At 56.6% G+C, this 279542-nt stretch overlaps 7 protein-coding genes across 13 annotated transcripts; 5 read left to right on the forward strand and 2 right to left on the reverse strand.

Annotated features, from left to right (window-relative positions):
* The first annotated feature begins 21977 nt into the window (after nt 1–21977).
* On the forward strand, nt 21978–127983 carry LOC128829192 (alpha-2-macroglobulin-like protein 1). Of its 4 annotated transcripts, none has more exons than XM_054014469.1 (36): nt 85622–85784; nt 86799–86988; nt 87436–87598; nt 88072–88124; nt 89134–89154; nt 89982–90153; nt 90933–91017; nt 92117–92255; nt 93367–93481; nt 93736–93845; nt 98032–98196; nt 98744–98974; nt 100481–100544; nt 100688–100833; nt 102807–102956; nt 103870–104055; nt 106346–106469; nt 107834–108020; nt 108866–109091; nt 109327–109453; nt 110292–110413; nt 110970–111021; nt 111832–111906; nt 112312–112488; nt 112912–112993; nt 113272–113428; nt 114669–114743; nt 115354–115510; nt 122034–122245; nt 123025–123240; nt 123391–123515; nt 123940–124030; nt 124455–124523; nt 124974–125076; nt 125781–125822; nt 126160–127983. In XM_054014469.1, exons 1-36 carry the CDS (start codon nt 85714–85716, stop codon nt 126192–126194), a joined length of 4515 nt encoding a protein of 1504 aa, XP_053870444.1. In that variant the 5' UTR covers nt 85622–85713; the 3' UTR covers nt 126195–127983. The 4 variants fall into 4 exon arrangements, with proteins under 4 accessions (XP_053870447.1, XP_053870444.1, XP_053870445.1 ...); XM_054014470.1 differs by having other exon boundaries at nt 107891–108020; XM_054014471.1 differs by lacking the exon at nt 114669–114743.
* LOC128829194 (alpha-2-macroglobulin-like protein 1) lies at nt 24464–33553 on the forward strand. 3 transcript variants are annotated; one of them, XM_054014476.1, is made up of 6 exons: nt 24464–24932; nt 26022–26106; nt 26376–26463; nt 27712–27826; nt 28756–28865; nt 32161–32299. In XM_054014476.1, the coding sequence occupies exons 1-6, from the start codon at nt 24752–24754 to the stop codon at nt 32212–32214; spliced, it is 633 nt and encodes a 210-aa protein (XP_053870451.1). In that variant the 5' UTR covers nt 24464–24751; the 3' UTR covers nt 32215–32299. The 3 variants fall into 3 exon arrangements, with proteins under 3 accessions (XP_053870451.1, XP_053870452.1, XP_053870453.1); XM_054014477.1 differs by lacking the exons at nt 28756–28865; nt 32161–32299 and adding an exon at nt 33429–33553; XM_054014478.1 differs by lacking the exons at nt 28756–28865; nt 32161–32299 and adding an exon at nt 32696–32827.
* On the forward strand, nt 39224–73565 carry LOC128829193 (alpha-2-macroglobulin-like protein 1). Of its 2 annotated transcripts, none has more exons than XM_054014473.1 (23): nt 39224–39362; nt 41931–42080; nt 42838–43053; nt 46553–46631; nt 47948–48077; nt 48787–49012; nt 49258–49384; nt 50822–50943; nt 51498–51549; nt 52148–52222; nt 59797–59973; nt 60452–60533; nt 60813–60969; nt 63279–63353; nt 63875–64031; nt 67545–67756; nt 68021–68236; nt 68387–68511; nt 69281–69371; nt 70935–71003; nt 71453–71555; nt 72234–72275; nt 72620–73565. In XM_054014473.1, the coding sequence occupies exons 1-23, from the start codon at nt 39312–39314 to the stop codon at nt 72652–72654; spliced, it is 2769 nt and encodes a 922-aa protein (XP_053870448.1). In that variant the 5' UTR covers nt 39224–39311; the 3' UTR covers nt 72655–73565. The 2 variants fall into 2 exon arrangements, with proteins under 2 accessions (XP_053870448.1, XP_053870450.1); XM_054014475.1 differs by having other exon boundaries at nt 39296–39594.
* An 18075-nt stretch (nt 127984–146058) lies between the features above and the next one.
* Nucleotides 146059–201027, forward strand: SMARCD2 (SWI/SNF related, matrix associated, actin dependent regulator of chromatin, subfamily d, member 2). Its single transcript, XM_054014308.1, has 13 exons — nt 146059–146256; nt 164551–164735; nt 166753–166795; nt 167821–167943; nt 168330–168449; nt 169084–169179; nt 173033–173134; nt 174560–174721; nt 175163–175260; nt 196673–196808; nt 198538–198660; nt 198972–199073; nt 199840–201027. The coding sequence occupies exons 1-13, from the start codon at nt 146095–146097 to the stop codon at nt 199891–199893; spliced, it is 1506 nt and encodes a 501-aa protein (XP_053870283.1). The 5' UTR covers nt 146059–146094; the 3' UTR covers nt 199894–201027.
* A 448-nt stretch (nt 201028–201475) lies between these two features.
* Nucleotides 201476–210771, reverse strand: PSMC5 (proteasome 26S subunit, ATPase 5). The gene is made up of 12 exons (XM_054014206.1): nt 210667–210771; nt 209080–209151; nt 208073–208142; nt 207049–207146; nt 206536–206592; nt 206013–206243; nt 204892–205018; nt 203638–203828; nt 203330–203428; nt 203031–203141; nt 202596–202682; nt 201476–201581 (listed from the first exon to the last, which is right to left on the reverse strand). Exons 1-12 carry the CDS (start codon nt 210703–210705, stop codon nt 201528–201530), a joined length of 1236 nt encoding a protein of 411 aa, XP_053870181.1. The 5' UTR covers nt 210706–210771; the 3' UTR covers nt 201476–201527.
* Nucleotides 210772–210822: 51 nt separating this feature from the next.
* FTSJ3 (FtsJ RNA 2'-O-methyltransferase 3) lies at nt 210823–229668 on the forward strand. The gene is made up of 22 exons (XM_054014205.1): nt 210823–211214; nt 212252–212427; nt 212677–212782; nt 213752–213798; nt 214001–214080; nt 214462–214561; nt 215054–215248; nt 215335–215450; nt 217670–217774; nt 217999–218099; nt 218195–218275; nt 218437–218580; nt 220117–220252; nt 220502–220698; nt 221431–221542; nt 222011–222101; nt 225845–226004; nt 226194–226270; nt 227463–227565; nt 227873–228056; nt 228171–228265; nt 228796–229668. The coding sequence occupies exons 2-22, from the start codon at nt 212361–212363 to the stop codon at nt 228983–228985; spliced, it is 2487 nt and encodes an 828-aa protein (XP_053870180.1). The 5' UTR covers nt 210823–211214; nt 212252–212360; the 3' UTR covers nt 228986–229668.
* A 46052-nt stretch (nt 229669–275720) lies between these two features.
* On the reverse strand, nt 275721–276718 carry LOC128829337 (olfactory receptor-like protein COR4). Its single transcript, XM_054014718.1, is given in 2 exon segments — nt 275721–276259; nt 276262–276718. Coding segments are annotated over 2 exon segments (996 nt in total).
* Between the last annotated feature and the right edge of the window lie 2824 nt (nt 276719–279542).

The following is a 279542-nucleotide window of genomic DNA, read 5'->3' on the forward strand; positions in this document are numbered from 1 at the left end:
TGGCCAAAAAGTGAATGTGATCCTGGGATGCATAAACGGGAATCTGGAGTAGTAGAGAGGTGATTTTATCTCTGTATTTGGCACTGGTGAGCCCACTGCTGGAAAACTGCCTGGGCAGTGCATATAGGAAGTTAAGCCTCCCCCGAAAAGCTGGCCATGCAGGAGGGCAAATGCCGCGGATGCGATGTGGGTCACCTCCCTTTGGCAGCGCTCCAGCACACCGCCTTTGGAGTATTAGGATACATCTATACTTACCTCCGGGTTCGGCGGTAAGCAATCGATCTTCTGGGATCGATTTATCGCGTCTTGTCTAGACTTCAGCTACGTTATTCACGTAGCTGAAGTTGTGTATCTTAGTTCGAACTGGGGGGTTCATGTGGACCACCCCTTAGAAGTGAAGCTCCCTAGAAGTGCGGGGGCCACCAGTGCCAGGACCTTGGCCCCACCCGTGCTGTGCCCCAAGGACCTGCTCTTGCTCCGCCTCTTCCCCCGGCACCCCACCAGCTCGCTGTTCCCTCCTTTCTGCAGTGGAGAGGAGCAAGCAGCAGGCAGGTGGGCTTTGGGGGAAGAGGTGGAGAGGAGTGAGCAGCGGGCAGCCTCAGGGGAGGAGGCAGAGAGGAGCAGGAGGGGTTCGGGGGAGGGGGAAAAGCAGAGGCAGTAAGAGGAGGGGTGAGGGCAGGGCCTCAGGGGAAGAGGTGAAGTGGGGGCAGGGCCATGGTCTGAGCGCCAGTGCCCTTCGCCTTCTAGGGAGCTTCCAGTGCCCACATGTAAGCCTCCCCAGATGGAAGATTCATGTGCCACGTATGGAATCCTCTGTCGTCTGGTGCCCACAATTCAAGGGAGATGTTGATAAATTGGAGAGGGTTCAGAGAAGAGCCACGAGAATGATTAAAGGTTTAGAAAACCTGCCTCCTAGTGCTAGATGCAGGGAGCTCAATCTATGTAGCTTAACAAAGAGATGGTTCAGGGGTGACTTGATCACAGTCTGTAAGTATCTATATGGGGACCAAATACTTAATAATGGGCTCTTCAGTCTAGCAGAGGCAGGTCCAACACGAACCAATGGCTGGAAGTGGAAGCTAGACAGATGCAACCTAGAAATAAGGGGCACATTTTTGACAGTGAGGGTAATTAACCATTGGAACAATTTCTCAAGGGCTGTGGTGGATTCTCCGTCTCTGGCAGCTTTTAAATCAAGACTGGATGTTTTTCTAACAGATCTGCTCTGGGAATTATCTGGGGGCAGGTCTCTGGCCTGTGCTCTGTAGGGGCTCAGACTTTATGGTCGAGTGGTCCCTTTTAGCCTTGGAATCTGTGAATCTAAGATAAGCAGCAGGTGTGCCCGCGGCTTGGATCTCTGCCAGGGCGGGAGTAGCACAGTTCTCAACCTGGGGCTCTGACCACCCTGCCTTTCCCATACAGTTACATGTGGGGGAGGTTTGGGAGGGGAGCGTTAAGAACCACTGGTTTAGAGCTTGGAGTAAGGACACGGGAGTGAGGATTCCTGGGTTCTGTTCCAGCTACCACTGACTCTCTGTGTAACCTTGGAAGAGTCACTTCCCTTCCATGACCTGACGGTTCCCCTCTAAAATGGGGATACAGACAAGGTGGGCCAGGGGCTAACGGACTTCGGCGGGACTGGCTAGTTTGTCGTGGTACCAGTTGAGCTTTCCCCTGAATTGGAGACTCTGGGCTCCGTGTATGCTGCCCCCCACCACGCCTGGCAGCTCCAGGGACTGGGGTGCTGAGACGCAGTGGAAGCTGCACCAATGCTCAGCCCCGCTCTGGTCTCCCCGCCTGCCCGGTTGTTCTGTTCTGTGCAGGTTCTTCCGTGGCCCTCAGCACCGTGTGTCCGTGCGGCCCAGCTAGCAGGATGCAGAGCCGAGGGCTCCTGGTTTGTCAGCGTTCCAGAGGCGCTGCGGCCGGCCGGTGTTTGCCTTTGGGAGCAGTTTGCTGGGAGTCCCAGGGAATGGCATTGCCTGGACACTTGGTGTTCATAGCCTGGCAGGGTCAGATTGTGCCCACCCAGATGTGTGCTGGATCCTCTGTGTCTGCTTGTACCCGGGGGGGGGGACAGGTTCCTCTCAGCCCTTGTCCCACACAGGGAAAAAGGGGCGGTATCCAGACAAGGGTTCTTGCTGCACCTCAGGAGCGCCCTGTGCCGGCAGGACGTGGCACGAAGAGCAAGATTTGCCCGGCGCAGAGCCTCAGCTCATTCGTGCATCAAGGCACCAGAACCAGCCCAAAGGGGCCACCTGGGCTGGAATCGGGCAACGCAGCTCAGCTGCTGCCAGGCCTGGGGACCCTCGGAAAGCTGTCTGAGCCCCCTTCCCGAGGATGAGACCAGGTGCACCCACACCCCTTCCCATCAGACCTGGGAGCGACTGCATCGTGAACAGGCCCATCCGCACCTGTTCTCAGGGATGAGGCGCGCGCCTGTTGGGGGCGAGGAAGGGTTGATACGTTATCACTGAGCTGCCATGGGTCATGTTCGTTACTGCCAAGGGGCAAGCTGGGCTTGTGCTGCCCCTCAGTGGCGCTCAGCTGCCTGCTGGGTGGCTCGTGGTGCCAGGCCGAGCGCTCCCACAGAGTGGGAGTCAGGGGGGAACAGGTGCTGGCCGACAGCGTGTCCGAGCACCAGGGTCTCTGGAGAGGTTTGGGGAGCTGTGTCCCTGCCAGGGACGGTGAGGTCACTGGGGGTGAAGGCTGTTTGGGGAGGTCTGGGGTGATGGATCTGCAAAGCAGAGACTCCATTGCCCATCAGCGCCCTTCCCCACTGCACTGCACTGCCCCTGCCCCAGGTCAGGTTCCAGGAGGTGGCTGCTGGGCTCTGCCACTGGCAGCAGGGAGCTGGAGAGAGGCCCAGGAACAGGCTGTGACCACCAGCCAAGGAAGGAGGCGGCGAGTTTCACCCTCTCCCTGGAGCAGGATTTCCCTGTGAAGCATCTCAGAGCAGCCCCAGTGAGACTGTACGATTTACTATGAGAGGGTGAGTCCCGCCCGGGCTCCAGCCTTGCTATGGCCACTCCCATGGGCTCCGGGTGATTAGGATGGGGTGGGGTCACTGAAATCTCCCCTGAAGCCCAGTGACAACATGTTTGTGGCTCATTTATCACTCCTGCTCGGGCCTCTCCCTACCTGAGCTCTGATCAGCTCAGTGCTCAAATATGAATATTTATGACTCCACCCACCATGGAAAGTTACTCTCCAGTTCATGAGCCAAACCATTTAAGGCTGGCTTGTTTAATAAAAAGAAATTTGATATGGCCCGAGAGTTGAGGTCCTGAGCACCAGCACCGCACACAATTCAGCACTAGGTGAGGGAGGAAGAAATCAATCTCTGTTACAGGGCACTTGGCCAAGGGAGGAATTTACCTGGGTCGGGGCTTTATGCCCCATTGGAAGTCACTGTCACTATTGTTATTGGTTGTAATACTGGTCTGCATTTGTGGTTTTCCCCCTTCCCTATCAGTTGTATTCTTATCCCTAATACACATCTCTTTGCTTTCACCTGACTTACCCGCCTCCTCTTCATCATACACCGCACCATACCTGGGGTATTGGTCCACTGGGCGATTAGATACCAGAGTGGGTCGTATCTGCACTTCTGAGAAAAAGGGGTATCCATTTTCTTTCCCTCTACCACCCCCGATTTATTCTGAGTTACCTTTTTCCCCCTTTTGAGGCAACACTTGTTAGCTCTCTAGTGTAGCCATTGCCTTAGGTATTCTGCTGGTACACCCGTCACATCCCCGTACAGCCCCTAGCGCGGGCGCAGTGCGAGCTGTGTAAAGGTGCTAATACTGGGATAGCTATTGCCGCATGGGAAGGGGAATAAGTTGTACTGGGCTAAGGCACCTCATCCCAGTATAACTGCATCCACACTGGGAGGTGCCCTGGTCTAACCGTATCAGTAAAACAATCACACAGTTATATGGTACAAGTTATATGGGTACAAAGCCTGAGTGCAGCCAGGCCCGGCGCAACGACCCTATGACGTCTCGATTTGAAGGGAATAAAGAGACTTCCCAGCAGAACCACCCTACTCCGCTACAGAGCCACCCTATTTGTGTTCTTCCCACTATTAATACAGCGCTGATCCCCCAGGCTCCAGAGAGATCCGGTACCCCATTGCGCTGGGCGCTGCTCAGCCAGACACGGAGACAGCTCGCCACTCTGAACAGACCAAACTCTATAGACCTGAATAGACCATCCCACTCTGCAGAGCATTTTAACCCCTCATGTCCCAGTGCCTGGACCCAGCTCAGCCCACTGACCCGAGGATGCCCCCATCACAGCAGTCGCCTGGTGTCCAGGGGTGGAGCGTTACTGGGCACCAGGGACAGAGCCACTGGCATTCAGCATCAAAACCAACAAGGAGAGCCCAGGAGATCTGGGGTTTAGCTGGCATCCAGTAACTGTCTTCTCTGGCTGTTTGCTCTCACCCCAGTCCCCAGCAGGGCAGAGGTCACAGCAGCTTCAGCACGAGGGTCTGAGGCCAGGGGTTTTCAGCTGAAAGGATTTGGGTTCTTTTGAAAAATCACACCCTTAAATCCCAACTGAGGCTCTGATCCCCCGAGGCAGCTCCTGGGGCACTGGAGGTGTAGGGCTGCTAACTTTCTAATTGCACAAAACCGAACACCCCTGCCTCACACCGAGGCCTCACCCCTGTCCCGCCTCCCTGGCTGGGGTTGTGAGCTCTGGGAAGGGGCCAGGGATGAGAGGTTTGGGTTGAAGAAGGGGGTTTCAGGCTGGGGCTGAGGGGATTGAAGTGTGGGAGGGGGCTCAGGGCTGGGACAGAGGGTTGGGGTGCAGGCTGCAAGAGGAAGTTTGGGTGTGGGAGGGGGCTCAGGGCTAGGGCAGGGGGTTGGGGTGCAGGAGGGGGTGCAGGGTGCGGGGTCTGGGCAGGAGTTAGGGTGCAGGAGGGGGTTCTGCCCTGGGACAGAGGGTTCGGGGTGTGAGCTATGTCCCGGTGACACTTACTTCAGGTGGCTTGCAGTGGGTGGTGCATCAGGGCTAAGGCAGGCTCCCTGCCTGCCCTGGCTCCGCGCTGCTCCCAGAAATGGTCAGCATGTCTGGCCCCTAGGCAGAAGTGCAGTCAGGCGGCTTTGCACGGTGTGCACTGCCCACTTCCACAGATGCTGCCCCCGCAGTTCCCATTGGTTGCAGTTCCCTGCCAATGGGAGCTGTGGAGGTGGTGCTCGGGGCCGGGGCAGCGCGCGGAGCTTCCCTGATCACACCTGTGCCTAGGGGGCCACAGGGACATGGCAGCTGCTTCTGGGAGCTGCGCGGAGCCAGGGCAGGCAAAGAACCTGCCTTAGCACCGGTGCACCGCTGATCAGACTTTTAACGGCCTGGTGAGCAGTGCTGACCGGAGTGGCCAGGGTCCCTTTTTGACTGGGCGTTCCGGTTGAAAACTGGATGCCTGGCAACCCTATGGAGGGGTGAGGACAGCAGGGAGGATCCCTGCTTACAATCTCTCTTACTCCTACACAGGACCCTTGCTCCTACACATGAGGGGAGGGGGGGGCGCAGCGCTGAGGGGTTCCTCGTCTCCTCCTAGTCTTGGCCTTGCATCAGGCCTGGCCAAGGGAGATGGGGGCAGATCTCCCGAGGGTGCTGGGCCTGCGCTGACTTGCCTCTCTCCAGCCTCCGTGGGAGAGGAGCCATGGCCAGAGAAGAGGGTCTCCACTCAACGAATGCCCACCTCCACTGCAGTGAGGCACTGAGGGCCCAGGACGTGGGCAGTGTGGGGAGCTGGGCAGGGGGCACCATGACAAGGACCTTCTTGCCCTGCCCCTCGCCCACTTGGCAGGAGGCCGTGACCAGCTGTGTGTCGCACTCAGGCAGAGCGCGAGGACGAGCTGGATGTGGCCAAAGCCACAGCAGCATGGGGGGCCGTTCAGGAGAGTCACACCCCTCAGCTGCACAATGACCCTCGCTCCACTGACAAGCCATCTGCATGCCCTGTCGCCCCGGCTCCCAGAACAGGCCCACTCCTGCTCTTCAGGTGCAGTGCAAGCTCAGAGCCCTGGGCTCTGCTACCTTGCCAGGTACCCGCCCCCAAGCTGGTCGGGGCTCCCTTCACTCTTCTAGTCTGGCGGTGGCTGTTCCCTCAGCCCAGCCTGCTCCCTCCAGCAGCCGCTTTCCCCCAAGCTGTGCAGCCTTCACCCAGCACCATCCCTGCATGAGCCGATCGGCCCGGAACAAACCAGGTGGCCTGACTCAGTCCTGTCCCCGTCGGGGCACCGCTGAGCTGCTCTGGGCTGGCATTCCACTCTGCCAGTGGGAGGGGGGTTGTTAGCAGATCAGGGGAGGCATTTCCACCACCCCAATCTAGCCAGCCAAGACTCTGGGGCCAGCTCCCCAATCAATCAGGACTCATGGCCTGTCAGGCTGCCCCTTTCCCGTGGCGTCTATGTGGAGTGGGACTGGGTGACATGCACAGGCTGAATTTAGGCACTCAGGCTGGGATTTCCAAGGGAGTCCAAGGGAGTTAGGCACACACAAGTTCAGTGGGATTTGGGCACTTCTTTGGCACATTTGAAAATCCAAGGCTACAGCAATAAACTGTGGGCTAGCTTTAGCGTCTCCACACAGCCTGCTCTCTAGAGGAGCGGCGACCGATGACTCCATAGTATAGACAAGCCCAGAGCAAACCAAACAGAGACCCTGGAAAGCCCTGGCAGGGCTGGGCTCTGCATGTTTCCCATGGGCTCAGGTTCTACCAATCACAACTCCCCTTTGTTTTCTGGATCCTCGGCACCGACCCTGGGTCCACACTGGATCCCCCACGGGTTCCTGGAGTCTCTTCAGTTCTGTGTGTAGAGAGGGAGGCACGTGGGGATGCAGCCGCATCCTTCCTTAGACAGGGGCTGGCCGGAATGGATGTGGTAAAGCCAGAGATATGGCTAGGCACACGGTGCCCTGTGCGGAGAAAGCCCTGGTAGAAACGGGACACTGCACTGACCAGGGATGGATCGGGAGGGGCAGGACAAGCAGTCCTCAGTCGTTGGTCCCAGCTCTGATTTCCAGGGGGCGAATGCTGCTCTTGGAGACGCTCCTGCAGCTGTGCCCAGACCACACTGGGGCTGTGTAGCCTGTTTGGGTCGTTGGCTGGGGCTGTCTCGGGATGCCCAGCTGTGACCCAGGGCAAAATTGGGCTCTGTGATGCCAGGACTGGCCGTGACAGAGACCTGAGCCGTTCCATGGACACCGATCTAAGGGATACGGGCCCCAGGCCTGATGCTTGATGCTCACCCCCTTCCTGAATCACTCTCCCCAGGGCAGGGGCCTCCCACCCCACCCCTGGCTTCACCAGACCCAAAGGGCCCGCTTTCCCTGTTGGTGCTGAAATCCAGGTGACCGTTGAACGGTCCCTGAGGACAGGTAAATATTTGAGGGTAAACCAGCAAGGGGCAGTGACCTGGGGCCAGATCTCTGCATCCCTGGAGCTGACACCAAGCCAGGGCAAGCAGGCTGCAGCCCTCACTGTGTAGGTGTCTGCAGTGTGGGGTGGGGAGGGTGACTTCAGTTGAATGCCTCCTCTTGGCCACTTACCAGCTTGCTGTGAGAGGATCCTGCTGCTGGATCTTGAATGTTTCACTCCTCCAGAGCCTGACCGGAGTCAGGCCCTGCCCTGTCTTAGGGCTGCTGGGCACACGCTCGAGGTGCAAATCTCCTGAGAGCTGACACCACGCAGTTCCTGGAACCGGCTGGCCCCTCAAACTCGCTCCGTAGCTGAGATGCGCCCCCTTGCAGTGCTCCAACCGACGGGGTGTGCCTGCCGTGTATGTCTTCAAGGGGGTTGGTGCAGCATAGAACACGCACAGATACTTTGCAGGGGTGTCTAGTACGCTAGTGTTCTTTCCTTAAGCATGGGACATACACAGGTCTATTCAAAACTAGTGAAGCTTAGGTGCATTTCCCTGCCTCGTTCCTCACCGCTCCAGAGCATTCTCTGGGCTGGGCTCAGGGTTGTCCCTGGATGGCCCTGGGCTTTCTGTTGCAGTCCACAGCCGTGATCTGAAACCTGGAGCCTTCTCCCCCAGTTTGCCTATTCTGACCTTGGCCATCTCCTGCCCAGATGTCCTGCATGGCTCTTCCCCTTCTGAATCCTTCTGAAGGCCTGTTTGTCCCCTGTCTCCTTGTCCAGTCTGGGGAATCTCCACTCAGCTTCCGTCCTCGCTTCAGACAAGAGGAAGTAGTTTTTCCTAGGCTCCAGCAAACCCATTGGCGCAAGGTGCTTCACCCTGAATAGGTGGTTGCTGAGTTCTGAGGACCTACGGTTGTCCCTGATCTGGGAGGGACATGCTTAAAGCCTCGTCAGCAATGGTGGATACACAGAGACAGAAGGGCATTTATGACACAGCAATTTTCATAGAAACAACTTCATAATAACTCCCTAATACCAACAAGAAACATAGGTTCCCCAAATCATCACACTGACCAATCATCTCCCCGCACCCTCCCTTCAAACCTAACCCTTCCTTTGGAAAGTCAGTGTTCGCATCTCCGGGTTGCTCTGCAGGACTCATCCGGTCCCAGTGGAACCTCCAGCCTCCATCTGACCCCTGCATTGGATGGGGGAGTGAAAGAGACAATGCACCCACACATGGGTGAAGGTGAGATGGGGAAGTGGGTGTTTCGGTTACCCAACCTGTTTGCCCATCACTCCAGGGAGAGGGTCTCTATGCAGCAGAGCTGGGGCTGCAAGGGGAGCCGTGTGTACGTGCTGAAGCCCAAGACAGAGCAAACATGGAAACTGAATTCGCCCACCCCAGCATGGGGCTGGGGCTCTACTGGGGGAGTTTTGTGTGTGCGCCCATGAGTGTGTGTGTGTGCATATAAATGTGGGTGGTGAGGACTCAGGCAGCTGGTAGATTTATGCACCCGATATAATAATTACACACTTAAAACCTAGGTTAAAAACATTATTACAGTTGCAAAGTCAAGCACTTGAAAGTTAGGAAATGCCAGAATGAAGCAACAAGGAGCATGTGATTGTGTAATCAAAGAGCATGTCATAATGTAGCTGCGCAAGGGGGCTGAATGAGTGGCGCAAGGACAATCTTAATTCTGGCATTTCCTAACTACTGACTACTAGGCTTTGCAACCTTAATGTTCTTTTCATGTACACCTCTACCTCGATATAACGCTGTCCTCGGGAGCCAAAAAATCTTACCGTGTTATAGGTGAAACCGCGTTATATCGAACTTGCTTTGATCCGCTGGAGCCCTGCCTCCCAGGAGCACTGCTTTACTGCGTTATATCCGAATTCGTCTTATATCAGGTCGTGTTATATCGGGGTAGAGGTGTATTTTTTTCTATGTGATTTCCTGGGGTTTGGTGGGCGGCGGACAGGGTTATAAAGGAAAAAAGAAAAAAGAAATGTTAGTATATGCAACTCGAACAATCCCTTTAATAACAGGAGTTAATCCCTGGACCTTCAGCATTGCTGCACATACCTTTACCACTTCATCTAATGGAGCAACATTGTTATGTAATGAGCCATATAGACTAGCAGTCACCCATTTCACAGATGCAGGGCTTAATTTGTGCCAGGGCTAATCCCTGGCACCTCTGGGCCTGGCAGTTCAGAGCCCCGGTACCTGGGCTTGGCAGTTCAGAGCCCCGGCCTGGCAGTTCATGGCCCTGTCACCTCTGGGCCTGGCAGTTCAGAGCCCCGGCACTTCTGGGCCTGGCAGTTCAGAGCCCCGGCCTGGCAGTTCATGGCCCTGTCACCTCTGGGCCTGGCAGTTCAGAGCCCCGGCACTTCTGGGCCTGGCAGTTCATGGCCCCAGCATCTCTGGCCATTTTTGAAAGTAAAAATATTGCTTGAGCCCCAGCACCTCTTTCATTACAAATTAAGTCCTGCACAGATGGCTTAGCCAAGCACCTGGATTTGGTAGATTCTTTATGGGAGGCCGTGTAGCTAAGATTGGGGTCTGCCGTATCAGAGACCTGGGATCATTTCCAAAGGTCACCTTGTAAAATCTCTCTGATACTCTGGTTAAACTGGTGGGATGGACACTTGCCTCTCGTCTAAGGTAATGTACAAGGGCTGGCTCATTAATAATAGCCGTAGAGTGCAAAGAATTAACACCAGTCAGTAGAAGACAGGAGCTCATGGTTTCCTGCCTTGCAACACAGGGCACCTTCCCCCAGGCCATGGCATATTTTGATGGGAATAACCAAGAGGATCCATTTTGTGTGTGTCCTGTCCCATCCAGGGGGCTTCTGGGGCTGGCTCCGTGTGGTAGGAGAGCAGGCTCAGGGCACATGGGCCTGTGGGGCTAGGAATAGGCTCAGTGCGATGAAGGGCAGTGGGTCTGTACAACATGTTCAGTTTGGATGGAAGGGACCAGGGCTGGAGTGTGCTCAGTGCAGATGGAATGTAGGGAGACTTTTGCAGCAAAGATTCACAGAGTGATAGATTCCAAGGCCAGAAGGGACCATTGTGATCATCCAGTCTGACCTCCTGTGTAACCCAGGCCAGGCCTGAGAACTCCCCCAAAATAATTCCTAGAGCATGTTTTAGAGAAACATGCAACCTAGATTTAAAAATCACCAGTGAGGGAGGATCCACCATGACGCCTGGGAAATTGTTTTAATGGTTAATTACCCTCACTCTTAAAAGTGTATGCCTTATCCGCAGCCTGAATTTGTCTAGCTTCAACTTCCAGCCATTGGATCATGTTAGACCTTTCTCTGTTAACTAAAGAGTATGCTTTAGAATATTTGTTCCCTGTGTAGGTACTTATAAACTGTAATCAAATCACTCCTTAGCCATCTCTGTGTTAAGCTAAATAAATTGAGCTCTTGAGGATATCACTATAACGCATGTTTCTAATCCTTTAGTCATTCTCGTGGCTCTTCTCTGAACCCTCTCCAATTTATCCACATCTTTCTTGAACGATGAACATCCTTCTTGAATGAATGACACCAGCAGTGGTCGCACCAGTGCCAAATACTGTACAGAGATAAAATAACCTTTCTGCTCCTACTCCAGATTCTCCTGTTTATGCATCCAAGGATCACATTAACCCTTTGGGCCACAGCATTGCATTGGGAGGTCATGTTCAGCTGTTTATCCACACACACACCCAAATCTCTTTCAGAGTCATCAATTCCCAGAATAGAGTCCCCCATCCTGTTAGTATGGCCTACGTGCTTTGTGTCTAGATGTGTAAATTTTCACTGAGCTACACTGAAACACATATTGTTTGCTTGTGCCCAGCTTGCCAAGTAATCCATAGAATTCTGTATCAGTGTCCCACTCCTCCAATTTTTTGTGGTCTGCAAGCTTTACTAGTGATGATTTTAGGTTTTCTTCCAGGTCATCGATAAAAATGTTAAATAGTGTTGGTCCAAGAACCGATTCCTGCAGGACCCCCTGGAAACTCATCCGTTCAATGATGATTCCCCACTTACAGTTACATTTTGAGACCTATCAGTTAGCCAGTTTTTAATCCATTCATTTTTTATCAGTCTAGTTTTTTAATCAAAATGCCGTGTGGTGTCAAGTCACATGTTTTACAGAAATCTCAGTATATTACATTGACACTATTACCTTTATCAAACAAACTTGTAATCTCATAAAAAAGATATCAAATTAGTTTGACAAGATCTGTTTTACATAAGCCTATGCTAATTGGCATTGATTATATCACATTCTTTTAATTTTTTATTAATTAAGTCCCTTATCAGCCACTCCATTATTGTGCTAGGGATCAATGTCAGACGGACAGGCCTATAATTACCCAGGTCATCCCATTTACCCTTTTTAAGTATTGGCATAACAATAGCTTTCTTTCAGTCTTCTGGAACTTCCCCAGTGTTTGACTTACTGAAAAGTACTATTAATGGTCCAGCGAGTTCTTCAGCCAGCTTTTTAAAGCTCTAGGATGTAAGATATCTGGACTTGATGCTTTAAAAATGTCTAACTTTGATAGCTGTTGTTTAACATTCTCCCCAGATACAAGTAGAATAGAAAGAGTGTTATCATGTTCCTATGATATGATGACATCATCTGTTTTTTCCCAAATGCAGAACAGAAATATTTATTGAACACTTCATCGTTTTCTGCATTGTTATTAATAATTCTACTACTTCATCTAGTAATGGACCAATATCATTGTTAGGATTCATATTTTTTCTCATATAATTTTAAAATTCCTTCTTATTGTGCTTAGCTCGACTTGTCATAGATTTTTTCTTGTATCCCTTTGTTTCCCTTATCAATTTTCTACAATTCCTAGCTTCTGATTTATATTCATTACTGTCATCATCTCCTTTCTTCCATTTGTTATACATCATTTTTATTCATCATGGTTGCCTTTATGTGCCCTCTAAGTCAGGTCAGTTTTTAAACCAGTATTGCTGCTTTCCTTGATTGTGGCTTTTGGGGCATCTAGTAAAGTGTTCTTAAACAATTTCCAATTATCATTCACATTTTTCTGATTTAATTCTTCCTCCCAGCTGTCTTGGCTCATAATTGTTTTCAGTTTCGTGAAATAGGCCCTTTCAAAGCACCAAGTAGAAATATTACTGGTCTGGCCCTTACTCTCTTGGCATATTGTAAATGTGATTGAGTAATGATCACTTGTACCTAGGCTACCGTTCACTTTTAGTTCTGTGATCAGTTCCTCTAATCTCTCAAGGCAAGGGCTCATATAGATCACTTCCATGGCTATGCAACACTTTTGAGTTAGGAAAATGTCATCTATGAGAAATTCCAAGGATGTTTTAGTACTAGTAGCTTCACACCATCAACATGTGTCACTCACATTGAAATCCCCCAGGATCACACAGCTTTTTTTCCTACACTCTATAAAGAGCTGCATAAGAAGCTTCTCATCCTGTTCCTTAGTGTGATTTGGTTATTTGCCCCAGACACCAGCTAACCCCCCATCTTGTGCTGTATCGGTTAAGACAGGGATCCATAACCATTCAAGATCATTTTCTTCCAAGTTGTCAGTGACTCGGAAACAAGTCTGAGACGCTCTATTGACCAGGTGCAAATGGCAATGTTCTGTACTTTATAACCTAGCCAGATCGACATAGATTTTCATGGCAACAGGCAAAACACTTCCCTTCCCCTAGCACAATCCCCCTGCCAAATTTCAGTCTCAGGCTCCATAGCATGGAGGCACTAGAGTTCATCAAAGAAAAGGTCAGGAAAATGGATTGCCCTGGAAAAAACTACCTGTGTTAATGCTAACCGTGTTCTCAGAAATGCCTCAACTCGTTTTTGCTGAAAGTTTACAAAAACATTCAACCCAAGGCAGAGCCTGAGCATGGAAAGTTCATCCCCGGCCATCCCAGTGTGGGAACGTTAGAAGCGATCGTGAATGGGGGTTTCATGAGACATGCTCAGGAACCCCAACGTTCTTCTCATTTGCATTGCACTAGTGGGGTCGCTGCCAGAACCAACTTTAACGAACTTATTTCTCAGCAAGCTCCTCCCCCCTGCTCCTCCCAGGGCTTCCCCAGCATCCCGGCTACTGCACCACCACCGACCCCCAGAGGGGTCCCACCCCCTCCCGTGTAACCAATGCGAGGGGCTTCCTGGCTTGTCTGAGCCTTTGCCAGGCAGCATCCTCTGACTCAAGCTGCAGCAACCTGTCAGAGCCTCGAATCCAGCAGCTGGGGGTGGAGGGTAAATATTGTCCTGGCTGCGTCCCCAGCCCCAGCCAGAGACCTGACACGACCCTTGTTTACCCCGGATCAAAGCGAAGCTCCGGCTCCAGAGTGTATATCAGGGCAGAGCAGGCTGGTCTCCAGCACAGAGCAGGGGAGAGGGAGGAAGAAGGACCCGGGGGGGGTGACGTGTGTGTGTCCCCTTGTGTCTGCCCGTCTGCCTGCACCCCAGGAATGGGGGCCCCGGTAACCCCGGCCTGCCTGCTGCTCCTCCTGCATCTCACAGCTGGGACGTCTGCAGAGCCGTAAGCCCTGTCCGTGTCTGTCTGTCTGTCCACGTGGTGGGCGGTGCTGGGGGGTTGGAAGCAGCCGAGGGCACCGATGAGGGGGCTGCTCGATCCAAAACTGATGGGACAGATCTGTTCTCCCCTGGGAGCTCAGTCCCTGACGCTGGGTCCCTCCTGGGCCCCCCGGTCCTGTCCCTCCCAGCGGCGGGGGAGGTTGGCTCTGGTTAAGGCAGTGGCTTGGGGCGTAGGAGAGCTGGGTTCAGTGCCTGGCTCTGCTATAGACACCCTGTGTGCCCCCAGCCAGACACCGACCCTCTGAGCCTCAGCTCCCCTCTGTACCATGGGGTGATGATCCTCTGCGGCTGCCTGCTCCCGTCGGCCTGTCACCTCCTCGGGCCACGGCCTGTCTCTGCCTGCGGGTCTGTCCAGCCCCAGTGCAGGGGGCCCAGCTGGTCCGGCCTTTAGGCACCAGTGAAATAGAGCAGTAATTACCGACAAACACAGTGCATTAAACGAACGTCTCAGTGAGAATCTGGGAGTGCCTCGAAGGTGCAAATGCCGAAGGGTTCCTGCGAGAGCGGGTGTGACGGAGCAGGGAGCAGGGCAGATTTGACCTGGGAATGTTGCAGGGGAGTTGCAGTGGGGATGTGGGACTTCCCTTGAAGGAAGCTACCTGAGCTGTAACCTGAGCCAGGAACGGGGGTGGGGAGAATTAACACCTTCTGCCCGGGAGACTGAACAAAGGAGAGGAGCAGCGGGAGGGGCTGGGAGTTTAGTTTCGGTTGGGGCTGGGTGGTGCAACGCAGGGAACCCCAAGCTGGGGTCTAAGCTCCCTGAACCTCCCAGAGGGACCTAATTGAGGGGGTCTGGTCGTACCTACACGCTCTGCTTGAGACTGTGTTCCTGTCCTTAAATAAACCTTCTGCTTTACTGGCTGGTTGAGAGTCGCAGTGAATCTCGGGAAGAGGGGTGCAGGGCCCTAACTCCCCCACAATCCGCAACTACTGGTGGCAGAGGCGGGATCTACTGCACCCCGTGGACGGCGCTTCCTGCAGTAAGTGACTGGGGAGCAGTAAAACGAAGGGGGATTGACGGGGACCAGGCGTGCTGAAGAGTGGGAGAGAGACGGTTCTCATAGACTCATAGACATTAAGGTCAGAAGGGACCATTATGATCATCTGGTCTGACCCCCTGCATGCTGCAGGCCGCAAGACCCTTCCCTGGACTCTACCGTTGAAGTCCCCAATCCTGTGTTTTAGTGACTTCAATCGGCTGAGACCCTCCTGCTAGTGATCCCTGCCCCATGCTGCGGAGGAAGGCGAAAAACCTCCAGAGGCACAGCCAATCTACCCTGGAGGAAAATTCCTTCCCGACCCCAAATATGGCGATCAGTAATACCCCGAGCATATAGGCAAGAGTCTCTAGCCTGACCCTTGTTGGCCATTATGCTGTTCATGTACCATTGCTTGGTTTTCCTTGGCTACTATGTTTTATCATTAAACCATTCCCTCCATAAACTTATCCAACTTAATCTTAAAACCAGACAGGTCCGTCGCCCCCACCGTTTCCCTCGGAAGGCCGTTCCAATATTTCACCCCTCTGATGGTCAGAAACCTTCGTCTAATTTCAAGCCTAAACTTCCCCCCGGCCAGTTTGTATCCATTCGTTCCCGTTATTACCCCTGGGAGTGTGTGACCAGCGAGAAGGACTTTTGCAGTAACAGGGTCCCCCGGGGGGATCGCAGCGAGTGGTCCCAGGGGCGGAGGAGTCTGCAGCTCGACCCTGGCAGAGAGGCGGTGACCTCGAGAAGGGCTGGCACACTAGGGGTCCCCCTGGGAACTGTGGGGAGCTGTGAGCACACAGGCCGGTGAGTGGCCAGCAGGAAGATGTATGCCAAGCGGCTTAAGACCGACCTGGTGGAGCTGTGCAAGCAGAGGCGGCTGCGCATTGGGAGGCTCACCAAAGAACAGCTCATTGCCCAGCTGGAGGCGGAAGATCGCGCGAATGAACTGATCCCTGTGTCTCAGGGAAGCAGCCTGGCAAATGCAGCGCAGGCACCAGTGTCTGTCCCAGCTGGGAGTGGTCAGCCAGCTGCTGAGGGCTTCCCGAGACCCCTCCTTCCTATGCCTAGGGGAAGAGTGGGGAGGAGCCCAGCAAATACCGAAGGCGCCGTGACCCCCCCGGCCAGCAGGGGATCCCCCCGGCGAAGCCCGCCGGCCAGCAGAGGATCCTCCCGGCGACGTTCGGCATCCGTGGAGTGGAATTGGCTGGAATGGGAGAAAGAGCTAAAACAGAGAGCTGGAGGATCGTGAACAACAGAGACAGCATGAACGGGAGGAGAAAGAGAGACAGAGACAGCATGAACGGGAGGAGAATGAGAGACAGAGACAGCATGAAGAGAGACAGAGACAGGAGAATGAGAGACAGCGTCAGCATGACCTGGAACTGGCGAGATTGAAGGGCAGCGAACCCCCGGCTGCGGTGAGTGAGGGGGGACCCAGGACTGCACGGAGCTTTGATAAGTGCATCATGGCCCCATACAAGGAGGGGGAGGACATGGATGACTTCCTGGAGGCCTTTGAGACGGCCTGCGAGCTGCACCGGGTTGATCCCGCGGACAGACTCCGGGTCCTTACCCCCTTACTGGACCCCAAAGCCGTGGCATTGTACCGCCAACTGGGAGAGGCAGAGAAAGGGGACTACGAACTATTCAAAAAGGCCCTGCTACGTGAGTTTGGGCTGACTCCTGAGATGTACCGGGAAAGGTTCCGGAGTCAAGATAAAACCCCTGAGATCTCATATCTGCAACTAGCCGTCCGCATGGAAAGATACGCCAGCAAGTGGGCTGGTGGGGCCCAGACGAAGGAGGACCTGATTAAACTGCTGGTACTGGAGCAACTGTATGAGCGGTGCCCATCCGACCTGAGGCTGTGGTTGGTGGACAGAAAGCCAGAGAACCCGCGACACGCCGGGCGGCTGGCTGATGAGTTTGTAAAGAGCCGGTCAGGGGGTGGCAGGGAGGAGCCCCAAAGGAACAGGCCCGCCGCGATGCAGAGAGAGAGTCACCCTGGGACCTCCCAAAGGGGGAATATGGGGAATCCCCTCCCACGGGGAATGCCCAGCATCAGGGACAACCGACCGGCTCGAGGGGACCCACGGGACCTGAGCTGCTATTACTGCGGCCGAAGAGGCCACGTTCGGGCCCAGTGCCCCAAGCTCAAGGACAGACTGAGCAGACCGAACCCGCACCGGGTTAACTTGGTAGAGGCCCAGACGGATGAGGGGCAGGCTTCCCACGCAAGAGGGGCTGGCAGCTTATCAACTGCTCAAGAGAGAGAAGGGCCCCCGGCCAGCTTCTCTGGGGGGCCAGATGCTCCGGATTCAAAGTTCTCCGTTTACAGGGTTGGCGCGGGGCTGTCCCTGCGGAGCGAGTGCCTTGTTCCCCTGGAGGTGGATGGGAAGAAAGTTTATGGATACTGGGACACGGGCGCAGAGGTGACACTGGCCCGGCCCGAGGTGGTGGCCCCAGATCGGGTGGTGCCCAACACCTTCCTGACCCTGACCGGGGTGGGCGGGACCCCATTCAAGGTTCCCGTAGCGAGGGTACACCTGAAATGGGGGGCCAAGGAGGGCCCCAAGGACGTGGGAGTGCACCACCATTTGCCCACTGAGGTGTTGATGGGGGGGGACCTAGAGGACTGGCCAAGCAGCCCCCAGACGGCCTTAGTCGTGACCCGTAGCCAGAGCCGGCGAGGGGCACTACGCCCTGACCTTGGGAAGGATGTCCCACCGGAGGCACCGAACCCTTCCCGGGTGGGGAGGGAACACCCAAGGACAGGCCGCGGGGTGGCTGGGGCTTCCGACCCAGCCGACGAGAGGGAGCAGGTCCCCATCCCTTCCCCAGCCGCCGAGTTCCAGGCCGAGTTGCAGAAGGACCCCTCCCTGCGGAAGCTAAGGGGCCTGGCTGACCTCAGTGTGGTACAGACCATGAGGAGAGGATGCAAGGAGAGGTTCCTGTGGGAGAAGGGGTTCCTGTACCGAGAGTGGGCTCCCCCGGGGGAAGTGGAGTCGTGGGGGATCAGGAGGCAGCTGGTGGTTCCCCAGAAGTTTCGCCACAAGCTACTGTACCTGGCCCATGACATCCCTCTCGCAGGGCACCAGGGGATCCGGCGCACCAGGCAGAGGCTGCTACAGAACTTTTACTGGCCCGGGGTCTTCACCAACGTCCGGCAGTACTGCCGATCCTGTGACCCCTGCCAGAGGGTGGGGAAGGCCCGGGACAAGGGGAAGGCAGCATTGAGACCTTTGCCCATCATAGAGGAGCCTTTCCAGAAGGTGGCCATGGACATAGTGGGACCTCTCAGCAAGACGACCCGGTCTGGGAAGAAATACATCCTGGTGGTGGTAGATTTCGCCACCCGCTACCCCGAGGCAGTGCCCTTATCGTCCATTGAAGCAGACACTGTGGCGGATGCGCTGCTGACCATTTTCAGCCGAGTGGGGTTCCCCAAGGAAGTCTTGACGGACCAAGGGTCCAACTTCATGTCGGCCCTACTCCGGTGCTTGTGGGAGAGATGTGGGGTCCGGCACAACTGGGCCTCAGCATATCACCCCCAATCCAACGGGCTGGTGGAGAGGTTCAATGGGACGCTAAAAATGATGCTGAAAACATTTATGAATCAGCACCCGCAGGACTGGGACAAGTACTTACCTCACCTGCTGTTTGCGTACAGGGAGGTACCCCAGGAGTCTATCGGGTTTTCGCCTTTCGAACTGCTATATGGAAGGTGGGTAAGGGGGCCCCTGGACCTGATGAGAGATGAATGGGAGCGGAAGGCCACTCCTGACGGAAAGTCGGTGGTGGAGTATGTCCTGACCTTCCGGGAACGACTTGCCGAGCTCATGGGCCTGGCCAGGGAGAATCTGGCCAGAGCCCAGAGGAAGCAGAAGGTCTGGTATGACCGCACAGCACGGGCCCGCGCCTTCGCCACTGGGGATCAGGTGATGGTCCTCATCCCCGTGAGGAAAAACAAACTCCAGGCCGCCTGGGAAGGGCCCTTCAAGGTTGTCAAGCAACTAAACGAGGTAAACTATGTGGTGGAGCTGTCGAACCGGGCACACCACCACCGGGTGTACCATGTGAATATGATGAAGCCATATTATGACAAGGGGAATATGGTGTTGGCCGTGTGTGGACAGTGGGAGGGGCAGGGAGATGACCCTTTAGTAGATCTATTCCCTGGGACAAGAGTTGGCTTCCCCCTGGAAGCAATTCCCCTCTCTGATCGGCTAACCCCTGCCCAGCGAGCTGAGATCGGAGGGGTGCTGCATCTGTACCAGCAGCTGTTTTCCAACCAGCCTGGACGCACTAATCTGACTGTCCACCGGGTGCAGACAGGATCGCACCCGCCTATAAAATGCTCCCCCTTCCGAGCCACAGGGAAAACTGCTCAGGACCTGGAAAGAGAGGTCAATGACATGCTGGCTTTGGGGGTGATCCAGCCGTCTTCCAGCCCTTGGGCCTCGCCGGTGGTGCTGGTCCCCAAAAAGGACGGGTCGATCCGGTTCTGTGTGGACTATCGGAAGCTCAATGCCATCACTGTAGCCGATGCCTACCCCATGCCCAGGCCGGACGAGCTCCTAGACAAGCTGGGAGGTGCTCGGTACCTTACCACCATGGATCTTACAAAGGGCTATTGGCAAGTGCCGCTGGATGCAGATGCCAGGCTGAAATCGGCCTTTGTCACCCCTCTGGGGCTCTATGAGTTCCTGACCCTGCCCTTCGGCCTCAAGGGAGCGCCGGCCACCTTCCAACGCCTGGTGGATCAGCTACTGAGGGGGATGGAGAGTTTTGCCGTGGCGTATATCGATGACATCTGTGTCTTTAGCCAGACCTGGGAGGACCACATATCCCAGGTTAGACAAGTGCTGGACCGACTCCAGAAGGCTGGGCTGACCGTAAAACCGGAGAAGTGCAAGGTGGGGATGGCTGAGGTATCCTACCTAGGCCACCGGGTGGGAAGCGGCTGCCTAAAGCCGGAACCAGCCAAAGTGGAGGTGATCAGAGACTGGCCCGCTCCTCAAACCAAAAAGCAGGTCCAAGCCTTTATTGGGATGGCAGGGTACTATCGGAGGTTCGTGCCCCACTTTAGCGCCATAGCCGCCCCCATCACTGAGCTGTGCAAGAAGGGGAAGCCAGACAAAGTGGTCTGGACCGAGGAGTGCCAGGAGGCTCTCCGGGCGCTGAAGGAGGCTCTGGTCAGTGGCCCAGTTCTGGCAAACCCAGACTTTGACAAGCCCTTTATGGTGTTCACCGACGCCTCAGACACAGGACTGGGGGCGGTGTTAATGCAGGAGGATGAAAAGGGGGAGAGACACCCCATCGTGTACCTGAGCAAGAAGTTGCTACCCCGGGAGCAGAACTACGCGGCCATCGAGAAGGAATGCCTGGCCATGGTGTGGGCCCTCAAGAAACTAGAGCCATATCTCTTTGGGCGTCACTTCACCGTGCACACCGACCACTCTCCCCTGACCTGGCTGCACCAGATGAAAGGAGCCAACGCCAAGCTCCTGAGATGGAGCCTGCTCCTGCAGGATTATGACATGGACGTGGTCCATGTGAAGGGACGTGACAACCTGATAGCGGACGCATTGTCCCGGAGAGGGAGCCCTGAACTTCCCCAGGTCACTGGTCAAAGTGACCCCGCTCAGTTCAGTCTCGAAGGGGGGAGAGATGTGACGGAGCAGGGAGCAGGGCAGATTTGACCTGGGAATGTTGCAGGGGAGTTGCAGTGGGGATGTGGGACTTCCCTTGAAGGAAGCTACCTGAGCTGTAACCTGAGCCAGGAACGGGGGTGGGGAGAATTAACACCTTCTGCCCGGGAGACTGAACAAAGGAGAGGAGCAGCGGGAGGGGCTGGGAGTTTAGTTTCGGTTGGGGCTGGGTGGTGCAATGCAGGGAACCCCAAGCTGGGGTCTAAGCTCCCTGAACCTCCCAGAGGGACCTAATTGAGGGGGTCTGGTCGTACCTACACGCTCTGCTTGAGACTGTGTTCCTGTCCTTAAATAAACCTTCTGCTTTACTGGCTGGTTGAGAGTCGCAGTGAATCTCGGGAAGAGGGGTGCAGGGCCCTAACTCCCCCACAATCCGCAACTACGGGCGGAGGCCCCAGGGTGCAGACTGAGCTGGGGGTGGGGTGGGGTTGTATCTAAGCCGGTTACTGGCTGCAAAGGGCTCAGGTGCTCAGTACAGCCCCAGACTGACCAGCCTCCCCCCGCCATGCACAGGGGTCTCTGCTCACTCTCAGCGCCACTAGCTGCCCCCTTCTGGGCAGACTGAGCAGCCAAGAGGCCAGGGACAGAGGGGGACTGAGCCCCTTTCTGCACCCCCGAGGCCCCTCCAGCTCCGTGGGAGGCAGGCTGGGGCGGGGGATGGAGCGGGGGAGCCTTGCCCTGTGGTTAGAGAAACGAATCAGCCTCCAGCACCATCGACCCAGCTCTGGCCCCAGAAGGAGGGACACTCAGAAAGCGGGATTCACCCCGGTCCAGGGGGAGGCTCTGGGCTGTCCCCTCCCCCTCCCCCACTGCCCCCGGTGCTTTCCCCTCCCCAGGCACTATGTGGTGGTGAGCCCAGCCGAGCTCTATCACCCGCACACGGGGACGGTGTCAGTTCATCTCAGCGACCTCAACGAGACCGTCCGGGTGAGTGTCCGACTGGAGAGGGGGGATGGTCCCAGCGCTATCACCCTGCTGGAGAGAGAGGTCCGGGAGCCCCATCTGCACGAGAACGTGCGCTTCCAGGTGAGCCCCCGCTTGCAACCATCAGCACGGCCCCGGGCACTGGCCATGGGCACGGAGCCCGTCAGGCCTGGGTCTGCAGCCCCAGCCCAGCCTCAGGCCTCGGGCACAGCAGGGCTCAGGGGACTGGCCATGGGCCCGGAGCGGGTCACTCAATGGGCAGCTGTAGCCACAGAACTCGAGCCCATCCCTCAGCAGCGACAGGCAGGAGGGAGCGGGGATGGGGTGGGGGGTACAGAGAGCGCCCTGGCTTCCAACTCCATCGAGCGCCCCAGGTTCATGCTCCCTCCCATTCACAGTCCCGCGGGGTGCGGAGGAGGGTTTCCTGTGTTTTGTGGGGGCTGGAGCAGGGACTCACAAACACCACTGCCCGCCCCCCCCACGCGATAGTGGGTCTGCGCCACGACTGGCCTGTTACCGGCTGCTGTGGCCTTGCTGGGGGTCCCTGTGTGCAGGTTCCAGCCCCGTCCGGGGGGCAGCAGGAAGTTGCAGAGCTGCACGTCTCAATCCGGGGAGATGCCCTGCAGTTCTCTGAGTGGAAGGAAGTGCTGCTGCGGGTGCTGGAGCCCAGGAACATTGTGCAGACGGACAAGGCCGTCTACAAGCCTGGACAGACAGGTGAGAGGGCAGGAGCTGTTGGAGGGAGTTTCCTGGGGCCCCAGGCCCTTGGGACGGACTCTCGGGCTCTGGGGATGGGATAGGGGCCTAGCGAGGGATTCAGGACTCTCATTTCTAGGCTCCTGTCTGCACCTGGCCCCAGGGGAGAAGAGGCCCAAAGCCTGAGGGCTGTTTGGGGGCCTGTCTGGAACCAAGTGGGGGTCTCAGCCCATCCTTGGTGATGTCACAGACACTGCAGGGGGCACTGATCGGCCTACCCTGGCAGCCTCCAGCCACTCAGGGCAGAGCCGTGGCTCATTGGCAGAGGGCAGCGTGGGGAAGCTGGCACTGCGCTGCCCGGGCTGGGCCCATTCTGCAGGTTCACATAGGCCATCAGTGCCCGGGGCGTCCGGCTGGCACCATCCCCAGCTGGGAATTCACTCAGAGAAACCAAGCCGGGGCTGATTCCCACCTCTCCCTCTGCTCCTTTCTAGTGAAGTTTCGAATCGTCAGTTTGGACAAAGACTTCATTCCCAGTACCCGGAAGATGAGAGCTGAGGGTGGGGAGTGGAAAGGGAGCCGGGTAACAGGGCCCTGGTGCACTGAACTCGTTAGGTTTGTCTACATCAGGCAGGCCATTCATCCGGTTTGAAATCGGACAATCCTCTTCTTGGGTGGCTTGCCCCCGTCCAATGCATGCTTGTGTCTGGTATTGGATGGGGGGCGCCCTTTGGCAGAGTGCACTGCTCCGCCCCTGCTGGCATGAACTCACACACACCGAGTGTGCGAGGTCACGCCAGCGGGGAGAGGCTCACGCCAATCCTGGAAATACCGGGATCTCCGGTATTCTGGGAATACCCTCAGCCGGCACCCTGGTCTTCACTGCTGCAGGGGGCGAGTCTCCCAGGGCAGGTTAACAGCCTTGCAGTAGCAGGGCTTGTGCTGGCCTGCTGAAAACAGCCATGTGGAGCAGCCCCCTGGGCTACAGACCTAGCGCCTTGGGCAGTGGCCTCTGTTGTTTGCAGTCTCTTTACTGCGCAGAGAGGGTTGATTGCACATTGCATGGAGCCAGAATGAGAGTGCTGGGCACCCACTGGGTTTAGTGCAGTCTGTGATTGGCTGTGGATGCCAGCCCGGGATGACAGTCATTAGCACCTTTCCGCCTAACCGTGCTGTGTGCTCTGAGTGAGGTGGCAGAATCGGGCCCAGTGTGGAAATACAGATTGACAGCTCCCCTCCCAGCCATCTCGCTCAGGCACTGGCTGCAACGCAGACCCCCCGGCCCTTAGACTGCCCCTTGGCAGAGACCCCAGAATCTCGCCCTGCTCCTCCACGCCCACACCAGCCACCCACTGCCCTGTATCCGTCAACACGGGGGGGAGGCATGGGAGGTGCGAGGGCTCCAGCCTTATGGGCTCCCCTTCCTGTCCCTGCTCTCTCAGTCACCTCCGCTGTTGTCCGCATGATCCCCCATGGCCCCAGAGACACCCCAGCCCTGGGGAGGTCACAGGCAGACCCGGGGGCGGTGGGGGGTGTTTCCTGTCCCTCTAACCAGCCATCTCCTGTCTGTTTGCTTTGCAGCTGCCCCTGGTGACCGTGCAGGTCTGTCTGTGCCTCTCCAGCCTCCTCCTCTTCCTGTCTGGCTCATCCGAGGGCACCTGAGGGTGTTCAGTCATGGGGATCCCAGAGGAGTCTGGGCTGTGACCACAGTGTCCAGCAATCCAGCCGTAGACCCCCCTGCCCTGCTGGGGGGGTGCAAAGGGTGCCAGAGCACAGGTGCGTTTCTGGGCTGGGCCCCATGGGGGGCAGGGAGGGGACATTTGTGCCATCAGGTTACGTTCTCCCCACCCCGAGTTTGCAGTGTCTGGGGCTGTCTGTCCGGGAGGCAGGTGGGTTTGGGCCTGGCTGGGATCCCTGCCTGAGTCGCTCACCCCGAATGTTCCCAGCCCCTGAACTCTGGGTCAGGCGGTGACTTGATACCGCCAGTGGGGAACTCAGTGGGGAGCTCCTTTGGGAGTCTGATGGGGGAAGGGCTGGGGGGAGGGGGATCTCTGGGAGCGGCGGGGCAGAGGGGAGGGGTGGGGGTTTGGGGAGGCTGCGTGGGGGGTGGGGGACAGGGAACATACCCACAGAGGCCTAGCTTTGAGATGGAAATGGTCCCTATGGCGAGTTTCCTGGGCTTTGTCCAGGCTAGAGATGGGGTGTCCCTCGGGAGCCTGTTCCCCTCAGGGGCGCTGCCCTCGGGTCAGGGCTGAGGGGCACTGGCAGGGGCTCCCTTGCCCAACGGCTGCCCGGTGGTGCCTGCTCCAGGCTAAGGAGAAGGATTTGAACCCCCGGGCGTCGATCCAGCCCCCGTCAGTAGCACGAGGCACTCGGGGGCTGCCTGGAACGAGCCGTGTGTGGGGGCAGCAGCTGAGCAGGGCGTGTCCATGTGCCAGGATCCCAGCGGGAACCGCATCGCCCAGTGGCGAGATGTGACTCCACAGCAAGGCATCGTGGATCTGTCTCTCCCGCTGTCTGCAGAGCCGGCCCTGGGGACGTACGCCATCAAGGCACAGGGGACGAGGCACTCGTTCAGCGTGGAGGAATACGGTGCGCAGCGGGACCCAGGTCAGCAAGCGAAGCCGCGGCTCTGGCACATGGGGAGGAAGGGGGATTCCTGAGTCTTCCTGGGGCGAGGTGTCCGTGAGTCCAACATCATGAGTCAAAACCACGGCTGTCTCATGTTTTTGGTCTGACTTCGGAATTCTGCAGCCCCCCCTCTCCCCCGCCTCCTCCCAGTGTGTGTGGGAGGTGGATGGGGGCAGTTACCATGTGACCAAAGTTATCATGGGAGCTGATCCTGGCTCCTGCTTCAGGAGCTCGCTGGCTGCTGGATGGGACGGAGCTACCAGCTTCTCACCCACCCCCCAGCATCTAACTCTGTCCTCCCAGCCCCAACCCAGCACCCACCCACATCGGCCCTGTGCTGTACCCTAACCCTGTCCTGGAGCACAAGGGGCTCTTCACACATACACACCCTTCCCAGAGCTGGTGTTGCTGGGAGGGGGAGGGAAATGTCAGTGGCCCCCTCTCCATTCTCCCCCACCAAACCTCCTCTGCCTCCTGCGGGGGAGGGGGAGAGAAGAGCTCTGATGTATCCCTTAAAACAGCTGCCACCTACCCCCCCTCGCCCCAGACACCTGCCCCTGATGCCCCCAACTGCCTCCCACCCTCCCACCCCCACATATGCTGCCCAAGCCCCCCAACTGCCTCCCACCACCCTGATCCCCCACAGGTGCTTGGGGAAGGGGTAGTGTGTGAAACCCCCTGGCTGCCTGTATGGGTAGGAGCTGGAGGGGGGACATGCCGCTGATTCTGTGAGCAGTGCGGAGCCACGGCAGGCAGGGGCCTGTCTTAGCCCCACTGCGCTGCCGACTGGACTTTTAACGGCCCAGTCCGTGGTGCCAACGGGAGCCGCCAAGGTCCCTTTCTGACCGGGCGTTCCAGTCGAAAAACAGACACCTGGCAACCCTACTGCTGCAGCCTGCAGTCTCTTCCCAGCCCTGCTCCATTTCCGGGCCCTTCCCCTTCCCGCCAGGCCGGCAGGTTGGTGGGGGGCTGCAAGACCCGGGGAGAAGCTCCAAGGCCGAGGATCACAATGAAACCCCCGAGCCGGGGCTGCGGGTCGGTTTCACCCCGTCCCTCTCTGCCCCCCAGTGCTGCCCAAGTTCGAAGTGACCCTGGAACTGCCCCCCGTGGTGACAGTGCTGGATGAGACGCTCCTGCTGCGGGTGTGCGGTCGGTGAGTGTGAAACCAGCCCTGCCGGGCTGATAAAGGGGGGGCTGGTACCGCCCTCGACCTGACTCCCCTCCCCTGCCCCCCAGGCCAGGATCTGACCTGCCCCTTCCCTGCCTGCGCCCCTCTGCCCCATGCTCATGGCCAGGCAGGACTCCCTGGGGCTCTCACTCCCAGCCACATGACCAGCCCCACCCCAGCAGGGACCCCCCCATGGGCAGGGGCGTTGGCCCCCTCCCCTCCCACTTACCCTCTCCCTCCCCTCTCCTAAACAGAGACACCTACGGGAATCCCGTTCTGGGGAGGGTCGAGGCCAGCCTGTGTTGGGAGATATCATTTTACTGCACATTGCTTCCTGGCAAGGTGAGTGTGACTGGGGCGGGGGGAGGTACAAGACATGCTGCTGGAGGAGGCTCCTCTCCATGTTTTTCTTACACTGGCCAGAGGGGGCGCTGTGATCTGCCCTGATGAGATTGGTGACATTGATGTAAAGCTGGTGTAAGTGCAGGTGAATCAGGTCCTGGATCCATCCAGGTCCCCATCTGGCAGGCTGGGGGTGGGGACTGGCACCTGTGTAGCTGGGCTTAGGGACTTATACGCCCCCCCTTTCCCCACAATATCTCAGTGCCTCACTGATCCTCCTAGCCGCCGGGAGGCAGGGCAGGCTCCTGTCCCCATTGTACAGATGGGGAACTGAGGCACAGAGATGCTCAGGGTCCGTCCATGCAGCAAAAACCCTGCGGCAGCGTCTCCGAGCCCAGCTCTGCTGCCTGGGGCTTGCACCGCGGGGCTAAAGGAACAGTGTAGACGCTCGGCTGGAGCCTGGGCTCCGAGACCCTCCCCCGATCCCCGGGTCTAGCGCCTGGACCCGACCGTCGACCTGCTGGTTTTAGCCCCGCAGCACAAGCGGGGTCAGCAGGACTGGGCTCGGAGACTCGCGGCCTCAGGGTGTTTCTGCTGCAGCCGTACTCAGAGGGACTTGCAGGCAGCCTGTGGCAGAGCAGGGACTTGCCCCCAGGTCTCTCCAGACCTAGGCTAGTGCCCCAGGTTACGGGGCCGCCCTTCCTCATCAGCAGCTCTCGTTAGGTGGGTCAATGGAAAGATTCAGATCTCCCCGAATGCTCTCAGTCCCTGCGGGGTTAGGGGGGTGATTGGAATTAGCCAGCGTTACCACGACGATGGGGGACAAGCACCAGGGGATCTGTGATGGGCATGAGTGGCCAGGGCCTGTTTTACGTCTCATCCCACCCACAGCAGCTCCAGCTGCACAGCGCCCCCTAGCGCTGTGCTGGGGTACCGGTGTCAGGGCTGACTCCAAGATGAGAGCGCCCCCTGCTGCTGACTTCAGCACCCAGGTTTTCTTTGAGTGTCTCCTGTCCCAGCACTAACCAGGCCAAGCCAGATTAGAGACCTGCTGAGCTAACACCTGCATAGGGTGACCAGACAGCAAATGTGAAAAATCGGGATGGGGGTGGGGGGTAATAGAAGCCTATATAAGAAAAAGACCCCAAAATCGGGACTGTCCCTATAAAATTGGGACATCTGGTCACCCTACACCTGCAGGGCCTGGTGCAGAGCTGTTGCTAACGGGCTGTGATTCTCTCCCTCCAGACTGACACCAATGGCTGCTTTTCAACAGAGGTGGAGATTCCTCGCTTAGTGCCGACCAACTCTGGCTATGGAATGAGCTTCCAGGCCAAGGCGTCTCTCAAGGAGGAGGGGACAGGTGGGTCTGAAATCAAGCACACATGCACACCCCCAGGCAGCCCCCAGCACTAAACCCCCAGGGGCAGAGGGGGCTCACTTGCACATGTGATAATGTCATTTGTATCCCAGCTGCTTTAGAGATGTGCCCAGAGGTAGTGTTGGGGGTTGGATCTGGGGTTCTGGTTCAGCCCATCACTGGGATCGATCCCTCATGAGGAGCTCAGACCTGGGCACATTCATGTAAAGACTAAACACCCTCCCGCGAGTGGCCTCTGGCTGTGCACTGAGCTGGCAGAGCGGAGTGAAGGCCCAGCCTGTGTCGCTGGGTCCTGAGTCACGGCCTCAGTGACGTTAGCGCTTAGCGTTCAAAACTGCAAGTGCTAATCGCTTAGCAATGAACCCAGATAACTCCACATTTAACCCAGAAGAATCCTGATTTCCAGAGTGGCCGACACCCATTTGGCTGAAAACTGTAACTGTGGGGTGGATACAACGTTACCCTCAGGTGCTGACATCAGCGATGGCGAAGTGGCTGGAGGAGAGCAGGTCCAGAACGGCAACGGGTCACTGGGCACTTTCTGGGGGCAGGCCCTGTGCCGAGAGGCCTGTGCGCGGGTTCAGTTCTGGGGCCGTTCAGTAAGGAGCTCTCTGCTGGGGAAAGGGCCGCAGAGCCGGGAGACTCTGCTGGCAAATGTCAAGTGGCTGGTTTGGGATTAAGCACCAGGGGAAGGTGGATCTAAATTTTCTAGTTTCCAGATTCCCCAGGAAAATCCTTCTCCGCCCCCAGCCGAACCTCCCAAATTCTCCCCCAAATGACACCCTCCAGTCCATAGCTAGAGGGGGTAGAAATGGCTGTGCAGATTGTTATGGAGAGAAATCTGGGACATAGCCTGAACTCTGGTGTCACTCCTGGCACCTTTCTCCTATCGTCCCTCCCTCTCCTGGTAGGGGTGGAGCTCAACGCGACCAAGAGCTGCAAGATCGTGTCTAAAATCCCTATAGTGACCTTTGAGGTCGCTGACGAGACCTACAAGGCTGGAATCCCCTACACTGGCAAGGTAATGGGATTACCGGTGTGACAGAGTGGGATATGTCTGTACCAAACTGTAACCACCATTGGTGTTGACTGCTTGCCGGATGTGCTGCACTTCTGGTGCCCATGTGCCCCATGCACTGGAGATCGGATGCGTTAGCTGTGCAGTCCATGTCCTCAAGCCCCCTCTTACCGAGGGCACAATGGGGGTTGAGCAACCAGCCAACCCTCAGTTCCTTCTCACGGCCTCTGGCTGAGAGATAGAGCCAGCAGCAGTGTCCGGTCTCCTGCTCTGCTGAAGTTTTTCTCTTTACGTTTTGTAAATAGTCTTTTTGATAGTTAATAATTGGTACTGGAGATAGTGGCTTAGTTAGTTTAGCTGAACTCTCCTGTTTTAGGGAGGATTTCAGTTATAGACTCCCTCTCCTCGGAGCAAAGAATGTCGGCCATACGTACGGGGTGGGGGAGTCTAGCCTGGGAAGCAGGGACTCTGGAAACGATTTGGGGGTCATGGTGGATAATCAACTGAACGTGAGCTCCCAGTGCGACGCTGTGGCCAAAAGCGCTAATGCGATTCTGGGATGTATAAACAGGGGACTCTCGAGTCGGCTACTCTGTATTTGGCAGGGGTGCAACTGATGCTGGAACCCCGTGTCCAGTTCCGATGCCCACAATTCAACAAGGATATTGATAAATTGAAGAGGGTTCAGAGAAGAGACCCAAGAATGGTGAAAGGATTAGACAAGATGCCTTATAGTGAGAGACTCAAAGAGCTCAATCTATTTAGTTTAAGAAAGAGAAGGTTAAAGGGTGACTTGATTACAATTTGTGAATATCGGGGAACAAATATCCAATCTAGCAGAGAAAGGCCGAACACGATCCAACAGCTGGAAGTTGAAGCTAGACAAATTGAAACTGGAAATAAGGTGTAAATTTTTTATAATGAGGGTAATTAACCAACAATTTACCGAGGTTCGTGGTGGATTCTCCGTCCCTGACAATGTGTAAATGAAGACGGGATGTTCTTCTAACAGGTCAGCTCTGGGCGTTATTTTGCTGCAGGGCTCTGGCCCGTGCTATGCAGGAGGTCAGACTGGATGATCACAATGGTCCCTTCTGGCCTTGGAGTCTACGAATCCTGGTATGGGGGGGAGGGAAGGGATCTGAGGTGAGCAGTTGATGTCTTCTCCACATACGGGGGGTTTAGTCTGCAGGATTAAAATTATGCCCCTCATGTGGGTCTGCCATGCCCGGAACGACAGACACTCTAAGTGTCTGTATTGTCTGGGTTCACAGACACACATTAGAGAGCAGTGCAGGGACTTCAGAGCCCTCCCCAAACGGGCTGTGAAATCCAGGGAGACTAGACTGAAGGGATTTCTCCTGGAGAAGTCTAGGAGGCCAGGCTCAGTCCCTGAAGAGATGCAGGGTCCTCCTAGGAACGATCACCCTTGGGTAAAAAGTACCCTGGCAGCCATCTCTTCCGCCCCTAAGGCTGTGCCTGCCCCGGTTAGTGACCTCGAGTGTGATGGACGCCATCCTGCCAAGGAGCACGGGAGTAGATCTCCTCCTCAGGTGCCTGCTACGTCACCTCTTTCTGTGTCACTTGAGAAGGGCAGCTCGAGGCCAATCCCTGGTCCCTCTGGCGCCCAGAGAGCAGGAGTCCTGAGTCCTTGGTTCTGCTGCTGGCTCATCCCTTGGTGCCCAGAGAGGATTTCACTTGATGGTGGCCTCCCAGCACCACTGCTTGTGGCACAGTCATTGCTGCTGGTGCTGCTGCGGGTGCTTCCGGCACCACTGTTTGCTGCACCGACGCATCACGCCCGGAGCTCTCGCCTTCGTTGCACCAGGTGCCGCTCTCCTCAGTGCCTCTGCTACCCGCACCTGTGGCACAGACGTCCCATTTCCTGCACTCAGTATCCATCGCACAGGTCCTTCCGCGCCACTGCTGACAGTGCTGGAGCTCGTTTTGTGTCCCGCACCGACAGACACAGCACCAGACGATTGGACCATTTCTGAACTCCCAGATGCCCCTTTGTTGGCTCCTTGAGGAGCCATAGGGGAGATTTTAAAGGCCCCAGTAAGAAAAGCCATGTCTAGCAGTCAGGGTTACTGGCCTAGGGGGGAAGCAGTAGACTCAGTATATCCTGTTTGTAGTAAGGCTTTTGACATCCTCATAAGCAAACTAGGGAAATGTGGTCTACATCAGGGTTCTCAACCTTTTCCTTTCTGAGCTCCACCCACCCCCAACATCGTGTAAAAACTCCACATCACACCTCTGCCACAGCAACTGGTTTTCTGCATATAAAAGCCAGAGCCAGCATGAAGGGGTAGGAAGCAGGGCAATTGCCCCATGTAGTGGGGCTTCAGCCCTCTGCCCTGGGCCCCAGCATATCTAACATTGGCCCCGCATGGTGGACCCCCTGAAACCTGCTCGTTGTCCCCCAGGAGGCCCTGGCCCCCTGGTTGAAAATCACTGGTCTAAATGAAATTACTGTAAGGTTGGTGCACTACTGTTTGAAAACCCCATACTCAAGGGGTTGTTGTCAGTAGTTTGCTTCACTCTGGGAAGATGTGTCTGGTGTGTCTTATTCTATTCCTAGTGTGGTCCCACAGGGGTCAGTCCTGGGTCCGGTACTACTCAGTATTGTCATTAAAAATTTGGATTATGGAACGGAGAGTGTGCTACTAAAATGTGTGGATGACACCAGGCAGAGATGGGTTACTAGCACTTTGGAGGCAGGATTAGAATTGGTCTGAAATCAACAAGATGAAATTAATCAAAGCTCAGTGTGAGGAACTACACTTAGGCCTGGTCTACACTAGGGGCGGGGATCGATCTAAGATACGCAACTTCAGCTACAAGAATAGCGTAGCTGAAGTCGACGTTTCTTAGATCGACTTACCTCACGTCCTCACAGCGCGGGATCGACGGCCACAGCTTCCCCGTCGACTCCGCTTCCGCCTCTCACCCTGGTGGAGTTCCGGAGTCAACGGGGAGCGCGTTCAGTGATCAATTTATCGTGTCTATTTGAGACATGATAAATCGATCCCTGATAGATAGATCGCTACCTGCCGATCCGGCAGGTAGTGTGGACGTATCCTTAGGAAGGAGAAATCAAATGAACAACTACAAAATGAGGAACACCTGGCCAGGTGATAGTGCTGCTGGAAAGGATCTGGGAGTAATAGCCCCCGGTCCTCGGAGCGTTCCCTGTAGTGTCCGGCCCCTTCTCCACTGGGCATTCACAGAATTACCAGGCCTGCTGCTCCCAAAGGACCAGTGCACCACATCTTACTAGTTATATCTTAGATCCCAGCTCCCAAGGGAGGCATGCAGGGTGCAGGCACAACCAATGGACATTGGTGGCTAATGCATTCAGATCTCCGGTGCATGGGGCATACGCAGACCAGAAGTGAAGCACATATAGACACCACATCTCAAAGAACTCTAGTTACTAACAGGCAAGTACCTTCCCATTGTATGATGTGCTGTCCACACACCTAAATTTACCCAAGGCAGATTATCATATTGTATTCTCGACAGGTGCCCAGCCTAGAAAAGGTGCGTGACACTTTGTTGAAGGACTATCATGGAGAAGATCTCAAGATGGCAATCTAGTGCCATCAATTTTGATTGTCTCTCACCTACTGGCCCACCCCCACAGAACAATGTTATTTCTACACAAGGTCCCGCAGGTGGGGTGAGCATGTCTGGGGGAGGGAGATGGAGTTTTCCAGTTGAGTACATAGCAGAAAGTCCAGAGAGACTCTACGTCCACGAAAGCTTATGCTCTAATAAATTTGTTAGTCTCTAAGGTGCCATAAGTACTCCTGTTCTTTTTACGGATACAGACTAACACGGCTGCTACTCTGAAACCTACTTAAGAAGGGGCGCTGCTCTGTGCGGCCGTGCTGACCATCACCACATGCCAGAAGGACCTGGCTGGAGACAGACAAGGCGGGAGGGATTCTGCCCAGCCTGAACTGTTGACAAACCCCAGAGTCAGAGGCAGGGTGAGATCAGACTAGAGAAGGGTGCTCATCAGGACATTTGTTCTCTGGCAAAGATCTGTAACTTTTGAGCCGTCTAAGTGACTCTGGTTTAGAAATTCCTTTGTTAAGCCCGAGTTCCTTGCTTGCCTACCACATTGTTCCTAAGGGGTTAATCTTAAAGCCCATCATGGCCACAACCCAGATGGGAATCAGAGGGAATGTGTGTAAGCAAAGCAATGAGGCTGGGAGATCTGAGGTCCTGGTTTCAGGGCCTGGGGGTGGCTGGATTGTAGAGTCCCACATCCCAAGGGAGAGCTCAGTCAAGGGGTCGGACAACCTGTTACCCCTCAGTGCTCACCCCAGCACCCCCATCTATTCCAGTCCTGCCCCAACTTCTTCCCAGATCTGCTAATGCCCCTCAGTCCTCACCCCCAACATCCCATCCCAGCCCTGGGCTTTCCCAGTGCATCTCAGGGCTGGATTGCATTGTCCCTTTCTGCTCCCAGCCAGCTCTTTAGCCCCTAGTGGGCAACACTCTCCCAGGAGTCTGCTCCCTTGAGTGGTGCATCTCCCCATTTCTCTCCCGGCTCAGATGCTCCTGGAGACAGCAGATGGCTCTGCGCTGAAGAATGAGAAGCTGCAGGTCTTTGTTAGCTATGGGGATAAGAATAAGAACCAGACCTTCCTGACCGATGAGTCTGGCAGAGCCTCCTTCGAGCTGGACACCTCCGGCTGGACCGGGAGCGTCAATCTGAGGGTAAGTGACGGGCCTCCAAGCCCCAGTGGGGCCCCTGCACTCCAGTCTCTGTTATTGATTCTGTGATTGTTGATGTTTATTACAGTGGTGCCTAAGGAGCAGCCAGGATCGGGGCCCCATGGTGCTGGGTGCTGCACACACTCAGCGTAGAATGGCCCTGCTCAAAGTGCCTGCAGACTGAATAGCTAGGACGGGGGGGGGGGGGAGGCGCAGAACCCACCAGCAGAGCCATCAATGGGGTGACGCAAACGGCATCTTAGTGCCACCACTTGTCTTCTCATTAATATTTGGGATGGGGTTTAGTTAGGAAGGTCGCCCCCTTCGGGCAGCTCAGCCCAGGGGCTGCCCCATTGCCGCTTTCGGGCTGCCCCATTCGAACTGTTGGGATTTTCCATGTCACTCTTACGGACGCAGGGCGAGGGGCCATGGGGGTGAGCTCAGCCGGCAACATCAGCGCCTGCCCTGCCCCGGCTGCATTCCTGTCCTGTGCTGGGTGCTCTGCACCCCGGCGAACCCCATCACTCTCTCTGTCCCCCAGGGGCACTTCAAGCAGGTGAACAACAGTGCTGAGTATGACAGCGTCTATCCCAGTTACCCGGATGCTGATCTTCACCTGATGCCCTTCTACTCCAAGAGCCAGAGTTTCCTGAAGATCCGCTCGCTGGGAGGGGTGCTGCCCTGCGACCAGGCCCAGCAGCTCCAGGTGGATTATGTCATTGGTCGGGAGGCCCTGGGGAACGGGTCCAGGAGCCTGGATTTCATCTTCCTGGTGAGCCCGTCCTGGGTGTGCGTGTGTGTGTGTGTGTGTGAGAGAGAGAGAGAGAGAGAGAGAGAGAGAGCAGGAGGTGTGGAATCAACGCTGTGACCCCACAGCAGAGCAGTGGAGAATTGAATGGTTCCTTTGAATTACAAGGGCGGGGCTAGATCAGGACAGGGCTTTTCCCCTTTCCCCACTAGGGGCTCTGGTTCCAATCTGGCCCCAGAGCAGGGGCTGGCTGGCCTGGGGGGCTGGGGAATGGCATACCTGTCTGAAGCTCTTTCTTGCACCCCCACCTCTGCTGGCACAGTCCATGGGGAGGAGAGGTCACACCCTGCCCTGACTCCAGCCTGCGTGGCCACCCCCATGTCAGGGCGTTTGTCAGCCCCCTGTACAGCATCAGATTGTGACCCAGTGTGCCTGGGGGCAGCCCTCACTGGAAATGTCAAGGTCAGGGCAGGCTGCAAACAAAAGAGCAGATTCTCCCAAAACTGGTGGTTCACACTGAAGTTGGACTCACCAACCAATCACAAACTGGTCCTGATCCCCGACGCTGGTTATCAAGAAGCTAAAAAAGAAATCACACAGCCCCTTTTATAGAATAGAATCATAGAATATCAGGGTTGGAAGGGACCTCAAGAGGTCATCTAGTCCAACCCCCTGCTCAAAGCAGGACCAATTCCCAACTAAATCATCCCAGCCAGGGCTTTGTCAAGCCGGGCCTTAAAAATCTCCAAGGAAGGAGACTCCACCACCTCCCTAGGTAACGCATTCCAGTGCTTCACCACCCTCCTAGTGAAATAGTGTTTCCTAATATCCAACCTGGACCTCCCCCCACTGCAACTTGAGACCATTGCTCCTTGTTCTGTCATCTGCCACCACTGAGAACAGCTGAGCTCCATCCTCTTTGGAATCCCCCTTCAGGTAGTTGAAGGCTGCTATCAAATCCCCCCTCATTCTTCTCTTCTGGAGATTAAACAATCCCAGTTCCCTCAGCCTCTCCTCATAAGTCATGTGCTCCAGCCCCTAATCATTTTTGTTGCCCTCCGCTGGACTCTTTCCAATTTTTCCACATCCTTCTTGTAGTGTGGGGCCCAAAACTGGACACAGTATTCTAGATGAGGCCTCACCAATGTCGAATAAAGGGAAACGATCACGTTCCTTGATCTGCTGGCAATGCCCCTACTTATACAGCCCAAAATGCCGTTAGCCTTCTTGGCAACAAGAGCACACTGTTGACTCATATCCAGCTTCTCATCCACTGTGACCCCTAGGTCCTTTTCTGCCGAACTGCTACCTAGCCATTCGGTCCCTAGTCTGTAGCAGTGCATGGGATTCTTCCGTCCTAAGTGCAGGAGTCTGCACTTGTCCTTGTTGAACCTCATCAGGTTTTTTTTGGCCCAATCCTCTAATTTGTCTAGGTCCCTCTGTATCCGATCCCTACTCTCTAGTGTATCTACCACGCCTCCTAGTTTAGTGTCATCTGCAAACTTGCTGAGAGTGCAGTCCACACCATCCTCCAGATCATTAATAAAGATATTAAACAAAACCGGCCCCAGGACCGACCCTTGGGGCACTCCGCTTGAAACCAGCTGCCAACTAGACATGGAGCCATTGATTACTACCTGTTGAGCCCGACGATCTAGCCAGCTTTCTATCCACCTTACAGTCCATTCATCCAGCCCGTACTTCTTTAACTTGGCAGCAAGAATACTGTGGGAGACCGTATCAAAAGCTTTGCTAAAGTCAAGGAATAACACATCCACTGCTTTCCCCTCATCCACAGAGCCAGTTATCTCATCATAGAAGGCAATTAGGTTAGTCAGGCACGACTTCCCCTTCGTGAATCCATGCTGACTGTTCCTGATCACTTTCCTCTCCTCTAAGTGTTTCATAATTGACTCCTTGAGGACCTGCTCCATGATTTTTCCAGGGACTGAGGTGAGGCTGACTGGCCTGTAGTTCCCCGGATCCTCCTCCTTCCCTTTTTTAAAGATGGGCACTACATTAGCCTTTTTCCAGTCATCTGGGACCTCCCCCGATCGCCATGAGTTTTCAAAAATAATGGCTAATGGCTCTGCAATCTCATCCGCCAACTCCTTTAGCACCTTTGGATGCAGCACATCCGGCCCCATGGACTTGTGCACGTCCAGTTTTTCTAAATAGTCCCGAACCACTTCTTTCTCCACAGAGGGCTGGTCACCTTCTCCCCATATTGTGCTGCCCAGTGCAGCAGTCTGGGAGCTGACCTTGTTCGTGAAGACAGAGGCAAAAAAAGCACCGAGTACATTAGTTTTTTCCACATCCTCGGTCACTAGGTTGCCTCCCTCATTCAGTAAGGGGCCCACACTTCCCTTGACTTTCTTCTTGTTGCTAACATACCTGAAGAAACCCTTCTTGTTACTCTTAACATCTCTTGCTAGCTGCAACTCCAAGTGTGATTTGGCCTTCCTGATTTCACTCCTGCATGCCTGAGCAATATTTTTATACTCCTCCCTGGTCATTTGTCCATTCTTCCACTTCTTGTAAGCTTCTTTTTTGCTTTTAAGATCAGCAAGGATTTCACTGTTTAGCCAAGCTGGTCGCCTGCCATATTTACTATTCTTTCTACACATCGGGATGGTTTGTTCCTGCAATCGCAATAAGGATTCTTTAAAATACAGCCAGCTCTCCTGGACCCCTTTGCCCTTCATGTTATTCTCCCAGGGGATCCTGCCCATCTGTTCCCTGAGGGAGTCAAAGTCTGCTTTTCTGAAGTCCAGGGTCCGTATTCTGCTGCTCTCCTTTCTTCCTTTTGTCAGGATCCTGAACTCGACCATCTCATGGTCACTGCCTCCCAGGTTCCCATCCACTTTTGCTTCCCCTACTAATTCTTCCCTGTTTGTGAGCAGCAGGTCAAGAAAAGCTCTGCCCCTAGTTGGTTCCTCCAGCACTTGCACCAGGAAATTGTCCCCTACACTTTCCAAAAACTTCCTGGATTGTCTGTGCACCGCTGTATTGCTCTCCCAGCAGATATCAGGGTGATTAAAGTCTCCCATGAGAACCAGGGCCTGCGATCTAGCAACTTCTGCTAGTTGCCAGAAGAAAGCCTCGTCCACCTCATCCCCCTGGTCTGGTGGTCTATAGCAGACTCCAACCACGACATCACCCTTGTTGCTCACACTTCTCAACTTTATCCAGAGACTCTCAGGTTTTTCTGCAGTTTCATACCGGAGCTCTGAGCAGTCATACAGCTCTCTTACATACAATGCAACTCCCCCACCTTTTCTGCCCTGCCTGTCCTTCCTGAACAGTTTATATCCATCCATGACAGTACTCCAGTCATGTGAGTTATCCCACCAAGTCTGTTATTCCAATCACATCATAGTTCCCTGACTGTGCCAGGACTTCCAGCTCTCCCTGCTTGTTTCCCAGGCTTCTTGCATTTGTGTATAGGCACTTAAGATAACTCATCGATCGTCCCTCTTTCTCAGTATGAGACAGGAGTTCTCCCCTCTTGCGCTCTCCTGCTCGTGCTTCCTCCCAGGATCCCATTTCCCCACTTACCTCAGGGCTTTGGTCTCCTTCCCCCGGTGAACCTAGTTTAAAGCCCTCCTCACTAGGTTAGCCAGCCTGCTGGCGAAGATGCTCTTCCCTCTCTTCGTTAGGTGGAGCCCGTCTCTGCCTAGCACTCCTCCTTCTTGGAACACCATCCCATGGTCGAAGAATCCAAAGCCTTTTACTGCATTCCAGTTCTCTGGCTCCCAATCAGCACCTAGGTCCAGTGCAGTGAGAAGTCATTTAAAACCTCTGCTCACTATACAAAATGTTCTTCTGACCCCAAAGGGTCACCCACATCACCAGGCCAATATTAGTTTGGACCTTACCCAAAATACCACGCTGCGAACCAGTCCTTTAGTGTCTGAAAGGAAAGATTTGTTATACGGAAAAAAGAAAGAACAACAAGAGAGTTGTTAAATGGTAAAACAATCACATACAAACAGAGACGTCAAAGTCCATATATCAGGTTCTGAGCAGTATTGGTGAGTTTGCTGGCTTGAAAGTCCCACTGGAACAGATCCACAGCTTGAATGGGTCGTTCAGTCCTTTGTTCAGAGCTTCGTTTGTAGAAAAGTTACTCCAGAGGTAAGAAGCAGGACTGGAGACAAAATGGAGAAGACTCAGCTGCCCTTTATATTCCTTTTGCCATGGGGTTGATACTTCCTTTGTCCCAAACACCAGCTGCACAGCACATGGCATGGAAAAGCCTTAGAGTTCTCTGTCCACCAGCCTGCCCCTACATGACTTGCTGACTCCTAAGGTGTAGCCCCTAGTTCCTTTCAATGGGTTCACTGTCGGGCTGATGACCCGTGATGGGCCATCGAAAAGGCTCAGCAATGCTGATGCCAATCTGTCTGGGGGTGTCACCCAGAACCACAGCCTGAGTTTTGAAATACAGATGTACCACACAGACCTAGAACACAATACAAAGGTGATACAAACATATAAACAAGATCCTCATACTTGGCAAATCGCACCATTTCCACAGACACCTTCCATGGCATATCTGGTCAGATTCCCTGCAATTTTCTAATGTTGGTATCAACAATACTATAAAGTGTCTCCCAGACTCCACACAGCGTCACACAGCTCAGTTACCCCCGTCTCCTCCTCCGCAGGTCGTGGCCAAGGGAGCCATCGCCAGGATCCTCCACAAGGGGCTAGACCTCAGGGAGGGGGCTGGTAAGTGTGGGGGGAGGGGTCTGTGCAGATAGGGGGCGCCCAGAGGGCAACTGGGGTTTGAGCCCCCTGAGCAGGTGCTGGGCTGGGGGAGGGGGCTCTGCTGGCTGGGCCTGACTTCCCCTGGGTGTTTCCCACCGTCCCTGGGGCTGACGGGCTCCTTCTCAGTGGAGCTGCCCGTCGGCGCTGACCTGGCTCCCGCTGCCACGGTGCTGGGTTACACGGTGCTGCCCGATGGCGAGATGGCTGCTGACCGCGCCCAGCTTCACATGGCAAAGTGCCTCCCGAACAAGGTCAGCATGGGGCTCAAGGCAGAGGGGCCTTGGCGGTGGGAGAATTGCTCCCTGCCCCATAATAGGAGCAGAGGTATCGCTGGGTGCCCTTGGCCCTTCCCTTCCCCGGCCTTACAGCAGCACTAGGGTCGTTGCGTTAGTGCCAGCTCTGGTGAATTGATCACTAGCCATTTTGTCCCCCCCTGCAGGTGTTCCTTTGCAGTGACAGGAAGAGCTCCGGCCCCCGCACAATGTAGGAGCAGGTGCCTGGCCTCCCCCGTCCCATTCCGCTCTCCCTGGCCCCAGCAAGTACCTCCTAACCCCAAACCCTTCCTGCCTCCCCCAGCCCACCCTGCTTCCCCTGCGGACTCAGCCTCTCACTCCGGGCCCAGCAGGTACCTACTGCCTGCCTGCCCTATCCCTCGCCCTCCCTGTCCCCAGCTCCCCAGAGCTCCAGCTTCTGTCCCTCCCACCCCACTGACCAGGTCCAGGCAGCTACCTGAGACCCGGCCCCTCCCCGTCCCACTCTGGGCTCCCTGGCAGGTACTGCCTGCCCTGAGCCCTCCCCACTCCCCAGTCTCTGCAGCTACTTGCTCCCCCACCCCCCAGAACTTCTGCCACCTCAACCCTACCCACTGCCCATCCTCCAACCTGCACCTGCCCCTGCTCACCCTGGGAGATTCCTGGGGCGGGGGGCAGGATATGATGGTCTGAGCCCCCTTCCCTTCTGGAGGCTTGCAAGGGTGGCCATCTGGCCATCTGGCTATAATTCTTTAGAGGGCTTCTAAGGGGCTACTGCCACTCCAGTCAACTGGGGCACAAATGTCATGAGGGGAGGGGCCCCTCCCTTCCTCTGGGCCGGCAGTTGGCTCCCACTCTTACCCAGCTGAGCAGTAGAAACTCTCCCCCATGAAGGCTGGGGCTCCACTCTCTGTCACTGAGAAAAAGCTTTCACCAGGGACCAGCCGTCAACCCCCTCCCCACTGCACATAGGGGTCAGTTGCGGGGAAGGCCCTTCCCCCCTGGGAGTAGGGAGGTAAAGATACAAAATTCCTTCTCTACCTCTCCCCTCCATCTTGTGGGGTCTGGCTGAGTCCTTCTGCCCCCTCCCACTTCACCCTGTTGTACTTAAAATACTGCACAGGATCTTTTCAAGGGGAATGAGGCAAAGCACCACATTTATTGGTAATACATGTATTACTCAAAACTGTATCATATGCGTATGATATATATTACACTTATGCACTTACACACACACACAAGCACAGTCCGTCTTGTTGTTGTTACCAATTAGTTGCTCCCCTTAACTTCACGGGCCAGGTGAGTTAGATGGGGGAGGGGTGGAGCTGGGCTTCTGTCGATCTGAATCAATGCTCCCATGTTGACAAGACGAGACCCAGGGTCCTCCGCAAGACACCTCACATTTATAGCAGCTTCCCTCTCACACAAATCTATACCAGATTCAAAATCTGTGTCTGTGTCTGTTGGTCCTTTGTGCTGCTTTCTTCTGAGGCTAGGTCTACACTACCCGCCTGAATAGGCGGGTAGAAATCAATCTCTCGGGGATTGAATTATCGCGTCTCGTCGGGACGCGACAATCGATCCCCGAATTGACGCTCTTAATCCACCAGCGGAGGTGGAAGTAAGCGCCGTCGACGGGGAGCCGCGGAGGTCGATTTTGCCGCCGTCCTCACAGCAGGGGAAGTCGGCTCCGATAGGTCGAATTCAGCTACGCTATTCGCGTAGCTGAATTTGCGTATCTTAAATCGACACCCCCCTGTAGTGAAGACCTGCCCTGAGTGTTGTCCCAGTACTGTTCAAAGAGGGTGTTTTCAAAAGAAGGTGCTTGCTTCTAACCCCCGAGGCTGTCAATATGTCTGTTCTTGTTTAGTGAGCCCACGCCTTCCTTATTCACACCTCATTCATTCAACAGGGCAATTGATTAAAAGGGGGCAGGGGAGAGATCTTATTCTATTCCTAGCAAAAAGACATTTTTTTAACATTATACCAAGGCTCAATACAAAGTTTTCTATATAAGGATCTGATACAAAGTTGTATGAAAATAGAGGCATAATACAAAGTCATATGAAAGTTATGTGAAGATGCTTAATGCAGAGATTTATCTACAACTGGGGGTAAGTGTGACCCGTCTGGCCCCCGGCCCAGGGAGGCAGTGCACTGTTACCCGGAGGCATTTCAATGCCCCCCTCGGCAATGGTGTCTGCCCCCCCTGCAACTGGCATCTGCTTGGTATTGGCCTCATCGCTCAGCCTTCAGCTCATGAGTTTTATCTGGTGGGGCTGGCGATCCTGTCGTATCCCTACCCCAATGCACCTCCTATCCCCCCCCCCCCTTAGATGTCTATGAATAACTGCAGCTCCCGCAGCCATCCCACGGGGGCACTGAATGAGCCTGGGCTGCCTCGACCCCCCACCCCCAGCACCGACTCCCAAAGCCCCAGCCCTTCAGCCAGCGGGGCCTGGGGCCAGAGTGACACTCGGTGCCTGCCCCCGCCCCTGCATGGGCTTGTTTCCTCCTGCCCCTGGGGGTCTCTTTCCCCCTCCCCTGTGACACGTTGTGCCTCGCCAGGTGAAGCTGGCCTTCTCTCAGGACCGGGCCCTGCCGGGCTCAGAGCTCCAGCTGCGGGTTCAGGCTGCCCCCGGGTCCCTGTGCGCCGTCCGCGCCGTGGATCAGAGCGTGCTGCTCATGAAGCCCGAGGCCGAGCTCAGCGTCGACACGGTGAGTCCAGAGCAGCTCAGCCGCTCACCCATCCCCTCCCCCGACGAGTTCTCCCCCCTCGCAGGGAGGGGCGATGCACAACCGCTGGAGGACACCCCTCGAGGCCACCTCTCCCAGTCTGAGGGCTGCTCCAATGGGACTTGACATCCCCTAACTCTGAGGGGTCCCTGCTTGCCTTGCCCATTCTCCCATCAGCCCTTGCAGTGCCCCCCTCCCGGCACCCCTCACCCCGACTCCAGCTGGGAACATGGAGGTCGGAGCTGGGATAATGGCTGGGGTAACCGGAGCTCGCTGTCCAGGGCAGAGTTGGTCCCCAGGGGCAGGAGAATTCCCTGCCCCCCATGTACAGCAGGGGACAACTGGCCAGGTGCATTGTGGGAGTTTTCCCTGCCCAGGTGACTATACGGAATCGCACTCGGCCCATCGCTGGCGCATGCCGTCCAGGGGCTCACGGGCTCTGCACATGGCGAGTGGAGCCTCCCAAGCCCCGTGGGGCAGCAGGAGACGGGACTCGATGGGCCAGTTGTTACCCCAAAATCCTCTCCTAGGGCTGGGGGGGAGGTGCAGGGACAGACGCCCATGTGGGGGATGGGGCTGGGTGCTGGGCAGGGTGGGGGAGGTGTCCAGGCTAGAGATGAGGCTGGGGCAAGAGCAGAGGTTTGTGGGGTGATGTGTTAGTGGGAGGAGGGGCAGGAGCTGGCTCTGGGATAGCTCTTGTCTTGGTTTCATGGCTGATGTTGTCTGTGTTTGTCTTTAGGTCTATAACCTGCTCCCCGATTTTCACCGAGGAGACTATCCCGATGCAGTGCGAGAGCCTGAGTCATGTGATCCTCCTCCACACATTGATAAGTTAATCAGTGCAGGTAGCGCTGGTTTGGTTCCATTTCTTCACTGCCGCGTTGGCAGGTGGAGGTGTCGCAGAGGGACTAGCAGCCGGACTCCCGCACTGCCTAATGCCTACAGCCTGTTTAAGGTAGGGTTGGGCCTGGCCAGGCCTCACACTCCTCTGTAGCCTGAAAGGACTAAACTGGCTCCGATGTGGCCAGAGCTGCTGGCATCCAGGGGCAAATCCCACCAAACGGTCCGGCCTGTTCTACTGAATCCCCAGGGATGCTCCTAGCAAACTCAGGCCTGGGATACACCTCCCCAGCCACCTTCAGACACGGCCCAGGCCCTGGGACAGATCCCCGGCATATCCAGGGAGCAGGAACGCCCCATCCCGCCCCACTCCTGGGCACAGGGATATTACCTGTGGGGCTGGCAGCGCCACCTCCAGTTACGGTTCTCTGGCACTTCCCGTCATAAGTTTTCATATACTCATAGACTTTAAGGTCAGAAGGGACCATTATGATCATCCAGTCTGACCTCCTGCACAATGCAGGCCACAGAATCTCACCCACCCACTCCTGCAACAAACCCCTGACCTATGTCTGAGTTATTGAGGTCCTCAAATCGTGGTTTAAAGACTTCAAGGTGCAGAGAATCCTCCAGCATTCTCACCCCGTGCCCCACGATCCAGAGGAAGGTGAAACCCCCCCCAGGGCCTATGCCAATCTGCCCCGGAGGAAAATTCCTTCCCAACCCCAAATATGGCGATCAGCTAACCCCTGAGCATGTGGGCAAGACTCACCAGCCAGACCCCCAGGAAAGAATTCTCTGTAGTAACTCAGATCCCACCCCACTAACTTCCCATCACAGGCCATTGGGCATATATACCGCTAATAGTCAGAGATCAATGAATTGCCAAAACTAGGCTATCCCATCATACCATCCCCTCCATAAACTTATCAAGCTTAGTCTTGAAGCCAGATATGTCTTTTCCACCACTACTCCCCATGGAAGGCTGTTCCAGAACTTCACTCCCCTGATGTTCTTGTAACTTTGTCAGACTGAAATGGTTGGGGCTGAAATTTCCCCTGCCAGGGGTCGGCCTCAGGCTGAACTTTCTGAGGCGTTTCAGCTAACACAGCTCAGCAGTTGCTCAGAAGGGGAGATGGGGAAAATACTCAGTTTTCCCATGATAAAATGAAGCTGTTTAATTGAGAAGCTCCCTCCCCCGGAGCAGAGACTTGACCCTTGGTCTGGAGGTCACCCTGGGGTCAGGGAGGTGCCCTTTGCCTTTCCCATGACATGCAGCCCCCATTCGGCTGAATGGGAAGCCCCTGGGAATGGCAGGATTCACATGCCCAGCAGAGGTTTGGAGTTTGCAGCATTATTCTGTGAGGAATCCCTCTGCACCGCGCCTGCTCCATCCCCTCCTACGTGCCGACCGACCTGCGCGCACCTTCGCCACAGAGCGACTGAGCCTGCTCCAGCCCAGGCCATGGGGGCAGAGCAGGATTTTCCTGAAATGTCTCCTCCGGCCAGCAGGACCTGCGGTGGCACTGGGTGTGGGAACGGAGCTCCCAGAGATAGTGCCTTTGGTGCTCCCCGTGCTCCCCTGCCCGTCTCAGGCAGCCTGGAGGAGCAGGAAGCCACCTGAGTGAAATGTGCAGGGGGTATGGGTGCAGAAGGGGCAAGGAGAGGGTGGGGGGATGGGTGCGGAGGGGGTGGAGGATGGGTGCGGAGGGTGATGGTGTCTTGGCCCACCTGAGGGAGGGATGGACAACGTCCTCCCAAAGCCCTCAGGGGCTGGGAGTCAGGAGACCGGGGCTCTGTCCCAGCTGGGGGCTGCTCTGAGTGATGGCAGCCTCACCAGGGCCTGGGAGCCCAGTCAGACGCCATAGTGGAATGGGCCGGGACCCGCCCTCCCACCGCCACCAGCCCCGTCCGGCGGGCGTGCTGCCCATGGCACCCAGCACCGCGTGCACCGCGGCATCTAGGGGCTGCCCACTGGACAAGTCACTCCCCAGAACTGTCCCCCAGGCGGGCGGGGGCGTTGGGTTCTGGGCACCAGGGGACCAGACAGATGCTGCCGCGGGGGGAGCTCGGGGAGCGCGGCCGGCCCCATGGGTGGGTGCTGCACATTGCAGGGGGTGGCAGCTCTGCTCGAGCAGAGGTTGAGTGTCGCTGGCTGTTTAAAGAGGAGTGTCTGAGTGCTCTGACATCCACAGCCTGGCCTGAGATGTGCTGTGCCTCATGGCAGTGCAGGGTGGGGCTAGTGGGCCACATGTGGGGTCATTTGAGTGGGGGGGGCCAAGATACAGCTCCCCTCATAAAAGGTGTTTACATGACCGCCCAGTTCTCATCATGCTGTTTGCCCTGATTGGGGGCGGGGGACACCTGAACGAAGGCCCCAGAGAGTGGGAGGCGCGTGTGCAGCCAGGCTGGGGCTCCGTGGAGCCAGCGGGTTTGCAGGCAGTCTGGTGTCACAGTGACCGAGGGGCACCAGGGGACGTGCTGTGGCCCGTGGATCTCCAGGGTGCCCACGGGCTGTGAATTCAGGCCCCACCCAGGGCAGGATTCGGAGGATGCGGGTTGTGCCCATTGCCTGCACTCTGCAGCGGCTCCGTTTGGCAGTTTTACCCGATACCAAAATTTGGGGTTGAGGGCGACGTTTTCAAGGGCTGTAAGAGCCACATGCAGATGCTGCCGTTCCTGCAGAGGGTTGCCAAGGAAACGAGCATCGAGCAGAGGGAAGAACAAAGCCTCCAGCACCCAATTAGGAGAATCCAAGCAGGCGGCTCAGGGCTGGACGGCAGCAGACTGGACCCTTTGAGGTTCACGGGCCCCTCTCGTCCTGTCACAGGCACAGCTCTGTGTGATGGGATCCCCGGGTACACCCTGGAACTGGAATACTGCTGTGCCCCCTTCACTCTCCAGCCTGGGCTGTCTCTCACAGAGCTTTGCTAGTGACAAGCAGCAAACCCCTCCAGGCACTGTGATCACTCAGCACAACAGCATGTGGAGACCCCCACCCAGCTAGATTGCATGAATGCTCCCAGAGCCACATATGAATCACACAGAGAAAGGCACCAGCCAATCTCCCAAGCCCCCCGCCTTGCACCCCGGAACTGTACCGTCTTGCCCTGGTCAGAAGCCTGACTTGACTAGTGTAAGTTTGTTACCCAGCCCGCCCCTCCCTCGATGTGGAGAGGGGACACACCAGCCTTTGTAACCTCAGCTGAGATTTCCCAAGACTTCAACCAAACACCCTGTTTTCTGTAAAATATAACATAGATTTATTAACTACAGAAAGATCGATTTAAGTGATTATAAGTGGTAGGCACAAAAGGTCAGAGATAGTTACTCAAGAAAATAAAAGGTAAGTGCTCAGTCTAAATCCTAAACTTTATTACACTAGGCAGTATTTGGATCAAGCAGTTTTCTCACCCCACTAGAGGTTACAGTTCTTAACACACAGGCTTCCCCTTTTAAGCCTGAGACCAGTCTCCTCAGTTGAAGTCTTTGTCCTCCCAGTGTTCTTGTTGCTTCCAGCGTAGGTGGGGGAGGAGAAACACGAAAGTATGATGCCATAGTCCCCTATTTTAGCAGCTCCGGATGTTTTTTCCTCTGTCTTCCTTCTCACCCAGGATGCGGCTTTGGAAATTCTCACCAACACCAACACCAAGAAGCCCTGTGAACGGCGTGGTCCTGCATTGTCCTCACTTGGTCAGTGGACTGGGCACTTCCATCCCTCTTGATCAACAATTCCAAATGCCCTCTCTGCCCTCTGAGGGGAGACAGCCCTGTGGGCTCATAGATCAGGCCTGGAACCTGGGTTCTGATCCTGGTTCTGACATAGGGTGACCAGAGAGCAAATGTGAAAAATCGGGACACGGGGTGGGGGGTAATAGGTGCCTATATAAGAAAAAGACCCCAAAATAGGGACTGTCCCTATAAAATCAGGACATCTGGTCACTCTATTCTGACATTGCCCTTGGCACTTCCATTGTTCTCAATGGAGTGGGGGTTCTTCATTGTTCTCAATGGGGCCAGGGTGCGAGGGTTTCTCCAGTGTTCTCAGTGGGAGCTGGGCACATGTGATCATTTGACCCTTCCAATTCAGCTCTGCTCCTCCCCCTTCGGCTGGAGGCTCTTTGAGGCAGGGGCTGCAGCTGCCTGTGGAGGGACAGTGCCTGACCTCCTGCGGGCACCACCCCAATACCCATGCTAATCACACAGTGCCACGTGGTGGTGACCCTGGCATCACCCAACTCCTTGCCTGTCTCTCAGTGACTCCAGCCCAGATAATCTTGCTTTACACTGAGACTGATGGCTTTTCTAGCTCCAGTCCCATGCGCAGCCCTGGGATCTGAGAGTCAAGCTGGGTGTTATGGAGGTGATCACATGATGTCCTGCAATGCCCGCTTGTGCTCGGTGGTTGCGGTAGAAACGCACTGAGCCTCTCTAGGCCTCCATGTCCCAGCTGCTCAGTGTGGCTAATGATTTGACCTGCCTGGCTAGCGGCTCTTTGTGAAGGGCTACAGGAGTGCAACATATCATAGAATATCAGGGTTGGAAGGGACCTCAGGAGGTCATCTAGTCCAACCCCCTGCTCAAACCAGGGCCAATCCCCAGACAGATTTTTGCCCCAGATCCCCCCCGCAAGGATTGAACTCAACGCTGGGTTTAGCAGCCCAATGCTCAAACCACTGAGCTATCCCTTCCCACCAACGTACCCTTAACGCTGCTCGGGGCAGTGCTGGGACTGAGCTCAGGACTCTCTGTCTCCTGCCCATGTGCTGAGTCCACCAGCGTGTGCTGCACATAGGACACCCCCAGCCCCACCCCCTCCAGTCCCAGCCCTGCCAACGGGTCAGTTCTCAGAGCTCCCAGGGGCCACATGCAGCCCCCGAAAAGTCCCCAAACATCGAGACATTGCAGGTGCAAACACACGTGAATCATCATCTGGATTTGCCCCCAAACCAGGGTGAGGCTCCCTGAACCCCCCTTTGTATCTTTTCTTGGCATGATCCCTGGGGCAGCAAGTGTGGCTAGTGCAGCAGGGACCCCAGTGAGCAATGGCCGGCTAGCACCAGAAGCCTGCACCCAGGAGGAGCCAGCGCCACGTGCGTACTTCACAGAGACGTGGCTGTGGGACCTGGTGCCTGTGGGGTGAGTGAGGAACTGTCACAGACCATCCCTGCAGAGCGGCCTCCAGGCCAGACCCTCGAAAGCAGCAGCTCCCAGAGGCGGCGCACTGACTGGGGGAAGGCTGGCTGCCCGCATGGTGCTGGTTCCTGCGCCCTGTTGCCAGCGGAGAGTGGCCCAGCACAGCAACAGGGAATAATAAGCCCCCAGGACTGTGGGATTCATCTCTTTACAGATGTAACGAACCCACAGAGCGGGGGAGAGGGCTGGGAGCCCAGGCAGCACCATGACCCTGCGTCTCACCAGCAGAGCAGGGTTCACGCCAGCCCCTCCCCAGGCATTCCCGGGATCCCATCGAGTCAACAGAGGGTTTATCATCCTGACCCCATTGCCCTTCGTGGTGTTTTCATTCCCACACGGTGCCCGGGAGCTCCAACTCTGAGAACATGGGAGGGGTTTGAATCCCCGGGAGGGGGGCATGGAGGGAGGCACATGGGGTAGAAGTGGGAGGGGCAGGGGATCCCGAGCAGGGTGGCGGAGGTGGGGACGAGAGGGGGGCACTGACAGCTCTTCCCCTCTCTGCTGTCTGAGATTGGCCTGTTTCTGTGCCACCGGACCAGGGCCCCAGCCCAGCAGAGGGTCGGGCAGGGATGTCTCTGGTGGCCGGGCTCGTGGGCGTTTCCCACGGGGCAGCCGTGTGTCTGACGCTCTGTTTGTGTCCGTCCCGGCCCAGCGAGGGGGGCTCCAAGGAAGTCCCAGTCTCAGTGCCCGACACCATCACGGAGTGGAAAGCTGGGATGTTCTGCATGGCGGAGGTGGGCTTTGGCCTCTCGCCCACGGCCACCTTCACAACCGTCAAACCCTTCTTTGTGGAGCTGGCCTTGCCGTACTCCGTGATCCGGGGAGAGGCCTTTGCCCTAAAGGCCACCGTCTTCAACTACCTGCGGCAGTGCATCAAGGTGAGTGCCGCCCGGGGCTGAGCTGCTGGAGCTGCTGGGGCCGGTGACCTGGGGCTGGGGAGCTGGGCAGCGGTGCAGGCCGGCGAGTGGCACCGGCAGTCACTGGCTGTGACCCTGTGACCACTGGGGTCAGCACATCGCGGTGAGGGGGCCTGAGCCCCAGAGGGGCCACGTCTCGGCTTGAGCTGGCGCGTGTGAGCGCGTCCCCCACAGCCATAAGGGGACTCTCGTGTTGGGCCCCACAGGTGCGAGTGACGCTGGCGGAGTCTGCGCAGTTCCAGGCGCAGGCAGGCGAGGACGGCGCCTACACCAGCTGCCTTTGTGCAGATGAAGGGAAAACCTTCCAATGGGAGGTGACGGCGAGCAGCCTGGGTAAGGGGCGCTGGGGGCTCTGTGCCGGAGGGGAGGGGCAAGGAAGGGGTGGGGGGCTCTGCACAGTAGGGGGCAGAGAAGGGGTGCTGGAGCCTTTGAGTAGGGAGGCAGGTAGGGGTCTTTGGAGGCTCTGCGTGGGGGACAGACGGGTAAGGAGCCTTGGAGGCTCTGTGCTGGGAGTGAGGAGGAGGGCGCAGAACAGGGTCACTTGGGCTCGGTGCCGAGGGGAAGGGGAAGGGACGGGAAGAGCTTCGGGGAGGGGAGGCGAGGACACCCCAGCAGAAAATCCCCTTTCACGTTAACCCTTGTGCCAGGTGGAGCTGGCAGCAACAAGAGCCGGGTTCAATATCAGGGTTTCCCCTTAACAGTGCAGCACAGAGCCAGCTCGGCCCCACTCACTGGCAATGCCTCCACTGCTGCTGTCTGCAGCTGGCTCCCAGCTGCCGCTGTCTCTCTGCCGCTGAGCCACTGCGCCATAGCAGGGCACAATCCAGACTAGTGAGCAGCTCTGTCACCCCTGACCTGCGCCTTTGGGTGCCTTCAGTAGCTCTCACCTGGGCTGCTCACACACAGCCCCAGCGTGCAAGCCGCACCCTGAGCGTCGGTGTGTGACTGCAGCCTGCCTGCCACTCCCAGGTTACACTCTGGCTTTTGGCAGCCTGGGTTATACTGCAGGGTGACCCCAACGCCCCCAGTCCAGATCTTCCTCCAGAAAGGTCTGTCCTGTCTGCCCAGCCCTCTCCTGGCAATACAAGTTACATTGCGGCCGATATTCCTTTACGAGAATAACATGCACTCGTCCTGTTACCCCACATGGAGTTTCCCAGACACTTGGATTTAAACACACTGTATTAGATAAAACAATCAAACATGTTCATTAACCACAAAGAGAGATTTTAAGTGAGTGCAAGGAATGGGGCATAACAGTCAGAAATGGTTACAAGACAAATAAAGAGAAGACGTTTACTATTACCTGCCTTAACAAACCACATCTGACTCAAGCACAGTTTGACCCCGCTTGCTTCCAGCAGTCTCACTGACTGAGCCCTGTAGGTCAGGACCCCTCTGCCGTCCCGCTGGTCACTGCTGCTTCCTGCTGCGATGTCACGTTCTCAGGTTCCCCCCCTCAACGTAGCAGACAGTGATTTCAGCAGGGAGGGGGCAGGTTCTGGGTGGCCATTCGCTGTTCCCACACCAGGGCTAAGGCAGAAAAACCCATTACACTCCACTCATCACTTCCCTCCATCCTTCCCTTCCCCCCTTTCCTTCTCTCTCTTTTCTCCCCCATTCTCTTGCTCTCCATTTCCTCTGCTTTGCTCTCCCTTCTTCACCACCCTCCCCCTCCCACTGTTCTCCCCCCTCAGACCCGGGCTCCTCTCTGCCTCGGGAAGGGGCATTGGTCTGTCTAATGGGGGCGTCTCCCACCTTGCTCGGCAGGGGAGGTGAACTTCACCATCAGCACTGAGGCTCTGCGCACCGAGGAGCTGTGCGGCAACGAGCTGGCTGTGGTGCCAGCCCAGGGGCGAGTGCACACTGTGATAAAGCCCCTGCTGGTCCAGGTCAGTGTCTGGTCGGGGCCTCTGGGCAGAGCGGAGGGAGATCCGGGGCCTGGGTCTCACCCCCTGGTGGCCGTGGGCCGAGTCTGCACTTGTGATTGTTCTTTGTCCTGCCACAGAAAATAATGCCCCAGCACCGCATCGTCCATGTCCCGGACCCGACCTGCACTGCCCCGTCACACGGCCCCATCCCAGCGAGATCAGGGAGCTGGCGGGAGAGTCCTGGGACAGACAGAGATGGGGTTAGCCCCAAGGGGGGTGGCTGAGTGTGACACATGGGAGAGCTCGAGGGGGTGGAGGGAACTAGCAGAGGGAAGCTCTGCGCTGAAGTGGAGGAAGCTGTGAGATCTGCTGGGCTGGGAAGAGTCTCCCCGGGGAAGGAACGGGAGCCCCATCGCTGGGGCGCTGAGAACTGGATGTGCCCGAGCCCCACAGCACGGGCTGTAGGGGATGATCCTGCCCTGGCTAGGGGCACTGGCTGACCCAGCAGGCCCTGTCAGGCTGTGACGTGCACGGTCCCTTCTCCTGACCTTCTGTCTGATGCTCCTTCCCCACAGCCTGGAGGGATCCTGGAGGAGAAGGCGCACAGCTCCCTGCTCTGCCAGGAAGGTAGGATCCCAGCGCCTGTGCGGGGCTCAGTGGGTGTCACTAACATGGGAGTCTCTTGGCTGCGGCACGTCAGTGATGGCTGAGCCGCTGGATGGCCCAGCTAGGGGCACAGGAGCCGCCAGCCCGGACGGGACCAGGGGGCATCCAGGCCAATGTCCTGCCTGGGACAGGGTCCAGGCCCAGCTGCCCGGGGAAGATGCACCCCCTAGTGGGCAGTTATGGAACCGTCTGCCATGGGCCGAAGGCTCGAGCACGTCCGGCTCCTGCTCCCGAGTCTCACTGGGCCCCTGTTGCACCAGCTCCTCTCCCCTGCAGCCTGGTCCCGTGTGTACGATGCTCCCTGCAGAGCTCGTCACACCGGCTCTCTGGGGCCAGGAGAGGGACCGACTCCCACAGGCAGGACCCTCCGCTGAGAACCCCCAGCCCTCGCCCTCAAGGGCACGTATGTGCCACGGCAGGGGGAGCTTGGGATTGAGAGAGGGGCTGTGCTTGGGTGAGAGCCCCAAACGGTGAGTAATGGAGGGATCTGATTGGCTGGAGACAGGGGCAGGTTCCCAACAGGCCTTTAACGGTTTGTCTTTGCCTTCGTGTTACTCAGCATCCGAAGAAATCTCCGTGCAGCTGCCAGCGAACGTCCTGGCGGGGTCCGAGCGGGCCCACATGACTGTCCTGGGTAAGGAATTCCCCTGTCCCATCCTGTTGTATCAACCACGCAAGGTACTAACAAACTTCAACAGGACTTTATTTTTACAGTGGAAACCGCTTTACCAAGCTGCTGCTGCACCCTCTGTAACTCTCACTCTGCCTCAACTCCTCCCCCCTCCTTCCTGTTTCCTGTCCTTTCAGACTCCCAACAGCCAGCGCTCCCAGTTTTAATAATTACAGCAGCATCTAAACACCACAGTCCCTCCTCTCTTAAGAAAATTACCCAATTAAAATAAACATTGTTCTAACCACAGGAACAAATATGAAACAAGACACTATACTTTTGGCAGAAATATTACACTGAAAACACTGTAGATAGTACATAACATAGTCTCTAGTCCAGGCAGGTGGTCGTCTGGGTCTGACAGGCCATCTCTCAAGCCCCGGTTCCAGTGCAATGTCTTGTTGTGGTGGTTCTACGGTGAAGTCATCCAATGCAGACTGGGTGTTGGCATAATCTCCTCTTGGTGCATAGGCAGGTGCAAGATAAGAAGCATTCCATACCCGCCCATCAGAAAGTCGATAGGTGTAAGGTCCCTTCTTCTGTATGATTTTGAGAGGAGCTGTGAATTTATGGTCCCCTTTGCGTAAGATTCCAGGTTTTCGTATTCTAACAAAGGAACCACATTCAAACTTTGGTTCCTTAGCACTCCACCGCTTGTCTGTGAAAGCCTTAGACTTTGCTTGGTTCTGTTCAACTGTTTTTCTCACATCATCCTCGTTTGGGGCATCAGGTCGTGCCTTTAACAATCCAGCAATGTTCAGTTTAGTAGTCAGCTGTTTCCCATGCAGTAACTCTGAGGGTGATCTTTGCGTTGTGGCATGTCGTGTAGCCCGGTACGCTTGCAAGAAATCAGTCGTGAAGGTTATCCACAATCGCCCTTCCAGTTGAGCCGTTTGCAAACTCACTTTCAAACTTCTGTTAAACCGTTCAATTTCCCCATTGGCTTGAGGGTAATATAGCGATGACCTTCTGTGTAAAATGTTCCTCTCTGCTAGAAAAGTTTCGAACTCCAGGGAAGTAAATTGACTACCATTATCTGAAACCAGTTCTTTGGGGTTACCGTCCCGGCTAAAAACTGAAGAGAGAAACTTAATTCCTGTAGCAGAAGAGATTTGCGATGTAAATGCTACCTCGGGCCATTTACTGAAATAGTCTATTAAAGTGATGGCATAACGACAGTCAATTGGAGCAGTATCAAAGGGTCCTACCATGTCAATCGCCACTTTTTCCCATGCAGATTCAGGAAGAGGAATAGGCTGTAATGGAGGGGTACATGTCACTGCTGTCTTATCATGCATTTGACAAGTGACACAGGATTTTATGAGTGCTTCAGTTTGAGAGACCATCCCTGGCCACCAATATAAATTAATGGAGATATCCTATCTCCTAGAACTGGAAGGGACCTTGAAAGGTCATGGAGTCCAGCCCCCTCCCTTCACTGGCAGGACCAAGTAGTATAGATCCCGTAGTCATTGTTTGGTTCTGACAATTCCTTGATGAGTATCGTGTGCCAGGTGTATGAGTTTTGACTGTAATTCTTCTGGCACAAGTAGCCGGTGTGTATCATAGAATCATAGAATATCAGAGTTGGAAGGGACCTCAAGAGGTCATCTAGTCCAACCCCCTGCTCAAAGCAGGACCAATTCCCAGCTAAATCATCCCAGCCAGGGCTTTGTCAAGCCGGGCCTTAAAAACCTCCAAGGAAGGAGACTCCACCACCTCCCTAGGTAACGCATTCCAGTGTTTCACCACCCTCCTAGTGAAATAGTTTTTCCTGATATCCAACCTGGACCTCCCCCACTGCAGCTTGAGACCATTGCTCCTTGTTCTGTCATCTGCCACCACTGAGAACAGCCGAGCTCCATCCTCTTTGGAACCCCCCTTCAGGTAGTTGAAGGCTGCTATCAAATCCCCCCTCATTCTTCTCTTCTGGAGACTAAACAATCCCAGTTCTCTCAGCCTCTCCTCATAAGTCATGTGCTCCAGACCCCTAATCATTTTTGTTGCCCTCCGCTGGACTCTTTCCAATTTTTCCACATCCTTCTTGTAGTGTGGGGACCAAAACTGGACACAGTATTCCAGATGAGGCCTCACCAATGTCGAATAAAGGGGAACGATCACGTTCCTCGATCTGCTGGCAATGCCCCTACTTATACAGCCCAAAATGCCGTTAGCCTTCTTGGCAACAAGAGCACACTGTTGACTCATATCCAGCTTCTCGTCCACTGTGACCCCTAGGTCCTTTTCAGCAGAACTGCTACCTAGCCATTCGGTCCCTAGTCTGTAGCAGTGCATGGGATTCTTCCGTCCTAAGTGCAGGACTCTGCACTTGTCCTTGTTGAACCTCATCAGGTTTTTTTCTGCCCAATCCTCCAATTTGTCTAGGTCCCTCTGTATCCGATCCCTACCCTCTAGTGTATCTACCACGCCTCCTAGTTTAGTGTCATCTGCAAACTTGCTGAGAGTGCAGTCCACACCATCCTCCAGATCATTAATAAAGATATTAAACAAAACCGGCCCCAGGACCGACCCTTGGGGCACTCCACTTGAAACCGGCTGCCAACTAGACATGGAGCCATTGATCACTACCCGTTGAGCCCGACGATCTAGCCAGCTTTCTATCCACCTTACAGTCCATTCATCCAGCCCATACTTCTTTAACTTGGTGGCAAGAATACTGTGGGAGACAGTATCAAAAGCTTTGCTAAAGTCAAGAAATAACACATCCACTGCTTTCCCCTCATCCACAGAGCCAGTTATCTCATCATAGAAGGCAATTAGGTTAGTCAGGCACGACTTCCCCTTCGTGAATCCATGCTGACTGTTCCTGATCACTTTCCTCTCCTCTAAATGTTTCATAATTGATTCCTTGAGGACCTGCTCCATGATTTTTCCAGGGACTGAGGTGAGGCTGACTGGCCTGTAGTTCCCCGGATCCTCCTTCTTCCCTTTTTTAAAGATGGGCACTACATTAGCCTTTTTCCAGTCATCTGGGACCTCCCCCGATCGCCATGAGTTTTCAAAAATAATGGCTAATGGCTCTGCAATCTCACCCGCCAACTCCTTTAGCACCCTCGGATGCAGCGCATCCTGCCCCATGGACTTGTGCACGTCCAGTTTTTCTAAATAGTCCCGAACCACTTCTTTCTCCACAGAGGGTTGGCCACCTTCTCCCCATGCTGTACTGCCCAGTGCAGCAATCTGGGAGCTGACCTTGTGCGTGAAGACAGAGGCAAAAAAATCATTGTGTACCTCGTAGCCCCAGCCATTGAGCAAAGAAAGTTCATCCCGAACTCTAAAACAAGGTAGCAAAACTGGGTCAAGGTTTTTAGGGTTACTGGGCCATCTCTTTGTCAGAAATTCCTGTAGTTTTTGTTGAATTGGACACGCTGAACAAGCAGCTTGAAATTGTTCTCTTGTAAATGCAGTAAGAGTGCTTGTAATAAGCGCAACTACTACATCCTTATCCTCCGGTGGACCATCTGGTGAAGGCAAAGACAGGCGAGAAAGGCAATCAGCTACCACATTTTTGTTTCCAGGCTTATATTCCAGTTCATAATTGAAAGAGAGTAGTCTTGCAGATCATCTAGCAATATGATATCCTGCTCTTCCCAGTCCTTTTGTGGTAAGCAACATCGTCAAAGGGCTGTGGTCTGTGCACAACTTGAACGTGCGGCCCCACAGGTAAGTTCTCCATTTTTCAGTAGCCCAGACACAAGCAAGTGCTTCTTTTTCGACTGTAGAATATTTTCTTTCAGCATTACTTAGTGTCCTTGAAGCAAATGCAACAGTCCTCTCTGTGTTGTCCTCATGAAGTTGTGTGAGGACAGCCCCAAGTCCATAATCAGAAGCATCAGTAGTTACAATTGTGGGCAATGCAGGACTGAATAGTGCAAGTACTGTACTATGTACAATCAAGTCTTTCACAGTTTTGAAACTAGCTTGTGCATCCGTTGTCCACACTAAGGTTGAACTTCTCCGTAGTAATTCTTGTAACGGTTCAATGACAGAGGCATAATAGGGAATGAATTTTGCATACCAGGAGGTAAGACCCAAGAAGGAATGTAAGATTTGCAAATCTGTTGGAGGAGGAGCATTTGAAATTGCCATGATATGATCTGGGTCAGGTTTTAGTCCAGCCTGTGAAATTGTATGCCCCAGAAAAGAGAGTTCAGTTTGTCTAAATTTGCATTTGGACCTATTGAGCTTGAGGCCTGCTTTGCTGATGCAGTTTAGTACAGACTGCAGGTTATTGTCATGCTCCTCAGTAGTATTTTCAAACACGATAATATCATCCAAATAGCACTGAACTCCCATGTTGATTCTTCAGAATCACTGACATCATTTTTTGGAAGGCACTTGGGGCTGATGTGAGACCGTAAGGAACACATTTAAAATGAAATAGTCCATCATGTGTAATAAATGCTGTGAGGTCTCTGCTATCTTCATGCAACATAACCTGGTGGTATGCACTCTGCAAATCAAGAGTAGAAAACATCTTTGCTTCACGGAGTTCTGCAAATACTTCTTCTATGTGAGGAAGAGGATGGCTGTCAATCACAATAGCTTTATTTGGCTCCCTTAAATCCACACAAAGGCAAATGTCTCCCCACTTCTTCTGCGTCACTACTATAGGTGAAACCCATTCCGAGGAGTTAATCTCTTCAGTAATGTCCTTTTGAACAAGTTTTCTAAGTTCCTCTGAAAGAGCTTCCCTGACTGAAAATGGTAAGCACCGTAATTTCTGTCGTACAGGCATCACATTATTCCGCATTTTAACATTATGCAGAAACCCATAAGCACAGCCGAGTTTCTCCTCAAACTGGTGCTGGGTCCCAGCTGAAACTGGTGTGTGTACCGCAAGAGTGCTTTGCTGAGGAAGATCAATTCGTCCATTAACTACCCTGAGATTTAAAGCAGCCAATAAATCTCTGCCAAGGATAGGAGTGCCTTTGTGGACAACGTAGAACTCTGCAGTTACACAGCAATCACCAAAAGTAACTATTGCTGGCAGGCAGCCATGTACTGGAATATGGTTTTGCAAATAGCACACCAACTGAAGTTTGGGTTCAGTAAGAGGCACATCTTTAAAGTAATGCAAATAAATGGAATCAGGTAGTATAGTTACTGCTGAGCCAGTGTCCAACATTAGCTGAACAGAGTGTGATTTGCCTGAGAGTATGGTGGAAACGTTTACAATGCAGTGGGGGAGGGATAGCTTGGTGGTTTGAGCATTGGCCTCCTAAACCCAGGGTTGTGAGCTCAAACCTTGAGGGGGCTGTTTAAGGAACTGGGGTAAAAATCTGTCTGGGGATTAGTCCTGTTTTGAGCAGGGGATTAGACTAGATGACCTCTTGAGGTCCCTTCCAACCCTGAGATTCTATGATTATCTGTTCTGGAATATGTGCAGTAGTGATTTTGTCCACACTCAGCACAGTAACATCTGGTATTGTAACTGCATGCACCTGTTGATTGGACTGGCTACTGCGACATACTTTAGCAAAATGCCCAATCTTTTTGCAATGATTGCACTGAGCTACTTTTGCTGGACATCCTGTGTAGCTTGCAAGATGGTGTGGGGATCCACAGCGAAAGTATGCTTTTACTGTATTTCGAATTTGCTGAGTCAATGGCTTTTCATTAGTTTTCCTCTTGCAATTGTTTGTCTGCAGCGATAGTGAACTTTTCTGCAAACGAGTCACAGCCTGGACTGTACCTCCTGTATCTGTAGCTGACTCACTCTGAGTAGCAATGGTTATTGCTTTTTCTAGTGTCAGTTGTGGTTCTAGAAGTAAGTGTTCTCTTACACAAACCATGGTTGTTTTCTCAATGAGCTGGTCTCTAATCATCTCATCTGCCATATTCCCAAAGTCACAAGTTACAATCAGACTCCTCAGGGAAGCAATATACTGCATTATAGTCTCCCCTAGTTTCTGCTCACGCTGGCGAAATCTGTAGCAATTAGCTACTACATTCACCTTTGGCACAAAAAAGTTCTTTAATGCAGTGAGTGCAGTCTCATATTTATCATCTGCAAGGGGAAAAGTGTAAAATATACACTGCCCTTCTGCTCCAAGGCAGTGGATTAGCAGAGCACGCTTTCTTACTTCAGAAATCTCTGTAGCACTGATTGCAAGCAGATAAGGCTCAAACATATGGCTCCAGACAGTAAAAGCAATTGGAGGCTCACCTGGGATGGTTTTAGGGGTCACAGTGGACGAGAAGCTGGATATGAGTCAACAGTGTGCTCTTGTTGCCAAGAAGGCTAACGGCATTTTGGGCTGTATAAGTAGGGGCATTGCCAGCAGATCGAGGAACGTGATCATTCCCCTTTATTCGACATTGGTGAGGCCTCATCTGGAATACTGTGTCCAGTTTTGGGCCCCACACTACAAGAAGGATGTGGAAAAATTGGAAAGAGTCCAGCGGAGGGCAACAAAAATGATTAGGGGTCTGGAGCACATGACTTATGAGGAGAGGCTGAGGGAACTGGGATTGTTTAGTCTCCAGAAGAGAAGAATGAGGGGGGATTTGATAGCAGCCTTCAACTACCTGAAGGGGGGTTCCAAAGAGGATGGAGCTCGGCTGTTCTCAGTGGTGGCAGATGACAGAACAAGGAGCAATGGTCTCAAGTTGCAGTGGGGGAGGTCCAGGTTGGATATCAGGAAAAACTATTTCACTAGGAGGGTGGTGAAACACTGGAATGCGTTACCTAGGGAGGTGGTGGAGTCTCCTTCCTTGGAGGTTTTTAAGGCCCGGCTTGACAAAGCCCTGGCTGGGATGATTTAGCTGGGAATTGGTCCTGCTTTGAGCAGGGGGTTGGACTAGATGACCTCTTGAGGTCCCTTCCAACTCTGATATTCTATGATTCTATGATTCTTGGCTTTGCAGAAAAGGTGCAGGTGGGTTCAGAGGCAGAAGATCCATCCTCGTCGCCAAAATGTTGTATCAACCAGGCAAGGTACTAACAAACTTCAACAGGACTTTATTTTTTCAGTGGAAACCTCTTTACCAAGCTGCTGCTGCACCCTCTGTAACGCTCACTCTGTCTCCTCAACTCCTCCCCCCTCCTTCCTGTTTCCTGTCCTTTCAGACTCCCAACAGCCAGTGCTCCCAGTTCTAATAATTACAGCAGCATCTAAACACCACACATCCCTGCCAGGGCACGGTGCCCTTCACCAGTCAGCCCATCTGTGGCCCAGGGCTCTGATCAGAGAGGCCGGGGCATCACGGATGGAAAAGACCAATGATGTCTTGTGGGTGTCTGGGGCCAGGGCAGGACTGTTCCCTGCAGTCTGTGCTCCAGGGCCTTGTCCCCAGTGAGGGCAATAGACTCCTGCGGTGATGCCATAAAGTTGTGCCAGGGCATTGGTGTCTTGGCCATTCATCACCACGTATCCACGTAACCCCACCAGGCCTGAATTGAACTGGGGGCTCTGGGCCCCCGCGTGCCAGGGCTCCACTGATGTAGTGTTAGGGACGGGGCAGCTGTTGTGCAGCCTGGTAATTCTCTGCTTCCCCAACTCCATTGGTGCCAGGAGACATAATAGGCACAGCTCTGCAGAACATAGACCAGCTGCTGGCCATGCCCTACGGCGATGGAGAAGAGAACATGGTCCAGTTTGCTCCCAACATCTACATCCAGCAGTACCTGGAGAAGAGCGGGCAGCTGAGCCCGGAGATCAGGGACAAGGCCCAGGGATTCCTCCAGAGCGGTGAGTGTCCTCCCGCCCCTGCGCCCACAGGGCATGGCGGGGCCATGCGAGGGCCCTGTCCATGCCACCTCTGGGGCCCGGGTTCCAATCCAGCCCCAGATCAGGACCCTGGTTGACTCTGGGGGTCAGTGAATTAGATCCTTGGCCTTTCCTCTCTGGGGCACCAGTCCCGAGGCCCAGGTCATAAGGACTGTTTGACTCAGGGTTCAGGAAATGGGAGAGGAGCCCTTTCCCCCCAGGAGGGGGCGCTGGTTGGGATCGAGCCCCAGGTCGGGGCGCTGGAGCGTTTGGGGGGGATCAGGGCCCTATTTAGCCTTAACTCCATCCCCCTATTCAAACCGACCCCTGGAATCTCTGAGTCTCAGCGTCGTGGGGGAGGAGGGCTGGCGGGCCCCATGGGGTGCAGGCTGGGGGTGGATTCTAGCCCCTCGGGGGGTGAGCGGATCCAGGACTTGCTGTCTCTCTCCCATCCCTGCAGGCTACGAGTGCGAGCTGCTCTACAAACACAACGATGGCTCTTACAGCGCCTCTAGGAAGAGAGATGCCAGGGGCAACACCTGGTGAGGGGCCACACGGCACGGGCGAGTCAGAGCTCTGGGTGGGCAGGGCCTACCGGGCTGCAGCCTGACCCCCAGCCCCACTGCTATTCCAGTCCTGCTCCCCACACAGCTCTGCCCCACTTACTCACTCCAAATCCTCCCATTCCCGTTCTGGGCTCCTCTGACATCTCTGCTCACCCCCCACAATGCTCACCCCCAGCCCCGTTCCCGACGTACCTCCCTCCTGGCCCGCAGCATCTCCTGCAGAGTGTCCCTCTCACGGGGTCTCTCCCCACCCAGGCTGACGGCCTTCGTTCTCAAGTCCTTTGGCCAAGCCAGGCCCTATATCTCCATCGACGAGAAGCACCTAGAGGACGCCCTAGGGTGGCTGCACAACCGCCAGCGGAAGACCGGTTGCTTCCGCAGTGTGGGGAAGCTGTTGAACAACGCACTGCAGGTGGGATGGGGGAGGAGGGGAGAAGCTGGGGAAGGGGGTGGGGGCCCCTCATGGCAGCTGGTTGTTGTCACCCGTGTCGGTTTGGGGGATTTCCCTGGGTTTTTAGCAATGGCTGAATGGCTGGAACGGCCGGGGCAGCGGGTTCTTGCACCGAACGAGGGAGCAGCCCTGGCCCAGCCCCCCGGCTCCTGCACAGCCCGGTCTCCCCGCGGGCACTGAGCAGACCCCGCACTCATTGCCTGGCATGGAGAGCCTGAGGGGCAGGGCCCAGCCCAGCCCTGAAGTCATGTGACTCCCACAACTCCCCATGCGGCTCAGTCAGAAGGGCGGTTGCGGTGCATCATGGGAGATGAAGTCCGAAGGAGCCCGAGTCCATGGGGGAACGGGGTCATGAGGCCAGTGCAGCTGAATGTTGAACCGGTTTGCAGTGGAAGGTATAGATTCAGGTCGCCAACCCGAGAGGCTGTGATTTGGGCCCCGCCGACCCACAGCAGAATGTTGCGTTTCTATTTTCCCAACAGAAATCGAAACGTTTCAGCAAAAGTAACGTTTTCCCTCAAAGTTTTGGTTTTGTGGAAACTGCGTCGTCTGTCGAGAAATCATTTCAGCAGGAAATTCCCACCCAGCTCGAGTCACAGCCCAATTCCTGCCACTGCCCGGAGTTTGCAGGGAGCCGGGAATCTACAAGAGGGGGGTGACGATGCTGCCCGTGGGAGCCAGCTGAGGTCACTCAATCAGGGTGAACTGCAGACAGAACAGTGCAGACAAACCCTAAATGCGGGTGGATATTCCAATACTTAGATTTACCAAGCCAGCACAAAGCAGCTTCTGTATTACCTCACTGGTTATGCAGACGTCCAAACAACACAGTTCCCTTAAAATGCCCAGCCTCAGGCCTCCGTCCAGACACACATGTCAGATATGATGATGATTACTGAAAATCTTATGTCATCATATAAAAGAAAAGGTTCTTCTGATCCCAAAGAACCAAGCCCCAGACCCAGGTCAAATGATAACTTAGATCTTACCCAAAATACACACTTATAGCCAATTCTGGTTAACTAAACTAACATTTATTAAAAAAGAAAAGAGAGAGAGTGTTGGTTAAAAGATCAATATACACACAGACTTGAGTTCAATTCTTGAGGTTCTGATACATAGCAGAGATGAGCTTGTAGTTGCCAAAAGTCCTTTTGGAAATAGTCCATAGGTTATAGTCCAGTGTCCATATTCAGGATGACTCCAGTCAGTGACTGGGGATCTCAATCCTTGTGGATTAAGTTTCTCTCTCTTGAAACCCAAAGCAGATCTGAGATGAAGAAGGATCGTGTCCCAAGGTTTTTATACATTTCCAGCAGCCTTTTGGCCTGAGAAAACAATAGGCTTAAATCTCCTTCTCCTAAACATCATGGCAATTAGCACAGGGTAATTTATCCATTAAACAGTTCAGATACAGGTTACCACAACCTTCAAAGAGACATAGAGACAATAATACTATTTCTCTCATGTGTCTTCATAAATGTTAATATTCCTTTTTTGATCTTTGAATAAAAGTTATAGCAATAGACAAGACTTGTTTGCTTACATCACAAGACCTGAGCAAACATCTCCCATTCGATCTCTAACAATGCAGACTTGCATTTCAAAGCTCTATTCATTTACATATCTTCCTAACCAGTCTCTAAAGTTCAGCCATGGGCCGGGTCAGTCTGTGAGTTAATTAACTCGTTCTGGCCCTGTCACCTTTCAGTGAGCTATTATATTACACTCATAACGTCACAATGGGCTGGGGCTGTACCCGGCCATTTGGGAGATAGAAGGAGACAAATCTTAGGCAAAGTCCGGTTTCCCGCACAGGGGGACTATTTAATGAGCATCTACTCACCCAGCGAGGGGCGAATCCCTCAGCCTCTGCAGAAACGGCCCCTGGTCTTCACAGGAAATCTGGCAAATGTCAGTTCAAACCAACTTCCCAGCCTCTGGTTCCAGGGGGGCTCAGATAGGGTTTTATGCTGGGAGTCCAGTGCAGCCATGGCTACGGAGCCGCTACCACCTCTCCTGAAGTAGCCTGTGGAACTCACTGCCACCATGTGGCCTCCCTGGCTGCTACGACTGGGGGCAGCTGCTCGGGACCCAGATGGGCCTGATAGGTCCCAGCAGGAGGCGGGAACCAAACCCAGCCACTCGGAGCGCTGGATCCGGTTCTTCTCTGTCCCAATTGGCCTGTCCTGGGCAGCGGCTCACCTGATCCTGGCAATGTGACCTGCAGCTCGGTCTGAGCCGACTCCCGGTGTCTCTCTCCCCGTCAGGGCGGCGTGGTGGATGAGCTCTCTCTCTCGGCTTACATCACGGTGGCGCTGCTGGAGCTGGGGCAGCCGCTCACGGTGAGGCCAAGCCCGGCTGTCCCAGGGGAGGAGCCGGCAAGATTTGGGGGTGACAGGGTGCTGTGGGGTGCAGTGGAGAAGTGGGTTGATAGGGGGAGGGGAAGTTGACAGGTCAGTGGGGGGGTTGGTACCAAGGCGGGGGTCAGGGAGCTGTGGGCAACAGTGGAGAGGCGGGTTGGTGGGGGGAGGGGAAGTTGACAAGTCGGGGGGGGGGTTGGTACCAAGGCGGGGGTCAGGGTGCTGTGGGGAGTTGGGCTGGGGTCAGAGTCGGAGGAAGATTCAGCAGCTTGGGGAGGGGCTGGGCTGTTTTGGTGTCTAGCGCTCGGGGGAGGGGGTCTGGCGAGGCTTGTGGGGCGCAGGGTGTGGGTGGGGGGATGGGTCAGGGGAGGTGACGACAGGCTGGCGGGAGGAGGTAGTTGTGCCCCATAGGGTGGTTGCTGGGGGACACACCCAGGCGCGGGGCATCTCCTCTGGCCGGTTCAGCCTGATGGGGAGTCTGTTCGGTGTCTCCCCTGTCCCAGTACCCCATGGTGACCAGGGCCCTCCAGTGCCTCCGGGAGTCGAGTACCAGCGACCTCTACACGCAGGCGCTGCTGGCCTATGCCTTCGGGCTGGCGGGGAGCACTGCAATGCGGGACGCCCTTCTGCAGCGCCTGGCCCAGCACAGCGTCAGCGCCGGTACCGGCAGCACCTCGCTCTAGTACTCTCCTCTCTGCCGGCCTCTAGACACAGGGCAGGGCCAGCTGCCCCCCACGGCCCTGCCCACCCAGGTGCCCCCTGCCCCGGGGCCTCCTCAGCCTGGCAGGGGAGCTGGGTCTCCGTGGCCCAGTCAGTCCGTGGTCTCTGCTGAGGCTGCCAGCGAGGGGCTGATACGCCGGGCTCTGTCGTGGGGACACTTCTCCCCTCAGAGCTGGAGTGAGATCGTCCCGCCATTTCCCAGGGCCCAGCGCACGGAGCGAAGGGGGACGAGGCTGGGTCGCTGCCAGCCTGGGGGGGATCGTAGCTGAGAACCTAGAGGGGCAAAGCCCCATGTCCCAACCCAGTCCTCTAAAGCACCCGGGGCCAGGAGCGTGACGGGGACCAGTGGGCTCAGAGCCTGTGGGGCAGGGCCTTGCATAGGCAGCTCCCAAGGGGAATGGGCCATAACCGAGCCCTGGGGAGATGCCAGAAGATCCCAGCCCCCATCCTGTGTTGGGGACATACAGCTGGGGAGTCCCTGCCCGAGGCTTCTCGGCTTGGCCTGGCTAATACTGGGAGGGGAACGGGCAGCACTGGGCCGGGGCCGGCTAGGCCCTGCTGTCTCTGGGAGAGGGGGTTGTACAGGGAAGCAGGTCTCTGGGTGCCCCGTTGTCTGCACCATGTGCCCCCCAGGGACCCATGGGAGGCTGCCTGTCCCCCCGCTCCAGTTCCCCTAGCCTTTCCCTGCACAGATGCTCTTGGGTTTGTGCCGCTCCCAGCCCAGCCCCGGTGTGAGCGATGCAGCCTGGGGCCAGCTCCCCAGAGGGCAGGAGGTCCCATGGGAGGCCCTAGGCCCACTGGGAGCGCGGCTGGGGACGCAGGATGTGGCGCTGCCCCACGTCAGTGCTGAGCTGAAGGAGCCCTCGGCATGAGGCCAGGGGGCGCTGGGAGTCCCAGGTTGGGTCCCTCACACTCGTCATGACCACGCCCCAGTGATCTCTGTGCGTCTCCTCGGCGCCGTTCGAGCTCAGACTGAGCCGTGCCTGGAGCTGAGGCCTGGCGCGCTCGGTTCCTGCCGGGCCCTGGGGAGACGTCCCCCCACAGAGAGGGGCCACCTGTGTGGTCTGGGCGGCTCTGTCGTGTCTCGGCTCAGGTGAAAAGTCTCTTCTCTCCAAGCCCCGGCGCAGCAGCTGCAGCTGGTCTGTGCCCGCGAGTTGTGTGTGTCGCCTCCTGCCCTGCCCCGAGGCGGGTAAGAAGTGCTGGGAGCAGCACGTGGCTCCTGCCCCAGGGAGGGGAGAGGTGGGGGCTCTGCTGCTTGGGGCACCCAGGGGCCACTAGGCACTGGGGTAAAACAGCCCTTGGGTAACAGGACCTGTCTCCGAGGTCACAAAGACCCTGTGGAGGGGCGTGTTTATCAGGCATCAGCGCCATCCCTGCCCTTCACCTGGGTCGTGCTCCCCTCTTGCCCCCAGCCCCAGGGGGTCCCGCAGTCTCTCAGGGGCTCTCTGTCCCCCTCTAGCAGTGGTGGCACAAGGCACAAGCAGACTAAGCAATTGCTTAGGGTCCCAAGAAGCTCATGGGTCCCCCAGTTTGGTATTATCCCCAAAACCCATTCATCTAATGTAACGTGGCCTTTTTACAGGGTGTCGGTTTTGGTGGGGGGTTGGGATTGTGATGGGTTGGACCCCCCTTCTGGGATACCATCTGATGTACTGGGATTTCACTGAGGGCTTGTCTACACTGGCAATTAACAGCGCTGCAGCTTTCTCGCTCAGGGGTGTGGGAAAACACCGCCCAGATCACAGCAAGTTGCAGCGCTGTAAAGCGGCAGTGTAGACAGTGCCCCAGCGCTGGGAGCTGCGCCCCTCGTGGAGGTGGGTTTTTAGAGCACTGGGAGAGCTCTCTCCTAGTGCTGCGCCGCGACCACACAAGTCACATTAAAGCTTTAACATTTCCAGTGTAGACTAGGCCTGAGCCTCCCCTGCTCAATCCCCAGGGTTCCCTCTCTGTGCGTTGCTGAATTAGGCTCTCTGGCCTCTTGCAGCACACACAGGTAGGGCCACACCCAGCTGCAGACACAGACTGACATCAGCTCTGTGTGTGATGACTCCCCCAGCACTCACGTGCACATCCCTTTGGGAGATAAACCCAGAATAATACTGTCTGGCGCTGTATAGAAAAATCTCCACAGCCCAAGCTCATAAAAATCTGCCCTCTTCCTCAGTGTGAAGAGAGATGTGCCTGACTTCCTGCGCCCTCCCCCCAGTTAGAAAGTGTACAAACTGGGTTATATTATAAATAATAAGTTTATTACCTACAAAAGGTGAATTGTAAGGTAATATAAGACAGAACAGCCAGAACAAAGCAGATTACTGAGCAAATAAAACAAAGTGCACAAGCTAAACTTAATGTACTTAAGAAACAGGTTACAAAATGTAATTTCTTATCCTAAATGTTATTTTAGGCAGGTTGCAAAGTTTCTGTGGTTCAGAGTTCCAGTTATATTTCTTTTCAGACTGGACCCCTGTCTCAGTCTGGACTCCCCCCTTGCCTGCCCTCGAGGTGGCTTTAGCAGTCTTTCTTCTTGGGCAGACAGGCCATGGAGAGGAGTCCCCCCATTTGCCTTCCTTCCCACCCTTAAATAGGATTTACATAAGGTGGGAATCCTTTGTTTCCCAGACTTGACCCGCTTTCCCTTCCAGTGGAATGTTACAAGAAGTCCCAGATAATGTTTAATATCAGGTGACAAGACCACCTGACCTAGCAGTGTCACAGTTACATCCCTGGATGCTTCCCAGCAGGGAGAGAGATTAGTATCCTCATGGTCTTGTTGTTCCTTCCTGACGGCCCATCAAATCTGTAATTTGTAATGGTTACATAGTCCATATGCCTAGCTTTAGATACAGAGATGATACATGCATACGAATTGGATAATCACATTGAGTAAATCAGAACCTTTCCAATGATATCTCACATGAGCCATCTTGCGTAATGTGTATCTCAGTGATGTCAGATTCGTCTCATAAGCATATTTCCATAAAGAATATGGAGTGCAACGTCACAGGGCTATTTATTGGTTTGTGGATATAATGCAGCTAATATTTGTAATGGGCTGGGGGGGGAAGAATATTCCTTCTTAGGCCCCCCCTTGGGTTAGCACCACCTTTGCCCCCGAGCGGCCGCACCGCATAGGTTTCGGGTTCACTTGCAGCCAATGACCCACTGAAGCTGGGTTTTTAGCTCAGGCAGCAGAGGCTCAGGGTTTTTGAATCAGAGATCCAGGGTTCAGTCCCTGCTGACGACCCACCCAGGGGTGTTGTGTTACACTTGTGTAGCCCTCCTGTGCACTGTGAATCACCTGCAGTGTCCTGCCCCAGAGGTGGCTGCATTCAGTGGGGAGCAGGAGTCCCTCTGGCCTGGGAAGCCCCTGGGACCCCTTTGGAAAGCAAACAGGTGACCCACTGTGTTGTAACTGCAGCCATGGGGCTGCCCTTCTCTCGGCCCCTCTCTTAGGGGGACAGCTCTACTGGCAGAGGAAGGTGAAGGCCCTGCCCAGCCCCTACAGGAACCAGGCCCTGTTGGCGGAGGTGGAGATGACGGCTTACGTGCTCCTGGCCTATCTCTCCCTGCCCAATGTGTCCGCTGCTGACATGACGACCGCCGCCCAGATCGTCCGCTGGCTCAGCAGGCAGCAGGACCCCTTTGGGGGCTTCTCCTCCACGCAGGTAACACCCCTGCCCTCGGGGCAAACCAGTGCTGAGGCCCTGGTGCAGGAAGGGGCCAGGAGCCCCCCAGGGGCTACATCTCCACAGCTGACCTGGAGCCCTACCTGGGAGAGGAAGTTGTGGGTGCAGAGCCCCCTGCCCTCAGGGTCTGGGAGCCGGGGTTCCGGTGTCAGCGCCCCAGCAGGTCCTGATCCTGCTGCAGTGAGTCTGAGCCGGGCTCCTCTCCCCAGAGCGTGACAGCAGCTCGGTGACTCTCCTTCCCAGGACATGGTGGTGGCCCTGCAGGCCCTGGCCAAATACGCAGCCCTGACATACAGCCCGAGCGGGGCTGTGTCGGTGACAGTGAGCTCCCAGGCCGGGGCCCGGCAGCAATTCCACGTGGAGAACGCCAACCGGCTGGTGCTGCAGCGAGCGGCCCTGCAGGAGATCCCCGGGCAGTACACGCTGCGGGCCAGCGGCAAGGGCTGTGTTTTTGTGCAGGTGAGTGCAGGAGCCCCTGGGGACCAGCTGGCCCAGCGGTGACTGGCTGTGCCCTTGCCCTGCCCCACGGCGCCTGGCTCTGGGCCCAGGCTCTGATCTGTGGTAGTGGAGGCAGCAGGCTCTGCCCCAACCCTCTTGCTTGTCTCCCAGCTGACTCTGCGCTACAACGTGCCGCCCCCAAAGAGCGCCACGACCTTTGACCTGCGGGTGGAGACGGAGCCGAAGGAGTGCACCGAGAGCGCCAGATCCCGCTTCAGCCTCGTGCTGCACGCCCGGTACGAGCCCCAGCCCCCCCACCGGGTCCAGGGGCAGGGGCAGGCCCCAAGCAGCGGGGAAATGGCCGGGGCAGAGCCGCCCCACTGCAGGGCCGGGGCGGGGCAGGAATCGATCGCCGGGGGAGCCACCCCCCCACAGGGCTCGGGGCAGAGGCAGGGGCCCCTTGGAATGTGCCAGGGACTAAAGGGCTGGTCCCGGGGCTGATCTAATGGACAGTCGGCTCCCAAGGAGCTCCTGGGGCCGGGGCCCCTTGCTGGGGAGTTCAGGGCTGTCCGGGGGCTAGCAGGGATTACAGCCCAGAGCAGGCAGAGGGCATTAGAGACGCCTGCAGGACCGAGAAGATGGGAGGCCTCCCCTCCCCCTCCCAGGGCCGGCTCCAGGCACCAGCCCACCAAGCTCGTGCTTGGGGCGGCACCTGGAGGGGGGCGGCGCGGCGCTCCAGCCCCCGGGGAGAGCGGTGCCACGGCCGGGCTCACGGACCTTCCCCTGGCGCCCTCCCCCCGGCCGCCGGGGGGAGAGCGGCGAGCCCTGGCTGGGGCTCGCCACCCTCTCGCCGCCCTGCTCCCTGCGCTCTAGCCGCCGGGGGGAGAGCGGAGCCCCCGCCAGGGCTCACCGCCCTCCTCCCAGGGCTCTGGCCGCCGCGGGGGGGGAGAGGGGCGTGGAGGTGCAGCCGGCGGCTTTTTTGCCAGAGCCGGCCCTGCTCCCTCCATCCCCCTGGGGTCTGTATCCAGGGCAAACCCCGACCTCAGTGCACGGCTCCTGTTGCAGGTACAGCGGGGAGCGCCCAGCCACCAACATGGCCATCATCAAGGCCAAGCTGCCGTCCGGCTACACCCCTGTCAAGAGCTCCCTGCGGCAGGTGAGCTTCCCAGGGAGGAGAACAGGCCGGGCCAGTCACACAGCATGAAACCAGGGGCTGATCCATGGGGGAGAGCCCAGACCCCCAGGAGAGCACAGATTGCAGCTCTGACCCCCAGGAGGAGCTCCCCCTGCAGAGCCCTGCCCCCTGCCGTGGGGCACTGTGCAGCCCTGGGTCTCCCATCCAGTCACTGAGCAGGCCCTGACCCCAGTGCTTCTATATCCTGGGAAATTTCCCGAAATCTGGGAATTTTTGAGTAAAATGTTTCAACTTGGGAATTTTTTCCCTGGTAACTGACATAAAAAACAAAAAAAGAAACTGTATGACAATCAAAGCACTCAATTCTAGTGTAATTATAACATCAGCTTTGAAAGCAAAGCAAGAGAAATGTTCTAATTTTGTAATTACTATTAAGCACTTGTATTTACATTGTACAAATATGTACAGTAAAAATGACAGTGATAAAACTAGTTAAAATATTAATGATGTTCCTCGTGATGACTCAGACCATGAGTTGGAAAATGGATAAAACTCAGAGATTATAATAATAAGGAAAATTATATAAAAGAGTGTTATTTGTTCTTTCTGTTTGCTTTTGTATCTTATTTTATAATCATATGTTTACTTTTTATTTTTTCAAAGTAACTTTGATGTACAGTGGATCCGAAGAAGTGAGGTTTTTACCTACAAAAGCTTATGCCCAAATAAATCTGTTAGTCTTTAAGGTGCCACCAGACTCCTTGTTGTTTTTGCAGATACAGACTAACATGGCTACCCCCTGATATTTGATGTACAGTACACTGCAGGGCACATAGAATATCAGGGTTGGAAGGGACCTCAGGAGGTCATTTAGTCTAACCCTCTGCTCAAAGCAGGACCAATCCCCAGACAGATTTTTACCCCAGTTCCCTAAGTGACCCTCTCAAGGATTGAACTCACAACCCTGGGTTTAGCGGGCCAATGCTCAAACCACTGAGCTATCCACATGCTGTCCTTATTAATACTTTTGTTTTTTAAATAGTGAAATTTGTGTAAAATACATTGTTGTCTATAATTTCAAGCCTACTCCTCACGTGTTAAATATTTTATTTACTGTATAAGTCACATAAATTTAAAATTGAAAAACATCTATATGTATAAAAATTATAATAAATGTGAAATATCTCGAACGAATAAGAATAATTTGGATATAATATATATTATATAGTTATTAAAAAAACACATATTATGTTCCTTTGAGATTTTGAAATAAAAAACTTTATCTGGGAATTTTTCACCAGATTTGGGAAATTTTTAGTGCTAGCTTGGGAAAAGTTGGCATCACGATATAGAAGCACTCCCTGACCTTGCTTATCTCCCCCTACAACACAACGCCCATGTCTACAGTCCCACCTCTCCCCCAGCAGACACCCAGTGCTCAGCTGTGACTGGCATGGGGGGTGGCAGCCAGGCCCCTCGGCTACGGGGGCGTTTGGTGCCCCATGTTCCAGCCCCCAGCAGAGCAGTGACTCCGGCCCCAGCCCCTCCGTTCCAGGCTCAGCCGTTTCCTCCCTCTGCTCCTAGCTGGAGAAGCAGCGTTTGGTGAAGTGGCTGAAGGTGCAGAATGACCAGGTGATGCTCTATCTGGACCAGGTGAGTGCAGGCGGCTCGGGGCTCCGGGAGCCTGGTGTGAACGGGGAGGGCGTGTCCTGCCCTGGCTCCACCCCATTACAGTTGCTCTCCTGGGGTCTGTGTCACACGCACGGCGAGGGGTCACTGAAATCTCCCCTGGTTCCAAGTGACCCGTTTCCAGAAAGGACGGGGAGATGGGACCAGACTCAGCCAAACCCCAGGGAGGGCCGTGAACGGAGCGACGGGGAGCTCAGGGTTGGGGGACTGGAGCTGGGCCCTGAGTGTGATGAAAGGGGGTCACATTTTGTAGGGGGGGTGGAACAGGGATTTGGGGGAAGCATTTTCTCACTGCTCCAGGCTGCGGGGGCAGGGGGAAGCGGCTGGGCCAGGCTGAGCCTCGGGGAGGCGGGGGTTCGAGCTGCCAGTGCAGACGTTCAGCCCAGGCGCTCGCTCTGTCGCTCTCTCGGTAGCTGACGAAGGAAGCGGCGAGTTTCACCTTCTCCCTGGAGCAGGATTTCCCTGTGAAGAATCTCAGAGCAGCCCCAGTGAGACTGTACGATTACTACGAGACGGGTGAGTCCCGCCCTGGCTCCGCCCCCATTACAGCTACCCTAGGCTCTGTGTCACAGTCAGTGGGTGGGTGGGCATGTCCTGCACTGGCTCCACCCCCATTACAGCTGTTCTCGTGGGCTCTGTGTCACACTCAGGGCGTGGGGTCACTGAAATCTCCCCAGGTGCCAAGTGCCCCATTTCCATAAATCCCACTCAGGTCACAGCCGTCCCGGGTTCGATCTGTGGGGTTGCTCATCGCGAGGGACACGGGAGATGTGTGCTCATCGGGCTAGTGGGGAGGGTGTGGCTGGTGTAACTGGGGCCGTCCCAGCAGGAGAAGGCGAGTCCCGCCCCTTCAGGGCCCCCCACATTTCCCCTGCCATCCAGCTCCTCAGACGCCCCCAGAACCCTTTGTGCTGGGCCAGGAGGTGGCAGGACGGTTTCCATGAGCATTTTGAGGGGCAACTCAGTGGTGATTGCTGGGCCCGTCTGACTTACTTGGAGATGGGGGATGGGAGAGAGCGCACAGCCCCACTCAGACAGCTGGGGGCAACCTCCCACTCCTTTGTAGGGCTCAGACCTACAGCAGGGATCCCCTGGGGCTGGGGTAACAGACTCTGCCTGTGTGGGATTAGGGGGAGGGGTTCTCATGCCCCCACTGGGTCTCTCCTCCATTCCTTACATCCCTTGCTGTTGCAGGTGAACACACAAAGGCTGAGTACAGCGCCCCCTGCGGCTCAGGTAGGTGTGATGCACCCACACACAACTCCAGTCCCTACAACTTTATGGTTGGGGGGAGTCCATGGGCCGGAGAGGTCTGTGTGTGTTGTAGAGGGCAAAGGACGGGAGCTGGGAGCATGGAACCCACCAGGACCATGTGTGTGGGGGGAGAGACATCTTGGGGGAAGGGTCTATGTGGGGCACAAGGGAATCTGTCTTGAGGGCGGGGGGTGACTCTGAGGGGACAGTCTTTGTGGGGTTTGGGAGAGTTCTGGGGGGCCATGTCTACAGTTGTCTGCCGGGTGTGTGTGTGTGTGTGGGGTGATTTTGATCCCATCTCAGGGGATGTTTGTGTTTGTTTAAAGCCCCTGACGCCGACACGATGGAAAATTCCCGCTGAAGCCCCCTCCCCTGCTGGGCAGCCCTCTCCCCTCCCATCTTGAGAGCCCTGCGCCAGCAGCCAACACCCCAGGATCAGGGGGGCACGAACAGGCCTCGTCTCAGCTGCTGCTCTTCCCCGAACCAGCTGCACTATCCCCCTTAGCACCTTCTTCAGCCAACGCCTCCCCATTCGCTCTGCAAACATCCCACCTGCTCTCCCATCTCTCAGCCTCCAGACTGACCCGCGTGATCCCAGCTGTCTGTCACACGCGGGGACCAGCGCCAGCAGGGGGACCCCTGGGGTTTGCTGCCTGTCCTGCCTGGAGCAGCAGGTTCAGTGTAAAACAAAATACAAAACCCACCTCTTTGTGAGGCTGTTTTGTCGCTTTGTGCCTGCCCTGCTGCTGCTCCTCACACGGCTCCTCTGCATCCTTAGAGCAGCGAGATCCTGGGACCGTGGCTCTGTCCCCTTCCCCAGCCCTTCGGTCATTGCTGTGGGGTTTGGCTTTAACCCTGGGGAGGCAGCGTCAGCGACAGCCCCCCAGGTTCCAGCCCCAGCTGGCAGAGCTGCCCTCGTTACACACGTCTACATGAAAATGGAACCAGTTGAACTGAAATTAGTTTTGAAACCAGTTTACTTACACCTGTGAAAACCCCGGTGTGGATGCACTTATTGTGGTGTGATGGAGGGTTATTTTAGTTTAGGTTCAATCAATTAGGAATTGAAGCTAAACCAGAATCAACTCTTCTCTCAGACCGACAGGAGCACCTCTACCTGCTTGCATGGGTTGGACTAAACTGATTTTAAAAGCCAAGTTCTAAGAGAGGGAGGAATAGCTTGTCCAACTCCTTACAACTCTTGCTTGTTCTGTTTGTGTTTTGTTACCATCTGTTTAATTCCACGGACCAATGAACAATGGGGAAAGGTGATCTGTGTGAACGGTCTATCCCCAGTCAACCACGGTGTGAGAGCCGAATGTACATGCTGTGGGATACCCAGCCAGTCCTCCAGAGACCCCAGGGCAGAGCAGACTCGACATTCCTGATACTTACAGGGTAAATAAGAAGCAAGAAAAATAAATCCATAGACCGTTCAGACCCTCCCTGTCCATCGTAAAGAAGCAAGAACTCTTTGCAGGTCCCCTTTAAAAGCAGGAAGCTCATTTTCCCGTGTGCAGATGTTAAAGGCGCCTGATGCAGTTTGTAGGTGCAGGGGCTTTCCCCAGGGCCAGAGTGTGAAAGATTCACCAAAGAGTCACGACCACAAGTTCAGTCTCAGTTGGAAAGGAGGCACAAATACGTCCCAGAGGGCTGCACGTGCCTGTCTAAGGGTATGTCTACACTGGCAGAGTTACATCACCGGCGGTTCCATCACCGCTCAGAGAGCGCTGAAGGGAAATTGCGGTTGTGTGTTCACACCGTCAGCTGCCTGCGCAATAGTGTGTTCACACTTGAGGCGCTTGCAGCAGTATTTGGAGCGGTGCACTCAGGGCAGCTATTCCCACTGAGCATCTCTTCCTCTTCTGACGCTAAGAATTGTGGGAAGGCGGAGGGGTCGCAGGGCATCCCGGGTCCTGTCCCAATGCCCCATAATGCATTGCTTCGCGTCCCGGCAATCCCTGTGCTTCCGTCCGCATTTGGCGCCATTTTTCAACGGTTTGTGTTCTGCGCACCCTGCCTCTTCGGTCTGCAGGAATGGATCCCGCACTGCTGACCAATATGCTGCTTGCTCTCGATAACGTGTCACGAGTGGCAGTGGAGTTATTCCTTAAACTACAAAGGCAAGAGGAGTGCGACATTGATCTCGCCACGTGTAGTAGCCACGACACGAGATTGCTTGTGGCATTCCCGGAGGTGCTGACCACAGTGGAATGCTGCTTTTGGGCGCGGGAAACAAGCATTCAGTGGTGGGATCACATCGTCATGCATGTCTGGGATGACGAGCAGTGGCTGCAGAACTTTTGGATGAGAAAAGCCACATTCATGGGACTGTGTGATAAGCTTGCCCCAGCCCTGTGGCGCAAGGACACGAGAATGAGAGCTGCCCTGTCTTTGGAGAAGCGCATGGTGATTGCTTTGTGGAAGCTGGCTACTCCAGTCTGCTACCGATCAGTCGCTAACCAATTCAGAGTGGGAAAGTCGACCGTCAGACTCGTGTTGATGGAAGTGTGCAGGGCCATTAATCGCATCCTGCTCTGAAAGACCATTACTCTGGGCAACATGCGCGACATTGTGGATGGCTTTGCACAAATGCGCTTCCCTAACTGTGGAGGGGCGATAGATGGCACACATATTCCAGTTCTGGCACCAGACCACCTAGCCACCGAGTACATTAATCAGAAGGGGTATTTCTCTATGGTTCTTCAGGCGCTTGTGAATCACTGTGGGTTTTTCACAGACATTAACACAGACTGGTCCAGAAAGGTGCATGACGCACGCATCTTTCGGAACACTGGCCTGTTCAGGAAGCTGCAAGCAGGGACTTTCTTCCCGGACCAGAAGATCACCGTAGGGGAAGTCAAAATGCCCATTGTGATCCTGGGAGACCCAGCCTACCCCTTAATGCTGTGGCTTATGAAGCCATAGGCGGGGTGTCAAGGGTTCCTTCCTCACTCTGAACTCTAGGGTACAGATGTGGGGACCCGCAGGAAAGCCCCTAAGCTTATTTACCAGCTTAGGTTAACAGTAAGCTGCCACCACCAAGCATGTTCCAAATCTTAGGGAAGAGACATTTGGAACTCTGCCTTTCCCCAAATATTTCCCAAGTCTCTAACCCCCCCTTTCCTGGGCAGATTTGAGACTAATTCCCCCCCCCCCAAGTCCTTACACCCCTTTTCCTGGGTAGGCTTGAGAGTATACCCTCACCAATTAGTCCTGGTGAACACAGATCCAAAACCCTTGGATCTTAAAACAATGAAAAATCAATCAGGTTCTTAAAAGAAGAATTTTAATTGAAGAAAAAGGAAAAAAATCATTTATGTAAAATCAGGATGGAAAATACTTTCCAGGGTAATCAGATTCAAAGAGCCCAGAGGAACCCCCTCTAGCCTTAGGTTCAAAGTTACAGCAAAACAGGGATAAACCTCCCTCTAGCAAAGGAACATTTACAAGTTGAGAAAACAAAGATAAAACTAACACGCCTTGCCTGGCTGTTACTTACAAATTGGAAATATGAGAGACTTGTTCAGAAGATTTGAAGAGCCTGGATTGATGTCTGGTCCCTCTCAGTCCCAAGAGCGAACACACCCAAAACAAAGAGCACAAACAAATGCCTTCCCCCCACCAAGATTTGAAAGTATCTTGTCCCCTTATTGGTCCTTTGGGTCAGGTGTCAGCCAGTTACCTGAGCTTCTTAACCCTTTACAGGTAAAAGGATTTTGGTGTCTCTGACCAGGAGGGATTATATAGTATTGTACACAGGAGGGTTGTTACCCTTCCCTTTATAGTTATGACATGGAGAACCTTGACAGCAGCAAGGAGCGTTTCAACAACAGGCTGAGCAAGTGCAGAATGACTGTTGAGTGTGCTTTTGCTGGCATTGCCTATATGGGAGGCTGGACCTGTCCGATGACAATATTCCTATGCTTATAGCCGTGTGCTGTACGCTCCACAATATTTGTGAAGGGAAGGGTGAAAGCCTCACTCAGGGTTGGACCGCTGAGGCTCAGTGCCTGGAGGCTGAATTTGAACAGCCAGAGACCAGGGCTATTAGAGGGGTGTAGCGCGGGGCCATAAGGATCAGGGATGCCCTGAGGCAGCAGTTTGAAGCGGAAAGCCACTAATATTTGTTGCTATGTTCGGGAGTGCAGTGCTTGTAATGCTAGGGGGTGATTGTAACAGGTGCAGACGATGCACTATGAAGGTTTAAGAAAATTGCCTGTTGCTTTGCAGGGCTCTGTTTGCTTTCAATTAATGGAATAAAGATTGATTTCAAACCAAAACAACTCTTTTTAAAAAAACAACAACCGGAGGAGAGAAACAAACAAAAAAACCCCACATCAGCACTGGGGGGGATGGGGGAAGGGAGGGTCCCAGGAGGAGGTGGGATCCCGGGATGGTTAAAGATTTGTGTATGTCCAGGTATCATATGCAACCTTCTCCCTTGGAGTACAGTGCAGCGGGTACTGTACTTCAGCAGGGCTAAACTGCAGAGGGACGGGTGTTGACTGCAGTGGGTAGTGGGAGTCTGCAGGGCTGAATTGTGATGGGCAGGAGTGGAATGCAGCAGGTACAGACTGGAGCCAGGAGGTTGATAAGAGTGTGTTGGCGGTGTCTGGGGGGAGCATGGGAACGAGTTTTGTGACAGCGGCTGCAGGGGAGGGCGGGTGTGGAGCTGCTCAGTTTGCAGTGCTAGTAGTGCTTAGAGCATGTCCACTTGGCACTCCATAACGTTTAAGAGCCGCTCCGTGGCTTCGTTCTGGCGTGCTGCGTTCTCCTTTCGGTCCCTATTCTCGCTGTCCCACCACTACTTCAATTCCTGTTTTTCGGCTGCGGAGTGCATCATGACATCACACAGAAAGTCCTTTTTAGTTCTTCATGGCTGTTTTCTAATTCTGCACAGCCGTTCAGCCGGTGATCACAAAGAAGGAGGCTGGACTCCCCAGGTCATATCTGTGAAGCCAAAATGCAGCATTTTACCGAAGCAGTATTGTTTGTAACTCACGGACCCAGTAGCGGATTAACAAATTTGCCACCCCTAGGCCCTCAAAAAATTATCGCCTCCCCCCCGCTGCCAGCTCACCTCTGCTCCCGCGCAGAAAGCCTGGGAGGGAGGGGGGAGAAGGGGAGTTGTGGCGTGCTCGGGGGATGGCGGAGGTGGAGTGGAGGTGAGCTGGGGCAGGGAGCGGTTCCCTGCCCCCCCCAAGAGTTACTCCCTGTGCCCACTGGCCCCAGCTCACCTCCGCTATCCCCCGAGCGTGACACTATTCGCTTCTCCTCCCTCCCTCCCTCCCTCCCTCCCAGCGCTTTCACGCGGCAAGCCTGGGAGGGAGGGAGAGGGGAGAAGGGGAGTTGCGGCGCTCTCGGGGGATGGCGGCGGTGGAGCAGAGGTGAGCTGGGCCGGGGAGCGGTTCCCGGCCCCCCCCCCGGGTTACTCCCCGCGCCCGAGGGCCCCAGCTTACCTATGCTTCGCCTCCTCTGAGCGCACTGCTACTCGCTTCTCCCTCCCTCCCAGCGCTTTCACGCGGCAAGCCTGGGAGGGAGGTGGAAGGAGGGAAGCACGGCGCGCCTGGGGGAGGGGGCGGGCTGGGGATTTGGGGAAGGGGTGGAGTTGGGGAGGGGGCATGAGCAAATTTGCCGCCCCTGCAAATTTGCCACCCTAGGCCTAGGCCTTGTTTGCCTAGGTGATAATACGCCGCTGCATGGACCACTGATTCAGTAATTTAAAACACAGCCACTATTCACATACCTGTTAGTAACTGGCTAACCCCAGGCAAGCACACACACAAGACCCCCAAACTGGTGAGTAACCTCGGGGGCAGGGGAAATCAGTGTTCCAGGACCGTACTGTCCACTGGGCACGTGGCTCTTGGGGAGAGCCAGCACTGTGGGGGGCGGGGGCGTTATAATCATTACTGTGCCCACATTTTCCACGGGCTGTGTTCATTATAGAAGATGGGTGAGCAGGGAATCAAGGGAGGGTCTTCTCCAAGCCTGCGGCTTCCGCCCTGGCCCTTATGCAGCTCGCCTGTGTGCAGCAATGCCCCTTTCCCCCTGTGACAGCAGAGTGGTGCGAGAAAGTTACCCTTAATGGGGCAAGAAACAAAGCAGCTCTGCCAAAGAACCTGTGGCAGCGGATTGCCCAGTATCTCCAGGAGAGTTTCGTGGAGATCTCTGAGGCAGATTCCCATGAAGTGAGGGAGTCAATCAACACCCTGTTCCGCCGCTCAGACGAGGCATGTGGTGGTACGTGCATCATACAGACACAAGCCTGCTTTCTGCAACCCTCCTGCCCCCAACCACTCACTTCAGCGATTCCCCAAATCAAAGCCACTTACCAGGGGCCTCCTCTCCTGTTCGCACTTCGCCGAGCTGTGCCTGGCTAGCCTCCTCCGGGGCAGAGAAGAGCTCCTGGCTGCATGTATATCTGACCTCCGAATCGTCCTCTGCCTCTGGGTCCTCCTCTCCCTCCACATCCTCAGCCAGGATTTCCTCCTCCTGCTCTCAGGAATGCAGTGCATCGATTTGTGGACAAGGGGTAAGATGTGTGAACGTTCTATCTTTTGAACAGAAATGTTGCTAGTATGCTATACTGGCCTTCAGTGTCCTTCTTAAATGTGAGTGCACATGCCACTCAATGGGTTATAGCCTGTTCTCAATAACTCCTGTAGCCCCACTGCATGGGCAGTGGGTATAATAGGGTGGCAAGGCTAAGCCTTCTGGGGCGCAGCCGCTGCTGCCAGACACCTGGGCTGTGGTGGCCCTGCCTCTTCTCCTCCATGCCCCTTCCCTGAGGCTCCCAACGCCTGTTGCTGCTGCCTGGTGAATCTTCTTTCTCTCTTCCACTCCACACCCCCCCCCCGCCCCCTCCAGAAATCCTTGCCATGCCCCTCTTCACTCCTCCTCTCTCGCGGGGGTGGGAGGGTGAGGAGGGATGCGGGGAGTGGTGCCGGGGCTGCGGGCAAAGAGGCGGGACAGGGAGCTAGCCTCCCCCTGGAGAAACTTCACCCGCCGCCTATGCCACTGATGCTAATGGAGCTACACAGGATGTTAGGGTAACATGAGGTGCACTGTGCCATCCTGTACAAAAAGGGAAAAATATGAATGTAAGAAGTGTCTTTTTGAAGACACTTTTTCTAAAATGTAGTGACACCTGGCAACACCTCATCATGTGACTGTATCTTGACATTCCCCTTGTAAAGTCTGCTTTGAGGCACACGAACCACCGAAGTAGCCCCAGTGGCCTTCGCAGTGGAGGTGGGCTTGCCGCCGAGTATCACGTCCAGCTCTTTTTAGAACCAGCAATTCGTGGGCACAGCAGCGGAGTGGTGGTTTGCCTCCCGCGCATTGTGGTAGGCGTTCTGCAGCTCCTTCACTTTGACCCTGCTAGGGCCAGCTCTGGCTTTTTTGCCACCCTAGGCAAAAAAGCCACCCGCCGCCCCCCGTCCCTCCCAGCGCGGCAGGGGAGGGCGCCGAGCCCGGCCGCGGGCCCGCAATCCCCGACCACCCAGAGCGCCGGGGGGAGGGCAGAGAGCCCAGACGGGGTTCTCCGCTCTCTCCGACTGGCCGGAGCGCCGGGGAGAGGGCAGCAAGCCCGGCCGGGGCTGCTCTCCCCGACTGGCCGGAGCACCGGGGGGAGGGCGGTGAGCCTGGCTGAGGCCCCGCCGCGCTGCCCCCCTCCAGGCGCCGCCCCAAGCACATGCTTGGTGGGCTGGTGCCTGGAGCCGGCCCTGGACTCTGCACTGCAGTGTGTCCTGGTCCTGCCCCTTTCTGTCATGCATCGTGAAAGCTGTCCATAGGCAGGGCCGGCTCTAGCTTTTTTGCTGCCCCAAGCAGCCAAAAAAAAGCGCCGCCCCCCGAGGCCCCCCGCCGAGCGCCGCGCCACCCCTCGCCGAGCGCCGCCGGAACCCCCCCCAGAGCACCGCCCTCCCGCACCGCCCCTCTGCTGAGCGCCGGAACCCCCCCCCGAGCGCCGAGCCCGGTGCTGCCCCCGCCCTCGCCGAGCTCCGCGTCGCCGGAACCCCCCCCAGCGCCGAGCCCTGTGCTGCCCCCCCACCCGCCGAGCTCCGCGCCGCCGGAACACCCCCCCGAGCGCCGAGCCCCATGCTGGCCCCCCTCCCCCGCCGAGCGCCGCGCCGCACCGCCTAAGCCCCCCCCACCCCCCCGGAATGCCGCGCCACGCTCCCCCCGCCGCCCCTTACCAGGTGCCGCCCCAAGCATGTGCTTGGGTGCCTGGTGCCGGCCCTGTCCATAGGTATCATAATTCCTATGGCTGGAGTGCAGCTGGGACTGGACTCTCCCCAAATGCCGATGAGGCCCAGCAGCTCGGCATTGCTCCAAGCGGGGGATCGCCTGGTGTATGGAGCAGGCATGTCATCTGGAAAGATGTGCTGAGACCACTGCATGCGTTACCCAGCAAACAGGAACGGGACTTTCAAAATTTCCAAGGAATTTAAGGGGTGGGGCTCACGGTTCGTCACCTGAGGGCAGGGTGGTAGACTTCAAACTGTTGACCAGAGAGGCGAGAACAGGCATTGTGGGACACCACCCCGAGGCCAATCGCAGCGCTGCAATCAACCAGGGTGTCTACACTAGCACCACGGCACTGTAGCCCTGGCGCAGAAAGGTGTACACCTCTCGGCAGGGTGGGTTTGTTACAGAGCAGCTAAGTGGCTTTGCAGCATGTGCACTTCGCTAGTTACACCGCAGAAAGCTGCTTTATTGTGCAGAAACTTGGTAGTGTAGACAAGGGCTAAGGGGGCAGGAGAACTGGCCTTTAATATTTGGGGAATAGGAAGTGCTCCCATATTGAAAGACGGTATTATCCTGTGTAAAGTAAGAGGGCAGTCAAAAAAAGGCATTTCTCCTTCTCTTTGCCCGGGCCTGGTTTCTGTAACGATAACGTTACACTAACAGAGCTGGTGGTATTTAATTCCTGTTCCCAGTGACGTTTATAGGGGGAGCTAATAGCAGCCCCTCTATTTAGGCTGCCTGACCCTTTCCATAATAAAATCCTCTCGCAGTCTTTTCTTTGAGATGCTCTCGCCCCGCCATCGTTTGCGGTGGGTCATTGATATTCGGCCCTCAGGTTGGAGAATTGGCTTTTCTTTGTTCCACCAGATTCCATTCAGATATTGCTTAGACAGGGCTTGTCTCCACTTATATTTTATAGCACTCTAACTTGCTGGCTCAGTGGGGTGACAAATCACCCCCCCCCCCGAGCACAGCAAGTCTGACCACTTTAAAGCACTAGTGTAGACAGGCTGTGAGCGCTGGGAGCTAATCCCCGGGTGGAGGTGACTTACCGGGAGCGCTGGGAGAGCTCTCTCCGACCACTTGCGCGCGATCACACTCGCACTTCAAAGCGCTGCCATGGGAGCATTCCCGCGACAGCGCTTTGAAGTTTCCAGTGTAGCCATGCCCATAGAAACCCCGGGGTTTCTACCTTTTTTCATTTGGGGACCCCTAAAACATTTTGAATGGAGGTGCGGACCCCCTTGGAAATCTTAGACAGAGTCTGCGGATGCCCAGGGGGCTGCAGACCACAAGTTGAAAACCACTGTTATGTGGGAACGACGGCCTTTCCCGGACTCCTTAGACCTAGTTTGCCAGCCCCCATTTGTCCTCGGGCCACAGGTGGAGAACCACTGACATAAACTGTTCAGAACAATCCCCATTTCCTCTCCGGCACTTGTGTCCCTGCCAGAATATCACTGAACTCGAACCTCCCACAGTGCCGCCTCCTGCCGCCACCCCCAAAGCAGCAGCGCCAGCTCCTGTCCTGGGAACAAGTGGGAGCTGCTCTAGCAAGAGGTGTGGGCTTCCCTCACTGGGCACAGAACATGGCTCCAGCGGCCCATGGCACCTCTGGGCGATCACATGGAGCAGGACCTCCGTCCCACCCAGCCCACTGAGCCAAATAGCCCATCACCCACCCAGGACAACAACCTGCTCCTGCTGCCACTGAACATAATGCCGTGGCGCAAGGAGTAGCAGCCTGTGCTGAAGGTTCAAACACACAGAGGGACGTTGCACGCTCAGCACATACTGGACACTGCGGTGTGAAGCCTGGAGACGGAATTCAGTTGTGAATGTGTCAGTCCCAGGGCTGGCTCAGCACGACCTGAGCCTTGGAGACGCAGCTGAAAACCGCAGAGCAGATCAAACGGAGACAGCGCAAGATAGCAGTGGGTCCCTGCGCAGCCCCCGTGGGCTCGTGTCCCACCAGCTCTGTTTTCCCTTTACGGGGACCCTCTGCTCCGATTGTGGATCCCCCCAGGTTCCCCGAGTCTCTTCAGTCCGTGTGTGGAGGGGGAGGCACATGGGGATGGAGCCGTGTTCTCTAGGCCAAGTGGGGTCCCTCGTTAGACAGGAGGCTCCCAGGGCCAGTGGGCGAGGTGGGAGAGGCCCACAGCGGAGGTGGTGAAGCCTGAGATACAGCTGGGCACGTGGGGCCTGTGGGGAGAAAGCCCTGGCGGATGGGAGATGTCTCAGGAGGGGGCAGCATTCAAACCTGGCTGGACCCGGCTGGGTCGGGTTCTCTTGGCCCTGGCGTATTAGTGTCAGTTTCTGAGCTGAATCCTGTTTCTCTTATTTCCTGACCATCCCCCGACTCGGGCCAGGTCCCGTTGGGTAAGTTCTTGTCCCCCCTTGCTCTTTGCAGCTCCTCCCGAGCTGGCGTCATTGCTGCATTTCGCTAACACGCCCTGAGGAGACTGGTCCAGACGATGGGGCCCGACCCCGTCCCTGGGGTGCAGACGAGCCCCCTCCCACCGCCCTAACTAACAGCCGCCCAGGGGTTCTGTGTCAGCTCCGTTAGCAGCCTCCTGCCCCACACTTCTGCCTTCGGGCTCTTCTCTCTCTTTGCTCTGGCCAGAAAGGCTGGAAGCGAACAGCCTCTGGGAGAGGGGCCCCTAGGAAGCAGGAATGAGAAGGAGCTAAACCTGCCAACCCTCGGGGAGCAGCAGTGGGGCTGCTCTGGGGAGTCCATGGTGCGCTCTGTCTCTCAGGCCAGCGCTGTGTCGCTGTGACCCACATTCACCGAGTGCCCCACTCCCCCCTGCCACTCGCTTGGGCCCTCACCGGACATCATAGTAAGTGGCTCCCATCATCTCCCCGTGAGAGCCATTCGCCTGGTCAGCAGGGGGCGCTGCAGACCCATCCCCTGAGTCATTTCAAGCCAGCCCTGGGAAAGCCCTGCACTGACCGGGGACAGGGCCGGGTCGGGAGGGGCAGGACGCGCTGTCCCCAGTCGTTCGTTCCCAGCTCTGATTTCCGGGGGGCGAATGCTGCTCTGGGAGACGCTCTCGCAGCTGTGCCCAGACCACACTGGGGCTGCGGAGCCTGTTTGGGTCATTGGCTGTGGCTGTCTCAGGATGCCCAGCTGTGACCGAGGGTAGAATGGGGCTCTGTGATGCCAGGACTGGCCGTGACAGAGACCTGAGGTGTTCCACGGACGCCGATCTAAGGGATACGGGCCCCAGGCCTGATGCCTGACGCTCTCCCCCTTCCTGAATCACTCTCCCCCAGGCAGGGGCCTCCCACCACACCCCCAGCTTTACCAGCCCCAAGGGCCCTGTCTGCCTGGTGGTGCTGAAATCCCTGTTATCTTTGAACCGTCCCCGAGGACAGGTAAATATTTGAGGGTAAACCAGCAAGGGGCAGTGACCTGGGGCCAGATCTCTGCATCCCTGGAGCTGACACCAAGCCAGGGCAAGCAGGCTGCAGCCTCACTGTGTAGGTGTCTGCAGTGCCGGTATCTGTGCTTGGGTGTGACAGACCAGCCCTCTCCCTTCCCCCTCTTCCCAAATCCAGAGCTCCCTTGTGAGTCTCCCTGCAGGACCCAGCCAGTCCCAATGATCCTATATTCAGTGTGGATGGAAGAGACCAGGGCTGGAGCGTTCTCAGTGCAGATGCAATGTACGGAGATTTTGGCAGCAAATATTCATAGCGTAATAGATTCCAAGGACAGAAGGGACCATTGTGATCATCTAGTCTTACCTTCTGCATAACCCAGGCCTGAGAACTCCCCCAAAATAATTCCTAGACCAGATCTTATAGGAAAACATCCAACCTTGATTTCAAAATTGCCAGTGATGGAGAATTCATCACAACACTGGGTAAATTGTTCCACTGGTTAATTACCCTCCATGTGAAAAATGTTCATCATATTTCCAGTCTCAATTTGTCTAGCTTCAACTTCCAGCCATTTGATCGTATTATGCCTTTCTCAGCTAAATTAAAGAGTCTCTTATCCTAGGGGAATTCTGCACCAAAAAACCCCAAATTCTGCATCAAAAAATTCGGCATATTTTTTGTCAAAATAATGCAATATAATCACACCAGTTTCACTTATTTTGGTTATTTATTTAAACTACCATACAGAAAAAAAACCCAAAAGAACTGTTCAGCATTTCCTAAACACCCGAAAGTTAAGTTACAAATACTTGGTAACCAAGACCCTGCATTCCAGTTGTAATCCTGGATTTTCATTTAAATTATATGACTTTTATTTTGGTGTTTGGTGTTCTGGCGAGGTGACCAGCCAGCACAAGTGCTCAGATGGCAGAGCAGGCAAGGTGCCTTCTTCCCGGGGTGGGAGGTGAACTCACACAGCTGCACCTCTGAACCCTGGGTCCTCACTGACCAGGACAACCACTGTGAGTGGGGTGGGGTGAGGGAGCAGAGAGGGGCACAGAACAGGAGCTGTGGCTATAGAACTCAGGAACATGAGGCAGAAGGCAGAAGACTCGGCCCCAGGCACTCTGGGCTGGGCGTCCTGCTCACAGTTCTATGTCTATGAATCCTGCTTGTGGCATTTCCCCTAATTATTGTCAGGTGACTTCATTCATTAAACGTTTCCTTTCTACACTCAGACTCTGTGCTTGCGAGTGGGGCAGTATTGCCTCCCAGAGGCACCCAGGGGTGGGGTGTAATTTCCCCAGGTTACTGGGTGGGGGCTCGAGCCGGTTCTGTATTGTTTTGTTGAAAAGGAAGCTATAGATATTGAACCCAGCCCTGGTTCCTGCCGGCCCCACCTGGCAGAGGGGTTACAAACTCATTTCTCAGCAAGCTCCTCCCCCCTGCTCCTGCCAGGGCTTCCCCAGCATCCCGGCTACTGCACCACCACCGACCCCAGAGGGGTCCCACCCCCTGCCGTGTAACCAATGCGAGGGGCCAGAGCCTCGAATCCAGCAGCTGGGGGCGGTGGGTAAATATTGTCCTGGCTGCGTCCCCAGCCCCAGCCAGAGACCTGACACGACCCTTGTTTACCCCGGACCAAAGGCGAAGCTCCACCTCCATCAGGGCAGAGCAGGCTGGTCTCCAGCACAGAGCGTGGGAGAGAGGGAGGAAGAAGGACCCAGAGGGGGGTGACGTGTGTGTGTCCCCTTGTGCCTGCCCATCTGCCTGCACCCCAGGAATGGGGGCCCCAGTAACCCCGGCCTGCCTGCTGCTCCTCCTGCACCTCACAGCTGGGACATCTGCAGAGCCGTAAGCCCTGTCCGTGTCTGTCTGTCTGTCCGCGTGGTGGGCGGTGCGGGGGGGGGGTTGGAAGCAGCCGAGGGCACCGATCAGGGGGCTGCTTGATCCGAAACTGAGGGGACAAGTCCATTCTCTCCTGGGAGCTCAGTCCCTGATGCTGGGTCCCTCCTGGGCCCCCCTGGTCCTGCCCCTCCAAGTGCCAGGGGAGGGTGGCTGTGATTAAGGCAGTGGCTTGGGGTGTGGAGAGCTGGGTTCAGTGCCCAGCTCTGCCACAGACGCCCTGTGCGCCCCTGGCCAGACACCGACCCTCTGAGCCTCAGCTCCCCTCTGTACCATGGGGTGATGATCCTCTGCGGCCGCCTGCTCCCGTCGGCCTGTCACCTCCTCGGGCCACGGCCTGTCTCTGCCTGTGAGTCTGTCCAGCCCCAGTGCAGAGGGACCAGGCTGGGCCGGGCCTCTAGGCACCAGTGAAATAGAACAGTAATTACAGAGGAACCCAGTGCGTTAAACGAATGTCTCAGCCAGAACCGGGGAGTGCCCCGAAGGTGCCAACGCCGAAGGGTTCCTGTGAGAACGTGCGGAGGCCCCGGGGTGCAGACTGAGCTGGGGGTGGGGGTGGGGCTGTATCTAAGCCAGTTACTGGCTGCAAAGGGATCAGGTGCTCAGTACAGCCCCAGACTAACCAGCCTCCCCCCGCCGTGCACAGGGGTCTCTGCTCACTCTCAGCGCCACTAGCTGCCCCCTTCTGGGCAGACCGAGCAGCCGAGAGGCTGGGGATGGAGGGAGACTGAGCCCCTCTCTGCACCCCCAAGGCCCCTCCAGCTGCGCGAGAGGCAGGCTGGGGTGGGGGAATGAGCAGGGGGGCTTTGTGAAACGAATCAGTCTCCAGCACCGTCGACCCAGCTTTGGCCCCAGAAGGAGGGACACTCAGAAATCGGGAGTCATCCCCGGTCCTGGGGGAGGCTCTGGGCTGTCCCCTCCCATCCCCCTCCCCCACTGCCCCCGGTGCTTTCCCCTCCCCAGGCACTATGTGGTGGTGAGCCCAGCCGTACTCTACCACCCGCACACGGGGACGGTGTCAGTTCATCTCAGCGACCTCAACGAGACCGTCCAGGTGAGCGTCCGGCTGGAGAGGGGGGATGGGCCCAGCGCTATCACCCTGCTGGAGAGAGAGGTCCAGGAGCCCCGTCTGCACGAGAACGTGCGCTTCCAGGTGAGCCCCCACCCGCAACCATCGGCACGGCCCCGGGCACTGGCCATAGGCACGGAGCCCGTCAGCCCCGGGTCTGCAGCCCCAGCCCAGCCTCAGGCCTCGGGCACAGCAGGTCTCAGGGACTAGCCATGGGCACGGGGCTGGTCACTCAATGGGCAGCTGTAGCCACAGAACTCGAGCCCATCTCGCAGCAGCGAGAGACGGGGGGAGCGGGGATGGGGTGGGGGGTACAGAGAGCCCCTGGCTTCCAACTCCATCGAGCGCCCCAGGTTCATGCTCCCTCCCATTCCTGGTCCCCCAGGCTGGGGAGAGGGTTCCTGTGATTGGAGGGGGCGGAAACAAGGTCTCACAAACACCACTGTTCCCCCACCCCATACGATAGTGGGTCTGCACCACGACCGGCCCGTTACTGGCCGCTGTGGCCTTGCTGGGGGTCCCCGTGTGCAGGTTCCAGCCCCGTCTGGGGGGCAGCAGGAAGTGGCAGAGCTGCACGTCTCGATCCGGGGAGATGCCCTGCAGTTCTCTGAGCGGAAGAAAGTGCTGGTGCGGGCGCTGCAGCCGGGGACCTTTGTGCAGACGGACAAGGCCATCTACAAGCCGGGACAAACAGGTGAGAGGGCAGGAGCTGCTGGATGGAGTTTCCTGGGGCCCCAGGCCCTTGGGACGGACTCCTGGGCTCTGGGGATGGGCTGGGGGCCTAGCGAGGGATTCGGGACTCTCACTTCTAGGACCCTATCTGCACCTGGCCCCAGGGGAGAAGAGGCCCAAAGCCTGAGGCCTGTTTGGGGGCCTGTCTGGAACCAAGTTGGGGTCTCAGCCCTTCCTTGGCGATGTCACAGACACTGCAGGGGGCACCAATCGGCCTCCCCTGGCAGCCTCTAGCCGACCAGGGCAGGGCCGTGGCTCATTGGCAGAGGGCAGCATGGGGAAGCTGGCGCTGCACTGCCCGGGCTGGGCCCATTCTGCGGGTTCACAGAGGCCGTCAGTGCCCGGGGCGTCCGTCTGGCACCTTCCCCAGCTGGGAATTCACTCAGACAAACCAAGCTGGGGTTGATTCCCGCCTCTGCCTCTGCTCCTTTCCAGTGAAGTTTCGAATCGTCAGTTTGGACAAAGACTTCGTTCCCAGTACCCGGAAGGTGAGAGCTGGGGGTTGGGGGCAGGGTAACAGGGCCCTGGAGCACTGGACATGTTAGGTTTGTCTACACCAGGCAGGCCATTCATCCGGTTTGAAATCAGACAGTCCTCTTCATGGGTGGTTTGCCCCCGTCCAGTACATGCTTGTGTCTGGTATTGGGTGGGGGGTGCCATTTGGAAGTGTGCACTGCTCCGCCCCTGCTGGCGTGAACTCACACACACGCCAGCGGGGACAGGCCCATACCAATCCTGGAAATCCCGGGATCTCCGGTATTCTGGGAATGCCTCAGCCGCCACCCTGGTCTTCACTGCAGGGGGTCAGTCTCCCAGGGCAGGTTAACAGCCTTGCAGTATCAGGGCTTGTGCTGGCCTGCTGAAAACAGCCCTGTGGAGCAGCCCCCTGGGCTACAGAGCCTAGTGCCTTGGGCAGTGGCCCCTGTTGTTTGCAGTCTCTTTACTGCGCAGAGAGGATTGATTGCACATTGCATGGAGCCGGAATGAGGGCGCTGGGCACCCACTGGCATTAGTGCAGCTTGTGATTGGCTGTGGATGCCAGCCCCCCCCCCGGGATGACAGTCATTAGCACCTTTCAGCCTAACCGTGCTGTGCGCTCTGAGTGAGGTGGCAGAATCAGGCCCAGTGTTTAAATACAGATTGACAGCTCCCCTCCCAGCCACCTCACCCGGGCACTGGCTGCAATGCAGACCCCCCAGCCCTTAGACTGCCCCTTGGCAGAGACCCCAGCATCTCGCCCTGCTCCTCCACGCACAGACCAGCCACCCACTGCCCCGTTTCCGCCAACGCAGGGAGGGAGGCATGGGAGGTGCGAGGGCTCCAGCCTCATGGGCTCCCCTTCCTGTCCCTGCTCTCTCGGTCACCCCCATCCGCATGATCCCCCATGGCCCCAGAGAGAGACACCCCAGCCCTCGGGAAGCCACAGGCAGATCCGTGGGTAGTGGGGGGTGTTTCCTGTCCCTCTAACCAGCCATCTCCTGTCTGTTTGCTTTGCAGCTGCCCCTGGTGACTGTGCAGGTCAGTCTGTGCCTCTCCAGCCTCCTCCTCTTCCTGTCTGGCTCATCCGAGGGCCCTCGGGGGTGTTCAGTCGTGGGGATCCCAGAGGAGTCTGGGCTGTGACCACAGTGTCCAGCAATCCAGCCCTAGACCCCTCTGCCCTGCTGTGGGGGTGCAAAGGGTCCCAGAGCACAGGGCGTTTCTGGGCTGGGCCCCATGGGGGCAGCGAGGGGACATTTGTGCCATCGGGTTACGTCCTCCCTACCCCGAATTTGCAGCATCTGGGGCTGTCTGTCCGGGAGGCAGGTGGGTTTGGGCCTGGCTGGGATCCCTGCCTGAGTCACTCACCCCGAATGTTCCCAGCCCCCAAACTCTGGGTCAGGCAGTGACTTGATCAGGCCAGTGGGGAACTCAGCGGGAAGCTCCCTTGGGAGCCTGATGGGGGAAGGGCAGGGGGTCTCTGGGAGCTGCAGGGGCAGAGGGGAGGGATGGAGGTTTAGGGAGGCTGCGTGGGGGGAGGAGGACAGGAAACATACCCACAGAGGCCTAGCACTGAGATGGAAACGGTCCCTATGGCGTGTTCCCTGGGCTTTGTCCAGGCTGGAGATGGGGTGTCCCTCGGGAGCCTGTTCCCCCCAGGGGCGGTACCCTCGGGTCAGGGCTGAGGGGCGCTGGCAGGGGCCCCCTTACCCAGCGGCTGCCCGGCGGTGCCTGCTCCAGGCTAAGGAGAAGGATTTGAGTCCCCGGCCCTCAATCCAGCCCCCGTCGGCAGCACAAGGTACTTGGGGGCTGCCGGGGACGAGCCGTGTGTGGGGACAGCAGCTGAGCAGGGCGTGTCCGTGTGCCAGGATCCCAGCGGGAACCGCATCGCCCAGTGGCGAGATGTGACTTCGCAGCAGGGCATCGTGGATCTGTCCCTCCCGCTGTCTGCAGAGCAGGCCCTGGGGACGTACACCATCGAGGCGCAGGGGACGAGGCACTCGTTCAGCGTGGAGGAATACGGTGCGCAGCGGAACCCAGGTCAGCGACTGAGGCCGCGGCTCCGGCACGTCGGGCAGGAGGGGGATTCCTGAGTCTCCTTGGGGCGCGATGCCTGTGCGTCCAACATCATGAGTCAGAACCATGGCTGTCTCGTGTTTTTGGTCTGACTTTGGATTTCTGCAGCCCCCCTGCCCGCCTCCGCCCTGTGTCTGTGGGAGGTGGATGGGGGCAGTTACTGTGTCACTAAAGTTATCGCAGGAGCAGATCCCACCTCCTGCTGCTGGAGCTCGCTGGCTGCCAGATGAGACAGAGCTTCCAGCTTCTCACCAACCCGTCAGCATCTAACTCTATCCCCCCAGCCCCACCTCAGCACCCACCCACATCGGCCCTGTGCCCCCAGACCCATCTCTGCCCAGCCCAAGCCCAGCACCCACCCACATCTGCCCTGTGCCCCCCAGTCCCACCTGTGCACCTTCCGGGAGTGGTGTGGAGCCACAGCATGCAGAGAGCCTGCCTTAGCCCAGCTGCCCCGCCAACCGGACTTTTAACAGCCCGGTCTGTGGTGTGAACTGGAGCCGCCAGGGTCCCTTTTCGACCGGGCGTTCCAGTCCAAAACCAGACACCTGGTAACCCTACTGCTGCAGCCTGCAGCCTCTTCCCAGCCCGGCTCCATTTCCGGGCCTTTCCCCTTCCCGTCCGGCTGGCAGGTTGGTGGGGGGCTGCAAGACCCGGGGAGAAGCTCCAAGGCGGAGGATGGCGATGAAACCCCCGAGCCGGGGCTGCGGGTCGGTTTCACCCTGTCCCTCTCTGCCCCGCAGTGCTGCCCAAGTTCAAAGTGACCCTGGAGCTGCCCCCCATGATGACGGTGCTGGATGAGACGCTCCTGCTGCGGGTGTGCGGCCGGTGAGTGTGAAAGCAGCCCTGCCGGGCTGATAAAGGCGGGGCTGGTACCGCCCTGGACCTGACTTCCCTCCCCGGTCCCCCAGGCCAGGATCTGACCTGCCCCTTCCCTGCCTGCGCCCCTGTCATAACTATAAAGGGAAGGGTGTAACAGCTGTCCTGTGTACAGTACTATAAAATCCCTCCTGGCCAGAGACTCCAAAATCCTTTTCCCTGTAAAGGGTTAAGAAGCTCAGGTAACCTGGCTGGCATCTGACCCAAAGGACCAATAAGGGGACAAGATACTTTCAAATCTTGGGGGGGGGAAGGCTTTTGTTTGTGCTCTTTGTTTGGGAGTTCCTTCGCTCTTGGGACTGAGAGGGACCAGACATCAATCCAGGCTCTCCCCATCTTTCTAAACAAGTCTCTCCTATTTCAAACGTGTAAGTAAAAAGCCAGGCAAGGCGTCTTAGTTTTATTTTGTTTTCTCAACTTGTAAATGAACCTTTTACTAAAGTGTTTATCTCTGTTTGCTGTACTTTGAACCTGAGACTAGAGGGGAGTCCTCTGAGCTCTTTAAGTTTAATTACCCTGTAAAGTTATTTTCCATACTGATTATACAGAGATGATTTTTACCTTTTTCTTTAATTAAAAGCCTTCTTTTTAAGAACCTGATTAATTTTTCCTTGTTTTAGATCCAAGGGCGTTGGATCTGTATTCACCAGAAGTTGGTGGGAGGAAGGAGGGGGGATGGTTAATTTCTCCTTGTTTTAAGATCCAAGGGGTTTGGATCTGTATTCACCAAGGAATTGGTGACGGTCTCTCAAGGCTATCCAGGGAAGGGAATTAGCACATTGGGATGGTGGCAGCGGACCAGAACTAAGCTGGTAGTTAAGCTTAGAAGTTTTCATGCAGGCCCCCACATTTGTACCCTAAAGTTCAAAGTGGGGAAGCAGCCTTGATAGCCCCCCTCTGCCCCATGTTCATGGCCAGGCAGGTCTCCCTGGGGCTCTCACTCCCAGTCACATGACCAGCCCCACCCCAGCAGGGACCCGCCTCCCATGGGCAGGGACGTTGGCCCCGTTCCCTCCCACTTACCCTCTCCCTCCCCTCTGCTAAACAGATACACCTCCGGGAAGCCCGTCCTGGGGAGGGTCCAGGCCAGCCTGTGTTGGGAGAAACAACCAACATATCTCTGGTCCCCGTACGGTTTTTATGAGGAGCCAACAACCATGTCTCTGTGCATGGTGCTTACTGGCCAGGTGAGTGTGACTGGGGATAGGGTGGACGGGAGGTACATGACATGCTGCTGGAGGAGGCTCCTCTCCATGTTTTTCTTACACTGGCCAGAGGGGGCGCTGTGATCTGCCATGATGAGGTTGGTGACATTGGTGTAAAGCTGGTGTAAGTGCAGGCGAATTAGGCCCTGGATCCATCCGGGTCCCCATCTGTCAGGCTGGGGGTGGGGACTGGCAGCTGTGTAGCAGGGCTTAGGGACTTATACGCCCCCCTTCACCACAATATCTCAGTGCCTCACTGATCCTCCTAGCCCCTGGGAGGCAGGGCAGGCTCCTGTCCCCATTGTACAGATGGGGAACTGAGGCACGGAGATGCTCAGGGTCCGTCTGCACAGCAAAAACCCTGCGGCAGCATCTCCGAGCCAGCTCCACTGCCTGGGGCTTGCGCCGCAGGGCTAAAGGAACAGTGTAGACGCTTGTCTGGAGCCTGGGCTCCGAGACCCTCCCCCCTCCCCGGGTCTAGCGCCTGGACCCGACCGTCGACCTGCTGGCTTTAGCCCCGCAGCACAAGCAGGGTCAACAGGGCTGGGCTCTGAGACTCGCGGCCGCAGGGTGTTTCTGCTGGAGCCGTACTCAGAGGGACTTGCAGGCAGCCTGTGGCAGAGCAGGGACTTGCCCCCAGGTCTCTCCAGACCTAGGCTAGTGCCCCAGGTTACGGGGCCGCCCTTCCTCATCAGCAGCTCTCGTTAGGTGGGGGCAACGGAAAGATACAGATCTCCCCGAATGCTCTCAGTCCCTGGAGGGTTAGGGGGGTGATTGGAATTAGCTAGCGTTACCACGACGATGGGGGACAAGCACCAGGGGATCTGTGATGGGCACGAGTGGCCAAGGCCTGTTTTACGTCTCATCCCACCTACAGCAGCTCAGCTGCAAAGCGCCCCCTAGCGACGTGCTGGGGTACCAGTGTCAGGGCTGACTCCAAGGCGAGAGCGCCCCCTGCTGCTGACTTCAGCCCCCAGGTTTTCTTTGAGTGTCTCCCGGCCCAGCACTAACCAGCCCAAGCCCGATTAGAGACCTGCTGAGCTGGGGCCTGGTGCAGAGCTGCTGCTAACGGGCTGTGATTCTCTCCCTCCAGACTAAGAGAAATGGCTGCTTTTCCAGAGAGGTGGAGATGGCTCGCGTAGTGCCGACTGACTCTGGCTATGGGATGAGCCTCCAGGCCAAGGTGTCTCTCGTGGAGGAGGGGACAGGTGGGACTGAAATCAAGCACACATGCATGCCCCCAGGTGGATCTAAATTTTCTAGTTTCCAGATTCCCCAGGAAAATCCTTCTCCACCCCCAGCCGAACCTCCCAAATTCTCCCCCGAATCACACCCTCCAGTCCATAGCGAGAGGGGGTAGAAATGGCTGGGTGGATTGTTATGGAGAGAAATCTGGGACGTAGCCTGAACTCTGGTGTCACTCCCGGCATCTTCCTCCTATCGTCCCTCCCTCTCTTGCTAGGGGTGGAGCTCAACGCGACCAAGAGCTGCAAGATCGTGTCTAAAATCCCTATAGTGACCTTTGAGGATGATGACGATACCTACAAGGCTGGAATCCCCTACACTGGCAAGGTAACGGGATTACCGGTGTGACAGAGTGGGATATGTCTGTACCAAACTGTAACCACCACTGCTTGCCGGATGTGCTGCACTTCTGGTGCTCATGTGCCCCATGCCCTGGAGATCGGATGCGTTAGCTGTGCAGTCCATGTTCTCAAGCCCCCGCTTACCGAGGGCACAATGGGGGTTGAGCAACCAGCCAACCCTCAGTTCCTTCTCACGGCCTCTGGCTGTGGACAGAACCAGCAGCAGTGTTCGGTCTCCTGCTCCGCTGAAGTTTTTCTCTTTAAGTTTTGTAAATAGTCATTTTGATAGTTAATAATTGGTACTGGAGATAGTGGCTTAGTTAGTTTAGCTGAACTCTCCTCTTTTAGGGAGGATTACGGTCTTAGACTCCCTCTCCTCGGAGCAAAGAATGTCGGTTATACGTGTGGGGTGGGGGAGTCTAGCCTGGGAAGCAGGGACTCTGGAAAACACTTGGGGGTCATGGTGGATAATCAGCTGAACATGAGCTCCCAGTGTGATGCTGTGGCCAAAAGCGCGAATGCGACTCTGGGATGTATAAACGGGATTCTCGAGTCGGCTACTCTGTATTTGGCAGGGGTGCAACTGATGCTGGAACCCCGTGTCCAGTTCCAGTGCCCACAATTCAACAAGGATATTAATAAATTGAAGAGGGTTCAGAGAAGAACCCCAAGACTGGTGAAAGGATTAGACAAGATGCCTTATAGTGATAGACTCAAAGAGCTCGATCTATTTAGCTTAAGAAAGAGAAGGTTAAAGGGTGACTTGATTACAATTTGTGAATATCGGGGAACAAATATCCAATCTAGCAGAGAAAGGTCGAACACGATCCAACGGCTGGAAGTTGAAGCTAGACAAATTGAAACTGGAAATAAGGTGTAAATTTTAAACACTTTACCGAGGTTCGTGGTGGATTCTCCATCCCTGACAATGTGTAAATGAAGACGGGATGTTCTTCTAAGAGGTCGGCTCTGGGCATTATTTTGGGGCACTGTGCTATGCAGGAGGTCAGACTGGATGATGACAATGGTCCCTTCTACCCTTGGACTCTATGAATCCTGGTGGGGGAGTGGGGCTCTGAGGTGAGCAATTCCTGTCTTCACCACGTACAATGGGGTTTTGCCCCAGGATTTAAATTATGTCCCTCATGTGGGTCTGCCATGCCCGGAACGACAGACACTCTAAGTGTCTGTATTGTCTGGGTTCACAGACACACATTAGAGAGCAGTGCAGGGACTTCAGAGCCCTCCCCAAACAGGCTGTGAAATCCAGGGAGACTAGACTGAAGGGATTTCTCCTGGAGAAGTCTAGGAGGCCAGGCTCAGTCCCTGAAGAGATGCAGGATCCTCCTAGGACCGATCACCCTTGGGTAAAAAGTACCCTGGCAGCCATCTCTTCCGCCCCTAAGGCTGTGCCTGCCCCGGTTAGTGACCTCGAGTGTGATGGACGCCATCCTGCCAAGGAGCACGGGAGTAGACCTCCTCCTCAGGTGCCTGCTACGTCACCTCTTTCTGTGTCACTTGAGAAGGGCAGCTCGAGGCCAATCCCTGGTCCCTCTGGCGCCCAGAGAGCAGGAGTCCTGAGTCCTTGGTTCAGCTGCTGACTCATCCCTTGGCGCCCAGAGAGGATTTCACTTGGTGGTGGCCTCTCAGCACCACTGCTTGCGGCACAGTCATTGCTGCTGGTGCTGCTGCTGGTGCATTTGGCACCACTGTTTGCCGCACCGACGCATCACGCCCGGAGCTCTCGCCTTCGTTGCACCAGGTGCCGCTCTCCTCAGTGCCTCTGCTACCCGCACCTGTGGCTCGGACGTCCCATTTCCAGCACTCAGTATCCATCGCACAGGTCCTTCCGCGCCACTGCTGACAGTGCTGGAGCTCGTTTCGCGTCCCGCACCGACAGGCACAGCACCAGACGATTGGACCATTTCTGAACTCCCAGACGCCCTTTGTTGGCTCCTTGAGGAGCAATAGGGGAGATTTTAAAGGCCCCAGTAAGAAAAGCCATGTCTAGCAGTCAGGGTTACTGGCCTAGTGGATGTGGGGAAGCAGTAGACTCGATATATCCTGTTTGTAGTAAGGCTTTTGACATCCTTATAAGCAAACTAGGGAAACGTGGTCTACGACGGGGTCTCAACCTTTTCCTTTCTGAGCCCCCCCACCCCAACATGCGGTAAAAACTCCACAGCCCACTTGTGCCACAGCAACTGGTTTTCTGCATATAAAAGCCAGGGCTGGCGTTAAGGGGTAGCAAGCTAGCACTTTGGAGGCAGGATTAGAATTCATAACGACTTTGACAAATTAGCGAATTGGTCTGAAATCAACAAGATGAAATTAATTAAAGCGCAGTGTGAGGTACTACACTTAGGAAGGAGAAATCAAATGAACAGCTACAAAATGAGGAACACCTGGCCAGGTGATAGTGCTGCTGGAAACAATCTGGGAGTAATAGCCCCCGGTCCTCTGAGCGTCGCCGGTAGTGTCCGGTCCTTCTCCTCTGGGCACCCACAGAATTATCAGGCCTGCTGCTCCCAAAGGACCAGTTCACCACAGCTTACTAGTTATATCTTAGATCCCAGCTCCCAAGGGAGACATGCAGGGTGCAGGCACAACCAATGGACATTGGTGGCTAATGCATTCAGATCTCCGGTGCATGGGGCATACGCAGACCAGAAGTGAAGCACATATAGACACCACATCTCAAAGAACGCTAGTTACTAACAGGCAAGTACCTTCCCATTGTATGATGTGCTGTGCACACACCTAAATTTACCCAAGGCAGATTATCATATTGTATTCTGGACAGGTGCCCAGCCTAGAAAAGGTGCGTGACACTTTGTTAAGGACTGTCACGGAGAAGATCTCAAGATGGCAATCTAACGCCATCGATTCTGATTGTCTCTCAACTACTGGCCCACCCCCCGCAGAACAATGTTATTTCTACACAAGGGCCCCCAGGTGGGGTGAGCATGTCTGAGGGAGGGGGAAGGAGTTTTCCAGCTGAGCACATAGCAGAAGGGTCCAGAGAGGCTCTACTTAAGAAGGGGCGCTGCTCTGTGCAGCCATGCCGACCATCACCACATGCCAGAAGGACTGGCTGGAGACAGACAAGGCGGGAGGGATTCTGCCCAGCCTGAACTGTTGACAAATCCCAGAGTCAGAGGCAGGGTGAGATCAGACTAGAGAAGGGTGCTCATTAGGACATTTGTTCTTTGACAAAGATCTGTAACTCTTGAGCTATCTAAATGACTGTGGTTTAGAAATTCCTTTGTTAACCCTGGGTTACTTGCTTGCCTACCACATTGTCCCTAAAGCCCAGCATGGCCACAGCCCAGATGGGACTCAGAGGGAATGTGTGTAAGCAAAGCAATGGGGCTGGGAGATCTGTGGCCCTGGTTCAGGGCCTGGGGGTGCTGGACTGCAGATCCCACATCCAAAGGGAGGGCTCAGTCAAGGAATCAGACAACCTGTTACCCCTCAGTGCTCACCCCAGCACCCCCAGCTATTCCAATCATGCCCGACTTCTTCCCAGATCTGCTAATGCCCCTCAGTCCTTACCCCCAACACCCCATCCCAGCCCTGGGCTTTCCCAGTGCATCTCAGGGCTGGATTGCATTGTCCCTTTCTGCTCCCCGCCAGCTCTTTAGCCCCTAGTGGGTAACACTCTTCTAGGAGTCTGTGCGACACAACAGGGAGTGGGGTGGATTTGATCTGGGAATGTTGCAGGGAAGTTACATTGGGGATGGGGGACTTCCCTTGAAGGAAGGTACCTGAGCTGTAAACTGAGCCAGGAGGGGGGTTGGGAGAAGTGACACCTTCTGGCCAGGAGACTGAACAAAGGAGAGGAGGAGCTGGGGCGAGGGGGAAGAGAGCTGCTGGAGGAGTTTTGGTTTTTCAGTCTTGGGCTGGCTGGTGAAACGCAGGGAACCCCAAAGCTGGGGCCTAAGCCCCCTAACTCCCCCCCCCCCCCCGAAGGACTTAACTGAGGGGTCCTGGTTATACCTACATGCTCTACTTGGGACTGTGTTCCTGTCATCTAATAAACCTTCTGTTTTACTGGCTGGCTGATAGTCACGGTGAATTGCAGGAAGAGGGGCGCAGGGCCCTGACTTCCCCCTCGCCGTGACAGTCTGCTCCTTTGAATTGTGCGTCTCCCCGTTTCTCTCCCTGCTAAGATGCTCCTGGAGACGGCAGATGGCTCTGCACTGAAGAATGAGAAGCTGCAGCTCTTTGTTAGCTATGGGGATAAGAATAAGAACCAGACCTTCCTGACCGACGAGTCTGGCAGAGCCTCCTTCGAGCTGGACACCTCCGGCTGGACCGGGAGCGTCCATCTGAGGGTAAGTGACGGGCCTCCAAGCTCCAGTGGGGCCCCTGCACTCTGCCTCTGTTACTGTGTCTGTGATTGTTGATGTTTATTAGGGTGGTGCCTAAGGAGCAGCCAGGATCGGGGCCCCATGGGGCTGGGTGCTGCACACACTCAGCGTAGCAAACGGCCCTGCCCGAAGCGCCTGCAGGCTGAATAGCCAGGACAGACGGTGGGGGGGGAGGAGGAGGCGCAGAACCCACCAGCAGAGCCATCAATGGGGTGATGCAAACGGCATCTTAGTGCCGCCACTTGTCTTCTCATTAATATTTGGGGTGGGGTTTAGTTAGGAAGGTCGCCCCCTTCGGGCAGCTCAGCTCAGGGGCTGCCCCATTGCTGCTGTCGGGCTGCCCCATTCGAACCGCTGGGGTTTTCCATGTCACTCTTACGGACGCAGGGCGAGGGGCCATGGGGGTGAGCTCAGCCGGCAGCATCGGAGCCTGCCCTGCCCCGGCTGCATTCCTGTCCTGAGCTGGGTGCTCTGCTCCCCGGCGAGCCCCATCACTCTCTCTATCCCCCAGGGGCACTTCAAGCAGGTGAACAACAGCGCTGAGTATGACAGCGTCTATCCCAGTTACCCGGATGCCGATCGTCACCTGATGTCCTTCTACTCCAAGAGCCAAAGTTTCCTGAAGATCCGCTCGCTGGGAGGGGTGCTGTCCTGCGACCAGGCCCAGCAGCTCCAGGTGGATTACGTCATTGCTAGGGAGGCCCTGGGGAACGGGTCCAGGAGCCTGGATTTCATCTTCCTGGTGAGCCCGTCCTGGGAGACTAAAGCATGTGTGTGTGTGTGTGTGTGTGTGTGTGTGTGTGTGAGAGAGAGAGAGAGAGAATGAGAGAGCAGGAAGGGAATCGAAGGGTTCCTTTGAATTACAAGGGCGGGGCTAGATCAGGACGGGGCTTTTCCCTTTTCCCCACTAGGAGCTCTGGTTCCAATCTAGCCCCAAAGAGGGGGCTGGCTGGCCTGGGGGGGCTGGGGAATGGGATACATGCTTGAATGCTCTTTCTTGCACCCCCACCTCTGCTGGCTCAGTCCATGGGGTGGAGCGGCCTCACCCTGCCCTGACTCCAGCCTGCATGGCCACCCCCATGTCGGGGTTTTTGTTAGCCCCCATATAGCATCAGCTTGTGACCCATTGTGCCTGGGGCAGCCGTCACTAGAAATGCCAAGGGCAGGACAGGCTACAAAAAGAAGAGCAGATTCTTCCAAAACTGGTCGTTCACACTGAAGTTGGTCTCACAAACCAGTCACAAACTGCTCCTGATTCCCCGCCACTCTGGTTATCTAGAAGCTAAAAAAGAAATCACACAGCCTCCTTTACTGCATTCCAGTTCTCTGGCTTCCAATCAGCACCTAGGTCTAGTACAGTGAGAAGTCATTTAAAACCTCTGCTCACTATACAAAATGTTCTTCTGACCCCAAAGGGTCACCCACATCACCAGGCCAATATTAGTTTGGATCTTACCCAAAATACCACGCTGCCAGCCAGTCCGTTAGTGTCTGAAACAAAAGGTGTATTATAAGGAAAAAAGAAAGAACAAGAAGAGAGTTGTTAAATGGTAAAACAATCACATACAAACAGAGACTTCAAAGTCCATATATCAGGTTCTGAGCAGTATTGGTGAGTTTGCTGGCTTGAAAGTCCCTCTGGAACAGATCCTCAGCTTGGATGGGTCATTCAGTCCTTTGTTCAGAGCTTCATTTGTAGAAAAGTTACTCCAGAGGTAAGAAGCAGGACTGGAGACAAAATGGAGAAGATGCAGCTGCCCTTTATATTCCTTTTGCCATGTGGCTGGTACTTCCTTTGTCCCAAACACAAGCTGCACAGCACATGATATGGAAAAGCCTTAGAGTTCTCTGTCCACCAGCCTGCCCCTACATGCCTTGCTGGCTCCTAAGATGTATCCCCTAGTTCCTTTCAATGGGTTCACTGTCGGGCTGATGACCCGTGATGGGCCATCAAACAGACTTGGCAGTGCTGATGCCAATCTGTCTGGGGGTGTCACCCAGAACCACAGCCTGAGTTTTGAAATACAGATGTACCACACAGACCTAGAACACAATACAAAGGTGATACGAACATATAAACAAGATCCTCATACTTGGCAAATCGCACCATTTCCACAGACACCTTCCATGGCATATCTGGTCAGATTCCCTGCGATTTTCTAATGTTGGTATCAACAATACCATAAAGTGTCTCCCAGACTCCACACAGCGTCACACAGCTCAGTGACCCCCGTCTCCTCCTCTGCAGGTCGTGGCCAAGGGAGCCATCGCCAGGATCCTCCACAAGGGGCTGGACCTCAGGGAGGGGGCTGGTAAGTGTGGGGGGAGGGGTCTGTGCAGATAGGGGGCACCCAGGGGGCTACTGGGGTTTGAGCCCCAAAGCAGGGGCCGGGCTGGGGGAGGGGGCTCTGCTGGCTGGGACTGACTTCCCCTGGGTGTTTCCCACTGTCCCTAGGGCTGACGGGCTCCTTCTCTGTGGAGCTGCCCGTCGGCGCTGACCTGGCGCCTGCTGCCACGGTGCTGGGTTACACGGTGCTGCCCGATGGCGAGATGGCTGCCGACAGCGCCCGGCTGCAAATGGCCAAGTGCTTCCCGAACAAGGTGAGGGGCTCGGGGTGGAGGAACCTCTGGGGTGGGGGAATCGCTCCCTGCCCCATAACAGGAGCCCTGAGCAGGGGCATCGCTGGGTGTCCTCGGCCCCTCCCTTCCCCGGCCTTACAGGAGCGCCAGGGTCGTTGCGTTAGTGCCAGCTCTGGTGAATTGATCACTAGCCATTTCGCCCCCGCCTGCAGGCATTCCCGCGGTGATGGGAAGAGCTCCGGCCCCCGCACAATGTAGGCGCAGGTGCCTGCCCTCCCCCCCTCCCATTCCGCTCTCCTTGACCCCAGCAAGTACCTGCTCCCCCAAACCCTTCCTGCCTCCCCCAGCCCACCCTGCTTCCCCCTGCGGACTCAGCCTCTCACTCCGGGCCCAGCAGGTACCTGCTGCCTGCCTGTCCCACCCCTCACCTCCCTGTACCCAGCTCCCCAGAGCTCCTGCTTCTGTCCCTCCCATCCCACTGGCCAGGACCCGGACCCTCCCCGGCCCCCTCTGGGCTCCCTGGCAGGTACCTGCTGCCCTGAGCCCTCCCCACTCCCCAGTCTCTGCAGCCACTTGCTCCTCCAACCCCCCAGAACTTCTGCCACCTCAACCCTACCCACTGCCCATCCTCCAACCCGCGCCTGCCCCTGCTCACCCTGGGAGATTCCTGGGGCGGGGGGCAGGATATGATGGTCTGAGCCCCCTTCCTCTCCGGAGGCCTGCGAGGGTGGCCAGCTGGCCATATTTCTTTACAGGGCTTCTAAGGGGGCCGCTGCCCCTCCAGTCGACTGGGGCATAAATGTCATGGAAAAAAGGGGCTCCTCTCCTCCTCTGGGCTGGCAGCTGGCTCCCACCCTTAGCCAGATGAGCAGTAGAAATTCCCCCCCATGAAGGCTGGGGCTCCCCTCTCTGGGCAGCCAGTAGGGGCACGTCCCTGTCATTGAGAAAAAGCTTTTGCCAGGGACCAGCCGTCAGCCCCCTCCCCACTGCACATAGGGGTCAGTTGAGGGGAAGTCCCCTCCCCTCTTGGACTAGGGAGGCAAAGATACAGAATTCCTCCTCTACCTCTCCCCTACATCTTGTTGGGGTCTGGCTGAGTCCTTCTGCCCCCTCCCACTTCACCTCACTGCCCTGGGGGTAAGTGTGGCCCTTCTGCCCCCCCCCTCCCCCCCCAGCACGCGGTGACGGGGAGGCTGTGCACTGTTCCCCGGGGGCATTTCAATGCCCGCCTCAGCAATGACGGCTGCTCCCTCCCCCCCACATCTGCTTAGAATCAGAGAATCTCAGGGTTGGAAGGGACCTCAAGAGGTCATCTAGTCCAACCCCCTTCTCAAAGCAGGACCAATCCCCAGCTAAATCATCCCAGCCAGGGCTTTGTCAAGCCGGGCCTTAAAAATCTCCAAGGAAGGAGACTCCACCACCTCCCTAGGTAACCCATTCCAGTGCTTCACCACCCTCCTTGTGAAAAAGTTTTTCCTAATATCCAACCTAAACCTCCCCCACTGCTTGGTATTGGCCTCATTGCTCAGCCTTCAGCCGACCCCCCTCCCCCCTCACCGGGCAGTGCTGTGTGTGTCCAGACACACTGGGCGTGGGGGCGAGAGCAGAGAAGCCAGAGGACAGGCTGCAGCCCAGGGGTTTGGCCTCGTCAAGAATCTCAGGACTTTTGGGGGGTCTGACTCATGAGTTTTATCTGGTGGGGCTGGCGATCCTGTCGTATCCCTACCCCCCTGCACCTCCTATCCCCCACCCCCACCCCCGGGTGTCTATGAATAACTGCAGCTCCCTGAGCTGTCCCATGGGGGCGCTGAATGAGCCTGGGCTGCCTCAACCCCCCATCCCCAGCACCGACTCCCAAAGCCCCAGCCCTTCAGCCAGCGGGGCCTGGGGCCAGAGTGACACTCGGTGCCTGCCCCCGCCCCTGCCCAGGCCTGTCTCCTCCTGCCCCTGGGGATCTCTCTCCCCCTCCCCTGTGATGCGCTGTGCCTCGCCAGGTGAAGCTGGCCTTCTCGCAGGACCGGGCCCTGCCGGGCTCAGATCTCCAGCTGCGGGTGCAGGCTGCCCCCGGGTCCCTGTGCGCCGTCCGCGCCGTGGATCAGAGCGTGCTGCTCATGAAGCCCGAGGCCGAGCTCAGCGTCGACACGGTGAGTCCAGAGCCGGTCGCCCGGCCCTCCCCCGACGAGTCCTCCCCCTCTTAGGGAGGGGCGATGCACAGCCGCTGGGGGACACCCCTCGAGGCCACCTTTCCCAGTCTGTGGGTTGCTCCTATGGCACTTGACAGCCCCTAACTCTGGGGGGTCCCATCTGCTTTGCCTGTTCTCCCATCAGCCCTTGCAGTGCCCCCCTCCAGATACCCCCTCCCCCCAGCTCTGGCTGGGAACATGGAGCTCAGAGCTGAGATAATGGCCGGGGTAACCAGAGCTCACTCTCCAGGGCAGAGCTGGTCCCCAGGGGCAGGGGCAGGAGATTTCCCTGCTTCCATGTACAGCAGGGGACATCTGGCCAGGTGCATTGCGGGAGTTGTCCCTGCCCGAGTGGATATGGAATTGTACTCGGCCTGTCGCTGGAGCCTGCCGTCCAGGGGCTCAAGGGCTCTGCACACAGCGAGTGGAGCCTCCCAAGCCCCGTGGGGCAGCAGGAGACGGGACTCGATGGGCCAAGGGCTGAGTCACGTGTCCCTGTGAGCCATGGTCCCAGGGCCAGCCCCCGATGCGACCCCTCTCTGATCCGGACAGAGTGAGGGAGGGCGCTAAGAGTCATTCTCTGCCCCAAGGCGAGAAGGGGCACCTGCCCTCCCCCCCCGCAGGTTCTCCCAGGGCATTGGGAGCTGCGGGTCCCTCTCCTAGGGCTGTGGGGGGAGGTGCAAGTACAGACGCCCATGTGGGGGATGGGGCTGGGTGCTGGGCAGGGTGGGGGCAGGTGTCCAGGCTAGAGATGAGGCTGGGGCAAGAGCGGAGGTTTGTGGGGTGATGTGTTAGTGGGAGGAGGGGCAGGAGCTGGCTCTGGGGTAGCTCGTGTCTTGGTTTTATGGCTGATGTTGTCTGTGTTTGTCTTTAGGTCTATAACCTGCTCCCCGATTTTCCCAGAGGAGACTATCCCGAAGCAGTGCGAGAGCCTGAGTCATGTTATGAACCGCCCCGGGTTATAACTCATCACTGCCGCGCCTTAGGTCCCAGGTACAGGTGTCGCAGAGGGCTTAGGAGCTGGACTCCCCCTCAGACTGACACCTACAGCCTGTTTAAGGTAGGGTTGGGCCTGGCCAGGCCTCACACTCCTCTGTAGCCTGAAAGGACTAAACTGGCTCCGATGTGCCCAGAGCTGCTGGCATCCAGGGGCGAATCCCACCAAACGGTTCGGCCTGTTCTAATGAATCCCCAGGGATGCTCCTAGCAAACTCAGGCCTGGGATACACCTCCCCAGCCACCTTCAGACACAGCCCAGGCCCTGGGACAGATCCCCGGCGTATCCAGGGAGCAGGAACACCCCATCCCGCCCCACTCCTGGGCACAGGGATATTACATGCGGGGCTGGCAGCGCCACCTTCAGTTATGGTTCTCTGGCACTTCCCGTTAGAAGTTTTCAGTTCTTGTAACTTTGTCAGACTGAAATGGTTGGGGCTGAAATTTCTCCTGCCAGGGGTCGGCCTCAGGCTGAACTTTCTGAGGCGTTTCAGCTAACACAGCTCAGCAGTTGCTCAGAAGGGGAGGTGGGGAAAATACTCGGTTTTCCCATGATAAAATGAAGCTGTTTAATTGAGAAGCTCCCTGCCTCGGAGCAGAGACTTGACCCTAGGCCAGGAGGTCGCCCTGGGGTCAGGGAGGTGCCCTTTGTCTTTCCCATGACATGCAGCCTCCAGCTGGCTGAATGGGAAGCCCCTGGGAATGGCAGGTCCCACATGCCCAGCAGAGGCTTGGAGTTTGGCAGCATTATTCTGCGACGAATCCCTCTGCACCGTGCCTGCTCCATCCCTTCGACTGGCCTGCGCGCGCCTTCGCCACAGAGCGACTGAGCCTGCTCCCCGGGGCCACAGGGGCAGAGCAGGATTTTCCTGAAATGGCTCCTCCTGGCCAGCAGGACCTGCGGTGTCACCGGGTGTGGGAACGGAGCTCCCGGAGACGGTGCCTCTGGTACTCCCAGTGCTCCCCTGCCCGTCCCAGGCAGCCTGGAGGAGGAGGAAGCCACCTGAGTGAGATGTGCAGAGGGAGCAAGGAGGGGGTGGGGGGATGGGTGCGGAGGGGGTAAGGAAGGGGTGGGGGGATGGGTGTGAAGGGGACAAGGAGGGAGTTGGGGGATGGGTGAGGAGGGGGTGGGGGTGATGGCATCTTGCCCTGCCAGAGGGAGGGATGGACGATGTCCTCCCAAAGCCCTCAGGGGGCTGGGAGTCAGGAGACCGGGGCTCTGTCCCAGCTGGGGGCTGCTCTGAGTGATGGCAGCCTCCCCAGGGCCTGGGAGCCCAGTCAGACGGCCATAGTGGAATGGGCCGGGACCCGCCCTCCCCGTGCCAGCGCCCATACAGTGAGCGTGCTGCCCATGGCACCCAGCACCGCACGCACCGCAGCATCTAGGGGCTGCCCAGTGGCCAAGTCACTCCCCAGAACTGTTCCCCAGGCGGGCGGGGGCATTGGGTTCTGGGCACCAGGGGACCAGACAGATGTTGCCGTGGGGGGAGCTCAGGGAGCGCAGCCGGCCCCATGGGCGGGTGCTGCACATTGCAGGGGGGCAGCAGCTCTGCTCGAGCGGAGGTTGAGTGTCGCTGGCTGTTTAAAGAAGAGTGTCTGAGTGCTCTGATATCCACAGCCTGGCCTGAGATTTGCTGTGCCTCATGGCAGGGCAGGGTGGGGCTAGTGGGCCACATGTGGGGTCATTTGAGTGGGGGGGGGCCAAGATACAGCCCCCCTCATAAAATGGGTTTACACGACTGCCCGGTTCTCAGCATGCTGTTTGCCCGCACTTGGGGCTCCAGCTCAGGCTCTGATTCTTCTGAACTGATCTCAGGTGTTTAGGATTTACCCCAGCTTGTGCCCCCCCCACCGCCCCCCCCACCGCTCTGGGGAGCAATATTCCCAATGTTACTGAGGGGAATGTCCAGAACCTGGGGGGGGGCGACCTGAACTGAGCCCAGAGAGTGGGAGGCGCGTGTGCAGCCAGGCTCGGGCTCCGTGGAGCCAGCGGGTTTGCAGGCAGTCTGGTGTCACAGTGACTGAGGGGAGCCAGGGGACGGGCTGTGGCCCGTGGATCGCCGGGGTGCCCACAGGCTATGAGTTCAGGCCCCACCCAGGGCAGGTTTGGGAGGCTGTGGGTTGCGCAGTATTTGGATCAAGCAGTTTTCTCACCCCACTAGAGGTTACAGTTCTTAACACACAGGCTTCCCCTTTTAAGCCTGGGACCAGTCTCCTCAGTTGAAGTCTTTGTCCTCCCAGTGTTCTTGTTGCTTCCAGCGTAGGTGGGGGAGGAGAAAGGCCAAAGTATGATGCCACCGTCCCCTATTTTAGCAGCTCCTGATGCTTTTTCCTCTGTCTTCCTTCTCACCCAGGATGCGGCTTTGAAAATTCTCACCAACGCCAACACCAAGAAGCCCTGTGAACATGGAGACCTTTTAACACGTCATGTTGTCCTAGCCTCGCCTGTCTGGCGTGGCCCCGCATTGTCTTCACTAGGTCAGTGGACTGGGCTCTTCCAACCCTCTTGATCAGCAATTCCAAATGCCCTCTCTGCCCTCTGAGCGGAGACGGCCCTGTGGGCTCGTAGATCGGGCCTGGGACCTGGGTTCTGATCCTGGGTGGGGATTCTCCAGTGTTCTCAGTGGGAGCTGGGCACACGTGATTGTCTGACCCTTCCAATTCAGCTCTGCTCCTCCCCCTTCGGCTGGAGGCTCTTTGAGGCAGGGCCTGGAGCTGCCTGTGGAGGGACAGTACCCGACCTCCTGCGGGCACCACCCCAATACACATGCTAATCACACTGTGCCAAGTGGTGGTGACTGTGGCATCACCCGGCTCCTTGCCTGTCTCTCAGTGACTCCAGCCCAGATACACTCGCTTCACACGGAGACCAATGGCTTTTCTAGCTCCAGCCCCATGTGTGACGAACTGGGACTGTTCTTAATGTGGCCTTTGAATGCTGAGTGGGGAGTGTTGGCCTGGAAAGACAGGGGAGTGTGGCTGGGACGGTCTGCATGGGGGGATGGGAGACTGGCCTTGAGGGAGGATACCTGAGCATGTAACGTGAAAACCCAGGAAGGGGTTAGAGGCCAGGTGACACCTTTGCCCGGGAAACTGAACAAAGGTGGGGAAGGAGACGCTGGGGGAGAGAGAGTTTTCAGGAGCTGGCTGGTAATGGAGGGAGCCCAGATTGGGCTCTGCCCCACCCCAATGGGCCTGTGGTGTCCCTGGGACTCCAAGATGGACCTAACTGAGGGGGTCCTGTTGTATGTACCTGCAAGACCTGTCTTGGACTGTGTTCCTGTCGTCTAAATAAACCTTCTGCTTTACTGGTTGGCTGAGAGTCATGGTGAATCGCAGGAAGCCGGGGGTGCCGGGCCTTGTGTCCCCCCACACTCCGTGACACCACGCGCTGCCCTGGGATCTGAGAGTCAAGCTCGGTGTTATGGAGGCGATCACATGAGGTCCTGCAATGCCCACTCATATTCGGTGGTTGCGGTAGAAACGCACTGAACCTCTCTAGGCCTCCATGTCCCAGCTGCTCAGTGGGGCTAATGATTTGACCTGCCTGGCTAGCGGCTCTTTGTGCAGGGCTCTGAGAGTGCAACGTACCCTTAACGCTGCTTGGGGCAGAGCTGGGACTGAGCTCAGGACTCCCTGGCTCCTGCCCATGTGCTGAGTCCACCAGTGTGTGCTGCACGTAGGACACCCCCAGCCCGACCCCCCCAGCCCCAGCCCTGCCAGCAGGGGTCAGTTCTCAGAGCTCCCGGGGGCCACGTGCAGCCCCCGAAGTGTCCCCAAACATCGAGACTTTGCAGGTGCAAACACACGTGAATCATTGTCTGGATTTGCCCCCAAATCAGGGTGGGGCTCCCTGAACCCCCCCTTTGTATCTTTTCTTGGCATGATCCCTGGGGCAGCAAGTGTGGCTAGTGCAGCAGGGACCCCAGTGAGCAATGGCCAGCCCGTGCCAGAACGCTGCACCCAGGAGGAGCCAGCGCCACGTGCGTACTTCACAGAGACGTGGCTGTGGGACCTGGTGCCTGTGGGGTGAGTGAGGAGCTGTCACAGACTGTCCCTGTGGAGCGGCCTCCAGGCCAGACCCTCGAAAGCAGCAGCTCCCAGAGGTGGCACAGTGGTGGGGGAGGGCTGGCTGCCCGCGCGGGGCTGGTTCCTGCACCCTGTTGCCAGCGGAGAGGAACCCAGCACAGCAACAGGGAATAACAAGCCCCCAGGGCTGTGGGATTCGTCTCTTTACAGATGTAACAAACCCACAGAGCGGGGGAGAGGGCTGGGAGCCCGGGCAGCACCATGACCCTGCGTCTCACCCGCAGAGCAGGGTTCATGCCAGCCCCTCCCCAGCCATTCCCTGGATCCCATCGGGTCGGCAGGGGGTTTATCATCCGACCCCATTGCCCTTTGTGGTGTTTTCATTCCCACGCGGTGCCCGGGAGCTCCGACGCTGAGAACATGGGAGGGGTTTAAACCCCCGGGAGGGGGCCATGGAGGGTAGCACATGGGGTACAAGTGGAAGGGGTAGGGGATCCCAAGCAGGGGGAATTGAGGCTGGCCCCAGGAATAGCCCCCTGACAGGGAGACGTGTCTGGCTGCGGAAGGGGGGATCCCCATCACGTGGGACATTGAGCCCAGCCCGGAGAGCCCTGGGGCAAGGAAGGATCCTGCGCTAGCTGGCATGGGGCAGAGGAGGGGACAAGAGGGGGGCACTGACAGCTCTTCCCCTCTGCTCTCTGGGATTGGCCTGTTTCTGTGCCACCGGCCCAGGGCCCCAGCCCAGCGGAGGGTCGGGTAGGGACGTCTCTGGTGGCCGTGCTTGTGAGCACTTCCCACGGGGCGTCCGCGTGTCTGACGCTCTGTTTGTGTCCGTCCCGGCCCAGCGAGGGGGGCTCCAAGGACGTCCCAGTCTCGGTGCCCGACACCATCACGGAGTGGAAAGCTGGGATGTTCTGCACGGCGGAGGTCGGCTTTGGGCTCTCACCCACGGCCACCTTCACAGCCTTCAAACCCTTCTTTGTGGAGCTGGTCTTGCCGTACTCCGTGATCCGGGGAGAGGCCTTTGCCCTAAAGGCCACCATCTTCAACTACCTGCGGCAGTGCATCAAGGTGAGTGCCACCCGGGGCTGAGCTGCTGGGGCCGGTGACCTGGGGCTGGGGAGCTGGGCAGCGGCGCAGGCCGGCGAGCGGCACCGGCAGTCACTGGCTGTGACCCTGTGACCACTGGGGTCAGCACATCGCGGTGAGAGGGCCTGAGCCCCAGAGGTGTCACATCTCGGCTGAAGCTGGCGCGTGTGAGCGCGTCCCCCACAGCCCTAAAGGGGATCTTGTGTTGGCCCCACAGGTGCGAGTGACGCTGGCGGAGTCTGCGCAGTTCCAGGTGCAGGCAGGCGAAGATGGCACCTACACCAGCTGCCTCTGTGCAGACAAAGGGAAAACCTTCCAGTGGGAGGTGATGGCGAGCAGCCTGGGTAAGGGGCGCTGGGGGCTCTGTGCCAGAGGGGAGGGGCAGGGAAGTGGTGGGGGGCTCTGCACAATGGGGGGGCAGAGAAGGGGTGCTGGAGCCTTCACACTAGAGAGGCAGGTAGGGGCCTTTGAAGGCTCTGGTGGGGGACAGACGGGTAAGGGGCATTGGAGGCTCTGTGCTGGGAGTGAGGAGGGCGCAGAACAGGGTCGCTCAGGGCTTGGTGTCACATTGAGTTGCCCAGACACTTCCATTTAAACACACTGGATTAGATAAAACAATCAAACATGTTCATGAACCACAAAGAGAGATTTTAAGTGAGTGCAAGGAATGGGGCATAACAGTCAGAAATGGTTACAAGACAAATAAAGAGAAGACGTTTACTATTACCTGGCTTAACAAACTATATCAGATTCAAGCACAGTTTCTCCCCGCTCACTTCCAGCAGTCTCACTGACCGAGCTCTGTGGGTCAGGACCCCTCTGCCGTCCCGCTGGTCGCTGCTGCGATGTCACATTCTGAGGTTCCCCCCCGAACGCAGCTGTCAGTGATTTCAGCGGGGTGGGGGGCAGGTTCTGGGTGGCCATTCGCTGTTCCCACACAAGGGCTAAGGCAGAAAAACCCATTACACTCCACTCATCACTTCCCTCCGTCCTTCCCTTCCCCCCTTTCCTTCTCTCTCTTTTCTCCCCCATTCTCTTGCTCTCCATTTCCTCTGCTTTGCTCTCCCTTCTTCACCACCCTCCCCCTCCCACTATTCTCCCGTCCTCGGACCCAGGCTCCTCTCTGCCTCCGGCAGGGGCGTTGGGCTATCTAACGGGGGCGTCTCCCACCTTGCTCTGCAGGGGAGGTGAACGTCACTGTCAGCACCGAGGCTCTGCGCACCGAGGAACTGTGCGGCACAGAGGTGGCCGTGGTGCCGGCCCAGGGGAGAGTGCACACTGTGATAAAGCCCCTGCTGGTCCAGGTCAGTGTCTGGTCGGGGCCTCTGGGCAGAGCGGAGGGAGATCCGGGGCCTGGGTCTCACCCCCTGGTAGCCATGGGCCGAGTCTGCACTTGTGATTGTTCTTTGACCTGCCACAGAAAATAATACCCCAGCACGGCGCCGTCCGCGTCCCAGACCCTGACCTGCACTGCCCCGTCACACGGCCCCATCCCAGCGAGATCAGGGAGCTGGCGGGAGAGTCCTGGGACAGACAGAGATGGGGGTCAGCCCCAAGGGGGGTGGCTGAGTGTGACACACGGGAGAGCTCGAGGGGGCGGAGGGAACTAGCAGGGGGAAGCTCCGCGCTGAAGTGGAGGAAGCCGTGAGATCTGCTGGGCTGGGAATAGTCTCCCCGGGTAAGGGACGGGAGCCCTATCACTGGGGTGCTGAGAGCTGGGTTTGCCCGAGCCCCACAGGATGGGCTGTAGGGGATGATCCTGCCCTGGCTAGGGGCACTGGCTGACCCAGCAGGCCCTGTCAGGCTGTGACGTGCACGGTCCCTTCTCCTGACCTTCTGTCTGATGCTCCTTCCCCACAGCCTGGAGGGATCCTGGAGGAGAAGGCGCACAGCTCCCTGCTCTGCCAGGAAGGTAGGATCCCAGCGCCTGTGCAAGGCTCAGTGGGTGTCACTAATGTGGGGAGTCTCTTGGCTGCGGCACGTCAGTGATGGCTTGGCCGCTGGATGGCCCAGCTAGGGGCACAGGAGGGGCGAGGCTGGACCAGACCAGAGGGCATCCAGGCCAATGTCCTACCTGGGACAGGGTCCAGGCCCAGCTGCCCGGGGAAGATGCACCCACCGGCAGCTCCCCACCCCAGCTCACCTCCGTTCCGCCTAGCCTCCTCCCCTGAGTGCTCTGCCGCTGCTCCGCTTCTCCCACCTCCCAGGCTTGATGCAAAACAGCTGTTTCGTGTGGCAAGCCTGCGAGGGGGGGAGGAGGGGAAATGCGGCGCGCCTGGGGGAGGAGGCGGGGTGGAGATTTGGAGAAGGGGTTGCAATGGGGGTAGGGAAGGGGTGGAGTTGGGGCGGGGCCGGGGGGGCGTGAGCTCCCACCGGTGCCAGGTGAAGTCGGCGCCTATGACTGGGCCTCTGTTGTGCCAGCTCCTCTCCCCTGCTGCCTGGCCCCCGTGTGTACGATGCTCCCTGCAGAGCTCGTCACACCATCTCCCTGGGGCCAGGAGAGGGACCGAGTCGCACAGGCAGGATCCTCCGCTGAGAACCCCCAGCCCTCGCCCTCAAGGGCCCGTATGTGCCATGGCGGGGGGGAGCTTGGGATTGCAAGAGGGGCTGTGACTGGGCGAGAACCCCGAACGGTGAGGAATGGAGGGATCTGATTGGCTGGAGGCAGAGGCAGCTGCCCAATGGGCCTTTAAGGATGTGTCTTTGCCTTCGTGTCACACAGCGTCTGAAGAAATCTCCTTGCAGCTGCCTGCGAACGTCCTGGCGGGGTCCGAGCGGGCCCACGTGACTGTCCTGGGTAAGGAATTCCTGCCCCATTCCTGCCAGGGCATGGTGCCCTTCGCCAGCCAGCCCGTCTGTGGCCCAGTGCTCTGATCAGAGAGGCCGGGGCATCACGGCTGGAAAAGACCAATGAGATCTTGTGGGTGTCTGGAGCCAGGGCAGGACTGGTCCCTGCAGTCTGTGCTCCAGGGCCTCGTCCCCAGCGAGGGGCAATAGACTCCCACGGTGATGCCATGAAGCTGTGTCAGGGCATTGGCGTCTTGGCCATTCATCACCACGTATCCACGTAACCCCACCAGGCCTGAATTGAACTGGGGGCTCTGGCCCCCGCGTGCCAGGGCTCCACTGACGTGGTGTTAGGGACGGGACAGCTGTTGTGCAGCCTGGTAATTCTCTGCTCCCCCGACTCCCTTGGTGCCAGGAGACATAATGGGCACAGCTCTGCAGAATACAGAACATCTGCTGGCCATGCCCTACGACGATGGAGAGGAGAACATGGTCCGGTTCGCTCACAACATCTACATCCAGCAGTACCTGGAGAAGACCGGGCAGCTGAGCCCGGAGATCAGGGACAAGGCCAAGGGTTTCCTCCAGAGCGGTGAGTGTCCTCCCGCCCCTGCACCCCCAGGGCAAGGCGGGGCCATGCGAGGGCCCTGTCCATGCCACCTCTGGGGCCCGGGCTACGGGGGTGAGGGAATTAGATCCTTGCCCTTTCCTCTCTGGGGCACCAGTCCCGAGGCCCAGACTCAGGGTTCAGGAAATGGGAGAGGAGCCCTTTCCCCGCTAGGGGGTGCTGGTTGGGATCCAGCCCCAGGTTGGGGTGCTGGTGCATTTTGGGGGATCAGGGCCCTATTCAGCCTTAACTCCATCCCCCTATTCAAATCGACCCCTGGAATCTCTGAGTCTCAGTGTCATGGGAAAGGGAGGGCTAGCGGGCCCAACGGTGCGCAGGCTGGGGGTGGATTCTAGCCCCTGGGGGTGAGCGGATCCAGGACTCGCTGTCTCTCTCCCATCCCCACAGGCTACCAGGACGAGCTGCTCTATAAGCACAACGACGGCTCTTACAGCGCCTCTAGGAAGAGCAACGCCACGGGCAACACCTGGTGAGGGGCCGCACGGCATGGGCGAGTCAGGGCTCTGGGTGGGCAGGGCCTACCGGGCTGCAGCCTGACCCCCAGCTCCACTGCTACTCCAGTCCTGCTCACCACACAGCTCTGCCCCTCGTACTCACTCCAAATCCCCCCGTTCCCATCCTGGGCTCCCCTGACAGCTCTGCTCACCCCCACAATGCTCACCCCCAGCCCCATCCCCCACGCACCTCCCTCCTGGCCTACAGCATCTCCTGCAGAGTGTCCCTCTCACGGGGTCTCTCCCCACCCAGGCTGACGGCCTTCGTTCTCAAGTCCTTTGGCCAGGCCAGACCCTACATCTCCATCGACGAGAAGCACCTAGAGGACGCCCTAAGGTGGCTACAGCGCCGCCAGCGGAAGACCGGCTGCTTCCGCAGTGTGGGGAAGCTGTTGAACAACGCCCGGCAGGTGGGAGGCTGGGCTGATGGGCTGATGGGAAGGGGGAGGAGGGGACAAGCTGGGGAAGGGGGTGGGGGCCCCCCATGGCAGCTGGTTGTTGTCACCCGTTTTGGTTTGGGGGATTTCCCTGGGTTTTTAGCAATGGCTGAATGGCTGGAATGGCTGGGGCAGCGGGTTATTGCACCGAACGAGGGAGCAGCCCTGGCCCAGCCCCCCGGCTCCTGCACAGCCTGGTCTCCCCGCGGGCACTGAGCAGACCCCGCACCCATTGCCTGGCACGGAGAGCCTGAGGGGCAGGGCCCAGCCCAGCCCTGAAGTCATGTGACTCCCACAACTCTCCATGCAGCTCAGTCAGAAGGGCGGTCGCGGTGCATCATGGGAGATGTAGTCCGAAGGAGCCAAGTCCATGGGCGAATGGGGGCATGAAGCCGGTGCAGCTGAATGTTGAACCGGTTTGCAGTGGAACGTTTCGGTTCAGGTCACCAACCCGAGAGGCTGCGATTTGGGCCCCGCCGACCCACAGCAGAATGTTGCGTTTCCATTTTCCCAATGGAAATTGAAAGGTTTCAGCAAAAGTAACGTTTTCCCTCAAAGTTTTGGTTTTGTGGAAACTGCATCGTCTGTCGAGAAATCATTTCAGCAGGAAATTCCCACCCAGCGCAAGTCACAGCCCAATTCCTGCCTCTGCCCTGGAGTTTGCAGGGAGCTGGTACTGTACGGGAGGGGCTGGGTCTGTACTCAGCCATTTGGGAGCTAGGAGGAGACAAATCTTAGGCAAAGTCCAGATTCCCGCACGGGGGGACTATTTAATGAGCAGGAACTTGCCCAGCGAGGGGCGAATCCCTCAGCCTCTGCAGAAACGGCCCCTGGTCTTCACAGGAAATCTGGCAAATGTCAGTTCAAACCAACTTCCCAGCCTCTGGTTCCAGGGGGGCTCAGATAGGGTTTTATGCTGGGAGTCCAGTGCAGCCATGGCTATGGAGCCGCTACCACCTCTCCTGAAGTAGCCTGTGGAACTCACTGCCACCGTGTGGCCTCCCTGGCTGCTATGACTTGGGGCAGCTGCTCGGGACCCAGATGGGCCTGACAGGACCCAGCAGGAGGCGGGACCCAAACCCAGCCACTCGGAGCGCTGGATCCAGTTCTTCTCTGGCCTAATGGGCCTGTCCTGGGCAGCTGCTCACCTGCTCCTGGCAACGTGCCCCGTAGCTCGGTCTGAGCCGACTCCCGGTGTCTCCATCCTCCTCAGGGCGGTGTGATGGATGAGCTCTCTCTCTCGGCTTACATCACGGCGGCACTGCTGGAGCTGGGGCAGCCGCTCACGGTGAGGCCAAGCCCGGCTGTCCCAGGGGAGGGGCTGGCAGGATTCGGGGGGGGTCAGGGTGCGGTGGGGGGAAATGGAGAGGTGGGTTGGTGGGGGGAGGGGAAGTTGACAGGTCGGGGGGGTTGGTACCAAGTCGTGCGTCAGGGAGTTGTGGGGCGCAGCGGGGAGGTGGGTTGGTGGGGGGAGGGGACGTTGACAGGTCACTGGGGGGTTGGTACGAAGGCGGGGGTCAGGGAGTTGTGGGGCGGAGCGGGGAGGTGGGTTGGTGGGGGGAGGGGAAGTTGACAGGTCGGGGGGGGTTGGTACCAAGGCAGGGGTCAGGGTGCTGTGGGGAGTTGGGCTGGGGTCAGGGTCGGAGGAAGATTCAGCAGGTTGGGGAGGGGCTGGGCTGTTTCGGTGTCTAGCACTCGGGGGAGGGGGTCTGGCGAGGCTTGTGGGGCGCAGGGTGTGGGTGGCCGTGGAGGATGGTTCCGGGGAGGTGACGACAGGCTGGCGGGAGGGGGTATTTGTGCCCCATGGGGTGGTTGCTGGGGACACACCCAGGCGCGGGGGGTCTCCTCTGGCCGGCTCAACCTGACGGGGAGTCTGTTCGGTGTCTCCCCTGTCCCAGGACCCCATGGTGACCAGGGCCCTCCAGTGTCTCCAGGAGTCGAGCACCAGCGACCTCTACACGCAGGCGCTGCTGGCCTACGCCTTCGGGCTGGCGGGGAGAACTGAGCTGCGGGACACCCTTCTGCAGCGCCTGGCCCAGCACAGCGTCAGCGCCGGTACCGGCAGCACCTCGCTCTAGTGCTCTCCTCACTTCTGGCCTCTGGACACAGGGCAGGGCCAGCTGCCCCCCACGGCCCTGCCCCCCAGGTGCGCCCTGCCCCGGGGCCTCCTCAGCCTGGCAGGGGAGCTGTGTCTCCGTGGCCCAGTCAGTCCATGGTCTCTGCTGAGGCTGCCAGCGAGGGGCCCACGCGCTGGGCTCTGTCGTGGGGACACTTCTCACCTCAGAGCTGGAGTGAGATCGTCCTGCCATTTCCCAGGGCCCAGCACATGGAGCGAAGGGGGACGAGGCTGGGTTGCTGCCGGCCTGGGGGGATCGGAGCTGAGAACCTAGGGGGCAAAGCCCCATGTCCCAACCCAGCCATCTAACGCGCCCGGGGCCAGGAGCGTGATGGGTCCAGTGGGCTCAGAGTCCATGGGGCAGGGCCTTGCATAGGCAGCTCCCAAGGGGAACAGGCCGTAACCGAGCCCTGGGGAGATGCCGGAGGACCCCAGCCCCCATCCTGTGTTGGGGACATCCCAGCTGGAGAGTCCCTGCCAGAGGCTTCTCGGCTTGACCAGGCTAATACTGGGAGGGGAACAGGCTGCACTGAGCCGGGGCCGGCTAGGCCCTGCTGTCTCTGGGAGAGGGGGTTGTACAGGGAAGTAGGTCTCTGGGTGCCCCCTGGTCTGCACCATGTGCCCCCCATAGACCCCTGGGAGGCTGCCTGTCCCCCAGCTCCAATTCCCCTAGCCTTTCCCTGCACAGATGCTCTTGGGTTTGTGCCACTCCCAGCCCAGCCCCGGTGTGAGTGATCCAGCCTGGGGCCAGCTCCCCATAGGGCGGGAGGTCCCATGGGAGTCCTGAGGCCCACTGGGAGCGCGGCTGGGGACGCAGGAGGTGGCGCTGCCCCATGTCGGTGCTGAGCTGAAGGAGCCCTCGGCATGAGGCCAGGGGGCGCTGGGAGTCCCAGGTTGGGTCCCTCACACTTGTCATGAACACGCCCCAGTGATCTCTGTGTGTCTCCTCGGCTCCATTCGAGCTCAGACTCAGCTGTGCCTGGAGCTGAGGCCTGGCGCGGTCGGTTCCTGACGGGCCCTGGGGAGACGTCCCCCCACAGAGAGGGGCCACCTGTGTGGTCTGGGCGGCTCTGTCGTATCTCGGCTCAGGTGAAAAGTCCCTTCTCTCCGAGCCTGGCGCGGCGGCTGCAGCTGGTCTGTGCCCGCGAGTTGTGTGAGTCGCCTCCTGCCCTGCCCCGAGGCGGGTAAGAAGTGCTGGGAGCAGCACGTGGCTCCTGCCCCAGGGAGGGGAGAGGTGGGGGCTCTGCTACTGGGGGCACCGAGGGGCCACTAGGCACTGGGGTGAAACAGCCCTTGGGTAACAGGACCTGTCTCCGAGGTCACAAAGACCTCATGGAGGGGGTGTTTACCAGGCATCAGTGCCATCCATGCCCTTCACCTGGGTCATGCTCCCCTCTTGCCCCCAGCCCCGGGGCCCCTCATTCTGTCAGGGGCTCTCTGTCCCCCTCTAGCAGTGGTGGCACAAGGCATAAGCAGACTAAGCAATTGCTTAGGGCCCCAAGTAGCTCATGGGGCGCCCAGTTTGGTATTTCCCCCCAAACCCGTTCATCTAATGTAACGTGGCCTGTTTACCAGGGTGTCGGTTTCGGGGGGGGGGTTGGGATTGTGATGGGTTGGACCCCGCTTCTGGGATACCACCTGATGTACTGGGATTTCACTGAGGGCTTGTCTACACTGGCAATTAACAGCGCCGCCGCGTTCTCACTCAGGGGTGTGGGAAAACACGCCCTGATCACAGCAAGTTGCAGCGCTGTAAAGCGGCAGTGTAGACAGTGCCCCGGCGCGGGGAGCTGCGCCCCTCGTGGAGGTGGGTTTTTAGAGCGCTGGGAGAGGAGCACACAAGGCACGTTAAAGCACTGCTGCAGTAGCCCTTTAGCGTTGCCAGTGTAGACTAGTCCTGAGCCTCTCCTGCTCCACCAGCCAGGGTTCCCTCCGTGCGGTGCTGAATTAGGCGCTCCGGCCTCTTGCAGCACACACAGGTAGGGCCACACCCCGCTGCGGACACAGACTGACGTCAGCTCTGTGTGTGATGACTCCCCCAGCACTCACGTGCACACCCCTTTGGGAGATAAACCCAGAATAATACTGTCTTGCGCTGTATAGAAAAATCTGCACAGCGCAAGCTCATAAAAATCCGCCCTCTTCCTCAGTGTGAAGAGAGATGTGCCTGACTTCCTGCCCCTCCCCCCAGTTCGAAAGTGTACAAACTGGGTTAGATTATAAACGAGAAATAAGTTTATTACCTACAAAAAGGTGAATGTTAAGGGAATATAAGAGAGAACAGCCAGAACAAAGCAGATTACTGAACAAATAAAACAAAGTGCACAAGCTAAACTCAATATACTTATTGAGTATTACTAAATGTTATTTTAGGCAGGTTGCAAAGTATCTGTGGTTCAGAGTTCCAGTTATATTTCTTTTCGGACTGGACCCCTGTCTCAGTCTGGACTCCCCGCTTGCCTGCCCTCCAGGCGGCTTTAGCAGTCTTTCTTCTTGGGCAGACAGGCCATGGAGAGGAGCCCCCCATTTGCCTTCCTCCCCACCCTTAACTAGCATTTACATAAGGTGGGAATCCTTTGTTTCCCAGACTTGCCCCCCCTTCCCTTCCAGTGGAAAGTTACAAGAAGTCCCAGGTAATGTTTAGTATCAGGTGACAAGACCACCTGACCTAGCAGTGTCACAGTTACATCCCTGGACACTTCCCAGGAGGGAGAGAGATTAGTATCCTCGTGGTCTTGTTGTTCCTTCGTGACAGCCCATCAAATCTGATGGCTTGTCCTCGGTGGGTGTCTTCCCAATACACACCCACTTGTAATGGTTACATAGTCCATATGGAACCAGACTGCTGGCACTAAACATTAAAAAGGTTGTAGAGCAGTTTTTAAACTAGGAGATGGGGGAAAGCCAACTGCTGCAGAGGAGCATGTGGATCGGACAGAGACTTCTCTTAGGGGAGAGTCTAATGATAGAGAATCTCCAGGTTATAGTCAGGAGCAGAGGATGGAGGAGGATAATGTAAGGGTCAGATCAGATGATAAACATTCACATAGAAAAGAATCTAACACATCAGAATAGGGCAGACAAATAAACAGTGACAAGTTTTTAAAGTTCTTGTACACAAATGCTAGAAGTCTAAATAATAAGCTGGGTGAACTAGAGTGCCTCGTGATAAAGGAGGATATTGATATAATAGGCATCACAGAAACCTGGTGGACTGAGAGCAATCAATGGGACACAATCATTCTGGGGTACAAAATATATCGGAAGGACAGAACAAGTCGTGCAGGGGGGACATGGAGGGAGTGACACTATATGTGAAAGAAACTGTAGAATCAAATGAAGTAAAAATCTTAAATGAATAGTGGGGGATTTCAATTATCCCCATATTGACTGGGAACATTTCACTTCAGGACGAAATGCAGAGATAAAATTTCTCGATACTTTAAATGACTGCTTCATGGAGCAGCTCGTATGGGAACCCACAAGGGGAGAAGCAACTCTAGATTTAGCCCTGAGTGGAGCGCAGGAGCTGGTCCAAGAGGTAACTATAACAGGACCGCTTGGAAATAGTGACCATAATACAATAGCATTCAACATCCCTGTGGTGGGAAGAACATCTCGACAGCCCAACACTGTGGCATTTAATTTCAAAAGGGGGAACTATGCAAAAATGAGGGGGTTAGTTAAACAGAAGTTAAAAAGTACAGTGACTAAAATGAAATCCCTGCAAGCTGCATGGGCGCTTTTTAAAGACACCATAATAGAGGCCCAACTTCAATGTATACCCCAAATTAAGAAACACAGTAAAAGAACTAAAAAAGAGCCACCGTGGCTTAACAACCATGTAAAAGAAGCAGTGAGAGATAAAAAGACTTCCTTTAAAAAGTGGAAGTCAGATCCTAGTGAGGCAAATAGAAAGGAGCATAAACGCTGCCAGATTAAGTGCAAGAATGTAATAAGAAAAGCCAAAGAGGAGTTTGAAGAACGGCTAGCCAAAAACTCCAAAGGTAATAACAAAATGTTTTTTAAGTATATCAGAAGCAGGAAGCCTGCTAAACAACCAGTGGGGCCCCTGGACGATCGAGATACAAAAGGAGCGCTTAAAGACGATAAAGTCATTGCGGAGAAACTAAATGAATTCTTTGCTTCAGTCTTCACGGCTGAGGATGTTAGGGAGATTCCCAAACCTGAGCTGGCTTTTGTAGGTGACAAATCTGAGGAATTGTCACAGATTGAGGTGTCACTAGAGGAGGTTTTGGAATTAATTGATAAACTTAACATTAACAAGTCACTGGGACCAGATGGCATTCACCCAAGAGTTCTGAAAGAACTCAAATGTGAAGTTGCGGAACTGTTAACTAAGGTTTGTAACCTGTCCTTTAAATCGGCTTCTGTACCCAATGACTGGAAGTTAGCTAATGTAACGCCAATATTTAAAAAGGGCTCTAGAGGTGATCCCGGCAATTACAGACCGGTAAGTCTAACGTCAGTACCGGGCAAGTTAGTCGAAACAATAGTTAAGAATAAAATTGTCAGACACATAGAAAAACATAAACTGTTGAGCAATAGTCAACATGGTTTCTGTAAAGGGAAATCGTGTCTTACTAATCTATTAGAGTTCTTTGAAGGGGTCAACAAACATGTGGACAAGGGGGATCCAGTGGACATAGTGTACTTAGATTTCCAGAAAGCCTTTGACAAGGTCCCTCACCAAAGGCTCTTACGTAAATTAAGTTGTCATGGGATAAAAGGGAAGGTCCTTTCATGGATTGAGAACTGGTTAAAAGACTGGGAACAAAGGGTAGGAATTAATGGTAAATTCTCAGAAGGAAGAGGGGTATCTAGTGGTGTTCCCCAAGGGTCAGTCCTCAGACCAATCCTATTCAACTTATTTATAAATGATCTGGAGAAAGGGGTAAACAGTGAGGTGGCAAAGTTTGCAGATGATACTAAACTGCTCAAGATAGTTAAGACCAAAGCAGACTGTGATGAACTTCAAAAAGATCTCACAAAACGAAGTGATTGGGCAACAAAATGGCAAATGAAATTTAATGTGGATAAATGTAAAGTAATGCACGTTGGAAAAAATAACCCCAACTATACATACAATATGATGGGGGCTAATTTAGCTACAACAAGACAGGAAAAAGATCTTGGAGTCATTGTGGATAGTTCTCTGAAGATGTCAGCGCAGTGTGCAGAGGCGGTCAAAAAAGCAAACAGAATGTTAGGGATCATTAAAAAGTGGATAGAGAATAAGACTGAGAATATATTATTGCCCTTATATAAATCGATGGTACGCCCACATCTCGAATACTGTGTACAGCTGTGGTCTCCTCCTCTAGAAAAAGATATACTGGCACTAGAAAAGGTTCAGAAAGGGGCAACTAAAATGATTAGGGGTTTGGAACGGGTCCCTTATGAGGAGAGATTAAAGAGGCTAGGACTCTTCAGCTTGGAAAAGAGGAGACTAAGGGGGGATATGATAGAGGTATATAAAATCATGAGTGATGTGGAGAAAGTGGATAAGGAAAAGTTATTTACTTATTCCCATAATACAAGAACTAGGGGTCACCAAATGATATTAATAGGCAGCAGGTTTAAAACAAATACAAGGAAGTTCTTCTTCACGCAGCGCGCAGTCAACTTGTGGAACTCCTTACCTGAGGAGGTTGTGAAGGCTAGGACTATAACAGCATTTAAAAGAGAACTGGATAAATTCATGGTGGTTAAGTCCATTAATGGCTATTAGCCAAGATGGGTAAGGAATGGTGTCCCTAGCCTTTGTTTGTCAGAGGATGGAGATGGATGGCAGGAGAGGAGAGAGATCACTTATATGCCTAACTTTAGATACAGAGATGATACATGCATACAGATTGGATAATCACATTGAGTAAATCAGAACCTTTCCAATGATATCTCACATGAGCCATCTTGCGTAACGTGTATCTCAGTGATGTCAGATTCATCTCATAAGCATATTTTCATAAAGAATATGGAGTGCAACGTCACAGGGCTATTTTTTGGGTTGGGGCTATAATGCAGCTAATATTTGTAATGGGCTGGTGGGGGGAGGGATATTCTTGCTTAGGGATCCCATTGGGTAGCACCACCTTTGCCCCCGAGCGGCTGCACCACATAGGTTTCGGGGTCACTTGCAGCCAGTGACCCACCGGGGCTGGATTTTTAGCTCAGGCAGCAGAGGCTCAGGGGTTTTGAGACAGACATGCAGGGTTCAGTCCCTGCAGACGACCCACCAGGGGTTTCGTGTCACACTTGTGTAGCCCTCCTGTGCGCTGTGAATCAGCTGCCGTGTCCTGCCCCAGAGGTGGCTGCATTCAGTGGGGAGCAGGAGTCCCTCTGGCCTGGGAAGCCCCTGGGGCCCCTTTGGAAAGCAAACAGGTGACCCACTGTGTTGTAACTGCAGCCGTGGGGCTGCCCTTCCCTCGACCCCTCTCTTAGGGGAACAGCTCCATTGGCAGAGGAAGGTGAAGGCCCTGCCCAGCCCCTACGGGAACCAGGCCCCATCGGCAGAGGTGGAGATGACGGCTTATGTGCTCCTGGCCTATCTCTCCCTTCCCAACGTGTCTGCTGCCGACATGACGACCGCCGCCCGGATCGTCCGCTGGCTCAGCAAGCAGCAGAACCTCTATGTGGGCTTCATCTCCACACAGGTAACACCCCTGCCCTCGGGGCAAACCAGCGCTGGGGCCCTGGTGGAGGAAGGGGCTGTGATGAACTGGGAATGTTCTTAATGTGTTCTTTGAATGCTGACTGGGGAGTGTTAGCCTGGGAAGGTTGCAGGGGAATTTGTCTGGGACGGTCTGCATTGGGGATGGGAGACTGTTCTTGAGGGAAGATACCTGAGCAGGTAACCTGAGAACCCAGGAGGGGAATTGGAGGCCAGGTAACACCTCTGCCCAGGAAACTGGACAAAGGCTGGGGGAGGAGCCGGCGGGAGGTTGAGTGAGACGGCTGGAGGGAGTTTCAGTTTGGAGCTGGCTGGGAAAATGGAGGGGAGCCCGGATGGGGCTCTGACCTCTCAACGGGACTCTGGCCTCCCTGGGGCCCCCAAAGAGGGACCTATCTGAAGAGTCCTGTTGTCTGTACCTTCAAGACCTGTCTTGGACTGTGTTCCTGTCATCTAAATAAACCTTCTGTTTTACTGGCTGGCTGAGAGTCATGGTGAATTGCAGGAAGCCTGGGGTGCAGGGCCTTGTCTCCCTCACACTCCGTGACAGGGGCCAGGAGCCCTGCCGGGGCTGCATCTCCACATCTGAGCCGAGGACCTTCCTGGGAGAAGGAGTCCTTTGTGCAGAGCCCTCTGCCCTCAGGGGCTGGGAGCCGGGCTCTCGGTGTCAGCGTCCCGGCAGGTCCCGATCCTGCTGCAGTGAGTCTGAGCCGGGCTCCTCTCCCCAGAGCGTGACAGCAGTTCGGTGACTCTCCTCCCCAGGACACGGTGGTGGCCCTGCAGGCCCTGGCCAAATATGCAGCCCTGACGTACAGCGCGAGTGGGGCTGTGTCGGTGACGGTGAGCTCCCAGGCCGGGGCCCGGCAGCAATTCCACGTGGAGAACGCCAACCGGCTGGTGCTGCAGCGAGCGGCCCTGCAGGAGATCCCCGGGCAGTACACAGTGCGGGCCAGCGGCAAGGGCTGTGTTTTTGTGCAGGTGAGTGTAGGAGCCTCTGGGGACCAGCTGGCCCAGCGGTGACTGGCTGTGCCCTTGCCCTGCCCCACGGCGCCTGGCTCTGGGCCCAGGCTCTGATCTGTGGTAGCGGAGGCAGCAGGCTCTGCCCCAACCCTCTTGCTTGTCTCCCAGCTGACTCTGCGCTACAACGTGCCACCCCCAAAGAGCGCCGCGACCTTTGACCTGCGGGTGGAGACGGAGCCGAAGGAGTGCACCGAGAGCGCCAGATCCCTCTTCAGCCTCGTGCTGCACACCCGGTACGAGCCCCAGCCCCCCACCGGGTCCGGGGGCAGGGACAGGCCCCAGGCAGCGGGGAAATGGCTGGGGCAGAACCGCCCCACTGCCGGGCCGGGGTGGAGCAGGAATCGATCGCCGGGGGAGCCATCCCACCACAGGGCTCGGGGCAGAGGCAGGGGCCCTTGGAATGTGCCAGGGACTAAAGGGCTGGTCCCGGGGCTGATCTAATGGACAGTCGACTCCCAAGGAGCTCCTGGGGCCGGGGCCCCTTGCTGGGGAGCTCAGGGCTGTCCAGGGGCTAGCGGGGCTCACAGCCCAGAGCAGGCAGAGGGCATTAGAGACGCCTGCAGGGCCGAGAAGACGGGAGGCCTCCCCGCCCCCTCCATCCCCCTGGGGTCTGTATCCAGGGCAAACCCCGACCTCAGCGCACGCCTCCTGTTGCAGATACAGCGGGGAGCGCCCAGCCTCCAACATGGCCATCATCGAGGCCAAGCTGCCGTCCGGCTACACCCCTGTCAAGAGGTCCCTGCGGCTGGTGAGCTTCCTAGGGAGGAGAAAAGGCCGGGCCAGTCACACAGCATGAAACCAGGGGCTGATCCATGGGGGAGAGCCCAGACCCCCAGGAGAGCACAGATTGCAGCTCTGACCCCCAGGGCGAGCTCCCCCTGCAGAGCTCTGCCCCCTGCAGTGGGGCACTGTGCAGCCCTGGGTCTCCCATCCAGTCACTGAGCAGGTCCTGACCCTGCTTAGCTCCCCCTACAACACAACGCCCATGTCTAGACTCCCACCCCTCCCCCAGCAGACACCCAGTGATCAGCTGTGACTGACATGGGGGGTGACAGCCAGGCCCCTTGGCCACGGGGGCGTTTGGTGCCCCATGTTCCAGCCCCCAGCAGAGCAGTGACTCCAGCCCCAGCCCCTCCATTCCTGGCTCAGCCGTTTCCTCCCTCTGCTCCTAGCTGGAGAAGCAGCCTTTGGTGAAGAGGCTGGAGGTGCAGAACGACCAGGTCACGCTCTATCTGGACCATGTGAGTGCGGGCAGCTCGGGGCTCTGGGGGCCTGGTGTGAACGGGGAGGGTGTGTCCTGTCCTCGCTCCACCCCCATTACAGTTGCTCTTGTGGGCTTTGTGTCACACTCCCGGCGTGGGGTCACTGATATCTCCCCTGGTTCCAAGTGACCCGTTTCCATAAAGGACGAGGAGATGGGACCAGACTCAGCCAAACCCCAGGGAGGGCCGTGAACGGAGCGACGGGGAGCTCAGGGTTGGGGGGACTGGAGCTGGGCCCTGAGTGTGATGAAAGGGGCTCACATTTTGCAGGGGGCTGGAACAGGGATTCGTGGGGAGCATTTTCTCACTGCTCCAGGCCTCAGGGGCAGGGGGAAGCGGCTGGGCCAGGCCGAGCCTCGGGGAGGAGGGGGTTCGAGCTGCCAGTGCAGACATTCAGCCCAGGCGCTCGCTCTGTCGCTCTCTCGGTAGCTGACAAAGGAGGCGTCGAGTTTCACCTTCTCCCTGGAGCAGGATTTCCCTGTGAAGAATCTCAGAGCAGCCCCAGTGAGACTGTACGATTACTACAAGACGAGTGAGTCCCGCCCGGGATCCACCACCTTTACAGCCACTCTCCTGGGCTCTGTGGCACAGTCAGTGCCTGGGTAGAGGGTGGTGCCATTGCAATCCCCCCTGCTCCGTGTCACCCGTGTCCATGGCTGATCTCGGCCCCGTGCTCGGGCCTGGCCCAGCACTTGGGCAGAGACTGGCAGCCGACCAGCCGTGGGCCTGCGGGGGTCAAGCTGGAGACACCTGCTGGGGGCGTGTTCCCGGGCTTGATCTGTGGAGTCGGCTCACCTGGCGGGACACGGCAGCCATGTGCTCGTCGGGCTTGTGGGGCGCATGGGGCTGGTGTAACTGGAGCCGTCCCAGCAGGAATGGCCAGAGCAGGTGTGGCCCTCCTCTCCAGGGCCCCCCACATTTCCCCTGCAATGCAGTTCCTTAGACTCCCCCAGAATCCTGTGTGCTGGGCCAGGAGATGGCAGGACGGTTTCCCTGGTGCCTGGAGGGGCGAGTGATGGAGCCCGTTTGACTTACTTGGAGATGGGGGATGGGAGAGAGCGCACAGCCCCACTCAGTCAGCTGGGGGCAACCTCCCACTCCCTTCTAGGGGACAGACCTACAGCAGGGATCCCCTGGGGCTGGGGTAACAGACTCTGCCTGTGTGGGATTAGGGGGAGGAGTTCTCATCCCCCCACTGGGTCTCTCCTCCATTCCTTACATCCCTTGCTGTTACAGGTGAACACACAGAGGCTGAGTATAGTGCCCCCTGCAGCTCAGGTAGGTGTGATGCACCCACACACAACTCCAGTGCCCACAACTTTATGGGTCGGGGGAGTCCATGGGCCGGAGAGGTCTGTGTGTGTTGTAGACGGCAAAGGAGGGGGAGATGGGAGCATGGAACCCACCAGGACCATGTGTGTGGGGGGAGAGACATCTGTGGGGAAGGGTCTCTGTGGGGCACAAGGGAATCTGTCTTGAGGGTGGGGGGTGACTTTGAGGGGAGAATCTTTGTGGGGTTGGGAGAGTTCTGGGGGGCCATGTCCACAGGTGTCTGCTGGGTGTGTGGGGGGGTGATATTGATCCCATCTCAGGGGATGTTTGTGTTTGTTTAAAGCCCCTGATGCCGACACGATGGAAAATTCCCACTGAAGCCCCTGCCCCTGCTGGGCAGCCCCCTCCCCTCCCGAGAGCGCCGCGCCGGCAGCCGACACCCCAGGATCTGGGGGGCACGGACAGGCCTCGTCTCAGCTGCTGCTTCCCGGACCCTCTGCCCTACCCCATGGCCCTGGGCTGGAAGGAGGCTGCAGCCCCGCGGTCGAGACACGGACTCTTAGCGCCTTCTTCGGCCAACGCCTCCCCGCTCACTCTGGAAACATCCCACCTGCTCCTGTGACAAGTCACCACAGAAATGAGGGGGACGGAGGGAGATTAGCGCAAAAACGAATGGACACTTTGGGCAGGGTCAGTTCCCCCGCTGCCCCTGCAGACAGCGCCTCCCCCCTGCAGACAGCTCCCCCCGCTGAGTCAGTGTCAGGGACCAGCCCACCTAGGACCAACTGCTGGCCTGCTCCCTAACTGCACTGCTAGCCCAGATTGGAATGGACAGAGCACCCACGGCCCCTGCCTGGCTCACCGTCTTTTGTGTCAGCACCTGGTGACCGCCCCCTCCTTTGCCCCCCCGCAGTAGCTTTTGCAACCCTTTTCCTTTCACCCATGCAGCGAGTTAGTAGTTCTCAGCCTCAGCTGCATGGTCCCAAAGAGCAGCGCTTGCGGTCCCATCCCCGATTGTATGTCACGCTACGGAAGTGGTCGCTCCGTTTGTCTCTAGCCCCACAGAGGGGCTTTCGGAAGCTGTGGTTTATGCCAGTTCACCTTTGCTGAGAGAATCCAGAAGCGAGGAGGATCCAGGAGAGAGTAAGGCCAGAATTTCCAGGCCAACATCCCAACACGGGGCCGGATTTCTCAGCGGTCAGCATGCCAGGTGCAGGTTGGGTGCTGAGCTCTTTAGCAAACCTGTCCCCCAGCCAGGGGAGGAAGGCAAGGGGGTGGAGTCCAGGAGTTTGGAGGCAAAGGGGATATAAGGTCCTGGCTTGTCCCCAGCCCATGGAGGAGCCGCTGCCACGCCCAGCATCTTTTTTCAGGCCATTTTATTTCCCAAACATGAGCAAAACCAACAAAACAAATCCTCAGGGATTTCCTCCTTTGCCTCTCAGTCCCTCCTGCTTCAGGGCCTTTGGCAGGATTCTTCTGTGCTCCTCTGACAGAGCATCACCTCCCAGGGCGTTTCCCCCAGCACCTTCCCACTGCCTCCTGCTCCATGAGCATGCCCTGTCCTTGCTGCCAGCCTGGCTGTCCATAGCCCCAGGTGCTGCCCCGCTCTTTTGATTGGCCACATTGGGAGCCCCTGTTCTAGCAAGGGGAGCTGGACCGGCTTCATTTGAAGAGCCAGCTACCCAGGGACAGGGGAGTAGATGGGGAGGTAGCCACAGGGGGACAGAGGGAAGGCGTCTGAGCTTAGAGGAAGCAGTCGCCTAGTTGATGGAAAGGAGCCAGAAGAGAGTGATTTTGAAGTTGAGAGTGAGAGACGGTGCAAAGGCATAGGTGGTGTGTGCACCCCCACCCCGTTTGGGGAGCCTAGCCGCCTGCCCCGCCTCTTTTGCCCAAGGCCCCATCCCCACTCTGCCCCTTCTACGCTATCGCAGGCCATCACACCCCTACTCCGGCACACTTCTGGGCTGCCTACAAACCCCCAGCCATATTTCGGACACATGATTTCATCACCCATGTAACTTCAATGGACTCCCCCTCCCCGCAGTCATGTCATTGTTTCTAGGTGTATGATTACACCGGAGTCGCAGGAAGACACTATAAGGTTCTTCTTTTTAACATCCCAGCACATTTTGGCAAGAGTGAGCGAGTTCCTAGTAAAACTTAAAGCTGAAAAGTTTGTTTCGCTGTTTGCTTCCCCGTCGCCATGTTGAATTCCAGGTGGGGCGGAAGGGCACCAAGGTGCTGGCGTGCAAACCGCCATTAGCAGATACATGCTGCTAGCCTACTCTTGTCGTTACTTTTGCATTGGCACATAAACCAGAAATCCCTCCCATTCCTGTATTAGTAGCTACAAACATGGAGCCAGAAACTTACCCGGCGCCGGAGCGAGTTCTGCCTCTCCCATTTCTGCCGCTGTTTCCCCAGCTGGCTGGTCCTGTGTGCTCCTCCGAGTACAGCCCCAAAGCCTCATCGGGGACTGGTGTCATCATCAGAGTCACGTCAGCGGCCTGATCTAGCCACTGCTGCCTCAGATGCTGATTCTGGGGTCAGCAGGTCTCCAGCTGTCACCACTGACAGCTTCATGCTCGGTGTAGTACCCAGCACTGAGAGACTGAGGCCAAAAGGGACCATGCTGATCATCTAGTCCAGCGGTCTCCAGCTGTGGGTTGGGACCCCAAAATGGGTCGTGACTCCATTTTAATGGGGTTGCCAGGGCTGCCATTAGACTTGCTGGGGCCAGGGGCTGAAGCCCGAGCCCCACCACCTGGGGCCGAAGGTGATGGGGCTAAGGGTGGGGCTAAAGTTATAGGCCCCCTGCTTGGGGCTAAAGCCCTTGGGCTTCTGCTTTGGCCCCCCACCCTGGGCGGTAGGGCTCAGGCCTCAGTCCCCCCTCCTGGAGTCATGTAGTAATTTTTCTTGTCAGAAGGGGGTCACAATGCAATGATGTTTGAGACCCCTTAATCTACTCTGTCCTCCTGCACACGGCAGGCCCCAGAACCTCACCCACCCACCTTTGGCTGAGTTACCTAAGTCCTCAAATCTTCATTTAAGTTACAGAGAATCCACCATTTACTCTGCTTCAAACCACTAAGTGTCCCACACTGCAAAGGAAGGTGAAATCTCCCCAGGGTCTCTGCCAGTCTGACCTGAGGGAAAATTCCTTCCCAATCTCAAATATAGCCATCAATTAGACGCTGAGCATATGGTCAAGACCCACTAGCCAGACAGGTGGAAAAGAATTTACTGTAGTTCTTCTTCGAGTGCTTGCTCATATCCATTCCATTAGGTGTGTGCGCGCCGCGTGCACGATCGTCGGAAGATTTTCTACCCTAGCAACACCGGCGGGTCGGCTGTGGAGTCCCCTAGAGTGGCGCCTTCATGGCGCTGAATATATACCCCAGCCGACCCGGCGCCCCCTCAGTTCCTTCTTACCGCCCCTGACGGTCGTTGGAACTGTGGAGCGCTGCTTAGCTGTTCTCCACTCTCCCTAGCTTAGTTTGTTGTATCACAGTGATAGTTATAGTTATAGTTCTAGTGTTTATAGTTAAATAGTTAAATAGTTTAAAAGTTGTTTTAGTTGTTCTAAGTAGTTCAGGGGATTAAGGGGGTCGTCTCCCCCTTTCTCCCCCGGCCGCGGGGCCGGGCTCATGCCCAACGCTCCCGGCTTCAAGCAGTGCGCCTCCTGCGCTAAGCCTATGCCCACGAGCGACCCGCACGACTCCTGTCTGAAGTGCCTGGGAGAGTCCCATCAAACAGATAAGTGCAAGATCTGTAAGGCCTTCAGACCAAGGACCAAGAAGGAGCGGGACTTTCGGCTCCGGCAACTCCTGATGGAGGCGGCACTTAGTCCGGACGCTCCATCTACAAGTCAGGCCCCGGCACCTAGCACCTCGGTGCGCAGTGCCCCGGCGGCACCGGCTATGACGACCACGCGAGTGGCGTCAGACAAGCCTCCCCGGCACCGGACCTCGTCGGCACCGCAAGCAGTGCCTCGGCGCCGGTCATTATCCCCGGGGCATAAAAAAGCCCATAAGACGGGGACATCCGTGCCGAAGACGCCGGCTCCCCCAGTGCCGGGGGTAGAGCCGCGTCCGCCGGTGGAGCACCGGAAACAGGTGCCTCCAGCACCGTCGACTCCGGCGCCGAGGCCATTGAGTCCGGTACAGATAGCGTCTCCACCGAGACCGGCGGTGATACAGTGCCTCCCGTCGACTCCAGAGACCTTCGCGGCGGCGAGAGACTTAATAGCTCTCACGGAGCCGGCACCGCCTCAACCACCGGCACCGACTGCACCGTTGATTCGCCCGGTCCAGTCGAGGGGGAAACCTGCCTTGATGCGCCCTCCATCGCAAGGGCTGGAACCTCGGCACCGATCCAGGTCCCGAAGCAGGTCCCCACGCCGCTCGCAGTCCCGGCACCGAATATCGCCTCGGCACCGGTCGTACTCGCGGCCAAGATCTTCTTCGCGGCACCGCTCTACGTCTCGGCACCGATATGATCGTCGGCACCGATCAACGTCGAGACGTAGTTCTCGGCACCGCTACGGTCGACGCTCGACGTCGAGAGGCCGCTCCCGGCACCGGGCATACTCCAGGTCCTCGTCGAGGTCCAGATCCGGCTCCCGGCACCGACGAGGTCATCGGCACCGATCGCGGTCCCGGCACCGTTCGCCGGCACCGCGCAGAGATAGATCATCTCCGGACCGGTACCGTGCGGCACCACAGCACACGGGGATCGTTTCATCTCTCTCGGCACCGCCATGGCCGTCAAGATCGGTGTCTCGCTCCTCGGAGGACCTGTCGAGATCGGCATACCCCCCTCAAGGGCAAGCCGAGGAACGGAACTTGGGCCATTGGCAGGAGTTGGCAGAGGACCACTCCCATGGACCATCTCACTGGTCATTTTGGACCCCGTGGGCGTACCACCAGGAGCAAGGGGCTCCAATACCATCGACCTCTCGCTCGGGTCACTCGGTTAGAAGGGCCCCAGAATCCACCATCTCTCGACCTCCGCCAGGGGGCATGGAGGCTTCCGTGTCCACGCCACCTGACACCATAGACCCGAGTACAGGTGATGCTCCGGCCCAAGAGCAGGGGGATCAGGACCCCCCGTTGGATCCAGTACCACCGGAGGCGTCTTCCTCCTCCTCCCCGGATGAGGCAGTGGCGGGCACTTCATGTACGGGTCCCCCTCCGATAGATCTTCGGGCTCACCAGGATCTCCTGCGTAGGATGGCCCGTAATATGGACCTGCAGGCGGAGGAGATAGTGGAAGTACAGGACCCTATCGTGAACATCCTCGGAGCGGATGCCCCATCGAGGGTGGCGCTACCCCTGATCCGCACGATACAAACCAATGCGGATACGATATGGCAAACTCCTGCCTCTATCCCACCCACAGCGAGAGGGGTGGAAAGGAAGTACTTTGTCCCGTCTAAGGACTACGGGTACTTGTATACCCACCCCCAACCGTGTTCACTGGTGGTGGCATCAGTGAACGCACGAGAGCGCCACGGCCAGCAGGCTGCAGCGCCTAAATCAAAAGAGGCTAAGCGGCTCGATTTGTTTGGCCGTAAGGTTTACTCAGCCGGAGGGCTGCAACTTAGAGCGGCGAACCAACAGGCGCTATTGAGCCGTTACAATTTTAACTCCTGGAACTCTATGGGGAAGTTTAAGGAGTTGATTCCCCAAGAGTCCAGGGAAGAGTTTGGAGCCATGGTAGAGGAGGGTAAGAAGGTGGCTCGGACCTCCTTGCAGGCCTCCTTGGACATAGCAGACTCAGCTGCGAGGACCCTGGCTTCGGGTATCGCTATGCGGAGGATCTCCTGGCTTCAGGTTTCGGGTTTGCCTCCGGAGCTGCAGCAAACCCTACAGGATCTGCCCTTTGAGGGACATGGATTGTTCTCGGACAAGACGGACTCTCGTCTGCAGAGCCTCAAGGACTCGAGAACAATCATGCGCTCCCTGGGGATGCATGTTGTGGGCCCTCAGCGCAGACCATTTAGGCCGCAGCCTCAGCGCTTCTACCCCCCCCCCCGCCTCGTCAGAGACAGGACTCGACCCGGAGGCGAGGGCGAGGTGGTAGAAGAAGGTGGGCCGGCCCTCAACCCGGCCAGAACCAGGGGCCACCTAGACCACCTTCAGGCCCCAGGCAGAACTTTTGAAGGTGCGGTCGAGGACGGCGCCCCAGTCATCCCCCAGGATCCAGCCCCCTCCTTTCGGGATCGTCTCTCCCACTTCCACCGTGCTTGGTCCCTTATAACTTCGGACCGTTGGGTCCTCCGCACAGTGGAGAGGGGATACACTATCCAGTTTTCTTCTATTCCCCCCTCCCACCCCCCTTCCCCGTCCCTCTTCAGGGACCCTTCTCACGAGCAACTTCTTATACAGGAGGTTTCCACGCTCCTTGCTATGGGGGCCATAGAGGAGGTTCCAGTAGAGTTAAGGGGCAGGGGATTTTATTCCCGTTACTTCCTGATCCCCAAGTCCAAAGGAGGCCTGCGGCCCATCTTGGACTTGCGCGGACTCAACAAATTCGTAGTAAAGTTGAAGTTCCGCATGGTCTCTTTGGGGGCCATTATCCCCTCCCTCGATCCTGGAGACTGGTTCGCCGCCCTCGACATGAAAGACGCATACTTTCACATCTCAATTTACCCACCTCACAGACGCTTCCTGCGATTCGTGGTAAACATGGTGCACTACCAATTTGCAGTCCTTCCCTTCGGCCTATCCTCGGCCCCAAGAGTGTTCACGAAATGTATGGCTGTCGTGGCAGTGTACCTTCGTCGGCAAGGGATACAGGTGTTCCCGTACCTAGACGACTGGCTGGTACGCGGTCGCACCAAAGAGCAAGTTCAAGCTCACGTCCACAGAATAGTGCACACATTCAACGAGTTGGGCATCCTACTCAACAAGGACAAATCTACTCTAGAACCTACCCAGAGAATAGATTTCATCGGCGCAGTTCTAGACTCCAGACGTGCACAAGCCATCCTGCCAGACAACCGCTTTGGCACCATCACGAGCCTCATTCAAGGGCTCCAGGCCTTCCCAACTACCACGGTGAGGTCGTGCCTTACCCTGCTGGGTCACATGGCTTCCTGCACGTACGTAACCAGGCATGCCAGACTTCGGCTTCGCCCACTCCAGACCTGGGTGTCATCAATATACCGTCCACATCGGGACAGCCTGAACATGGTGGTCACGGTCCCGAACTCGGTCCTGACCTCCCTCACCTGGTGGCTAGATCACAATGTGGTCTGCGAGGGGATGCCTTTTCACACCCCACAACCCTCTCTGCACCTGGTCACAGACGCTTCATCTCTGGGTTGGGGCGCCCATCTCAACGGACACCATACCCAGGGCCTGTGGACTGCACCCCAGTTAGCCCTGCACATCAATGTTCGGGAGCTGATGGCGGTGCGCCTGGCGTGCCAGGCATTTCTCAATCAACTACGTGGCCGTTGTGTGTTAGTTCTCATCGACAACACCACGGCCATGTTTTACATCAACAAGCAAGGAGGAGCAAGTTCGTCAGTTCTATGCCAAGAGGCCATTCGCCTGTGGGACTTCTGCATCGCCCACTCAATCCATCTCACGGCATCGTTCCTCCCTGGAGTCCAGAACACTCTAGCGGACCGACTCAGCAGGTCCTTCCAGACACACGAGTGGTCTATCCGTCCGGACATCATACATTCCATCTTCCGGAGGTGGGGGTTTCCCCAGATAGACCTGTTTGCATCCCGAGACAACAGGAAGTGCCACGTGTTCTGCTCCCTACAAGGTCGAGCTCCGGGCTCCCTCTCGGATGCGTTTCTCCTTCCCTGGAAAGACCACCTGTTTTATGCCTTCCCTCCGTTTCCTCTGGTCCACAAGGTACTGCTCAAATTGCGCAGAGACCAGGCACAGGTAATTCTGATCGCTCCAGCGTGGCCGAGACAACATTGGTACACCACACTGTTGGAACTCTCGGTTCAGACTCCGATCCCGCTTCCGTTATGTCCGGATCTCATCTCTCAGGACCACGGCCGGTTGCGTCACCCCGACCTGCAATCACTCCACCTCACGGCGTGGCTGCTCCATGGTTCACCCAGGCAGAGCAGCAATGCTCGCTCTCTGTCCAACAGATTCTGCTGAGCAGTAGGAAGCCCTCAACACGCACCACGTACCTGGCCAAGTGGAAGCGGTTCTCCTGTTGGTGCGAACAACGAGCCACGTCCCCGTTGCAGGCACCCATTCCCCTCATTTTGGAATATCTCCTCTCCCTAAAACAGCAGGGGTTGGCGATATCTTCAATTAGGGTTCACCTGGCCGCTATATCAGCCTTTCACCCAGGGGAACTCGCGTCCTCGGTATTCTCTAACCCGATGGTCGTTAGATTCCTCAAGGGCTTAGACCGGATGTACCCACAACAACGTCAGCCCGTCCCGACGTGGGACCTCAACCTGGTTCTCTCCAAGCTCACAGGTCCTCCATTCGAGCCACTGGCCACCTGTTCACTTCTGTACCTATCCTGGAAGACAGCCTTCCTCGTAGCCATCACCTCAGCAAGGCGTGTTTCTGAACTCAGGGCGCTTACATCTGAGCCCCCTTACACAGTTTTTCACAAGGATAAAGTGCAGCTTCGTCCACATCCTGCCTTTCTCCCTAAGGTGGTTTCTCCTTTTCATATCAACCAGGATATATTTCTCCCGGTCTTTCATCCTAAACCACATGCCACTCGCCAGGATCAACGTTTGCATTCCCTGGACGTACGTAGGGCCCTGGCCTTCTATATTGACCGCACAAAGCACTTTAGAAAGACGACGCAACTCTTCGTTGCAGTGGCCGACCGAATGAAAGGCTCACCGGTCTCCTCACAACGCCTATCCTCCTGGATTACGTCTTGCATCCGGACTTGCTATGACCTGGCAGGTGTCTCAGCACCGCACCTCACCGCTCACTCCACGAGGGCCCAAGCTTCCTCGACTGCTTTCCTGGCACATGTTCCGATCCAGGACATTTGTAGAGCGGCGGTTTGGTCATCAGTCCACACATTTGCAGCTCACTATGCACTAGTGCAGCAGTCCAGAGACGATGCTGCTTTCGGATCAGCGGTTTTGCACACAGCAATGTCTCACTCCGACCCCACCACCTAAGTTGGGCTTGGGAGTCACCTAATGGAATGGATATGAGCAAGCACTCGAAGAAGAAAAGACGGTTACTCACCGTTGTAACTGTTGTTCTTCGAGATGTGTTGCTCATATCCATTCCAAACCCGCCCCCCGTCCCCACAGTCGGAGTAGCCGGCAAGAAGGAACTGAGGGGGCGCCGGGTCGGCTGGGGTATATATTCAGCGCCATGAAGGCGCCACTCTAGGGGGCTCCACAGCCGACCCGCCGGTGTTGCTAGGGTAGAAAATCTTCCGACGATCGTGCACGCGGCGCGCACACACCTAATGGAATGGATATGAGCAACACATCTCGAAGAACAACAGTTACAACGGTGAGTAACCGTCTTTTACGCTGAGCCCTCCCCATCCAGTGCCCCATCTCTGGTTGTTGGAAACACTTGCTAACAGCAGTCACAGATGGGCTATAGGCCATTGCAGGCAACCTCCTTAAACTTATCAAGCTCGGTCTTGAACCAAGTTAGTTTTTTTGCCCCCATTACTCTCCTTGGAAGGCTGCTCCGGAACTTCATTTCTCTGTTGGTTAGAAACCATCGTCTAACATCAAGCCTAAACTTCTTGATGACCAGTTGACATCCATTTGTTTAGTGCCAACATTGCCCTTTAACTTAACTCCTCTCCCTCCCCAGTGGTTAACCCTCTGATGAATTTATAGAGACCAATCAGATCTCCCCTCAGCCTTCGTTTGATTAGGTTAAACAAGCCAAGCTCAAGTCTCCTCTCATAAGGTAGGCTCTCCATTCCTCTCTTCACCAGCAAAGTCCGAGTTGAGCTTACCTCAACTGCAGGTTTTTCCTCATAATTGTCTTTAGCTTAGTTAGTTGTAGTAGTTTAGTTTTTAAAAAAATTGTTGTAAGGACTGTTGTCCTTTCAGTTTTTCCTGGGGGGAAATTTAGATGGCTGGAAAGTTATTCCCAGCTCTCCCATTTTTAAACATTGCCTTTTGTGCGGGGAGGTTATCCCGGTGAGCGAGGGCATCCCCAGTATGTTCGTTGCCTCGGGGAGTCACACAGCCACAAAAAGTGTAATTTTCGCCCGGCCTTAAAATCCAGAGCCAGAAAGAACCGGGAGATTAAACTATGTGACCTAATAATGGAGAGCTCCCTCCGTCTGGCTTCTGACCCAGGCCAGGGGACTGTTTGCCCCCCATGTACACCAATCTCAGAGCAAGTCAGCCGCTTCAACCATTTCAGCACAACACTCTCCTAGAACTTCTAAGAGGAAGACTCAAGGATCCTCTCAAAAAGGCTTTAGGAAATGAAGCTCGGGTTCCCCAGATAGGGAATCTACCTCAGAGAAACCCTGGTGGCTGAGTGAGACAACTACTTCAGCGCCTGCCAGTTCCTGACTTGGTTCCCACAAGGCTGCAGCTTCCTCAGGTGCTATGAACCCCAGGAAACCCAACGATTCTAAGGGTTCCAGCTCAGGAAGATCTTTGTTTGTCTCCATCGGGGGATAAAGGCGACAAAGGAGAAGTCTGCTTCTTCTAAGTCGGTACTGGTAGAATCAGCCAGGCCCTCGGTACCTAACCTTTTGGTACCGCCAAAGACCAGGCTAACAGCTAGTGAACATTCCTGGGAATGCATAAAGCCTACGATATTGTCTGCTCCTTCTGTCACAATCACCACTGCTCAGGCTACCTCCTCAGTACTGCCACCACGTCGGTACTGCAGGAGTTTAGCTTTCCACAGGGCCTTCTGGCAGCAGAGATGCCTGACTCGCCTTTGTTTGGTACTGATCCATTTAGGTACCCAGGTCTTGGACATTCACCAATGGAATCACCACATTCTTCTACCAGTGCGCCACCTCTACAAAGTGACATGGACGGTGATGATGATGAAGATGATATTGGGGATTTCTCATCAGTCTCCCACATTTCAGTTTGGGGCTCTCCTCTTTGCTATCAGAGGAATATTTTTCTGAAGAATTCTAGGGAGACGGAACATATTAATGAAAGAAACATTCAAGTTCCATTCTAGTGGTGGGGGCACCCGAGAGTGCTCCTACCTATGGCATCTTGTACCTCCGGCACTCTTGGATGCGCCCACCTATGCCGTACAGGCCCCCTGATTGGCCGTACTGGGATCCATGGGCAGCATACCAGCACCACCAAGTTTATAAAGAAAGGAAATGTCTTGATTTAATTAGTGCACATCATATTTGTCTGCAACACTGCCGTTTAGAATCACCAGCTACTGGGCGTTCATGATGAGATATAATCACACCACGAGTCAAATATCCTACCCCAGTTTGGGGCCTCAACTTAGTGCTTAGGTGCCTTACAGGACCTCCCTTTGTGCCAGTTCCCTTCTTGACTTATCGATGAAAATGGCATTTCTGCTCAAAGAGTTGGGTAGATAAGGGATCTGATGGCATACCCTCCACCCCCTTCACAGTATTTTTTAAGGACAAGGTCACATTGCATCCACATCCCAAATTCTTACTGAAGATGTCCTCAGATTTCCACATTAACCAGTCTACTCATCTTCCAGTTTTCTTTCCTAAACCACACCTGAATGAGGAGGATGTATTCCATACCCTTGATGTCAAAAGGGCATTAGCCTTTTCCTTGGACAGGACTAAGCCATTAGAAAATCTCCCAGATTGTTCATGTCGGTTGTGGACAGATCTAAGGGATCTCCAATTCCCAAGCAAAGACTCTCTAGATGGATCTCTGACTGCATTACTTTTTGTTATCAGTCACCTGATCTCCAACCTCCTTCTAGAGTATTCACTTATTCAGCGAGATCTCTCTCTACTTCAGTAGCCTCTCTTAAGAACATTCCCATTGCTGAAATATGTAGACCTGCAATGTAGACCCCCCCACCCCACATACCTTTTCGGAACATTATGCAATAATTTATGACTCAGCTTCTGATGCTGTGTTTGGCTCTACTTTTCAGTCTTCAGTTTTGGACTCAACTTTGAAGACCCCACCCCCCTTAGAGGGTACTGCTTAGTGGAGCACTCAGAGCAGTGGTTCTCAATCCCGGCCCGCGGGCCGCTTGTGGCCCAATCAGCACACAGCTGTGGCCCATGTGACATCCTAAGGGCCATACAGATAGAATATATATTGTGTGAATGAGGCCCACATAACACACAGAGAGCTGCATATGCGGCCCACAATGGTATATAAGTTGAGAACCACTGACCCATAGGGGCACTACTTGAAGGAGAGACCACTCACCCAGTGCAGTAACTGTAGTTCTTCAAGATATGTGTCCCTACGGATACTCCACTACCTGACCCCCTTCCCCCTGCTTCAAAGTTCTCTGCTAGGGAGCTTGGCGGTAGAGAGGGCAGCTCACCTGCACAGCTCCATATAGCCGGCCTGGGGCTGGGGGCAGTGCATGAGGTGGGGTGCATGTGCTGGTTGAACAGGCACTGCTCTCTAGAACCTCGTGAAGTGGAGCACCCGTAGGGACACACATCTCAAAGAACTACAATCACTGCACAGGCTGTGTAACTTCTCCTCCTTCCATTCCTTGTAGGCGTTCTGCTTTCTCCTAATAACCTGGTTGAGATGCTTGTTCATCCAGTTTGATCTGCAACCTTTCCCGACAAGTTTTTTCCCCTTTCTTGGGGTGCAGGCTCCAAATAGTTTCTGCAACTTTGACTTAAAGTCATTCCTCCTGCACATTCAGATCCTGGAGTTCTTCAGTCCAGCCCACTTCCCCAACTCATTCCCTTACATTTTTCAAGGTTGTTCTTTTGAAATCAAGGCCCCTAGTTACAGTCCTATTTTTTGTTTATCCTTCCATTTAGTTTGAAGTAAATTAATTCATGGTCACTTGAACCAAGGTTGTCCTCTACAACCAGCTCTTCTATGAGGTCCCTGCTAGTTACTAATACTAAATCTAAAATGGCATCCCCTCATGTTTGTTCAGTGACTATTTGGTGAAGAAATCTGTCAGCTATCACATCCAGGAATATCTGGGCCCTACCATTATTAGTAGCACTTGTCCTCTGACCTAAATCTGGGAAATTAACATCTCCCATATCACACAATCCCTAGTAGTATTCATTTCATTAAAAATATTAAAGAGGTCTCTATCCATATCAGAAGCAGATCCGTGGGGTCTGTAGCAGACCCTAAGCACTGTCCCAGTGGAGCCTTTGTTACCTTTCTCCCCCAAAGTGATTGACACAAACAGATTCGGTTTTATTCATTTAATCACTTCTAACTTGTTTATGCTCTACCACATCATTAATATACCATGCTACTCCTCTGTCCTTACCTTTATTTCTGTCTTTCCTGAACAGGACATACCCTTCATTCCCCATATTCCAGTTATGACTACTATTCCACCATGTTTCCATGAGCCCGATAATATCTGGTTTCACTTCCTGCATCAGTAATTCTAGTTCCTCCGTTGTGTTACCCAGGCTCCTGGCATTGTTGCTTCTGCTTGGTTTCACCCAGATTCCTCACCCAATTAGGTATGGTCATTTTACTGCCAGTATTGCCTCCCTGACTGTTACAGTCATTGGTATTGGGACTAACTTTCCTCTTCATGTCCATTCTCATGCCCTCTGTTGTTCCTTTCTCCATTGCTGTGATTTTCTTTTACTTGATTTCCCTCCCACTCAGTATTCGAATCAGGTGTGGAGGTTACATGAGCATTTCCAAATTGTCTCCCCCAAGTTCCTAGTTTAAAATTCTTTTAATCGGTTGTGCCAACTTTCATGCCAGAAGTCTATTTCCCTCCCTACTCAGGTGCAATCCATCCCATGAGTCCTCTGTCCGTGAATGCTCCCAGTGGACAAACAATCTTGAGGTTTCCCTTCAGTCTCCTCTCTCCTTCCCTCCATCATCTGCTCAAACCCCCTTCAAAACTCAACCATAGTTTCTAGCTGTGTCTCTTTTCTTTCATCAGCTCTATCAGGCGGCACCTCATACCCGCTCCAGGATAATGTACATCCCACAGCATGCACATCCAGTCATCTTGTCTCTTCCATTCTATGGGTCACTATCACAGTGTCATAGTCTTCCTGTCAAGAAGGAAGCAAGCAAACAAACAAACCACCATACACACCCTCCCCTTACAAAGTCCCACCCAGTTTTCAGCCCATTTCAACCCTGTGCCACTGCCTGGCTGGTTGGCCCATGGACAGCAGGTACTGTCGGCCAGGGAAGGCTAAGCCTTCCCAAACAGCCAGGCCATGGTCCCACTCATGCTCCATCTCCAGCTCTTCCCCCATGGCCCCAGCCCAGGCTGCTCCTCTTCCCAGAAGCATGCGGGGGTTGGGACTGGAGCTGGGGCTAGGGCAGGCCGGCTGACGGCCCAGGACTCAGGGTGGCTGGAGCTGGTGCTCGGGCCGGCCAGGGCTGGAGCTGCCCCGCTCTCCAGGGCTAGTTCCGCCCGGTCTCCGGCGCTCAGGCCGCCCAGTGCTTTGGGATGGGTGGCGATTGAGCGGGCTGGCCTGGGGTTGGGGGCACTTGGGCGGGACGGCCCAGGGCTGGGGCGGGGCGACTGGCGGCCTGGGCCGGTCGGTAGGCCGGGACTCCTCCGACCGCAGGGGGGGGCTTGGGGCTCTGGCAGGGGAGGGGCGTGGCCTCAGGCAGAAGGGGCAGGGCCAGGGGCTAGCCTCCCCGAATGGGCAGGTTACGCGCCGCCTATGTTGGCTGCCTTTATAGGCCTGCGTCCAGTCAAGGTTCAGGTGTGCGTCTCTCACAACACACTGCGCCCTACCAGACTTTGCAAACTGAAAACAAACCAGCGAGCAAGCAAACACCTTCAAGAACTCACTCACTGCCCCTAAGCACCAGGGGCTTGCCTGCCTTCTTCTCCCACATTGTTCCACTCAACCTCCCCTGTTTTCAGCTCTGTCGCCGCCCCCAGTCAAACTCCTCAGAGCAGGATGACGGCGAGTTCCCAGAGGTGCAGTTGTCATCCCTGGCTTTCCGGGAGTCATGCCTGAGCCACCTAATCCTCTCCCTGCACCGGTCACCTGTCTGGTGCATCCCCAATGCTGTCAGCTTCTTCGCGGTTAGCTGGTACGCCGGGTCATTCCTGGAACTCTTGTTCAAGTTGAACAGTTTGCTGTGCCTCACCCCAGTGATTCATCAAAATCTGTCTGTGTCGCCCCCTGCGCCCAGTCAGCAGGGCACTTGGTCGGTGGCCATTGCAAATGCAGAACTCTTGGTGGCGGGTGGGGCCCCCTTTCAGGGAGGCTAGTCTCCGGCTCCGCCCCTTCCTCCCCCCCGCCACACCAGAGCCCCGAGCCCCCTACCACTCCCACAGCCAGAGCCCTGAGACTCCTTGCCCCCACTGCGACCAGAGTCATGAGCCCCCCCACCCTCCGCCAGAGGAGCCCTGGGCCAGCTGGAGCCCTGAGCCCCCACCCCTCCTATGGCAAGAGGAGCCCCAGGCCAGCTGGAGCCCCTCCCCTCCCCCAGCTGCACCTCCCCAGACCCCAAGCCGCCCTGCGGGAAAAGCTCTTGTTTTGTCTCTCTTCCAGAAGAAGAACCTGCGCTTTTAATATGAGCCATGCAGGTTCCGGGGTGGCTGAGGAGATGGTATGTGTCACTCAGCTTCCTGGGTTCAGGGAGATTTCTGGTGAACCCAGAAAGCTGAATAGCAGATACCGCCTCCTTGGCCACCCCGGAACCTGCATGGGGCATAATAATAAGCAAAAATGTCCCCCACCCAACCCACAACCGGCGGCTGCGCCACCACCCATGTGCAGAACATTCCCTGTGTTTGCAGCTCAGCAGTGAGAATGAAATGGAAGGGTTAAATGCGGAGCTGCTGTACTTGAACAAGGGGGGGGTTGCTTCCATTTCCTGGGAGTTGATTGGCTGCCTTTGGGATAGAGAGGACACAGGACAGTCTGTCTTTTGCTGGGAATAACACAGTGAAGGCAAGGACTTGTTCAGCCTGGAAATACCCTGGTCAGAAGGGAGAGAGACACGTGTCTTCACCCGAGAGAAGCCAGAAGCCTGTAAGAGGGGGCGCGTGGTCCATTGCTGGACCACTGAGGGGAAATACTGGCGTGGTTTTCCTGAACCATGACACCTTGCTCTGAAGTATGTGGCACTGGCCGGAAACTGAACTAGTGGGACAGTTGGTTTGATCCGATACGCCGATTCCTGCTTTCCTCTGTCACTAGTGTGAAGATCTGTGTGACCTGCTCCAAGCCTCACTCCAAAGTTTGTCCAGCTCCCTGGATTTAGTGAAACAAGCCCAGCACCCAAGGAGCAACAAACCGTCTGATCGGACTGAGGGAATCAGAGTCTAGTAACAGAGGTGGGGTGGGGGGACAGCGAGCTTAAAATGAATGAAAGGAAGTAGAATGGCCACATGGTGGCAGAACAGGGTAGAGGACAGCTGGATTGCTATATTGTAGAGACCAGCATCTATCACTCCATGATAGTTACACATCCCTGAGGTTACAGCTTCACGGATCCACCTAGCTCCAGAAGAGAAACAAGCTGGGTAAAATGGATGCAAGACCCCTATGTTCATCCCTGGTGTACGTCTCTGAAGTTAATGGAATAGCACCAGGAGTCCCTGCGGCCTGGTCTGCACCAGAACAGTTACTCTGGTGTAACTAAGGCAGGGAGGAGTGGGACTTTTTTAACCGGTATAGTTATACAGATCCAAGCCTTAGTTGGATGCAGTTGTGCCCATAGAAAAGCAACTTATATTAACATAGCTTATTTAGCTTCCTGAACCAGAATAAACAGCACTGCTATAAGGACTGTTATACTGTGTATATGTGCGCACGCATGCAGATGTGCATGGGGGGAGGCACGTGTGTGTGTTGGTACATACGTGGAGGGTGTAGGGGAGGTTGGGTGTGTGTTCATATGGGGGAATGTGTACAGGGTGTGGTGGGGGTACATGTGTATGTCAGAACATATGTGCATGTGTGCGGGTGTTGGGGTGTGTATGGGTGCAGGTGTGCATGGAGTGTGTGCGTGGGTACAGTTGTGCATGTGGTGATGTCGGGGGTGGCGGGGTGCGTGTCTGGATGGGATGTGCATGTGTCGGTGTTGGGGTGTGCATATGGCTACGTGTGGGTGTGTGTGGGTGTCAGGGTGTGTATGGATGGGTAGGAGTGTGTGCGCATATGCATTGGAGTGTGTGCATGGGAATGGGTGTATGCACATGGGTATGAGTGTGTGTACATGAGTGTTGGGGTGTGTGCACTTGGGTATCAGGGTATGTGGGGGAGTACAGGTGTGCACCCATGGGTGTTGGATGTGTGCATGGGGGGGTGTTGGGGTGTGAGGGGGTACACGTGGGTATGGGTATGTGTTGGGGTGTGGGGTGTACAGGCGTACATGCATGTGTGTTGGTGCGAGTGTACAGGTGTACATGGGTGGATGTCCATGTGTGGGGGGTACAGGCATAGATGCGTGTCAGGATGTGTGTGGGGGGTACAGGTGTACATGTATGTGTGTTGGTACAGACACACATGCGTGGCTGTTGGGGCGTGTGGGGGTGCAGTGGGATGCACCTGGGTGTTGGGACGCTTGTAGGTACAAGCATACACACATGGGTTTCAGGATGGGCGTAGGTACATGCGTATATAGAATCATAGAATCACAGAACTGGAAGGGACCTCGAGAGGTCATCTAGTCCAGTCTCCTGCACTCATGGCAGGACTAAGTATTAACTAGACCATCCCTGACAGGTGTTTGTCTAACCTGCTCTTAAAAATCCCCAATGATGGAGATTCCACCACCTCCCTAGGCAATTTATTCCAGTGCTTAACCACCCTGACAGTTAGGAAGTTTTTCCTAATGTCCAACCTAGACCTCCCTTGCTGCAATTTAAGCCCATTGCTTCTTGTCCTATCATCAGAGGTTAAGAACAATTTTTCTCCCTCCTCCTTGTAATTACCTTTTATGTACTTGAAAACTGTTATCATGTCCCATTTTCCAGACTAAACAAACCCAGTTTTTCCAATCTTCCCTCATAGCTCATGTTTTCTAGACCTTTAATCATTTTTGTTGCTCTTCTTTGGACTTTCTCTAATTTGTCCATATCTTTCCTGAAATGTGGTGCCCAGAACTGGACACAATACTCCAGTTGAGGCCTAATCAGCGCGGAGTAGAGCGGAAGAATTACTTCTTGTGTCTAACTTACAACTCTCCTGCTGGTACATCCCAGAATGATGTTCACTTTTTTTGGAACAGCGTTACACTATTGACTAATATTTAGCTTGTGGTCCACTATGATCCCCCAGATCCCTTTCCGCTGTACTCTTTCCTAGGCAGTCATTTCCCATTTTGTGTGTTTGCGCAACTGAGTGTTCCTTCCTAAGTGGAGTACTTTGCATTTGTCCTTAGTGAATTTCATCCTATTTACTTCAGACTATTTCTCCAGTTTGTCCAGATCATTTTGAATTATAATCCTGTCCTCCAAAGCACTTGCAACCCCTCCCAGCTTGGTATTGTCCAGAAACTTTATAAGTGTACTCTCTATGCCATTATCTAAATCATTGATGAAGATATTGAACAGAACCGGACCCAGAAGCGATCCCTGTGGGACCCCACTCGTTATGCCCTTCCAGCATGACTGTGAACCACTGATAACTACTCTCCTGGAACGATTTTCCCACCAGTTGTGCACCCACTTTATAGTAGCTCCATCTAGGTTGTATTTCCCTAATTTATTGATGAGAAAGTCATGTGAGACAGTATCAGAAGCCTCACTATGTATGGAGGTACAGATGTACATATGTGCATGTCATGGTTGTATATGGGTATAGGTGCAGATGCACAGGTGTTGGGTGTGCGTAGCTATAGGTGCACACATGGGGTTGTTGGGGTATGCGTAGGTACAGGCATACATGTATGGGTGTTGGCGGGTATGGGGTTATAGGCGTACATGCATGCATGTCAGGGTGTGTAGGTACAGGCAAACCTGCACTGATGGGTTGTGTGTAGGTACAGGCACACATGCCTACATGCTGAGATGTGCATAGGTATGGGTGTACATGCACAGATATCAGAGTGTGTGTAAGTACAGGTGCACACGTGTGCTTTTTGGGTGTGTGTAGGTACAGGCATAGACATGCAGATGTCAGGGTGTGCGTGTAGGTACAGGCGCACATGCATGCCTGTCGGATGTACATAGGTACAGGCGCACACACGTGGGTGATGGAGAGTGTGGGGGTACAGACATAGACGAGTGCATATTGAGGTGGGTGGGGTACAGGCGAACACACATGGGTGTCGGGGTGTGCGTAGGTACAGGCACACACACACACACACACGTTGCTTTAATTACAGGTAAAGCAGCCAATCATCCTAGCGAAGACTGGCCCTCGCTCCCACAATCTGAGCCCCGCCCTCCTGCTCCAGGCCAGGTCCTGCACCAAGCCCAGGGCGGCCCCTGCCCTCCCAGCAGCTGCTACAGCGCCCAGCGCACACCCTCGGGCAGCAGGTGACTCCCTCTCCTAGGGCTCAAGGGCCGGGGGCGGGGCTTGAAGCTCAGAGGCGGTACCCAGAGAGAACAGGAGGCGGAGCTCGGGCTAGGGGCGGGGCCCAGGGAAGGAGGCGGGGCTCAGGGCCCAGGAGGAGGCAGGGTTCAGTGTGGGGGCGGGGCCCAGGGCCCGGGAGGAGGCAGGGTTCAGTGTGGGGGCGGGGCTCAGGGCCCGGGAGGCGGGGTTGGGATGGGGGCGGGGCTATTGCTGGAGGCGAGGCCCAGGGCCCGGGAGGCGGGGCTCGGGCTGGGGGAGGGGCCCAGGGCTCAGGGCCCAGGAGAAGGCAGGGTTCGGTGTGGGGGCGGGGCCCAGGGCACGGGAGGAGGCGGGGCTCAGTGTGGGGGCGGGGCCCAGGTCTCGGGAGGCGGGGCTTGGGCTGGGGGAGGGGCTCAAGGCCTGGGAGGAGGCAGGGTTCGGTGTGGGGGCGGGGCTCAGCGCCCGGGAGGCGGGGCTCGGGCTGGGGGAGGGGCTCAGAGCCCGGGAGGAGGCAGGGTTCGGTGTGGGGGCGGGCCCAGGGCCTGGGGGCGGGGCTATTGCAGGAGGCGGGGCCCAGGGCCCGGGGGCGGGGCTCTGGGAGAGGGCGGGCACTGCTGGGTGCCGCGCGGTGACTCGCCCTGGGAGCCGCCGCCGCTTCCTAGTAAACAGCCGGGCCGCGGGGCCGCGGGAGCCGATGTCCGGCCGCGGCGCGTTCCCGCTCAGCCCCCTGACCCCCGCCCCCGGGGCCGCGCCGCCCCCTTCCGCCCCGGGGCCCGGCCTCATGCGGGGCGCCAGCCCGGCCGGAGCGGGGGCCGCCGGATACCGGCCCATGGGGCCCGCCGTCGTCCAGTACCAGGTGAGGGCTCCGGGCGGGATGGGGGCGGAGGAGGGCGCTGGGGGTGTGGTTTGGGGGGCTGGGGTTTGAGGAGGGCAATGTGGGGTGCGTGGGGGGGGCGCTGGAGGGGGAACTGGGGTGTGTGGTGTGGGGGGGGCTGGGTGCGTGGGGGGGTCACTGGGGGGATGGGGGAACTGGGGTGTGTGGTTTGGGGGGGCTGGGGTGTGGGGAGGGCAATGTGGGGGGGGCTGGGTGCGTGGGGGGATCACTGGGGGGAACTGGAGTGTGTGGTTTGGGGGGGCTGGGGTGTGGGGGAGGCCACTGTGGGGGCTGAGGGAGGGCACTGGGGGGAGTCAGGGGCTGGAGGTGGGTGGGGGGCTGGGAGAGGGCGCTGAAGGACCCGTGTGTGTTGCGGGGGGGGGCTGGTGGAGGGCACTGTGGGGGCCCGGGTACGTGGAGGGAGGAGCTGCCTGTAGCCCGGGACTGTGTGTGGGGAGGAGGGCACTGGGCAGGGGGCGGCCGTGGGAGAGGGGGGCGACTGTGTGTGTGTGTGTGGGGGGGAGGGCACTAGGGGTTGTGGGGAGAGGACTGGGGAGGGACCGGGGGAAGGTGCCATGTGGTGCTGGACAGGAGGAGGAGGGTGGTGGCAGCCCCAGGAAGCCCCCTTTGCTCCCCTGCCATGGGTGAGTTTCCTAGGGCCACACCTAGCTAAACACCATCCTTCCAATTTGCCCCTGTCCCTGCGCACTCCGCAGCCCTCCCCCGGGGAGCCACGCTCCGGCCCAAGGGAGGAAATGATTTCCAGTCCAGTGCCCTGATGGGGTTGGGCTCTCCACCAGCTGGAGTGCCTCTGCTGCCCGGGGCTGCGGCAGTGGCCCAGTGGCACGGCAGCCTTTCAGGTCTCTAGGTCTCGCACTGTTCAGTGCAGCAGTCCTTACACCACGGTGGCACCAGGTACACTCCGCTTTACAGAGTGGCCACCTGCCTCGGTTTCCAGGTACTCTCAGAACATGGCCCCACACAGAGCACGTTGCGCCAGGTTACACTGGGTCACGGCAGCAAAGTCTGCATTCAAAAAAATGTGTCACGCTTGTCATGCCAGGCACAGATGGAAAAACCTGCTCATGGACTCAGTTTCTGCCTGTGTATCCGGCAGCAGGCAGGGTCTAATTAAAACAGAGTGTGCAGCAGTAACCCGGGATCAAGTGGGCAATGGTTACACTACGTTAATTCCAGCTCCTCTGCTCTGCCTCTTATTCCACAACGTAATTTGGAAGAAGTAGGGAAAGGCGCCTAAGATGTCAACTGAAGAAGAATCTGTAACTTTGCTAATTGGGTCCTGAGACTTGGAGATCTTCCCCTATGGATGGATTTACCATGGGGCTGGATGTGATCATTCCATTTACTAGTTTAAAAAGAAATGGCTGTAGGAGGCCTACTTATGGACACCCTGTTCTCTAAAGCAGCGGGGAACTTGGGAGAGGTATATGGCTCCCCCCTCCAGGGACTCATGGGAATGAGCTCATGCTTCACTTCCTGTTTCTGAATTCGGCTGAGATCCTTTCAAGATGGCTCGGGGTGGGGTGTCTCCTGGTAGGAGCTGTCACTTGGGGGGTTGTTTTGTTTTGGAGAGGATGAAATGGAGATGGTCGCTTCTACTTGAAAGGTAATCAGATTATATTGACCAGAAGCTTGGTGGCTTTTATGGTGCCTAAAACAGCATTGTGTATGTTTGGGGGAAGGGGTTTGTGCATGAGAATCATTGGAAAATAACAGGACAGGAGACAGACCCCAATCAATTCTGTTCTGTGCTGTTTTGGTGCCCCGACCGGGTTCCCCGTACAAGAGTCTGGTATGTGCATTGCAGCTGGGAGCATGGCCTTCCAGCCTGGGTAGACAGACACACGTGGCTGAAAATAGCTGAGGCCCAGGTGACGCTATGGGCTAGCCACTCCAGTACAGACCCAGGGAGTTGGACAAGCTTGTACTCGGGTGGCTAGCCTATGGTGCAGCATCCACACTGATACTTCTAGCTTGCTAGCTCTAGTAGAGCTAGCCCATATCTATGTACCCGGGCTGGGAGGCACACTTCCAGCTGCAGTGTAGACATATGCTCTGAGGCTGTTCTGTGGAGGTGATAAAGCTGCTTGACAGAGGGGTGGGGTGGAGAATGGAGTTGCTTTTCTTGGGTCTTGTAGGGGAATGTGTGCATAATATCTATGGGTAGCTGTAGTACTCAATAAGAATGTGCTAGAATTCAGCCAACATCTCTCTTCTTCTCTCCCCCCCAAAAAACCCCCAACCAACAACAACAAAAAACCAATTGCATCAAACAGCCCTTTTCGCTTTCCCAGGTGCTGAGAGGAGGTAACACTTGGGGCTTGATTTGGCTACTTGGCAGCCCACTTGCTGCTTCACCTCTTCTGAGGTGGTGAGCTGGATCATGGACGTGCAGTAGGCCAGCAAGCAGCCCCTCTGCGCGCAGCTTTGGATGTTAGAACCTGCTTTAGAAAATGTTGGCCTGAATTGCTTGGTTAAGGTTGGATGGCAAGCCAGTGGGAGAGCTGGTAACAGAATCCTGATTCCCTTCCCTGTGTTTTAGTACAAGACTCTTCTTCCCCATACAGTTTCCAAAAAGTGCTATGGGATCTCTAACACATACCAGACTTGGTTCTTGGATTAACATCTCATCCTTAGGATGGCAACTGTCACAGTGCAGGGTGATATCACAGACTCTGTATTGTCAAATGAGAATTTTATTCCATTGAAATCTAGCATGTGATCAGTATGTTAAAGAAACTTTGTCCAGATGCTGTTGCAGATTGTCCCCTATGCAGCCTCTGTTTACGCCTTCTTTTCCCTGGTTCTCCATGGCTTTTAGCCACTTAAAGTCCATGAAAAATGGTGTTAGCAGATGAACGCTGACTCACTTGTGGTGTTGCTGTGCAAACGCTCTCTGTGTCAGCAGCATAGGATGTTGTAAACAGCCAGCAGGAACTGCTGCACATGAATCCATGTCGTGGGCAGCCCTGAGATTCACCTGGGGTTTGTGGGACGGTCATTCTGTTTGTGTGAAAGCCAAACCTTTCTGCAGACAGCTAAGTGTGAACCTCAGGCGACGATGGTGTTTTCTACTGAAGTTTCTCCAGTTCCCCTGTTTTCCGTTTCCCCTTTAGCAGAGCTCTCATGTAAGTCAATATTTACGCGCATGTTTTGCAGCTATAACAGCTATGCCCACATTTTAAATTTCCTGCATATAGTTTACCTGAAGAAAGTTGGACAGATAGTGGAAACAAATGGAGGGAGAGGGAGAAGGTTTCTGCTTACCAGAAACTTCTATGCTCAAACTCTGTTCATTATTTTTTTTTTTAACATCATCTTAATAACATTTTTAAATCTGAAGCAGGGAATGGACACTGGTCTCTGGAGTGGAGCTGGCCAGCGAGCCGAGCTAGGGAAGTTTGGGAGTCAGTGAAACAACTGTCTGTTGTCTAAAGCGTTCTTTGTGAGGAGTGTAATATTATAACTGTCACTCAAACTCTCTGCTCTCAGCCTGGTCATGCTGCTGGGCTCCTGCATGCTGGTGCGATTCGCTTCGAGCAGGCTGAAGGGTTGGGTAAAGCTCTCTGCCAGTGTTTAGGAGACCTGATTGTTCTACAGTCTCCAACTAGCCCATCTTTCACCCCTCTGCTAGTCTCCACCTCCAGGTCACCAGCCCACCCCCATTTATATCCACAAATTAAAAAACAACACATCCCCCAGCCTAGGAAATTTCCACATTGAAAACATCATTAACACAGAGTTAAGGCTGTTCAAGTTATTCCCTCAAACACCAAAAAGCGAGGAAATCTCAAATCAAGGTAATATACAAAATTCTGAGCATTAACCCACTAGGGTCCCAACTCTTGACCACGCTAATGTGCTGTAACATGCGCTTTCCTTTCAACGGTATCACCCACAATGCTCCAATCCTAGTATCTTTGCATACTGTACAACTTCTGTGTTCTGTCTGTCTGGTGTAGAGTACACCTCTACCCCGATATAACACGAATTCAGATATAATGCGGTAAAGCCGCGCTCCAGGGGGGCAGGGCTGCACGCTCCGGTGGATCAAAGCAAGTTCGATATAACGCGTTTTCACCTATAACACGGTAAGATTTTTTGGCTCCCGAGGACAGCGTTATATCGAGGTAGAGGTGTATGTGGAGATGCTAAGATGGTGTCATTAAACAAGTCAATAAAGACCCACATCTGACATTTGTGGAAGGTGCCATAGGGCAGGACAGAGGTATGCTGACAAGGGTTTGTTGAGATTTAGGGCTGGGATAACAAGGGGTGCTGTGGGTCACGATTGGGATGCATTAATAGCGACTACATACTTGTCTCCACACTGGCTGGCTGTAGAGAGTAGTATCAGCCCTTCACTTTCATGGCTGTTCCTCACTGGAGCCTCACAGCACTAGATCAGATGGGGGTGCTGCCATCTGTTCTGTGCATCTGGAGAACGTTGGCGTAGGCCCCATGGCTGCATTAGATTCAGACCTGGTGTGTCTTGGTTTAGTTGGGGACTTACTCCACAGTTCAGACTCTGAGGGACACAGTAACCATCAGTGACTTGGGTCTGTGCCGGGGAGTACTCAGGGGCTCTTTAATTGGTGGATTATTAACATGATACGTTAATCCTTCTACATCCTTGTGTATCACTTGGCTGTTTCATTAACAGCTCGAGCAGGGAGTTTAAGCAGATGGCTCGTCTCGGCGTCAGGGGGGTTTGTCTCTGTTAATCCCCCATGCATTAGTGACACCAGAGTCTTCTAACCTGGTGGTTAGTTACTGGCGTTCCCAGAATAGCCAGACCCTTGTCCTTTGCATGGCGTCCAGCAGTCGAGTTTAGACAACAAAGGGGGGTTGAGTAAGAGGATCAGAAAATGGACGATTATTCAAGCTTTGCCAAGGTGCTTGGCACAATACAGAATGAGGAGACCCGGTCAGTGCCTCCCACGAGCTTGCCAGCTAATTCTGACACATGGGCGTCCAGAGGAGTTGGAGGCAGTGCAGGGCCCTGGCAGAGGTCACTGCTGAAGGGCTTAGCAGAAGGGGTTTTGAGGGAAGGGTTTGAGCAGTGGTGCTGGGGACTGTACGATCATGAGGAGAACTGCATCCTAAGCATAGAAGGAGTCAGACAGAAAACTGGCTACAAAGGGGGACGCTTGGCTAGAGTGAAGGCAACTGGTGAGCAGAAAAAAGACAAGTCTGGAGACGGGCAGAGTCTTGATAATGAGGCGGTGAGGCCGGAGCTTGTTGCAGCTGGCAAGGGAAGCTCTCGAAGGGATTTGAATAAGGGAGTGGTGCGGTCTGAGGAACCAGTGAGGAATTTAATTGCAGGATTTCTGCTGTGCTTTTCACCTCGAAGGTGGAAGTGCAGCCATTAGAGGCTGAGTCCCAGGCTGAAATGCTCCATCTTGATCACACAGGGACCCAAGTGCCATTTGTACTCTTCAATGCAAATTAGGTGATGGTTTAATTCAGTCAGAATTAGGGCATCCTTCATGTGCAAGGGCACAGATCTAATGTTGGGCCTAAGCTATCCGACCATGTTAAACTGGTTACATTCTGGTGAAGAAAGAGCCGGCTTTATGATACAGTGCCTTCAGTTCTTTTATGTAGGACCTCTACAAAACTGTTGTGCTCTTTGCTGCCCCTAGTGGCTCTGCCCTATAAATTAAAAAGAAGAACAGGAGTACTTGTGGCACCTTAGAGACTAACAAATTTATTAGAGCATAAGCTTTCGTGGACTACAGCCCACTTCTTCGGATGCATAAATTAACTATCTCGGGTGCTGATGTTATGCCAGAGTAGAAATAGAACAGAAAGCTACATGTTCCATTTGCTGAATGAGAAAGATCTTCTTTCCAAGGTGTTTAGAGGCTGTTTGAAATAAGAGTTGTTTGTTTGTATTGCAGTAGCACGCAGAGGCCCCATAGTGCTGTACACACAGTGAGGCAGTCCCTGCCCCAGAGAGCTTAGAGTCTCACTGGGATACGATTTAATGGGTGTAACGCACAGTGAAGGGAGTATCGGCAATAGGAATACATGGTTATCTAAGGCAGCTAGAAATATATTTCACAGGAGTTTTTAATGTGAATCTGCACCAGGCCACTTGTCTGTGGTGTAGAAGTTGGCTCCAGTGGAGGGACTCGAAGTGGGGTGTCATGGACAAAGTGCCAGGCCAAGAAGATTTCAGCAACAGCAGCATTTTGAATGACTCTGGGAAGGGATCAGGGTTGCTAGGAGTCAAGATGAGAGCGAATGACCTGGACTAGGGTTCTAACCGAGCAAGGGACTATCTGTCCTTTAAAAACAGCGACATGGATGTGCTGTTACGCTGGGGTGTAACCCTTCCTTTCCCGAACGGCGGTGGTTTGAGAGGGCAGGTTTCATCCGAGAGATTATACATCTGAGTTAAACTTTGTATGGTCGCTTAAATCATCTGCTTTTCCTTTTGAGGAGGGAGAGGCAACAGTGAGTCATACCCAGCCCTTTGCCTCCAAGTGGAAAGCACCTGAGGTGGTGAGATTGGAGTTAATCTAGATTTAAAATCTCTGTGAAACCTGCTGTCTGAGGCTTCCACTCCACCCATCATCAGTTCTTTCTCTGCTGCCTCTCTTGAGAAGCGCCCCCACCCTACCCCTTTCTGCAGATATTCCCGCAACTCCTCTCTTTTCTGTAGTCTTCCTTTCCTCAGCCGGGGTCTGGAGAGGGCAGTCCTTACCAGGGGGGCCAGTTCAGTGATCTGTTTCCCGTCTGAGCTTCCTGTGGGAATGTAGTCCTGCTGCTAACTGTGGCCTGTGGTGTAGAAAGCTAGTCTTTTCAGCACTCCCTTTTGGGTGAGAATCGTACTCCTTTCTTCTTATTTCATTTTGCCTTAATGCTTGGGCTACAGATTAAATTCCACAAAAACCTGAAGTGGGTTTTTTACCCACGAAAGCTTATGCCCAAATAAATCTGATAGTCTTTAAGGTGCCACCGGACTCCTCGTTGTTTTTGTGGAGACAGACTAACGCGGCTCCCCCCTCTGATAGATAAAATTCTTCTCCCCTTCGCTGTCTCCTTCCTTTCTCGGATTTGCTTGTGATGTTTTCACTCTTGCATTTACTTTTTACTGGGCCGTCTCAGTTTGTCTCTTTCCTCTGCCTGTCCGAGACCATAAAGTGTGTGAGTCTGTCGTCTTCTGTGATGTTTTGCATGCAGGATGGCATGGGTTTAACATGGTATGTGGCAGGTGCAGAAGTCTCAGATTATACAGACGTTTGTACAGTGCGCTGGGGAGACTGAATGTCAGAAATGGATTTTTTTACTCGTATTAAATGGACCCTGATGTGCAGCATAAACTGACTTGTTTCTCTCCCTTCCCTCGGTCTCCCCCATTCTCACCCTGGGACCTTGCGGTAGCAGCGAGCAGTAAAGCTGCCATTGTGAGTTCTGGCACAAGCGTTGCTTCATGCCCGGATTGAGTTGAAGGTAGAATCCTCTGACCTGTAACATCTGTGGCTTCGCAAGCAAATCTGTCAGGACCCAAAAAGGACCCAAATCTCTCGGCTGGTGCCTGCAGCATCGCCAGCCCGTGACTAAATTCTGCTCCGTGGTTCTGGCCGTTACTTTGTTCCCAGTCCCTTTTATTCACTACCCTCCTGTCTTCAGATTTTAGCGCAGGAATAGCCTGACTTCTGGAGTTCCTTTTCTAATGAAATACAACTAATCTCCAGTCATGCAAATCCTGACCCCGCCGCAGTCTCCTTACACCAGGGGTTCTCAAATGGGGGGTCGGGACCCCTCAGGGGGTCGTGAGATTATTACATGGGGGGTCGCGAGCTGTCAGCCTCCACCCCAAACCCCGCTTTGCCTCCAGCATTTATAATGGTGTTAAATATATCAAAAATGTTTTTAATTTATAAGGGGGGGTGTCGCACTCAGAGGCTTGCTGTGTGGAAGGGGTCACCAGTAAAAAAGTTTGAGACCCACTGCCTTACACAGCTGTAGTCCTGCTAGGGGAGAAGTCTGTACTGGGATTTCCAGGAGACCAGGCAACATCTTAATGTTGCCTTCCTCTGATACCTTCTGTTTGAAGGTTTTAATGCCCTTGAACAAACTGAGCTTCCTGATGTCCCTGGGGAGGCAGCTATTATCCCTGTTCTACAGACTGGCAAACTGAGTCGAGGGGAAGTGAAACAGCCATAGACTCAGAATGCCACGCGGGCGTTGGCCCTTCTGCAGCATGGATAATGTAGCTTCAAAATCCAAGAGATCTCTCGCATCATTCTGAAAGCTGAGCTGAAATCCTGTTTGAACAGGGTTTGTTTTGCATGTCAGAACAGTAAACATTGCTGTTTGGCTTATGGGGATTCTGGAGGAACATGCAGAAATTGCCTTCACTGGGCATCCATCCAGGCCTTGCTTCCAAAGCCCCAAGCAAGAATACATGTGGCTCTCTCCATAAATGTCAGTGTACACAAAGTTGGATCACACGCTTCTGCCATGTCAGGAAAGCCCCATTTGCTCTTTGTTCTTAAAGGCTACACTGGATTCAGTTTTGGGAACTGACGGATAGTGACAGTAACTACGGCCTGTAGGATCCTGAAATGCAAACCAGAGCAAGGACCATATTCTGGTCTGCGCCAGGCGTACCATGGACCTCCCCCTGTCGCAGCAACCTGTCTGTTTCAGTCACCGTTGATTTCCTACAACTTTCAACCATATCCCCTGCCCACTGCCTGCCTTGGAAGTGCTTTCTGTGCACGTGTTCTTTGCGGGGAACTTGATACTGCATCCTAGTGGCACCACTCCTCATTTTCATTAGACAGATGAGGTCTTTTGGATTATCCTTTCCTTAGTCCTGGGCACTGAGTGTGTGTTGCTCCTTGGTGTTAAGTTGTAGAGAAGAGCCATTACATTGGGACAAAGAGGAACAGAGAATTAGGGTACGTCTATATTTACCTCCGGGTCCGGCGGTAAGCAATCGATCTTCTGGGATCGATTTATCGTGACTTGTCTAGATGTGATAAATCGATCGCGGATTGATCTCGGAAGTGCTCGCCGTCGACGCCGGTACTCCTGCTCCGCGAGAGGAGTACGCGGAGTCGACGGGGGAGCCTGCCTGCCGCGTGTGGACCCGCGGTAAGTTCGAACTAAGATACTTCGACTTCAGCTACGTTATTCACGTAGCTGAAGTTGCGTATCTTAGTTCGAAGTGGGGGGTTAGTGTGGACCAGCCCTTAGAGACTGTCTCTTCCCATTACTTTCTGAATCACTCTGTTTCTTTCTTTAAACAATGTGTGACTCAGGCTATATCAACACCACAAAGATGAGTCAACCTGTGTTAGGTTGACTTACAGCCATCGCTTGAATTACTGCGGTGGTGCATGTCCACACTACTCTCCTTGGGTCGGTGGTGCACATTCTCACCAGGAGCACTTCCACTGACCTAAGAAGGGCAGCATGGAGAGCAGAGAGCCTGGTCTCTCAGCTCCACTGGCAGCTCCCTGCCCCACAGGCTCCTGGGCTCCCAGCAGGCTGCCTGCCCCCACCTCCCTGTTCCCAGCTGAGGAGGAGTGAGATGCAGCGGGGGTCTAGCTGTCCAGCTTTCACAGCAGAGCCATGGCATTGACAAGAATGACAGCCGACAGCTGATGTAAGGAACCCCAACAACACCGACACAAGCCCTGAGCCTCTCGCTGAGGTGGTTTTATGATGTCCACATAGCAGGGGAGTTACATCGGTGGGAGGAGCATTGCACCGTTTTGTCGACAAAACGGTGTAGTGTAGACAGGGCCTCAGACTGTCTGGCTTGGCTTCTCTCTGCTCACCGAGCACTGAAGTTAGTTCTCCCCTTCGGTTCCCTGCTTGCAGCGTCTCCAGTTCCTGGCCTGCCCCCTTCTCAAGAGGAGCCCTTGGCAGGCATGTAGGTTTCTGTCATGCAGGCAAATGTTAATCAGGAAGCATTCCAACCTCATGTTACTTCTGAGGGAACTGACGCCAAGCAGGGCTCCCAAAGTGCAAGAGGCCTATGCATTGATCTGGAATGAACCACTCCACTGTAGACTGCTCCATCCAGGCTTTCAGCTTCTGGAGGGAATAGAAGCAAACATTTTCTATCCCACTTCCAAATGGCTCCACTCGTTCTCTGTTGGGAATTCTGGACGTTGTCCAACATCTTCCTTGGAGTGTAACGTCTGAGCTTTGCCCTTAGCTTAGCCCGTCAGCTGGAGTAATGTGAGGAGTTCTAGGTGGCAGGGTCACTGATCGAGGACTGTGGAGACTAGAGACCCTTGCAGACCCCAGTCAGGATGGGCATTATGTGCTAAGAGCTGGGACTCGCTTTGATGATGCTGGCTGTAACACACAAGCCAGTACCATGGATACTGCTGGTAGAACTCAAACCAGTAGGGGCTTTGCTCTGTCCTTGAGAGGATTCTCTAAGCAGCTGTTTAACAAGGCCGCAAGGATAAACCAGGAGATGGGGAATCTACTTGTGTGATTCCGCCTTTCCAGTTCCTCTCACGCAAGGGATTGAACCCAGGTCTGTGATGTGCTGCCTGGACAGAGGGCTGAATCTGAGCTGTGGGTGAAGACTGCTCAAGCACTAGTGGACGTGATGCCGAAGTCAAGCATCAAAGATCCCTTTGTCATGGTGCTGACCCTTCATTTACAAACATGAGGCCTCCCTTCTCCCCACTGGAGCCGTGTGGTCTCTGCAGGCTTCCCCATGCCAGGTCAGCTGCAAGAAATCTTCATACAGGCTGTTATCACTCATGGCAAGCTTTCAGACACACCCTCTGAGCTGACTCCAGGCTCCTCCAAGTCCCTCCCCAAAGAGATCTCCTTTTCCTGCCCAAGCTTCAGAAATCTGACCAAATAAAATAGCACAGTGAATGAGGTGGACACGTCCCAAGAATGACAGTCAGGGGTTGGTTACTTTAGAGCAGGGGTTCTCAATCCTTTTCTTTCTGAGGCCCCCGCCGACATGCTATAAAAACTCCCTGGCCCAGCTGTGCCACAACGTTTTTTCTGTATCTAAAAACCAGGACCATTGTTGGGGCAAGCAGGGCAATTGCCCAGGGCCCCACACCACAGGGGGCCTTGCAAAGCTAAGTTGCTTAGGCTTCAGCCCCACGTGGCAGGGTCAGGGCCCTGGGCTGCAGTCCTATGTGATGGGGCTTTGGCTTTCTGCCCTGGGCCCTAGTGAGTCTAATACCAGTCATGCTTTGCGGACCCGCAGGTGGCCCCGGACCTCTGGTTGAGAACCACTGCTTTAGCGTGTGTATGTGAGAGGAATAGCAAGTTATGAGATTAGGAGTTGGGGATACCACAGAGCCATTGCACCCTGGCTGGCAGAGACTTGGCCAGGCCCTGGCCTTTGGAGACCTCCTCTCACTTGGGCAAGCTTGTCATAGGCTTACGCCAGAAAAATTACCAGCCTAAACTACACAAGTCAGCTTTAGGGCTGCGTCGAAATAGTTGCCCTGTGTGAATTTCCTTGCTGTTGATAAGCCTGAAAGTCAAGCTGGGCATCCCCCTTCTGTTTCACCACAGTGAAGGTTCTTTCGAGTGATTGCACATGTCCGCCCATTCAGTTCTTGGTGAGCATGAGCCCTGCGCACAGTCGCTGGAAACTTTTTTCCTCTGGCTTGACTGCCCTCAGCTGCTGCGTGTCTGCTCAGCTGACCCCGAGCTCCCTCAGTTCCTTCTTACCGCCGGTGATGGTTCTTGGAATTGCTTGGCTTGCCTTAGCCAGTGCTCTGCGTGTTCACTGTAAATTAATTCTAGAGTTTTCTAGTTTTATGGTGTTAGTACTTAGTTAATAATGTAAGTTTTCTTTTTTGGCCAGACTTAGGTTTTTTCCATTACACTGTACCAAGGGATGCCTCGTCACCGGCTTCAGGCTCTGCGTCTCTCGGGTTAGGCCGGTGCCTGTAAGTGACCCACGCTCAGGCTGCCTGAAGTGTTTAGGAGAAGCTCGTATTCAGAATCATTGCCAGATCTGCAAAGACTTTAAGCCTCAGACAAGGAAGGACAGACAAGCCAGGCTAAAGTTTTTGCTCATGCTAAGACCTCTGTCAGAGCCCAGTAGGTCAGACTCTGCACCGAGTGCCTTGGCACCAGTTAGATGCCTCCCAGTTGCTGGAGTCCCAGCACTGCTCATCCTCTCCAGTGCCTAGGAAGAGGCATAAAACCCCTAAGCAGGCCGCTGGGAGGGGAAGGTTGCTGGCACCAATGTCATCTAGGTGTGGGGATAAGAGTAGAGTACAGCCTAAAGCCAAGCACTCCCCTTCTCTGGCACTACCAAAGCTGGCAAGCATTGATTCCGGCACCATGGCAGGTGCTGTCGAGGCCAGAGCCTGAGGGTGTGCCTGCTACATCTGCGGCACCGCACTGTCCCGAGACCATCTTGGTACTGACCATGCCGGATGCATCTACAGCAGCAAGAGATCTGCTGAACCTTTCGGTGCCGGAATTTCCAGTGGTGCAGGAGACCATGCTCTTGGTACCAGCAACATCAGTGCACCACCTGGTACTGTCAGCCTCTGTTACCTCAAATTGCATGTCCGTCGATGCCATCCAAGGGGAATCCTGTAATATGGGCTGTACTGCATCATTCTCCAATTCGGCGTTGGTCTTTGGCACCATCGGGAGCAGCCCCTCCTTGGTCAGCGGAGGGAGAGTCATTGTCCTCTGGATCAGAGGTTGGCTTCTGTGTTTCCCAGCTTCAGAACTGCTCTCATTACTCTCCATTGAGGCACTACCTTCAGCGGGAGGACCACTGAGGGGGTGGCCAGGAGGTCTCTGGGGCCCACTGCCAGACCAATGGCCTTTTTGGAACCCCTGGAGTTTCCCACCAGATTCTAGGTCATACATAAGACTTCCAGTTCTTTGTCCTTGGCGAGGTGGGGGACACCTGCTCACCAGGCACCACCTGTTCCTGAACCCAGGACCAGAATCTTCATTGCCTTGTTGACATTTTGGCCCCAGCGGGGCCGTTGTGTGGCTTTACCTATTAACGAGGCAATTAGGAACCCTGTTAAGGCTCTCTGACAGACCCCTTTGTCCCTTCCCCCTACCTCAAGAAGGGCCAAATGTAAATACTACGTGCCTTCCCAGGGGTTTGAATACCTCGTCCACCCCTCTGGGCTGTCTGGTGGTGTCAGCAGCTAATGAAAGGGAGCAGCAAGGGGCGACCCATAAATCAAAAACCACACACAAACTAGATCTGTTCGGTAGAAAAGTTTATTTTAGCGTGGGGCTGCAGCTCAGGATTGCCAGCCAGCAAATGCTTTGGGGCCAGTATGATTTTAACGTGGGGGACTTCTTGTTAAAGTTCAGAGACGTGATGCTGGAGACGCTAGGTGGGAGTTCTCCTCAGTTGATGAGGGGAAATCTGTAGCGAGATCTTTTCTGTAGGCTGCGCTGGATGCAGCAGACGCGGCGGCTAGGTCCATGGCTTCTGCAGTGGCCGCACATGGGAGCTCTTGGCTGCAAGCCACGGGGCTTCCCCAAGAGGTCCAACAGACTTTACGGCACCTGCCCTTGGAAGTGGCGTTGCTGTTTTTGCAGCAAACTGAGTCTAAGCTCCATGGCTTGAGGGGCTCTAGGACCACTCTAAAGTCTTTGGGATGGTACCCTGCAGCCCCAGCCAGAAAGCTTTCTGGGTAGCTACAGGAGGGGGGGCCAAACTGCTTTATACGATCTTTAAGGACAAGGTGTACTTGCACCCTCCTCCGAGATGTCTCTCTAAAATGGTATCTAATTTGCATATTAACCTGTCAGTTTACTTACCTGCATTTTACCCAGAACCACAGGCCAATAGAGAGGAGCAATGTTTGCACAGCTCTGGTGTCAGAAGAGCGTTGACTTTCTACGTAGACAGGACTAAACAGTTTTGTTTGTCACCCCAACTACTTGTGCCCATAGCAGACAGAATGAACGGTCTCCCGCTCCCTTTGCAAAGAATTTCATCTTGGAACTTCCTGCACTCATGTTTATGAGCTGGCAGGCGTTTCACTGCCAGGGAGACAGATAGCACGTCCCACAAGATCACAGGCAGCCACAACGGCATTCCTTCTGCAAGTCCCTAACCAGGACATTCGTAAAGCAGCGGCTGGTCTTCAGTTCACACCTTCGCATCCCCTTATGCCATTCCTCAGTATTCCAGAGACGATGCTAAATTTGGACGAGTTGTACTCCAGTCTGTGTGCACATGAACTCCGATCCCTTCTCCCACATTACGGCTTGTGAGTCACCGAAAGAGGAATGCACATGTGCAATCACTCGAAAAGAAAAACGGTTACTAACCTTTTGTAACTGTTGTTAGTCAAGATGTGTTGCACATGTCCATTCCACGGCCCGCCCTCCTACCCCTCTGCATTGTAGCTGGCCGGCAAGAAGGAACTGAGAGAGCTCGGGGGCGGCTGGGCTTGTGCAAGTGGAACTGACTGGAACGAGGGAAACGTTTAGTGGTGGTGATGTCCAAGAAGGAATAGATTCCTGCCTGTGCGGACTGTGTCGGGCAATCCGGAGTAAAAAGCAGTAAAACTGATTTGTGTCACTCAAGCCAGCAGATCGGATTTCAGTGCACGCGTGGGGGGTTGTGTGTGGATCTGTTGACGATGCCGTCTTGACGTTGTTGCTTATCAGAGCAGAGATGCGCTTTAAGATGGGGCCACTGGCTCAAGCATCTCTTGCCTCCCCTCCCCCCCCCCCACAGCACCACCTCAGTCACAAGAGCCATCAGTGGCTGGCTGCTCTCCAGCCTCCGCAGCGTCTATCCTTTAAGCAAGTTGGGGGAAAGAGGGGGAAGCTAGCAGGGCAGGAGAGGAAAAACGGGGGAAGAGAAATTAAGAACTATGGGGAGGGAGCAGAGCGAGAAAGCGGCAACAGTGCTGTGGGGGAATGGGCAAGGAGTGGGCCCAACTGGGGGAGCTGGAAACCACCAAACAAGGCCCATAAATGTCCCCAGAACAGCTTCATTTTATTTACCAGGTAAAATGCTAAGCAGTTTGTTTAACAATCTAGTTGGTGATTGCTCTCCGTTTGGGAATATTGTTCAGCTTGCTGGGTGGTGCCAACAAAGGAAATCGGAAGCAAAATGAATTAATTTTGCGCAAGTTCTACACAAGCATTGCCCCTTAGAATTCATTCTGGTCTGCGTTTTCAGTGACAGGTGGAATTGTTGAAATTAAATGTTGGAATCTAGGCGACTGGAATTCCCCATACTTCACAATGGGGGTAACTGGAAGATTGCCCAAGGTGACTTCAGGAAGCGCTATGAATAGAGCCCAGATCTCTAGTAAGATAGAACTAAGGCTTAGCCATTTGCCACAGTGCCTGTCAGCATGAATGTGCCACATTTATGTGCTTGTCTATCCTGTCTGTAATCCTGCGCCATGCTCTACTCTAGAGCCATTAATATAACCTAGGAATTCTGATACTCTTCTGTGGACCAGCCCCAAGAGGGCACCATGACAGTTTGCCAGTAGATTATACAACTGTTTGTGAAACAGTAATGGCCTGTTGGGCAGCAGCCTACTTCTGCCACTAGTTGCTCCTTTATCTCAAGTGGAGGAGGTATATACTGTGGATCTGAAGGTCCTGGGTTCCAGTGTGTTGACAGCCCATGTAGGGTTAAAAAATGTGATTGTGCATTGTGACAAGTCTGCAATTACATGGGGGTTGAATTACGATTGCCTGGGCAGCCTTAAACTTGGCACTTGCTAACTTTGGGTGCCTGACTTTGCAACCTTAACGTGTTTAAACGTGGACTTTTACAATATTTTTATAGGACCTCCTGTGAAGTTGGCGCTTGTTGAGAAACTGGAGGCCTCCGAGCATATCTAGCAGCTGTCAGAACCTTTCACTTGTAGCTCACCAGTTTGCATCCAGCCCAGCTGAGCAGGGAGTAGAAACCGTGCCTGTTTAATGGCTCTTTGGCTTCTCTAGGAGATGAGTTGGGTGGGACTCAGTTCCTGTTCCCGCAGTCAAAACCCAGATTTTATGCTAATTGGTGAACTCAGCCGAGTGGTCGACAACTGTGAGAGCCATGGAGACTGAACTGCTCCTGTTACGCCTAGAATCAGTGTCTCGCCCCCTTGGGCAGTGTGTGTAGGAGGCTTGTTCTGGAGAGGGCTTTAGTAACTAGGGCTCTCCAACGCTCGCTACGTCACCCGACATCCAGCTGAAGTTCTGGCTATATGCAGACAAGCTCATGTAGAGCTGCACAAAACCTGGCCGTGATGTGCACCCCGACAGTCATTCCAGAGTGCACATCTGGAACAGAGAGCCGCAGCCCGGCCAAACGGGTCCCTCTCTGTTTTACTGCAGGGTTTCGTTGTGTTTGCGGCAGGCTGAGCAGAAATCCCTGTTCAGGAGGTTTTGTGTTTGGTGGCCGAGTGTGCCGGGTGCCTTACGCCTCAGGGCCGGCAGCTGTGCCTGTTGAGCCCCTGGGCAGCTCTGCTGCTTGTCCGTTACGCGGCTCTTATGTTGAGTCAGTTCCCCGAGCTCGTCTCCCTCGGAGGGAGCGCTCCCCACACAACGGCTCAGTCCGTTTTTCTTCCGTGCTGTCCAACCCCATTCGTCACATGCAGGGCCCAAGCGAAAGCAGCCGGGGAACAGTGGGGGTTGTCTCGGCATGTTCTGGAGCTGCCGGCAGCAATGAAATGTTGTCCTGCTGGCTTGGTGACTTTCCCAACCACACAAGCTCCTTGGCATTAGGGAGCCCGTTCTTAATATCTCAGAAAGCAGACCAAACAAACCAGGGAGCCCTGCGGCATTGGCCAGCCAGCGGCCACACTGGCAGTTTGTCAAGCACCCAAGGGCTGCACTTCATGTAGGTAACATGAGGTCAATTGCAGCCTTGTGTGCAGCAGGCTGCGGGTCCCAGCATGCAATGCTCTGGTTTGCTCTGGGTGCCCTGGAGCGTACCTGTCTGGGCCCGGCTCTGTGTGGAGGTGGATCCTGGAGAGGAGGTTGATGCGTGAAGTTGTGGGCTTACAGCCTCCAAGGAATGCGCTGCTGGATCCCCGGGGGGATCGCGAGATGAGGCCAGAGGTTACAGGATCAAGCTCGTACCTCCTGAGGGGTCGTCAGGGCTCATTTAATGTCCCACAAACTGCCCTGGCCCCCATGCAGCCTTTGTCACCCAATCAGATACCATCTGCCTAAAGGTCCGTGTAAGTGGGCCAATGGGCCATTAGGGAACTGGATTTTCCTTGGTACTGGGGCTGTCAGGAGAGAGGACCCACCTTGAGCCATGCACACCCCCTCTGGGCTTGTGGCACTCACAACCAGAGCCGTGTGAAGGCCATTGCCATGCTTTAAGAGGCCGTTGTGTGCCCTGAGCCAAGGCACTGCAGCACTCAGGCAGGCACCAGGCTGGTCCAGAGCCAGAACCTCCCACCAGGAGCTGCCGAGTGCGATATGGGTCTCGGGGTGCGCATCCCATGGTGCCCTTGCTCCCGTGTGGTAGGAAATCAGCGTGGTGGCCTAGTTACTGCAGGGAGGGCCTGCCCCAGAGCAGGGAGCCTCGTTCTGTGCTGAGCCTGTGTCCCTCCCCTCCTCCTCCCAGAGGGAAGTGAAAGTGGCCAGGCCTGTGGTAGAACCTGCCTCGACCCCCACAGGGGGTTTCCCATGTACTGACAAGTCCGTTAGCGGGTGTGTGTGTGTGTGTGTGTGTGTGTGTGTGTGTGTGTTCCCTGCGGCTTGCACTTCTGCATTTTCTGTTCCAGTTCCCTGCTTGTATTTTCTAGAGTAGCAAAAGCTGCAGCTCAACCCATGATGGCACTTTGTGACGACCCCCCCCCCCCCCACAGCTCAGCCAGTGTGCCCCCCCCCACTGCAGCTCAGCAGGTGATGTCGCTGTGCTCCCTCATCTCAGCAAGTGACATCTCTCTGGGCCCCCGAGCCGCCCCCTCCGCCCCACTGCCTCTCTGTGCTCCCCCCCACACCAGCCTAGGGTAAAACACAGGTGTTCGCAGTGTCTCCGGTCTAGCCTTAGGAGTTGATTAGCAACCAGTTCTCTGTGTCAAACCCAAATGTCGAGGAGCCCTCACCTTGTGCAACTGCCCCTCCTCCGTCACTTTTTGGCTGTGCCGCTGCTCTGCGCCGTTGCCCTCCCCCGTGAGTGCATGGAGTGGGGTGTTCTCCCAGCGCCTGCATGTTCCGTTCTGTGCTGCAAGCAGCTGGGTGCACAGACTCCTGGGCCGTGTGGCCTGCTAGAGCCCAGCAGGGGACTTGCCAAGGTAACCGTGTCTCCTTCTCTCCTGCTAGCGTCCTGGGATGCCGCCGGGGAGCCGGATGCCCATGGCAGGATTGCAGGTGGGATCCCCGTCAGGACCCCCCTATGGAGCCGCCTCTCCGATGCGACCAGGAATGCCACAGTCGATCATGGATCCCTTTCGAAAGCGCCTGCTGGCTCCGCAGGCGCAGCCCCCCCTGGCAAGCCAAAGGCGAGGGTAAGGGTGTCCGTGCTGGTGACCATGTGCCTGACCTCGGGATGGGGCCGGGGTGGTCAGTGCGCTGGCTCTGGCCTGGGCCGCTGCATCCCAACCAACCCCAGTTCTGCCAAGGGCTCTAGGCTGGGAGCACGTCCCTGATCTACCTCTGCCTCCATTTCCCCAACTAGTGCCCTTGCAGGGGAGCTGTGGGGATCCAGTGCCTGTCACTTGCTAATCGCCCCCTGAGCGGCACTGAGAACTGTGCCCCCCCCCCCAAACAAACACCACAAAAGCAGTGTTGGTGCGAGTGGGGCTCCTGCTGTCACCCTGCTCTGGCAGGCGCCCAGACGCAATGGGAGCTCTGGGTCTCTCCTGAGAGGGGCTGTATGGTGTGTCTGCCCCACGCCCCTGCCACGCTGCTGGCTGAGCAGAGGGAAGCCCTCTGGGGATTGCTGTGGGGGTGGAGGCTGATAGCCGAAGTCAGGGCCTGTGGCAGCCAGCTTTCCGGCACGCAGCGTTCACTTGGCCTCTTCCCCCTTTCGAGCCGAGCGGCCGTGCCAGCACATCCGGAGTTGTTTACAGTGCTGTTAATCGCTTTGCTCTGTTTCTGTTTTCATGAGGGTTTGTTGATTGTTTCTCAGGGGCCCCAGGGCAGGTTCTCCTGGGTCTAATGGAGGCTGCGGCCTGGGTCCCGGGTTATTTCAAAACCTGAATGAAGGTGCATTACCCCAGCTTTGCAGCTCCCTTTAGCAGAGCCCAGCTGTACTGTATGAGGCCAGAGCTCCCGTGCTCTGGGAATCGATGCAGGTTTCCATGCTGTCACAGAGCTGGCTGCCGGCACCTGGGGAAGAGACTCACTCAGGGAAATCACTGGCTCAGTGCGTCTGGGTGATGTTCCTGAGCAGAGGTGGAATTTAGATAAATGGGGAAATGCAGCTGGCTGAATGAGGGGCGTGAAAGCAGCCGATTGCCAGCAGTGTCCCTGTTTCTGGGGGAAAAACCCCTGAGAGTCCTTCGTTTGCCTCCTGTGATCTCCACAGCCCGAGCCAGGCCTGGGCTGGGGGGAGGAAAGGTGGAGCGAGGGACCCCTTCCCATGGCATGAGCTCGGCCTCTGAAGGATGGGCAGCGTGGCATTGCGCTCGGACCCATGGCATACACTGCACTGGCTCTGCTCCCTTATTCGCTGCCGATCTACTGGACCAGGGCTCCCCAGAAGCCTGAGATAGTGCAGGAGGCAAATGTCCAGAAGCCCTCTCCCTCGCTCTGCCTCCTTCCCAGAGGGGCAGGTACATTTGTCAACGCTACAGCTCCAAACACTGGACCTCCCGGCTTCCTGTGCTGACCTCCCCTCTCAGCCGCCAGCTGACGGTCAGCAGAGAGGGCATCATCATAGGGTCCGAGGTGCCTCAGGGCAGCGCGAGCCGAACTCTGAAACCTAACGAGGACAGTTCACGTATCCACAATAAGTGCTTTGCTGATTGCCTCAGCAGAAATGTCCAGCTCTTGGAGGATGTTGAGAGGTGCTGGGATACTCCCCGCTCTCCCCATCCTGCCCCTTGCTGTTAGCCAGAGCACTGCTGTGGTGCATAGAGGTAGCAAGACCCAAGCTTGGGGGCATTCAGGTGACAACCCCCATCTGTTATGAGCTGTCTTGACTGACCAGTCTGTGATGTGTCTTGTGCACTGCTGAGCCGCGGAGACGGCGTGGCCTAGAAACTCCAGATCTGTTTGGTTGATTCTCGTGCCCTCAGCAAGGAGTGGAGTCTTCAGGGGATTCAGGGCTGGCTCGGTGGCTGTCTCTCCATGATTCGAGAGTTGCTGTGACCCTCTGAGTTCCAGACTGAAGTTACTGGAGCTGCAGGCCACTGTGACCAATAACAAGCTGTGGTACAAATGAGGCGGTGCTGAGAGGCAGGGTGGTGTGTGTCTGCAGAGCCCCAGTGCATGGGTCTCTGGTCTGACGTGGGTGTTAGAAGCTGCTCAGAAGTTCAGCCTGTGCTCACCTAATGCTGCCGTTCTGTGTGCTGCTTGCAGGCTGAAAAGAAGGAAGATGGCGGACAAGGTCCTACCACAGAGAGTAAGTGCTGCTTCCCTGCTGAGCGAGGGTGCCTGGCTCCAGCCCTGGAGTGGGGTGTACTCATGCCAGTGGAATGGGAATTGTAGGAGGAATGGTTTCTCTTTGTTATGTGCCCGGGGTCTTGAGGCACCCTCAGTGGGGTGGAGATGAGGGGAGGTGAAGTGCCCTCTGTAGCAGCAGGAGAAGATGATGCCCATGGGTTAGGGGCTACCCAGGGTGGGTCTGGGGGAGAGCAACAGTGCCTTGGTTTCAAGAGCCCTGCTGGACCTCCTGAGCAGTTGTTCCCATTCTGAGCCTCTGGTCTTGTTGACAAAGGCTATTCCACTGGGGTGTTTGGTGTGCCCGGCCCTTGCCGGTGCGAGATCACCTGCTGGGCTTGAGCCCTAGGCTGGCTGCAGAGTGGAGAGGCAGGCTCCGAGCTGGGTGGCAGTGCCCAGGGGGGCAGGAACGTGCCGCCAGCCCTGGTTGGCGAGCGCCCTGCTTGGAGTGCTTGGCAGGTGCATTGCAGGCCCATGCTGGGCACGCGTGCAGTGACGCTACTCCGGAACGAAATGACCTCCTCAGAGATGGACTGTGGGGCAGGTTTGTCTTCGCGCCCGCCTGCTGGGGCGAGCCGCACAGCTGTAGAGTGTTAGTCAGGGCCTGAACAGCTGGGATACCTAGCTTCAGACGCCCCAGGCATTGTGGGTGGGGATGTGAGCTGAGGTGTTGAGGTCATGGTGGTCAGGTCCATTCAGCTGGGGTGGGGATTTCAGGGTGTCCCGGGGGTTGTCTGGGGTACTGGACAGCTTTTCCAAATGGCATCAAGACCGAGCTGGGCTCCCACCTTGCCGGGCTCCATGATGCTAGTGACTCTGGGCTCAGAACCGTGACTTGGGAGCTGCTGCTGTAGGGTTTGGGGGCAGCGAGCCGTAACATGTGCACGGCCTGGTGAGGGCGGAGACCGGCAAGTCGTCCCTGCAGGGAAGGGACAGGCATGCAGTGCGGGCCCACGGCGGTTCTGTGATGGGTTCTCTGTTTGGTAGATCCGGGAGCTGGTCCCAGAGTCTCAGGCCTACATGGACCTTCTCGCCTTTGAGCGCAAGCTGGATCAAACCATTGCGCGGAAGAGAATGGAAATCCAGGAGGCCATCAAGAAACCCCTCACGGTGCGTAACAGCCCCTGTTTGGGATCCAACTCTTGCTGGAAGGACATATAGCCATGAGCCACATGCAAAAATAGGGGATGGAGCTGCCCCATCTGAATGGGGCCCACCTTGCTCCCGGGCCTTTCTGAGATACGCATGGAGGAGATGGCTCTCCAGTCAGCTGGGACCAAGACCTTTGTGCAGCTCGGGGGCAGCACGGGCAGATTGCAGCCAAGGTCTGGCCTTGTCGGTTCCTGTGTGCATGCTTCTCTCCTGCCCCCTCCCCGATCACTATGCGAGATGGTGCTCCCCCTCCCGGCAGCAGGTCTCTGTAGGGAGAGGCTCTGGGATGGGTGCTGGGTGCTCGCTGAATCTGGCATGTTCCTCTGTTTCTCTCCGCACTGCAGCAAAAGCGGAAGCTGCGGATTTACATCTCCAACACCTTCACCCCGGGCAAGGAGGAGGGGGACGGCAGCGAGCGCGTGGCCTCGTGGGAGCTGCGCGTGGAAGGCAAGCTCCTGGAGGATGTAAGGACACTGACTGCCAGCCTGGCAGCCTCCACGCCGGCTGGTGCTGCACGGGGGAGCTGAGAACTGTCCCTGCAGCTGTTCAGCCCCCATCTATCCCCACCCATGTTCGGAGCCTCTCAAAGCCCAGATCTTCCCTTTGATAGCCATGGGACAGGGAGCAGCGCTGGCCTTGTCCGGGTTCTGGACTTGGCCTGTCTGACCTGGCTGTGAGGGAGGCTGTGTATGTCCACACGGCACCTGATACTCTGTGCAGAGCCCCACACCACTGGCAGCACCCCCTTGCCCCCTCCCAATATGCCAACAGGTTCCCAAGCCCTCCCCCAGAGTGGCCTCTCCATCGCACCCCTTCCACAGCCTGACATTGCAAACTCCCAGCCCCCCTTCCCTGTGCCCCATGTGTCACTGGAGCTTGATCAGGGCCTGGCACAGCTCTGTGCTCCCTGGGCCCCACAGCACCAATGGCAGTTCTGATGTGCCCACAACCATCTCCGAGCAGCCAGCTGAGGTGCTGCCTGTGTAGCCCCCGCCCTGTCTGTCTGAGGACTGGGGCTCTGGTTATGGCCTGCTGCACTCCTGCCCCCTGGCACTGGGGAAGGGCAGGCCGAGCACTGCACCGGTTCCTCTCTTTCAGCCGAGTAAGCAGAAGAGGAAGTTCTCCTCCTTTTTCAAGAGCCTCGTCATCGAACTGGACAAGGAGCTGTATGGACCAGACAACCATCTGGTGGAGGTGAGGCGCGCCTGGCAGCTGCTGCGCAGCTCAGGGTGGAGCAGCCGTCTCCTAGCAGCGCCCGCAGCGGGTCTCTGGCCTGCGGGCTCCTGGGCTCCTCGGGGGCCTGGGGCTGGCTCTGTTGCACGCTCCATGGTGGGGGTGGAAGGATCCTTTTGGCCAAGACTCAAATGGCCCACGGGAGACCATTAGGCAGCTAATTCCCCCCTGAGCACTTGGTGTCCCCCGGGCTAGTGCCTGGAGCAGGGAGCCGGCAGCAGGGCCGTAGTGCTGGGGCGGGGAGCCGGCAGCAGGGCCGTAGTGCTGGGGCGGGGAGCCGGCAGCAGGGCCGTAGTGCTGGGGCTGGCATCTAAGCGGCTGCACCGGGCCCTCCCTGCAGGGAGTGGCTGGTGCTTGCTCTGGCTCCAGCTTGTGGCTTTGTTTTGTTTGTGGCGGTGTTGGCCCGTGGCCCAGACTGAAGTGGCAACAGCATGGCCTGGCCTGTCTCTCCTCCCCCGCCCCCACCTGGAAGACTCCCAGCAGCAACGGCCTGCAGCTTTGCTGCCCCGCCCCACCAGCCCTCTCCCTTAACCTCTTGGGGCCCAGTGCAGGTTGGCAGAGGAGAACTGGGAGTGGGGTGGGGGGCAGTTTTCAGAAGTGGCGTTGGTGAGAGGAGCAGCCTGTGGGGCCCTTGGGGTGGGCCAGGTGCAGTTGTGGGCTGGGTGAGGTTCAGGTGGGGCAGGGGAGGGTGGGCAGGGGGCAGTCAGACCAGGGGCTGCGGGAATTTGGCAGCCTGAGCTGCAGGGAGCAGGAGGGGGGAGAGGAGCCCGAGGACAGGTGAGGTGCTGGGTGAAGGAGGCAGCCCCAGCCCGAGCTGCAGCCCTAGCAGGACCAGTCGGAGGGGCCTGGTGCCGGAGTTGGGCTGTCCCAGCACTGTGGAAATGGCCCTTGGGGTCTGGGCAGGGCAGCACTGGGCAGGCCGGGACGGCGACTGCTGCCTGCACCAATGCTTCTGCTTGCCATGTCTAGATTTCAAAAAGACCGGGGGCAGGAAGGGGGCTCGTGCAGTACTGCCCCGTAGATGGCTCGTGGCTTTGCTGGCACTAGTTTGTGTGTCACCTCCCCACACTCCATGTGTTGAATGACTCTTGCAGCCTCTAGGGCCTGGGAGATCCAACGGGGCACTACCCTGCCCAATACCTGCTCCTGACAAATCCCTGCCCTGAAATCCACTAAGTGGAGCTCTGTGAGGCCAGATGGGAGGCTAGGGGTCCAAGTGACCCTACATCAGCTCTGCTCTTGGGATGGAGCAGGGCAGGAGAACTGGGTCTCCAGGGGTCCTCTGGTGAGCTTCCTAGGGCTCTGTGGGGTGCTGTAAGGGGCTGTACACCGGTGCTCTCCGTCCCCCCCCCCCATGCGAGGGGAGGATTCCCAGCAGCAGTGGGGCCCGCACTAGACACTTCCAGCTTTGGTGGGGCGTGAGAATCCCAAACTTAGCATGGTTGCTGGTCTGGGGCTAATGTTGCCTGTCCCAGCCCTCAAACGAATGTCCTCGTCGATCTGCTTTTTACCTGGGTGGCCCTGGGAGAAGTAGGAAACCTCTGGGAGTGTGATGTGCGACTGGCCTGTGAAACTTTACTGCCCGAGCTGTCACTGGGCCAAGAGCTTAGCACCTGGCAGACCGTGAGCTGGACAGTGAACACTGGAAACTGTCCCTGTCCCAGGCATCAGCCAGCCTCTAACGGGGTCAGAGACACCCCCGTCCCCACCAAAGCAGATCGTCCCAGAACTGCCTCCTGCATGTAGTGTGGGCTGCCAGGCTAGATGGACCTCGGCTCTGTTTCTGTGTTAACTTATAATTCAGGGTGGGGAACCTGCAGGCTGGATCCAGCTTCTGCTTCATTTCAGCCGGCCAGCAGCAAGTCTCCACACTGCAGGCCAGAAGCCCTAAGCCTCACCTCTCCTCCCCCTCCCCTCCCCCGCTGGACTGGAGCCGCGAGCGCTGGCTTGCTCCACTGCAGGGGGCGGGTTGCCAGGCCATTAAGTCTGGTTGGCTCCGCGAAGTGACCAGAAGCAACTGGCATGTCCCTGTGGCCCCTAGGTGCAGGGGTGATCAGGAAAGCTCCGTGTGCTGCCCCGGCTCCGCAGCTCCCGAGATACAGGGACCGCAGGCACTGCGCAGAGCCTCCTGGCCCCTCCGCCTAGGGGCCGGACATGGCGGCCACTTCTGGGAGCAGCACAGAGCCAGGGCAGGCAGGGAGCCTGCCTTAGCCCTGCTGCGCTGCCGACTGGGAGCCGCCTGAGGTAGACGCTGCCTGGCCAGAGCCCGAACCCCGGGTCAGAACCCCCTCCCACACCCTGACTCCCTCCCAGACCCCAACCTGCACCCCAACCCCCATCCCCAGTCCTGAGCCCCCTCCTGCACCCAAACTCCCTCCTGCACCCCCACCCATGCCCCAACCCCCTGGCCCAGGTCAGAACCACCTCACACACCTTAACTCCCTCCCAGATGCCCCAGCCCTGGGCCCCCTCCTGCACCCAAACTCCCTCCCATAGCCTGCACCCTGAACCTCCTCCCACACTCCAACCCCTTGGCCCCAGCCCGGAGCCCTCTTCTGCAGCCCAAACCCCCAGTCCCACCCCAGAGCCCGCACCCACAGCCAGAGCCCTGACCCCCTCCTGCACCCCAGCGCAGAGCCCCCTCCCACATGCTGAACCCCTCACTTTTGGCCCCACCCCAGAGCCTAGGGGAACCCTGAGCCTCTGCATCCCCCTGTGGAGCTGTGTGAGACCCACAACTGATTTTTTTTTTTCTGTGGGTCAGTGGCCCCTGATAGAGAAAAGATTCCCCACCCCTGTCATTGTTGATTTGAACAGTTTCTGAAGCTGCTGTAACAGGTCTGTGATCGCCAAGATCTGCCTGTTGGACAATTTTGGAGGGGGGGCGGGTCCCGGGAATAATGGGTCAGGGGGTGCTATGTGCTCCATGGCACAGTGGGACCCAATTCTGCAGCGACACTAATGTATTCAAGCACTGCAATACCCCTCTGTGTACACACGCCCCCCCACCCCTGCGTGATTCCTCGCTGATAGTCCTAGGGACCTTCGACGGGGTTCTCCGCTGTACTCTCTGGGTGGCTCAGCTCCCTACCTGAGAGAAGTGAGGCAGGGCCCAGTCTCAGAGCTGTTGTTCCAGGCTGGCTGCAGACTCCAGTTACGCTTGGTTTGTGTTTTTGAGCCTGTCTGCACCATACTGGTTTTTGTTAGAGTTCAGGTGCTGGGCTGCGGTTCCGTGGCCGGTCCTGGGGCCCGGGAATACACAGCGCTGTACTCAGAGCTGCTTATAGAATTTAACTCTGATTCTCCTTCCCACTCTAGTGTGATAGCTGCAGGGCTGTTGACTTGTGTTTCCAGCCACAGCTCTGCTAACGAGTGGTTTGTGTGAACCCCGAACAGTGATAGCCTGGGTTTCTGTATCCCCCCTGGGCCCGTCGGAGCCGGGAGCTCTTTAGAAACCATCCGCAACCCCAATCCCCGGGGTAGAGGGCGGCAGGGAAGTGGGACACATTGAGCTGTACAAGCGTGCAGGGTGGGTTTTCAACCAAGGACGGGCTCAAACTCAACTGCCCTGGGATGTTTCAAGTCTACTCGGAGCAGCTGGGAGCTGGGTTTTCACAGACCCCTGCACGGCAATCCGGTCGGTAATCGGCCAGGGTGCCAGCTCGAGGCCGCAGGGTGCAGAGAAGGCTCCAGCCCCAAGCTCCCTGGCACTGGGTCAGGCTCCAAACTGCTGATGTTGATGTAACTAGCGAATAACGTGTGTTGAGCGCCCCCTTGTGGTCTTGGCAGTAAATCTTGGTGGCCTTTTCCCTAGTGGCACAGGATGCCCACGACCCAGGAGACCGACGGCTTCCAGGTCAAGCGCCCCGGCGACGTCAATGTGAAATGCACCCTACTGCTCATGCTGGATCACCAGGTGAGGCTCCAACTCCGCTGCTGCCCAGCCTGCCTGCCCTGGGGAAAGTCCCTCCCCTCTAGCAGCAGGTAATGGCATGGCTGACCCAGAGCATGGGGGGGGGGAGAGGGCTGACTGGCAGGGGCCATCCCTGGGGCAGATCTCCTGAGCAGCCCATCGAGTGACTTTAAGGAGCCAGGGAGGGGGGGTCCCCAGCAAACATACGTAAAAATACCTGCCATGTGGTGCATGCTGGGGCATCCCAAAGGCAAACCATCTGCTTGTCTTGAGCGGGCATAAAGCTCCCCCCAGAGAGGGCAGGTTCAGCAACGTCTGCTGAGTGGGGGGATTCATTCCGGAGGCAGGCGGCACATCCTGCCAGTGTGTCGCCATCCCGCCCCCTCACCTCCTGTCCCTGTGCACCACCCGCTGGGGGTCCTGGGGCTGCCCTGTCAGCTGCACCCTGCCAGAGCCTCTCTTCCTTTCTCTCGTCCCTGGTGGGTCTCTGAGGCCGCCTGCTGACCCTCCCTGGATGGGGAGGGCACGTGCTGGGTCCCACAGCTGGTGTGGCCCAGCCCCAGGCTTCATAAGCATGTATGGCCCTGAACAGTGAAGGAGCCAGGCCCCCCAGTGAGGGTCCTTTCCCCATACAGGGGCTGGCTCCCATGGGACCGACTTCTCTCTCTGCATCCCCCCCACAACCCCAACCCCAGTGACTTGTTCTGCCCCTCCTGGCGGATAATCAGCAAGCGCACTGGAGAGTTTGGGCCTCTGCCAAGGGGTTAGTTGGCTGCCATGAAAGAGGGATGGGGGGCCACTCTCTCACAGTGGCCTGTGGAGCCCTTGGCCAGTGGTTACCAGGGCACTGGGGACTAAGGGGACCAGATAGCAAATGTGAAAAATCGGGACAGGGGGTGGGGGGTAATAGGAACCTATGTAAGAAAAAGCCCCCAAAGTCGGGAATGTCCCTATAAAATTGGGACATTTGGTCACCCTACTAGGGATGGTGAGGAAGGCAGTGACGAGGTGGGTCCATGAGAGGCTCTGTCCTTGCAGGGAAAAGATCAGTTCAGATCAGAGCACCCTGGTGGCCCAGGAAGACTACAGGTCCCAGGAGGCTGTGCTCCATCCCAATCCTATCAGCCCAGCCACACTGCATGCTGGGATAGTGCTTCTGGAGCTGCCCCAGCTCTGGGAGAAGTGCAGACAGCTCCCAGCTGGGCTGCGCCCGTAGCTTGAATTTCGAATGTCAATAGCAAGCCACCCCCCCCAGCCCTCTAACCAGAAACCCCTCTAGACCCGGTGGGCCCACCCAGGGACCAGGGGTGGCTGCAGACCGCTCCATTCTCGGCGGGCTTGGTGCAGCTCTGTCGGCAGGTGGTGCTGGGAGGGAGCGCCCAGGCCCGCCCTGGAGGGCGCTGTCTCCCTATCTGTGTCTCATTGCAGCCTCCGCAGTATAAACTGGACCCTCGCCTGGCTCGCCTGCTGGGCGTCCACACCCAGACCCGGGCCAGCATCATGCAGGCACTGTGGCTCTACATCAAACACAACAAGCTGCAGGACAGTCACGAGAAGGAATACATCAACTGCAACCGCTACTTCCGCCAGGTGGGCCTGGGGCTCCCCAGTGCTCCCTCCGCAGAGACCCGCCCCTTGTCCCCGCCCTTCGCCAGCCTCGGCTCAACCCTGGCCCTGGGCTCCCTCCGCAGAGACCCGCCCCTTGGCCCCGCCCTTCGCCAGCCTCGGCTCAACCCTGGCCCTGCCATGCACAAATGGGTCAGCCTCTTGCCGCAGGGCCCAGGGTGGGCGAGGGGGCGGTGACTCCGGGCCGTGCCCGGGGCTCTGGGGGAGGAGTTCTGAAGAGCTGGCTGCCCCCAGGCCCCACTCCCCATGAGTGTCACTGAAGCGTTTGCCCGCCTTAAGCCAGCAGATGGTGATCTGGTCCCTGCCCATATTGGAGGCTGGGTCCCCTCCCCCTGCGCTCCTCTCATGGGCTGAAGGAGCCTCCTCATGGGGGCTGCTAATGCTCTGACTTCCCTCCCCCCGTAGATCTTTAGCTGCATTCGCATGCGATTCTCCGAGATCCCCATGAAGCTGGCAGGCCTGCTGCAGCATCCGGATCCCATCATCATCAACCACATGATCAGGTAGGGCAGGGCATAGCCCCTGCTGTCTGCTCTCGGGCTGGGACTTATCTGGGCTGGGCTGGGTTTGGGTTGCTTCTGGGATTCTTTTCTTCAGTGTGCTCAGACTGGATGGGCCATGTACATGGGGGTGGGCAGGAGTGGCTGGCTCTGGAGCGGGAGATGGGAACGGATGGGCTGTGTACGTGGGGTTGGGGGGGATGGGCAGGACTGGCTGGCTCTGGAGCGGAAGATGGGAACGGATGGGCTGTGTATGCGGGGTTGGGGGATGGGCAGGAGTGGCTGGCTCTGGAGTGGGAGATGGGAACGGATGGGCTGTGTACTCAGGGTTGGGGGGGATGAGTAGGACTGGCTGGCTCTGGAGCGGGAGATGGGAACGGATGGGCTGTGTACGTGGGGTTGGGGGATGGGCAGGACTGGCTGGCTCTGGAGCGAGAGATGGGAATGGATGGGCTGTGTACGTGGGGTTGGGGGGTGGGCAGGACTGGCTGGCTTTGGAGTGGGAGATGGGAACGGATGGGCTGTGTACGCGGGGTTGGGGGGGATGAGTAGGAGTGGCTGGCTCTGGAGCGGGAGATGGGAACGGATGGGCTGTGTACGTGGGGTTGGGGGATGAGCAGGAGTTGCTGGCTCTGGAGTGGGAGATGGGAACGAATGGGCTGTGTACGTGGGGTTGGGGGGATGGGCAGGACTGGCTGGCTCTGGAGTGGGAGATGGGAACGGATGGGCTGTGTACGCGGGGTTGGGGGATGAGCAGGAGTGGCTGGCTCTGGAGTGGGAGATGGGAACGGATGGGCTGTGTACGCGGGGTTGTGGGGGATGGGCAGGAGTGGCTGGCTCTGGAGTGGGAGATGGGAACGGATGGGCTGTGTACGCGGGGTTGGGGGGGATGGGCAGGACTGGCTGGCTCTGGAGCGGGAGATGGGAACGGATGGGCTGTGTACGCGGGGTTGGGGGGGATGGGCAGGACTGGCGGGCTCTGGAGTGGGAGATGGGAACAAATGGGCTGTGTACGTGGGGTTGGGGGGATGGGCAGGACTGGCTGGCTCTGGAGTGGGAGATGGGAACGGATGGGCTGTGTACGCGGGGTTGGGAGGGATGGGCAGGACTGGCTGGCTCTGGAGCGGGAGATGGGAACGGATGGGCTGTGTACGCGGGGTTGGGGGATGAGCAGGAGTGGCTGGCTCTGGAGTGGGAGATGGGAACGGATGGGCTGTGTACGCGGGGTTGGGGGGGATGGGCAGGACTGGCTGGCTCTGGAGCGGGAGATGGGAACGGATGGGCTGTGTACGCGGGGTTGGGGGGTGGGCAGGACTGGCTGGCTCTGGAGCGGGAGATGGGAACGGATGGGCTGTGTACGCGGGGTTGGGGGATGGGCAGGACTGGCTGGCTCTGGAGCGGGAGATGGGAACGGATGGGCTGTGTACGCGGGGTTGGGGGGGATGGGCAGGACTGGCTGGCTCTGGAGCGGGAGATGGGAACGGATGGGCTGTGTACGCGGGGTTGGGGGGTGGGCAGGACTGGCTGGCTCTGGAGCGGGAGATGGGAACGGATGGGCTGTGTACGCGGGGTTGGGGGGTGGGCAGGACTGGCTGGCTCTGGAGCGGGAGATGGGAACGGATGGGCTGTGTACGCGGGGTTGGGGGATGGGCAGGACTGGCTGGCTCTGGAGCGGGAGATGGGAACGGATGGGCTGTGTACGCGGGGTTGGGGGATGGGCAGGACTGGCTGGCTCTGGAGCGGGAGATGGGAACGGATGGGCTGTGTACGTGGGGTTGGGGGGGATGGGCAGGACTGGCTGGCTCTGGAGCGGGAGATGGGAAGGGATGGGCTGTGTACGCGGGGTTGGGGGGGATGGGCAGGACTGGCTGGCTCTGGAGTGGGAGATGGGAACGGATGGGCTGTGTACGCGGGGTTGGGGGGGATGGGCAGGACTGGCTGGCTCTGGAGTGGGAGATGGGAACGAATGGGCTGTGTACGTGGGGTTGGGGGGATGGGCAGGACTGGCTGGCTCTGGAGGGGAGATGGGAACGGATGGGCTGTGTACGTGGGGTTGGGGGATGAGCAGGACTGGCTGGCTCTGGAGTGGGAGATGGGAACGGATGGGCTGTGTACGCGGGGTTGTGGGGGATGGGCAGGACTGGCTGGCTCTGGAGCGGGAGATGGGAACGGATGGGCTGTGTACGTGGGGTTGGGGGGATGGGCAGGACTGGCTGGCTCTGGAGCGGGAGATGGGAACGGATGGGCTGTGTACGCGGGGTTGGGGGAGGGGTGGGCAGGACTGGCTGGCTCTGGAGTGGGAGATGGGAACGGATGGGCTGTGTACGCGGGGTTGGGGGGGATGGGCAGGACTGGCTGGCTCTGGAGCGGGAGATGGGAACGGATGGGCTGTGTACGCGGGGTTGGGGGGTGGGCAGGACTGGCTGGCTCTGGAGCGGGAGATGGGAACGGATGGGCAGTGTACGTGGGGTTGGGGGGGATGGGCAGGACTGGCTGGCTCTGGAGCGAGAGATGGGAACGGATGGGCTGTGTACGTGGGGTTGGGGGGGATGGGCAGGACTGGCTGGCTCTGGAGCGGGAGATGGGAAGGGATGGGCTGTGTACGCGGGGTTGGGGGGGATGGGCAGGACTGGCTGGCTCTGGAGTGGGAGATGGGAACGAATGGGCTGTGTACGTGGGGTTGGGGGGATGGGCAGGACTGGCTGGCTCTGGAGGGGAGATGGGAACGGATGGGCTGTGTACGTGGGGTTGGGGGATGAGCAGGACTGGCTGGCTCTGGAGTGGGAGATGGGAACGGATGGGCTGTGTACGTGGGGTTGGGGGGATGGGCAGGACTGGCTGGCTCTGGAGCGGGAGATGGGAACGGATGGGCTGTGTACGCGGGGTTGGGGGAGGGGTGGGCAGGACTGGCTGGCTCTGGAGTGGGAGATGGGAACGGATGGGCTGTGTACGCGGGGTTGGGGGGGATGGGCAGGAGTGGCTGGCTCTGGAGCGGGAGATGGGAACGGATGGGCTGTGTACGCGGGGTTGGGGGGGATGGGCAGGACTGGCTGGCTCTGGAGTGGGAGATGGGAACGGATGGGCTGTGTACGTGGGGTTGGGGGATGGGCAGGACTGGCTGGCTCTGGAGTGGGAGATGGGAACGGATGGGCTGTGTACGCGGGGTTTGGGGGGATGGGCAGGACTGGCTGGCTCTGGAGCGGGAGATGGGAACGGATGGGCTGTGTACGTGGGGTTGGGGGGATGGGCAGGACTGGCTGGCTCTGGAGCGGGAGATGGGAACGGATGGGCTGTGTACGCGGGGTTGGGGGGGATGGGCAGGACTGGCTGGCTCTGGAGTGGGAGATGGGAACGGATGGGCTGTGTACGTGGGGTTGGGGGATGGGCAGGACTGGCTGGCTCTGGAGTGGGAGATGGGAACGGATGGGCTGTGTACGCGGGGTTGGGGGGGATGGGCAGGAGTGGCTGGCTCTGGAGTGGGAGATGGGAACGGATGGGCTGTGTACGCGGGGTTGGGGGGGATGGGCAGGAGTGGCTGGCTCTGGAGTGGGAGATGGGAACGGATGGGCTGTGTACGCGGGGTTGGGGGAGGGATGGGCAGGACTGGCTGGCTCTGGAGTGGGAGATGGGAATGGATGGGCTGTGTACGCGGAGTTGTGGGGGGTGGGCAGGACTGGCTGGCTCTGGAGCGGGAGATGGGAACGGATGGGCTGTGTACGCGGGGTTGGGGGATGGGCAGGACTGGCTGGCTCTGGAGCGGGAGATGGGAACGGATGGGCTGTGTACGTGGGGTTGGGGGGGATGGGCAGGACTGGCTGGCTCTGGAGTGGGAGATGGGAACGGATGGGCTGTGTACGCGGGGTTGTGGGGGGTGGGCAGGAGTGGCTGGCTCTGGAGCGAGAGATGGGAACGGATGGGCTGTGTACGCGGGGTTGGGGGGGATGGGCAGGACTGGCTGGCTCTGGAGCGGGAGATGGGAACGGATGGGCTGTGTACGCGGGGTTGGGGGAGGGATGGGCAGGACTGGCTGGCTCTGGAGCGGGAGATGGGAACGGATGGGCTGTGTACGCGGGGTTGGGGGAGGGATGGGCAGGACTGGCTGGCTCTGGAGCGGGAGATGGGAACGGATGGGCTGTGTACGTGGGGTTGGGGGAGGGATGGGCAGGACTGGCTGGCTCTGGAGCGGGAGATGGGAACGGATGGGCTGTGTACGCGGGGTTGGGGGGGATGGGCAGGACTGGCTGGCTCTGGAGTGGGAGATGGGAACGAATGGGCTGTGTACGTGGGGTTGGGGGGATGGGCAGGACTGGCTGGCTCTGGAGGGGAGATGGGAACGGATGGGCTGTGTACGTGGGGTTGGGGGATGAGCAGGACTGGCTGGCTCTGGAGTGGGAGATGGGAACGGATGGGCTGTGTACGCGGGGTTGTGGGGGATGGGCAGGACTGGCTGGCTCTGGAGCGGGAGATGGGAACGGATGGGCTGTGTACGTGGGGTTGGGGGGATGGGCAGGACTGGCTGGCTCTGGAGCGGGAGATGGGAACGGATGGGCTGTGTACGCGGGGTTGGGGGAGGGGTGGGCAGGACTGGCTGGCTCTGGAGTGGGAGATGGGAACGGATGGGCTGTGTACGTGGGGTTGGGGGGGATGGGCAGGACTGGCTGGCTCTGGAGTGGGAGATGGGAACGGATGGGCTGTGTACGCGGGGTTGTGGGGGGTGGGCAGGAGTGGCTGGCTCTGGAGCGAGAGATGGGAACGGATGGGCTGTGTACGCGGGGTTGGGGGAGGGATGGGCAGGACTGGCTGGCTCTGGAGCGGGAGATGGGAACGGATGGGCTGTGTACGCGGGGTTGGGGGAGGGTTGGGCAGGACTGGCTGGCTCTGGAGCGGGAGATGGGAACGGATGGGCTGTGTACGTGGGGTTGGGGGAGGGATGGGCAGGACTGGCTGGCTCTGGAGCGGGAGATGGGAACGGATAGGCTGTGTACGCGGGGTTGGGGGGGATGGGCAGGACTGGCTGGCTCTGGAGTGGGAGATGGGAACGAATGGGCTGTGTACGTGGGGTTGGGGGGAATGGGCAGGACTGGCTGGCTCTGGAGGGGAGATGGGAACGGATGGGCTGTGTACGTGGGGTTGGGGGATGAGCAGGACTGGCTGGCTCTGGAGTGGGAGATGGGAACGGATGGGCTGTGTACGCGGGGTTGTGGGGGATGGGCAGGACTGGCTGGCTCTGGAGCGGGAGATGGGAACGGATGCTCTGTGTACGTGGGGTTGGGGGGATGGGCAGGACTGGCTGGCTCTGGAGCGGGAGATGGGAACGGATGGGCTGTGTACGCGGGGTTGGGGGAGGGGTGGGCAGGACTGGCTGGCTCTGGAGTGGGAGATGGGAACGGATGGGCTGTGTACGCGGGGTTGGGGGGGATGGGCAGGAGTGGCTGGCTCGGGAGCGGGAGATGGGAACGGATGGGCTGTGTACGCGGGGTTGGGGGGTGGGCAGGACTGGCTGGCTCTGGAGCGAGAGATGGGAACGGATGGGCTGTGTACGCGGGGTTGTGGGGGGTGGGCAGGACTGGCTGGCTCTGGAGTGCGAGATGGGAACGGATGGGCTGTGTACGCGGGGTTGGGGGAGGGATGGGCAGGACTGGCTGGCTCTGGAGCGGGAGATGGGAACGGATGGGCTGTGTACTCAGGGTTGGAGGGGATGGGCAGGACTGGCTGGCTCTGGAGCGAGAGATGGGAACGGATGGGCTGTGTACGCGGGGTTGGGGGAGGGGTGGGCAGGACTGGCTGGCTCTGGAGCGGGAGATGGGAACGGATGGGCTGTGTACGCGGGGTTGGGGGATGGGCAGGAGTGGCTGGCTCTGGAGCGAGAGATGGGAACGGATGGGCTGTTTACGCGGGGTTGGGGGGTGGGCAGGACTGGCTGGCTCTGGAGTGGGAGATGGGAACGGATGGGCTGTGTACGTGGGGTTGGGGGGGTGGGCAGGACTGGCTGGCTCTGGAGTGGGAGATGGGAACGGATGGGCTGTGTACGCGGGGTTGGGGGGGATGAGTAGGACTGGCTGGCTCTGGAGCGGGAGATGGGAACGGATGGGCTGTGTACGCGGGGTTGGGGGATGAGCAGGAGTTGCTGGCTCTGGAGTGGGAGATGGGAACGAATGGGCTGTGTACGTGGGGTTGGGGGGATGGGCAGAACTGGCTGGCTCTGGAGCGGGAGATGCGAACGGATGGGCTGTGTACGGGGGTTGGGGGGTGGGCAGGACTGGCTGGCTCTGGAGTGGGAGATGGGAACGGATGGGCTGTGTACGCGGGGTTGGGGGAGGGGTGGGCAGGACTGGCTGGCTCTGGAGCGGGAGATGGGAACGGATGGGCTGTTTACGCGGGGTTGGGGGGTGGGCAGGACTGGCTGGCTCTGGAGAGGGAGATGGGAACGGATGGGCTGTGTACGTGGGGTTGGGGGGGTGGGCAGGACTGGCTGGCTCTGGAGTGGGAGATGGGAACGGATGGGCTGTGTACGCGGGGTTGGGGGGGATGAGTAGGACTGGCTGGCTCTGGAGCGGGAGATGGGAACGGATGGGCTGTGTACGCGGGGTTGGGGGATGAGCAGGAGTTGCTGGCTCTGGAGTGGGAGATGGGAACGAATGGGCTGTGTACGTGGGGTTGGGGGGATGGGCAGGACTGGCTGGCTCTGGAGCGGGAGATGGGAACGGATGGGCTGTGTACGGGGGGTTGGGGGGTGGGCAGGACTGGCTGGCTCTGGAGTGGGAGATGGGAACGGATGGGCTGTGTACGCGGGGTTGGGGGGGTGGGCCGGAGTGGCTGGCTCTGGAGTGGGAGATGGGAACGGATGGGCTGTGTACGCGGGGTTGGGGGGGATGGGCAGGACTGGCTGGCTCTGGAGCGGGAGATGGGAACGGATGGGCTGTGTACGCGGGGTTGGGGGGTGGGCAGGACTGGCTGGCTCTGGAGCGGGAGATGGGAACGGATGGGCTGTGTACGCGGGGTTGGGGGATGAGCAGGACTGGCTGGCTCTGGAGCGGGAGATGGGAACGGATGGGCTGTGTACGCGGGGTTGGGGGGGATGGGCAGGACTGGCTGGCTCTGGAGGGGAGATGGGAACGGATGGGCTGTGTACGCGGGGTTGTGGGGGGTGGGCAGGACTGGCTGGCTCTGGAGCGAGAGATGGGAACGGATGGGCTGTGTACGCGGGGTTCGGGGGGTGGGCAGGACTGGCTGGCTCTGGAGTGGAAGATGGGAACGGATGGGCTGTGTACGTGGGGTTGTGGGGGATGGGCAGGACTGGCTGGCTCTGGAGCGGGAGATGGGAACGGATGGGCTGTGTACGTGGGGTTGGGGGGATGGGCAGGACTGGCTGGCTCTGGAGCGGGAGATGGGAACGGATGGGCTGTGTACGCGGGGTTGGGGGGATGGGCAGGACTGGCTGCCTCTGGAGCGAGAGATGGGAACGGATAGGCTGTGTACGCGGGGTTGGGGGGGATGGGCAGGACTGGCTGGCTCTGGAGCGGGAGATGGGAACGGATGGGCTGTGTACGTGGGGTTGGGGGGGATGGGCAGGACTGGCTGGCTCTGGAGCGGGAGATGGGAACGGATGGGCTGTGTACGTGGGGTTGGGGGATGGGCAGGACTGGCTGGCTCTGGAGTGGGAGATGGGAACGGATGGGCTGTGTACGCGGGGTTTGGGGGGATGGGCAGGACTGGCTGGCTCTGGAGCGAGAGATGGGAACGGATGGGCTGTGTACGTGGGGTTGGGGGGATGGGCAGGACTGGCTGGCTCTGGAGCGGGAGATGGGAACGGATGGGCTGTGTACGCGGGGTTGGGGGGGATGGGCAGTACTGGCTGGCTCTGGAGTGGGAGATGGGAACGGATGGGCTGTGTACGTGGGGTTGGGGGATGGGCAGGACTGGCTGGCTCTGGAGTGGGAGATGGGAACGGATGGGCTGTGTACGCGGGGTTGGGGGGGATGGGCAGGAGTGGCTGGCTCTGGAGTGGGAGATGGGAACGGATGGGCTGTGTACGCGGGGTTGGGGGAGGGATGGGCAGGACTGGCTGGCTCTGGAGTGGGAGATGGGAATGGATGGGCTGTGTACGCGGGGTTGTGGGGGGTGGGCAGGACTGGCTGGCTCTGGAGCGGGAGATGGGAACGGATGGGCTGTGTACGCGGGGTTGGGGGATGGGCAGGACTGGCTGGCTCTGGAGCGGGAGATGGGAACGGATGGGCTGTGTACGTGGGGTTGGGGGGGATGGGCAGGAGTGGCTGGCTCTGGAGTGGGAGATGGGAACGGATGGGCTGTGTACGCGGGGTTGTGGGGGGTGGGCAGGAGTGGCTGGCTCTGGAGCGAGAGATGGGAACGGATGGGCTGTGTACGCGGGGTTCGGGGGGATGGGCAGGACTGGCTGGCTCTGGAGTGGGAGATGGGAACGGATGGGCTGTGTACGCGGGGTTGGGGGAGGGATGGGCAGGACTGGCTGGCTCTGGAGCGGGAGATGGGAACGGATGGGCTGTGTACTCAGGGTTGGAGGGGATGGGCAGGACTGGCTGGCTCTGGAGCGAGAGATGGGAACGGATGGGCTGTGTACGCGGGGTTGGGGGAGGGGTGGGCAGGACTGGCTGGCTCTGGAGCGGGAGATGGGAACGGATGGTCTGTGTACGCGGGGTTGGGGGATGTGCAGGAGTGGCTGGCTCTGGAGCGAGAGGTGGGAACGGATGGGCTGTGTACGCGGGGTTGGGGGGTGGGCAGGACTGGCTGGCTCTGGAGTGGGAGATGGGAACGGATGGGCTGTGTACGTGGGGTTGTGGGGGGATGGGCAGGACTGGCTGGCTCTGGAGCGAGAGATGGGAACGGATGGGCTGTGTACGTGGGGTTGGGGGGTGGGCAGGACTGGCTGGCTCTGGAGCGGGAGATGGGAACGGATGGGCTGTGTACGCGGGGTTGGGGGATGAGCAGGACTAACTGGCTCTGGAGTGGGAGATGGGAACGGATGGGCTGTGTACGCGGGGTTGGAGGATGGGCAGGACTGGCTGGCTCTGGAGTGGGAGATGGGAACGGATGGGCTGTGTACGCGGGGTTGTGGGGGATGGGCAGGACTGGCTGGCTCTGGAGTGGGAGATGGGAACGGATGGGCTGTGTACGCGGGGTTGTGGGGGATGGGCAGGACTGGCTGGCTCTGGAGCGGGAGATGGGAACGGATGGGCTGTGTACGTGGGGTTGGGGGGATGGGCAGGACTGGCTGGCTCTGGAGTGGGAGATGGGAACGGATGGGCTGTGTACGCGGTGTTGGGGGAGGGATGGGCAGGACTGGCTGGCTCTGGAGTGGGAGATGGGAACGGATGGGCTGTGTTCGCGGGGTTGTGGGGGGTGGGCAGGACTGGCTGGCTCTGGAGTGGGAGATGGGAACGGATGGGCTGTGTACGCGGGGTTGGGGGGGATGGGCAGGACTGGCGGGCTCTGGAGCGGGAGATGGGAACGGATGGGATGTGTACGCGGGGTTGGGGGATGGGCAGGACTGGCTGGCTCTGGAGCGGGAGATGGGAACGGATGGGCTGTGTACGTGGGGTGGGGGGGATGGGCAGGACTGGCTGGCTCTGGAGCGAGAGATGGGAACGGATGGGCTGTGTACGCGGGGTTGGGGGGGATGGGCAGGACTGGCTGGCTCTGGAGTGGGAGATGGGAACGGATGGGCTGTGTACGCGGGGTTGGGGGAGGGATGGGCAGGACTGGCTGGCTCTGGAGTGGGAGATGGGAACGGATGGACTGTGTACGCGGGGTTGGGGGAGGGGTGGGCAGGACTGGCTGGCTCTGGAGCGAGAGATGGGAACGGATGGGCTGTGTACGCGGGGTTGGGGGAGGGGTGGGCAGGACTGGCTGGCTCTGGAGCAGGAGATGGGAACGGATGGGCTGTGTACGCGGGGTTGGGGGATGGGCAGGAGTGGCTGGCTCTGGAGCGAGAGATGGGAACGGATGGGCTGTGTACGCGGGGTTGGGGGATGGGCAGGACTGGCTGGCTCTGGAGCGAGAGATGGGAACGGATGGGCTGTGTACGCGGGGTTGGGGGGGATGGGCAGGACTGGCTGGCTCTGGAGTGGAAGATGGGAACGGATGGGCTGTGTACGTGGGGTTGTGGGGGATTGGCAGGACTGGCTGGCTCTGGAGCGAGAGATGGGAACGGATGGGCTGTGTACGCGGGGTTGGAGGGGATGGGCAGGACTGGCTGGCTCTGGAGTGGAAGATGGGAACGGATGGGCTGTGTACGTGGGGTTGTGGGGGATGGGCAGGACTGGCTGGCTATGGAGCGAGAGATGGGAACGTATGGGCTGTGTTCGCGGGGTTGGGGGGGGTGGGCAGGACTGGCTGGCTCTGGAGCGGGAGATGGGAACGGATGGGCTGTGTACGCGGGGTTGGGGGGGGTGGGCAGGACTGGCTGGCTCTGGAGCGGGAGATGGGAACGGATGGGCTGTGTACGTGGGGTTGGGGGGGATGGGCAGGACTGGCTGGCTCTGGAGCGGGAGATGGGAACGGATGGGCTGTGTACGCGGGCTTGTGGGGGGTGGGCAGGACTGGCTGGCTCTGGAGCGGGAGATGGGAACGGATGGGCTGTGTACACGGGGTTGGGGGATGGGCAGGACTGGCTGGCTCTGGAGCGGGAGATGGGAACGGATGGGCTGTGTACGCGGGGTTGGGGGGGTGGGCAGGACTGGCTGGCTCTGGAGTGGGAGATGGGAACGGATGTGCTGTGTACGTGGGGTTGGGGGGGTGGGCAGGACTGGCTGGCTCTGGAGGGGAATTGGGAATGGATGGGCTGTGTACGCGGGGTTGTGGGCGGTGGGCAGGACTGGCTGGCTCTGGAGTGGGAGATGGGAACGGATGGGCTCTGTACGCGGGGTTGGGGGATGAGCAGGACTGGCTGGCTCTGGAGCGGGAGATGGGAAAGGATGGGCTGTGTACGCGGGGTTCGGGGGGATGGCCAGGACTGGCTGGCTCTGGAGCGAGAGATGGGAACGGATGGGCTGTGTACGCGGGGTTGGGGGAGGGGTGGGCAGGAGTGGCTGGCTCTGGAGCGGGAGATGGGAACGGATGGGCTGTGTACGCGGGGTTGGGGGAGGGATGGGCAGGACTGGCTGGCTCTGGAGCGGGAGATGGGAACGGATGGGCTGTGTACGCGGGGTTGGGGGATGAGTAGGACTGGCTGGCTCTGGAGCGGGAGATGGGAACGGATGGGCTGTGTACGCGGGGTTGGGGGGGGTGGACAGGAGTGGCTGGCTCTGGAGCGGGAGATGGGAACGGATGGGCTGTGTACGCGGGGTTGCGGGGGATGGGCAGGACTGGCTGGCTCTGGAGCGGGAGATGGGAACGGATGGGCTGTGTACGCGGGGTTGGGGGGATGGGCAGGACTGGCTGGCTCTGGAGCGGGAGATGGGAACGGATGGGCTGTGTACGCGGGGTTGGGGGGATGGGCAGGACTGGCTGGCTCTGGAGCGGGAGATGGGAACGGATGGGCTGTGTACGCGGGGTTGGGGGGTGGGCAGGACTGGCTGGCTCTGGAGCGAGAGATGGGAACGGATGGGCTGTGTACGCGGGGTTGGGGGGTGGGCAGGACTGGCTGGCTCTGGAGCGAGAGATGGGAACGGATGGGCTGTGTACGCGGGGTTGGGGGATGAGCAGGACTGGCTGGCTCTGGAGCGGGAGATGGGAACGGATGGGCTGTGTACGCGGGGTTGGGGGATGAGCAGGACTGGCTGGCTCTGGAGCGGGAGATGGGAACGGATGGGCTGTGTACGTGGGGTTGGGGGGTGGGCAGGACTGGCTGGCTCTGGAGCGAGAGATGGGAAAGGATGGGCTGTGTACGTGGGGTTGGGGGGGTGGCAGGACTGGCTGGCTCTGGAGTGGGAGATGGGAACGGATGGGCTGTGTACGTGGGGTTGGGGGGGTGGGCAGGACTGGCTGGCTCTGGAGTGGGAGATGGGAACGGATGGGCTGTGTACGCAGGGTTGGGGGGGATGGGCAGGAATGGCTGGCTCTGGAGCGAGAGATGGGAACGGATGGGCTGTGTACGTGGGGTTGTGGGGGATGAGCAGGACTGGCTGGCTCTGGAGGGGAGATGGGAACGGATGGGGTGTGTACGCGGGGTTGGGGGGATGGGCAGGACTGGCTGGCTCTGGAGCGGGAGATGGGAACGGATGGGCTGTGTACACGTGGTTGGGGGATGGGCAGGAGTGGCTGGCTCTGGAGCGAGAGATGGGAACGGATGGGCTGTGTACGCGGGGTTGGGGGGATGGGCAGGAGTGGCTGGCTCTGGAGCGGGCGATGGGAACGGATGGGCTGTGTACGCGGGGTGGGGGAGGGATGGGCAGGACTGGCTGGCTCTGGAGTGGGAGATGGGAACGGATGGGCTGTGTACGCGGGGTTGGGGGGGATGGGCAGGACTGGCTGGCTCTGGAGTGGCAGATGGAACGGATGGGCTGTGTACGCGGGGTTGGGGGATGAGCAGGAGTGGCTGGCTCTGGAGTGGGAGATGGGAACGGATCGGCTGTGTACGCAGGGTTGTGGGGGGATGAGCAGGAGTGGCTGGCTCTGGAGTGGGAGATGGGAACGGATGGGCTGTGTACGCGGGGTTGGGGGAGGGGTGGGCAGGACTGGCTGGCTCTGGAGCGGGAGATGGGAACGGATGGGCTGTGTACGCGGGGTTGTGGGGGGTGGGCAGGACTGGCTGGCTCCGGAGCGGGAGATGGGAACGGATGGGCTGTGTACGCGGGGTTGGGAGGGATGGGCAGGACTGGCTGGCTCTGGAGCGGGAGATGGGAACGGATGGGCTGTGTACGCGGGGTTGGGGGGGATGGGCAGGACTGGCTGGCTCTGGAGTGGGAGATGGGAACGGATGGGCTGTGTACGCGGGGTTGGGGGAAGGATGGGCAGGACTGGCTGGCTCTGGAGTGGGAGATAGGAACGGATGGGCTGTGTACGCGGGGTTGGGGGAGGGGTGGGCAGGACTGGCTGGCTCTGGAGCGGGAGATGGGAACGGATGGGCTGTGTACGCGGGGTTGGGGGATGGGCAGGAGTGGCTGGCTCTGGAGCGAGAGATGGGAACGGATGGGCTGTGTTCGCGGGGTTGGGCGGGGTGGGCAGGACTGGCTGGCTCTGGAGCGAGAGATGGGAACGGATGGGCTGTGTACGTGGGGTTGGAGGGGATGGGCAGGACTGGCTGGCTCTGGAGTGGAAGATGGGAACGGATGGGCTGTGTACGTGGGGTTGTGGGGGATGGGCAGGACTGGTTGGCTCTGGAGCGAGAGATGGGAACGGATGGGCTGTGTACGCGGGGTTGGAGGGGATGGGCAGGACTGGCTGGCTCTGGAGCGAGAGATGGGAACGGATGGGCTGTGTTCGTGGGGTTGGGGGGGGTGGGCAGGACTGGCTGGCTCTGGAGCGGGAGATGGGAACGGATGGGCTGTGTACGCGGGGTTGGGGGGGGTGGGCAGGACTGGCTGGCTCTGGAGCGGGAGATGGGAACGGATGGGCTGTGTACGTGGGGTTGGGGGGGATGGGCAGGACTGGCTGCCTCTGGAGCGGGAGATGGGAACGGATGGGCTGTGTACGCGGGGTTGTGGGGGGTGGGCAGGACTGGCTGGCTCTGGAGCGGGAGATGGGAACGGATGGGCTGTGTACGCGGGGTTGTGGGGGGTGGGCAGGACTGGCTGGCTCTGGAGCGAGAGATGGGAACGGATGGGCTGTGTACGCGGGGTTGTGGGGGGTGGGCAGGACTGGCTGGCTCTGGAGTGGGAGATGGGAACGGATGGGCTGTGTACGCGGGGTTGGGGGATGAGCAGGACTGGCTGGCTCTGGAGCGGGAGATGGGAACGGATGGGCTGTGTACGCGGGGTTGGGGGATGAGCAGGACTGGCTGGCTCTGGAGCGGGAGATGGGAACGGATGGGCTGTGTATGTAGGGTTGGGGGGTGGGCAGGACTGGCTGGCTCTGGAGCGAGAGATGGGAACGGATGGGCTGTGTACGTGGGGTTGGGGGGGTGGGCAGGACTGGCTGGCTCTGGAGTGGGAGATGGGAACGGATGGGCTGTGTACGTGGGGTTGGGGGGGTGGGCAGGACTGGCTGGCTCTGGAGTGGGAGATGGGAACGGATGGGCTGTGTACGTGGGGTTGGGGGGGATGGGCAGGACTGGCTGGCTCTGGAGCGAGAGATGGGAACGGATGGGCTGCGTACGTGGGGTTGTGGGGGATGAGCAGGACTGGCTGGCTCTGGAGGGGAGATGGGAACGGATGGGCTGTGTTCGCGGGGTTGGGCGGGGTGGGCAGGACTGGCTGGCTCTGGAGCGAGAGATGGGAACGGATGGGCTGTGTACGTGGGGTTGGGAGGGATGGGCAGGACTGGCTGGCTCTGGAGCGGGAGATGGGAACGGATGGGCTGTGTACGCGGGGTTGGGGGGGATGGGCAGGACTGGCTGGCTCTGGAGCGGGAGATGGGAACGGATGGTCTGTGTACGCGGGGTTGGGGGGGATGGGCAGGACTGGCTGGCTCTGGAGTGGGAGATGGGAACGGATGGGCTGTGTACGCGGGGTTGGGGGAGGGATGGGCAGGACTGGCTGGCTCTGGAGTGGGAGATGGGAACGGATGGGCTGTGTACGCGGGGTTGGGGGAGGGGTGGGCAGGACTGGCTGGCTCTGGAGCGAGAGATGGGAACGGATGGGCTGTGTACGCGGGGTTGGGGGAGGGGTGGGCAGGACTGGCTGGCTCTGGAGCGGGAGATGGGAACGGATGGGCTGTGTACGCGGGGTTGGGGGGGATGGGCAGGACTGGCTGGCTCTGGAGTGGGAGATGGGAACGGATGGGCTGTGTACGCGGGGTTGGGGGAGGGATGGGCAGGACTGGCTGGCTCTGGAGTGGGAGATGGGAACGGATGGGCTGTGTACGCGGGGTTGGGGGAGGGGTGGGCAGGACTGGCTGGCTCTGGAGCGAGAGATGGGAACGGATGGGCTGTGTACGCGGGGTTGGGGGAGGGGTGGGCAGGACTGGCTGGCTCTGGAGCGGGAGATGGGAACGGATGGGCTGTGTACGCGGGGTTGGGGGATGGGCAGGAGTGGCTGGCTCTGGAGCGAGAGATGGGAACGGATGGGCTGTGTACGCGGGGTTGGGGGGTGGGCAGGACTGGCTGGCTCTGGAGTGGGAGATGGGAACGGATGGGCTGTGTTCGCGGGGTTGGGCGGGGTGGGCAGGACTGGCTGGCTCTGGAGCGAGAGATGGGAACGGATGGGCTGTGTACGTGGGGTTGGAGGGGATGGGCAGGACTGGCTGGCTCTGGAGTGGAAGATGGGAACGGATGGGCTGTGTACGTGGGGTTGTGGGGGATGGGCAGGACTGGCTGGCTCTGGAGCGAGAGATGGGAACGGATGGGCTGTGTACGCGGGGTTGGAGGGGATGGGCAGGACTGGCTGGCTCTGGAGCGAGAGATGGGAACGGATGGGCTGTGTTCGCGGGGTTGGGGGGGGTGGGCAGGACTGGCTGGCTCTGGAGCGGGAGATGCGAACGGATGGGCTGTGTACGCGGGGTTGGGGGGGGTGGGCAGGACTGGCTGGCTCTGGAGCGGGAGATGGGAACGGATGGGCTGTGTACGTGGGGTTGGGGGGGATGGGCAGGACTGGCTGGCTCTGGAGCGGGAGATGGGAACGGATGGGCTGTGTACACGGGGTTGGGGGATGGGCAGGACTGGCTGGCTCTGGAGCGGGAGATGGGAACGCATGGGCTGTGTACGCGGGGTTGGGGGGGTGGGCAGGACTGGCTGGCTCTGGAGTGGGAGATGGGAACGGGTGTGCTGTGTACGTGGGGTTGGGGGGGTGGGCAGGACTGGCTGGCTCTGGAGGGGAGATGGGAATGGATGGGCTGTGTACGCGGGGTTGTGGGCGGTGGGCAGGACTGGCTGGCTCTGGAGTGGGAGATGGGAACGGATGGGCTCTGTACGCGGGGTTGGGGTATGAGCAGGACTGGCTGGCTCTGGAGCGGGACATGGGAACTGATGGGCTGTGTACGCGGGGTTCGGGGGGATGGGCAGGACTGGCTGGCTCTGGAGCGAGAGATGGGAACGGATGGGCTGTGTACGCGGGGTTGGGGGAGGGGTGGGCAGGAGTGGCTGGCTCTGGAGCGGGAGATGGGAACGGATGGGCTGTGTACGCGGGGTTGGGGGGTGGGCAGGACTGGCTGGCTCTGGAGCGAGAGATGGGAACGGATGGGCTGTGTACGTGGGGTTGGGGGATGAGCAGGACTGGCTGGCTCTGGAGCGGGAGATGGGAACGGATGGGCTGTGTACGCGGGATTCGGGGGGATGGGCAGGACTGGCTGCCTCTGGAGCGAGAGATGGGAACGGATGGGCTGTGTACGCGGGGTTGTGGGGGGTGGGCAGGACTGGCTGGCTCTGGAGCGAGAGATGGGAACGGATGGGCTGTGTACGCGGGGTTGTGGGGGGTGGGCAGGACTGGCTGGCTCTGGAGTGGGAGATGGGAACGGATGGGCTGTGTACGCGGGGTTGGGGGATGAGCAGGACTGGCTGGCTCTGGAGCGGGAGATGGGAATGGATGGGCTGTGTACGCGGGGGTGGGGGATGAGCAGGACTGGCTGGCTCTGGAGCGGGAGATGGGAACGGATGGGCTGTGTATGTGGGGTTGGGGGGTGGGCAGGACTGGCTGGCTCTGGAGCGAGAGATGGGAACGGATGGGCTGTGTACGTGGGGTTGGGGGGGTGGGCAGGACTGGCTGGCTCTGGAGTGGGAGATGGGAACGGATGGGCTGTGTACGTGGGGTTGGGGGGGTGGGCAGGACTGGCTGGCTCTGGAGTGGGAGATGGGAACGGATGGGCTGTGTACGTGGGGTTGGGGGGGATGGGCAGGACTGGCTGGCTCTGGAGCGAGAGATGGGAACGGATGGGCTGTGTACGTGGGGTTGTGGGGGATGAGCAGGACTGGCTGGCTCTGGAGGGGAGATGGGAACGGATGGGCTGTGTTCGCGGGGTTGGGCGGGGTGGGCAGGACTGGCTGGTTCTGGAGCGAGAGATGGGAACGGATGGGCTGTGTACGTGGGGTTGGGAGGGATGGGCAGGACTGGCTGGCTCTGGAGCGGGAGATGGGAACGGATGGGCTGTGTACGCGGGGTTGGGGGAGGGATGGGCAGGACTGGCTGGCTCTGGAGTGGGAGATGGGAACGGATGGGCTGTGTACGCGGGGTTGGGGGAGGGGTGGGCAGGACTGGCTGGCTCTGGAGCGAGAGATGGGAACGGATGGGCTGTGTACGCGGGGTTGGGGGAGGGGTGGGCAGGACTGGCTGGCTCTGGAGCGGGAGATGGGAACGGATGGGCTGTGTACGCGGGGTTGGGGGATGGGCAGGAGTGGCTGGCTCTGGAGCGAGAGATGGGAACGGATGGGCTGTGTACGCAGGGTTGGGGGGTGGGCAGGACTGGCTGGCTCTGGAGCGAGAGATGGGAACGGATGGGCTGTGTACGCGGGGTTGGGGGAGGGGTGGGCAGGAGTGGCTGGCTCTGGAGCGGGAGATGGGAACGGATGGGCTGTGTACGCGGGGTTGGGGGAGGGATGGGCAGGACTGGCTGGCTCTGGAGCGGGAGATGGGAACGGATGGGCTGTGTACGCGGGGTTGGGGGATGAGCAGGACTGGCTGGCTCTGGAGCGGGATATGGGAACAGATGGGCTGTGTATGTGGGGTTGGGAGGGATGGGCAGGACTGGCTGGCTCTGGAGCGGGAGATGGGAACGGATGGGCTGTGTACGCGGGGTTGGGAGGGATGGGCAGGACTGGCTGGCTCTGGAGCGAGAGATGGGAACGGATGGGCTGTGTACGCGGGGTTGGGGGAGGGGTGGGCAGGACTGGCTGGCTCTGGAGCGAGAGATGGGAACGGATGGGCTGTGTACGCGGGGTTGTGGGGGGTGGGCAGGACTGGCTGGCTCTGGAGCGGGAGATGGGAACGAATGGGCTGTGTACGCGGGGTTGGGGGGGATGGGCAGGACTGGCTGGCTCTGGAGCGAGAGATGGGAACGGATGGGCTGTGTACGCGGAGTTGGGGGGGATGGGCAGGACTGGCTGACTCTGGAGGGGAGATGGGAACGGATGGGCTGTGTACGCGGGGTTGGGGGGATGGGCAGGACTGGCTGGCTCTGGAGCGGGAGATGGGAACGGATGGGCTGTGTACACGGGGTTGGGGGATGGGCAGGAGTGGCTGGCTCTGGAGCGAGAGATGGGAACGGATGGGCTGTGTACGCGGGGTTGGGGGGATGGGCAGGAGTGGCTGGCTCTGGAGCGGGCGATGGGAACGGATGGGCTGTGTACGCGGGGTTGGGGGAGGGATGGGCAGGACTGGCTGGCTCTGGAGTGGGAGATGGGAACGGATGGGCTGTGTACGCGGGGTTGGGGGGGATGGGCAGGACTGGCTGGCTCTGGAGTGGCAGATGGAACGGATGGGCTGTGTACGCGGGGTTGGGGGATGAGCAGGAGTGGCTGGCTCTGGAGTGGGAGATGGGAACGGATGGGCTGTGTACGCGGGGTTGTGGGGGGATGAGCAGGAGTGGCTGGCTCTGGAGTGGGAGATGGGAACGGATGGGCTGTGTACGCGGGGTTGGGGGAGGGGTGGGCAGGACTGGCTGGCTCTGGAGCGGGAGATGGGAACGGATGGGCTGTGTACGCGGGGTTGTGGGGGGTGGGCAGGACTGGCTGGCTCTGGAGCGGGAGATGGGAACGGATGGGCTGTGTACGTGGGGTTGGGAGGGATGGGCAGGACTGGCTGGCTCTGGAGCGGGCGATGGGAACGGATGGGCTGTGTACGTGGGGTTGGGAGGGATGGGCAGGACTGGCTGGCTCTGGAGCGGGAGATGGGAACGGATGGTCTGTGTACGCGGGGTTGGGAGGGATGGGCAGGACTGGCTGGCTGTGGAGCGAGAGATGGGAACGGATGGGCTGTGTACGCGGGGTTGGGGGAGGGGTGGGCAGGACTGGCTGGCTCTGGAGCGAGAGATGGGAACGGATGGGCTGTGTACGCGGGGTTGTGGGGGGTGGGCAGGACTGGCTGGCTCTGGAGCGGGAGATGGGAACGAATGGGCTGTGTACGCGGGGTTGGGGGGGATGGGCAGGACTGGCTGGCTCTGGAGCGAGAGATGGGAACGGATGGGCTGTGTACGCGGAGTTGGGGGGGATGGGCAGGACTGGCTGGCTCTGGAGGGGAGATGGGAACGGATGGGCTGTGTACGCGGGGTTGGGGGGTGGGCAGGACTGGCTGGCTCTGGAGGGGAGATGGGAACGGATGGGCTGTGTACGCGGGGTTGGGGGGATGGGCAGGACTGGCTGGCTCTGGAGCGGGAGATGGGAACGGATGGGCTGTGTACACGGGGTTGGGGGATGGGCAGGAGTGGCTGGCTCTGGAGCGGGCGATGGGAACGGATGGGCTGTGTACGCGGGGTTGGGGGAGGGATGGGCAGGACTGGCTGGCTCTGGAGTGGGAGATGGGAACGGATGGGCTGTGTACGCGGGGTTGGGGGGGATGGGCAGGACTGGCTGGCTCTGGAGTGGCAGATGGAACGGATGGGCTGTGTACGCGGGGTTGGGGGATGAGCAGGAGTGGCTGGCTCTGGAGTGGGAGATGGGAACGGATGGGCTGTGTACGCGGGGTTGTGGGGGGATGAGCAGGAGTGGCTGGCTCTGGAGTGGGAGATGGGAACGGATGGGCTGTGTACGCGGGGTTGGGGGAGGGGTGGGCAGGACTGGCTGGCTCTGGAGTGGGAGATGGGAACGGATGGGCTGTGTACGCGGGGTTGTGGGGGGTGGGCAGGACTGGCTGGCTCTGGAGCGGGAGATGGGAACGGATGGGCTGTGTATGTGGGGTTGGGGGGGATGGGCAGGACTGGCTGGCTCTGGAGCGAGAGATGGGAACGGATGGGCTGTGTACGCGGGGTTGGGGGATGAGTAGGACTGGCTGGCTCTGGAGCGGGAAATGGGAACGGATGGGCTGTGTACGTGGGGTTGGGGGATGGGCAGGACTGGCTGGCTCTGGAGTGGGAGATGGGAACGGATGGGCTGTGTACGCGGGGTTGGGAGGGATGGGCAGGACTGGCTGGCTGTGGAGCGAGAGATGGGAACGGATGGGCTGTGTACGCGGGGTTGGGGGAGGGGTGGGCAGGACTGGCTGGCTCTGGAGCGAGAGATGGGAACGGATGGGCTGTGTACGCGGGGTTGTGGGGGGTGGGCAGGACTGGCTGGCTCTGGAGCGGGAGATGGGAACGAATGGGCTGTGTACGCGGGGTTGGGGGGGATGGGCAGGACTGGCTGGCTCTGGAGCGAGAGATGGGAACGGATGGGCTGTGTACGCGGAGTTGGGGGGGATGGGCAGGACTGGCTGGCTCTGGAGGGGAGATGGGAACGGATGGGCTGTGTACGCGGGGTTGGGGGGTGGGCAGGACTGGCTGGCTCTGGAGGGGAGATGGGAACGGATGGGCTGTGTACGCGGGGTTGGGGGGATGGGCAGGACTGGCTGGCTCTGGAGCGGGAGATGGGAACGGATGGGCTGTGTACACGGGGTTGGGGGATGGGCAGGAGTGGCTGGCTCTGGAGCGGGCGATGGGAACGGATGGGCTGTGTACGCGGGGTTGGGGGAGGGATGGGCAGGACTGGCTGGCTCTGGAGTGGGAGATGGGAACGGATGGGCTGTGTACGCGGGGTTGGGGGGGATGGGCAGGACTGGCTGGCTCTGGAGTGGCAGATGGAACGGATGGGCTGTGTACGCGGGGTTGGGGGATGAGCAGGAGTGGCTGGCTCTGGAGTGGGAGATGGGAACGGATGGGCTGTGTACGCGGGGTTGTGGGGGGATGAGCAGGAGTGGCTGGCTCTGGAGTGGGAGATGGGAACGGATGGGCTGTGTACGCGGGGTTGGGGGAGGGGTGGGCAGGACTGGCTGGCTCTGGAGTGGGAGATGGGAACGGATGGGCTGTGTACGCGGGGTTGTGGGGGGTGGGCAGGACTGGCTGGCTCTGGAGCGGGAGATGGGAACGGATGGGCTGTGTATGTGGGGTTGGGGGGGATGGGCAGGACTGGCTGGCTCTGGAGCGAGAGATGGGAACGGATGGGCTGTGTACGCGGGGTTGGGGGATGAGTAGGACTGGCTGGCTCTGGAGCGGGAGATGGGAACGGATGGCATCGGCTGGAGGAGGTCAGGGGATGGGGCCAGAGCACCGGTTCCAGCCTGGCCCCAGGGTGTGGTGACCTCTGTGCAGCTCATTCTGTTTCTTGACAGGCTGGTTTTGTGGGGGGTGGGGCTGCATGTGACCATGTCTCCAGCTGGGGGACTGGCTGCTGTTTGCAAAGTGCCAGGTGTGGGCCCTAACCGCCATCCTCCCCTCCCCCCCCCAGCGTGGATCCCAACGACCAGAAGAAGACAGCCTGCTACGACATTGATGTCGAGGTGGATGACCCCCTGAAAGCTCAGATGAGCAACTTCCTGGCCTCCACCACCAACCAGCAGGAAATCGCCTCCCTGGATACCAAGGTTTGGGGCGGCCCAGTCCTTGGCCCGTCTGTAGAGAGCAGGAGTCCTGCTGTGGCGAGTGGCGGAGTTGAGGCTGTGAATGGCTGGGGTCCTGGCTTGCTGCAGGGTGGCCAGTCAGTGCAGAAGGCTCCATGTCCCAGAGCGCAATGCAGCATGCAGCCCCCAGGCCTGCTGGCAGCTCGCCCCCAGCCCAGGCAGGGAGATGCTAATGGGGTGCCCAATGGATGGGGGTTGGGGGCTGCTTGGGAGCAGGGACCAGGCAGCCGGAGGGAGCCGTTAAAAATTCTTTCTTGTCTGCTCTCCCCATGCTTCCAGTTCGACAGGCCTGAGCTCTCTATTGCCAGTGGGGGCTGGGGCATGTCTGCATCGTGGGGTGAGCCCATCAGCTGGGGGTGTCTGCAGCAGCGAGAGAGTCCCCAGGGCGGACATGGAGCTACCCACCTGGAGGGCGGAAGGGCTGCGAAGGGGAGAACTGGTATCAGGCTGTCAGCAGACTCAGGCAGATGTTGCTGCACCAGTCACCCCGATTCATGTTTTCAAGCTTCCCCCTCCCCCATATGGGTTAGATCCCTGTTGTTTGAGTAACGGCTGAGATCCCGGCTCTGGGCAAGGCCTGCACAGCACCTGAGTCTTGGGCGGGAATCTGCCGCTTCTAGCTTGGAGCTATGCACTGCACTGGGCCCCTCGGTGTGCCAAGCCATTGGGCTGCAGCTGGCCACCGAGGGGAGCAGGAAATGGGCCCCTGGTCGGATTCACTGCACCATCTGAGCTGCGTGCCAGGCCAGCAGACAGGGAGCAGGGCACTTGGGCCGCAGGCCAGCAGCCTCTCACCGAGCGAGTGAGCGAGATTCAGTCCCGGTGCGGGCTCCCCTGACCCTCCTCCTTTCCCGTTGTCATGCTGTGCTCCGCAGGCTGGCCTAGCCAGCCCTGCCCTGGGAGTCCAGAGCCGCTTGCCCGGGGTCCGGCCATGCAGGGTAGGATTAAGGAAGGAGTCGGGGCTGGGAACTGGAATCCCTGGTGCTAGCTGCCAGGGGAGAGTCTAACCCCTAGAACAGTGGTTCCCAAACTGGGGTTTGCGAACCCCTGGGGGTTCGCAGAACGTTACAGGGGGTTCGCCAGAAAAATTTCACTAATGGCGGACAGAGGCTAATGGCATTGGAGACAGCAGGTGGGACCCGGTTGCAGGGCAGACACCCGAGCCCCAGGGAGAGCGGGGCTGGGCAGTTGAGGCTGGCAGCCCGAGCCCTGCCCCCATCAGCCTGAACCCCAGCCCAAGCCCCAGGAAGAGCGGGGTCCGGCAGTTGGGCATCCATCACACTGAGGAAATTTAAACGTAAATCCCTGGAAATATTCATTTTTAGGAGGGGGTTCACGAGATTTCACAATTTAGTGAAAGGGGGTTGTGGGCTGTTAAAGTTTGGGAACCACTGCCCTAGAAGATGGGGGAGGAGGCTCCCTCTGTGTCCGACGGTAGGCTGGGGGGCGGGTTAACCCCTCTGCACCTCAGCTCCAGGGACTTGGGCCTGGCTTTATGCTGCGCTGCTACCCCATGTGTTCCTGAGCCTTGGCACCAGGAGGGAGAGGGCTACGCTCATTTCTTGCTGAGCCTTCCTTGGGTCCCTGCCCAGCCTCTCCCCCGTGCTTGGAGCCTTTTACAGACAATTGCAAGCAAAACGGCCAAGCCAGCCCTGTCCCGGCTGGGTCCGTCTCACCCGCTTTCTCTTGCTAGATCCACGAGACCATTGAGTCCATCAACCAGCTGAAGACACAGCGAGATTTCATGCTGAGCTTCAGCAACAACCCGCAGGACTTCATTCAGGAATGGATCAAATCCCAGAGGAGGGACCTCAAGGTACAGCTGGGGCCCCACTGGAGAGCCGAGTTGCTGCTGAACAGGGGCTGGGGCCTGGCATTACCGTGCAGGGTAATGCAGTAACAGCCCCCTGCAGCATGGGGCCCACGCTGCCCAGTGCAGTAGCCAGCCCAGCAGCCATGGGGTGTCTCCCCCCGGATGCGCGCCCTGCCCTGCGGGACGTGCGATCGTGCTGGCAGGGGTGGGGTGTCCGGGAAGCCTGCTGTGGGCCCTGGGATGGCAGCAGCTGCCCATGAGCCCAGCAGTCTGCATCCCACTGACTATCTCCTCCTCCCCATGCTGTGATGCAGATCATAACAGACGTGATTGGGAACCCCGAGGAGGAGAGACGAGCAGACTTCTACCATCAGCCTTGGGCGCAGGAGGCTGCGGGGAGGCACATCTTTGCCAAGGTGGGGATTCTTGCCACGCGGACTAGGCTCCTTGGGTTGGCCCCTTAGATCTTCCCAGTGAATGCCAGAGGGGTGGGCAGAGCCCCAGGTTCCGGTCACTCTGCCCTTTTTCCTGTGAGCCCGGGGTTCAAACCTGTCCCACCCTGGAGCCGAGCCAGGTCTGGGACGTCCAGCTGGGAACTGGGCGGTTTCTGAAGGATCAGTGCTCAGCCCCTCCCATTTCCCCCACCCCCCAGAGCTCTGTCCCTGCCCTTCTCGAGCAGGCTGCTTCCCAGCCAGCAGTGAACCTGACAAGACCCTGGTCAGTTTCACTGGGCGGGCATGACAGTGACCCAGCCCTGTGGGTTTCACTCTCAGCTGCCTAGGGAGGCGGCAGGTACTGGAGTCCTCCCCCTGAGGAAGGACTCAAGGGTGGAGAGCTCTGGGAGGTCTGGATTAGGTAGGATCTGCCCCACAGCATGCTGTGGGAATGGCCTGAATCCAGGGCCAGAGCAGTGAGCATGGGTGGGGGGGCTTCAGGCCTGCTGTCTAAAATCCTGAGCAGTCAGGGAACGTACCTCCCCCTTCCCAGCACCGGAGCCTCGGCTTGGTGCTGCGGTTCTTGAGTGGCGGCTGAGCTCAGGTTCCTGCTTCCATGCCAGTGAGACCCTCAGAAGTGGAGAATGCCCCGGAGGGGCAAGAGAGCCTGTGCCCATCCAATGCTCCCCCAGCCAGCCCTGCTCTTCTCCCAGGCCCCGTCCCACCTTGCGCCTCTTGTGCCTTTCAGGTTCAGCAGCGCAGACAGGAACTGGAACAAGTGCTTGGGATTCGCCTCACCTAATGGTCTGGGCACGGCTCGGGGGCTCGGCGCTCTCCTTGAGTGCCTGAGCCTGACGGTACATCTGACTGGAACGAAATACAGCACTTGCACAAAGCTCTGAGCCTCTAGTGTCCCCAGGGGCTCCCAGCCCCGCGGCTTCTCTGAGTTGGTGTTCTCGCCAAAGGCACGGGGTGCAGCCTCTGCCTTTTCCCTGCCACTCTTCATTCCAGCCCCTTTACTGCATTACTGGCCTAACTTGCTGCCTTCGCGCCTCTCCCCGTAGTGTTCATTGCAGGCTCGGTGCCCCTTCCCTGGGAACCAGAGCTTTCCCCTCCTCCCCTGCCTGCCTGGGCCAGAGCCTTGCTGGAGTCGCTGACCAGAGGGTACGAGCTCTCCCTAGCTAAAGCCAAGGGGTCTCCTAGGCACTTCTCCATACTGAGCGATGCGGCCAGACCGTCACAACAGCTCTCGGGCTCCTGAGCTTCAGCCCTGGGAGGCCAAGGGCTTCGCCTGCTTCCCCCTGAGCCCGTGCCAGCCTCTCCCCTGCACGCAGTGGGCAGGCAGCAGCTGGCACTTTTGAAACCAAAGCTTTGTCCATTCCAAAGGCCGGCCGAGCTGGCGTTGTGTTTTGCACTATGTTTGTGAGCAGGGTTTATAAAACGAAGCCTTTTGTACAGTGGGTTTGTATTTGATTAATAGACGAGGTTTCCCCCAGTCCTGCGCTCACGCCTAAACCTATGCAATGGGTTCACTTAGTCTGAGTCTCTGACAATCAGCTGAATGTTCCAGCCTCCCTCTTCTCACATCCAGCGCATGGGGGGCTGCTGGGGCAGGGGCCGGAAGAGGCGGCTCTGCCAACTGCCTGCAGACTCCATTACTCAGGGCAGTGCACATAGGACTAGACCAAGGGGAGAAGCCAGTGTCTCTGTTCCAACAAAGGTGACACCGTGAGCTGGGCTCTCCCATGTGCCTTAGCCCCAGCCCTGCCCCTTATGCTGCCCTGGCAGGAGGGAACAGGGGCAGTCTCCTGGGGGGCAGGGCAGCCCTGCATGTTAGAATTAGGCAGGCAGGGGCTGGCAGTGAGGCTTGGGCCGCTTGCTCTTGTAACCATTTTGTCTGGGTTGGATATTTTCTAATAAAAACATTTTAGCAGCAGCTTGTGCCAGTGTCTCCTTCCTCACCACCAGCTGCACAGACACAGCCCTGCCCCAAGGGTAACCAGAGGGGGGAGGAGGCAGCTGGAGCAGAGTCCCCCTCTGGTCCCTGGCTGCAGCCAGGAAACAGGAGCTCAAAGGCCAAGGGAGTAACAGTGTCAATACTTCCCTCCTTCCACAGCCGCACATCCCCGCAGTGGACGCAGGCCAAAGTCCAGCTGGAGCCCATCTCACAGCCTGGGCTTCGGCTGTTAAAGGCAGGGCGAGAACAGACTGCACCAAGCCCTGGCTGGAAACTCACTGCTGGCTGTTCAGTCCCCATCACCCAGCCTAGGCGCCTTGCCCTGTAACCTAAGGGGGAGTGAGGGTTCCCAGCCGCTGGCAGGAGCAGAGGCAGCTCTCCCCTGTTAATATCCCTCCCCTCAACAGCCAGAGTCTGGGGGGGTAACTCAGCCAGCACAGAGCTTTATTAAAGAAAAGGTGAGGGGGTCAGGCCCCCGGTTACTTCCAGAGCTTCTTGATGGACATGTTCTTCTCGCTGTCTTTCTGCATCACCTGGGCAGGGGAAGAAGGGAAGGGTTAGGCCCTACTTCTGGCACTCAGCCCCGGCCTGAGGTCACCTGCATGCTTCCTCTGCCACTGTCCTGATCCCCGCCCGGGGCAGGAACCAGGCTGGGCCTGCCTTGCAGGGATCCTTCCTGGTGCCCCCTCCAGGCAGGGGCAGGAGCCTGTACTCCAGCTTAGGGTGCGGCACTGTCTAGGCTGCAGTCCCTTTGGCATTCACCAAAGACAGGGCAGTGACAGCAGCAGTAAAATCCCACCCCCCAACGTGCACAGACTCAGGGAAGAAAACAACTGCTGGGGAGCAGGGTGCCCCAGGCTGGCCCCCTAGAGCAGCAGCGTCTCTGTGCAGAAGGGAGGCCCCAGGGGTTGCCTCTAAAGCCAGTTAACTCCCCTCTCCGCCGCTCTCACTTCACATGGCGACTCGGCCACAGGCAGCGCCATTCCGGAGCGGCCAGCACAGAACTGGGAACCTAGGATCTGCCTGAGGGAGCAGACTGGGACGCTACCAGCACCTGGGCCTGCCACGGCAGAGGCAGAGCCAGGGGGATTTCTGATTTTACCACTTGAGTGGTGCTGGTACCTGTGGAACTCCTGGCCAAAGGGGCATGGGGTGAAAGTCCCCCATGGGGTATTATTGTGGGCCCTTGTTTCAGCAGCATGGGGACGGGCGCATAAGCAGCCTCCATCTACCTCCTGGGGGTCCCTCATTTCTTTGCATTCCTTCAGCCTCTCTCTCCCCGGGCCCCCCTTTCGGGGAGAACAGGGCTGGTCTCTGGCAGTCCCTGCAGCTCTGAATGGCCCCAGCCTTCAGTCTCGGGGAGGGCGGGGGGGCTGTCCCCCTTCTCTGGCAGGACAGCCACTTCCAGCTGGACCGGGGGCATGGCCAGCAGCCCAGAGGAACAGAAGAGCCTGCAGTTGGTCCCTTAAAGCGCCTGGTGCACTGAAGCCGGTGCACTGAAGCCACCGCCCCCACCCGCTGCTGGGGCAGCACGAGGCGCATTGTACCTTGGCTACGGCCATTTCAAAATCTTCCTGTGTAACATGCACCCTCCTCTCCCTCAGGGCGTACATGCCGGCTTCCGTGCACACCCCCTGCAAGGGCACAAGAGCAAGGAAGAACAGTCACTCCCTTTTCTACACAGTCCCCCCCCCCCCCCATCCGCCCAGCCTCACATGGGGAAAGCAGTTCCCCGGTAGACGGGCAGCGTGTGACAGAGGAGTCCTGTACGTCTCCTGGCGATCTGCCTGCTGCATCCACTCCATCCCTCCAGGGGAACGCAGTGTGCTCAGCACAGCCCGAAAGGGCCCCAGCCTGCCCCTGGAACAGGCACGCGACAGCTCAACAGAAGCTAGTCCTGGCTCAAATCCCCCTCCAGAGCTAATCAGGAGCAGCTGCTCCCTGTCCCACCGGCCTAGAGGGCTCCAGGCCCAGCTACTCACCTTCACCTCGGCCCCCGACGCTCCTGGCATTAGCTCTGCAATTTTACGCAGGTTGATCCCCCGCGTCAGGTTCATTTTCCGAGAGTGGATCTTGAGAATGTCTAGGCGAGCCTGTGGGGAGAGCCCCAGCAAGGGGGGGTGAGGGCCAAGAGGTCAGGGAACAGCCAGCACAGGGGGGGGAGAATGTCTGGGGGGCCAGGCTGGGACTCAGACCCTTTCAGTGCCATGACACTACAGAAACAGAGTTTGGCCCTGGCCCGCAGGGGGAGGGGCCTGCCACAGGGGAACGCCCCCATTACCTCTTCATTTGGAGGCGGGAACTCGATCTTCCTGTCGATGCGGCCTGGGCGCAGCAGAGCAGAGTCCAGGATGTCTATGCGGTTAGTGGCCATGATCACCTGCAAGGGAGGAGGCTGTCACTGCACAGGAGCTGGGGCTTTATCCCGCAGTGAGAGGCTTGGGGGGCGAGCCATGCCAAGCCACCTGGCTTCAGCTCCCAGCTGGGAAACGGGGCAGCCGACTCCCCTCCTCCCCTGAGCCTGGGGGAGGGGTGCCGGCCTAGCCCCGGGGGTGAGACTCGCCAGAAGTCACGCCAGGCTCTACGCACCTTAATGTTCTTCGTGGCCTCGAAGCCATCAAGCTGGTTGAGGAGCTCCAGCATGGTGCGTTGCACCTCGCTGTCCCCCCCGGAGCCGCCCTCCAGGCGCGAGGAGCCAATGGAGTCTATCTCGTCCATGAAGATAATGGAGGGTGCGTGTTCCCTGGCCATCACAAAGAGCTCCCGCACCATGCGCGCGCCTGAGGGCAAAGCAGAGGGGCCCCTGAACGCTCTGCCGTAGGACAGCGCACAGCCCCCCACAGCTCTGCAGCCCCAGGGCTGAGCCCCGGCCCCGTTCTCACTGCAGGGACGGAGGGCTCCTGCTACGCGCTGGTCAGCGCAGCCCTGGGGCTGGGCCCATGGCGCCCCCTGAGGGCACGGGCCCGGCCTGAGGAGTGCCACCAGGTACGGGCGAGAGGCGTCAGCACAGGGCTTGGCTGCGGGCCATGCACACACGAGGGACTGATTTAAATCACTGATTGCAATCTTGGTTTGCACTTGTCCTGTAGCTATTTTCCTGCACCTAGGTTCATACTCATGGGCTGGTATAACCATTCCACGTGTCACCTGGCCAACCAATACTGCCTTTCCTCTGTGCTCGGGGCTGCCAGGCCAACACACGAGCTCTCTGCACGTTTCGTTTCCAGCTCCTCGACTGTTGCACTTTGACGTTCGAAAACGGCAAAGGACTCAGTTATTTACTAGCCAATTCCTTGACTCGGGATTGGGGTCAAGCTGCATTTGGCTGGCAACTGGATTTCGCTTAAATGTACAAAACCAGCATTTTAAACCTGTCTCAGTTCAATAAATAACTCTGGCTGGCAGAAACATTCAGGTTGTCAAATGTGTTTTGCATTTAAAACGGCTCGATTGATTACACAAAGGAAGCAGTCACTTCTGAAAGCTCCTGAGATGCACCATATTGATTATTGAAACGTTGATAATTACACTCTTTGACCTGAACACAGGCCGGGATAATTTCAACTTGAATTTTATAATTTCATGTTCTTTTTAAAGAGAAAAATGTATTTCATTACAGCACCTAATCCCATTTCATAGGGTTTTTGTAACCATTGTATTTTATCCCCCCTGGCCCCAGCCCTTCAGAACAAGAACACGGGCCCCATGGCTGCAGCCGTGAGGGGGCCACACCGCCCCCTGCCCCTGTGACCTGCCACCAGGGCTCCGCAGAGGGATAGCTTGGGGATGGGGGGGTTAAACGCACATCTCCCACCCCACCCCCGTTCCCACATCCACACTTACCCTCGCCAATGAACTTCTGCACCAGTTCCGAGCCCGAGACACGGATGAAGGTACAGTCAGTGTGGTGAGCCACAGCCCTGGCGAGCAGGGTCTTCCCGGTGCCGGGCGGTCCGTACAGCAGCACGCCCTGCAATGGCCAGGCCAGCGTCGTTAGCCGAGGCGTTCGGTGCAGGAGCTGCACTGCACAGCCCGTCACAGACATGGGCATTTGGTGCCACCTAGTGGGTGATTTACTCATAAACCCCATCCAGGGCCCAGTAGGACGGGGCCCAAGCCATGCGTCCAGGACCACACGCCTGGGGAGCAGCTGCCAGAGCCATGCCCAGTGCTGCCAGATGGGGGGAGCCTGGCTTTGGGCAGGTGGGGACGGACCAGGCTTGCGGCGCACTCAAGGATTCGTGCCATGAGGACGCAGTTCACTGGGGGGCTGCTCAAGCTCTGCCTCCTCCGGCAAGGGCAGCAGGGGGCGCTGTGCTAGGAAGCTGCTGCATTCCCTGAGGCTCACCCCCTCCTCCACATGGGCGAGGAGCTGCCATCCCTCATGCAGGGCTGAGGCAGGAGACGCGTACCCACCCTTGGCCCTGGCCCTGGCCCTGCCAGCAGGGAGCTGTGCTGGGCTCTGGCAGGGAAAAGGGCCGTCACAGCTGCTTCCCACTCGGAGCATCTAGGCCCTTCGAGCAGCCGTCCCTCCCCCCAGCTGGCATTGCAGGGGAGTGCACAGGGGCTGAGCCTCTCCTTTGGCAGGCACTGGGATCCCACCCACTCAGTGACTGGTTCCCTGCTCCCTCCCCCGGCACAGCCAGAGAACTGGACAAGTCACAGGGAAGAGTGGGAGCTGCTCCGTCGTCCCCATTACTGGGAACTGGTAACAAATCTCCTTCCCCTCCCCGCTCCATGGGGTGGTGGGAACCATCCAGGGAAGGGAGAGGGCTCCCTTCTCCCTGCCAGCCTCGCCCGGAAGCCTGGCAGAGCACGTGTGAAGAGCACCAGCCCCAGCAGTGCAGGGCTGTGTTCTGCTCAGTTCTAAGCAGCAGATCTGAGCTGCCCAGGGCTGGCAGAGTCCCCTCCCCGTGGCGGGTGGCAGGGCACGTGCTGGGAGTCCTGCCCCGGAGAGCGCTTGCCTTGGGCTGGGCGATCCCCAGGGCCTCAAAGAGCTCCGGGTGTTTGACGGGCAGCTCGATCACTTCCTTAATCTCCTTGATCTGCTTGTCCAAGCCGCCAATCATCTCGTAGGTGGAGTCTGGGACCTTCTCCACCATCATCAGGGACACCAGTGGGTCCACTTTGTTGGGCAGGATTTTGTGGAGCGTGTAGCTGTCGTTCCTCAGCGCCACGCGGCAGTTCGGGGTCACCTGTGGAGACAGACGGGCAGGCGCTCACCGCCGGCCCCCCTCACCTTCAGCACTCGCAGCGCCCCGGCCTATGCACCCAGCCTGGGCACCTCCCCAGCAAGAGCTGGGCCGCGGGGCAGCTGCTGGGGCAGGGGTGTGGCCGGGCTGGGCAGCAGCAGCTGGTGGGACCTCTGCTGCCCCCGGCAGCCTGCCGACGACAGGCACAAGGCAGCTGCGGCCAAGCTGCCCCCCTCCTCCCCCAGCACGGGGCGTGCTGCTCCAAGGGTGGGTTCACCGGGGGCCTGGTACTCACATCATTGATGTCAATGTTTTTATCAACATCCACCACAAACTTCCCTTCTGGGTGAACCTGGAACACAGAGAGCAGAGACCTGTGGGGTGGGGCTGGGGTAGCACACGCAGCTCTCCCCCCGCCCCACTCCAGCGCGTGCACACAGCCTCCCCCGTCCGTTCCCAGCTGGTGGGCACAGCCCCCCCCCCCCCAACTCATCCCCAGCCGGCGGGCACAGCCCCCCCCGCCCACTCATCCCCAGCCGGCGGGCACAGCCCCCCTCCCCCCCGCCCACTCATCCCCAGCCGGCGGGCACAGCCCCCCTCCCCCCCCATCCCCAGCCGGTGGGCACAGCCCCCACAAACCCCACAGGGGGAAGAAGAGCCCAGCAAAGTGCCCAGGGGCTCGGGGGGGGGGGGGCTGCTCCTGCTCAAGCCTTTTCTAATACCCCGTCCCGCCCACTGGGCCGAGACGGTTCCACAGCCCAACAAAACGCACCGCTCGGCCCTGGGAAGCAGCGCCCCAGCTCCGTACCTTGACAAGCACCTTCTTCTTATCCATGGCCCGCACCACCTCGCCGACGTAGGAGCCCTGCTCCTGCAGCAGCTGCAGCTCCTCCCGCAACAGGCGTACTGCAGCGCAACAAGGAGCCGTGAGCCCCAGCCCTGCCTGCCCACCACGGGGCGCACAGGCCAGCCGCCGCTCAGAGGGCCCACGCAGAGAGGGCATTTTCAGGGCAGGCCATTAACTGAGAGGGGGCAGGCGCTGCCAACTCCCCACATGCGCCAGCCCAGCCCCCGGGGACACAGAAGCCATGCTCCGGAGTCAGCACCGGCTTCCGTCTCAGCCAGGTGTCAGAGCCAGCACCCTGCCTTCGTATCCCTGGGAGAGCATGCCTCGGGAGCGGGGTGCCCGGCTGTCCCGCTGCGACTACCGGGAACCCAAGAGATCACCCAGCCTCCCTCCCTGGCAGAATGGGGAACAATCCAACCCTCCCTCTCATGGTACGCTCTGGACACCTTTTGCATCCCACCCAGCAGGTCCCCCCCCCCCGGGCAGGGGACGTCACATTCTTGTTTTCAAAGCACCAATTCAGGGGGAATAGAGCACACGGAATGGGGACGGGGCGGGGGAGGCCGGCGGGAGCCGAGCGCGGGGGAGGTGGAGGAGGAGAGGGAGGCCGGCGGGAGCCGAGCGCGGGGGAGGTGGACGAGGCGGGGGAGGCCAGCGGGAGCCGAGCGCGGGGGAGGTGGACGAGGTGGGGGAGGTGGAGGAGGAGAGGGAGGCCGGCGGGAGCCGAGCGCGGGGAAGGTGGAGGAGGAGAGGGAGGCCGGCGGGAGCCGAGCGCGGGGAAGGTGGAGGAGGAGAGGGAGGCCGGCGGGAGCCGAGCGCGGGGAAGGTGGACGAGGCGGGGGAGGCCAGCGGGAGCCAAGCGCGGGGAAGGTGGACGAGGCGGGGGAGGTGGAGGAGGAGAGGGAGGCCAGCGGGAGCCGAGCGCGGGGGAGGTGGACGAGGCGGGGGAGGTTGAGGAGGAGAGGGAGGCCGGCGGGAGCCCTACCTTTGGCATTCAGCTCGTTCCTCTGCGCTTGCAGGCGGCGGAGATTCTGGCTCTTCTCGTTCACGATGAGCTTTGGGGAGAGGGGGAAGGGATAAGCCCACACGAGCCCAGGGGTCCCCCTGTACAACCGGCCCCAGCACGGCACCTCGCTCTGGTCGGCTCGCTCCTGAACACGGGCTAACCACCAGTCTAGCAGCAAGGAAGTGCCCAAGCGTCTCCAGTGGGCAATGCGCAGATGCCTCCCTGGGGAGCGCTAGGCCACTGTTCCCGCCTCACGCCCGTCACTACAGCAGCCCTTGCACCAAGTCCTCCCCAGCATCTCCAGCGTGAACCGCTCGGGAAAGCAGCCGGCACTGGAACGGGAATGGAACCAGCTCTGAGCGTCTCTTACCACGTGGTCTGCACCCAAAGCCAGACTAACGGCCTCCCCTCTATGCCAGGAACAAGGAACATTTCCCCTTTGAAGGGGTTTGCTCGTCACTTTGTCCCTGCTGCAGGAGTGGGGATACCACCGCCAACCCTGACACCCTGAAACCTGGGCAAGGGGCCCCCTTCCCAATCTGTTATTGGGCATGCGCCGCTCTGCTCTGAGAACCAACGGCCAAAACAGCCCCATCTAGCCCTGCCTTCCGCAGAGTCAGGCCAGCTGGCTTTGGAGACACCTGCCACTGACGGCAAGAAACACCACCCTAGGAAGGCCCTGCATCTGCCTGCTAGTTCCTGGGTCCCAACCTGCACCTCCTGCTGGGAGCCCTCTGAGGCCCCAGCCCCACTGACAGAGATGCTGTCACTGAGCACGGACTGGAATCGCTTGGAAGAGGCTGCTGGTACCCTCAGAAGCCCTACAGAAGAGCTGCCCAGCAGAGATGGTACCACCCCCACCGCAAACCAGAATGCGCTTCCTCAGCACCCCCAGACCAGCCCCTCCGGCCACCCATCTGGTAGAGACGGTGCCCCAGCCCAGACCCCACTCCCTGTGGCCAGAGAGCCCCCACAATGCAGCTCACCTGCAGCTCCTCGATCTTGGACAGGTAGTATTGGCGGAGACCTGTCCCCCCTTTGCCTTCATCCATCTCCATCTGCAGAGAGAGCACACGTCAGGACACGTCCATTGGCCCAGGGGAGCCCCTCGGCGCGAGAACGGGGGGGCTCCTACCCGCGGGAGGGGAGGTGCTGCTCGTTCTCCAGAGGAGCAGTGGCTGGGTGGCGTCCACGGGTCTGGCAGAACAGCCCCCTGTGCTGGCTGCCAGCTATCAAACGAACCCAGAGCCTCTGCCCTCTACCCTCTGAGCCACAGCCCAGCTGGAGTTCAGGGCCCCGCAAAGGCAGCTCCAGGGCTCCCCAGAGACCCTCTGACCGAGTGGGGCGCAGCGCCGCTCACATCCGAACGGCCTTCAGAGACAGCTTCCGGTGCAGGCAGGTTCAGCCCGGTCCACAGGCCCCTTCCACACAGAAAGGATAGGAGGCGGCCCCAGCATAACTAAAGTGACATCTGCAGCCACCAGGCTCCAAGGAGCCCCAGCCCCACAAGGCGGGTGCAGGCCAGGGCTCTGTTCACTTCCGGGGAGCCCCCCAAACTCTCGGGGGATCCGGCTGCTCCAATCTCAGGCAAAGAATCCAAAGTGGACAGGAGCTGGTGGGTGTGAGAAGCTCTGTGGGCAGCCCTGGGGCCACGGGAAGGGGACCCAGCCCCACCGTGCAGGGAGCAGGCACTGAGATCCAAGGCAGCCCACCCAAGGGGGCTGGGCCCCACTGGCGAGGGAGGAGCTGTTTCCCCCTCCCTTCTGCACAAGCATCTGCAACAACCCCCCCCCCATTCCTCCTCTTCCTCCCTCCCATCCCACCTCCCCCTGCCACCCCATCCCTCTTCCTCCCCCCCGCCCCCATCCCTCCTCTTCCTCCCTCCCATCCCACCTCCCCCCCGCCCCCTCCTCTTCCTCCCTCCCATCCCACCTCCCCCTGCCACCCCATCCCTCTTCCTCCCCCCCGCCCCATCCCTCCTCTTCCTCCCTCCCATCCCACCTCCCCCTGCCACCCCATCCCTCTTCCTCCCCCCCGCCCCATCCCTCCTCTTCCTCCCTCCCATCCCACCTCCCCCTGCCACCCCATCCCTCTTCCTCCCCCCCGCCCCATCCCTCCTCTTCCTCCCTCCCATCCCACCTCCCCCTGCCACCCCATCCCTCTTCCTCCCCCCGACCCCCATCCGTCCTCTTCCTCCCTCACCCCCGATTCTCCTCCCCCTGCCACCCCATCCCTCCTCTTCCTCCCTCCCATCCCACCTCCCCCTACCACCCCATCCCTCCTCCTCCCCCCCGCCCCCATCCCTCCTCTTCCTCCTCCTTCCCCTCACCCCCCCCCGGTTCCCCTCCCTCATCCCTCCCCCTCCGCCCCCATCCCTCCCCACTATCCCCCCGCCCCCGCATCACCCAACCACCGATTCTCCCCTAGACCCCCCCGGCCTGACTCAGCAGAACGCGGCCCCCGGCTCCGCGGAGCCGCCCCGAGGGCAGGACGAGCCCCCACGGCCCCCTCCGCCCGGCCGGGCTGCGCCGCTCCTCAGCCACCCCCGCCCCGCACCCCCCGGGGTCTCTCACCTGCTCCGGCCCGTCCACCGCCATCTTCTCCGCCGGCATCTGGGCGCTGTGACCAGTCAGGGTACCGACGCACACTGCGCAGGCGTAGACAGACCCCGGAGCTATCTGCCCACATCCAAGATGGCCGCCGCCTCGACCCATTCCCCCGTGCGCACGCGCAGGAAGCGCATAGGCGTCATTTCCTTTCTCTGACTCTATGAACGCTCAAAACACCCATCACGCTTCCGGCCTCAAATAACCACACCTAAGATGGCCGCCGCCTCCGGTCCTGAGCCGCCATCTTGGTAGGGTCTCTCCAGTAACCTTCGGCCTTGTAGGGAAATGGGGAAAAACACCCTGAGGAGAATGTTCCCCTAAGTCATCCTGGGCGCCGTGTTCCCCCGCCGGCCCCGCTCCGCCTCAGCGCCTGGACGCCACTCACAAGATGGCGGCAGGGCAGCGTCGTGACGGAAACGGAAGTGAAGGCGCCGCGGGGCAGTGTGGGAAGGAGCTTGGCGCGTGCATGTGGTGTGCAGGCTGCACCCACCAGTAGCCGGGTCGGGGCCGGGGTGAGTCGGGTCAGGGATTCGGAGGGAGTGGGGCGATTTGAGCGGGGACTCGCGTGGGGATTGGTGAGAGGGGATAGGGGCTGGGGGGAACTCGCGTGGGGATTGGTGAGAGGGGGGGATAGGTGGGAGGGGTGCGGGGGTTGGGGGGAACTCGCGTGGGGATTAGTGGGAGGGGATGGGGTGGGGGGACTCGCGTGGGCATTGGGAGTGGGGGGGATAGGTGGGAGGGGTGCGGGGGTTGGGGGGAACTCGCGTGGGGATTAGTGGGAGGGCGGGGGGAATTGGGGGAATTAATTTCTTCCAAAGTTGCCCCCAGCTGGAAGCCACCAGCCGGCCCAGCGCGTTCCTAGCTGGGTCCCTGGGGGCCTCGCCAGGTGCTTGGCGCTGCCCCTCCCCCCGTTTCTGGGGTGTTGGGCTGGAGCCAACGGGTGTGGATCTGGTCTCCCCGCTGTCTGGGGGTCTGACAAGTCCTCGCCCCACTCAGCTGCTGTTCCGGGAGGTGGTGTGGGTGCGAGTTGCACTGGGGCTTGGGGTCACAGTGCGAGGGGGCCGTAGCTAACCATGTAATAGGTGGCATTCTGCTATCCTATGGATTTTTTCTGGGGGGGCGGGGGCACTAAATGCACCTAGAATCAGAGGAGTAGCCATGTTAGTCTGGATCTGTAAAAAGCGACAGAGAGTCCTGTGGCACCTTAGGTGAATACCCACTTCGTCAGACGTGCCTGCATCTGTTGGTCTATAAGGTGCCACAGAACTCTTTTTTGCGAAATGCATCTAGAGGCTTGTCCTTCTGTAGACAGGAGTGGGGCTGGTACTGGGGTCCCTGTGGGGGCCTCGGACGGAGTCGTGTGGTTACTCACTCCTTGATCGGTAGCAGTCTGGCTTGGAGGGCAGCTGCAGAGAATGGGATGGGAGGGGGCCTCCCTTCCCCCAGCCGAGCGTTGGGGTGAGTGACGTGCTTCCCGGGGGGCTCAGAGCCGATGAGGGGCGATTTGGACTCTGGGTTCAATCTGCTACCACTTCCCGTCTCTCCGCAGAAGGCGTGTGCACTGCTGCCTGGGACTGCTCGTGGGGCTCCCCCGCCTGCCAGAGAGCGAGCCGAGCCTGTGGGCCTGAGCGAGCCTACGGGCACCTTCACCCCCCAACATGGGCAAGAAGGGCAAAGTGGGGAAGAGTCGCCGGGACAAGTTCTACCGCCTGGCCAAGGAGACGGGTGAGCGGGGGCGAGGGGCGGGATCTGCTGAGTTCTGGGGGCGTCTCTGCCCCTCAGCACCCACATCCTACCTCTGCTGGGCCGCGACCTCCCACGCAGGGCCCAGCCTGGGCTGTGATCCCCGCCACAGCTCGTTCCAGTTTTCCCCACTTCCTGCCCTGCAGCAGCTGCTGGGGGCTGGCGACGTCCCCCCTCGCACCTGCGGACTCACCCAGACCCCCGGAAAGCTCTGACTCTCCCTCCCTTTAGGCTTTCGCTCGCGATCCTCCTTCAAGCTGATTCAGCTCAACCGGAAGTTCCAGTTCCTGCCAAAATCCCGCGCGCTGCTGGACTTGTGCGCGGCCCCTGGGGGCTGGTGAGTGACTGGGGCCACGGCTGCCTGTCAGAGCCCAGGGGACCCGCCGGCCCTTGGAACGGGGGCTGGCAGGGTGACAGGAGGCGAGAATGTCTTGGCTGGCTTGGCAGAGCTCCAGCCCGCTCGCTTACACCTTGGGCAGGCCCAGAGCCCATGTGCAGCCCTGCCTGCTTCCTGGGCTCCGTTGGTGGCCAACGAACTGAGTCTTGGGGCAGATGAGGAATTGTGCGGCAGCTCCATGGCTCGGGGGCAGGACCAGACACTGTCCAACATCCCCGGGCTGGTGAACAGCCTTGTGGCCATCGCCAGCTGCGGCCGCGGGGGGAGCCCTGCGCCTGTCGGACTCCAGGGGGCGCCATCACTTTCCTGCCCCAAGCCCCGGGTGACTGTCCCATAGCGGGCGGCTCCAGGAGCAGGCAGTGGGTGGCGAGAGATCAGTGCCCAGGCTGGAGCTGCTGCTGGGGCTTTGCCGGCCCATAGGGAAGCACGGGACCCATACTGCCCCGCAGGCCCTGTGTGGGCTGAAGCCCCAGGGAGCTCCGCCAGATGAGATATCGCAGGTGTCTCCCCATGAAAGAGGAAGGCAGAGCCCTCCAGGGTAACACATCTGTCCCCAGCTGAGGCAGCGTGAACTGGGCAGGGACTGCTGTGAGTCGGGGGAGCAGCTCCCAACGCTACCAGGCCCTCCAAGCTGGACCCCCACACTGTGCCCTCCACCCAGTCTCGGACCAGCCTGGTGTGAGGGTTACCCCAAACAGCCATATCCATGGGCTGTGTAGACTCGTCAGGGTGCCAGGCCCCAAGGGGTGGGCGCAGAGCCCCGCCCTGCCTGGGTTTCTCCTCTGTCAGAGTCAGCCGTGGGGCTCGTCTCCTTTTCCGTGATGGTGCTGGGGGAAGCAGGGGGACCCATGTGGGTCATTATGGGGGGCGAGGCCTTACACTGTCTCTGGCCCTCTCTCCTCTCCACAGGCTGCAGGTGGCCTCCAAGTTCATGCCGGTTTCCAGCCTCATTATTGGTGAGTGGGGCGGGGGCAGGACAGGATGCCTGGGGGTCAGGAGAGAAGGGGCAGTCGCCGAGGGGCTGGTTGGGAAGGGGACACTGTCCCTCCTGATGGCTGGGCGGGCGCCACCCCTCATGGGAGTTGGGGGCTGTTGAGAACAGGGCAGCACCCTCGTTGGGGGAGGGGGTCTGGCAGATGCTGAGTGTCTCTCTCCTAGGGGTGGATTTGGTCCCCATTAAGCCCATCCCCAACGTGGTGACGCTGCAGGAGGACATCACCACGGAGAAATGTCGCCAGGTAATTCCCACCCCACAATGCCTCCTGAACCCCGACAGCTGGATACTTTAGCGCATCTCCCCCAGCCCTGTTTCTGGGGGGATGGGGGGGCATCATGTTCACCCAGAGGCCTCTCTGCAGTGGGATCCCCAAGCCACCCCCGCCGGTCCCCCTTGGGGGGAGTGGGTAGGACCCTTGGGTTTGGCTCAGCCCTGGGACGCAGGTTCTGTAGGCTGGAGGGAGCGTTGGTCTTGGGGGTTGGAGGGGAGGCCTGACGTGGGGGGAGGGGCGGCAGGCTCACTGTGCCCTCGCCCCCCTCCCCCACTCTGCTGTAGCAAATGTGAGGGGGGCTGTCTTGGCAGGGAGGGTGTCCCAGGCTCACCCCCTGCCCTCGCCCCCCAGGCCGTGCGCAAGGAGCTGCAGACGTGGAAGGTGGACGTGGTGCTGAACGACGGGGCCCCCAATGTGGGGGCCAGCTGGGTGCATGACGCATACTCCCAAGGTACCTACCCCCTCGCCGGCGGCCCCGGTCCCTGTGACAGCCAAGGGTTCAGCTCCATCCCTAGCGCCCTGGAGCTCCCCGGGTCCAGCTCAGCAGTCCTTGTCGCATCGACCCCAGTGCAGGAGCAAAGGGCCCTCTGGGGCCGGCCCAGTTACGAGGGATCGGGACCCAGCACTGTCGGTCGTATGCTCCAGAGCAGAGAGCGGCAGGAGGCCTGGGCCCCATGGAAGTGTCAGACAGGTGCCCCGGGGAGGGAAAGGAACGCGCCGCGCCAGGCGAGTGCCTGTGGGGTTGTCTCCTCAGCAGGCCCAGGGCTGAGTCCGGCCCGGCCCCGCCCCCTGCCCCATCCTTCCCCTCAAGTACCACGACAGGCACCGTGGGAACCAGAATCAAGCGGGCTCCTGCTCCCGGTCTGCCACGCTTGGAGCCACTGGGAGTGAAGGCTCAACAGGGTTGGCTTTGGCGCTGATCCAGCTCCATTCTCCACTCCAGCCAACCTGACGCTTATGGCCCTGAAGTTGGCCTGTGAATTCCTTTCCAAGGGCGGCTGGTTCATCACAAAAGTCTTCCGCTCCCGCGACTACCAGCCCCTCCTGTGGATCTTCCAGCAGTTGTTTCGCAAGGTGCAGGCCACCAAGCCACAGGCCTCCCGCAACGAGTCGGCCGAGATCTTCGTCGTCTGCCAGGGTGAGCTGGGGCCGGGGGTTGCTGGGTGGGAAGGGAGTGGGGGTTGCTGGCTGACACCTCTAATCCTTTCCTTTTCCCTCTCTCAGGATATCTGTCCCCAGATAAAATTGACAGCAAATTCTTTGATCCCAAATTTGCCTTCAAGGAAGTTGAGATTCAGGCCAAATCTGTGAGCGAGCTGGTGACCAAAAAGAAACCAAAGGTACAAGTGAGCAGTCCGGGGGGCTTGGCTGTGAGGGGAGGCCCTTTGGGGCAGGGAGAGCAGCCCCCAGGGATGAGGAGAGGAGTCCACATTTAGAGTGGGGCTGGGGGAGGCTGTGGCGCTTGGACCCTGCCGAGTGGAGCCTGCTGTTTACTCATCCCCTCTGGCTAGTAATGTATATGCTTGGCGCTTCGAACGTCCAAAGCCGAGGAAAACTGAGTGAAATTGCCGGGGAGGAAAAATGTAGGCATGAAAATTGGGAGCCCTTTTAAAAGGGTGTATTCCATGGCCAAAAAGCCATGATTCTACAGTCAAGAAAGAACATGGCCTAAAATCCCATCCTGGTTCAGTGGTGAAGAGAAAGTGACCATTAGACATAAAAAAGTAATAGATAACACGTGGAAAAAAGGGGAAATGCATAGCAATGGGTATAAATTAGAAGTTATGGAGGGTAGAAAGTTGATAAGGGAAACTAAAGAGATCAGGATAAACTCCCTGGCTTTCATAGCTAAAGACAATAAAGAGTTTAAGGATATTAGGAACAAAATAAATGCTAGCAATGGTATAGACCAGGGGTAGGCAACCTATGGCACGTGTGCCAAAAGCGGCACGCAAGCTGATTTTCAGTGGCACTCACACTGCCCGGGTCCTGGCCACCGGTCCAGGGGGCTCTGCATTTGAATTTAATTTTAAATGAAGCTTCTTAAACATTTTAAAAACCTTATTTACTTTACATAGGACAATAGTTTAGTTCTATATTATAGACTTATCGAAAGAGACCTTCTAAAAACGTTAACATGTATGACTGGCACGCGAAACCTTAAATTAGAGTGAATAAATAAAGACTCAGCACACCACTTCTGAAAGGTTGTCGACCCCTGGTATAGGCCTATTACGCTAGGAGGAGATGGTAAAGTTGTTAATATAGAAAAGGCAGAAAAGCGTTTAATAAATATTTGTGTGTTTGGCAAGAAGCAGGATTATGATCTCGTATTACATGAGAATGGTGAAGTACTTTCTAGTCCGTTAGCAACCAAGGTGGATGTTAAAAAGCATCTACTAGGAACAAACATTTTTAAATCAGCAAGTCACTAGCAACCAAAAAGTCCTAAAAGAGCTGGCTGAGAAAATCTCTAACCTACTGATGTTAATTAATGCCAGTTAATGTGATGGGGGGGTTGGGGGTGTCTTGTCAAACAACCGTGATTTCATTCTTTGAAAGGTACTTGTCTTAGTACTGCACAACATTCTAACTGTAAACGTAGCGCTGTGCCGTACCTGCAAAGCATGCAGTAAGTGGATTAAGACCTGGCGAACTGACAGATCTCAAAAGGCGTCATCATCTAATGGGCGAGAGTCCAGTGGGCTTCCGTAGGGCCTGATACTAGGACCTGACGTCATTCAACATTTTCATCAGTCTGGAAGCAAATAGCAGATGTGCAGCGGAGCCAAAGATTTGTGGAGTGAGGCACCAGGTGTTGTAATACAGCCAAAGGCGAGGTCGTGTCTAGGGCCGTATCTGCGGAATGGGGGCCTGCGTCCTGGAAAGCAGGGAGTCGGGACAGGACCTAGGAGTCATCGTGGACAAGCAGCTGCCCTTGAGCTCCCGAGGTGATGCTGACGTGACCCGTGGCTGTGTGAAAAGGGGAGTCGGAGCTGAGTCCGGTACAGCGCTGCTGGGACCGATGCTGGAGACCGCACCCCAGTCTGGGGTCCGCATTTATAAGGATGTTGACATTTTAGAGAGGGTGCAGAAAAGAGCCACAAAACCGATTAGGGAGCTGGTGACACACACACAGCTCAGTATGTTCCGCTGATCACAGAGCAGACTGAGAGTTGACTTGACAACAGTGATTTGATCTTGATGGGGAGAAAATACCGGCGACTAACGGGCTCGTTAAGGACGACAGCAGAACGAGAACCCCTGACTGGAAGCTGATGTTAGACACGTTCGAGTTAGAGATGAGGCAGGACGTGTTTCCTGAGCGGGCGATTGGCCATTGGAACAAACTGCCCAGGGAAGGGGGGGGCCCCATCTCGCTGTCATCAGCTCCAGGCTGGAGGCTTTTGGAAGGAGCTTCAGGCACTACAAGCCGTTGGGCTCCATGTGGGTGTGAGGGGGGAAGTGAAATGGCTGGGCTAGGCCAGAGCTCAGACTAGCTGATCTAATGGTCCCTGCCGTGAATCTATGGCTCTGACCCCATCCTCCCGTCTCGCAGGCGGAGGGATACGCAGAAGGTGACACGACGCTCTATCACCGCTTCACGCTGATGGATTTCCTCAAGGCCCCCAACCCTGTGGATTTCCTTTCCAAGGCCAATGAGGTGAGTGCCCAGGGCCAGGCCAGCCCCGTGGGAGCAGAGCAGGGAGGGCCCACAGCCTGGGCTTGGCTCAGCCCCTCTGCTGGACACCGGCAGGGCACTTAGCAGTACCCAGGGGCTTGCTGGTGAGACCCACAGGCTTGGGCTTGGGGCAGGGGAAGAGTTGCGAGGGCTGCTGGTCTCGGGAAGGAGACAGCTGCAGCCTTTCCCCTTTGGCTCCTGTGCAGATCACGCTGGGGGACAGCGAGCTGGAGCGGCACAGCGCCACCACTGAGGAGCTGCGCCAGTGCTGCCGGGACATCCGTGTGCTGGGCCGCAAGGAGCTCAGGTACCCTGGTGGGGGGGAGGGGGCACGCGGCCTGGGCTTGGGGAGTCCGGCACTGCCTGGGGCGGCTGGTTCTAACTCGCTGCCTCTCTGCTCAGGGCCCTGCTGAACTGGAGGATGAAGCTGCGTCGCTTTATGGCCAGGAAGCTGAAGGAGCAGGCCAAGGAGCTGGACATCAGGTAGGAGGAGAAATGTGGCTTCCAAAATCTGCAACTGCCCCCTCCACGCACACCAGGGGGCGCTCCGTAGCTCGTGCCCGCCAGCTGGTGGCGCTGGGGAGCCTGGCCCAGGGTTGGCTGGGTGGGGCAGGGCCAGGCTGAGTGACTCCATCTTCTGGCAGCTTGAGCTCCGGCGAGGAGGAGGAGGGCGGCGAGGATGAGGCCGTGAAGATGTCGGGAGCAGCTGGGGATGGAGCCGCAGAGGAGGAGGAGATGGAGCTGAGGCTGGCGGAGCTGAAGGCAGAGGAAGTAGCTGAGCTGAAGAGGTGAGTACTGCCCTCCCCAGCACCCAGGGGTGGGGGAAGCTCTGTGCTCCTGCTACGGGCATGTGGTGGGCCCGTCCTCAGCTGGGCTGGGGTGTCCAGCCAGTAGAAATGCTGCAGGAGGCTCTCCCAGGGTGCCTCCCCCCACCGGTACCCCTATTTGCCCTGTGTCACGGACTCTCAGATCGTGCCCACTCTTGGCCCCGTGTGGTCCGTGGGGGGTGCCCCTGTTAGTGAGACAGCCCTTCTCGGGGGTCCACTCTCTCTCGGGGTCAGGACCCTCCACCTCCTGGAGCCGCACCTCTCAGAGCCTTAGCACATCTGTTTCTCGCCGTGGACCCCCTCGGGAGTCCCCTCGCTCTGGAGTCCCCGGGCCTTCACCCCCGAAGGGGTTGATGCCACCCTGTTCTCTAGACCGGAGTGACTCTCAGCCCGCATAAAACAGGAGGGTTTATTGAGGGGTGAACTCAGCACAGGAAACTCTCAAGGCCTCAGGCCTGGCCTCCCTCAGTCCAGCACATCCCAGTCTCTCTGCATCCAGGTGGGCTCTGCCTGCTCCCCCTCTCCAGCCCAGAGCCCCCCTGCTTCCCAGCTGGGCATCTGATATCCCCTGCTCCAAGCCCCGCCTCTGTCCATTGTCTTCTCTCCAGGTAAACAGGGTCGTAAACTGGGGCCTCCTCTCCTCCCTTCTGTCCTCTGGCTGGAATCAGCTGGTTAGGTCACTGGGTCCTCACTCTGCAGCCCATTGTCCGCCCACTAGCCAGAACCGGCTGCGTCTCCTCAGCTGGGCCTCCGGGTCGCCAAGTCACCGGTCACTGGGGTATCCATCCTCCCGCCCATGGGCTGGGTCCCCAAGTCCTCTCCAAAACAAACTCCCTCTCCCCTCACCTCATTAAACCAGTAACACCCAGGGAACTGAGTCCTACCCCCTCCGCATGCAAACCATTGAAACTCCACAGAAAACAAGAAAAAAAACCACTTTGTCACACCCTGAGTACCCCCATGTGCCTCTCCCTGACCCCCTCCTCTCAGGACTGTTTCTGGGAGCAGTTTCCTTTGGGCTCAGGACCCCAGCCTGGCTCAGACGCTCGCCCACCCCAGCATGGGAGGGAAGCAGAGGCCCTGAGGGGAGTGACTGGCCCAAGCTCCCATGGTCTGCAGCAGAGCTGGGAATAGAACCCAGCAGTCCCGCCAGCCAGGCCTGCTCTGACACACCCCTGCCCTGCCGGCTCCATGTGCAGCTGGCGCTCACTGCCTGGTGGTAGCCATGCCGCCCCAGGGGCTGCCCAGTGCTCTGCCCCAGCACTCAGGGAGGCACTATGATGGGTGCCCCTTCCCCCATGACTGCACAGCTGTGAGAGTTATGGGCCCAGCCCCTCAGCACAGGGGTCTCCATCTGTGGGGGGGGGGGGGGGTGCAGTCAGACAGGCCTGCTGGGAGGCAGGATGGGGCAGCCGGGCTCCCATCCCTGTGATGGCAGCTGTGGAGTTCTGGCTGCAGCGTGACACCCCCCCCCCCCCCCGGCGGGGATCCCCCCAGGAAGAAGAAGAAGATCCTGAAGGAGCAGCGGAAGCAGCGCGAGCGCATCGAGCTGAAGATGGACCTGCCCGGCGTCTCCATCGCGGACGAGGGCGAGACTGGCATGTTCTCCCTCCGAACCATCGGCAAGACCCGGGTGAGGCTGCGGGGGCAGCAGCTGGCTCCCCACCGGCATGACAGCCCATGTCTGCTCGGGGCAGAGCCGGGGGGTTGGGGGGGCTCGGGAAATGGGCAGGCTACAGGGGAGTGAGCGGGGCTAGGAGAGTGGTGGGGGGACACACTCCAGGTGGGGGCTGGGCTGGGAGAGCGGCAGGGGCGGAAGAGGAGGCAGGATGATTTGATTTCTGTGGGGCCTGGCTCCTGACCCTCGCTCCCTGCTCCTCAGCTGCTGAACGAGGTGGCCAGGGGTGATATGGCATCTGCGGACGCCTTCCTGGAGGCGCCGCACGAGGACGACGACATGGCCCTCTCGGAGCACGACGACGCGGACGACGTGTCTCTGGCCAGCGACCTGGGCTCAGACGAGCTGGCTGACATCGAGGAGCGGCTGCAGGAAGCCAAGCGGGGGCTGGGCCCAAAGAGGTCAGAGCCACTGTGGAGAGTGGGGGGCAGGTGAAGGATCCTGGCAGTGCAGTAAACTCCACCTACTTGGAGCAGCTTGGGGGCCGTGAAAACCGTGTCACAGAGGATGAAATCTGTCTCCCTTGTAATAACATCTGGTCTGTTGTGAACTTTTACCCTAAGCAGCGTTTCACAAACCTGGGAGGGGGGTGTGGCATCGCCACTCCTACTTCTGCACTGCCTGGAGAGCGGCGAATTCTGGCTGGCTTCCCAGCTCTGAAGGCAGAACAGAAGTGAAGGTGGCACAGTATTGGCCGGTTGTCACTTTTTGGGGGGGAGTTGGCATGGGCTTTACATCTTTTGCCATTTTTAAATACATGTTCATGCTTTGTTACAACACTGTTTCAAGCTTTTAAAAATGCTATGAGTGAAATTTACGAAAACGATGTGAATTTGGTAGGGCCATGGCCATGAGGGGTGCTGGGCAAATGACAGCCTCTCTACTTTGGGCTCCCAGTAGGGGGCGCTGTGACTGGCTGGGGTGATGACCAGGTGGACTGGGTTGGCCTGCCTGGCCTTTAACCCTCGCAGCACCACTGCGGTGGGAGGCTCTGCCCCTTTCCCAGGGGTTAGCTGCCCACCTGGCTCCAAGTGTCCCTCCCCAGGGAGCCCTGTGCCAGGCAGCCTGGCTGCCCCCGCCAGGCCCCTGTCCGTGGCCCTGGGGCTGAGCGTGCCCGGCTGGCTGTGTTGCAGAGGGACCTTCCAGCAGGTGACAGAGGAGGAGGGGGAGGAGAATCCTCTGCTGGTGCCCCTGGAGGAGAAGTCGGTGCTGGAGGAGAGGCAGACCAACCTGTGGTTCGGGAAGGTGAGTGCCCCAGTTGGTCAGGAAGTGCCAGGCCCCGAGGTGGGGGGTGTCCCAGCCTCTGTGCAGCGGCTCCAGCCTCACCTGGGCCCACCTGCCCTCTGCTGGCTGGAGCAAGGCCTGTCACCCTCTGGTGGCAGCACATTGCGTGTGAGCCGTGGTGCTAATGGCTGGCAGGAGACTCTTGAGCTCCCCCAGGGAGGCCTGGCTGGGGCTGGGGAGTTACAGGGTCCAGAGTCTCCCCACGTGGGCTGCAGGGACCCCAAGGATGGGGGGAGAGGAGGGAGCGCAGTGAAAGCAGCCCACACACGAGGGCCTGCATCCTTAACTCAAACATCCCCTCGCTCCCTCCCATCCCCCCACGTGTCTCCTCCTACCCCCCATCCCTGCCAGCTCCTGCCATTCATGTCTCCTGCTGCCCTCCCATCAGCTCAGCCCTGCCCTCTGTGACCAACCCCTCCCTGTCCCTAGGAGGTCTTTGCCGGCATTGAGGATGATGTGGACGAGGCCCTGGAGATCAGCCAGGCGCAGGCGCTGTCCGAGAGGAAGAAGCCGCTACCAGGTGAGAAGGGGGCCATGGCGTGCACGGGGCCGGCTGTCTCTGGGGGTGGCGCCTGTCAGGGTTCCCTCCCCACTCTGAACTCTGGGGTACAGATGTGGGGACCCGCATGAAAAACCCGCTAAGCTTATTTTTACCAGCTTAGATTTAAAACTTCCCCAAGGCATAAATTCTTTCCTTGCCCTTGGTATTGCTGCCACCACCAAGTGATTTAAACAAACATTCAGGAAGGGCCACTTGGAGCCCTACCTCCCCCAAAATATCCCCCCAAACCCCTACACCCCCTTTCCTGGGGAGGCTTGTGAATAATATCCTCACCAATTGGTTACAAAGTGAGCACAGATCAACCCCCCTGGGTCTTTAGGACACTGAAAAACAATCAGTTCTTAAAAGAAGTTTATTTTAGAAAAAAGATAAAAGAATCACCTCTGTAAAATCAGGATGGAAGATAACTTTACAGGGTAACAAAAAGATTCAAAACACAGAGGATTTTCCCTCTAGGCAAAACTTTAAAGTTACAAAAACAGGGATAATCCTCCCTCTTAGCACAGGGAAAATTCACAAGCTACAACAAAAGATAACACTGCTCTACAGCCAAAATGCTTCTGAAATAAATGTAGTCAAACTTTACTAATTCTGGGTCACTGAGAACGAAAATGATGCTTAAAATTGTTGATTGGCTCTAGTTTTCAAGATATGCTATTGGGTCAGTATATACGACCCTTAACTTGGGAATGACGGAGGATACGTGAGTTATAAAGGGAAGGGATCTCAATTTAAACCAGAAATGACTAAAATACATCTTTGACTGGATCTATGAATAAATCTATGATTGGGTTTGGACAGTACTTGCTTTTTAGACAAAACAATGAATGATGCAATCTGAAGCTGGTATTGCATCATACATGATATGAATTGCATCATGTTATTCCTAGAAGTCATGGATGATGCAATCATAACGAAGCTTACATCACTCTGCTGAACAAATTGCCTTATATCAGCTCTAGAAATCATAGTGTCGTGCTCTCTTATTTGTCAGTGTTTGATTTTGCAAAGGGACACATTTCTGTTTAGCCAAAGTGAGTAGAGATGCCTCGTACTTGTGTGAACAGTGCAGATAACTTCTGCTATGTTTGTGGTGAAGTGACTTTGCATCACAAAAGCGCAGTATAACCACTATGGTTAAGAAAGCCTATCACCTTTATTTTGGCTGCAAAATTGGAGATCAGGACAAGAGGTGGGCCCCACACAGATGCTGCCACACTTGTGCAACAGATCTTCGCCAGTGGTTGAACAGGAAAAGGAATTCTATGCCTTTTGCAGTGCCAATGATTTGGAGAGAGCCAACAGATCATACCAGCAATTGTTACTTCTGCATGGTGCCTCCAGTTGGAAAAGGTGTGTCAAAGAAGAAAAAGTGGACTGTGCATTATCCAAACATTCCATCAGCTATACGCCCAGTACCCCACGGAGAAGGACTGCCGGTTCCTGATGCACCAGAATCATTCTCACTTGAGTCAGAAGAGGAAGAGGATGAAACTTCTGGTCCTGAACCATCAATGTCACAGGACCCACATTTTCTCCCATCCTCCTCCTCTGAACCACACCTCATAACACAAGGTGAACTGAATGACCTTGTCAGGGATTTGGAACTACCCAAGAGTAAGGCAGAGCTGTTGGGCTCCAGACTACAGCAGTGGAATCTCCTGGCAGGTGATGTTAGGGTTTCCATGTTCCGTGACCGTCAAAAGGATCTTGTCCCATTCTTCTTCATGGAAGGTGATCTTGTAGCCTGCAACAACATCAATGGTGTGATGGCAGCCCTCAACATCGTTCACGATCCAGATGAGTGGAGACTGTTCATTGATTCATTGAAGACGAGTCTTAAAGCTGTTTTACTGCATAATGGCAATGTTTTGCCATCAGTTCCAGTTGGTCATGCAGTCCATATGAAGGAAACCTATGACAACATGAAACAACTTTTGAGGTGCATAAACTATGACCAACATCAGTGGCAGCTTTGTGGTGATTTGAAGGATGTTGCTCTCTTGCTTGGTCTGCAGACTGGATACACAAAGTACTGCTATTTTCTCTGCGAATGGGATAGTCGTGCAAGAGATTCCCACTACATCAAGAAAGATTGGCCACTCTGACAGTCATTGGAGCCTGGGAGGAAAAGTGTTCGGCATCCACCACTTGTTGAATCAAGGAAGATTTTGTTACCACCCTTACACGTCAAGCTGGGTCTGATGAAGAACTTTGTCACGGCCATTGACAAAACACAAGAAGCTTTCAAGTTCCTCCATGGAAAACTTCCAAGGTTAAGTGAAGCTAAGATAAAGGAAGGTGTCTTTGTTGGTCCTCAGATTCGTGAACTTCTTCAAGATGATGCATTTGACCATGCACTGCGTGGCAAGGAAAAGACAGCATGGAAAGCCTTCCAGTTAGTGGCAATAAATTTTCTCGGAAACAACAAGGCAGACAACTACAGGTTGTTGGTGGAAAACCTCCGCAAGGCATACAAAAGCCTTGGTTGCAACATGTCACTAAAGATACATTTTTTGCACACTCATCTAGATTTTTTTCCCACCGAAAACTGCGGAGCAGTGAGCGACGAGCACGGCGAGCGATTTCACCAGGACATTGCAACAATAGAGAAACGCTATCAGGGCAAATGGAGCCCATCAATGCTTGACAGTGACAAGAGACGCTCCATTTAATGAATACAAGAGACAAGCCAAGAAACGCCGAGTAGACACTGAATAGGACTAAACTATGTACATAATAGTTTTTTGCCTTTTGTTTCATAATAAATTTTATTTATATAACCCTTTTGCTGATTTTTAAAGTGTTACATAAACAGGACAGGTGAAATATTATCATGTAAAGCAATCATAAACACATGAAAAGACCTAGGTTTACAATTTATGATTAAAACTCTATCTACACAATATACATAGACATAAAATGTAAAAACTTAAATATCTTAGAAACAGTAGCCAATCAGTTGTTTTAATTGTCATATTTGAATTCAGCACATCAAAATACATAATAAATAGCACATTTTATCTCTGAAGCAGACGACTTCTCAAAAATTGTAGACGAGTGTAATTTAACGCATTTCTTTGCTATTTACTGTTTTTGCAAGACTAGACCCTTAGTTCAGATATGGCTTAGGGAGATGTATTTTCCCTGCCCTGGCTCCTCGCTGACCTGGAGAGAACAAAGGAACCCAAAACAAAAACCTTCCCCCACAGATTTGAAAGTATCTTCTCCTCTTATTGGTCCTTTTGGTCAGGTGCCAACCAGGTTATTTGAGCTTCTTAACCCTTTACAGGTAAAGGAGGGATTTTATGCTACTCCTAGCTGTATGTTTTTGGCAGCCAAGCCCCGGAGGGAGCTGGGTCCCCATTGTCCAGGCGAGGAACTGGCCACGGGGTCACAGAAGCAATTGGAGCCCTGGTTCCCTGACCTGCTCTCGGGACCGACTGAATGGGAGGAGGGGCTTGTAAGACGAGCTCGACCTTGCCTCAGCCTCCCCAGGGAAAGGGGCCCCGCCAAACGGGGCAGAGCGCAGGGTTCCCCTGAAAGTAGCACACCAGTCCCAGGCTGTCCATCCAGCCCGCGTGGCTGGGGCCCCTGGGAAGCAGGATTCCCCCTTATTAGCTGCGACGCCCCTCCCAGCTGTGAGCTCCCTTGTGGCCCCCCAGTCCACCTCACCCACTGGCCTTGCTTGTCACACCCAGGGAACGTGAAGGGGAAGGGGCAGAAGAAGCTGCCCCCATCCCAGGAGGCAGCTGCAGTGGAGGTGGGGCCCAGGGAGGCCGTGGGGGCTGGTCCCAGCGAAGACCAGGGCGGGAGGAGCAGTGGCGAGGAGGATTCTGACAGCAGCAGCGACGAGGAGAGGTGAGCAAATGGGGGTTGCTGGCCTGCCCGGTTGGGGGGGTGGGGGGTAGCAGGGGGCCTGGGCCCCTGGACTCTATGCAGTGGGAGGGGTGTGCTGGGAGGGGGCTGCCCTTCCTGCCCGGTCCTGAGCACTGTCGCCTTGGGGGGCGCTGCATGAGCGGCAGTGACTGCTCCTCTCTTCCCCCCCAGGGAGACGTCGCAGAAGGGAAGGAAGCGGGCGCTCGCTGAGCCAGGTGGCTTTGAGGTGGTGCCCATTGAGGACCCAGGTGAGTTGAGTGGGGGGCTGTGTGCTGGGGCGTCTGCACCCCTGGACACCAGCATGGAGCTCAGGGCTAGGTGGTGGGCACAGGCCCAGCTGGCGGGAGAGGGGCATAAGGCCATGGAGGTTTCTACTCCTGGGGAAATTCTGCCCCACTGCGCATGCGCAGAATTTATGTGCCCCACAGATTTCTTTGCTTCCCTGCAGAAAAATGACTTTCTGACGGGGAAGCAAAGGGAAGCACCAAGAGTGGTCATGTGACCCTCCCCAGCAGTATGTTTCGAGTGCCCAGGGCAGCCGGCAGAGAGGTAAATCACTGTGGGGTCGGGGTGGGACTGGGGAAGACCTGGCTGGTGGCTCCTACCCTGCGCTGGGCTCAGCTGCTAGTCCCAGCTGGGCTGGGGAGGATGGGACTTCCTCTTCCCCTGCATGGCATTCGGGGCTGTCAGAGCCTCCCCCAGCTGCAGGAAGTTCTGAAAACTCCCCCCACCGCCTGCGTGTCCTGCACCCGCTGCTCCTCAGCCGCTGGGGGACAGATCCATGTACAGGGAGTTGTTCCCCCATCCGCCCAACTGCTGTGCATCCAGACCCCACCCCATACCCAGACCCTCCCACTGAGTGTCACTTCCCACCCCACCCCCCCCGTACTCAGGATCCCCTCCTGATGACCACCACTCCCCCTGCACCTGGATCCCCGAGCCATCCAGACCCCCGTCCCGCTGAGCCCCAACCACCTTCACCTAGATCCCCGTGCAGAGTCCTATTGCACCTAGAACCCCCAACAAACCCCTATGCCTCCAGATCCCCCACTGAGATTGACCCACACCTGGATCCCCCCACACTGAGCCCCTCCACAGTTGGATTCTGCTGGGCTGAGCCTGCCGGCCCACCCTGGCATGGAGGGGCAGGGCCCTGGGGTGTTTCTGGGGCAGGCCTGGTTCTTGTGCTGCGTCAGGGTTGGGTGCAGCCTCACCGCTGAGTCCATGTCCCGGGGGGAGCTGCAGGGTGATCTGACGCCTCTGCTCCCCACGGCCAGGCTGGAGCCTCCACATTTATGTGACAAATAAAACGTGCAGGATTGGTAGTGGTTTGGTGCACAATGCCTTCGGGAGTGACCAGTTTCGTATACGGAGACGCCAGGGGCGGGTGGGAGGGTTTGTAGCAGCCTGAGCCCTAATGTGCCCGTTTTCTCCCCCAAGTGAAGAGAGCCCGTATCCTGGATGCAGAGGGGCTCGCGCTGGGGTCTGTCATTGCCACCTCCAGGAAAGCCAAGCGGGACCTGATTGACAACTCCTTCAACAGGTACCGGGGGCAGCAGGCAGCGTGGGGCGGTGGCCAGGGCAGGCCCGGGGAGGGGCGGGAGTCAGCTGTGATTTTGAGGGGCCCAGCCCCCCTTGGTTTCTCACTCTTGGGGAGAGAACAGGGTGTGTTGCAGAAGGGGGGATCCCTCATGTGACTCCTGCCCTGTGGGTGTGAGCTGTGTCCGGCAGTCACTTCCCGTGGGGGTGGTGTCTCTTCTGTCCATTAGCCCCAAGGAGGCGGGGAGGAGGGGCCAGGCCTGTGCCTGTCCCTGGGGCCTGCCCTCACCTGTTGGGCACCCCTCCCCCAGGTATGCCTTTAACGAGGAGGAGGGGGAGCTGCCCGAGTGGTTCCAGCAGGAAGAGCAGCAGCACCGCCGGAAGCAGCTGCCTCTGGACCGGCAGACGGTGGAGGAATACCGGCAGCACTGGCGCCAGATCAACGCCCGCCCCATCAAGAAGGTGGCAGAGGCCAAGGCCCGGAAGAAGCGGCGGGTAAGTGAGCCGCATGGCTGGCGTCTCTGGGCGGGTTTCCCATCCCCCACCCTCTACTCTCGCTGTCTGGCCGGGCCCCCCAGCCACCCCCTGACCTCTCCTGTTTCCCCCCAGCTGCTGAAGAAGATGGAGCAGATGAAGAAGAAGGCAGAGGCTGTGGTGAGCACAGTGGATATTTCGGAGCGTGAAAAGGTGGCCCAGCTGCGCAGGTGAGTTACGATGGGATCTACGGCATGGGCAGGGGGTGGTCGGATCTCTCAGAACAACAGAAGCCGGGCCAGGCCGCCATACGGCCATGAGGCCAGGCAGGCTTCCAGAGCCGCATCAGGAGGGTCCCACCCCTGCCTTGGCCAGGCCCCCGCTGCTTGGGGCACCAATGCTAGGCAGTGGCGTAGAGCCGGGGGCTCTGAGAAGAGGGTCGTGCAGCCAGTGACGTGGGAGAGCAGGGGGCTGGCTGGACGGGGGCTGAAGAGGCAGCTGAGAACAAAGGCGGGGAGGTGGCAGGGGTCAGACTGGAAGGGGGTCCCCATATTTTTCTGAGGCTGCGGCCCCGGAGGGCGTGGCAGCTCCCAGGGCTGTGGAGACGGGCGCTCAGCCCAGTGCTGTTTGTGCCCCAGGAAGCGTGTGGAGTCCAGGGCTGAGAGTTGCTCCCAGCAGCTGTCACATTGACACCCCCTGGGCTGGCCAGGGCCAAGAAGGAGGGTCTCCGCTCTAACCTCTCTCCCCTCTCCTCTGGCAGCATCTACAAGAAGGCCGGCCTGGGGAAGGAGAAGCGGGAGGTCACCTACTTGGTAGCCAAGAAGGGGGTTGGCCGGCGTGTGCGGCGCCCCGCGGGGGTCAAGGGACACTTCAAGGTGGTGGACAGCCGCATGAAGAAGGACATGAGGGCTCAGAAAGGCAAAGAGAAGACGAAACGGCGCCGCAAGTGAGGACTCTGCCCCCGAGGGCTGGGCACGGCCGGCACCGTGCGCCAGGCTGGGGTGGCTGGACAGCCCATGTGTCGGCCCTGGCCCTGACTCCGAGTGACTCTGAACAACCTGACCCTGTTCTGAGCCCCCGGCTCCTAAGCCAGAGGAGGAGGGAGTTGCTCTGGATCATAAGAGGTCATTTCCTGTTGACCATGGAGCCACTTCCTGTCTGCAGCCTCGTAGGAACCGGCCCTGCCAGCCTCAGCTTTGTGGCACCACTGCCCTTCCCAGGCTTGCTGTGCGGCAGACGACTGGTTAGCCCTGGTCATGTGGCTTCTGTGTTGCCCGCCCAGAATTGTGATGAGACTCCCCAGTGAGATGGCCGCACTCTGTACACCCGCCTGCCAACCGCACCCCACTGCGTGCGTGTCCCAGTCTCCCAGAGAGCAGGGCCAGGAGGTGACAGTTGCTTTCAGCCAGGTGTCCTGGGCTGGGCCAACCCCTGTGCAGTCCACGGCCTGGCCCAGAGCAGGGGCTTCCTGCACTGGTTGTAGACGGCGCCGGGGTTCGCTGGGAAAGCAGGAGCTAAAGCTGGGCAGGGGGAGGCGTCACTTTCTCTGGGATTTTCTCCATCTCCGCTGTCTGGTCTCACGGGGGGCAGCGGCTCTCCTGGCTTGCTCTGAAATTAAACCCTGTTCTCTGGGCCTCTTTGCTGTTTCCTACGGCTTTGCTAGCCTGCCGCCAGGTTAGCTCTGGGGCTGGGTGTCTCTTTCGGCCTCCTGGCAGCAGGACGCTGGGGCTCCTGTCACAGCTCGCTAAAGCAGGTGCAGCTGCCAGCATCAGATGGGTCAGCTCCCCAAATGTGCTGTGGCCTCTCCCCTTGGGGCTCTCAGCCCTGCCCATCTCAATAGGGGAAAGGGAGCTGAGCTGGGGACTTGAGAGAGAGGCCAGTGGAGTGCTAGCTACTGGGATTGGGGAGGTTGGGAGGCCTGGGACAGAGGCCAGAACCCAGGCTCTGTCCTGCACCTGGCGTGGCACTGTTGCCAAGTGTGGGGGGAAGGGCAGAGCTCTTTCTCTCCTGCTCCAGCCAGAGGCATCAGTGTGGAGTTGAGGGCAGGGCGGGAGGGATGGTCTTGGGCTCTGTTTTGGTGTGTCTTCACTGAAACGACTCTGCTTCGTTCTCTCCCCCAGCCTCTTGGCAGGTCCAGACTGGGACACCAGCTCAGTGATGTGGGCCATGTCTTAAAGCGCATGGACATGAGGGTCCCTGCCCAGCTCTTAGGACCCTGCACTGTGAGCTCCTGGGAGGCTGCAGCAGGCTTGTAGCTGGGTGTGCAAGCACTGTGGCGCAGCCACCATTAAATCAGGCATTTCCCAAGTACCTGACTGCAACTAATGGCTTTAACATGGCTTTGTGGGTGGAGCTTCCTGATTTCTTTTGTTTAAAAAAGCCCCTCATTGGCACCCTACTGACCCTCTACACAGGTCAGCATCAGGGTTGGAACCTTTAAACCAGTTGCACAGACCTGTCACTTCAGCCAGCGGAGTAGCTGATGGCAGTAGAAGGCTGTTATCCTCCATGTTGACCACTCACTAGAGGGCAGAAATAGACATCCCCCTTCACCAGGGGGTTTCACAGCAGTTTGCCAACAGCAATGGAAAATGGAGACTGAGGGCGGTCAGGGTTCCATTCCAGGTTCTGGGGGGGAAGTGTTCTCTAGTGGTTCTAGATCTGTCCCCTCTGATTTCTGCTACCGCCTGTCCCTATGCCTTCCTCACTTTTCTGTGTCCCTGGTCACAGTTTCTCTTCCACACTGCCTGGGCTCCAGCAGCAGGAGTGTTGAGATCACAGTAGACACATTGCGGGTGCCCAGCCACCACTGTGGTCTCTGGGGGCTGGAATGAAAAGTCCTGCTCCACCACTGGCACATGCTCAGTCATTCTGTGGGTTGGTGCACAAAGTCAGGCTGGCGGTAAGAGCTGGGAGAGCAGGGAGCATGCTCAGGGCAGGGGCAATCTTGGGAAAATTTAGCCATAAAACACTGACAAGTCTCTACAGAGCATGTGCAAACTGAATGTTTTTTAGAGTCTCAGAACTCGGCCAAATTTTTACATGGGGGTCAACGTCCCTGCTCCAAACCCAGAGCTCAGCAAAACACTGACACGAATCTTTAACAAGGGCGAGTCACTATGTTTTTCCAAAATAGCTGAGCCATGTTACATGACACCAAACCATAAATAAATAGACTATGTGGCAGACACGGCTGGAACCCAGTTATTCTGGCACAGTTACAAACAGCTGCACCCAGGGCCTTAGAATGGGATCTGTCAGGCTCCTGGCACCAGCCCGGCCTCTGGTTTGCGAAATGTGTCTCAGGCAGCGAGCAGAGCCTGGGCTGAAGAGGAGTCCATGGCTCCTGGTGGCCTAGAGAGGCTGAGCACGGGCCCAGCACTCCGTGGTAGCTGATGGTCTGGGCTGTGCAAAGGATCAGCCGCTCTAGACAGATGCTGATTGGGTCCCACCGGCCCTTGGGCTTCCCCATGGCTGCCTGCAGTGCTTTAGTTCGTGTTTACTCACACGCTGTTTGGTGCAGTTCTGTGCACCACCCTTGATCGTTGCTCCCTTGTGCCCCTTACCCTGGCTCCATGGGCACCGCTCGTCAGTCACTCCAGCGGCAGATTGTTGAGCGGTCGAGTTTGAGGCCCAAAGGGTCCATCTGCTCAGCTAGTCTCACCTGCTGTCTAGCACAGGTCCCTGAGCAGCACCCAGCCAGCACCTGGAATCAGCCCAAACTCAGTCCTCAGCAGATGAACCTCGTGTGTGGCAGCGGTGGGACTGAGGTGGCATCACTGCCTGAGGCCCCTGCAATGGCAGGGAATTAAGTGAGCTGTAGCCACGAGAGCTGTCTGATGCTGGAGGTGGAAAAGTCCCTGAGGCTGCGCTTGACTCGAGGCCAGTCGGGTGCCTAGGACTGAGGGGTGGCCTCGCCTGCTTAGTGATGCTGACACCCCATGATTGCAGTTGTGTATTCCTGCCTGGCCTTGTCCCAGGGAACAGGCATCCGCTCACTGCAGGAAGCTACACGGAGCACCCAGCTGTCAGGGCCTTGCACTGGGGCCCTCAGCGTTCAGTAAAAGAAATACATCCCCCACCAGATGCTGTAAGGACAGAGGGGGCAGTTGTCCCAGGCTGGGTCCTGAACCTTCCCCCGGGGGCTCCAGAGCAGCTGGAGTGAAGATGTTTGTGAACATTGCACTAGTGGCCCTAGGTGACTTGTAAAATTCTGACCGTGAGAGCCCCCAGGAAGCTGGCACAGCACCAGGGGAGCCTCCCCTCCCCCCAGATCAGCGCCAGCTGCTGCATGGCACTGTGACGCAGTAGGGAGGGGGGTGGATTGACTTGGGAATGTCATTTAGTTTTACTGGGACTGTCTGTCTACATGGGGCATGGGAGAGCAGGGGATGACTTTAGGTGAGGAACGGTACCTGAGCCAGGAAGGGGGGTGGGGCGAGTCGACACCTTTGCCTGGGAAACTGGACAAAGGGAGAGGGGGAGAGAGCCGGCTGGAGGGCTTTTTTGTTTTCAGTTTGGGGCTGGCTGGGAAGAGGCAGGGAACCCCAAGTCTGGGGTCTAAGACCCTTGCCCTTGAGAGGGACCTGGCTAAGGGGTCCTGGTTGTACCTACAAGCCCTGCTTGAGACTGTGTTCCTGTCCAATAAACCTGTTGTACTGGCTGGCTGAGAGTCACGGTGAATCGCAGGAAGGGGGGGTGCAGGGCCCTGACTCCTGCACACTCCGTGACAACTGGTGGCAGTGGTGGGATCTACTGCACCCCGTGGACAGCACTTCCTGCAGTAAGGGACTGGGGAGCAGTAAAATGAAGGGGGATTGATGGAGACCAGGTATGCTGAAGAGTCAGCGAGGGACGGTTTCAGGGGGCGATTAACCCCTGGGAGTGTGTGACCAGCAAGTAGGACTTTTTCAGTAACGGTCCCCCGGGGGATTCTGCCGCTTGACCCTGGCAAAAAGGTAGTGAGCTCGAGAAGGCCTGGCACACTAGGGCTCTCCCTGGAAACTGGGGGGAGCGGCAAGCACACAGGCCTGTGAGTGGCCAGCAGGAAGATGTATGCCAAGCGGCTTAAGAGCGACCTGGTGGAGCTGTGCAAGCAGAGGGGGCTGCGCAGTGGGAGGCTCACCCAAGAACAGCTCATTGCCCAGCTGGAGGAGGGAGATCGCTCGAATGAACTGATCCCTGTCTCTGAGGGAAGCAGCCTGGCAAATGCAGCGCAGGCACCAGTGTCTGTCCCAGCTGGGAGTGGTCAGCCGGCTGCTGAGGGCTTCCCGAGACCCCTCCTTCCTATGCCTAGGGGAAGAGTGGGGAGGAGCCCAGCAAATACCAAGGGCATGTGACCTCCCCGGCCAGCAGGGGACCCTCCTGGTGAAGCTCGGCATCCGTAGAGCTGAAGAGGCTGGAATGGGAAAAAGAGCGAAAACTGAGAGAGCTGGAAGATCGCAAAAAACAGAGACAGCATGAACGGGAGGAAAAAGAGAGACAGAGGCAGCATGAACTGGAGCTGGCCAGGCTGAGGGGCAACGAGCCCCCGGCTGCGGTGAGGGAGGGGGGACCCAGGACTGCACGGAGCTTTGATAAGAGCTTCCTGGCCCAGCCTAAGGACGGGGAGGACATGGATGACTTCCTGGATGCCTTTGAGACAGCCTGGGAGCTGCACCAGGTTGATCCTGCGGACAGGCTCTGGGTTCTCACCCCTTTATTGGACCCCAAAGCCGTCACATTGTACCACCAACTGGAAGGGGCGGAGAAAGGGGACTACAAACTATTCAAAAACGCTCTGCTACGCGAGTTTGGGCTGACTCCTGAGATGTACTGGGAAAGGTTCCGGAGCTAGCGTAAAACCCCTGAGATCTCATATCTGCAACTAGCCGTCCGCATGGAAAGATATGCCAGCAAGTGGGCTGGTGGGGCCCAGACGAAGGAGGACCTGATTAAACTGCTGGTACTGGAGCAACTGTATGAGCGGTGCCCATCCGACCTGAGGCTGTGGTTGATGGACAAAAAAATCAGAGAACCAGCGACATGCAGGGCGGCTGGGCGATGAGTTTGTGAAGAGCCGGTCAGGGGGTGGCAGGGAGGAGTCCCAAAGGAACAGGCCTGCCGCGATGCAGAGAGAGAGAGTCACCCTGGAACCTCCCAAAGGGGGAATATGGGGAATCCTTTCCCAAGGGGAGGGATAGCTCAGTGGTTTGAGCATTGGCCTGCTAAACCCAGGGTTGTGAGTTCAATCCTTGAGGGGGCCACTTAGGGATCTAGGGCAAAATCAGTACTTGGTCCTGCTAGTGAAGGCAGGGGGCTGGACTCAATGACCTTTCAAGGTCCCTTCCTGCTCTATGAAATAGGTATATCTCCATATATTATATTAAGGAGAACACCCAGCGTCAGGGCCAACTGACCAACTTGAGGGTCCCAATGGGACATGGGCTGCTATTACTGTGGCCAGAGAGGCCACATATGGTCCCAGTGCCCCAAACTCAAGGACAGACTGAGCAGCCTGAACCCATAGAGGGTTAACTGGGTAGAGACCCAGACGGATGAGGGGCAGGCTTCCCAGGCAAGGGGGGCTGGCAGCTTATCAACTGCTCAAGAGAAAGGAGGGCCCCAGGCTAGCTCCTCTGAGGGGCTGGATGCCCTGGACTCAAAGTTCTCTGTTTACAGGGTGGGCGCGGGGCTGTCCCTGCGGAGTGAGTGCCTTGTTCCCCTGAGAGGTGGATGGGAGGAAGGTCAATGGATACAGGGGCTGAGGTGACGCTGGCCCGGCTCGAGGTGGTAGCTCCAAATTGGGTGATGCCCAACACTTACCTGACCCTGACGGGGGTGGGCAGGACCCCATTCAAGGTGCCCGTGGTGAGGGTACACTTGAAATGGGGGGCCGAGGGCCCCAAGGAAGTGGGGGTGCATCACCATTTGCTAACTGAGGTGTTAATTGGGGGGCCCTGGAGGACTGGTCAAGCAACCCCCAGGGTGCCCTGCTTGTGACCCAGAGCCGGCGAGGGGCACTACGCCCTGACTTCGGGGAGGTTATCTTGCCCGAGGTGCAGGGCCCTACCCTGGAGGGGAGGGAGTGCCCAGGGATACGGCTCAGGGAGGCTGTGGCTTCAGACCCAGCCGGCACGAGGGAGCTGGTCCCCATCCCTTCCCCAGCTGCTGAGTTTCAGGCCGAGTTGCAGAAAGATCCCTCCTTGCGGAAGCTAAGGGACCTGGCCAACCTCAGTGCGGTACAGTCCATGGGGAGAGGTTCCTGTAGCGAGAATGGGCTCCCCTAGGGAAAATGCAGTCATGGGGGAGCAGGAGGCAGCTGGTGGTCCCCCAGAAGTTTCACCGCAAGCTACTGTACCCGTGTCACGGAGTCCCGGGGTGATGCTTTGGAACTGCTCCCCACAAAGCCAGTCAGGACTTTGGGGAGCCTCCTCTACCTTGGAGCAGAGGGGGAAGGACCCTGTGGATTCCTGGGTCACTACCAGCTGCCTCCTGATTCCCCACAGTTCTACTTCCCCTTGGGGAGCCCATTCCCAGTACAGGAATCCCTTCTCCCACAGGACTCTGTCCCTGCAGCCTTCCCCAAGGGGGTTTGCAGAGCTGTGGCCAGCAAGTTCCCTCAGCTTTTCCAAGGAGGGATCCTTCCACAGCTCGGTCTGGAAGGGAAGGGAGTGGGATCTGCTCCCTCTCGCTAGCTGGGCCTGGGGTCACAGTCCCCCTGAGCCCTGTCCCTGGTAGCACCCTCCCTGCTGTGTAATCACTTCCCAGCAGCACCTCTGGACCAGGCAAACCTGGTTGGCAGCCAACCTGCCCTGCCTGTGTTCTGCCCCCCCAGCTGGGGTCTCAGCTCCCACCGTGCTCAGCACTGCCCTTGCTGTCCCAGTGGGGGCTGGCAGCGAGCTCCCTGCTCTCCTCACAGCATCAGAGCCAGCGTGAGCCCCCTCTCTGGTGTGCAGGGGGGCAGGGAGCATCTCTCCATCCCACTCAGCCCCAGGGGTCTGGTTACAGGTAGGCAGGTATGCTGAGCCCAGCAGCCCCTCCCTCCTGCCAGTCAGGTCATTTGCATTTTCACTGACCATTTCCATCTTAGCCAATTGGTTCCCTGGATTCAAATTCAAATCCTCAGCCGTTACAGGAGCCGGGCCTGGATCCTGTCCCAAAGAGACACAGTCACCCCCCAACAGGACCTCACAGCCGATATCCTGGAGAACCCCAACTACCAGCCAGCCCGACCCCTCCTGGGTCTGCACAAGGATACGGGCCATGGGCTGGGTGTGGGCCTTTAAACAGGGGACCTTCACCCAGGTCACACAGCTCCTCAGCATCTGCAGCTGCACCACCTGACAACAGTTCTCTCTATCCCAGGGTCTTGCCACCCCAGGCATGTCTCCCCATTGACCCCCACCTTCCACTCCCACTGCGGGTCCGAGGGGCCTGAGCCCAGGAGACTCCATGCAGACCTATAGGCCCGGGCCAGGAGTGGGAGTGGGAGCCTGTCCACTACCCCACCCATCTGGCTGATGGCGTCTATGGCCTTGGGACCCAGCAAGGGAGCTAGATACCGGGGCTTTTCCGGGTGCTGAAGGAGGCTCTGGTCAGTGGCCCAGTTCTGGCAAACCCAGACTTTGACAAGCCCTTTATGGTGTTCACCGATGCCTCAGACATGGGAGTGGGGGCGGTGTTAATGCAGAATGATGAAAAGGAGGACAGACACCCCATCGTGTACCTGAGCAAAAAGTTGCTACCCCGGGAGCAGAACTATGCGGCCATCGAGAAGGAATGCCTGGCCATGGTGTGGGCCCTCAAGAAACTAGAGCCATATCTCTTTGGGCGACACTTCACCGTGCACACCGACCACTCTCCCCTGACCTGGCTGCACCAGATGAAAGGAGCCAACGCCAAGTGCCTGAGGTGGAGCCTGCTCCTGCAGGATTATGACAGGGACGTGGTCCATGTGAAGGGAAGTGCCAACCTGATAGTGGACGCGTTGTCCCGGAGAGGTGGCCCTGAACTTCCCCAGGTCACCGGTCAGAGTGACCCCGCTCAGTTCAGTCTTGAAGGGGGGAGAGCTGTGACAGAGCAGGGAGCGGGGTCGATTTACCTGGGAATGTTGTTTAGTTTTACTGGGACTGTCTGCATGAGGGATGAGAAAGCAGGGGATGACTTTAGGTGAGGGACGGTACCTGAGCCAGGAAGGGCGGGTGGGGCAAGTCTGGAAACTGGACAAAGGGAGAGGGGGAGAGAAGGAGAGGGAGAGAGCCTGTGGGAGGGGTTTTTGGTTTCAGTTTGGGGCTGGCTGGGAAGAGGCAGGGAACCCCAAGTCTGGTGTCTAAGACCCTTGCCCCCCAGAGGGACCTGGCTGAGGGATCCTGGTTGTACCTACAAGCCCTGCTTGGGACTGTGTTCCTGTCATCTCATAAACCTTCTGTTTTGCTGGCTGGCTGAGAGTCCCGGTGAATCGGAGGAGGGGGGGGTGCAGGGCCCTGACTCCCCCACACTCCATGACAGGCACCTAATCACAATCTCCTTAAACATGGGCTCAAGCCAGGACCTCCACAAATGACTTCAAGGGGGAGGAAAATGCTGGCACTGCCTGCTGTGGACCCACAGGAATGTCACTGGGGCCTGGCCAGTAATTGTGCCCCTCACAACCCATTTCACACTCACAGCCATCCCCCCTGCCCCCAAATGAGCACAGCAAAAAAACTGCTTCACAAACAGGTTTCACTTTGCACCAGTTGTAATGTGCCAGGAGGGGCGGGGACGTTTCCAGAGAAAATGGGGATGCAGTGGCTGAAGAAGGTGCTAAGAATCTGTGTCGTGGCCACGGGCAGATCCTTCCAGCCCAGGGCCAGGGGATGTGGTGGCTGGGATGGAGAGCAGCAACCTGTCCATGCCCCAAGATCCTGGGGTGTCTGGCTACCAGCGCGGTGCTCTCAGGAGCGGGCTTGGCGGCAGGGGCTTCAGTGGGAATTTCCCTCAGTGACGGGGGCTTTAAATAAACACAAACATCCCCTGAGACAGGGATCAAACTCTCCCTGACTTCTCCCAGGCCCCACAAAGACACAACTGGCCTTGTTACTGCACAAAGTGCCCCATCTAGACCCTACTCCATGCAGGCCCTCCCCTGCATGGTAAAGGTGGGGGTGCCCATGGCTCTGAGCCCTGAGTCAGTGGGTGATGGAGGAGGGGGGAGTCCAAGGGCAGCACGGGGTCTGGTGTGTCTAGCGCATCCCTGGCGGAGCAGCCCCCCCCGGAGCCACGTGTTCACTCGCTGCTGCTTTGCTTTCCAGCCTGACCGACTGATGAGTCACATATGTTGCTCATATCTATTCCAGTTAGGTGTGCGCGTGCCGCGTGCACGGATGTCAGAAACTTTTACCCTAGCAGCTACCCATCGGGCCGGCTGTGGAGCCCCCTGGAGTGGCACTGAAATGGTGATCTATATAAGCCCCTGCCAGCCCAACCCCCCTTCAATTCCTTCTTGCCGACAGCGGGGAAGGTGGGGAGTGGGGGGGGATGGAATAGATATGAGCAACACACCTCGAAGAATAACAGTTACAAAAAGGTAAGTAACTGTTTTTTCTTCTTCGAGTGATTGCTCACATCAATTCCAGTTAGGTGACTCCCAAGCCTTACCTCGGAGGTGGGGTCGGAGTCAAGGAACCGCAGATTGAAGGATCGCTCTGCCAAAGGCCGCATCATCCCGAGAGTGCTGGATGATGGCATAGTGGGACGTGAAGGTGTGAACCGAGGCCCACGTGGCAGCCCTGCAGATTTCCTGGAGAGGAATGTGTGCCAGGAAGGCAGCGGATGACACCTGAGCTCTCGTGGAGTGAGCCGTGACAGCAGGGGGGGGGACGTTTGCCAAGTTGTAGCATGAATACACCTGGTGATCCATGAAGATATTCGTTGAGAGGAAACCGGAGCGCCTTTCATCCGCTCCGCAATGGCGACAAACAACTGGGTTGTTTTACGGAAGTGCTTTGTCCGGTCTATATAAAAGGCGAGTGCCCATCTCACATTGAGAGAATGGAGGCGTTGTTCACGTATGTCAGCATGTGGTTTCGGGTAGAAAACCAGTAGAAAGATATCCTGGCTAACACCACTTTTGGTAGGAAGGCCAGGTGAGGTCTTAGTTGGACTTTATCTTTATGAAAGATGGTATAGGGCAGCTCACAGGTGAGAGCATGTAGTTCTGAGACCCGTTGAGCGGAAGTGATGGCCACTAGGAAGGCGACCTTCCAGGAGAGATACAGAAGAGAACAGGTGGCCAGTGGCTCGAAAGGAGGACCCATAAGGCAGGAGAGGACCAAGTTGAGGTCCCATGCAGGCACGGGTGGCTTCATTGGAGGATGGATTTTCTCCATGCCTTTGAGAAAATGCCGCACGACCGGATGTGCAAACACTGAACGCCCCGACGCACTTGGGTGGAACGCAGAAATGGCCGCGAGGTGGACTTTAAGGGATGCAAAGGCTAGGTGCTGGTCCTTTAAGGACATCAGGTAATCCAAAATGCACTAAATGGAAGCCTGGAGCGGGGGCACCTGCTGCTGAGCGCACCAGCTGGAAAACCTCTTCCACTTAGCCTCGTAGATAAGCCTAGTCGATGGCTTGCGACTTTCCAGAAGCATCCACCTTACCGAGTCCGAACAGGCGCGTTCAGCCTGATTCAGCCACGGATCCTCCAGATCGTGAGGTGGAGCGACTGGAGGTCCGGGAGTAGGAGACGACCGTGGTTCTGGGATATGAGGTCGGGGTCGAGGAGAAGATGTAGGGGAGCCTGAATTAACAGGTCCAGCAGGGTCAGATACCAACACTGGTGCGACCAGACAGGGACTACCAGCATGACATCTGCCTTGCGGCGGACCTTGAGGAGCACCTTGTGAACCAGTGGGAATGGTGGGAATGCATTTAGCAACTGGCCTGACCATGTGATCTGAAAGGCCTCTGCTAAAGAGCCCAGGCTGTGACTCCGGAAGGAGCAGAAAACTGGACACTTTCTGTTGATCCGCGAAGCGAACAAGTCGATTCGGGGAAAGCCCCAGGTGTGGAAAATGGAATGGATGATATCTGGGCGTATGGACCATTCGTGAGTCAGAAAATGCCTGCTCAGAGTATCAGCCAGGACATTCTGGACACCCGGAATGGAACTGGATAGAATATCCCGTCTCCGCCGTGCGGAGGACCCATCGGTCCGAGGTAATATGGGACCAGGCATGTCCGGTTATAGGAGTAACCATATTAGCCTCTGCTCTTCCCACTCCCAACACCCACCCCAGAGGGCTGGAAGAGAACCTGTCCTGCTGCTGTGGGAGGAGGGGCAGCTCAGTGCAGAGAGAGACAAAGAGAATGGCCTAGAACTAGGTAGGTTCCCGTTGTATGTGGGCAGGGGCGGGAGGGATCCTGTTTACCCCCTTCCCACCCCTGCTGCGCTTGCAATTTGCCCCTGACCCCTCCCTTGCTCCAGAGACCAACCCTAGCTCCTGCCCCACTGTGCTTTTAACCCCAGCCCCTTTTACAATTATTCCCCAGGGGATGCCCACAAATATGTTTGGCGCCAGGCCCACAAAAAGTTAATCCGGCCCTGGCGGGCCCAAGCGTCTCGGTGCGGAGCGCCCCTCCGGCGGTACCGGCTCCAGCGCCACGAAGATCCTGCACTCCTCTCGGGACCGGCGATCTCTCGGGCCCCAAAAACGCCCACCTTGGTACCGCTCCCATTCCCCAGTTGCTGCCAAGAAGTAAGCTGTGGGAGGACCTTCTCATAGAATCAAGACAGTTGTCACGGGCCTGATGGTGCAAGACCCTGGCCAGAACTCTGATCAAGTCACCATGCCTCGATCTCTTCAGCCCACCCCTCCACATGAGATGGTGCAAGTAGAAGAGATCATTCTTCCTTCCATGCCAGACACCTTTGAGGTGGCGAGAGGCCTCAGAGATGATGGCTCCGGTGCCTCCGACCCCGACACCAGCCCCAATTCGGGTCCCGGTGCCATCCAAGGGCAAGCCAGCGATGTTCGGGCTGTCAGCCCCTGGACCAGCATCTCATTCCTGCTCGGAGTCTCAGCACTGTTCTGAGTCCCGGCACCGCCCCAGGTCTCGGTCTGACTCACGGCACCAGTATGATTTGTGGCGCTGGTCCTGCGGTCTCGAACCTTGGAGCTGCTCACACTCGAGGTCGTTTTCGACTGTGCGTACATGGTCCCGCTCAAGGTCCAGGTCCCGATCTGTGACCTTGCGGCACCGCTCGGACCGACGAGCTGCGGATTCCTGATCCCTGGGTCAGCGATTGCCACAGCGGCATCGCTCGCAGTCGCGGCACCACTCACCATCGCGGCACCGTTCTGCAGTACGGCACCGCTCTCCGGCTCGACTCTGCTCCCAGTCGTGGCACCACTCGCCAGTTCGGCACCGCTCAACAGCTCGGCACCACTCCACGTCACGGCACCGCTCAACATCACGGCACCGCTCACGGTCACAATCAGCCTCACGGCGCCGATCACCGCGTGACCTGCATCTGCCAAGAGACTCGGTGTCTGCGTTGATCCACTCCTGCACCGCTCCCCCTTGGCCGTCACGATCCTGATCCCCTTCTGGCAGGTTAGAGAGAGCATCAGGGGTCTCTGACATCCCTCATTCTGGCCCAGGGAGCCTCGGACAAGTTCCACCAGCCCACTGGCAGCGAGCTGAGCAGAGCCAGCAGTGGGCCGGCTCCTGACAGCCGGGGTCCCAGCCGCCAGCCCCGCTCAGCCCGCTGGCGGTCTGGGGTTCTGGCTGCCAGCCCCTTGCCAGTTGGGGTCCCAGCCACCAGGAGGCTGAACGGATCCGGCGGCCGGGACCCCGGCTGGCAGGAGCCAGTGGACAGAACCCCAGACCGGCAGTGGGCTGAGCAGCGCCAGCAGTGGGCCAGCTCCTGCCAGCCGGGCTCCCAGCCGCCAGCCCCGCTCAGCCCGCTGCTGGTCTGGGGTCCCGGCCACCGGCCCTGCTCAGCCCGCTGACGATCTGGGGTTCCAGCTGCCGGCCCCTTGCCAGCCAGGGTCTCGGCCACCGGCCCCACTCAGCTTCCTGCTGGCCTGGGTGAACGGCAGGAGGCTGAGCGGAGTCACCGGCTGGGACCCCGGCTGCCGGCTGAGTGAACAGAACCCCGGGCCGGCAGCAGGCTCAGCGGTGGCCGGGACCCGCAGCCTGCCATTAAAAAAGAAATCAGCTCCCGTGCCACCTTTGGCAGCGTGCCTCTTACACGGTGACTCTAGAACCTAACCCCCGAGTAAGATGCAGGGGTCAGGGCTGGGGGCTGGGTGTGTGTGAGGGGGCTGCAGGTTTCAGGGCAGGGGCTGGAGGGCGTGAGGAGGGGATGCAGGGGTCAGGGCTGGGGGCTGGGTGTGTGTGAGGGGGGTGCAGGTTTCAGGGCAGGGGCTGGGGGGCGTGAGGAGGGGATGCAGGGGTCAGGGCTGGGGGCTGGGTGTGTGTGAGGGGGGTGCAGGTTTCAGGGCAGGGGCTGGGGGGCGTGAGGAGGGGATGCAGGGGTCAGGGCTGGGGGCTGGGTGTGTGTGAGGGGGGTGCAGGTTTCAGGGCAGGGGCTGGGGGGCGTGAGGAGGGGATGCAGGGGTCAGGGCTGGGGGCTGGGTGTGTGTGAGGGGGGTGCAGGTTTCAGGGCAGGGGCTGGGGGGCGTGAGGAGGGGATGCAGGGGTCAGGGCTGGGGGCTGGGTGTGTGTGAGGGGGGTGCAGGTTTCAGGGCAGGGGCTGGGGGGCGTGAGGAGGGGATGCAGGGGTCAGGGCTGGGGGCTGGGTGTGTGTGAGGGGGCTGCAGGTTTCAGGGCAGGGGCTGGGGGGCGTGAGGAGGGGATGCAGGGGTCAGGGCTGGGGGCTGGGTGTGTGTGAGGGGGGTGCAGGTTTCAGGGCAGGGGCTGGGGGGCGTGAGGAGGGGATGCAGGGGTCAGGGCTGGGGGCTGGGTGTGTGTGAGGGGGTGTAGCGGATTGTGGGGGAGTTAGGGCCCTGCACCCCTCTTCCCGAGATTCACTGCGACTCTCAGCCAGCCAGTAAAGCAGAAGGTTTATTTAAGGACAGGAACACAGTCTCAAGCAGAGCGTGTAGGTACGACCAGACCCCCTCAATTAGGTCCCTCTGGGAGGTTCAGGGAGCTTAGACCCCAGCTTGGGGTTCCCTGCGTTGCACCACCCAGCCCCAACTCAAACTAAACTCCCAACTCCTCCCGCTGCTCCTCTCCTTTGTTCAGTCTCCCGGGCAGAAGGTGTTAATTCTCCCCACCCCCGTTCCTGGCTCAGGTTACAGCTCAGGTAGCTTCCTTCAAGGGAAGTCCCACATCCCCACTGCAACCCCCCTGCAACATTCCCAGGTCAAATCTGCCCTGCTCCCTGCTCCGTCACATCTCTCCCCCCTTCGAGACTGAACTGAGCGGGGTCACTCTGACCAGTGACCTGGGGAAGTTCAGGGCTCCCTCTCCGGGACAACGCGTCCGCTATCAGGTTGTCACGTCCCTTCACATGGACCACGTCCATGTCATAATCCTGCAGGAGCAGGCTCCATCTCAGGAGCTTGGCGTTGGCTCCTTTCATCTGGTGCAGCCAGGTCAGGGGAGAGTGGTCGGTGTGCACGGTGAAGTGACGCCCAAAGAGATATGGCTCTAGTTTCTTGAGGGCCCACACCATGGCCAGGCATTCCTTCTCGATGGCCGCGTAGTTCTGCTCCCGGGGTAGCAACTTCTTGCTCAGGTACACGATGGGGTGTCTCTCCCCCTTTTCATCCTCCTGCATTAACACCGCCCCCAGTCCTGTGTCTGAGGCGTCGGTGAACACCATAAAGGGCTTGTCAAAGTCTGGGTTTGCCAGAACTGGGCCACTGACCAGAGCCTCCTTCAGCGCCCGGAGAGCCTCCTGGCACTCCTCGGTCCAGACCACTTTGTCTGGCTTCCCCTTCTTGCACAGCTCAGTGATGGGGGCGGCTACGGCGCTAAAGTGGGGCACGAACCTCCGATAGTATCCTGCCATCCCAATAAAGGCTTGGACCTGCTTTTTGGTTTGAGGAGCGGGCCAGTCTCTGATCACCTCCACTTTGGCTGGTTCCGGCTTTAGGCAGCCGCTTCCCACCCGGTGGCCTAGGTAGGATACCTCAGCCATCCCCACCTTGCACTTCTCCGGTTTTACGGTCAGCCCAGCCTTCTGGAGTCGGTCCAGCACTTGTCTAACCTGGGATATGTGGTCCTCCCAGGTCTGGCTAAAGACACAGATGTCATCGATATACGCCACGGCAAAACTCTCCATCCCCCTCAGTAGCTGATCCACCAGGCGCTGGAAGGTGGCCGGCGCTCCCTTGAGGCCGAAGGGCAGGGTCAGGAACTCATAGAGCCCCAGAGGGGTGACAAAGGCCGATTTCAGCCTGGCATCTGCATCCAGCGGCACTTGCCAATAGCCCTTTGTAAGATCCATGGTGGTAAGGTACCGAGCACCTCCCAGCTTGTCTAGGAGCTCGTCCGGCCTGGGCATGGGGTAGGCATCGGCTACAGTGATGGCATTGAGCTTCCGATAGTCCACACAGAACCGGATCGACCCGTCCTTTTTGGGGACCAGCACCACCGGCGAGGCCCAAGGGCTGGAAGACGGCTGGATCACCCCCAAAGCCAGCATGTCATTGACCTCTCTTTCCAGGTCCTGAGCAGTTTTCCCTGTGGCTCGGAAGGGGGAGCATTTTATAGGCGGGTGCGATCCTGTCTGCACCCGGTGGACAGTCAAATTAGTGCGTCCAGGCTGGTTGGAAAACAGCTGCTGGTACAGATGCAGCACCCCTCCGATCTCAGCTCGCTGGGCAGGGGTTAGCCGATCAGAGAGGGGAATTGCTTCCAGGGGGAAGCCAACTCTTGTCCCAGGGAATAGATCTACTAAAGGGTCATCTCCCTGCCCCTCCCACTGTCCACACACGGCCAACACCATATTCCCCCTGTCATAATATGGCTTCATCATATTCACATGGTACACCCGGTGGTGGTGTGCCCGGTTCGACAGCTCCACCACATAGTTTACCTCGTTTAGTTGCTTGACAACCTTGAAGGGCCCTTCCCAGGCGGCCTGGAGTTTGTTTTTCCTCACGGGGATGAGGACCATCACCTGATCCCCAGTGGCGAAGGCGCGGGCCCGTGCTGTGCGGTCATACCAGACCTTCTGCTTCCTCTGGGCCCTGGCCAGATTCTCCCTGGCCAGGCCCATGAGCTCGGCAAGTCGTTCCCGGAAGGTCAGGACATACTCCACCACCGACTCTCCGTCAGGAGTGGCCTTCCCCTCCCATTCGTCTCTCATCAGGTCCAGGGGCCCCCTTACCCGCCTTCCATATAGCAGTTCGAAAGGCGAAAACCCGGTAGACTCCTGGGGTACCTCCCTGTACGCAAACAGCAGGTGAGGTAAGTACTTGTCCCAGTCCTGCAGGTGCTGATTCATAAATGTTTTCAGCATCATTTTTAGCGTCCCATTGAACCTCTCCACCAGCCCGTTGGATTGGGGGTGATATGCTGAGGCCCAGTTGTGCCGGACCCCACATCTCTCCCACAAGCACCGGAGTAGGGCCGACATGAAGTTGGACCCTTGGTCCGTCAAGACTTCCTTGGGGAACCCCACTCGGCTGAAAATGGTCAGCAGCGCATCCGCCACAGTGTCTGCTTCAATGGATGATAAGGGCACTGCCTCGGGGTAGCGGGTGGCGAAATCTACCACCACCAGGATGTATTTCTTCCCAGACCGGGTCGTCTTGCTGAGAGGTCCCACTATGTCCATGGCCACCTTCTGGAAAGGCTCCTCTATGATGGGCAAAGGTCTCAATGCTGCTTTCCCCTTGTCCCGGGCCTTCCCCACCCTCTGGCAGGGGTCACAGGATCGGCAGTACTGCCGGACGTTGGTGAAGACCCCGGGCCAGTAAAAGTTCTGTAGCAGCCTCTGCCTGGTGCGCCGGATCCCCTGGTGCCCTGCAGAGGGATGTCATGGGCCAGGTACAGTAGCTTGTGGCGAAACTTCTGGGGAACCACCAGCTGCCTCCTGATCCCCCACGACTCCACTTCCCCCGGGGGAGCCCACTCTCGGTACAGGAACCCCTTCTCCCACAGGAACTTCTCCTTGCATCCTCTCCTCATGGTCTGTGCCACACTGAGGTCAGCCAGGCCCCTTAGCTTCCGCAGGGAGGGGTCCTTCTGCAACTCGGCCTGGAACTCGGCGGCTGGGGAAGGGATGGGGACCTGCTCCCTCTTGTCGGCTGGGTCGGAAGCCCCAGCCACCCCGCGGCCTGTCCTTGGGTGTTCCCTCCCCACCCGGGAAGGGTTCGGTGCCTCCGGTGGGACATCCTTCCCAGGGTCCGGGCGTAGTGCCCCTCGCCGGCTCTGGCTACGGGTCACGACTAAGGCGGTCTGGGGGCTGCTTGGCCAGTCCTCTAGGTCCCCCCCCATCAACACCTCAGTGGGCAAATGGTGGTGCACTCCCACGTCCTTGGGGCCCTCCTTGGCCCCCCATTTCAGGTGTACCCTCGCTACGGGAACCTTGAATGGGGTCCCGCCCACCCCGGTCAGGGTCAGGAAGGTGTTGGGCACCACCCGATCTGGGGCCACCACCTCGGGCCGGGCCAGTGTCACCTCTGCGCCCGTGTCCCAGTATCCATAAACTTTCTTCCCATCCACCTCCAGGGGAACAAGGCACTCGCTCCGCAGGGACAGCCCCGCGCCAACCCTGTAAACGGAGAACTTTGAATCCGGAGCATCTGGCCCCCCAGAGAAGCTGGCCGGGGGCCCTTCTCTCTCTTGAGCAGTTGATAAGCTGCCAGCCCCTCTTGCGTGGGAAGCCTGCCCCTCGTCCGTCTGGGCCTCTACCAAGTTAACCCGGTGCGGGTTCGGTCTGCTCAGTCTGTCCTTGAGCTTGGGGCACTGGGCCCGAACGTGGCCTCTTCGGCCGCAGTAATAGCAGCTCAGGTCCCGTGGGTCCCCTCGAGCCGGTCGGTTGTCCCTGATGCTGGGCCTTCCCCGTGGGAGGGGATTCCCCATATTCCCCCTTTGGGAGGTCCCAGGGTGACTCTCTCTCTGCATCGCGGCGGGCCTGTTCCTTTGGGGCTCCTCCCTGCCACCCCCTGACCGGCTCTTTACAAACTCATCAGCCAGCTGCCCGGCGTGTCGCGGGTTCTCTGGCTTTCTGTCCACCAACCACAGCCTCAGGTCGGATGGGCACCGCTCATACAGTTGCTCCAGTACCAGCAGTTTAATCAGGTCCTCCTTCGTCGGGGCCCCACCAGCCCACTTGCTGGCGTATCTTTCCATGCGGACGGCTAGTTGCAGATATGAGATCTCAGGGGTTTTATCTTGACTCCGGAACCTTTCCCGGTACATCTCAGGAGTCAGCCCAAACTCTCGTAGCAGGGCCCTTTTGAATAGTTCGTAGTCCCCTTTCTCTGCCTCTCCCAGTTGGCGGTACAATGCCACGGATTTGGGGTCCAGTAAGGGGGTAAGGACCCGGAGTCTGTCCGCGGGGTCCACACGGTGCAGCTCGCAGGCCGTCTCAAAGGCCTCCAGGAAGTCATCCATGTCCTCCCCCTCCTTGTATGGGGCCATGACGCACTTATCAAAGCTCCGTGCAGTCCTGGGTCCCCCCTCACTCACCGCAGCCGGGGGTTCGCTGCCCTTCAATCTCGCCAGTTCCAGTTCATGCTGACGCTGTCTCTCATTCTCCTGTCTCTGTCTCTCTTCCTGCTGACGCTGTCTCTCATTCTCCTCCCGTTCACGCTGATGCTGTCTCTCTTTCTCCTCCCGTTCATGCTGACGCTGTCTCTCTTCATGCTGTCTCTGTCTCTCTTTCTCCTCCCGTTCATGCTGTCTCTGTTGTTCACGATCCTCCAGCTCTCTCAGTTTTAGCTCTTTCTCCCATTCCAGCCAATTCCGCTCCCCGGATGCCGAACGCCGCCGGGAGGATCCTCTGCTGGCCGGTGGGCTTCGCCGGGGGGACCCCCTGCTGGCCGGGGGGTTCACGGCGCCTTCGGTATTTGCTGGGCTCCTCCCCACCCTTCCCCTAGGCATAGGAAGGAGGGGTCTCGGGAAGCCCTCAGCAGCCGGCTGACCACTCCCAGCTGGGACAGACACTGGTGCCTGCGCTGCATTTGCCAGGCTGCTTCCCTGAGACACAGGGATCAGTTCATTCGCGCGATCTTCCGCCTCCAGCTGGGCAATGAGCTGTTCTTTGGTGAGCCTCCCAATGCGCAGCCGCCTCTGCTTGCACAGCTCCACCAGGTCGCTCTTAAGCCGCTTGGCATACATCTTCCTGCTGGCCACTCACCGGCCTGTGTGCTCACAGCTCCCCACAGTTCCCAGGGGGACCCCTAGTGTGCCAGCCCTTCTCGAGGTCACCACCTCTCTGCCAGGGTCGAGCTGCAGACTCCTCCGCCCCTGGGACCACTCGCTGCGATCCCCCCGGGGGACCCTGTTACTGCAAAAGTCCTTCTCGCTGGTCACACACTCCCAGGGGTAATAACCGTCTCTCTCTCACTCTTCAGCACGCCTGGTCCCCGTCAATCCCCCTTCGTTTTACTGCTCCCCAGTCACTTACTGCAGGAAGCGCCGTCCACGGGGTGCAGTAGATCCCGCCGCTGCCACCAGTTGTAGCAGATTGTGGGGGAGTTAGGGCCCTACACCCCTCTTCCCGAGATTCACTGCGACTCTCAGCCAGCCAGTAAAGCAGAAGGTTTATTTAAGGACAGGAACACAGTCTCAAGCAGAGCGTGTAGGTACGACCAGACCCCCTCAATTAGGTCCCTCTGGGAGGTTCAGGGAGCTTAGACCCCAGCTTGGGGTTCCCTGCGTTGCACCACCCAGCCCCAACTCAAACTAAACTCCCAACTCCTCCCGCTGCTCCTCTCCTTTGTTCAGTCTCCCGGGCAGAAGGTGTTAATTCTCCCCACCCCCGTTCCTGGCTCAGGTTACAGCTCAGGTAGCTTCCTTCAAGGGAAGTCCCACATCCCCACTGCAACCCCCCTGCAACATTCCCAGGTCAAATCTGCCCTGCTCCCTGCTCCGTCACAGGGGGGTGCAGGTTTCAGGGCAGGGGCGGGGGGGCGTGAGGAGGGGATGCAGGGGTCAGGGCTGGGTGTGTGTGAGGGGGGTGCAGGTTTCAGGGCAGGGGCTGGGGGGCGTGAGGAGGGGATGCAGGGGTCAGGGCTGGGGGCTGGGTGTGTGTGAGGGGGGTGCAGGTTTCAGGGCAGGGGCTGGGGGGCGTGAGGAGGGGATGCAGGGGTCAGGGCTGGGGGCTGGGTGTGTGTGAGGGGGGTGCAGGTTTCAGGGCAGGGGCTGGGGGGCGTGAGGAGGGGATGCAGGGGTCAGGGCTGGGGGCTGGGTGTGTGTGAGGGGGGTGCAGGTTTCAGGGCAGGGGCTGGGGGGCGTGAGGAGGGGATGCAGGGGTCAGGGCTGGGGGCTGGGTGTGTGTGAGGGGGGTGCAGGTTTCAGGGCAGGGGCTGGGGGGCGTGAGGAGGGGATGCAGGGGTCAGGGCTGGGGGCTGGGTGTGTGTGAGGGGGGTGCAGGTTTCAGGGCAGGGGCTGGGGGGCGTGAGGAGGGGATGCAGGGGTCAGGGCTGGGGGCTGGGTGTGTGTGAGGGGGGTGCAGGTTTCAGGGCAGGGGCTGGGGGGCGTGAGGAGGGGATGCAGGGGTCAGGGCTGGGGGCTGGGTGTGTGTGAGGGGGGTGCAGGTTTCAGGGCAGGGGCTGGGGGGCGTGAGGAGGGGATGCAGGGGTCAGGGCTGGGGGCTGGGTGTGTGTGAGGGGGGTGCAGGTTTCAGGGCAGGGGCTGGGGGGCGTGAGGAGGGGATGCAGGGGTCAGGGCTGGGGGCTGGGTGTGTGTGAGGGGGGTGCAGGTTTCAGGGCAGGGGCTGGGGGGCGTGAGGAGGGGATGCAGGGGTCAGGGCTGGGGGCTGGGTGTGTGTGAGGGGGGTGCAGGTTTCAGGGCAGGGGCTGGGGGGCGTGAGGAGGGGATGCAGGGGTCAGGGCTGGGGGCTGGGTGTGTGTGAGGGGGGTGCAGGTTTCAGGGCAGGGGCTGGGGGGCGTGAGGAGGGGATGCAGGGGTCAGGGCTGGGGGCTGGGTGTGTGTGAGGGGGGTGCAGGTTTCAGGGCAGGGGCTGGGGGGCGTGAGGAGGGGATGCAGGGGTCAGGGCTGGGGGCTCGGTGTGTGTGAGGGGGGTGCAGGTTTCAGGGCAGGGGCTGGGGGGGGGTGAGGAGGGGATGCAGGGGTCAGGGCTGGGGGCTGGGTGTGTGTGAGGGGGGTGCAGGTTTCAGGGCAGGGGCTGGGGGGCGTGAGGAGGGGATGCAGGGGTCAGGGCTGGGGGCTGGGTGTGTGTGAGGGGGGTGCAGGTTTCAGGGCAGGGGCTGGGGGGCGTGAGGAGGGGATGCAGGGGTCAGGGCTGGGGGCTGGGTGTGTGTGAGGGGGTGCAGGTTTCAGGGCAGGGGCTGGGGGGCGTGAGGAGGGGATGCAGGGGTCAGGGCTGGGGGCTGGGTGTGTGTGAGGGGGGTGCAGGTTTCAGGGCAGGGGCTGGGGGGCGTGAGGAGGGGATGCAGGGGTCAGGGCTGGGGGCTGGGTGTGTGTGAGGGGGGTGCAGGTTTCAGGGCAGGGGCTGGGGGGCGTGAGGAGGGGATGCAGGGGTCAGGGCTGGGGGCTGGGTGTGTGTGAGGGGGGTGCAGGTTTCAGGGCAGGGGCTGGGGGGCGTGAGGAGGGGATGCAGGGGTCAGGGCTGGGGGCTGGGTGTGTGTGAGGGGGGTGCAGGTTTCAGGGCAGGGGCTGGGGGGCGTGAGGAGGGGATGCAGGGGTCAGGGCTGGGGGCTGGGTGTGTGTGAGGGGGGTGCAGGTTTCAGGGCAGGGGCTGGGGGGCGTGAGGAGGGGATGCAGGGGTCAGGGCTGGGGGCTGGGTGTGTGTGAGGGGGTGAGTTTGTCTGGGAGTTCGCCTGGGGAGAGCTCACTGAGGCTTTCATCTGCAGGTTTCTCCGAGTAGTTCCTGCAACAGTTGAGGAAGCTCCTAAGAGGACGGTGATATGGAAGGTGAGCGATCAGCTGTTGTGACCTGCACAGGTTGTGCCATGTTTGTCTTTCTTCCACAGGACAGAAGCGACTTTGTCTGTACAAAGTGCAAGCTGGTCTCCATATTGGAAGAGAAGGTTCGAGGTCTGGAGAAACGAGTATCGACTCTGCGTTGCATAAGGGAAAATGAAGATTTCCTGGACAGACGTCAGGAGATGTTTCTACGGCCACAATGTTCTGAAGATTCAGAGCAGGCGCAGCAGGGACAGAAGGATTGTGAGGAGGTTTGGCAGCATGTGACCTCCAGAAGGAGAAAGAGGAGCGTCCATGTACCAGCAATGGAGATACAGGTGAGCAATCGTTTCCATGTTCTCTCTACAGGTACTAATGCGGAGAGTGGACTAGATGATACAGCTAAGGGAAGGGAGCAGAAGGAGACTCCACTGATTGGAAGGCAAAAGATGCACTGTCCTCGGGATGGGGGTTCCACGACCACCACTCCCAAGAGGAGGAGGAGGGTGGTGGTGGTCGGGGACTCCCTCCTCAGGGGGACTGAGTCATCTATCTGCCGCCCCAACCGGGAAAACCGAGAAGTGTGCTGCTTGCCAGGAGCTAGGATACACGATGTGATGGAGAGACTGCCGAGACTCATCAAGCCCTCTGATCGCTACCCCTTCCTGCTTCTCCACGTGGGCACCAATGATACTGCCAAGAATGACCTTGAGCGGATCACTGCAGACTACGTGGCTCTGGGAAGAAGGATAAAGGAGTTTGAGGCGCAAGTGGTTTTACTCGTCCATCCTCCCTGTGCAAGTAAATGGCCTGGGTAGAGACTGTTGAATCATGGAAGTCAACGAATGGCTACGCAGGTGGTGTCGGAGAGAAGGCTTTGGATTCTTCAACCCTGGGTGTTCCAAGGAGTGCTAGGCAGAGACGGGCTCCACCTAACGAAGAGAGGGAAGAGCATCTTCGCAAGCAGGCTGGCTAACCTAGTGAGGAGGGCTTTAAACTAGGTTCACCAGGGGAAGGAGACCAAAGACCTGAGGTAAGTGGGGAAATAAAATCCTGGGAGGAAGCACGAGCAGGAGAGCGCAAGAGGGGAGGACTCCTGTCTCATACTGAGAAAGCAGGATGATCGATGAGTTATCTTAAGTGCCTATACACAAATGCAAGAAGCCTGGGAAACAAGCAGGGAGAACTGGAAGTCCTGGCACAGTCAGGGAACTATGATGCGATTGGAATAACAGAAACTTGGTGGGATAACTCACATGACTGGAGTACTGTCATGGATGGATATAAACTGTTCAGGAAGGACAGGCAGGGCAGAAAAGGTGGGGGAGTTGCATTGTATGTAAGAGAGGAGTATGACTGCTCAGAGCTCCGGTATGAAACTGCAGAAAAACCTGAGAGTCTCTGGATAAAGTTGAGAAGTGTGAGCAACAAGGGTGATGTCATGGTGGGAGTCTGCTATAGACCACCAGACCAGGGGGATGAGGTGGACGAGGCTTTCTTCTGGCAACTAGCAGAAGTTGCTAGATCGCAGGCCTTGGTTCTCATGGGAGAGTTTAATCACACTGATATCTGCTGGGAGAGCAATACAGCGGTGCACAGACAATCCGGGAAGATTTTGGAAAGTGTAGGGGACAATTTCCTAGTGCAAGTGCTGGAGGAACCAACTAGGGGCAGAGCTTTTCTTGACCTGCTGCTCACAAACAGGGAAAACTTAGTAGGGGAAGTAGAAGTGGATGGGAACCTGGGAGGCAGTGACCATGAGATGGTCAAGTTCAGGATCCTGACACAAGGAAGAAAGGAGAGCAGCAGAATACGGACCCTGGACTTCAGAAAAGCAGACATTGACTCCCTCAGGCAACAGATGGGCAGGATCCCCAGGGAGAATAACATGAAGGGCAAAGGGGTCCAGGAGAGCTGGCTGTATTTTAAAGAATCCTTATTGCGGTTGCAGGAACAAACCATCCCAATGTGTAGAAATAATAGTAAATATGGCAGGCGACCAGCTTGGCTTAACATTGAAATCCTTGCTGATCTTAAACGCAAAAAAGATGCTTACAAGAAGTGGAAGATTGGACAAATGACCAGGAAGGAGTATAAAAATATTGCTCAGGCATGCAGGAGTGAAATCAGGAAGGCCAAATCACACTTGGAGTTGCAGCTAGCAAGAGATGTTAAGAGTAACAAGAAGGGTTTCTTCAGGTATGTTAGCAACAAGAAGAAAGTCAAGGAAAGTGTGGGCCCCTTACTGAATGAGGGAGGCAACCTAGTGACCGAGGATGTGGAAAAAGCTAATGTACTCAATGATTTTTTTGCCTCTGTCTTCATGAACAAGGTCAGCTCCCAGACTGCTGCACTGGGCAGCACAGTATGGGGAGAAGGTGACCAGCCCTATGTGGAGAAAGAAGTGGTTCGGGACTATTTAGAAAAAACTGGATGTGCACAAGTCCATGGGGCATCTGAGGGTGCTAAAGGAGTTGGCGGGTGAGATTGCAGAGCCATTGGCCATTATTTTTGAAAACTCATGGCGATCGGGGGAGGTCCCGGACGACTGGAAAAAGGCTAATGTAGTGCCCATCTTTAAAAAAGGGAAGAAGGGGGATCCAGGGAACTACAGGCCAGTCAGCCTCACCTCAGTTCCTGGAAAAATCATGGAGCAGGTCCTCAAGGAATCAATTCTGAAACACTTAGAGGAGAGGAAAGTGCAAAAGTGAATAGTGTTAAATGTATCAGGTGGCACGATACTGCATCTGATGTTACTTTGGTTAAAGAAAGTTTTGTAAGGGAAAGAGAGAGATTGCCTGGCAGAAGTATAAATCTTCTAGCCTTGGCCAAATTTTTGGTGAGTGTGGCTCTGGCTAAAATCCACTTTGAATGGGAAAATTTGAAGGGCGATAAAAGAACATAATATAAGAATGGCGATACTGGGTCAGACCAAAGGTCCATCCAGCCCAGTATCCTGTCTACTGACAGTGGCCAATGCCAGGTGTCCCAGAGGGAGTGAACCTAACAGGAAATGATCAAGTGATCTCTCTCCTGCCATCCATCTCCACCCTCTGACAAATAGAGGCTAGGGACACCATTCCTTACCCATCCTGGCTAATAGCCATTAATGGACTTAACCTCCATGAATTTATCCAGTTCTCTTTTAAACCCTGTTATAGTCCTAGCATTCACAACCTCCTCAGGCAAGGAGTTCCACAGGTTGACCATGCGCTGCGTGAAGAAGAACTTCCTTTTATTTGTTTTAAACCTGCCGCCCATTAATTTCATTTGGTGACCCCTAGTTCTTGTATTATGGGAATAAGTAAATAACTTTTCCTTATCCACTTTCTCCACATCACTCATGATTTTATGCACCTCCATCATATCCCCCCTTAGTCTCCTCTTTTCCAACCTGAAGAATCCTAGCCTCCTTAATCTCTCCTCATATGGGACCCGTTCCAAACCCCTAATCATTTTAGTTGCCCTTCTCTGAACCTTTTCTAATGCCAGTGTAACTTTTCTGAGATGAGGAGACCACATCTGTACGCAGTATTCAAGATGTGGGCGTACCATGGATTCATATAAGGACAATAAGATATTCTCTGTCTTATTCTCTATCCCTTTTTTAAGGATTCCTAACATCCCAGTTGCTTTTTTGACTGCTATATAATGGTTGCTTAGAAATTTGCTACTCACTGATATTTTGATAGGTAATAACATTATAGCTATGTTTAAACAGGTTAATATTCTAACTAGGTCCCAGGCAAAGTATGGATGCAACTCCTCTGCTTTATCTGGTGTCAGCGAGGAGAACTGTGAATGGAGGAAGGATTCCCTCAAGCCATTGGTTGTTGAGAGTAGCAACTTGCCAGCTGAGGGAAATGCCCTCAAACATTTGCCTCTTAGTAGCAGCAGCTTGCCTGCTGGGAAACTTGTTCCAACTGCTGACTGCTCACCTGAAAAATTGTGGTAATGTCCATCTGACTTCACTCTACATCCCACAGAGGAAGGTGACTTGGAAGGAATTTCAGAAAGGGAATATGGGAAAAGGAATTTTGTAGGATATAGGCAGCCCTGTAATCCTTTGGTTTTGCCTAGCCAACATTTTGGGGAAGTAATGTGGTTAGCACATGAATATCCTCATGTTGGTCCCTTGTGGGAAAATGCCCATGAGAGAGGGGCTGATTCAACCTCTGTCCACCCAGGCAGGCAACCTGTAACTCAGGCACAAAGGCGGGACTGTGTAGCTGACCTTTCTGGGGGGAAGCAGTCACACAGCTAGCTCTCCGGGGACACAAGGAAGGGTGACAGACAAGCCTCCACTCCAAATCCCAGTTTTGACATGCTGGTGGAAATTGACTGCATCTCTTTAATACAGAACCCAGTCTTTGAGTCTGCAAGGATTATGGATTTAAAACCAAAGAGCCAGCAGGCTGAGCATGCAAAGAGTCAGCTGTGTGTCTGTGAAAATGCAAATTACTTTGCTGATGGGGGGAGGAAGTGGCTGAGAGGTGCTGTCAGAAACATTCACAGCTTCAGCAGGTAGAATCTCTTAACCAAGGGAGCTCAAGTCACAACCCTCCAGAAAAGGCTGCAGGGTGGGAGGACTCAGTCCTGAGGGTGAGGGCTACAAGTTAACCCCAAGAGGGAAGTGGGGTTTTTGCATCTGCACAGCCCATAATGGGCCTGTCATTATGCAGGATTCCTTTGCCTCCTTACCTTACTGGACCCTGAAATACCAAATCCCCAAAGATATGATTGAATTAAAAGCCTGTGCTAAGGGGAACAGTGAAGTAAAGGAAAAGCCAGCGGCTAATTATGTGCAAAGATTCAGGAAGGATATTGAACAAACAAACCCACCGACTGTCTAAACAGAGGGTGTGTTATACGATGAAAAGGCTTGTAAAGGCTCAGTTGTGATAGAAAACCTGATTGTAATGTCAGAAGTACAAAGTGCACAAGTTTTAGAAAGAATCCTTGGAAATAATACGAGGTAATTATGAACACACAGTATGTTATGGACTCTTATAGCGATGCTGCTTCACAGCTAATACTTGTAAGCAGACTTAGAGCTTGTTACAGCAGAGAAACCATAATAAACCTGGTCTGCTGTGTGGAAGGGGAAACTGAGGAATGTCACCTCATTGCTTTCATGGCTGGATGCCAAGATAATTACACTCTGGAAAACATTGAAATCTACATTACGTTATCACCAGTTGAAAGGGCAGAAATATTATCAGTGCTGCAAAGTTACAAACAGATGTTTTCCAGCAAACCAGAGTTGACACACTTACTAACTCATGAGATCACTAAACTGGGTCACAAGGTGTTAAATGGGTTACAAACACTTGCTAGAGCATTTGTAAATGACTTGGCTATTTTCAGTAGCGCCAGGCAAGATTTCTGCTTGATCAAAGCCCCAGCAGACCCTCAGCAGCAGCTTCTGGCTTTCTAGCACCAGTTTAGCAGCAGCTCCTGGTTTGGACAGAGCTCCATAAAGCAAGCTCAGCTCCTCTCCAAAATGGAGCCCACCTCATACTCTCCCTGCATTGATCCCTAGAAGTCTCTCTGCCTCTTTCCCAAGGCATCATGGGAGGTGTAATCTCCAAGGCTGATCCCAATTAAGTTCAGAGGCTGATCTAGTAAAGGGTGCCTACATATGTATCCCCAAAACTGAGTTCTTGAAGGTATGTAAGCCAGGTCACTAGAAAGTGATAAACAGGTTCTGTTCAGACAAGGGATAGGAGACACTTACCTTCCTGGCTCTCCATTGTGTATTGTGTGTTTTACAATGGAAGTCTATTTACATATGGCATCACCAGCTAATCAACTTTGCAAAATCAGGAAGAGATCACAAAATCTACAGGAAGGAGTGGACAACAAGATGGTGTTTGGTTTATATCTAAGGTTAAAGAATTAGTTTGGTATGTCAGGAGAATGCCAAGAGAGACAAAATATCTTTCACATAGGAAGTAAACTGACCATGGACTTGCTTCATGAATGAAAGATCACAGTTGACTGTAATACGCTGGAGGGATTTTGAGTGAGGTTTTGCTCTTATGACATAATTGTCTTGGTAGTTAAGTTTGGGTTAAGCGAGTTGCTATCTTATTTTATAGATAACCCTTTGTTTCCAATGTTTCTCTTTGCAACCATTTGAATCTCTATTCTTTGTTAAATAAACGTGAACTTAAATAAATACATTAATTAATTAATGGCGATATCCTATCTCCTAGAACTGGAAGGAACCTTTAAAGGTCGTCCTTCACTAGCAGGACTTGCTTTCTCTGTAAACCAATCTAAGTGCTGTGTGTTAAATGGAGCTATGTTCTATAGCGTAGCTTGTAAGCGGTGGTGTTCTGTGCCTTTGGGGGACAGAGGATCTGGGAATACTGTGAGTGTCCAGTGGATCAGGAGCTGGACACTAGAGATGGACACTCAGAAGCCTCAGGGATTGGCGTGTGCCTATTGCTAACCTGCAAAGGGACAGCTGAGCTGGCCTCTGGCAGGCACACACAAGGCTTCCTCACACTAAGGGCAGGTGGTAACAAGGTGCCTCACAGCCCTGGTACCCCTGAGAAGCGCCAGAGTTTCTAGAACAGCTACTCCATGGTCTGGTTCAGGATTTAAAATGTAGCAGTGTTGCATTTTTTTTAACTAGAAGTGCTAAGTAAAGGTAAAATCAAAGGGATATAAGAGGAAGTACCTTTGGGACGGTCTTTGTCCCCTGGCTTCGGGGGTTGCTGAAGTTCTGGCACTGGAGTTAAACCATCTAACAAGAGAAGCAAATGAAAAGAGAGATTATTGGAATGCAATTAATTCAATTTACTTTCTGAGTTGATAGAGACCTATTGATTCACCTTCCAATGCAAGTGAATAGGAACAAAGTGGGAATGAGGAAAGGTCAGTCTGGTTCCTCTTTAAGATAATACTCGAACGAGTGCTATGGGGTTGCTGGGAGTAGAATTCTCAACTCCTAATCTCATGGGACCCAATCCAAATAAAGAAATACTATTATTAATTATTATTATTATTATTGTTCCACTCAACACTGTCCCCACAGTGGAATTTCCCAGGAACAAAGATAAATCAGGCTCCAGGAGCCCCACTGCATCGTAGATCAGAATTATGGGCACAGCAGCTTCCCGCAGCTGCCATTGGCCCGGCAGCTGTGAACGGCGGTACCTGCGGACACTCAGGTAAAGCATCTCGTGGCCCGCCAGGGGTTTACCCTGAACAAGCCGTGGCCCAAGGTTGAGAACCTCTGCTGTAAGTAATGCTGCTGAAGTCAATTGTATGTCAGTATATTAAGTTAAACATGTGCTTAAGCACTGCAATGTTGCCAAACCAAAGCATTTACAAATTGAGTCAGGCCCCTCAAAAATCATAATTGTCTCTCTTAAAAACATGAGATTAAAAAAAAACATTTTAATTGGCCTTTTTTGAGCATTTATTGTTTATACTTTGTAGTTTTTCTTTGCAATCATGAGAACCCACTGTGCAGTCTTCTCTGTGTTCAGATTCAGTAAAAAACCCTCAAATGTGCCCTGCTGTATTGTATATGCACCAAAGAGATGAGTCACCTATTACCACAGATGCCTTAAGATACGGAGTTGTTTGAAGTGTTATCTATACCAAAGAACTGTACTTTATATTTTAAACAAAATTGAGTCATATAATCACATGACTCAAGAAGCAGGGGCTTTACGAAAACACAAAATATTGTATGATTAATGGTACAATTACAAGACTTTGCAGCACTAGTTCAGTTCTGAACTGGAATCACTGTGTGTAAAGTTAAGCACCTGCAAGTCTTTGGAGGCATAATTGGAGCCAGGAAGTGGAGTCAGAAAATGATGAGTGAAACCTGGCTCTGAATTAAAGATTGACAGGTTAAAATCTGGGTGATTTCTGTTCTCTTCTGTCATTTCTAATAATGCTCCTGCTTTGGCTGGGAAATGTTCTCTCTTACACTTTTTGGGGTAGGACCATCCCTGCCTCTCTGTGCAGTGTAGAGGGTGGAGCACAGTGTCAGTGTAACTCACTAGTGAATGTGTGTTACACGTCTCACCTCTCTGCCTGCTCTCTCAGACTGTTACAGCTCCATTTTATGAAGCTTTGGCAGTTTGTGCTTTTAGCACTAGAGGTCCACGGGTTGGTCCCCAGTATGTTAGCCAAGATGGCGGCCGTCACCTCAGCACAAAGCAAACATTCACTCATCAAGAGGTTCTGGACACCCAAAAGAAATCTTGACTCCAGACTTGTGAATCTGACCCATACACTTGCTGGCTTGTGAAAGAGAGAAATGATCAACTTGGTCACGTCTGAAATAGCCAACACCTCGTTCAGAGAATTAACCTTCCCTTCCCTTCCTCCTTCAAACACAGAATAGTTCGACCAGCACTGAAGACACCCACCCTGGATACATTTGTTCTAGCCAGCCAGTGCCCACTGTCCTCTCCATTGGTAGATTCTTACCAGCCTTTGCTGCATCGATGAGTCTCTCCGATAGATCCCTCAGGTTGATGGCTTTCAGCACCTCCATGACTATCTTCTGATCATAGGCTTTCCTATAGTAGTAGATCCTCTCCTTGGTGACATCCACAGGCGTTGCTGTTTCCAGTATGTCCCAGAAAGCTGAGTTATAACCACCTTCTACTTTGATTGTATTCAGTGTGAACTTGAACGCCGAGACCCCTTCTGCCCCAGATCTTCCAGGGTTTCCAGCAGATGATATTCCACTGCCTCCTCAGACATTACCTGAGCTGACTCCTGGAGCAGAAAGAAATCAGGAATCTGCACCTGCATACAGACAACCCCAAATGCTTTCTCCTGGAAACTAGCACCTTTCTCTAATGCGCTCACAACTCAAAGCAACCCTCCCCCACCCCCATTCTCCACTATCATATCCACAAACCTGAGAAGTTCACTTAAATCTCAAAGCAACCCCCCCCCCACACCAAGGACTTATCCAATTCCATCCCTGTTCTGCTGGAATTTACCTGCGCTGTGCTTGTGTGACTGGAGAGAGAGAATGGAAATTGCAAAACACAGCGATGATACTTATGCAGATCTATGAGAATAAAATCTAGCAGAAGAGAAGGGATGGGGGAGTGAGATTGCCACTGGGAATTCGTTAAAGAAGCTGCATTGCACATTGTGCTGCAGACCAGACTTTGAACTGTGCACGCGCGTTAATCTTGCTTATCTTCACGTTGTTTTGGAAGGAGAAATGACTGCCTGGGAGAAGTGAAAAGTGAAACTGTTTCAACTGCTGTGCTTATCACCTGCTGCTTAATTGCCAGCCTTGTCTCTATAGTTGTCTGTTTTCCCCACTCCACCCCCTACTCATGGCATGCTTCTCCTGTGCTGGTCTGCAAAGCCATTACCCTCTTTTCTCATTCAGATCCCTCCCCAAAACCCACATCTCCTGCAATCCCTGTAAGAAACTGGTCAATCGGGGTGAAGTTGGCTGTTTGTCTGGCCTTGGAGAGCTGAAAAGAGAGCTGGATTCAATAATAAAGATTTAATTACTTGGAAATCTCCTGTTGTATCATAAAAGTTGCTTGAATAGCTCCTGTTAATTTAGAACCCAATGTAGGAATAATTCAAATGATTCCTTCCAATGGGTATTACTGTACATTTTGAGTGATGGATGTCAACATGCCCTCTCTTCTCCTGTTAAAGGAGTGAATCACTCTGCTGGTTGTATGCATCCCGATCAAGAGGGAAAGAACATCACTGCATGTGTAACCTCCATTACAATTTGTGAAATCAGATCATTGTGTCTCCTAATCAGCCTACCATGCTGTTTAATTTAACTACAATGGTGTTAACTGGATCAGAATCTCAACAGGAAAATAAAGTAGCAACAAACATGAATCTAATTCACACAGCACAAGGAGCTCTTTTTAAAGCTATTCCATGTGACTTCCAGAATGCAATCCAGAGGGTGGGGTCATGTCACCCCTGCCCTGTAACTTGGGGCGCCTCACAATCCTTTGCTGCTGTAGCTCCCACCTGGGCCACTCAGGAACAGCTTGCCAGCATACAAGCCGCACTCCGAGTGTTTAGATGAGGTGGGAGTGGTTATTACACAGAAAGCAATTAACAGACCTTCACAATAAGAGGTTGAGGGAATAACAAGAGGGAATTTGTTCTGTTGGACGTGGGAGGAACCATTTCAGAAGCCCATGTTCAGCACTAATCTATAGTGAGGTCAAGCTCAATGGTAGGGACTGTTGTCTCCATTAGCAGTTCTGAAGCCATGTCTACCCGAGGAGTGCTTTACCGGTATGCAGTGATACTGCTACAGTATACTCACAAAGTGCTCCTATTGCAGATGCAGCTATACTGATGAAGCTGGGTTGTTACTACTCTAGCCCGTCCCTGAAGAAAACAAGCTATACCAGTAAAAGCGCCTTCCTCCCCATCACCCACACAGGTTTCCTTGGTTTTCTAACCGCCTGTTGCAGATGAAGAGAGAGGGACAGAAATTCAGCACCAGTGGGAGAAAAAAAGGCTTCATCAGACAGGATGAAATTAAAGAATTCCTCCAAGTTACAGATCAAGAGAAACTTCCTGTCAGTCTCCAGACTGTACGGGGAGATTTTGCCAAATCAGTAAAGTGCCTGAAACCACTACGGCTTATTGTTAAAAGCAGCCTATTCAGCAGTCTCAGCTTGACCATGGCAGGAGGGGAGGGAGGGTTTGGGGTGCCACAGAAAGGGCAGCTTGACCCCACGTCCTTCCTGATAAGAATTGTGTTGAAGTTGCTGATACCTGCATTTTAAAAGAGCAGGATGTGTCCCAGGAACGTCTATTGGGGTCTCAAGGCTGCAAACTCTGGAAAAAACCCACACCTGGTTAATCAATAATCCGAAGGAACCTCTTGCTTGACCATTGAAACTGCTTACTTAGCAAATTTTCCTTAAGGGACATGTCATTCTATTACTAATGTATAAAAGGGGGGAAAGTTTGAGATAGTTGGACTTGTTTGGGGACTCTTTTGAACTTGTTTTGGACTCTCCCTCTGGATACTTCTTGTAGTCCCCACTGGCAGACGGAAGACTTGGCCACCGGAAGCCTGCCGCTGTGTCACTGGAGAGCCACACTCTGCTTTAGTAATTATCAAGGGTTGGGGGTGTTTTACTAAACCTGTTGCGGACGTGTGTAAGTGCTTGAGTCTAAGTTTAGCTTTAAGTGAAAGCACTCTTGTGTTGTCCTGTTTGTGCCGGCCATCTATCGGTCGGACGGCCGTGTCTCCCCTGGTTTATTTCCTGACACCACCTTACACAGAGTCAAAGTTACCAAGAGCTTTGGGTTGACAGAACCCCGGGTAACAAGACAGGTTTCCAAATCCTGCCCCAACAAGCTATCCAGGGTGGTAAACTGCTTCATCAGGCCTAAGGGGCCTACAACCTGCAACAAAATCCAGCACCAAGCACTGCAAAAAGCTGTCATCCTACTGCACTGAAAAGACCATACACACTTGGGAAACTTTCTCAAATAGCCACTCCACCAGCACCCACCAATCAACAGCCTGCCTGCATTCCAGGAGTTCACTACATTCACTCATCAAGAGGTTCTGGGCACCCGAAAGAATTCTTGACTCCAGACTTGTGAATCTGACCCATGATTTTCCTGGCTCATGAAAGAGAGTCGTGATCAGCTTGGCCAGGACTGAAAGAGCCAACACCTCGGTCAGTGAAGTAACCTTCCCTTCCCTTCCCTTCCTCCTTCAAACGCACAATAGTTCGACCAACACTCAGGACACCCACCATGGATACAGTATTTCTAGCCAGCTACTGCCCACTGTCCTCTCCATTGGCAGATTCTCACCAGCCTTTGCTGCATTGATGAGTCTTTCCAACAGATCCCTCAGGTTGATGGCTCTCAGCACCGCCATGACTATCTTCTGATCATAGGCTTTCCTGTAGTAGTTGATCAGCTCGGTGGTGACCTCCACAGGCTTTGCTGTCTCCAGTATGTCCCGGGAAGCTGAGCCATCAGTTTCCTTGGGAAATACCAGAGTAAATCTCCAAATGTCTCAGGAGTTCCATTCTTTAGACTTTCTTGGCTGATTTCGAGGACATCACTCAGCTTTGGCTTACAAAGGAGCTTGTGAAAAGCTTTCCCCTTCCCTGGAACACAAAATGAACATCTGATCTGAACAGCTTTCTGAAGACAGGGATTCCCAAACAGAAACTTTTGTTATTTTGGAGGTCATGTTGTAAATTCTGAATAATAACTTACAGGAGAAAATACAATGGTAACTGGCAAGGAAAGGCATATGTGACTAAACCCACCCATTAGATCTGGCTCCTTTATTTTTTTTAGACAAATACTTTTTGTTTCACATTAATTTCTTGCCCCCTTCTCTCCAGAAGCACCATGAAGACAGCAGCAGGAGTTGGGGAGGAGGGGCTGATGGCATCTAACCCTTTCAGGGCAGCACATGTGGAGTGCGTGGATCTGCTGCCTAAGGAGGTAGGGGCTGAGATCAGAGTATGCTCACTGGATGATCTACAGAAAACACATCTAACACAAAACTTGAAAAGCAAAGAACTGAAAAGTTAAGATGAACACTGTACAACCGCTTTTCCTCCAACCAGAGACACACATCTTAACCCTTCCACAATCCCCATACACCTCAGAAAACTGCAAATTTAACTCTGTCCCCAGTAGGGATCCCAACCTTTCAGCACCTCCTTCTACCTATTCGATGCCACTACCATTACCATATCAGACTAAACTCCCTCCCCTGTTCTTGACCTCCATCTCTTCTGCACAGTTTTGTGAATTCACTCATGCTTAGGTTTGAAGATTTTCTTCTTCAATTCAATACAAAAGCACCATGACTAGCAAAACCCATTCCCCATGCATCATATTAGCCCCATGCTTCATACGGGCCACAAGGTTCAGATGTGGAGAACATTAGGGGGGCATATGACAAAAGGCAATATAGTATTCCACTCCTGAACTGTTCAGAAAGGCATCTGCATACTGGACCCAATGGAAGTAGTCATGTAAACCACTTTCCCTGTTGGATTACATCAGTTTATGTGGATTAATTTAGGATAAATAATGCCAATATTTTAACAAAATAATTACACAGCACCAGTGAGACCCTCAAAATGCTCAGTACGTATACATTTCTGATTTTAAACACTCTGCATTTTTTAGACATAGGAGAATGCAAATCCATGAGTCTCTTTTTAGAGATAATCTTTTTCATCAGCTCCTTGGTTGTTGTTGTTTTTTTTAAGCCAGTTTTTATCTTAGATCTTGCAAACTACTTAATAGATTTACTTAAAAATCCAAAGAAAACTCAAGCTTCTCTCAGAAATTTTATCCTGAAAAAGTGGGAATGAATACATAATTTTTCTTTAACAAACACAAAAATCACCAAGTTGAAGCCCATTTTAGTGGAAACTTTAACTGAGACATCACTACTGCTCTACCATACTAAGTTGCTCAGTCAGATAAACATTTTTATTAATCTCCAGTACAAATGTGCCTTTCCTGGAACTGCACCTTGGCAGGGTGTGAAGGATTGTGTGTTCCACTGAACCCAAGAGCTTTGCCACAAGGAGTTTTAACTCATAGATTCATATATTCCAAGGCCAGAAGGGACCATTGCGATCATCTAATCCGTTCTTCTGTATAACACATACCAGAGAATGTCCCCAGAATTAAGCATCCAAACTTGATTTAAAAACTGTCAGCAATGGAGAATCCACCATGAAACTTGGTAAATTGTTCCAATGGTTAATTACTCTCACTGTTAAAAAATTTACACTTTATTTCCAGTCAGAATTTGTCTAGCTTCAACTTCCAGCCATTGGATCATGTTTATACTTTTCTCTGATAAAGTGAAGTTCCCATTATTAAATATTTGTTCCCCATTTAGGTACTTAAAACTGTAATCCAGCCACCCCTTAACCTTCTCTTTGTTATGCTAAATAGATTGAGCTCCTTGACTGTCTCACTATAAGGCAGGTTTTCTAATCCTTTAATCATTCTTCTGATTCTTCTCTGAAACCTCTCTAATTTATCAACATCATTCTTGAATTGTGGGCACCAGACTGGACACAGGATTTCAGTAGCAGTTGCACCAGGGCCAAATACAGAGGTAAAATAATCTCTGTACTCCTACTCAATATTCGCCTGTTTACGCATCCCAGGATCACTTTAGCCCTTTTTGACCACAACATCACAGTGGGAGCTCAAGTTCAGCTGATTATCCACCATGACCACCAAATCATTTTCAAAGACACTGCTTCCCAGAATACAGAACCCCATCCTCAAAAACGAGAAGGAGTCTGGTGGCACCTTAAAGACTAACAGATTTATTTGGGCATAAGCTTTTATGGGTAAAAAAACCTCACTTCTTCAGATGCATGGAGTGAAAATTACAGATGCAGGCATTATATAATGACACATGAAGAGAGCTTAAGAATTGTTTCTGCCTTTAACACTCAGATGCCCAACTCCGGTCAGCTGCTATGCCTGGGAGATGAATGAATTTCATCAAATTGGGTCTCTGACCTCCTCCGAGAGAGCAGTAATCACTGCTCTGAGGAGTCATTCTTCCTGTCTGAGCCATTATGAATGACAAGGGCTAATTGTCGAGCCAGAAGAGAGTTTCAGAATGACTCTGTAGCCTGCTGGTTAGAGCATTGGTGTAGGAAGACCCAAGTTCAAATCCCTTCTCCACATCCCAGAAAGGGAGGATTTGAAGCATGTCACATCTAGGGGATGCAAATATGTTTCCTTACCCTGGGCCCTAAAATGCTTAGTTACAGCTCTTGATCTGATGTGTGAAGCACCCACAACTTCACCAAGAGAGGGAAGTCTAAGACGGAGCCTCCAGGCTGAATGGTGCAGGTTTAACTTCTCTCAATTCCCCACCTCCTTTTGTGGACCCACTCTGGCCATGCCTGGCAGAGGGGCACTAGCTTTGATCACCATCCACCACCCACAGGCTTGGGAGCAGCCCCCCCCACCCCCCCAAAGGACATTCCCTTCCCCAACTGCCTTTGGGCCTGTCATGTGTTGACCTGTTTTGATTGTCCAATTCCCTGCAGAACCTCCCAGGCACAGGCAAACCGGATTGCCTCTGCCCTGGGGAAGCTCGCTGTGAGGTAGGTTTTGCTCCTGCCTGCCACACAGGCTTTTTGGGGTAAGGTGCCTCATGCTCCATGCATGGGTGCTGCTCAGACAGGTGGTGCTAAGCCTGGAGGGAGCTGGTGGCAGTGTACTGCACTGTGAGGTAGCTGTAGATAAGGTCAATGTCAGGTGCTTTCCTCTCCCTGTCCCAACTAAGGGCCATTGGGATTGGTTCCCACGTAAAGGGATGTGGGTGTAGCATTAGCGTGTGGAAGTTTGTTTCTTCCCCTGGTGGTATCTCCCCTTCCAAGCTGGGTTCACCACCTCCAGGATGTGTTGGAGCTCATCACCCGAGTTTCCTGGAGGGGTGTTGGGAGAGTCAGTGCTCCTGTTCCACTCAGGAAGGAGAGGGCCTTGCTTGCAGTGGAATTTTCCTTTCCATTTCCCCAGTCATGTGATTTCTCACAACTTTTAGTTTCACGCCTTGCCCCAGTCTCTTCTAGCCAGGGTTCAGCTCATGCAGCATCCTTCTCTCTTCACTTCAGCAACTGCCTTCGTAGGAACCAAAGTAGAGTTGCAGTAGCTGCTTCATCCCAGAAAAGTGAACTGGAATTTCTGAAAGCTGGTAAGGTAAAAGCGGTAGAGTCCTCAGTGAAGTGACTGTGTACGAATGACCCTTCTTACTCGACAGGTTTGCTGCACATCTTCATTTCAGATCTGCAGACAACAACCCCTCTTAGTCCTGGAGCGAATTCTGTGGCTCTAATTCTGCAGCTGCTCTATGCACAAAGCTCCCACTGAAGTACATTGAGGTTCTAGCTTTAGCACATCACTTAATCTGTGCTATTTATAGAGTGCTCATCACTTGGTGTGCACAAGCAGGTGTGCACCTAGGGTCTTTGAGCGTGTGATCTGGCTTCTCACTCTCTGGGGCAACAGGAGGCAGTTCAGTAGCCATGGCCCAGGCAGGTCTTGGACTCTCTGCCAAGCCTTCCATGAGTGCACAGCGTGGTGGTGAGTTTGGAATGTGGGAGCTGGAACTGAGATGCACCAAACTCCTGGATGCCACTAAACATCCATTAGCAGGGATCAACGTTCAGTCCCTACTGGGCTGGGCTGTATTCACACCGTCACCTCGCAGTGAAAGGCTCTGCAGCCCATTAGCAATGTGGTGAAACATCCAGTCCCCTAATAAGTGCTAATTTATGAGAGGGCGCATCTGTATATCACATCACAAAATAACTATGTTAGAAGAATGTAAAAAGTTAAACCCAAAACTTAGGAAATGTCACTATTACAATTGTTCTTATAGGAGGACGCTGGAATAAATATAGTTCTAGACATGGTTTTATATTGTGAAATAGCAAATTTAGTGGTAGTTTGAGATGTTCTTTGAGCCATTGTTTGTTTGTTTGTTTTCCCACTTTATTTTGGTTAATCAATTGAAGGTCTTTGGGCAGAGTGGGCCCGTGCTGAGTGCCCTTCCTGCAGCTCAAGAGTGGTGGAGACCCCACCTGCAGGAAAGTCCATAAGGACAGGTCAGAACTCAAGGAATGAATTTCTCCTGGAAGGCAGCAAAGCCTGATGCACCCTCATTTCAGCACCGTGGGGCCAGTTACAGTGGGATTACATGAGCACACATTATATTTTTTCCTGCCTGGTCATGGTCAGAGTTTAAATCTAGGATCTTTGGGTCCGTAGCACATGCCCCCTCTCCCACTTGCGCTATAGGAGTAACTGGCAGAAGAAGCTGGTTGTTATTCTTTATGTAGATCAGCCCACATTTAACTTTTGACATTCTTCTAACTTAGTTATTTTGTGACGTGATATACACGTGCACCCTCTCATAAATTAGCACTTATTAGGGGACTGGTAACTTCCGGTTCTCTGTGTTCGCCTCAGTGGCTCACTACAGTTCTCAGTCTAGTCCCCTTACTTCAGGGACATACTGTGGTCTGATTTAGCCACTCTCATCATCGGCTAAAGGAGGGGGGTAAATCTCTTAGTCTCTAGTGGCCTCTTTGGGCATGAAGGCAACAAGCTAGACCCTGCAACTTGGTCTTTCTACCCCTAGCGGGGGAGAATTGCAGGGGGATTACCTCTCCCTGCCCTTTGCCGCTGTACCAGCAGGGTTCTCCCCTGGTGCCCGATGGTGTCCGTACTTGTTCAGTTCTCCCACAGCGCGTCCTCCTCACACAGCTCCTGACGTGTGCAACTGACTGACTGGCTTTTTTTTTTTTAAGTGGTTCCAGCCAGCCCTTGATTGGCTTGAGCTGTTTCAATCAACCTACCTTCCTTAACTGATTTCTAGAAGGTTTTTAATTGACCCCAGGTGTCTTACTTAGCCTGAAGTAACGGCCATTTGGTTGCCATGGCAACAGGGATCTGTTCAGCCTGGAGCTAACATATCTGTTTTTTATCTCCAGGCCAAATCCAGACTGCCAGGTGCTTTTCAGTGGATGGTGTGAGCAGAGACAATGTATGGGCGGGGCATGCGGAGTCAAGCACCCCCACCTTTTTCTGAGACATCTCTGGTGGGGATGCTCAGAAGTGAAGAGGCAGCACTCCCACTGTAGAGGCGCTCTCCATGTGTCCCTGCAGCCTGGGGAGGGATGAAGCAGCAGGCTGCCGCCTGAGCTCCTCTCCCCAATACATGGGTTTGTATGAACTTTATTTCCAAAACAAAATGACCAAAACACAAAAACATTGTGAAAGTGACGTTAAGGTGGCAGGTTTGAGTGGATTAGTGCCTGTAAAACTGGTCAAGAGACAGAAAGCAAAGAGTAGGAATAAATGGATAGTTGTCATTTTGATGGATTGGATCACAGAAACCCCCTTGGGAGTTGCCAACTGATGTGCCAAGACTACTTCTGCCCCTGATTTCTTGCCCTGGCAGCTTGGGACTTCAGTGCCCTGCCTGGTTTGAGCCAGACCCGCTAGCCTGCTGCAAACCCAGACCCACATCTGAACTACGTCCCCTAACAGCTGTAGGCTTAAACTGAAAGCAGCTTAAGAATTGTTTCTGCCTTTAACACTCAGATGCCCAACCCCCAATGGGGTCCAAACCCCAAATAAATCTGTTTTTACCTTGTATAAATCTTATACAGGGTAAACTCATAAATTGTTCACCCTCTATAACACTGATAGAAAGATATGCACAGATGTCCCCCCCCCCGGTATTAATACATACTCCAGGTTAATTAATAAGTAAAACAGTGAATTTATTAAATACAGAAAGTAAGATTTAAGTGGTTCCAAGTAGTAAAAGACAGAACAAAGTGAATTACCAAGCAAAATAAAATAAAACACGCAAGTCTAAACCTAATACAGTAAGAAAACTGAATACAGATAAAACCTCACCCTCAGAGGTGTTCCAGTAAACTTCCTTTTACATACTAGTGTCTTTCTAGTCTGGGTCCAGCAATCACTCACACCCCCTGTAGTTACTGTCCTTTGTTCCAGTTTCTCTCAGATATCCTTGGGGGTTGTGAGGCTATCTCTTGAGCCAGCTGAAGGCAAAATGGAGGGGTCTCCCACGGGTTTAAATAGACTTTCTCATGTGGGTGGAGACCCCTCCTCTCTCCTATGCAAAGTCCAGCTCCAAGATGGAGATTTGGAGTCACATGGGTAAATCACATGTCCATGCATGACTCAGTTTTTACAGGCAGCAGCCATTGCCCACATGCTATCTTGAACGTCTCCAGGAAGACTTCTTATGTGGATTGGAGCCTTCCAAGATCCATTGTTCGTTAAGTGTTTCTTGATTGGGCACTTAATTTGCACATTCCTTTCTCAAGAAGCTGACCAAATGCTTTACTAAGGCTACTTAAAAATCAAGCAAGTACACAGCCAATATTCATAACTTCAAATACCAAATAGACACATGCATACAAATAGGATAAATAGATTCAGTAGATCATAACCTTTACAGAGATATGTTACATGGCATATGTAGCATAAAATATATTTCAGTTATGTCATATATACATTCATAAGCATATTTCCATAAAGCCCTATGGGGTGCACCGTCACACCCACCCCTAACTCCCGGCTCCTGCCTCTCTTCTGATTGGCAGATGGGACAGCCATTTGGGAAAGGACTGCACAGCCTGCTAGTCAGGTCAGGTGTTACCACTGCAGTGGCACAGCGAGCCCAAAGGGAACCTGCACTGGCGGATAAGTCCAGGCAGCACCAACCTGAACTGCATATAAGAACTGGCCCCAGATTAAAGGGAAAGAGGGATGTTAATCTGAGGTTGGAAGGGGCCTGGAGACTGATTGTGATTGGTGGGCTTTGAGATCTGGGATTTATTCCCCACTCTTATTGATTGTGCTTTCCAGTGGCACTGGGGTTCTGCCAGTGCTGATGAATGTGGTGGCATAAATCCATGTGTTGGAGCAACCCCGGGGTGCATTCTTGCCCCTCCAAAAGTGGAGGAGAGTTTGCAGCCATCAAGGGAGCGCATGCTGTACAAGGCAGCTCTGTCCTCTATCCCAATGCATCAGGATGGCAGTGGCCACAGAAGGAGGTGGAACTGCCTCCTCTGAATCTTTCCTTATCATGGGACTAGCTTAGGGCAAGTGCCACTAAAGTCCTTCCACAGCAGTTCCCTATCTTCTCCTCTTCTCCAGGGCCATGACTCTGGCAATGCCAATGAAGTTGCTGCTTCTTTTGGAGAGTCGTTGCTGGTTGGACCCTAGAGAGAGGTGTGAGCTTATATGTAACCGGCCTCTCTGCGCTTCCTAAACTTTTGATCTACATTCATTGGTGCAGGCTAGTGTAATGTTTTATGACCTTTTACCCACTTCCCAACAAATTGAGCTCAGATGAGTGGTAGGCTTGCTAGACCCTGTTTATTACAGCAGCCCCTCTCCCTCCGCCCCATGCCTGCTGATCTTTTCATTCCCTCTCTCATATCCTTTATCAATCCACAACTCAATTGGGAATACGTAAATGCCTCCGCTTGGCTCCCAGTGATACCGCTTTCTGCTGTCTGTATTCATGCCGAACATCACCTTACTCTGTGAGTGCCCCCAGTGATTTCAGTGGGACTAAGGTCTATTCAATCTGAGCAGAAATGTCATAATTGGGCCCTGATTTTCTTCAAATGCTTTCACTTCTTTCCACAGCTCTATTCCATAGCTTGTCTCTCTTCCTTTTAATGGTTGTTTCTGAATCAGAGAGTATATCATTTTCAAAGCATCTGGCCTATGGAATCCTTCATGTCTCAATCCAGAGTTTAGGATATTTGCCACAGAGGAGGAAAGGAAGGGGCAGGCCTTTAAGAATTCATAGGAAACAAATTTCTTATTAATTCAACTCTCCTCCCTTCTATCTCCTTTTCATGCAAAAATGCCCTGCGATGTGAATGTCAGGTGTGGTACCTGCTAGAAAGGACATATACACACCACACCAAAGGCCTCCCGATGGCTCAGTTATAAGAATGTTCTTGTTGATAATGGTAACCATTTTCTACATCACCGGACTCTTACTGATGGGTGACCTCTCATTCCTGCAGTAGTGAATGGGACAGCTCATGTGTATCAGCATTCACCAACATAAGTAAGGTATTTGCAAGGTATCTAAAGCACATATATGGCTCCAGCTACTGCAACAATTGAGTATCTCACAAGCTTTCAATGTATGTGTCCTCAGAACACCAACCCTTCCTTTCTGTTTGGCCTTTTGCTCTCAGTATTGGTCGAAGTATTCGTTCACCTGCTGCAACACTAGATAAGCTCTTGGATATAAACATAATGATGATAATAAGATATATTGGGAATATGTAAATGCCAGCATCTGAAGACATACCTTGAAAGTCAGTTGCAATGGGCATGGTTAACAGAGAAGTATATTTTTGTGTGTGTAGAAGATAACTTAATGCTCCTTAACCCTTTTGCTGCCAAACCTGCCATTCTTTGGGAACTCTTTTCTTGCAGCCAGTGAGACTGCCACTCCAGTCCAGAGAGAGCCTTGCATTGTATCAGAGCATCTTGGCAAGACATCCAATTCCCGGCTCAGGGTAGGAGGGGCTATAGAGAGAGATGACTCTTCCCAACAAGAAAGAGTTAAGTAGTGCAGCAGATTCTATGCCTTGAGCTATAGCCCACTGGAGTCAATGGCAAAGCTGTCATGGAGTTCAGCACCTTTGGATCAGGCTTTTATGCCATTGGTAAAGCCAGTGAAATCTAGGAAGTTGTTCCAGATTTATGTGTGCGCTGGTAAGCACAGGCTTTGGCTCAGTGGCTCCACTTCCACACTTCTGTGTAATATGCAAATAGCTGCTGAAATAAATGTCATATTCTGAACAGAGATAAGAGGGTTATTGTTGCGTATGTCCATAAGTCAGAGATCAAGATGTGTTGGGAAGACATAAAGAGACTCATAGAAACCTAGATTTTTTAAAGTGACTTAACCATGCTGAAAGCACCAATATCTTTATCTAGAGTTGAACTTCCTTCATAACACAGGCACAAGACCCTCACCCAGTAATTTGTTCATTGAGTCCATGAATTCTGTTCAAGCGATAGAATATGATTTAGGAAGATATATTGCCTTGATTTTAAGACGTTACGTGATGGAACATCCACCATAGTAATAGGTAATTTGTTCCAATAATTAATTATCCTCACTAAGAAAAAGGTGCACCTCATCTTGACTGAGTTTATTTAGCTTCCAGCCACTGAATCTTATGCCTTTGTCTGCAGAATAAAAGATTTTTACCCTATTGGAAATCTTCGTCCCACACAGGCGCGTATACAGCATGTTTAAGTCACTTCTTGACCTTCCCTTGGATAAACTAACTAATAAAAACAAGATGTATCAGTAGAACTCATTATTTTCTGGGCCAGATCCTCATTTGCTGTCATTCGCGTAGCTCCATTGACTTCAAGCGACTTCAACGAAATTATACAACAACCTCGGGTCTGGAACTCAGTTCCTAAACCACAAGCCAATACTTGCTGTGCTAAAGAAGAATTTCAACTGTTAGCAGTAGAGCTGTGCAGAGGACAGTGATTGCCAGGGAGACGTTGTGAAGGCCAAAAGTATAACTGGGTTTAAAAAATAATTTCATAAGTTCCTGGATGATTGGTCCCTCAATGGCTATTATCCAAGATGGTCAGGGAAGCAACCCCATGTTATGAGTGTCCCTAAACTGCTGACTGCCAGGAGCTGGGAGTGGATGACAGGGGGTGGAACACTTGATAATTGCCCTGTTCTGTTCATTCTCTCTGAAACATCTGGCATTGGCCATGGTGGGAGACAGGACACTGGGCTAGATGGACCATTGGTCTGACCCAGTATGACCAGTCTTATGTTCTTAGGTGATGGGCTGGGTGATGCTTTCTGTTAAGATGGCTGATGCAGGTATCTGGATGTGGCTCTGTTTTTTGCCCCCTTCGTCTGCCTGCACAGTTCTCAGCTCTAGGACACCGCTGCTTCTGTAGGCCACGCAGCAGGCCCCCCAGCTTTAGAATTGCTTTTCCCCCTGCCCTGGGTCTGAGTTGTGTTCTGGGCAGGGGAGCGAGATAAAAACTCCGCTGTGGTTGGGTGAGGGCAGAAAGCGGGTGGCAGCAGCAGGAAGCAGAAGGGAGCAAATTGCATGAAAAAGAGGGGAAATGTTTGACTGGGTGTCATGGGTCTGAAAGGCAGCGGGCCTAGGGGTTAGGCTGTGATTCCTCAGACCACTTCAATCTCTCCATTCCTGAGGGAGCTCTGCTAGGTCATACGCATAAAATCAAAGGATCCTAGAAGGAGCCTGGCATGTGGTTGAAACTTGCTCATAGCTCAATATAATTATTACTTTTACAGTAGTAACTGGAGGTGCAAATCGAGACCAGAGCCGCATTGTGCCAAAGAATGCATGCACACCTATACCACAGTGACTCACCAACTCTCTGAGAACATGTCTATACTGCAATGTAATCCCTGGGCAAGTAGAACTTGCATTAGCAGACCCTGGGTTTGTTAACATAGGGTTTGAGAATCTACACTCATTTGTAACCCCAGGGTAGGGGCTCCAGCATCCACATGGCATTAAGGGGGCCCCAATCCAACCCCCATATCCCAGACTTCCTAGCACACTCCTCAAATGTGGGCACTCTATCTCTTTGTTCGTGGTGCAGTGTGGAAACAATTGATCATCCAGAGGACAAAAAAACTCAGCCTGTGGGATACTTTTGGCTGACTCCCAAAGCATGAGTCCAGTGTGGCTCTGTCTACACTGCAAACCAATAAAGAGCTTGAAACCTGGGTCTCAGCTTGACTCAGGCTCAGACCTTCTATCACTGTGGGGTCCTCGGACTGTGGGTTTGAGCCCTAGGTTAGTGCAATTTGTGTGTAGATATAAGAGAGCTTGACTTGATCATGAGTTTGAACCCTGGGCTTACATTGCAGTGTGGACGTACTGTGAGGTGTCTGGTGCTTTTGGTATTCACTGTTGTAATTTGCCATGCCCAAAAGTTTCAGCAATGGCCAGTGATTTTGGTAGCCTCTGTTTATGGGTGCCCAACTTCAGTCCCTTCGGTCCTGATTTCCAGAAACTCCACCACTCCAGCTGAAGTGAATGGGAGCTGTAAGTACTCAGCACTTAGGAAAATAAGGTCCAAGGTCTTTTACATTGAGATCCCAATAACTGTGGCATTCACAATCAACGACGATCCTTGAAAATGTGTCTGTATATGTTTGGTCACCTAAACTACCTGGACTTTAATTGTGTGACTCCTAAATTCACAAAGAGTTGTGTGTGGGACTCTTGATGTGAGTACTCAAGAAATATCAGACCCCACTGAGCATTCACGACATTCTCCCTTTCAACAGACACAGGTTGAATATCATTTCACGCACACAAATGTCTCCCAAAAAACAGAGGAGTTGGATTCTGGATCTGATTGAAGCAAAATCACAAAATGGAATTGAACAAATATCTGTCAACGTTTTTGGACATTAAAACCCGTCCTGGTTATTGCTCATGAATCCATTGTTGCAGTGTGAACTTTTCCCTTTTATGCAGTAATTCTAAACAATATTTAAATCACCCTCTTACATCTTACACTGAAAAATCAATTTCAAGGTTTTTTATTATAGACACAGGGGAGCAAACCATCATTTAATAACCGACATGGCTTTTTTATGCACATAAGGCCTCTAGTCAGGAACGTGTCTCTCTTCAAACCAGCACTTAAATACACCTTTAACTTTAAACATGTGCTTAAGCCCCACTGAAGTCAAAAGGAGACATACTTAAACAGGTGCTTAAGGACTTTCTGAATCAGAGCCCATGGGCATGTCTACACTACAGGGACAGATCGATCTAAGCTACACAATTTGTGTTACGTTAGTAGCATCACTGAAATCGACGTAGCTTAGATTTACTTACCACGGGGTTCACACTGCGCTGGGTCGACAGAAGAAACTCTCCAATAGACTCCCCTTACTCATCTCGTTCTGGTGCAGTAGATGGGAGAGTAATCGGGGTCAATTCAGTTGGTTTTCACTAGACCGGCTAAATTGTCCCCCGTGGATTGATCGCGGCAGCGTCAATCCACCTCGAGTGGAGACAGGCCTTATGTGTCCAGAGAAGCCATTAAAGGATTTGGTTGTCCTATTATGGCACCCTTTGGGGGAAAATGGGCCCTCAATTTTGTCTCTATTGCTCTCCTCAGGGCGTCCTTCACATCCTTGTTCCTCAGGCTGTAGATGAGGGGGTTCAGCATGGGGATCACCACCGTGTAGAACACAGAGGCCATTTTGTCTGTGTCCAGGGAGTAGCTGGCGCTGGATCGGAAATACATGAAGAGAATTGTCCCATGGAACATGGAGACGGCCGTCAGGTGGGAGGTGCAGGTGTAGAAGGCTTTGCGCCTGCCCTCGGTGGAGCGGATCCGCAGCACAGTCACAATTATTAAGATGTATGAGATGAGGATGGTCACAATGCTGATCACCTGAATCAGACTGCCAAAGAGGAAAACGAGTAGCTGATTGATGGCGGTGCCGGAAGAGGAGAGCTTTAGAAGTGGGTTGAGATCACAGAAAAAATGATTCAGGATATTGGAGTCGCAATAGGATAATCTTAGCAAACCGCTGGTGTGTATCACAGAGTTCAGGATGGCCCATAGATATGAACCGCCACCAGCCGTAGGCAGTGCTTTGGGGACATGATGACCATATACAGCAGCGGGTTGCAGATGGCTACATAACGGTCATACACCATTACTGCCAGCAGAAGGCACTCAGAGATGACAAACAATATGAAGCTAAAATATTGGATGATGCAAGCTGTATAGGAAATAGCTTTCCTCTCGGCTAAGCAGCTCATCAGCATCTTGGGAGTGACGACTGTGGAGTAACAGGCATCCACGGGAGACAAATTCTTAAGAAAGAAGTACCTGGGGGTGTGGAGTCGGGGGTCGATCCTGATTAAAAGCATCATCCCCAGATTCCACACCAGGGTGATAACATAGATCACTAGGAACAGCACAAAGAGGGGGACCTGCAGCTCCAGACGATCTGTCACTCCTGTGAGAATGAACTCAGTCACTGCCGTACAATTTCCTCCAGCCATTCATTCAGCCTTGGGCGCTAGCTGCGGGATCAACCATAAAGGAAGGCATTAGTTCTTATGCAAATGGTGTATGCTAATATAAAGAACTGTGGTCATATGCGTAAAGACCCTTTGAGTCATGAAATGGAACCTGGAACAACTGATGGGAAAACCCATCACTCCTTCACTTCTTCTAAGGGAGAAAAAAATCCTTTATCTCTAGGAAAGTGCATTACCCTGCCATTTAGTCTGATTTACACATTTTGACCCGTATTCTGTTGATATTTTAATTTCACTTATTAGTGTAGCCTCACAGACTCAGTGGAATGCCTCACATAAATAAAATTAAGGAATATGTTCAATTTTGTGGGACTGGTGCCTTAGACAGTAGTAGAATCCGTGGATCTCCATTATACCTGGGAACAATAACATGGTTAGGAGGAACGCATAGTTTGCATCGCACTCTCTGGTTATTGGTTGACAGTTTCCCCCACCGAAATATGCCTCCATGTTTTTAAATCATCGGCTACCAACTAGAACACATTATGCACATACTTTCATTGAGAAAATATTTCAAAAATGGAGCTTCTAAATTTATCCCTTCTGGACACTACAGCCATGCTGACTAAATCCTGTAGCTTCTTGTTCTTTGGCTGCTGAAAAATTACCTTATGTACACTTCTAATGATCAGACAAAAAGTGTGTAGCCAGGGGTGAATATTTCTGAGAAAATTAACAACAGTGAATATATTTTTAGAAACATATATTTATAATGATAAGAAAAAATATTCCATGTATAGATTTATCTTTTAACCTGTCTTTATAGAGATAAGAAATTGCCTGTAAACCTATTTAATCATATATCAATATCCTCAATGCACCTTTTTCCTCACCCCATGTCACAATAGTGTTTGCCAAATCATATAATTGTTAATTCTACTTAGCTCATGTCGCACATTCCAGTTTGTGAAATTATGGGGATGGCTTGGTTCTCATTCATAACACCCTGGCAATGTAAAAGGTAGTGAACATCTAGTGTGATCATCAGGTATGTTTTTTGTGGCCAAAGATCAAGAAAAAGTGTGTGTGTGTGTGTACATATTCATGCACATGTCGTACATACACACACATGTCATTCATTTCTTTACACACTCTTTGGTTTTGGCCAAATAGCATGTCAGTCAGTCGGCATTCAGACAAATATTACAAATAAGTGGGTTTTAGCCCACGAAAGCTTATGCTCAAATAAATTTGTTAATCTCTAAGGTGCCACAAGTACTCCTGTTCTTTTTGCGGATACAGACTAACACGGATGCTTTTCTGAAACAAATAAAATGATTATTCAACTTCAAAGGCAGCTTGCTTAACGTGCACTTCTACAGAAGATAGAAAGGAAGAAGGACTTGACTTCTTTCATCAAATGCATCCAAGCAAAGAACAATAAGTCATTTAGGGCTTGATCCTGCATGGATCTGAGCATTCTTTCCTCAGTCCAGCAGAACATTTAAGCAGGTGCATATCTTTTCATAGAATCATAGAAAAATAGGGCTTGAAGAGGTCATCTAGTCCATCCCCCAGTGCTTCTAAACCTTTTATTGTTTTTATTGCTCTCCCCTGGGCTGTCTCCAATCTATCTCCATCTTTCCTGAAGTGGAGCACCCAGAATTTTAAGCATGTTGATTTCAATGGGGCTTCTTACATTCTTAAAGTTGCTTAAAGTTAAGCATGTGCTTATAGGTTTCTTTGGATTGGGGCTAACGTGCTCAGTGCCTTGCTGGTCTGAACTGTTCTTCTGGATGAGCTGAGAAGTTGGGAAATGTCTGTAGATCCTAGGAGTGCTGTTAAGCAGAACCACAAAGAAACTGGAGGGATTTGACAGTTTTATATGGCATGGTGTGTGGATGCGGATGCTTAAGGAATACTAAACATTATGCTTCAGGGCTTAAACCAATCTCTTCTCTAACTATGAGAGATCAGGGCGAGATGGGGGAAAGGGCTGATTATTCCACATCTGCCTATTGAAGGTTATTAAACCTTCTTTTGAAACATCTGGTACTAGTCACTATCAGAGACAAGACACTAGATGGAGCTCAGGTCTGATCCAATCTGGCAATTTCTGTGTGTTTATTCAGTGTTTCATAAAAAGACCGGTGAATCCAAATGCTTCTGCAGACCAAATTCCTTCTAAAGAGACAATCAGAACCAGAGATCAGATAGTTACATTCTAGCAAATTTCTATTAAGCTATTTCCTACCCCCACTGTTAAAGGAAGTACAGGATTGATGACCATAAATATTTTTTAATGCTAAAGGAGCTCTCCTGCCTGTTCACAGATCTCAGATCCTAAAAAACATTATCTATCTATCTATCTATCTATCTATCTATGTGCAAGCGAAAAGTGCTCTCAAAAGAGGCTGTAGAATTCCCCTCTATTTAAGTCAAGGAAAGATGGAGTTAAAAACATCAGAGAAAAGACTAATGTAAACACATTCTACATAATGCTCAGTAGAGCATCTGAGCGGACCATGTCACTGAAAGCCCATCCGATTCACAGAAAATGATTTATTTTCATTGGACTGAGCCTTTGTAGACATTGTCTCTGCTCGGCAAAGCAGTGATGTTCTACAAAGTGTTAATGAACATGCATTCCAACACGCCGTGCTCGCCACAACCAAACCTCCACACGGCACTCAGAGAAAGAGCTGAGCCTTACGCCGTGCCTTGAAAACTCAGAGTTTGGACGTGTGTGCCCAGGGAATTGACTCCCCCGTGCGAATGCTCGACCATCACTCCCCACATATTTAATCTCAGCCTCATTGAAGTCTATGGCAAAATTCCCATTAAT

Source organism: Malaclemys terrapin, chromosome 25 (assembly GCF_027887155.1).
Source record: "Malaclemys terrapin pileata isolate rMalTer1 chromosome 25, rMalTer1.hap1, whole genome shotgun sequence".
In the NCBI taxonomy this organism is placed as follows: domain Eukaryota; kingdom Metazoa; phylum Chordata; order Testudines; family Emydidae; genus Malaclemys; species Malaclemys terrapin.

Coding starts and splice junctions, on each gene's coding strand:
- SMARCD2 (XM_054014308.1), top strand. CDS start 146,095: ATGTCCGGCCGCGGCGCGTTCCCGCTCAGCCCCCTGACCCCCGCCCCC. Junction 166,796..167,820: donor ACAAGGTCCTACCACAGAGA/GTAAGTGCTGCT, acceptor TCTGTTTGGTAG/ATCCGGGAGCTGGTCCCAGA. Junction 173,135..174,559: donor TGCTCATGCTGGATCACCAG/GTGAGGCTCCAA, acceptor GTCTCATTGCAG/CCTCCGCAGTATAAACTGGA.
- FTSJ3 (XM_054014205.1), top strand. CDS start 212,361: ATGGGCAAGAAGGGCAAAGTGGGGAAGAGTCGCCGGGACAAGTTCTAC. Junction 214,562..215,053: donor GCATGACGCATACTCCCAAG/GTACCTACCCCC, acceptor TCTCCACTCCAG/CCAACCTGACGCTTATGGCC. Junction 227,566..227,872: donor ATTGACAACTCCTTCAACAG/GTACCGGGGGCA, acceptor CCCCTCCCCCAG/GTATGCCTTTAACGAGGAGG.
- LOC128829192 (XM_054014469.1), top strand. CDS start 85,714: ATGGGGGCCCCAGTAACCCCGGCCTGCCTGCTGCTCCTCCTGCACCTC. Junction 93,482..93,735: donor TCTCGTGGAGGAGGGGACAG/GTGGGACTGAAA, acceptor CTCTCTTGCTAG/GGGTGGAGCTCAACGCGACC. Junction 109,454..110,291: donor GGTGATGGCGAGCAGCCTGG/GTAAGGGGCGCT, acceptor CTTGCTCTGCAG/GGGAGGTGAACGTCACTGTC.
- PSMC5 (XM_054014206.1), bottom strand. CDS start 210,705: ATGCCGGCGGAGAAGATGGCGGTGGACGGGCCGGAGCAG. Junction 208,143..209,079: donor CCAAGATCGAGGAGCTGCAG/GTGAGCTGCATT, acceptor CTCTCCCCAAAG/CTCATCGTGAACGAGAAGAG. Junction 203,142..203,329: donor TCCCGCCTCCAAATGAAGAG/GTAATGGGGGCG, acceptor CTCTCCCCACAG/GCTCGCCTAGACATTCTCAA.
- LOC128829193 (XM_054014473.1), top strand. CDS start 39,312: ATGGCTGCTGACCGCGCCCAGCTTCACATGGCAAAGTGCCTCCCGAAC. Junction 43,054..46,552: donor ATGCCTACAGCCTGTTTAAG/GTAGGGTTGGGC, acceptor CTTCTCACCCAG/GATGCGGCTTTGGAAATTCT. Junction 60,970..63,278: donor TGTTGAACAACGCACTGCAG/GTGGGATGGGGG, acceptor TCTCCCCGTCAG/GGCGGCGTGGTGGATGAGCT.
- LOC128829194 (XM_054014476.1), top strand. CDS start 24,752: ATGTGCCAGGATCCCAGCGGGAACCGCATCGCCCAGTGGCGAGATGTG. Junction 26,107..26,375: donor CTGCTGCGGGTGTGCGGTCG/GTGAGTGTGAAA, acceptor TCTCCTAAACAG/AGACACCTACGGGAATCCCG. Junction 26,464..27,711: donor GCACATTGCTTCCTGGCAAG/GTGAGTGTGACT, acceptor CTCTCCCTCCAG/ACTGACACCAATGGCTGCTT.